The sequence below is a fragment of the Solanum verrucosum genome, unplaced genomic scaffold (assembly GCF_900185275.1).
Source record: "Solanum verrucosum unplaced genomic scaffold, falcon-dt-bn FXZP01000183.1, whole genome shotgun sequence".
NCBI lineage: Eukaryota > Viridiplantae > Streptophyta > Magnoliopsida > Solanales > Solanaceae > Solanum > Solanum verrucosum.
The window spans coordinates 3112495-3353544 of NW_026020430.1; the positions used below are offsets into that span (position 1 = coordinate 3112495).

General features: G+C 32.2%; 23 protein-coding genes, 1 long non-coding RNA gene and 2 pseudogenes across 31 annotated transcripts in view; 12 read left to right on the forward strand and 14 right to left on the reverse strand.

Moving 5' to 3' along the window:
• Positions 1 to 2378: 2378 nt before the first annotated feature.
• On the forward strand, positions 2379 to 4507 carry LOC125807357 (uncharacterized). Of its 2 annotated transcripts, none has more exons than XM_049487056.1 (3): positions 2379 to 2494; positions 3896 to 4082; positions 4235 to 4507. In XM_049487056.1, the coding sequence occupies exons 2-3, from the start codon at positions 3912 to 3914 to the stop codon at positions 4301 to 4303; spliced, it is 240 nt and encodes a 79-aa protein (XP_049343013.1). In that variant the 5' UTR covers positions 2379 to 2494; positions 3896 to 3911; the 3' UTR covers positions 4304 to 4507. The 2 variants fall into 2 exon arrangements, with proteins under 2 accessions (XP_049343013.1, XP_049343014.1); XM_049487057.1 differs by having other exon boundaries at positions 2398 to 2494; positions 3911 to 4082.
• A 599-nt stretch (positions 4508 to 5106) lies between these two features.
• LOC125807324 (heat shock cognate 70 kDa protein 1) lies at positions 5107 to 8068 on the reverse strand. The gene is made up of 2 exons (XM_049487022.1): positions 7750 to 8068; positions 5107 to 6966 (listed from the first exon to the last, which is right to left on the reverse strand). The coding sequence occupies exons 1-2, from the start codon at positions 7961 to 7963 to the stop codon at positions 5234 to 5236; spliced, it is 1947 nt and encodes a 648-aa protein (XP_049342979.1). The 5' UTR covers positions 7964 to 8068; the 3' UTR covers positions 5107 to 5233.
• Positions 8069 to 13380: 5312 nt separating this feature from the next.
• LOC125807344 (dof zinc finger protein DOF3.6-like) lies at positions 13381 to 14907 on the reverse strand. The gene is made up of 2 exons (XM_049487042.1): positions 14697 to 14907; positions 13381 to 14517 (listed from the first exon to the last, which is right to left on the reverse strand). Exons 1-2 carry the CDS (start codon positions 14745 to 14747, stop codon positions 13609 to 13611), a joined length of 960 nt encoding a protein of 319 aa, XP_049342999.1. The 5' UTR covers positions 14748 to 14907; the 3' UTR covers positions 13381 to 13608.
• Positions 14908 to 26674: 11767 nt separating this feature from the next.
• LOC125807322 (U-box domain-containing protein 13-like) lies at positions 26675 to 32296 on the reverse strand. 2 transcript variants are annotated; one of them, XM_049487019.1, is made up of 5 exons: positions 32013 to 32296; positions 31642 to 31976; positions 29502 to 29618; positions 28956 to 29405; positions 26675 to 28175 (listed from the first exon to the last, which is right to left on the reverse strand). In XM_049487019.1, exons 2-5 carry the CDS (start codon positions 31909 to 31911, stop codon positions 27027 to 27029), a joined length of 1986 nt encoding a protein of 661 aa, XP_049342976.1. In that variant the 5' UTR covers positions 31912 to 31976; positions 32013 to 32296; the 3' UTR covers positions 26675 to 27026. The 2 variants fall into 2 exon arrangements, with proteins under 2 accessions (XP_049342976.1, XP_049342977.1); XM_049487020.1 differs by lacking the exons at positions 31642 to 31976; positions 32013 to 32296 and adding an exon at positions 29783 to 30060.
• A 7557-nt stretch (positions 32297 to 39853) lies between these two features.
• LOC125807339 (putative E3 ubiquitin-protein ligase XBAT31) lies at positions 39854 to 42365 on the forward strand. Its single transcript, XM_049487037.1, has 8 exons — positions 39854 to 40113; positions 40211 to 40270; positions 40598 to 40669; positions 40764 to 40885; positions 40985 to 41125; positions 41216 to 41323; positions 41467 to 41725; positions 41863 to 42365. Exons 1-8 carry the CDS (start codon positions 39934 to 39936, stop codon positions 42259 to 42261), a joined length of 1341 nt encoding a protein of 446 aa, XP_049342994.1. The 5' UTR covers positions 39854 to 39933; the 3' UTR covers positions 42262 to 42365.
• Positions 42366 to 77440: 35075 nt separating this feature from the next.
• Positions 77441 to 79665, forward strand: LOC125807305 (actin-82). Its single transcript, XM_049487000.1, has 4 exons — positions 77441 to 77519; positions 78152 to 78545; positions 78623 to 79236; positions 79419 to 79665. The coding sequence occupies exons 1-4, from the start codon at positions 77460 to 77462 to the stop codon at positions 79482 to 79484; spliced, it is 1134 nt and encodes a 377-aa protein (XP_049342957.1). The 5' UTR covers positions 77441 to 77459; the 3' UTR covers positions 79485 to 79665.
• A 2900-nt stretch (positions 79666 to 82565) lies between these two features.
• LOC125807304 (probable protein phosphatase 2C 4) lies at positions 82566 to 85848 on the reverse strand. The gene is made up of 4 exons (XM_049486999.1): positions 84119 to 85848; positions 83914 to 84027; positions 83053 to 83317; positions 82566 to 82943 (listed from the first exon to the last, which is right to left on the reverse strand). The coding sequence occupies exons 1-4, from the start codon at positions 85760 to 85762 to the stop codon at positions 82828 to 82830; spliced, it is 2139 nt and encodes a 712-aa protein (XP_049342956.1). The 5' UTR covers positions 85763 to 85848; the 3' UTR covers positions 82566 to 82827.
• Positions 85849 to 109732: 23884 nt separating this feature from the next.
• Positions 109733 to 111208, reverse strand: LOC125807926 (fasciclin-like arabinogalactan protein 4). Its single transcript, XM_049487677.1, has one exon. It carries the CDS (start codon positions 111114 to 111116, stop codon positions 109854 to 109856), a length of 1263 nt encoding a protein of 420 aa, XP_049343634.1. The 5' UTR covers positions 111117 to 111208; the 3' UTR covers positions 109733 to 109853.
• An 8774-nt stretch (positions 111209 to 119982) lies between these two features.
• Positions 119983 to 123223, forward strand: LOC125807923 (protein TRM32-like). The gene is made up of 5 exons (XM_049487674.1): positions 119983 to 120153; positions 120612 to 120806; positions 120966 to 121051; positions 121152 to 122478; positions 122582 to 123223. Exons 2-5 carry the CDS (start codon positions 120644 to 120646, stop codon positions 123157 to 123159), a joined length of 2154 nt encoding a protein of 717 aa, XP_049343631.1. The 5' UTR covers positions 119983 to 120153; positions 120612 to 120643; the 3' UTR covers positions 123160 to 123223.
• Positions 123224 to 128144: 4921 nt separating this feature from the next.
• Positions 128145 to 129156, forward strand: LOC125807549 (metallothionein-like protein type 2). Its single transcript, XM_049487278.1, has 3 exons — positions 128145 to 128304; positions 128478 to 128549; positions 128834 to 129156. The coding sequence occupies exons 1-3, from the start codon at positions 128240 to 128242 to the stop codon at positions 128919 to 128921; spliced, it is 225 nt and encodes a 74-aa protein (XP_049343235.1). The 5' UTR covers positions 128145 to 128239; the 3' UTR covers positions 128922 to 129156.
• An 815-nt stretch (positions 129157 to 129971) lies between these two features.
• LOC125807996 (eukaryotic translation initiation factor 3 subunit C-like) lies at positions 129972 to 134527 on the reverse strand. Its single transcript, XM_049487755.1, has 4 exons — positions 134427 to 134527; positions 134246 to 134312; positions 131625 to 133406; positions 129972 to 131124 (listed from the first exon to the last, which is right to left on the reverse strand). Exons 2-4 carry the CDS (start codon positions 134267 to 134269, stop codon positions 130183 to 130185), a joined length of 2748 nt encoding a protein of 915 aa, XP_049343712.1. The 5' UTR covers positions 134270 to 134312; positions 134427 to 134527; the 3' UTR covers positions 129972 to 130182.
• Positions 134528 to 140760: 6233 nt separating this feature from the next.
• On the reverse strand, positions 140761 to 143456 carry LOC125807998 (cytochrome P450 71A9-like). The gene is given in 4 exon segments (XM_049487762.1): positions 140761 to 141044; positions 141047 to 141371; positions 142120 to 142655; positions 143055 to 143456. Coding segments are annotated over 4 exon segments (1509 nt in total). The 5' UTR covers positions 143419 to 143456.
• Positions 143457 to 146170: 2714 nt separating this feature from the next.
• On the reverse strand, positions 146171 to 148188 carry LOC125807999 (glucan endo-1,3-beta-glucosidase-like). Its single transcript, XM_049487763.1, has 3 exons — positions 147110 to 148188; positions 146482 to 146755; positions 146171 to 146392 (listed from the first exon to the last, which is right to left on the reverse strand). The coding sequence occupies exons 1-3, from the start codon at positions 148151 to 148153 to the stop codon at positions 146364 to 146366; spliced, it is 1347 nt and encodes a 448-aa protein (XP_049343720.1). The 5' UTR covers positions 148154 to 148188; the 3' UTR covers positions 146171 to 146363.
• Positions 148189 to 152633: 4445 nt separating this feature from the next.
• On the forward strand, positions 152634 to 153749 carry LOC125807756 (uncharacterized; annotated as a pseudogene).
• Positions 153750 to 166432: 12683 nt separating this feature from the next.
• On the forward strand, positions 166433 to 172377 carry LOC125807757 (factor of DNA methylation 4-like). The gene is made up of 7 exons (XM_049487495.1): positions 166433 to 166654; positions 168257 to 169572; positions 169754 to 169935; positions 170245 to 170313; positions 170404 to 170691; positions 171812 to 172015; positions 172105 to 172377. The coding sequence occupies exons 2-7, from the start codon at positions 168264 to 168266 to the stop codon at positions 172333 to 172335; spliced, it is 2283 nt and encodes a 760-aa protein (XP_049343452.1). The 5' UTR covers positions 166433 to 166654; positions 168257 to 168263; the 3' UTR covers positions 172336 to 172377.
• Positions 172378 to 174090: 1713 nt separating this feature from the next.
• On the reverse strand, positions 174091 to 175778 carry LOC125808002 (expansin-A6-like). Its single transcript, XM_049487765.1, has 3 exons — positions 175531 to 175778; positions 174863 to 175181; positions 174091 to 174406 (listed from the first exon to the last, which is right to left on the reverse strand). Exons 1-3 carry the CDS (start codon positions 175682 to 175684, stop codon positions 174097 to 174099), a joined length of 783 nt encoding a protein of 260 aa, XP_049343722.1. The 5' UTR covers positions 175685 to 175778; the 3' UTR covers positions 174091 to 174096.
• A 6031-nt stretch (positions 175779 to 181809) lies between these two features.
• On the reverse strand, positions 181810 to 182245 carry LOC125808004 (uncharacterized). The gene is made up of 2 exons (XR_007441674.1): positions 182169 to 182245; positions 181810 to 182070 (listed from the first exon to the last, which is right to left on the reverse strand). It is a non-coding gene; the product is annotated as an uncharacterized LOC125808004 (long non-coding RNA).
• Positions 182246 to 182808: 563 nt separating this feature from the next.
• Positions 182809 to 185819, reverse strand: LOC125807758 (DCD domain-containing protein NRP-like). Its single transcript, XM_049487496.1, has 4 exons — positions 185148 to 185819; positions 183558 to 183674; positions 182928 to 183437; positions 182809 to 182817 (listed from the first exon to the last, which is right to left on the reverse strand). The coding sequence occupies exons 1-4, from the start codon at positions 185817 to 185819 to the stop codon at positions 182809 to 182811; spliced, it is 1308 nt and encodes a 435-aa protein (XP_049343453.1).
• A 1441-nt stretch (positions 185820 to 187260) lies between these two features.
• On the forward strand, positions 187261 to 191720 carry LOC125808001 (PGR5-like protein 1B, chloroplastic). Its single transcript, XM_049487764.1, has 7 exons — positions 187261 to 187589; positions 188505 to 188567; positions 188651 to 188737; positions 189366 to 189597; positions 190519 to 190592; positions 190732 to 190830; positions 191380 to 191720. The coding sequence occupies exons 1-7, from the start codon at positions 187362 to 187364 to the stop codon at positions 191455 to 191457; spliced, it is 861 nt and encodes a 286-aa protein (XP_049343721.1). The 5' UTR covers positions 187261 to 187361; the 3' UTR covers positions 191458 to 191720.
• A 429-nt stretch (positions 191721 to 192149) lies between these two features.
• LOC125808003 (uncharacterized) lies at positions 192150 to 196597 on the reverse strand. The gene is made up of 4 exons (XM_049487766.1): positions 196259 to 196597; positions 195137 to 195240; positions 192582 to 192711; positions 192150 to 192454 (listed from the first exon to the last, which is right to left on the reverse strand). Exons 1-4 carry the CDS (start codon positions 196367 to 196369, stop codon positions 192416 to 192418), a joined length of 384 nt encoding a protein of 127 aa, XP_049343723.1. The 5' UTR covers positions 196370 to 196597; the 3' UTR covers positions 192150 to 192415.
• A 3615-nt stretch (positions 196598 to 200212) lies between these two features.
• Positions 200213 to 205871, forward strand: LOC125807997 (telomere repeat-binding protein 5-like). 6 transcript variants are annotated; one of them, XR_007441673.1, is made up of 10 exons: positions 200213 to 200421; positions 201963 to 202179; positions 202280 to 203132; positions 203508 to 203717; positions 203836 to 203904; positions 203997 to 204076; positions 204207 to 204448; positions 204855 to 205202; positions 205282 to 205345; positions 205500 to 205647. XR_007441673.1 is itself a non-coding variant. In XM_049487756.1 (10 exons), the coding sequence occupies exons 2-10, from the start codon at positions 202099 to 202101 to the stop codon at positions 205668 to 205670; spliced, it is 2091 nt and encodes a 696-aa protein (XP_049343713.1). In that variant the 5' UTR covers positions 200213 to 200421; positions 201963 to 202098; the 3' UTR covers positions 205671 to 205870. The 6 variants fall into 6 exon arrangements, 5 of the variants coding, with proteins under 5 accessions (XP_049343713.1, XP_049343718.1, XP_049343717.1 ...); XM_049487756.1 differs by having other exon boundaries at positions 204855 to 205175; positions 205500 to 205870; XM_049487761.1 differs by having other exon boundaries at positions 204858 to 205175; positions 205500 to 205868.
• A 6612-nt stretch (positions 205872 to 212483) lies between these two features.
• LOC125807532 (scarecrow-like protein 14) lies at positions 212484 to 214929 on the forward strand. Its single transcript, XM_049487256.1, has one exon. The coding sequence runs from the start codon at positions 212500 to 212502 to the stop codon at positions 214756 to 214758; it is 2259 nt and encodes a 752-aa protein (XP_049343213.1). The 5' UTR covers positions 212484 to 212499; the 3' UTR covers positions 214759 to 214929.
• A 1617-nt stretch (positions 214930 to 216546) lies between these two features.
• On the forward strand, positions 216547 to 217965 carry LOC125807759 (scarecrow-like protein 14; annotated as a pseudogene).
• Positions 217966 to 218691: 726 nt separating this feature from the next.
• Positions 218692 to 220446, reverse strand: LOC125807533 (uncharacterized protein C24B11.05-like). Its single transcript, XM_049487257.1, has 9 exons — positions 220361 to 220446; positions 220206 to 220271; positions 219998 to 220095; positions 219877 to 219914; positions 219706 to 219793; positions 219453 to 219591; positions 219277 to 219365; positions 219120 to 219185; positions 218692 to 219013 (listed from the first exon to the last, which is right to left on the reverse strand). The coding sequence occupies exons 1-9, from the start codon at positions 220419 to 220421 to the stop codon at positions 218870 to 218872; spliced, it is 789 nt and encodes a 262-aa protein (XP_049343214.1). The 5' UTR covers positions 220422 to 220446; the 3' UTR covers positions 218692 to 218869.
• Positions 220447 to 228043: 7597 nt separating this feature from the next.
• On the forward strand, positions 228044 to 228304 carry LOC125807760 (cyclin-dependent protein kinase inhibitor SMR5-like). The gene has a single exon (XM_049487497.1). It carries the CDS (start codon positions 228044 to 228046, stop codon positions 228302 to 228304), a length of 261 nt encoding a protein of 86 aa, XP_049343454.1.
• Positions 228305 to 238053: 9749 nt separating this feature from the next.
• LOC125807635 (laccase-2-like) overlaps positions 238054 to 241050 on the reverse strand; it is a 5872-nt gene continuing 2875 nt past the window's right edge. The window contains exon 6 of the mRNA XM_049487371.1: positions 238054 to 238247. Within this exon, the coding sequence (XP_049343328.1) occupies positions 238117 to 238247 (131 nt within the window). The 3' untranslated portion in view covers positions 238054 to 238116. The remainder of the gene's footprint in view (positions 238248 to 241050) is intronic.

Genomic DNA, 241050 nt, shown 5'->3' on the forward strand with positions numbered 1-241050 from the left:
TAAAAGTTTGGGCTCGTTGACATTATGAAAGGGTTAATAAGTGTTTTTTTAACCCTTTCATTTGGATTAGTCAATTCAATTTCTCAATGGGACGGAGAAGAGATATAACTCAGCTACAAATCCAATGTGAGTTCTCTAGTTGGATTTTTTCTCTGCTAGTGGGATTGGTGAGTTATGAAGGAAGAAGCAGATAAGTTAGTCAATGAACTTGAACTTGTGACACCATAATTCACTAAAACAAATTTGCTAAAATATGATTTGAAACTAATGATATTTTTGAGCACGCGAGTAATAGTTTTTTCTTATAAAAATTGGGAGAGTATATAATGAGTATTAGTTTAAAACTTATTCACTTAATTATAGTTATGAAATTTGTTTATGTTAATAATTTGAACCAAATAAAATATGAAACATGTAATTCATCTAAATGTGAAGTTGGAAAAATAGTAGGGAAGCGTAATAGCAAGGAGCTGGATCCGAAATGCATATTTGATCAATAAAAGCAAAAGCCAAAAGGTCATAAAATTCGTAAATAAGTGATCATTATGAATAAACAATGTAACTTTTTATCTGGGTATTAAAAATGAAAGTCATATTTTTTTTATAATATGGCTATTAATCCTCTCTCCTAGGACATTTGATAAAATATATATTCTGGTTATGCATTTGAGAAGTTAATTACTACCACTTCGATTTCATTAAATGGTATTAGTCGAGATGTTTTTGACACAATTATGCTTAATTTCAATATAAGGTATAATTTATATAAAATTCAAACCAATTTTTTGTTGATAAATATTCTATAGATCAGAAAATATTTGCGCCTATGTTAGTTTGGATGTTAGGATTCGACAAAAAAGAAAACAGAAAATCAGGATTTTCTTGAATATTTATGTGTATTAGCACATGAATTTTCAGGAATATATCTGATTGAATCTATTTGACTTCAAATTTTGTGAGCCCATTTGTGACAATCTAATAAATGATTCTCATTGTTTTCTCAAGAAAAAAATTAATTTTTTTTGGAATTTATGGGTCATAATTATCGGTTGGGCTTCTATATAAACACAAATTTCTAAAATACACAAGGATTAGATATAGTGCTCAATAGTCAATTTTTTTACTTTTAAAATTTAAAACTTGGAGTCATTGGCTATTTTTCTATTATAGGAGCTAAAGAGTGATTATTAGTGAATTTTATTCTGATAAAAGTGATAAAAAAATATTATGATACTCCTGGATAGCCACTTTTAGGGTTGCTAATTATAATATAGCCAGTGTTAAAATATTTGGAAATAACCACAAATGACTTGTTATCTGTGTAACAAGTAAAACAAGCACAAAAGAAGAGGAGGTAATTAAAATTGGGTAACTTTTGCAAATACCAACTATAATAAACTTAATTATCTCCATAGCTATAGTTTACATATTTACGGTTTGTAGCTACAGTTTAAGCTGTCTCGTTTGTATAATTCGCGGTTACATTTGTATAATTCAGTTATTTTTGTATAAACTAGAAATAATAGATTTATACAATTACAAACATCAGAAGTGTAAAACAGTTATACAAATTATATTATACAAATTCTAAATTATATAAAAGTTATACAAATTATATTATACAAATTTCGGACTATACAAACGTGAGAATTATACAAAACTAAAAAGTTGAGCCGCGTAATTATAGCTAAAAGTAGGTCGTGAATTGATTAAGGTAAACTATAACTATGTTAACTAATTAACTAGTATATATTTGCTTATATGCGTAATTTTCCCATTAAAATTTAATGGTTGTTTTTAATTAATATTTTACAAATGTTGGCTATGTTTCAATTAAGGGAAAATTATATGAAATAACAAACTATTAATTCAAATTAAATGTTATAGTCATAGTTTATTTTAATTGTAATTCGCAGCAAACATCCCCTTTTTTTGCCATCTGATTTGATATACAATTAGCCATTTTCAATATACAATTAGCCATTTTATACATTTCGGTATAAACTGTATAAAATGCGTTTGTGTTTGTATAAAGCGAGAGAAAAGTGTATATACAAATACAAATATATATATTTTCGTCCTATACACTTATAATTATACAAATACAGATCTTATTATATAAATTACAATATATAAATGAATTTATACAAAACTGAACAATTTGTATAAAATTGAATGTTTGTAGCAAATTATACAAATCAAAAGCTCCATAACAAACATAAGATTTGCTATGGAGCATAATTATGCAAACTATAGTTATAACATACAAATATGATTTTTATGTTTGCTATATGTGAAGTTGCTGTTCGATTAACAGAGATATTTGTGAAAATCATCCATAAAGTTGATTACAAATTGAAACTCTAGTTTGGCCCGTTTTAAGGCCCATTTTGAAATTTACACACTGAGTTTCTACTTTCTTCTCCCTCGGTCGCGAACCTTCTCCATCTCCTCTGTGGCGAATATCTTTTTCTCCGGCGATCGATTTGGAGTTGTAAGTTTCCTTAATTTTTACAACTTAATCTGCATTTGTATATTGTATTTGCTTCTATGTGATAATGGCTGCAAACATGTGACATGTATAATCTGGACTCGTAATAATCTGGTTTTTCTTTAAAAAAATATTTCTCTAACCCAAAAGCAAACAGATTATAATTAGGAGAAAAGAGAACCATAAGTCCTATTTTTATAGTGTTCTGGTGGTAATCCTTGTTAGAATTCAGTACTGGAATGGAAATTATAAAATTTATTGTCATGATACTCCAAAAGACTAATTCTATTTTATGCACATTCCAAATTTAAGAATTAATTATACAGCATTGAATTAAGTTACCTCTTGCAACAAAAAAAGTCCATTCATGTAGGATATTGAGTTTAAGATAGGACATTAGAGGCCCCAGGGCTTTGGTCTAGTGGTAAGAGTGATGTGTGGGTTAGATGCTCGTCATGAGTTTGAATCCTGACATATGCAAAAGGCTGCTATATAAGTGAAGAAGGGTAGAGGGGCAGACCCATATATGTGCCAGTGACTCTCGGTTATCAAAACAAAAAAAATACGACATTTGAGAACTTGATAATCGATATAGATAATAATGATAAGTTTTTCCCCATACAATGGTTGACACCCCTTAGGTAAAAGAGTTTTTTTTATGTTTATATACTACTCCATATATTGATTCCTCTTGTCTTATTTGTGGGTTTACTCTTTCTTATTTTGACACCTCTTAGTGAAAACCTTTGCTTTGCCACTATATGTGACTATGTCAAATAACCCTTGCTTTGCCACTATATGTGACTATGTCAAATAACAGGCAATGCTTTGACAAAAAGGTATGGTTTCTTCTAATACCTCAAGCCAATTCGAAAAGTAAAATAGGAATCAAGTTTCGTTGTCATTTCAGTGAGGGAGGAGAATTATGGGACTGAAAGGTTTAAGAAAAGATACATTTAGTGGCTTAAGGGACTGATCAGAGCTGGAGTGCAGTTATTGTGCTGACAATGGTAGCAAGTAGCTAATGCCTAATAGGTATTGCCTTCACACAAGTTAAATATGGCATCCAACACTAAACTTTGGCTATGAAATGAATGGATTTGTGGGCATACTATATACTTGGTAAAATTACTATCACCAAATCTCATTTTGTTCTACGTGCACATGTTTGTAGGTTGCTTTTAATCGTTGAGCGTTACTTGTTTGGCAAACCTAAGTGAAATTAGTGTTCTCAGTTTTCTGAAAATATAGTTCGTTGTGCTCGTCTTTTTCCCAGAAAGATTGTAATCTTATATGACTACTCCGCTAGATGCTTGCATTTACCTGTGATTTTCTCCTATTAGCCCCCCTGCAGATCTTATTTCCTGCTATACCTAGCATGATCTTGTCTTTTATACTTTATAGTTTGAACTGCTGAAGGATGGGCCGCAAAGCCGGTACCTTATTCATAAACCCGAAGAACTTTGGAAGTCTCCAAAAACCTTGCGTGAAGGATATAGTCACATTTCTTAATTGTTTGACTCTAAATCATAACAAGGACGATAAATGCAGCAGGCAAAAATCACTTTTAAGTGCATGCATGGAGGCTCAGGTATGTATATATTCTCAAACCCTGTTTACTTTCTATTTATTGTTATTTAGAAAAAATATATGGTTTTATTCATTTGCTTGCCACAAATAGTACTCCATATGGTTTCATATGCTCCCCCATTAACATTGACCTGTGATACACCTTTTTTATAGGGCAAAAACAGAAAGCCTTGGGGTAGCATTAATTATCACCTCCAAAGGCTTAACAGGGGAAGAAGGTAGTTTGTATCAAATTGCTTGTGTACAACATAAGCTACAGTATTGTGCTTTGGTGTGTAATTTTAGCATGCATTTGAACTCAATAAAAAGCCTTACCATGTCATAGCTTTAGAGAGCTGGCTATGACTATGTTTCAAAACTTCCCCTTTTCTCTGGGGAAGTTTCAGTGAGTTGCTTCCGATGAGCCATCAAATAGTGTAGGCAGGATATGACTTTTTCCTTCTAACTATGAAGGAATATTTACTCATTTGGTTTTGCTGTATTACGGACAGTTAACATGTTTGTTGTCATCGGCTATAAACTATGTTTCAAAGTGAAGGATTCTGAGAACATGAGCTCCAGCAATATCAACTAATTTATTTAAGATCAAAAGCCACCAAGTTGTGGGGTGAGGGGATAAGGCATGATTTGTACCTGAAAATTACGGATCAATGGCCTTTGATTTGTACTTGAATTGCTTATTCAAAAGCAATAATAGCCAAAGAAAAAACAACAGCAATAGCATATTATGCAATTGATGGGGAAAACAAAAAATGTTAACGAGAGAACTCATGGTTTTGAATCAACTCATTTATTAGGCATGCTTAACTTAATAAATTGCAGCAGCAAGACTCCCGACAAATATCTGCGTAATTTTTTTCCAGGTTATGGCTTTTGTTTGATAGTTGTGGCAGAATATTTGCTAATCAAATTGTCTTTTCGGCCAGTTGTTAGTTTGTTCCTGGTTCCTGGTTAGTAGGAAAAAATTAAAAAATTAAGTTCGAATAGACATCCAAAAAGAGTATGTATTAAACAGCAAGACTCGGTATCGCGATTTTAAAACATCAGTATGAAATTCACATGACAAAACTTGAAATAAGAGCCAGTTCAAAGTAATCTACTAAACTATACTAAGGAAAATGAAACCAACTACTAGAATCTTTTATCAACCGCTTAATCAACCTCCTCAATCTTAGGTCCTGCACTGCTGCCACCAGATGGTGGAGCATCATCATCCATAGGAACACCTGCATCACCACCAGCACCCTGGTACATCTTTGCAATGATGGGATTACAGATGCCCTCGACCTCCTTCATCTTGTCCTCAAACTCATCAACTTCTGCAAGCTGGTTGCTCTCAAGCCATGAAATTGCCTGATCGACGGCATCCTCAATCTTTTTCTTGTCATCCGAGCTAAGCTTAGAACCAATTTTCTCATCCTTCACTGTGTTTCTCATGTTATAAGCGTAGTTCTCCAATGAATTTTTGGCCTCCACCTTCTTCTTGAGTTCTTCATCTTCTGCCTTGTACTTCTCAGCTTCCTGGACCATCTTCTCAATTTCTTCCTTTGACAACCTACCCTTGTCATTGGTAATTGTGATCTTGTTCTTCTGTCCAGTAGTCTTGTCCTCAGCAGAGACATTCAAGATACCATTTGCATCAATGTCGAAACAGACCGTGATCTGAGGCACACCCCTAGGAGCAGGGGGAATACCAGAGAGCTCAAATTTACCCAACAGATTGTTGTCTCTGGTTCTTGCTCTCTCACCTTCAAACACCTGAATCAATACTCCGGGTTGGTTATCAGAGTAGGTGGAAAATACCTGCTCTTTCTTGGTAGGAATTGTGGTGTTCCTTGGAATCAAGACAGTCATCACACCACCTGCAGTTTCTAACCCAAGAGAAAGTGGCGTGACATCCAAAAGCAGCAAGTCTTGGACCTTTTCATTACCTTCTCCACTGAGAATAGCAGCTTGCACAGCAGCACCATAGGCAACAGCCTCATCTGGGTTGATGCTCTTGCAGAGCTCCTTGCCGTTGAAGAAGTCTTGCAACAACTGCTGCACCTTGGGAATTCTAGTGGATCCACCTACAAGAACAACATCATGAACGGTGCTCTTGTCCATCTTGGCATCCCTTAAACATTTCTCAACTGGTTCCATACACTTCCTGAAGAGATCCATGTTCAACTCCTCGAATCTGGCACGGGTAATGGTAGAATAGAAGTCAACTCCCTCATACAGGGAATCAATTTCAATTGTTGTCTGAGCAGTGGAAGAGAGAGTTCTCTTAGCCCTCTCACAAGCTGTCCTTAGTCTTCTTAGAGCTCTTGGGTTACCACTAATATCCTTCTTGTGCTTTCTCTTGAATTCCTGAACGAAATGGTTCACCATTCTGTTATCAAAATCCTCACCTCCAAGGTGAGTGTCTCCTGCTGTGGCCTTCACCTCAAAGATACCCTCTTCAATAGTGAGGAGGGATACATCAAAAGTACCACCACCAAGATCGAATATAAGCACGTTCTTCTCACCTACACTAGTAGCCTTTTTGTCCAATCCATAGGCAATGGCAGCAGCTGTTGGTTCATTAATAATACGCATGACATCTAGTCCAGAAATAACTCCTGCATCCTTTGTAGCTTGGCGTTGTGAGTCATTGAAGTAGGCTGGCACAGTCACCACAGCATTTTTCACAGTAGATCCAAGGAAGGCCTCTGCGATTTCCTTCATCTTTGTCAGCACCATAGAAGAGATTTCTTCAGCAGCAAATTCCTTCTCTTCACCCTTATAGGTAACAACAATCATTGGCTTATCGCCAGGCCCAGGAATAACCTTGAAAGGCCACAATTTCATGTCTTCCTGTACAGAAGCATCACTGAACCTCCTACCAATAAGCCGCTTTGCATCTGCCAATTGAAAGCACAGTGAGCACTAGATGTATACCAAAACTGAAATCATGTAAACACTGCACGACTAGCAATGATATACTTCCAGATAAAAATAATGCCAAAAATCCCACGATTCCCAGTACTAAGCAACTAAGGAAACAAAAGAGTGCCACAATATCAAATTCAACATCACCAATAAGAATCAACATCTGTCACACCAGTGACCAGACCTACATTACAAATCCAATTAAATTCACACACCAATTTACACTGATGCACTCCATTCAGTCAAATTCTCATGATGTATAAGGCAGATCGGTCTTATCCATTTTGTTCCTAATAACAAAGATGTTCTCATCTCATGTCAGATTGCCTGATTAATTCACTCATAGCACCAGTGCCGAGCTTATAGGCTCACTACACGTTTTTATTCCACTATTCATATACCAGACTGCTTATTAATAGTACTAATATCATATCAACTTGCCTACACCTCAACTAATTCACCAGACAGATTATAGTATAATTCAGACTCGAGATCAGGACAATGCAGTTCCGTTTTACTGGACATGGCCACATATAATTCATTTTTGTACGTGATTGTGGACTGTTAAGGTACTCGCTAAAATAATACTGACTTATACAAACCAAGCTAAACGAATCACATCACGTCATTGATCATCAGGCTCGATCTCGCAACAAATCACAAACATACTAGATATACCACTCATCAAGAAGCATATTACTCAAAACAACAACAAATGTATAAGAAATGATTAGATCGAAAATTCAAAAGCTTACCGAAAACGGTGTTAATCGGATTCATGGCGACCTGATTCTTAGCAGCGTCACCAATGAGACGTTCAGTGTCAGTGAATCCAACATAAGATGGTGTAGTTCTGTTTCCTTGATCATTAGCGATAATCTCCACACGATCATGTTGCCAAACGCCGACACAAGAATACGTAGTCCCCAAATCAATTCCGATCGCCGGTCCTTCACCTTTTCCGGCCATTGCTTTAAACGGCGACGGTTATCAGAGAAGAAAAAAATAGAGAGCTAAAAGAGTAAATGAGGTTTGTGAAGAAAGAAGAAAGTAGTGAATGAGATATGAAGAGAAGGAGGAAGAGAAAGAGTATATAATGGGTTCGGGTTAGGCGTTTTGTGTGCGTGTTACGTTTCTAGAATGTTCTTTTTTCTAAATCTGACCAATCAAGGGAAATATTTGAACGTGTTTAATGGGTATTGGAATGTTCTGGAGACGTGCTATTACGTAGCCGTGTTTGACCTATCCACACAACATTTTTGTGGAATCGTAGCAACTTGAAGAAAAAATTGATAATACTAGTTATGTTTTGTTAATTACATATTTTACAAATAATTGTCTAAGATTTAATATTAAATATTATAAATATGGATTTTATAGCAAATATTTCTTCTGTCCAAAAGTAAGTGTTACTTTAGAAAAAAATACGTTCATTCAGAAATTAATAAATATAACGTATACTCCTCCGTTCACTAATACTTGTCCACTATACTAAAAATAGATGTCCAACAATTTATTATATTCAAAGGATGATATAGTAAAATTACCCTTTTATTTATAGTTTTATTAAGAGGTGTGTCAAGTCAATAGTGGATAACTATTGTTGGACAGCGGGAGTAGTTTACTAAACCATCCATATTTAATAAGTATTTCTTGAAAATTGAACACTATTAATAAGATAGAGTATAAGACTATAGTTGAAAGAACATAGAAATTTTTTATCCTGAATACCTAAGGCGACACTTACTTTGGAACAAACATGAGAACTGAGATTAAGAAACTATTTTTAAAAGTAACAGTAACACTTCCTATCAAAAGTAGTGGCGGAGTCAGAAATTTCAAAAATTGACCTTGCTCTTTTTAAAAATTGAAAAAATTTAATTAAAATTAAATTGCATTGCTAAGGTGAGCCTGCCAGTGAGATTCGAACATGCAAACGCTTTAAGTTTGTGAGTCTTGGCTCTTTCAAGAGCTTGAAACTACATGACCACAACACATTGCTGTGTCAGGTGAGTTCAAAATATGTTATTTAATTACTTTATAATATATTATTTTACTTATATATATAATATAATTTTATGACGAAGGGTGTCCATAACAAAAGTGTAGCTCCGCCCCTGATCAAAAGACTATTTCACTATCGGTCGGAGCTCAAGTGAAGATGATGAAAGAATACTTACCCCATTCACAATTTTTGGTGGTCGGTATGACTTGATTACACAGCTTAGACTTTCTTTAGCAATTCAAACCATTAGGCTGGGCCTTAAAGAGAGAATCATCACTGTAACTGAAGTCCAGTTAGATTCATAACCCGCACACCTTCGCTAGAACTATTTGTTTGCATTTAGGCCCATACTTACCGCTTTGGAGTCTTAAAGCCCAAATTCAATTTTCATAGAGTTGTTAACGTGATTTGAATTGATAAAGGTTCAAATTACTCTATTTTTTTGGGTGTGAATTGGTTAGTATAGTACTACATGATTTAAATATCTTTTTCATGTAACGTTATAACGATTATATCTTCACACTAAATAGATTAATCTGTTTTTCTCGCATTAACGGATAAATTAAAATATGACCCCGCTAGAATGAGATGGCATGTGGTGCAAGATGATTTTTTTACCCGACACAAAATTGCGTAAGTATCTAAGACGGAATATTTTTAGGATTTAAAAACCTGCCATTAATTACAAAACGTTAGGTCTTGAGCCTTTACATTTAGGGGAAAAAAGAAACAAAAGATAATGTAGTGTAGAAAAAGTGAAAGGTGGATGAGGGGAAACAGAATAGCAAAAAGATAAAACATATCACGCTTATCCATGCCCGGAGGTGGGCCGCATGAAAAGAACAATTTCATGCCTATGTATTACATTTACACACATTACCCTTTACTTTGTTGCTTCCACTCCAATGTATGTACTACTAAATCCTCCGCCCAAACTATATTAAAGCAACCCAGCGAGTTAAGATTTAAAGTTTATGAATTTAAAATTTTATATTTTTTAAGTTATCGAATTTCGAAATAATAATTTAATTACATTTGTTTAATAAATTTCTTAAAATATAAAATTTGAAATCAAAGTTACTAAATTTAACCGAACCCATAAGCTACCTTCTTGCTTCTCCAATTTGTCGTTTCCTGCTGCTAACTTGATAATAATACCTAGAGAAGAAACATGTTTAATTTTCTTCTTTGTTGGGGTGTTTCCATTTGAGGATGGAACATGAGGCATCATGCCATTGGCGCAGTTTAGCAAAAAAAAACTAGCGTAGTTTATTACTTCCCCATCCCAATTTATATAACAATATTTGAGTATATACCCAAAATCTTAATTAAGAAGGAAGAAGTAAATTAAAAAAATTGAAACTTGTTATCTTAAAAAAGTTACTACATTCATTTGTATGACGATAAATTATCAAACGATAAAATAAAACTATAGAATTAAATTGTTTCTAAATAAGAAATATGTCGTTATTTTTCTAGATAGACTAGAATTTTTTATTTTTTTTTAAATACAGAGCATTTATAGATGTACATACAAAATATTACATAAATTTCATTATGGAAAAATTCTTTTGGCCAGAATGGTATTTTACCTATGTTATTTTTAGGGAAAAAAGTCTGAAAAATATTCCAATTTTGGCCGAAATTGCTGTTACGATACCAAACTTTATGGTGGACCTTTTACCCCCTGCACTATTTAATAGTGTATTTTAAAGGTATATATGTGCCCACTGGACACATTACTATTTATAATGATGCAATATTTAATTATGATGTCCACGTGGACACATATATACCTTTTGAAATACACTACTCCCTCCGTCCACAATTGTTTGTCAGGGTAAGGTCATGCACACCCTTCAAGGAAAATTTAATACAAGGTGTAATTTGACTAATATAACACTACTATACCAAGAATACCAAAAGTCCACATAACTTTTCAATTGAACTACACTATCATTAAGGGCAGAATTGGAAAAAATTGACTAATTATTTCTTGATTGTTTAAATTGACAATTAATCTTGGACATCTATTTTTAGTATACCTGCCAAACAATTGTGGACGGAGGGAGTATTAAATAGTGCATGGGGTAAAAGGTTCTTTCCAAAGTTCGGTATTGTTACAACAATTTCGGTCAGAGTTCGGATATATTTCAGACCTTCTCTTATTTTTATCTTTTTGAACATTTTTACCTTTTTAACTTTAATTCCTTTTAATTAAAAAATGAAAAAATGATCAGTTTCTTTTAAAATAACAAAAAATATTATAAATTTTTTAAATTTCTGACCAAATTTTCTAGCTATTTAACATTACACCATCAAATTCAAAATTTTGAATCAGATTCTACGTGGAAATAAGAAAGATGCAGATGGGGTAAACTAAAGCGTTGCTTTTTTGTGATAAATATATAGTATCAGCTTTATATTTATTTTTTTACCTAAGGGGTTAAAAGACTCAGCGGGGCCATATCGCTTTATTCAAAACCCTCGTAGCTCGAGATGTAGCATTGGCCATTGCAAAAGTAAAAAAAAATTCCTTCCTCTGGACTTACCCTTTATCTTTTTAGACCACCAACTCTCCGGATGATATTTTACTAGTAAGTACGTTCTCCGTCTATTTTTATTTGTCCATCATATTAAAAATAGATTTCTAGCTTTAGTTAATATATAATACTAAAAAGTATAGCATTAACTATGAAATTTATCAGTAATCCTCAGCTAATAAGCTTCAACCTAATTGAATTTTTTTGTAATCCATCACTAAACCATAGATAAATGAGATAAGTATGGATTTTTTTTGTTGTTTAGCTATATAATTTTGTCCCGTTAATTCTTTGTGTTTCTTATAGGGGGGTGCTTATTCACCTTAGGAAATCAAGACATAATTTATCACTTAATTCTTAACTTATTATCCTTGTTATTAATTATAGTTATTTTTCAAAATACTGAATTAAATTATATATATTCAAAGAGTGATTTTATAGTAAAATTATCATTTTATTTATTGCTCCCTTAAAAATATTGTATCAATTTAATACTGAACAGGTAAAAATGAACTACTGAAGTAATTATATGCTCTTTTTCCTGTTCATGTAATTAAAAAGATGAAGTTAACGACAAAGAATAAAGAGGTTTGACCTAGGTATAGCTAGAGTAGAGTTAATTTAGCTGCATGAATTAATGAATGAGCGTGGGGATGATATCATGTCAATGATGAAGTAGTATTAATTCTCTTAACTTCTTCTTCTTTCTCTTTTAACGGAAAAATGATGATGACACTCAGATTATTATGAGAGAATCCTCACTTTTCCTTCTTTTGAGTTATCAGTGATTGGATTTTTCTTGTGTTTTGGGTACAAACATGTGGTAGTAGTAAAACATTTGCATGGTTTTTAGTGGAAACTTTGGCGTTTTCTTTCTTTGACTAATGCTTTTTTTCATCTTTCTTTTTAATTTTTTCTTCCTTCTTTTGTTTGTTGCTAAATCTTGTCAAGCACCACTTATCCCACTCACAACCGACAAGGAATCTCACTTCTCTCTATTTTCCTATTCTTATCATATATATAAAAATATAATCATTTGTAACAATCAACTGAAAATATATGACCATGCAGAAATTTTAGAATTTAATCCAATAACATATAGTATACAAAAGTAGCACCCTAGCTAAGAGAATATCACCATCTATAGCTACTAGCATGGAAAATCAAACTGTTCATACTAAATTGATGACCATGTAAAATGACTATGGTTATATAATAAAAAAATCAAAAAAGGACTATGGTTATATGGAAGATCATATCATGTTGCAGTGAAACTCACAATTACTTAATCTTGACCAAATTCTTTAAATATGCACTATTTTTGAAGTATTCAACATGCACCTGTCGATTCTTTTTTGAAGAGTCTAATGGCCAACAAAGCAAATCAATGATGAAAGATTACTTGACCATTAGTAACATTAGTACATTTCAGATAATTAATGAAGATTGAAATTGATGAATTTTAACACTTCATCAAATAAGAAAAATAAATATAGTAGTATACTTTTTACTCAAGGGATACAACTTCATAGATAGTGAACATACTGAGAATTAACACTGAATTCAACAAAAGAAACACTAATTTCTCAAGTCAATCAACTAAATAGTTATATATCTCAGAAAGTTATCCTTCTTGCTTGAACTCTTTTCAACCAAAAGAATTGGCTTTCTGAAATACTCCTAATAATTATCAGTTGAGTAACCACGCTCTAAGAGATCAACTCCAGATATGATAATTGACTAGGGTTGTGATCACTTGAGATGGTAAAATGAGTTAAATTATCAGAAATTAAACAACATTAACATATATATAACATATATTTCATGGAAACAGATTAATTATAATGTCAGAACCCAAATTAAAACTCACAATACAACTTCACACACCTAAGTTATAAAGAAAAAAAACATCCAGTAAAATTACAAGTGGTGATAATGACCAAGGAATAACAAAGACTTAAATATGCCCCCAGTATACTATATATCTAATTTAGACCCCCCTCCCAACACATACAACATTTTAATCGTTGAGAGTCAAGTACACAAATTGACTTACATGATTGAAATCAAAGTAGATGGCTTGCTGAAGAAGATGAGTTTAATCCAGAAAACCCTGTCCATGCGTTTCCACCCCAATATTGATTACTATTATTTTCCATTGTTCCCAAAAACTGTTTGGTCGAATTTAACCCTTGGTCATCATGAGCATTAATATTATTATTATTGTTAACAGATGATGATTCATGAATTCCTTGATCAGTACCATGTTGAAAAGGGTACAAATTTGTGTTTGCTGCCAAAGATGGTAATCTCCACTGATGATCAGATCCTCCTCCTGAGGGTACAGGTAAATTATTTGTATTACTCCCTATTTGAAATCCCATTTCATGATGATGACCGGTTCCATTCCCATGGTGTGTTGAAACCAAAGGAGGAGGTTGAAATCCGCCATAGTGATGATTAAGGTTTTGGAAAGCAGCCATGAGAGGAGTTAACTGCGGTGGTTGCTCATGAGGGAAGTGATGGCGACCATTCATTATTTCCGTGCTGCAGCTTGAAGGACTTGCACTTGTTGAAGTACCCGAAGCAATAATATTAGTATTGACATTACTGCCAGCTGTCTTTGAGCTGTTGTTGTTACTACTTTTGCTTCTCTTGTTCCTCCGGCATCCTCCTCCTACCGGCACGCTTCTCAAGGCGCCCCCTCTAGTCCAGTACCGGCGACAGGTCTTGCAGAAGTGTCTTGGTTGGGAAAGGTTGTAGTTGTTGAAGTAGCAGAACTTTGTGTTTGTTGAATCACACCTTGGACACTTTAATCCAGCTTCCGGTAGTGGAATCTTAGCTAACCGGGCTCGATCCACCATAGAACCTGGTCTGATTGAGCCCGGACTAGCCCCCACCTGCATAGGTGGGGGCTGCAGAGTTGGATTCTCCAGCCCAGTATTTCCTTGTTGATGGCCGTCTGGCTGTTGTAACTAAAATAAAACATCGTCAAAAAGAAGCAAAGTTAGGGAATTTCACTCTATGTTTTTAAGTACTCATAATCTAATGGCAATAATACCTAGTATATTCAAGAACAAGACTATATAGTACTAGAGAATATGAATATTACTTGTTCTCTTTTTGGTTGAGGATTAAAGATTTAAATCCATACCTGATGCAAATTGGGATGATCTAGATACACAGGAAAAGATGAGAAAACCATGATATTTTCTTTCTTTGATCTCTTTGATCTTTATCTCTTTTATATAAAAAGGTTGATAAGTTTTTTTGGAAATATGTGGTGGGAGAAAATCAGACTAAAGAGAATACCATAGCCCCAATAAAAAGAAAGGAAAGGAAAGGAAAAGAGAAAGAAGATGAAGGAAAAACATAAAAGGGGGAAGTAGCTATAGCATATTATAGAGAGATCACTTAATTAATTTTTTTTTCTTCTAACATTCTCTTTTTGTTTTTTGCTATACTATATTTTTAGGGTTTAGTAATTTTGAGTGGAGGGAAGTTCCTTCGCATCTAAGCTTTCTTTGTTGATATATACATAATATATAGTATTTATTAGTGGGTGATAAAAAGGAAAGTATAGTGACTCTCTATTATATATCAGCTATAGTACGTAGCTTTATTTTATGGTGGGATCCTCTCTTACGTATTTCAAATTCTAAATGGGACAGTCAAATGGATCATTGCACAACCACATAATGATCTATAGTGATATTCTTTGGACCCTTTGTGTTTTTTCTTCTTTTGGGGGGTTTCGTTAAGGATATATAGATAATATTGTTAGTTAAGAAATGCAGTAAAATGATGTGTTGTATAAGTTCTAACTTTTACCTATAAGATAGAATTTATGATTAATTAAGTAGGTTCACTGTCTTGAAATATCTTGAACTTATGCGGAGTGAGTCTAAAAAATCAAGAACACACCTTTTAAAGCCATTTGTGAACTTAACCTAGGAAATGTTACTACTTTTTATGGTACCTTGGGGTAATTAGCCAAACAGTTAGGCTTCTTCTCCTCTTTTTCTGCTTTTTTGCACTTGTCTGTTTATATCTTCTAAAAAGCTTATGGGTACCTTTCTTTAATCGACCCACATGCAATTTGATGTAACACTTAAAAGTAATCAACTCATGTGGAGATACATTCTAAACTCAAACATCTAAACAGTAAATCTTAATTGATTAGGAGTTTAACTTCTACATTATTCTTAAAGACATTTAGAAGCAATCAATCTTTAAAAAGTGAAATTGTTAGAAGTTATATATATGAGTGTTAGCTTTTTTTTTTACGTCATCAATCACATTTACCTGTTGTAGCAGGTATTCTATCTTATTTTCAAAATACAAATTTAACATTTTAAGAAATTGACATACCTTGTAACCTGATAGTGGTAGGAATTTCCTACACTTGACACAGTGTGTATGCTTGAATTCCGTTGATATAATTAAATAAAATAAATTTATCATCTACAAACATATAAATATCAAGTAAATATTCTTTCCAAATTGATAAAAAAATAAAATAACTAAAGTCATTTTAATTCTAAGGTTAGTACCAAATGAGCATTTGTGGAGCTCAAACATCTCAGAAGGTCTAGAGTTCCAGGTAGCTTATGGTGAAGAGAAAGATATTACTTTAATCAAATAATTAAAGAGAAGTCTTTGTTAATATGCCAACATAACTGCGAAAAATCCGGTTAATGCCATTGTTAATTAATAATCTTTCATGAGTTTACTAATTAATTAAGCGCATATCGCTGAGTTCTGTAATTAAGGAAATCTATTTGTCTATGAAACTATTCCTAAATTCAATTAATTAATACTCGCTTTTTTTCAATCTATTTGTTGTAATTTGACTGAACATGAACTTTAATTTTACAAGGTACGGCGGTACGGGTAAGGTTGGTGTACACACCATATTTATGGCTATTGTTGTAATTTGGCTGAAAATATAATTTAAAAAGACTTTTGAATCTTGTGATTTTTAATTAAAGTTATGTATTAGCCAAGGAAATCTTACAAATTGATTAGAAAAAATAACTTTTTCAAACCTCTTTAGTGTAAATATAAATGAAGATTTCCCGTAATGATTAAGGCCATAAAACATGAAAAAATCGGTAAGTGGCCTACAAAATCAAATCTTCCGTTTGTGATCTTAAATATGTCATATATGATGTTAAAATTAACAAGTTGACTAATTAGAAATAAAACCTTTTTGTAAAAAAAATAAGTCAAACAAATTAAAACGAAAGAAATATTATACAATACCTTGCCGTAATTAACTCAAATGAACTTCAGAGTAAAAGAAATCTCATTTCAATAGTTAAAGTTGTAAGGTGTCTAGTTTGAATTCCGCTAAAATATAATATACTTTATTCTTACTTTCTTATTAGGGTGACACAGTTCAACTTTGGGTCATATCAAAATGAAGTGTTCATTTTCCCAAACCGAATCAAACGTTTAAATTAGACAAAATTCTATTTTATTCTTACAAGATGGTCTATTTGGGTTACAAAATAAATCATACTTTACACATTTCAAATGTCTTTATGGGAAAAAGTTTCAACTGTCGTATTTTAAATATTTAATAATAGTACTAATTTTAATTTGTTCCATTTTATCTAACACTTTTTTTTAAGTCTATTTCGAATTAAAAGAATGGAAGTACATTTTTAAAATTTTAAACTTCCATTTTAATCCTTAATGCATGACATGCTCTTTTAATTTTGTTATAAAACTTAAGAAGAAAAAACTTTTGATACATACTAAAATCAAGTTTAAAACTTGTAATTTTAAGTATGTCATGATATTTTCATGGTTGTGAAAGTGTATCATTCAAAATAAATTAAAATAAAAAATTTAAAATAAAAAGAATATTTATTTTAAACTGAGCAGGGAAAATGGTCGTTCTTAATTTATGCAACATATATTAGGAGGAATGTGTCACGTAAAAATGAGCAGGGAAAATGGTTACTTTAGTTTTTCTTTTTTTAATACTTTGATTTTTGTTTCACCATCATGACCCTTTCTCTAAGATTTAATTTTTCATCTAGTTTGATATTTAATTAATTTGCGTCCCAACTAATTTGGATCCAAGCCACGCAAGGTTCATTAGAGATTAAAACGTTTCTGATCGAGCTATCATGACTTGTTTTTTTAATATATATATTTCAGGACTCAAATTTGAAACTTCTAATTATGGGTGAAAGAATTCTGTCTATCCTACTATAAGAGGTGGCGCTCCATCATGACATATTTACTCTGCTAAAATGATCAAATGACGATAAGATATTGTTCACAACAAATTTTAAAGTAACAGGAAATAAATTACAATCACAAATAAAATATGAATAAACATAACTGTCACGTCCCGAGCCTAGACCCTGGGCGGGACTGGCACTCGAAGACCATTATTGTCCCCAAGCGAACCCTTGACCTGACATACTTAACTCAGCGGAAGACTTAACTCAAATAAACAGTCTCATATAACAACTTAAAGAATAATAAACTGGCCAAAATGGCACTTAAGTCATTAAACAACATCTGAAGGATAAAGAAAGACATCTGCTTTAATAACTATCTGATTGTCTATGAAGCCTCTAAAATACTGAAAGGGATGTTGGGACAAACCCCACAATATCCTAATAAATGAACGATTAAAAGCAAATAAAAGAGTCCTCTGGAATGCAAAGAGGCTCACCAGTGACTCTGAGCTGCTCACTGGATCAACGAGGTGTCAAATGCTGATCCTGGTTACCTGCGTCTGCATCATAATAAGATGCAGGCCAAACTGATGTACGAGTATGCGAGTTGGAATGTTAAGCAATACATAGGCTAGAAGGAATCTGAAAGAAACTGAATAACTTACCTGACTCAACTCAACTCAACCTGACTAACTCATTTCAATATAAAACAATTTAAAACAAGTGCAATATAAAGAAAAGTTGTTTAAAAACATGCTATAAACTCTGTGTGTATTGAAAGATACAATAAATCTGAGATGTATGTAGAAATACAAATGAACTGATGTATATAAAAATACAATAACTGCTGTGAGAGTTTTTCTAACTGACAACTATCACATAAGAGCTATAGTGATGATACATCGATCTACCTCACGCTGCCAGAGCATCATATACCCATCCAAAGGTAAAGAACATGAACTGCCTACTGGATCCACTAGTCTAATTTGAAAATGATTCATCTGAAAAGTATGAACCTCTTCTACCCATGATGGCTACATTGTTCTATGGGGGCTGTGGGTTCTTTGAACGCTCCTCTAATTCGGTGCTCAATACTACTCCAAAAAATGTACTGACTCTTATATTTTTAAAACATATTTCCTCTGTGATTTGAAATTAGTGCTCAAAAATTTAGCTCAAAGGCAATCTTGGAAATCAAAGTTTCCCCTCTTGCTTCATTTAGATAGCGATTACTTTTTCTGAAAACTAGCCCGAAGGCTCTTTGGACATCTCAGTTTCCTATCTTATTTAAATGTGAAAACATTTTAAATCTCTTCGGAAATACTTATTCCCCATATACTTTTGAAGAAATGAACTTCAACTTTACTCCTTACTGAACTCAAAACTTAAGTCTTAAAACAAAATTAAAACGTTTGCAAAAGACTTTTAGAAAACTCTAAGAACTTCTCTTGACTTTGATCATAACTTTCCTTGAATTGAATTATGGATTCAAGGTCCATGATATCATGTTTATGGATGATTTCATGATGTTTAGATGTACTTTAGAGTGTTGGAATCGACTAGAAAATATAGATACATCACTTAGGAACAAGTACGAGAAGGTGAGGAAATAATGGGGAGAACTGGCGTCCCTGGCGCTCTGAGAGGCGCGGGGCGTCAGCCCTCAACATTCAGAGAGCAAGCTAGGGAGCTCTGGCTGGCGCGTCGCCCCAGAGCCCCACATTCAGGGACTGCTTTGGGGGGCGCTGGTTGGTGCGACGCCCCAACCCCCTCCCCAGGTGTTTGACTACTTTTCTTCTCCGTTTTTTATCTCTAAACCCTCTAAACTCTAATGGTTCTTTCCCCAAACACTTAGAATCATTAGTACTCTCAACTTACAACAGATCTAACTCAAAAATTCACCCGAAAACACGAATCAAATTAACAAGAAACCTCAACAACACAACCAATCAAGAACTCAACGATGTCCTTCAAAAACTTCACTTTTTAACATGTAAACAACCCAAAATTACTGAATTGAAACAAGTTGGTGTGTGGGTGAACTAAACCATCACTAAAAGATCTTATACCTTAATAGGGATCACCCCCGATGAATTCCACTCCAAACGCTTGACGTTCTTGGCGAAATCTTGGCTTTTCTCCCTTTCTTTCTTCCTTTCTCTTTTCTCCAAGCCCTAAGCGTATTCTAATTTTCTAATCTGACCAAAATAAGTTTTTTTACCCTAATAAATCCCTAAAAACGAATTAGGAAATAAATTAGAGAAAAGACTACTTTGCCTTTCCCTAATTCCGGATTAGGACTTTCCTCAATCGAACAACCCAACTTCCGAAAGGCATATCTCACTCATATGACATCGAAATAGCGCAAAATTGCCGGCGTTGGAAAGATCTCTCCAAGGTCTTTCCAACCATATCAAGAACTACTCCTAACTTATCCTGATCTAGGAGTTATGGCCGTTTGAAAATGGCCAAAACTCACTTTCTTAACTTAGACAAAAATTTCCAGATTTCCTTATTCTTTCCAAAAATCAATATTTTCATATTTTAAACTCTTTATAGTCATTTCTAGGTGCGAGATGTTACAATAAATTTATTGATAAATATTACGGGTACACTTTTGTTCCTCCCTTGATTCTTCTCTCTCTTAAGATTTATCCATGATTTGAGGGGCGTTAGTGGCATATTTCTCAAACTTGAATGATTTGGACTTGATTTTCATAATTCGAGGGCTGTCAGTGGTGTATTTCTCGAACTAGGATGATTTGGACTTGATCTTCATAATTCAAAGGCCGTTAGTGACATATTACTCAAATTAAGATGATTTGGATTTGATCTCTTTATAAATATTCCATGAATTTGCGGAATATTTGAGATTTTAATCTCTTTATGAATATTCCATGAATTTGTGGTGGAATTTTTGAGATTTCGATCTCTTTTTTCGAGATTTTGAGATGCTTTTTAAGGGAATTCAGTACCCTTTATATAGGCATGAACTAGGGTTTAGGGTTGCGTAGTCTCCAAGAATCCTAATTGGAATTGAACACACTTTGTAGAGTCTCAACTCGAATCAAACGCATCTTGTAGAGTCTCATAAAGTTTCAATATTTACAGATATAATTAAGGAAAGAGGAGAAAAGAATAATGGTGTGTAGGAGGAAAACATTTTTTTTAGCTTTTTTTTTTGTTTTCAAATTTCGTATGTTTGGTTAGTGAAAATTGAGAAAATTGACTTTCTTAAAAGAAGTAGGACCAAAAAATAAGTTCCATAAAAAATATTTCAAGTTCATTTTCTCCGACCCTCAACCCTCACCCATTGACTATCCCACCCATGAACCTCCAATCCCCAAAATATTTTTTTAGATTACTGTTAAGAAGTTCCACATCGGTAGAGGAATAATAATTTGATCTCCTTATATGGACTTGGCAAACCTCCCCTTATGAGCTAGCTTTTGGGGTGTGAGTTAGGCGTAAGACCTAATTTCACAATTACATATAAATATGTTTTTTTTTTTATATATAATTTGAATAATATTCTTTCTTTTTTTTAATTTACCAGTTACCAAACACTTAAAATAAATACGTAATACACTTATTTTTCAGAAAATAACAGTTTCCTTCGTACCAAACACACTTAAGCTAGAAGTAGAATATTATAAATGGAAGTGGAGAAATTAAAAGCGTGATTATAGAATTAATAAAAGTTGAGAAACATGCATATACGCGTTATTGGTCGAGGAAAAAGCTAAGGGTGAAAAGAAAGGTTGTGCTTGTGGGGTACCTGAGGCATAAGGGTCCCCAATTAGCCCCTAAATATAACGACATCAACGCAGTCTTCCATCAACACATCATTTTCATCAGATTCCTATAGTAATTAGTACGTGTATCTATGTCAAATACACAATATGTCAAGTAGAGACAGATTTAGAAATTAACAAGTATTTGTACAATAAGTAAATAAGTATTCCAAATCAAATGAGTTATTCGTATGTTAAGTAGAGAGGGATTTAGAATTAGGGTTAACAAATTCATTCGTTATGTTTCTTATCACTGAATTTATTTCGTTTAGTAATTATAAAAGTAAATGTTCAAAATTTTGATGTTTATTGAAAATTTTATATGATTAAAATATTAAATTCAATTGAATTTGTATCAGTTTTTTTTTTCTTTTTCGAATTTGTATCAGTTGATCCTAGGCCTCATTCTATTTACCTTCCTCCTCCTTTTCTTCTTCTTTTTTTTTCTTCCCCTTTTTAGTCTCCTTTTTTCCATTTTTAAAAATCTTTTACGATATATATTGATATGTTCTATTAATTAAAAAGTAGAAATTTAAAGAAGAATCGCCATGGAAATCGTGTGAATTATCTCATTGATGATGGAGAAAAGAATTACTCTGCATTTTGTCTATATTCTCTTATCTTTTTTTTTTCTTTTTTTCGAGAAGAAGGGCGGCTGCCTTAATTTTTTGGCAAAATATTATAGAAGATTTATTTTAATTTGGGCCTGGATCTTAAATATAATACCTTTTTTAAATGGGTTAAATTTAAAGCAAAAACAGGGAATTAAGGCCATTGGTTGATGTAAAGAATTTAAATGTAGCTAAAAACATGTATGAAATGAAGGCCATGCATTTGACGTTGGATGGAGACTTTAAAAGATTTGCGTATATACTAATAAGATCATGCACGTGCATGTATATCAAGATTTCTTTTTATTTTTTGGTAGTATTTAAAATTCAAAAGAATCGTATAATTAGACGCGTAATTATCTGTCTTGGAAAAAAGAAGAAGATTATATTAATGCATGATTATGAAGATGGGATCTGCTGAATTAATTTAATTATAAAAAACATTTGGTGGTGTTAGAATCTAATTCCCTTCACAGACATATGGGCTTTTCCGCAATTCCACGCAAAAAAGCTTACCCTTTCATGAATTATATTGCAGACATATATAGTTGGAAAGCTATACCCCTTGCAGCTTTACTTATATATATATATATATATATATATATATATATATATATATAATATATATATATACAAACATTAATTATTAAATATCATAATAAATACGTACTAACATTATTAGCTTGTTGCAAATTAGAATGAAAATATTTATATATATGTTTCACTTAATTAATTAATAGGAGTAGTATATTTTAAAAATTACTCTACTTTCCAGAAGAAACTTTTAACATCACAAATTAAAGAACTTGAATCTATGATTTCTTTTATTTAGCATTTGGCTAACGTTACTTTAAAAACTACTTTAAACCACCTAACATGTTAGGGACGGGTCTGACTTTAATATTATGATTAAGAAAAATGAATTTTGAATCTAGCTCAACTCAAAAACTAACTCGAGAGGTAAGAGTTGTCCAAAATTATATAAAGAGGTGAATTAGTAACTCTTAATCCACCGATCTGAAACTCCAACCATTTTTATCTTGGTTGTTATTTTACTCAGGTACGTAGTACATTTTCATGTTGGAGTTTACATCAGAATACTGGAGTAAGTTGATAAAAGTGGACTATAAGAAAAAGTAAAACCCTATCTATAGTTCCTTTTATAAAAAGAAATATCCCTTTTGTTCTACCCTATATCTTTGGACTGGACAATTACATGTAAATAAAGTGGGGAATTGATAAAAATATGTTAAATGCAAGAGAGAGTTGCTGTATTTTCAGTATTTATTCGCTTGTGTAATTTTCTATCGACGGGTTCTTCAACTCTACCAAGTCCTAATATATTCGTTCATATTATTATCTTTTTCACAACTGCAAAAGTGGAGTATGATGCCACAATTATCAATTGTATAGTGATTTAGTTTGCTCGTAAATAATATTGTATAATTTTCAATACACTTTAACTATTACTCCAAATTAGAGCATAATGTTTGTGAACTTAACTTTATATTATGTCGACATAATTATGCGTGTAGACTTCATAATACCAAAGGTTCGACCTTATGTCCTTTACTATTCACGAGCTCACACACTTAAAAAGTTTCGAAAAGATTATGACAAAAATTATTAGTTACTTACTTGTAGGGATGGGAAAAAATCAGCCAATAAAAATAGAGCAAATTTTAGGAATAGCAAATATAAAAATCATATAAGCGCTCTATAGCTACAATTTTGCTATTTGCACTCCATAGCAAACTGTTTGTTATGGAACATTTGATTTGTATAAATCGCATGCATCTGATTTGTATAAAATCGCAGTGATTGTATATGTATATCGGTTAGATAATTTTATATATATATATATATATATATATATATAATTACTATGTATATGTATCAATGATTGTGTTTGTATATCTGCATAAAATTTGAATTTGTATACAATTGAATCGAGTTAAAACATTTGTATTTGTATATCAAATCTCTCTCTCGCTTTATTCAAACACAAATTATACATTGTATTTTGTATAATTTGTGTTTGTATAAAGCGAGAAAGAGAGAAAGACAAAGGAGAACTGGGAAGGGGAAGATTTGTATTTGTATAATTATATGTGTATAGGACGAAGAGATATGTATTTATGTATACAATTTTCTCTCGCTTTATACAAACAGAAACACAATTTATTCATTTGTGTTTGTATAAAGTGAGAGAGGCGAGCCAGATTCGAGAGAGCGAGCCAGATTCAGGGGAGAGAGGCGAAAGGCAAAAAGTTTGGTGCGAATTGAAATTAAATGAAACGGTAGCTATATCATTTATTTTGAATTAATAGTTTGCTATAATGCACCATTTTTCCATAAAAATACGATACCAACCAATTTGTTTAAGTTTAGGTAGATTAATAATTTGTTCATTTATTAATTTAGACCATTTTGACCGCTTAATTAAGCCTATCTAAAGTTGAGCTGATTTGGGGTTAAATAATAAATATATAACTTAATTGACTCACGAGAAATCTTGTCAAAATAATTTTCAAAATACTTTATTTTTGTTTGATATATTATATATAGTCCTAATAAAGAATTTCTTTCGATAATTGAATAATTCATAAGAAAAGTAGACCCGTTATCTAGCTCATTGATCTTGACCTACCTTATGTCAGCCCAAGTTACCCGTTGAAGGCTCGCAACCTATTTTAACCTGCCCAAATTTAGTCCGGCAATTACACACCCTCATCACTTGGTGCTGGCCTAAGTACACATATACCTTATTTTGGCGTCACAATTTAAGATATGCTTATAAATTTTTGCACATCTACTCATCTCAGAACAACTTCAAATATGTGGTAATTGAAGTTAGTTTTGACAGTCTAAATTCAGACATTTATTTGACATTTTGACTGAAGTTCAAGCATTTCCACATAATATTTAATCATTTAATTTTTGTATGACTTCAACAATTTTTGCTTGTAGTGCACATATTTTTACTTAATCCCTCTGTTTAAAAAAGAATGATCTAATATTTTTTTAGTCTGTTTAAAAAAAAAAGACCCCTTTGACAATACTTTAATTTCTACTTTCCACGTGACATGTTTTAAGGCCACAAGATTAGAAGATATTTTGGGACATTTGACATAACTTTAATTTAGAATCACAAGATTAAAAAGTCTTCTTTCTTTTCTTAAACTCCGTTATAAGTCAAACTAGGTCATTCTTTTTTAAACAGGAGTAATATTTATGCAGGCTGAAGTTCAACCATTTTTAGCTGAACTCGAGACATTGCATATCTTAGTTATTCTAAAGTGAATAAATTCAATAAGGTGTTTAAATGAGGAAACCTTAGTATTCTACCACTAGACCATCCCTTTCTCTCGATTGATGCTATTGACTTATTTCTAAGAGAAACATCAAAATTTAATAAAAGAACTTTGCGATTTTTTTTTCGAAAACATGATTATTTGTTTTTGTTTTTCCTCACTACTTTCCATTTTTCTTCTTGTGAGGGCTCTATGTGGGCATCAATGCTCGTAAAAGATGGTACGCAAACTGATAGATATATTGATTAAAAGTATGGTATGAATGATAGAAACAGAAATGAAAATGTATATTAAAAAACATAAAAGCAAACTATAATAATTGCACATGCAATGGCATTTACGATAGACACAACACATGTAAGTACTACAGGTCACTTTAATAGGTCATACTGTGCAATATATCACATTTTTGATATTATAAGAAGGAATCCTTGAAAGAGAATTTTCTGATTGGCTGTGTGCCTTTTGAGATGATCTTTGTGTTCTTTCACCATAGGTGACCAACTAACATTATATTATCTAATCTCTACATTGCATTGAATAGTGTGCCTCTGTTTTATACTTAATAATATTTTTAACAGGTTGCATTATGTGTGAGTCGAATTCTATTTATGGACCACTCACATATTAATATTATGAACACATTGTTGAGAGTAGAAATCATACATGGAGTATTATATTCATAATGTTGTTTTTACAAATACAATTATGTATTGAACACATTGTTGAGAGTAGAAATCATATTACTACCTACTTGTGTGATTATTTTTAGTGGATAACACAGAAGCACCGTGATATAACGCGACTGCTAAATAATACTATTAATACTGAGAAGCGGAAAAGAGGATGCTGGTCCTCTTCTTTTACCACATAAGAGGTGCAACAATACTCGGCTATCTATTAGCGATCTACCTTAATTTTCCCTTCTAATCTAAGATCATGTCCTCAGTAAGCTGAAGTTGTTCTAATTACCCCTCCCCATTCTGGCTCAAAACTGATTTCGAGAATTGTGAATTTTAACTGTTTCCAGTTGAATGTGGAATTAATAGGTTCATAATTAAAGCAAGTAACAACCTGCTAAAGTGGATTTTTCGATTGTTGTGAACTTGAAACCCGATGTATTTGCTGTGTTGCTTTCAGTTTTGACAATAAAAGAAAGAAAATACCAATGGTTTCTTATAATTCTATCAAGAATTTGACTAATCAAGGAAAATAATGTAGAAAAGCATCTTCTTCTATAAAAACTGAGGAAGATTTTCACTTGTACATGTGTTGTAATGGTACAGTTTGACATTTCAATATTGTCAAATAAGTTGATGTTTCATTCCCTCAATATATCCTTGGGAGTGTACACCTCAACCCCAGAAAACAAATAAATGATGGATGTATCAGGTGATCTTCCACCTTTCTCCCATTTTCTACAATTTATGCTATAACAAACCAAGAAAAGCCAAACATAATAGAAAAAAGAAAAGCATACAGGAGCAGCTTAACTGGATCAGCGAGGATTAATATAACTGATCCCGCTTGCTTAGGATTGAGGCATAGTAGTAGTTGTTATTTATTCAGCATTCCAGGACATTTGTTGATGATGGTGGTGACTGTGAAAGCTGGTTATGAATCGGAGCCTCAGGTTCTGTCTGGGCCTGTTTTTGCTGCTCAGCATATCTGTTTATTCGTTCAAGCAACTGGGTTGCCTTTCGTCTACCCCTTTCAGTGCCATTTTGTACTAAATCCACCAATGGTCCCATTATTCCTAGCTCCTGAACATCCACTAGATGATGTTGGTCCCCAGAGCAAAGGTGTACCAAAACTGCAGCTGCATTTTCTTTGTTTCTGGGAGAACCATTTGTGATCACATTTACCAAAACAGGAACTGCCCCTGCAGCTCCAATGGTTGTCTTCCCTTCTGGATGACTAGACAGTATCGCTAAAATGGCAAGTGCTTCATCGATCATACCACCTTGAGGTTCCGTAAGCAGCCCCATTAGAGTGACCACAACTCCAGCCCTTACTGCCTTGCCCTTGTTCCCTTGATAAATGCACAGATTGAAAAGTGCGGTAGCAGCGTCTTTCTTCCCTCTCTGGGTGCCATCACTTAATAATGTAACAAGTGGAGGTATTGCCCCAAAAGTACCAATTATGACCTTATTCTCATCTATAACTGAAAGGCTAAATAGCGCGGCCGCTGCATTTTCACGTGCTTCCATGCTCCCCTTCTTAAGCACATGGACGATACCAGGCACTGCCCCTGATGTTACAATGCTCCGTTTGTTATCCTCACAGATAGAGAGGTTAAGTAGTGCTGTAACAGCATGCTCTTGGATCCGAGAATCAGGTGTGGAAAGAAGGTCAGCGAGCAGAGGAATAGCACCTGCTTCAGCTATTGCAACACGATTATCAGCATTGCGTTTAGCAAGCAGGCGGATTTCACCTGTGGCTGAGAGACGATCTTCAGGGCTGCCAGATGTGAGCTTTCTCAGGAGATTTTCTATTGTCGAGTGCTCAGCAGGCGTGCACGCGGATGTTGATTTATTGGGTGAACTACCTGGTCGTTTGGGTGATTCAACTCCATTCATTTCACACCACTGTGCTATGAGGCTCCGCAACACATAGTTTGGTGTGACAACATTGCTTGTGAGGACTTGTTGTGTCTTGGGACAAGTGCTATGCCCTGCTTCCAGCCACTTCTCAATAGAAGAACGCTCGTAAGTCTGCGGTGGAGGACACCATCAATATTGTTAGCAAACTACGATATGGAAATGATAACTACAGTACAAATTCAGCCTACAAACACGAAACCACATCTTCCATGAACATGAGACCCATAAGGCATGTGCATCCTCAATATTTCAGTGGATACATTTTAACAGCATAAATGCGACATAAATCATGTATCAAAATTTTGGTTGATTATTTAGTTTCTAAAGATATAATCTCATAAATCAGTAAGGACCATATCAATTAAATGAATACGAATCACCTATCTGTCTATACTTTTTGCATATGAACCAGTCTACTTGCCCCTAAAAATAAAAAATGAAAACAATGAATTACTTTCTACTTTTTACCTCTTTTCTCTATTTGAAAGTGATGACAAAGATGTCAAAGCACTTTACGGAGAAAGAGTGAAAATGTGCTTGGATTTGAAACCTATAATTTAATGAATTTCTACTCATAAATTTATGTTCCGCGAATAGGGCTTTCTTCCATGATCATTTAGGATATCTTCACTCCATCTACTGAAGAAGAAAAAGAAGAGGGAAACTAGACAACAGGGAATTTGCAACACTTGAATGAAATGATTTAAGGCCTTGTTTAATTGACAGTCTGACTAACATCCATGCACGCACAAGGCAAGATGATAATGCAAGATAGGAGAAATGGAGGGACTCTGTTAAAACATCTTTCCTGTCATGAGATAGCAAGAGAAATGGATAATGGTGCGACTCATTTTTAACCAAAAAAGCATGATAAAGATCCAAAAATGGTACCTGGCCAGATGAAACAATAACAGGATCTTTCATCAATTCCAGGGATACAGGACACCGAAAATCATCTGGTATAACTGGGGCCTTATGAGTTGCCTCGATAGATGCTTGTCCACTACAAGTTGAAGACTTCTCCCTCGAAGAAGAATCAATCTCCGGAGTCTCAGTCAGCACAAAGCCCTTAATTTTCCTCAGTACAAGTGACATCTTCTCGATCCTCTCCTCTGGATCTTCACCAGTAGCAGTGACCATATCATGCAAAGCACATGATTCTTGTGTGAGATCATATAATCCAGTCAGCTGTAACTTCTTAACCAATTTCCGCAGGACAGCTGGATCTATAGCAGGATCATTACTCTTTCTGTAAAGGGACAATAGATCCTCACGGAGTTCAGCATCAGGTGTATCAACCCTTCCTTTGGCTCTTTGGAACTGAGAAAGGACAAGCTCTACCTGGAAGTTGGAGCCACAGATGGAAAAGAAGAATTGCACATTAAGAGATGTATCCATCGACAACAAATGAAGACGTAATAAGGTGATGTCTTTTACTTGCTCTTTAACTTCATCAGATATGTCAAGCTCTTCATAATGAACTCCACCCAAAGCTTGTTCCAGCTGGGTTGTCACTTGGTGAAATTTATTCATTATCTGCTCCCTTTCTAAGACCTGCAAAGAAAAATTCCTAAATTGAACTTTACTCTGTAAGCCTGAATAATCCTGATGTTTCAGTGAAATATACAGTGTTCTACGAGGACTAAAGCTAATCATTCATAGGTGTAAGGAATTGTTTGCGGTTAAAATAGAAATCTGCTCTATGAGAATCATTTTACCATGCAAATGCTTGAGTTAGTAGATGTCAAAGCGGCACTTCAGGGAGAAGAAATGAGGAGTTCAGACGTCTTGATGACCTAAAAGCCGTGGATCAGGCAGGCTATTAAAGGTTCACTTTAAGGTAGCAGAAATAATAGCTTCCAAATCCAATAGAGTCCAGTCCCTAAAGAAAACAACTACTCCATAAATAGTTACAACAAAATTCCCCAATAGGGAGATGCTAAGTACTAACCAAAGTAAACTATAAACGGTTGAGAGACCAATAATGTTATATGATTTATGAGAGTTAGTGTTGCTGGGCCTCTAACACCCAACTTGTCCTCAACATGAGCACTAGTAGAAATACAGATATTAAGTAGATGGCATCATATAAGATTAGACAAGATTAGAATTAAAGGATAGAAAGGGTACAAGTAGCACACTGCATGCTTAAAGGATAAACGAAGAAGGTTACCTGACGTGGTTTGGTCAAGTCTCAACGCCACCCATTTAAAAAATAAATAAAAAATCCACGTGGTCCATTTAAAAGGATCAGACCCCCTTGCACATGAGTGGCATGTTAAAGACATAATCAACTAAGCATCCAAGGGTATGGCGCAATGGTCAATGAAATGGGTTGAGAATCATGGGGTCTTTGGTTCAAATCCTAGTAGAGACAAAAACACTAGGTGATTATTACCATCTCTCCTAGCCTTGGTGAACAAAGTTACTTGGTACATGTTGGTGGGAGGTGGCAGGTATCCGGTGGAACTAGTCGAAGTGCACGCACGTTGTTGGTCCGGACACCACGGTTCATCACGTATTTAACTCAAAAGAGCACATAAAAAAAGCTTGTAATCCCTGCATTGCAACTCGGTTCAGCTTCTCTATAATAGCTTCCCTACCAAGATACTGCAACTAGTTTCCTTTCAGCAAAGAATTTTACTTGAAATTATCCTAATAAAGAAAGTCCAACCCAGTTTGACATCCTGAAGAGGCAAGTAACGAATAGTTGGTTTGAAGGACACCAAATGTTTCATAATAATTAAGTGCATGGATTCTTCTCTCCTTTTTCTCTTAGTTTGCAATTAATCCCCCTCACCGTCAGCTCCACATTCTTTGGACAGTAGGAGAGGTAGATGAACCAGAAAAGTTCAACAAAGGTTCATCCATATAGAAAGTAAAATTTCCATTATCATACTAAACATGCCAATCTTGTTCATGTTACTGTTATTCTCAGTAAATAACGTAAAACTTAACCAGTATCCAATGATATGAAATCATTGCCCAGGAAACAAGAACATTTCTAAGAGGTCTGGCGGTGAAAAGGTAGTGGCTTTCTCAAACTTAAGTATTGGGATCAGAAATAATAGCACAATCTACTAATGGTGTGCAATAATCCAAGAACGGAGTCATAAAAACACACATCCTAATCAAAAATTTGAAAACTCATCCTCATCCAGCAACTTAAGATTCTTGTTGACTCCCTTTGTTACAAGATGAAGAATCTTGATGAGGATAGGATACTACTGCAGTACAATTTGGTCTATTCACATAGAGGTTAATCAAGTAAATACACATTGATCACTGATCAGACAGATCTAATGATTGAACACTTGTGTCCACACCGAGCCTCAAAGCAATGATCTTGTTCCAAGAGCAAGATGAATTGTCCATTTCGGAATTTAGGTAGCTAGGTTCTTGATTATATAGAAAGATATAGGATCTTAATTTACAGGTACCTGTGCAGTTTCAATCAATCGATCAACCCTGTATCAGTTCCAATCTAATTGAGCTCAGGTATATTAAAGTAAAAACGCGAATCTAAAATCAATAAAGGTGGACATAATCAAGTACGATTCTGAAAACAAAAACTCACCAGATAAATTTTGCTTCCCTCACTACCGAATTTGAGCAATTCCTTGGTTGATTCAAGAGTTTCTTTCAAGGAAACCAAAGCTATCATGGAGTTTTCAGGAACTGGTTCTTTGATATCCCGAATCTCTTCAAACATTGGAATCAACAATTTGAGCCTCCTAGCTAGATTGCAATACTCTTTCTTCACCCAAGTTCTGAAATCTGAAATGGCTGCTATTTCGTTCACTACCTCAATCAGCTCCTGCACTAACACTCCTCTTTCTTCTTCCATTTCCTTTCAAAGATCCAAAATTTAACAGAAAATTGAAACAGAACAACTTATAAATATGAGCTGAGCTGAACTGATTGCGATGTTCAGCTGCTAAATTAGACCTGAAGAGCTCAGTTGTTAGTCGTCGACTCCATGAGAGAAGGGAGACAGAAAATGGAGTAATTTAGAGTAAGAATTAAGAGAGTATTGTTGTGGCGGCGGGGCTTTAGGATGAGTTCTTTTGATGTGGATTGGCTTAAATAATATGTTAATGAAGTTTACCGGCGAGGTACTTGTCGGTTAATTGTTACCGGCGGTGAATTGAAGTGTGGGGTAAAACTGGATCTGTGAAGAAGAAGAAGAAAGAAAAAGAAAAAAAACAGGTTTATTGGTGGTTTTTGAGTAACCGTTTACCTTGTCTCTATGAGTGAGTGGTTAAATACATGACGAGATGTAAATTGTCGGGAAATCACATTTCTTGTTACAATTTGAATTAAAAAATTATATATTTGTAAGAAAAGAAAATTGTAAAAAGAATATATAAGTATTTTTTATTTTCCAGTTGTTCTTCTATTTCATCTCATTTTATATTAATTTATTAAAAAATATATTTTAAATGTTAGTCAAAATTCATATAGTTTGGCTCTAGATTATCATAATATTATATGCTTCCTCTGTTTTAATTTATTTAACTTTACCGCGGAGTTTAAAAAATTGAATTTTATGATGTTATTAAAAAAATATGTCAAATATACTAAAATACTATCTAATCGTATCATTTTAAACATATCTTTAATATACACATTGTTTATGTGAGTTGAGCATTTTCTTTTTTAATCATGAAAGAAAGTTGCACAAAACGCAAAGTGGCTTTCACATGGTCATTTCCTCACTTATGTTTGTTACTTTTCCACAACTATAAAACTACTTTTGGATTTACCCTAAGTTATTACATTAATAAAAACAAACTATTCCCTCCGTTCAATAATAATTGTCTATTATATTTTTGAGATGTTTAATAATACTTGTCCATTTATTGAAATCAATGAATAATTTTACATTTACTTCCTAATTTACTCTTATAGTCATTTCCCCATTATATTAATTCAAAGAATGATATATTAAAATCACCTTTCTATTTATAGTTTCTTTAGAAGTACTCCCTATGTCCCTAATTACTTGTCCACTTTTCATTTTTTAGTTGTTCCTAATTACTTGTCCATTTTGACAAATCAAGAAATGACAACTTTTTTTACCTATTAATTACTTTGAAAATGGTAGAACTTTTTGAAAATCTTAAATTTTTAAGGGAGAATCCTTTTGGCCAAAATTTTTGGCCAGAATGGTAAAATAACATATTTTACCTTATGTTATTTTACCTTTTTGAACATTTTACCTATTTAATTTTAATACCTTTTAATTAAAAATGAAAAAAAATCAGTTTATTTTAAAATAAAAAGAATATTCTAGACTTTTTAATTTTCTGGTCATTTAGCATTACCCAATTTTTAATTCATTCACTTCACAATTTATAGGGGTAAAATGGTAAACTCACTATGTCAATAATTATTTCTTAATAGGTGTGTCAATTCAAAAGTGACAAGTAATTATAAACAAAAAGAGTATGTAAAGTCAATAGTAAATAAATATTGTTAAACAGATATAGTAAGTTTTGTAGTAGTATTAATTGTATGAGTTGAGACCATTGGTTGCCCCAAAAAAGATACATTTATTTCCTTCCAATAAAACAAATTTGTCTCTTTTTCCTTCTTAGGGTGAAACATACATTTGTCCAAGTCACCAAAATGATGAAGCCTTACAGAGCAAACAAACAAAGGGGACAAAAAATATATATATTAGTAAATGCAGAAAAGGATAAAAAGAAATTGTCTTGGAATATTTGCTGAAAATTAAATAAACAGGGACAAAGGTTCTAGCTTAATCATTAGACACATGGATTCTAATCTCATGAAAAAAATTAGTCCCTTTAAAAATAATAAATAGAGAAGTGAAATCTCTTGACATTTTACAAAATAAATAAAAGAAAATGACTTTCAAACCTCTAATTGGTAAAAATAAAAATCTCTTATAAAAAAGATATAAAATTTTAAAAATTGTAAGTAAAATTATTTATGAACAAAAAATATTATTTCACTTAAACTAGTACTAACATATTTATGTATGGGTAAATGGGTCCGCTTAATCATGATTAGTGTGACAAATTCCACCTAAATGACTGCTATAATGACAGCTTGAAAATATTATTTTAATTAAAAGTTAACCTGTTTATTCCTACCTTGTTAAAGTTTAGCCTAAGGTGGGGAAAAAGACTATGAAATCATGTGAGCCTGTCTAAGCTAAGCCATAAAATAGCTTATTATTGAGCCAGGCTCTAATTATATAGTAGCTTAGCTTCTTAAAACTATTTAAATCATCATCAACTTAGATAATATAGAGTAATAATATATCGAACTACTTCTATATAACTTTTGAGTTCAGTGTCTCTCAAAAGCAATTTCTCTACCCAACAAAGGTAGTAGTGGGTAAGGGACACCCTACCCTCTTCAGAACTCAATTATGAAATTACACTGAATATATTAAGGAATTAATTTGTAAAACCTGCCTCGCATAAGATTTTTTAAAAATTGCTTCAACACACCCTGCTCCACCCGACCCCATAAAAGGACAAATCCGCTCCGCTCTATTGTCATTCCTATACCTAAGTCATTGTGGAAAAGGGTAAAATGGGCATTAAGAAGGACAGCTTTTGATGATGTATTTTGCTAGGATTTTTCGTCCATTAAACCAAGACATTAGCATCGAGAATCTTGAAAGCATGTGCCTCATAATTGACCAACATATCTCATGACACATGAATTTGTCCAAACTTTAATTATTTGCATCGCAACTACTATATGAATTAAAAAGTGTTTGGAAACGATTTAAGAGACATTGGTCAAAGATTAAGAGGATATTACTATTCTGATGTCTGACCATAACCATGTTACTGCATAGTTCTATTATATAGAAATGAGTGTTCGATATAAAAAATAGGATACATCTGCTCTTTTATCTCAAAAAAAATTCTTCGAAATTGTTCGTTTACCCACAATGGAGGAGTCGTCTCTAAAATCGAAGTATAAATCGGTGAAGTTAGATATTACTTTTGATGAATAGAATACAAAGAAGAGTCATCCAAAAAAAGGTGGTTAAAATAATTAAAGCAGAAACGGATAATCAGCCAATAGTTGACAAGTTTTCTAATCCCCCAATAAATATGAGAATTGACATTTAATCCAAATAAAGAAAGTAAAAGAGACACATGAAATAATTATATATCCTATTCAACATGGGACTACAAGTGTGTCTTTATGGGAAATCATTGAATGGAGATGCACAGGCTGCAATTATGGACCAACAAATGCTTACTGTTTCCTAACAGTCTTGCCTTGATGTTTGTGGGGGACTGCCCCGGCTGCGGTCTAATTAACTTGAACCTTAGCTTATTGTACATATTAATTTGTGTACAACTCAATTATTTCATTGAATACTAGTTATAATCTTTAATTTATCGATAAAAAAATGAAGAGACATGCCAACAACAACAACATATATAACCAACGTGTAATCCCGTAAGTAGAGATCTGAAGAAAATGATGTGTACACAAATCTGACCGACCCCTACCTTGTGAATTCAAAGATTAGGTCTAGATGAGTCCATGAATGCAGTTTCCTAGAAAATTAAATCATGAATGGATCGTTGGAATTGTTTGGCAGGACCACTGATGTGCCATATCATGGGTCAAGATATGGATCATCCCAGTCATGATCTCACAAAAAGGATTCAGACTCTCAAACATCATATTCAAAATAATTTAAAGTTTTTGAACTCGTTATTCATTAATTCATAGGTTATTTTAGTTATTGAATTCACAATTAAATATTTATACATATTTAATAAAAAATTTAAGCAAAAATTATTGAATCGTCATCTTCTTAATAATAAGTTAATAACCCATAGTTAATATTGTAGTCGATGATCGTATCCATGTTACAGTACTACTCTCCATATTTATAACAAAGGATAAAAATGAAAATAAACAACTAATAATATCTTGATTTTCTAAAATGACAAGTATTATGAACCATATATTTTTAGTAAGAATGACAGTAAAATGAAGGAGGGTGTAGTCATATAGTAATAGTCTCTAACGATTCGAAGTGCCAAACAATTGGGCAGCCAAATGAATACTACTAGTTTCATCACATGATGCATAATTAATTCTATTAGTGACCATTTATTTGTGTGGCCAATGCATCTATTGTTGGTGGATTGTCAATCTTGGCATCAAAGACATTAGAATTTATATATTAGTTCCTATATTTGTTGTTATAGATCATTAATAAATCTTTAAATTAACGATCTCGATCTTGGAATAGATTATAGAACTGTATATGTATCAGATATTTGAAGAAGTTTCCTAAAAGCTTCCTTGTCTATATATATGACTTTTTTTTGGTTCACATGTGGACTTGTTTTGTCAATACATGCAGTGTAACGACTCAATTATGGGCTTGTGAAAATATACCCACCACAATAATTCAATGGAGAAGCAATAGAACTTTCAGTAGTTACTAGGAAATAGGATGATGACATTTTTATTACTACTTCGTTTTACCCATAAATAATATTTCAATTATTTACACAAATACAAAGATGTTGAAAAACATGACTTTAATTTCTACAATATTTTCGTATTATAATATCTAATAAATTATGTCCTGAGAACATGACTTGGGAGGAGCTAGTTTCGTAGAAAATTGTGCGTGGCCCACTAAAGGGAAACCGCCGCACATGGTCGACGTGTGAATCATTTCAACAAAAATTATCTATTTTAGAGATTAAATCTTCACAATATATTCTTTGCCTTTTGATCCTATGTCCTTATCCACTTGGTGCCTCATATTTCCTCAAGTCATTTCCAAGAGTTAAATTATATCCTTATTATTATTATACTTATTAATATTAAAATGATAATAGTAGTCTCTATTTTGAACACAATATACAAGTATCTTATGAGATTAGCATGTATCTGAGATACCAGATACGCGAGCGAGATAGGAGAGTAATGAGCAAGATAAGAGGGAGACAGCTAGATTTGTTTGTGTATCTCAGATACATGTGAATTCACTTAAATATATTATATCTACAACAAATTACACCTAATTTTGACCTCATGTATCCCGAGATACATGTATCTGTATGCACCAAAATCTGATAAGATTCGTAATATTATAAACTAGCTTGTCTCGTAAATTATTAGGATTTCTGTGTGTTTCCTTTTATGAAATCTGAGCTCTGTTTGGGCCTATGTTGAAGGTTAGACGAAATGATTTTGGTTGAACCCATTTAATATCTTACGTCTGAACTACTGAAGTAGACCTACATGAGTTTCAACTAACTTCCACAAACCACATTTTCTAACAAAAACGAATTGGCCCAGCCCAAACTGAACAAAATAGGCCTAGTCCAAAAAATAATTAGTAATAAAAAAGTTTTAAGTTCTGCATCAATAATTGTAATAGGAATATTCTTTCTTGATTTTAGATTTTTTCAATAAATAATTAAAGAGATAGCATCGTTTCCAGTGGTATATACTAAATACCCTCTCTGATATCTTACTATATATATTAGTGCACCTAGAGGTAACCTTTTCTTGCTTAAGTGAGTTAAAAAAGATTATTGATTTGATTAATTAATTAATTAGCTAGCAAGCTAGAATCTAGCTTAAATATTCTCATTTCACACGCAAACATAATACAGGAGGCAGGAAGAAATTAATTTGTTAAATATGTCATCGTAAAACGTAGCTTCATTAACAATTTTATATAAAATTATAGTCCAATGTCATTGGATTGTCTCGTTTACATAGTATGTACACATTATATAAATAGTACTGCATATTTATATATATATATATATATATATACAATATACATTTCTATACACATATAAGTGGTTAGACTTGGACTTAGACTTAAACACAGGGATTGGTGAAAAGGGGAAAGAAATATATAGTTGATTTAACCTACTAATTATAAACTTAAGCACATGACCAAATCAAAAGCGTGTTTATAATTTATTATTACATAAATTTGATTTAATAAAAGTATTAGGTACAACTGTTACAAGTAAATATAACGTAACGTATCTTCGTAGTGTCTTCCTAAGAATGAACTTTGCTTTGTGTACACAGGAGGACTTAATTTGAATGTTTGTTAGCTTGTGAAATTGTTGAATTATTAATCATTTTCTTCCTTCATGTGAATATTCATGATTCATTATATTCCCACGCTTTTTGTTTGACCAAATAAAATAAATCAATGCTGCTTCATACCTTATTTCTATAATCTGAGATCCCAATAAAAATAATTTACACCGACAAGTCTGATTTAGAGTATTATATTTTGTGTCTGATGAAATACAAAAAGAGAAAACAATTTGTTATTTTATTATTATAATGAGTAAAGTGCCGTGAATCATGATGATAAGTAAAATTAACTCAAAAGTATTCCCGATTGACACGAGATAAAATACTTTTTTGCTTTTAAGATCATACTAAGAAAAGGTAATGCGGAGATTGATTTTCATATAGTAATTCAGTTATTATCTCAGAAAGATATTTAAAAAAATAAATTTATTCGAACTTTTTTCAACTAGAAATTATTTTTTTGACTTAATTAAGTGATTATAAGAAATATCAACTATGTTTTATCACTGCAAGTAATGGACAAGAACGACTTTACTTACTATATGTCCATAATCACCCTTTATTCTATATTTTTGGGTACCGCAGATTGTTCTTTATTGCGTAAAAATCCAAATGGCATCAAGCATTTGCTATACTGGTGTTAGCTTTGATAAAAACAACATACAGCTAAGAAATGTGCTTACGCTTTCAGCAATACCTTAATAATAAGGCAGAGAATCAAAGATCTCACCACCTACGTAAAAATTCAAATAACATTAACTAAAGTATTAGTAGAGGGATTTTTTTAAACCCTTTTTGCTAGCTCCGATATATAATAGAAATAATTTTTTCGATTGATAGAAAGACAATTTAATCCTTTCCTTAAAATGATTATGTAAAAAGTCTTGTAAATTAACAAACGAAGATGCAATTTTTCATCAAGTTGGAGAAATATCTAAAATCTTCCTTCCTAAATATTGTGCAATTTTTCATCAAGTTGGAGAAATATCTAAAATCTTCCTTCCTAAATATTGTTGAAGTTAACTAGATCTATGTCATTTCAATTTGGTCTATTTTGACAATTCGCTAGCCTAATTTCACACATGATCATTAAATTTTAATTTATGAATAATAACAACAGAATCATAAAATTGTTTCTTTATCACATTAAATGATAACTAAATCATTCATGAGTTGTTTTAAATAAACTCTTTCATTTATCTTTAATCGTCCATTATACTATAACTAGAATTATTAATAAATGTGGAAAATCCTGGTTACTTTGACGGGAAACAGTAAACAGTGTGACAGCAAACCTTTGACTGCTTCATCCTCACTTCATCATTCACAATACATCATGAAACTAAAAATTTATATTAGGGTCCGATTAAATTCAAATCTCACATTAAAAAGTTTTTTTTTTTTTTTACATTAAAAAGTTTATTAGAGAGTAAAATAGAATTTTCTCCGAACTCGAAATGTCATAGATATTTGCTGTTATAGTGGTACTATTTGGAATCTAACCTACCCGAAAAATATCTGATTTCTGCCCGTTTTCTTCTCCCTTCACCTTCTAAGCTGCCCGTTCTTCCCCGCGGTCGCTTTTCGGGCAGTCCAAACTTCAATATTCACACATCCCATCTCTCATTTTCCTACTAAAACTCCATAAATATGCAGAGTTTCAGACTTTCTCAATTCCCAATTCTTCCACGACCGTCACCACCGCCGTCCACGGTGGTGAAAAGGGGCCTTCTCATCACCGCAGCAGGAGAATAAAGTTCAGATTTTTAATATGGGTCAGGGGCTCAGTTGTGGAACAAGTGATGAACATGGATTGTTTACTGCTGTTCAGTGTGGTGATTTGGAGACTGTGAAGGCTCTGTTTGAGATAAACCCAAGTCTTGTTCATCATTCTACAGTTTATGATCGACAGTCTGCTTTACATATTGCTGCTGCCAATGGCCAAATTGAGGTGTGTTTCTTGAAAATGGACTATTTTTCCTGAAGAAAAATAAAATCTTTGATTTTTTGGGGTGTTTCTTTTTGTTGAAACTTTTATGTTCTTTCAGGTTGTTTCTATGCTTTTAGACAAGTCTGTCAAGCCTGATTTATTGAATCGATATAAGCAGGTATGATTATTACTTACAATTTTTTCTTATCAGTTGCTCTGTTTTCTTCATTGTCGTTTTCCTTTACATAACTACTTTAGTTTGCTGAACTTAACTCGAGGGTCCTTCGAGTAAGGTCTATGTACACTTTACCTTCCCTTTTATACCCATTTGTGAGATTTCACTGGGTATGTTGTTGTTTGGTCGATCTCCAATTGACTAAAAAACAAAAGAGTTTGAACTATGGAATTGATCGTTTCTTCTTGTGGTGTTCTGATTTCTGATTGCGCTGAGCAGCTGTTAAGTATTTTTTTTATTTGCCCTGATTTTTGCTGTTTATTGCTTTAGACTCCATTGATGCTAGCCGCAATGCACGGGAAGATCTCTTGTGTGCAAAAGCTTATTGAAGCCGGGGCCAATGTATGTAATACTAAACACTTAAAAAAGAATCTATGAACTGCTAATTGTTATTTTCTGCAAAATTTATTCATCTAATTATGAAATATGTAATCAGATTTTGATGTTTGATTCGTTGAATGGGAGAACATGCTTGCACTATGCGGCCTATTATGGGCACTCTGAATGTCTCAAAACAATTCTTTTTGCTGCTCGGACATCACACATTGCGTCTTCTTGGTATATCTCATTGACAATCCACTTCTTTTTTTTTACTTTGTATGATGTGGATATATTATCGAATTGTTCTTAGTCATTGTGTTGGAATTAAACTTTTAGGGGATATGCCCGGTTTGTGAACGTTAATGATGGTAAAGGAGCAACACCTTTGCACTTAGCAGCTCGTCAAAGACGGGCTGATTGTGTTCATATTTTACTAGACAATGGTGCTCTTGCTTGTGCTTCTACAGATGGATATGGGTAATTATCTCGTCCAAGACTTAACTTTTCCTTTTCATTATTTGTGGGTTTCGAAGTAATTTATACTTGTAGTAATTTGCACGAAAACAGTTTCCCAGGTAGTACACCACTTCATTTGGCTGCAAGAGCTGGTTCTCTTGATTGTATCCGTGAATTGTTAGCATGGGGAGCAGAGCGATTACAAAGAGATGATTTGGGGTATTGTTTTTTTCCCTCTTTTTAACTTGCCAGGTTCTGTAGAAGAAAGCATAGTCATGAAACTGAATGTATTCTTCTGTGAGTCCACAATCGTTTCGTTTTCTTATCTATCTAAAATATGCAATGTGATGGTTGTTGTGCAGGAGAATACCATACACAATTGCTTTAAGACACAAACATGGTGCATGTGCAGCATTGCTGAATCCTTCATCTGCAGAGCCTCTTGTCTGGCCATCGCCATTGAAATTCATCAGTGAGCTGAATGAAGAGGCAAAACATTTGCTAGAATGTGCCCTGATGGAGGTTAACAAGGAGAGGGAAAAGAACATCCTGAAAGGAACAACCTATTCGCCACCTTCGCCAACCAATTTTGATAATGGGATGGATGACAACATTTCTGAGGTAATTACCGTTCAGATATCTATGAAGTACTTAAGATTTTCTAAAAGATGACAACGACTCTTTAACAAGCTGCTACGACCAGTTTTAGCTTAAAAGCTGCTGCAGAGTCTCATATCATCTACAATTACCTAATGCAGGTCAATGATACAGAAATTTGTTGTATATGCTTCGATCAAGTATGCACAATTCAGGTCCAGGACTGCGGGCACCAGATGTGTGCACATTGCGTACTGGCCGTATGCTGTCATAAAAAGCCTAATCCTACTACAACCAGTCCTATTGCACCTGTGTGCCCATTCTGTCGTAGCAACATTGTTCAATTAGATGTTATCAAGCTTGAAAAGGATGATGGCACGAGCCACGATGTTTCCTCCACAAAGCTTAGGAAGTCTAGGCGATCAAGAAACTTCAGCGTGGGGAGTAGTAGTTTTAAGGGCTTATCTGCAGTAAGTTCTTTCGGAAGAATAGTTGGTCGTGGCTCTGGTAGAATTGCTGCTGAAAACGAATACATTGATAAGCCAATAATCCTTGACTAATAGCAGAATTTTGCATCAAGACTTCCAATTAACATGATTTTTTAAGAGCATCCTAAATGGTATATATCGATAAATCTCTCTCTCCAATCTGCTTGATAGGAATTAAGTAAGCAAAATCACAATGATTTGCGCGGTGGATTGGTCAGTACTATATTGTTACCGCATTTTTTTTACAGTTGGAATAGAAAGAATTCTTTTACAGTTGCCTCATTTTTTATTCTGTTTTGTCCTAATGAAAATTCAACATTCTCTCGATGTGTAATGTTATATGAACAATCCATAATATAAATATGAAAGTCTAATAATGTGTGAATGAAAAGGCCATTTCTTGCCAGTGATGGATCAACTGAAAGTGAGTGAAGTGTAATAAAACCTTTGTTAAAGAAGGGCATCTATGTGAACGACTTTTTTTAGCGCTAAGAACAAATCGTGATGTGTGGATTAGACATAAGTTCAAATCTTGTTGTTTAGAAAAAAAATTTAACCCTGAGAAGGATAGAGGAGTGAGTCCAAGTATCTATCGAGTTTCCACTTTCCAATTACGCGTTTAGTTGGAGAAAATTTTGTCACTTTCTTTATTTTTTAAAGGAGAAAAAAAATCAGACGCAACTAATGGATAGATTAAAGGTGGTGGAGTAGGTGGCTTTTTTTGTTGTTATGTGTTGGAGAAATTAACCCATTCTTGAAGGGAAAAGTATTGGAGTGGACTTTTTGCTAGTTTCACATGCAACAACTTGTCCACGAGAACAATGGTCCATGCAACATGCACATATCGGATTTATTTAAATTTAGTATTTTAAATATGGAACATAAATTTATTTTATTAAAATTTCAAGAAGTAATAAATATGTACTCATAGTTTTACATTTATAATGGATTTACTAGTAAAAATTATGAAAATTGAATTCATAAAATTTAAATTCAAACAGAGCATAGGAACAACTTGTGCCCATACATCATTTTCCTATTAATAGAGAGTGGTCAAAGGGATAAGTGCCAATATAAAAGGTCTTTTTCTATTCTCTTACAAGAGCCATTGACTTATCAAAAGAGCAAATTGTCGAATAAGAGTACCACCTTCACCTTAATTGAGAGTGCCACCTTCTTCCTTTTTCTTCTTTTTCATTTAGATTTTTTTTGTCTTTTGGTCTAGTTACGATTTTTTTTTAATCGGGTCTATCATAAACATCTTTTGTGCTTCACAAATATAGAGATAAGATTTGTGTATATTTTATCTTTTTTAAGCTACAGACTTTACATATGAGATTACACTGGATATATTATTATTGTGGATGATGCTAAAATGCAAACCTATTCTTTTGAATAGCGATTAGCGAGGATGCTAATTTTTGCTTCTTTAATAATTTTACTCCTCTTTTTGGGTGTCAGTTGAGAAGGGGTTCCACTTGCAGGAATATTTATAAGTGGGCTAATTTTATATTTCTTTATAATTTTGTTTTGAATTATAATTTTTGAAAATAGTTTTTTAGTTTTTTAGACATAAGAGATTTGAAAATACCAAACTAAAAATTTTTGCAGAACTTTTTTTTTCTATTCTAATTGTAACAGGTTAATTCAATACAAGAAAACATGAAATTAGTGATGAAATTTTTCGATAATTCCTAGCTAATTCGTTGCTAAGAGGGATTAGTATGAGATTTTAGCTGCGAAATTTTGTCACTCGCCGATTTCTTATTTTCTACTAGTGATTAAATCATTCCATCTGTGTAGTTTAGATTTCATTTTTTAAAAATCCAAGTTTTAGACCTCATGTTTAATCGGTATAGTATAATTTAGAATTTCAAAGTTTAAATTGTGTCTAGATTATGTTTTTGAATTGCATATATTTTGTTCACAATCCTCGTGCACCATTTCATTGGGCTATGACCATGCCTTAACTGTTGTAGCCACTTTTTGGATCCATATTCAACAACCATTTTTAATGCGACACAAAAATATCTGTAGCTACAATATGAAGAAGAAAAAAATCGCACAACATGCTCAAATTCGAATCATTTACAATTGAAACATCCAACACACTGCTAGAATCTCACAAGTAACTATAGTTCGAAACTCTGTGGGATTTCACATGAAAGGGTGTTCGCACTAATATAGTTGATAACTAGCGTTTTACTAGCAAATGAAATTTGTTTCGTATGAATTTTAACAAGTCAAACTCTAAAGTGATTATCAAATATCCGATGAGAAATTAAAGGAAAAGTTTGTTTCATGCGACAAAAAGATGAAAGAACTCATGATGAGTCTAAGTGAGGCCAGCCAAAAAAATACAACTACAGAGAGAAGTAGTACTAATATAAAATTAGGACGTATAAAACAAAGATGTAAATTATAAAGCATGTAAGCTTTATGTTTGCATCTTGGTGAAGTCAATTGCTGTCTGTGTTTGTTTCTCCATCTTCATCCCACATGACAACTCGAATTAATTATTCCTATCATATGATTCTTTCTTTTAATAAAATTATCAACGGCCAAAAAAAAATGTGGCTATAGGTTGCTGAGAATTGAAATTGGCCGGCCGGCAATTTTAATTTCTGAATAAATGGAAATTAAGTTTAAGTTATTTACACTGTTAGTGTAATATTTATGTATTTTTACATTATTATAGATTAGCCCAAATGATATCTAAGAGTAGTAAATGAGTTTAAAATTAAATACTACGTAATTTGTGATATTTAAAATAAGACAGATTATTTATTATAATAGGTAAATAACATGAGTTGATGATAATTAATATGAGCGGATGGTGATGTAACAATTATTTACATTTTTGTCGATATAATTTAAACACAATGAAAATTACAATGTGCAAATTAAAAGATATACTCAACAAAGAGCTCACTAGTTTCCTAATGAAATTTTCCTATAAAAAATGATTAGTTATATATTTTGATTGAATAAATGACAAAAGAAAAAAATTAGTAGTGTCTTTTCACACGTAAAAATTAGGAAACTTTCTTGTAGTTGATCTGTTCCTACCTTCTTGTGAACTAATTCGGCGGGAAAATTATATTTTATAATGTAAATTTCTCATTAATTTGTGATGGGAAAAATCTTAGGTTAATTTAACGAGATATACTTTAGGGACAAAATAAATTAATGTTGACAAACATTGGAAAGATATGGAATAATCATGTTAGAATACAATTAAGAGGCTAATTACATACATAACATACTAGAGTAATTAATTAAGATGTACGTACATCACAAAATAGTAATTTGATCAAGTTGTTGTGGTGATTTTGTTGATGAGATCTGCTAGTAGAGCTGGAGGAAAGAGTAATTCAACTTCATCATTGTAAACATCAAAAAACATTTTTCTCTTTCTCTTTGTAATAACAGTATTAGTTGCAAGAACTGATGATGACTTGGCTTTCCTTGGAGTTTTCGGACATTTCATTGGAATTTTATGTTCCTTTGATGTTGGAGTTCTCAATCCATCTTGGTGTTGTTGTGTTTGTGTTGCTATAATTTGACATCCATTTTGGGAATCCACAACCATGACTGAATATGAGTTAAATTTTGTGAGTGAAATGAAAGGAATAAATATAACACTTGGAGAAATTAAAAGAAGAAAAAAAGAGAGGAGAAAACAAAGAGACAAGAAGAAACAACAACCTAGAAAGATATGCCGGCGCAAATACTTATTAGAGAAAGAGATCAAGAATAGAAAGCTTAAATTGGGATCGAGAAAGAAAGATAAAGACTATTATATATAATTTTATAGTTTAAACTATGATAATATATTATTGATTAGCTTACATATACTTATGATTTCATATCGAAATTTAAATTGATAGATAGAGTGTATGTATAATTTTTTTTCAAATTATTATCATGTCCCAACACATTCTCATGTGATGATGATGAGAGAAGTATCGATTAGAACCTTTATTTTCTCTGTTACAGTATTGAAAATAAAGATCAATCCTTTTATTTAAAAATTTAAGGCTTAAGTCATCGTCGGCCCCTTAAAGTTGTCCGCATAATTCACTTAGACACCTTATCTAAGACTTGTTCCAATTGAACACCTTCATTAATTAAAAAATATACCTATTGAACACTTTCTGACAATCAACTAAAAATAGAGAGTGAGTGGCATACACTCGCGAATGACATGGCACAATAACAAATTAAAAAAAGACATGTGGCATTGACACATAATAACAATTAAAAAAAAATTAGAAAAAAAAAAAAACTATGTTTTAGCCCAAAAAGAAAAGGCAAATAAAAAGAAAAAACCTTTCTTCCTCATTTCTCTTTTCGCCAGAGCACTCACCCACCTCGTCTCCATAAGCACAGAGCTATCGTAGCTAAAACCGCAAACATTCCGAGAATCATTACTCTCACTTTTCTTTTCTCTCAATTCATACAAGGATTCGTTCCATCCATACACCTGCCCCCTCTCCTTTATCCTAAAACCCATCAACATTGTAGTGCCATTTCTCTCAATCTCACTTTCTTGTTCAAACGTCAACTCAGATTCGTATATTTCTTTTCTTCTTCTATGTTGTGAGTTCTTTAGAGTTTGAATTCTTTAACAATTTTAAAGAAAATAATTTTAGATTCGTATTAGTCTTGCCGGAAAAAATGGAGTTTCACCGGAATTGTTTTTGACAGAATTTGATTTTTATTTTTTTGTTGGAATTCTCTTTTCAACAAAAAAATCAAGGAAAAAAATGTTGAACCAAAACGAAGCGCAAGAAATCTTTTAAAATAGACTGGAGAAGACGAGTACTCTGATTCTCTGAAGAAGAACTGGTAAAGGGCGATGTTGTTTTTCTTTTTTGATTAAGAGATTATTAAACTCAGGTCTACTATCGACGCCGCAGCGACAACTGCCGTTACTGTCGGGAAATGGACAAAGTCAAAAACAAAAAGAAAAGCTTAACCCAGAAGGTCAATTCCGATTAAGCCTAGACAATTGCTCGAAAACCAGAGATCTTTCTACCACCATCTCCTTATACGAATCTGCTATTTCATAACCCTCAACGCCTTTCCAATAACCATTTCAACTCTTTTCCTTACATCTGCTCTAAATCTTTTTCAGACCCATCAGGAAAAAAAAAGATTATTATTAGTTATTTAATTAAAGTATCCAGGTTTCAAAAAATTATAAAATTAACTAAAAAAATAAAAAATAAATAAAAATGGGATCTCTTCACGCGCCCAAGGGCAGTGAAGTACACTTATACTTGCCACATAAGCATTTTGTGTTTAATAGGTATATGTTTTGAATAATTTAAGTGTTCAATAGGTATAAGTCATGGTTGAGGTGTCTAAGTGAATTCTGCGGACAACTTTAAGGGGCTGTAGATGACTTAAGCCAAAATTTAAACTATTAAATTTTAACAAAATTAATATATTTTAAAATATGATATCATTATTAGATTACTAATCTTACTTCTAACGTAAAAAATTACGTGAGGTGATCAATATATAATTTGATATAAGGGAGAGACATAGACATGAGAGAAGTTAAAAGTTAAGTGTATTTAATTGTGCGTGTGTGAGAGAGAGAGTGGAAGTTGCTTGTTTGATAATATACTACTTCTCCATCGGCGAAGGATCCAATGCACAAAAAAAATAAAGAGAGACTGACGTAAACATGAGGGTGGACTTCCAAAATTTTGAAATTTTATTATTTTTGTATATTCAATTTTGTAACTTAAAAAATGTTGTCTCTTTTTGTGATTTTCACCAACTTTGATGAATCTATGCACGTGCTTGTCTTTTGGTGAAGCCAGCCATCTCAATTCTCATGATCATGTCAACTTAATAATAAGCTCCTTCCATTATTGTCGTTTCGTTTTAGATATATAATATTGCTGCTTTCGAGCAGATCTTTAATTTCTTATCGTATCATCGATCATATATTATTCTTGTTAGGAGTAGTATATTATCGTATAGAGACGTTTGATATAAGGTATAATAATTTTATGAATAAAATGTTGGACTATTTTATTGTGTGTTTGGTTTGTAAGGATTAGATAGTCCTAGAATTATTTATCCTACTATTTATGTATGATGATGAGATAAGTTATTCTCATATAAATAGTGAAATAATTAACTAATCACAGAATAACTTAAACCAAACGACTAGTACTATTTTTAGAATTCATAATCGTCTAGCTAGGGAATACACATACTAGGATAAAGCATTGATTAGTAACATTCATTTAGATGAACCGGACTCCTTTTTATTTCTGTTCTCTTTAAAATAAAGTATTAATTAAGTTTAATGGATAAGATTTAATTGATTAAAGTAAGGCCTTAACCATGATTTAGATAACTGATAGCTCACATATTTGCTTCCAAACATTTTAGTAATCCCACATTCATAAATAGTATTATCTTGTCCATAAATACATTAAAAATAATATCTCTCGTCCTATATATAGACTCTCGATCTTTTTCCTTGCATCCCACCATATCTGTCTTTCAACTTTTGGTTTTTGAGTTAATCCTTTAATTGCATTTTTTCATTGGAATTTTCTCTTAAAAATTAGCCACCGCAAGATGACAATACTTCAAATATTTTTAATAGTTAGGTGCTTTAAATCATAAGAAAACTATGATCATCTTATTCACCTGTATTTTATAAAACAAATTAAATCAAGGTACAATAAGGAAGACGAGGATTATAAAATAATTGAAGAAATAACCCATCAACGAATAACTCAATATATATATTTAAGTATCACAAATCACAATAATACAAGGGAAAAGGGCCTGATATACCCCTCAACTTTATCATTTAGAGCTGATATACCCCTCATTACGAAAGTGGCTCATATATGTCCCTATTGCTATACAAATGGCTCACATATACCCTTTTCCTCTAACGGAAGTGAAAAAATTAATTTTTAATTTAATATTTTAATTATTATTATTTTTTAAAAAATATAATCCCATATGGGTATATTTAATCCTCCTCACACATAATTTTTTTTGACTTTTTTTTGTTTCAACGACTAATTTAAAGTTATTATTTTGATGGTCAAATTTATTTATGTTTCACTAATTTTCTTGTAAACTTTATTATAGATAACCCAAATTTTTTTCAATACAAAAACAAAATAACAATATAGTAAAAAAAAATAGTTTTAAATTATAATACAACCACAAAAAAATTAGTTTTAAAATTTTCTCTTTATATTAACGAACGAAAGAAAAAAATAAAATAAGAATAAGAAACTCAAAAAATGATAATCAAAGACGTCAAAAAATAATTTATGTATAACGGTAAGGGTATATATGAGCCACTTTCATAACGAGGGGCATATCAACTCCAAATGACAAAGTTGAGGGGTATATTAGAAGAAAAATGAAGATGGCAAATGAAAATAGATAGAAAATTAGTGCAAGGGATACATATTGCGATATGAATATTTTTCTACATATTCAGAAATCTTCTTTTGACCGATATCTTATCTTAAAACAAAACAAGAACCAATGCATTATGGTTATTTTTAATATGATTAGGGTTTTATTTTAGTTTATTAAATTTCATCTTTTAATTTTAAACAATGATATGTATCCCTAATTCAAACAAGAATTTGGGGGAAATGAAGAAAAGAGAAATAAAGAATAGCAGACTTAAGTGCATGTTATGATGTAGGAATAATAATAATGTTTATCATTGACTTTGATTATTACCTTTTTAATATAGAAACTATAAAAGTACAGCTTTGGTAATCTTTGTTTAATTTTTCATGCCCCTCGATTAATTAATGGATCATTGCGTGTTATACTTCTGATGTTATGTTACTTTAGAATATTGAAAGTATATTAATTGGTCAAATAGTAGCTCGTTGATAGGTTCGACGATGATGTGATTTCTTAATTAGGAATAGGTCAAATAATTTCCGCTTTTGGACTTCTTCTTTTTTTGTTTTTGGCGAAATGATCTGATGGACTATTGTATTTGTATCAGTTTGTATTCTGGACACTTCTACTTAATCATTTGTCAACTGAACTCTTAAACTCAATTGAAATGAGATTTTTAGGCCCCGCCAACCATGTGTGTAGTTCACTCTCCTTACATAAATAACATGTCATATATATTAGTGCCATGTCATAATTATTTCATAACTATTGTTTAAAATTATTAACCAAAATTATTTAATAAAAGGTAAAATAATAAAATTTTAAATTATTCTTTAACGTAAAACTCCATACATCTTATTCTCCCCATTTTCACTGTCCACTGCCAAAATCTACTGGAGAAGCCATCGCCGCCACTTTTGCTCGCGAAATCGCATATACTCTCCCTCACCTGTCTTCATCTCCGCCGTACACCATCACCATTTTCCTTTCCTCCTCCAACCTCTACAAAACCAACCTAAGCCCGGTCATCACTATATCTGGCCGAGATGTATCAGATCTAATTCCTAAACATCAATTCCATCGTACTTTATTATGTTTCTTCATCTCGTGGAGTAAATTTTGAGGTTATCTCGTTTGAACGAATATAAGAGAGACGTTGCAATGTCTGAATCTACCAATGGAAGCTATGTGAGGTGTAAACACTATATTTCACCAGAATCTACAAAATTGTTCAGGGATCAGTGAAGATGCATTTTCCACATAAGTTTTCCATTCTCAGGTAGCCACTAGAGGAATAGATCCTTAAAAGGAAGCATGCAAGAATAGGTTACATACTTCACACTATCTATCAATATTGTTGGTGGTCTTCGGCGTGCACCATCAACACCGCTTCTCTCTCACTCCACTGCGATTCAGTGTGATCTCTGGCGAGTACCACCAGCCAGAGGCGTATCCAGGATTTTGAGATGATGGGTGCACTATTACGAAAAGACGGACTAAGAAATAAATTTGATTAGTTTAACATTTAGGTTCTTATCATTGAAAATCATTCAAATTTTAAAATTATAGGTCCAAAATTATTTTTTATCTATCCAAATCACTTAGAGAGATGTTACCCAATTTTAGAAAGAAAATAAAACAAGATAAATGAAAGATTCAAATTTCTAGCCTCAGAGGTGCACCCAATCATCTGTTTTACTTAAAAATATATGTAAAGGGAAAATGACTGAGTTTTTTGGAGAATCGATTAAACTTATAGTTTAAGAGAAATCGAATTTCCAAAAGATCAGAGTCGCCACTTAATTTTTATTAAAAAATCAAGAAAAAATATAAGATTTTTCAAAAGAGATTTAAACAGATAAAATCAATTGAAAATAAAAGGGTTCGAAGTTCAATGTACATTCCGAGAAGGTGTTAGGCCCTCGGAATGCCCGCTAACTCGTGGTTGACCGACGATTTGACCAAAAATAATTTTGACTAATTTTAAAATTTTAACTAAGTAAAAAGAACTCATAACGACTTTGACTAATTTTTGAAATTTTAACTAAGTAAAAGAACTCATTTATTTTAACTATATTCTTTTGGATTTTAACTAAGTAAATGAGCTTATTTATTTCAACTATTTTTTAAATTGTTAACCAAGTAAATGAACTCATTTATTTTAACTAATTTTTTTATTACTACTACTATTTCTATCATTTTATTCATCTTAAGGGGGAATGAACTAAAGAGAAATTTTCTAATGGGGAAAAGTTCATAAAATGTCAACAAGACTAAAAAAAAAGGTAATAAAATATATATACTTTAATTCGAAAATAAAACGAAATGACCATTCTTGGGAAATTTAATTAAATTAAATCATAAGATAATCGGAGTGTTAGTCAAATACAATAAATAAGAGAGGGAAAAGAAGAGCATGTCAAATTTGGGCCTATTGTAACTTCATTTTGAGGCTTTGAGAACCTGTATATACCAAGTGTATATCGATGTATACGGGTCACATTTCGGCCCATTTTCCTGTATATTGAACCGTATACCAAATGTATACAACCTATTTTGACCCCCGCAACCTGTATTTCCATTTTTAATCCCGTATATCAGTGTATACACCAGGTATATCGGTGTATACATGCATATCTCGGCCTGTTTTCAGCTTTTCGGAACCTGTACACCTATTTCCCTTGCTGTCCGACAGCTTCCTTTGACAAGGCAGGCTCGAAACAACTCAAGAATATGCAAGGGAGAGTCCAAAGTGGACTCGAATCGATATCACATGTAACAAAACGAGTAATAAGGATTAGTATACGAGAAAGGGACCTCCAATCAATTACCAAATGCGCACAAATAATTTTGAAGCCATAAATTCATACTTCCAGTATGCCCAAAATATTTTCACCACATTAGCTAATAAATGAAAGGATTTATTCTACCCAAGAATCATTATCATACTAGAGGTGAATTGATCATGCATGGTTTGGACAAACTCCATTTGATCTGAATAGAAATCAGTAGCAAATTTCATGATGAAATCAACCTAAGCTAATATACTCAAAATGCAATAATGAATTCAATTAAAACATATCACATTAAGCCATAGAGATAACGATCTGAGGTAAAGCTTAAACCAACATTAAACTTACATACTAACAAAAACAAACAGAATAATACTTATCAAACTAAATGACACCATCGAAAGTAAATGAGAGCGTTTTCAAGCAAGATTAGATTTTTACAAATCAATAGAATATCTTTTTAACAAAACAAATTTAACTCTCAGTCGAGAACTCAAGATTAACATCTAAATCAAATATTTAAGAAAACGAATGCAATAAATTGGCAGTAAAGAAGCAATGCAACATATTAAATGCTAAACATAATTAAATAACCTGGGTAGAAATAAAAGTAGCTACTTAACAAAAGAATGAGGTAATTAACTTTCATGACTTAATCTAGTAAGAGATAATATTATCTAACTATAACAAACATAAATTAATGAGACTAAAGCTTAATCAATTGCAACAATCTGTTTAGACATGAAAGAAAAATAACACATAAATCCTAACTACGCAGCTAAATCACATCAGATTACAAAATGCATACAGAAACCACGAACAAGAGGATTCTTAAACGCAAATTACTGGAACAAAACGAAAGAGAAAGAGAAATATTACCTTCTTTAGAGCAGGAACTGAGACAACGACTTGAGAACAACACTTCCACCTCCAACTTTATCTTCGCCGAACTCCGACGAATTCTGACAAACTAAGGATTGTAGACAGCCCAAGAAGAGAATGGAACTAAGAGCCCCTGAACTTGGGGTGCTCTCTTGTTGGCTATTAGAATAGTGTATTTGAGAATGAAAATTTAACAAATCTCTTATATGACCTATGTTTTTTTTTTTTTGGTCGAGAATCCTGCCGCCTCCCCAAAAATCCCCTTTAAACAGTAAAGACGATGGGTCTTTATAGAGGGGAATTAGGGCAGAAAAAATAGGGGGGAAATCGGGTGGCCCCATTCGAAATTTCAAATTCAAATTGGTCTTGAAGGGATAAGGTTGGAGAGTTGGACAGTACAAATTCCCAACGGAATTGAAAGGAGAACCATCCGATTTGGAACAAGGACGCTTGAGGTGCGGAGATTTCGACACCTCGATGATTCCGTACGAGAGAATGAGGGAGACGCACGCTCAAGGTTGAGGCTGCTGGGCTTCGCGATTTGCTGGACTAGATTTGAAGTGTTTCTGGGTTCACGTTGTTCGCGTGAAAGAGGAAGAGGAAGAACATGTGGGTCAATTGGTTTTGTACGTTGTTGTCACTGGTTTCCTTTGGTATTGTTGTATTTTGTGGGCTGGATATGGACACGGGAAATGGGCTGGTCGGCTGAAATTATTTTGGTGTTGGGCTGGACATTTAAAAAATAAGAATAAAAATGGTGGGTTGGAAGAAAGAATTGGTACGTGGGGAAATGTTTAGAGAATGGGTTGCTGGGAATGTTGAGATTATTGGCCTAAAAATGGCCCTTAAATATAAGTCTAAAGACTTGATGAAAAAGTGGTTATCATTGTATTATAAAAACATAGCCGATTTAAACTTAATTAGGATAGATTTGGCTAGTAATTAGATAAGACGAATTAATATAAATTAATTAATGAGCTTCTTAATCTTAACGAAATAAAAATAATGAACTTAATTATAAACTAATTCATTTAAAATATAAATCATTATATAACTAAACTAATTAACTAAATATTTAGTCAAAACAAAATTAATCTTGACGAAATAAAAATAATTAACTTAATCATAAACTAATTCATTTAAAATATAAACCATTATATAACTACACTAATTAACTAAATATTTAATCAAAACAAAATTAATCTTAACGAAATAAACTAATTAACTTAATTATAAACTAATTAATTTAAAATATAAACTATTATATAACTAAACTAATTAATTAAATATTTAATCAAAACAAAATTAATCTTAACAAAATAAAATAATTAACTTAATTATAAACTAATTAATTTAAAATACAAACTATTATATAACTAAACTAATTAACTAAATAGTTAATCAAAACAAAATTAATCTTAACGAAATAAAAATAATTAACTTAGTTATAAACTAATTAATTTAAAATATAAACTTATTATATAACCAAACTAATTAACTAAATATTTAATCAAACAACATCTTTTGAGACGGTTTTCGAATATTCATAAAATATACTAATTATATACATAATTATTTAAAACATATATATTATTTAAAAATTTATATAAATGACAAAACTACTTTAAATGACTTGAAAATTATTTTGAATTTTATAAAGCCAATTATTTCAAATCGTTTAGAATTTAGGAAGCTCGATGATCAATTTATATTGGGGAGGGTCAAAATTGGGTGTCAACAACTGTCCCTCATTTTACTTGGATTGATGCAAGAAATTCGAGGAAAATGAAATTGACTAATCCAATTTTGACCGACCACATCTCCATCTTCTGGAAAAGTAATTTGGTACGGACTTTAGGAATTATGGCCAAACCCCGGAAATGGGTTTCCTACATATCTCAGGCTATATGAGAATTCAGGCCATTTGTAGTTCGATACGCTCGATTTGACGCACGATTTTAAAAGAATTAAAAAGTCATTCCGCTATCGAGTTATGAAGAGACCGAAATGCTCGAGAATAAGATTTAAGAGCGAATGATTGGAGTACAGCCGAGTTTCAGCATTGGTTTTGCCTACATATCCCTCAACCTAGGGAATCAAGCTGCTTGTAGTTCGACTCAATCGGTTGAAAAGGAAATCTATTATGCAAGATAACCTTTGGTTCTGGAGGAGTGACAAGTAATTCAAGTATGAAAAGAAGGCTTGCAACCTCTTAGTCATGAATGTGGTGCACTTCACGCCCATAATTAAGAATTTACATGGACATAATTTCCAAAGCTCTTGGCACATTTGTCACTCGGATTGGAAAGCCGCTTCCGGTAGAGACCAAAAAAATTTCGGATGCGAAACTGAAACCAACAAACCCAAAGATAAACCCACATGCCTTCTGATAGGGGTGTGGTTTGATTGTGGTGGAAGTCGCTCCTCAGCTCGCGTCCTAAGAGTTTGATACCCCTCTTCGGACTATGTCCCAGTTCCCTGCTAAGAAAAAGTTCCACGTTGTGCTGCATCCTTATTGATGTCGTCCGCACTTGTGGTTTGTTTTGAGAATTCATACTCTTGGATGCTCTCGACAAAGACTGAGATAAAACTCATTAGCATAAAAACTGTAATTCAAATGGAGAGATAGTGTCTTCTACCGTGTTGACACTTAATTGCTCTCCTTGAACATTTGACGTCAGTTTCCTCCATTCTGACGTAAAGTGAATAAAGCTCATATTTCATATTTGTAATATAATCTTCAATGTACTCTTCCTTTGATATCGAAGAAATAAAATATAGACTGAAGTAATATGTTGATGGATATCTTAATGACGTCCTTGCAAATGAAAATAATAACGATGATTCTCCATGGGTAAGATGATGATAATCCATTGGTAGGATGATTCTGATCTATCGGTAGGATAATTCTGCTCCATGATAGGATAATGATGATAATTCATCGATAGGATGATGATGTTGATGCTCCATTAATAGGATAATAATATTTCATTGATAGGGAGACGATAGTGATATGATGATGATGATGTTCTATCGATAGGATGATAATGATGCTACTCCATCGATAGGATGATGATTATGCTCCATTGGTAGGATAATGACAATGAAGATCTGTCGGTAGGATAATGTAGATGTTGATGATCCATTGGTAGGATAATGTTGATCCATTGGTAGGATAATGTCGATGATCTATTGGTAGGATAATATTGATCCATTGGTAGGATAATGATAACGACATGACGATGATGTTGCTCCATCGATAGGATGATGATGTTGATGATACTCCATCGATAGGATGATAATGCTCCATAGATAAAATGATGATTAACAATGATCATTTGATAGGATAATACTGAGGAAGATCCATTGGTAGGATGATGATAATAAAGATCCGTCGAGAGGATGATGCTGATGAAGATCCGTCGGTAGGATAATGTTGGTCCATTGGTAGGATAATGATGATGATCCGTTGGTAGGATAATGTCCATCCATTGGTAGGATAAATGATAATGAAGATCCGTTGGTAGGATAATGTTGATCCATTGGTAGGATAACGTTGATGATCCATTCATAGGATAATGATAATGAAGATCCGTCGGTAGGATGATAATATTCCATTGATAAATTAACGATGATGTCCCTCTGGGTGATGGTACTATCCCATTTGATAATACTCTAAGAATGTCCATCCGGGTGGTAAAGACGATTTCTCTCTGGGTATTTCACATTACCGTGTCTGACATTGATGGAATTCGTGAATACTCTTCAAACGTTCTTAATGCTGCATCCACAGAAAAGTCAATTTTGGGGAGCTCCTCGCCCTTTTAACTTCTCTATGTTAGTTGAATGGAGAAATATGATGAACATGAGGTAATCTCATAGACCTGCATCCACAGAAAAATTGTTAGTTTTTAAAACAAATTGATCTGTGTTGACTTCTTCAATCGTTTGCTCTTTGTCTTGCTATCTTCAGTTGATCGCTCTGATCCCCTACTTCTCGGTAGACAAGACAATATTTTATGCAAAAATATTTGAAACATATAGATAAAATCTTTAAGAAAAGGTTTTCAAAGAGTTGTAACTGAAAAAGGTCACTGCCAAGTGTCATGTCACGTCAAGCTTAAATGAACGTCCTTGGTCCGAAACTTTGGTGTGTCCGATAGCTTGTTCTGGAGAATTCAAGAATCTTTAAAGCTTGGGAAATTTCTGGCATGGTTCTCCTGAAATCTACTATAATCGGGTTGTAGTTGACTCTGAAATCCAACGATGTGGGAGATTGTTGAAGTTGACTATGAACTTTAACGATGTCAGAGATCATTTGAAGTCAGTTTTAAACTTATAATCATGCTCCAAATATTCAAAATTGACTACAAACTTCTAGTGATGTTTGAAGAAATTTTTGAGGTCATCCTAAAAATTTTGGTCCAGTTAGATGTCTTGGAGTATCTCCAATTGTCGATATATGACTCGTAGAATTTTTGAGACCCTCTCAAAAATTCTGTCCCAGTTACTGTCTTGGCTTATCTTTAACCGTTGGTGAGCAAATCACGGAATGTTTGAGATCCTCTCAAAATTCTATCACAGTTACAGTTATCAACGCGTTCTCAGTCTTGACTCGTTGAAGAAATCTTTTTCTTGAGAATTTTTTAGTCCCTCTCAAAATTTCTGTCCCAGTTTCTATTGTAAAGGGAAATAGAAATCTTGCGGGAAATATGACCGAGCCCTTGTGGCGCCTATGTATCCCATTGAGGCAGGAATCAGGTCAAACGTAGTTCCCTTCTCGAGGATTAATAGAATAAGAAATTTTAATAAGGAAATGACCGAGGCCGACACAGGCCGCCAACGTATCTCATTGTTGAGAATTCAGGTCGAACGTAGTTCAAGTCCAAAAGAAAATACATTAAAAGGGATAAAGGGGTGACCGAGGCCGACATAGGTCGCCTACGTATCTCATTCTTGAGAATTCAGGTCAGACGTAGTTCATTACAAAAGGATAAATTCTAAATATAAACTATTACAAGGAAATAAAAGCTATTACAAGGAAAAGATAGAATCGAGTCTTTAAACATGATATCTTTTGACAACATTTAGGTAGATCGATAACTTATGAGATCCAATGTTCATGCTCAATCATGTGATGTCATCAAACAAATGCATCGATGTGTTCTCCAAGGAAACTGATGAGTTCTTTTTCTTGCATTTTTGTCAAATAAGACCAATTTTGATTACTTTGATGCGTTTATTTCCCTGATTTACTATTATGATCTCTTCTGAATTCAGCTTATCGCGACTTTCAAACTGTCTGCACTCCTCAACCAGGTGTTTGGGTACCATGATCTTCTCATTATAGTCCTCAAATTCCTCCGCATCTACCCCATTTTGTTCATTCAGCTTGTGACATGACTTGATACTGACAGATTTGAAAATATTTTCATTGAAGTCATAGACGAATACAATTAGGTAGCAAATATGAAGCGAGTAAAGCAATTTTTTGCAATAAAGGAGTTTTTCATTTGAAATAAGAAAATAAGAACTTTGGTCATGATAATAAATCATTTTACCTTCTTTTTTTTTTATAAAAATAATAATATTAGGAAGGAGATTAAAACGTATTGAGGCAAAATAGAGCAAAAGATGGGTCTCGAGACTCATTCGGAATACAACCAATTTTAGAAATAACATAAAAATGTTTATGTCTACCAAGATGAGCGAGGAATCAAGAGCGAAATGGATGTCCAATTAGGCATTTTCTCCTTTGACTCGCCGTCTGGTATGACTGGTGTCTCGATCATCTCTTCAAGCACAATATCACCTTCTTTGAACAAATTTTTGATTCCTTCCCCTAGACCATTTTGCATTGGAAAAGCCCAATATAAGTGAGGCAATGATTTTGGATAAGCTTGATCGATCTTCTGCTTGCTCTGACCTTCTTTCGGCACTAAAGCAAAAGCTTGATGAGGTGCCATGATCACAAATTTGGATTTCTCTCTTTTGGTTGGAGAGGCTACAACTTTCTCAAGCTTTTCAAGGTTGGCTGAGATTATAACTCTCTTCACATTCAAATCTTCTTCGACTTCAACCATATTAATAGTTACCCCTCCATGATTCGGCATGGGGTTAATATTGACATTAGGAGTGGCAGTCTGAAGAGTGACGACCTTTTGATTTATTAAGTCTTGAATTTTATGCTTCAAGTTGATACAGTTCTCGGTAATATGCCCAACACCTCCTGAATGGTAAGCGCAGTGAAGATCAGGTCTATAAAGCTTGGAGTTGACATTGATATTTTTTGGATCAATTGTCTGTATCAGGCCAGCTGATTTCAATCTCTCAAAAAGTTGTGTTCGACTCTCAACCAAAGGAGTAAAGACTCTAGAAGGTTTCTTCTCACGAGGAGGATTGTAATTATTTCCTGGATGTGAAGGTACTTGACGGTAGTTTGGAGGATTTTGGTGAGATGGTGCTTGCGTTTGGAAACTTGGGTATTGTGGAGCTCGGTAGCTAGGAGGGGTATTTTGGTAGTATGGGAGTGGAATTTGGTAACTTGATTGGATATTTGAACAATTAACTGATGGAGCTTGGTAATATGGATGGTTATTTTGGTAATATGGAGATGGAGTCTGGTAAACAAGAGATGGAATTTGGTAACTCGTTGGTGGAGTTTGATAATTAGGAGGTAAAATTTGGTTACTCGATGGTGGACTTTGATAACCTGATTGGGTATAACAAGCTGGATATGAATTTTGTGGAGCTCGAGGATAACCTTTGTAAGGTGAGGATTTTCTGAAGTGTCCTTTTCCATCAGATGCGCATGAAATAGACGACACATCCTCTCTCTTCTTTTTCAACAATCCTGAAGATTCGGTTGAGGCGGCAACGCGAGAAATCTTTCCGGTTTTAATCCCATCTTCGATAGCCTCACCTACCTTGACTATCTCTGCAAATTTTGCTCCAATGAGCAACATTATCCTGTCATAATACTCTGGCTCTTGAATGCGTATGAACACTTCAACGATCTCCTTCTCAGACATGGGAGGTCGAATTCGAGCGGCCTCTTTTCTCCACCTATACGCATATTCACGATAACTTTCAGTTGATTTCTGTTTAATTCTCTCCAAAGAATAGCGATCAGGAACGATCTCCACATTGTAGGCAAACCGTTCAACGAAATCTTTAGCTAGTGCTTTCCAGCTAGACCACTGCTTTATCTCGTGGGAAGTAAACCATTCTAAGGCTTCTCCATTCAAACTTCGGCCAAAGAGTCGCATTAACAAGGCTTCATTCCTGCCAACTCCTACGAGTTGGTCACAGTAAGCTCTCAGGTGCGCCAATGGATTCCCTGTTCCTCCGAAATTGTCAAATTTTGGCACTTTGAACCCTCCCGGATGGTCCAGATTTGGATGGATGCATAGATCCTCATAACTCAAACCATCGACTTCAGGAATATAATGCAACTCCTTCATCGCTTTCATGATCTCTTCTTTCATATTCAACTTGGTTGCCTCTTCCTTTGACTTCCACTATCTCTCTTGTTCCTCATAGTGATCAAGCTCGGAACAGTTGACATAGGGTTCATTTGGAATTAAGATTTGAAAAGTAGTCTTTTGAGGCAATGGCGGAGCAATGGAGGGACTCTGGGTATTTTGAGTGACTTGGTAATTTTGGGGGAAAGTCTGGGGGTTGGTATGTTGATTATGGTGATGGGGGAATGTTTGCGGATTGTTGACATTTTGGTTTTGAGAAGAAGGGCAAGTTTGTGGGTTGGTATTTTGATGAGAAGGGAAGGTTTGGGGGTTGGTACCTTGAGGAGGAGGTGGTGCTTGGTAAGAAACAGAGGCTTGGTGGGGATTTAGGGCGGTTGGGTCGATGGTTGAGGGATTCTGAGCGGGATTGGGGGAAGGGTTCTGAGCCTGTTCCGCGTTTGAAAGAGGAAAGTAGAGTGAAGGTCTCCCATCTCCTGGAGTATTAAAAGCAAAAACCGGATTATGCAGATCTTGCATTCTCTGCATTTCGACCCTCATCTCGGTGATCTGTTGCATCAACTGCATAATTAATTCATTTTGATCAGTGACGGCAGGCTGAGCCACGACAACATCAGTCAAGCTAATCTCGTCATTGTTATCACCCATTATTGTCTTTCCTTTTTGCAAACTTTGATCGGGGAAGGAATCTTTAGGAGCCTTAGATCTTGTAAAATAAGGGTGGTCAACCAGCTTATCAACACAGATCAGTTCTAAGTGCCTGACAAAGAAAAATAACTCAAAAAAATAAATGTGTTAGTCTATGTAGATAATAACTAATACAGAATAACACATATATGACCACAAGCACATAAGAGTTGCTCCACTTGAAGATAAACTAGCCCACGTATTTAGAGAAATGACTGAATAGACAGGAATTTGTCTATTTGATTTTGAGCTTAGTGAATCAGAAATGTCAACTTGAGTCGAGACAAAGTTGATTGTATCTTTTATTGTCATATTTCTAATTTTTGACTGAGATGTAACTCTGATTTCTGTGTAAGAGTTAAAAAATATAAAATTTCTCAAAATGGGGACCGAACCTTGAAAGGTCGCCTACGTATCTCAAAAGGGAAAATTCAGGTCCTACGTAATTCGACCAGCTTGAATCTCATCCGATTTGAGATAAAGGGTTAATCTTTTCCTTTTTTTTTTCTTTTTTTTTTTTTGATGAGAAAGTAAGATTTGAAAAATGAAGTTCGAATTTTATTGTGAAACTAAAGACTCGAAGAGTATTTGGACGCACTTTGATAGTGACTTGATATTTGTGCTTAAAGGGTTCTAGAAAATAATTTGAAGAGGAGTGAGCTAGAATATCTTCAAATAAAGTAACATATTCACACAAGCAGTTATAACAGATACGCAAATATTGCGCGTTCTAAACAAATATGTGACCCTTTTGTGCCAAAGGTAGGCCTAGCGATTCGAAAGATGTATAACGTCGTTTGAAACATTGTATTGCCTCGAAATCAAAATTTATACAAATTTTAAGAATAAAACTGAAAGAGGATACATAATAGGGAAATGAGATACAAAATATCAGTCCCGCGCAGGGGCACAATCCTAATCTATGCTTCCATGGAAAGATCATTCGCTCTTGATTTTTTGTCATTTTCGGCTGTCCGCGCTTTTGTTTGCAATGAAAATTTGCTCCTTCTTTAATTAGAATAAAACTATAATCTAACTCCCTAACCCAAGAGACAATGTTTTGCCAAATGACGTATACATCTTTCAAATTTAAACACATAAATATGATTGTCTTTTATTGACCAATGGGTCAAATCGACACAAGGTGGGCATCTAATGGGCCCAACACGCCTTGGGTATTGGGTCGACTTAGTTCAAAATGCGCTAAATCAGGAATTTGGTTTCGCTCTACGCTAGTTGACTAAGAGTGGCTTTGAAAGACCGGGAACCCAAGTGGACAACTTAGGCTGGAATTCACGACAACCATTGGACGCATGACGTACCAATAGATCGCCGATCCTTCCGAAAAAGGGTTGAGTATAAAAAGTCCGGCTGCGATTATGCAGAAACCGTCCTTAATATACTATACATATAATAGTAAGATGCCATGAAATGCAATGACAGTTATATTAATTTAAACACGTTGAGAGCAGATAAACAATTTAACAATTAATACAATTAGTCAAACAAGTCAAATCTTATGGTTAGAACTTAATTAAATCCCCAGCAGAGTCGCCATTTCTGTTTTACTTAAAAATATATGTAAAGGGAAAATGACTGAGTTTTTTTGGAGAATCGATTAAACTTATAGTTTAAGAGAAATCGAATTTCCAAAAGATCAGAGTCGCCACTTAATTTTTATTAAAAAATCAAGAAAAAACATAAGATTTTTCAAAAAAGATTTAAACAGATAAAATCAATTGAAAATAAAAGGGTTCGAAGTTCAATGTACATTCCGAGAAAGTGTTAGGCCCTCGGAATGCCCGCTAACTCGCGGTTGACCGACGATTTGACCAAAAATAATTTTGACTAATTTTAAAATTTTAACTAAGTAAAAAGAACTCATAACGACTTTGACTAATTTTTGAAATTTTAACTAAGTAAAAGAACTCATTTATTTTAACTATTTTCTTTTGGATTTTAACTAAGTAAATGAGCTTATTTATTTCAACTATTTTTTAAATTGTTAACCAAGTAAATGAACTCATTTATTTTAACTAATTTTTTTATTACTACTACTATTTCTATCATTTTATTCATCTTAAGGGGGAATGAACTAAAGAGAAATTTTCTAATGGGGAAAAGTTCATAAAATGTCAACAAGACTAAAAAAAAAGGTAATAAAATATATATACTTTAATTCGAAAATAAAACGAAATGACCATTCTTGGGAAATTTAATTAAATTAAATCATAAGATAATCGGAGTGTTAGTCAAATACAATAAATAAGAGAGGGAAAAGAAGAGCATGTCAAATTTGGGCCTATTGTAACTTCATTTTGAGGCTTTGAGAACCTGTATATACCAAGTGTATATCGATGTATACGGGTCACATTTCGGCCCATTTTCCTGTATATTGAACCGTATACCAAATGTATACAACCTATTTTGACCCCCGCAACCTGTATTTCCATTTTTAATCCCGTATATCAGTGTATACACCAGGTATATCGGTGTATACATGCATATCTCGGCCTGTTTTCAGCTTTTCGGAACCTGTACACCTATTTCCCTTGCTGTCCGACAGCTTCCTTTGACAAGGCAGGCTCGAAACAACTCAAGAATATGCAAGGGAGAGTCCAAAGTGGACTCGAATCGATATCACATGTAACAAAACGAGTAATAAGGATTAGTATACGAGAAAGGGACCTCCAATCAATTACCAAATGCGCACAAATAATTTTGAAGCCATAAATTCATACTTCCAGTATGCCCAAAATATTTTCACCACATTAGCTAATAAATGAAAGGATTTATTCTACCCAAGAATCATTATCATACTAGAGGTGAATTGATCATGCATGGTTTGGACAAACTCCATTTGATCTGAATAGAAATCAGTAGCAAATTTCATGATGAAATCAACCTAAGCTAATATACTCAAAATGCAATAATGAATTCAATTAAAACATATCACATTAAGCCATAGAGATAACGATCTGAGGTAAAGCTTAAACCAACATTAAACTTACATACTAACAAAAACAAACAGAATAATACTTATCAAACTAAATGACACCATCGAAAGTAAATGAGAGCGTTTTCAAGCAAGATTAGATTTTTACAAATCAATAGAATATCTTTTTAACAAAACAAATTTAACTCTCAGTCGAGAACTCAAGATTAACATCTAAATCAAATATTTAAGAAAACGAATGCAATAAATTGGCAGTAAAGAAGCAATGCAACATATTAAATGCTAAACATAATTAAATAACCTGGGTAGAAATAAAAGTAGCTACTTAACAAAAGAATGAGGTAATTAACTTTCATGACTTAATCTAGTAAGAGATAATATTATCTAACTATAACAAACATAAATTAATGAGACTAAAGCTTAATCAATTGCAACAATCTGTTTAGACATGAAAGAAAAATAACACATAAATCCTAACTACGCAGCTAAATCACATCAGATTACAAAATGCATACAGAAACCACGAACAAGAGGATTCTTAAACGCAAATTACTGGAACAAAACGAAAGAGAAAGAGAAATATTACCTTCTTTAGAGCAGGAACTGAGACAACGACTTGAGAACAACACTTCCACCTCCAACTTTATCTTCGCCGAACTCCGACGAATTCTGACAAACTAAGGATTGTAGACAGCCCAAGAAGAGAATGGAACTAAGAGCCCCTGAACTTGGGGTGCTCTCTTGTTGGCTATTAGAATAGTGTATTTGAGAATGAAAATTTAACAAATCTCTTATATGACCTATGTTTTTTTTTTTTTTGGTCGAGAATCCTGCCGCCTCCCCAAAAATCCCCTTTAAACAGTAAAGACGATGGGTCTTTATAGAGGGGAATTAGGGCAGAAAAAATAGGGGGGAAATCGGGTGGCCCCATTCGAAATTTCAAATTCAAATTGGTCTTGAAGGGATAAGGTTGGAGAGTTGGACAGTACAAATTCCCAACGGAATTGAAAGGAGAACCATCCGATTTGGAACAAGGACGCTTGAGGTGCGGAGATTTCGACACCTCGATGATTCCGTACGAGAGAATGAGGGAGACGCACGCTCAAGGTTGAGGCTGCTGGGCTTCGCGATTTGCTGGACTAGATTTGAAGTGTTTCTGGGTTCACGTTGTTCGCGTGAAAGAGGAAGAGGAAGAACATGTGGGTCAATTGGTTTTGTACGTTGTTGTCACTGGTTTCCTTTGGTATTGTTGTATTTTGTGGGCTGGATATGGACACGGGAAATGGGCTGGTCGGCTGAAATTATTTTGGTGTTGGGCTGGACATTTAAAAAATAAGAATAAAAATGGTGGGTTGGAAGAAAGAATTGGTACGTGGGGAAATGTTTAGAGAATGGGTTGCTGGGAATGTTGAGATTATTGGCCTAAAAATGGCCCTTAAATATAAGTCTAAAGACTTGATGAAAAAGTGGTTATCATTGTATTATAAAAACATAGCCGATTTAAACTTAATTAGGATAGATTTGGCTAGTAATTAGATAAGACGAATTAATATAAATTAATTAATGAGCTTCTTAATCTTAACGAAATAAAAATAATGAACTTAATTATAAACTAATTCATTTAAAATATAAATCATTATATAACTAAACTAATTAACTAAATATTTAGTCAAAACAAAATTAATCTTGACGAAATAAAAATAATTAACTTAATCATAAACTAATTCATTTAAAATATAAACCATTATATAACTACACTAATTAACTAAATATTTAATCAAAACAAAATTAATCTTAACGAAATAAACTAATTAACTTAATTATAAACTAATTAATTTAAAATATAAACTATTATATAACTAAACTAATTAATTAAATATTTAATCAAAACAAAATTAATCTTAACAAAATAAAATAATTAACTTAATTATAAACTAATTAATTTAAAATACAAACTATTATATAACTAAACTAATTAACTAAATAGTTAATCAAAACAAAATTAATCTTAACGAAATAAAAATAATTAACTTAGTTATAAACTAATTAATTTAAAATATAAACTTATTATATAACCAAACTAATTAACTAAATATTTAATCAAACAACATCTTTTGAGACGGTTTTCGAATATTCATAAAATATACTAATTATATACATAATTATTTAAAACATATATATTATTTAAAAATTTATATAAATGACAAAACTACTTTAAATGACTTGAAAATTATTTTGAATTTTATAAAGCCAATTATTTCAAATCGTTTAGAATTTAGGAAGCTCGATGATCAATTTATATTGGGGAGGGTCAAAATTGGGTGTCAACATCATCATCGCACAACATTATATGATACTTCAAGTGTGGGTTCACACATCTATATTTACATATATTTTTAAAAATATAACACTACTATATATGAATTCAGGAGGGGAGCATGGGTTCAAGTGAACCCGGTGACCCCCTCCTGGATACGCCTCTGCCACCAGCGCCGCTTTCTCCTCGGTTAATCAGTGGACTCAAAATGTGCCCAAGATCTGGTAAATTGATCTTAACAGATTGTGGAGAAGAAGAAAGAAGGGTTGGGTATCCGATGAAAATGATTGAAAATGACGGGATAGTGGGTGAAGAAGAAGGAATTTTTTAATTAATTGTTTTTAAAAAATTTATTTCTTTTGTAATTTTAATATTTTTTAACCCAAAAATGTTATTCACTCGCCTAAAGAAGCGTGTAGTTACACATTTTTGCCAACTCACACATTTTAATGCCACATAATCCTAGTCAATGGTCAGAGGGATTTGTTAAATTGTGTTTTATTGAGTATAAGAGTTCAGTTGACAAATGATTAAGTAAAAGGGTCCAGAATACAAATAGATACAAGTACAAGGATCCATCAGACCATTTGACCTTTGTTTTTTTCCATCATATATTTCTTAATTATTTGATTTACTAGAAGAAATTTTGATATAATTTCTAATATTTGTTTTTTTTATTTCCCATCAAGTATATATTACTCCCTCCATCCCATTTTATGTGGAGTAGTTTGATTCGGTACATAATTTAAGAAAGAAAGGAAGACTTTTAAACTTGTGGTCCGAAATGAATGATAGAAATTTGTGTGGCTGTAAATCATTTCATTAAGGGTAAAATAGACATTTTATAGTTAAATTGTTACTTAATATAGAAATGTTTTATTCTTTTTTAGACTGACTAAAAAGGAAAGTAAATCACATAAATTAGGACAGAGAGAGTATTATAGTTAAAAATTGTTTTTGTTTCGGTAAAGATTTACCAGAAGACTAGAGATCAGAACAATTTGTTTTCCCTCCTTTTTAACCGTTAGTTTCACTATTGGCAGTGTTGAAACTACATCACTTTACCTACATATTGCTCTTAATAAACTGCAACTCTAAGTTCGATCAAATTTTCCCAACTCCAAATTAAGTTTTAAAAAATTCAAGCAGCGTATAGTCAATCATATGTTACAAACCAGATTTTATACAAATCTCCGACAGATTACATTATGTGAAAATCAATAGAATTACATTTACATTTTAGAATTCACAGTAATAATTACTTAAACCGTAAAATCTAATTAAATTCTGAACCCCCCCCCCCCCCCGCTCAACGTGTAAACATATATTAAAAGTAAACAAAGGAAAGGTAAGCAAAGAGAGCCATAGCAATCGAGGACATGCACATGGGGGTGGATGATGATGAGTTATTGGTAGAGGGAGCATCAGCACGAGCACCGGCACCGGCACGGACTACTGGGGTCAATCTGGTGGTTGAACTACTCCTTGTACTCACCCTAGCAATGGTAGGTGTTACGAGGACACACATGATGATAGAAAGAACAAACACAACCTTCATATTTTGTCTTGTTAATTGGATTTAACTTGTATGAATAATCGATCTCTTTCTTTCTTTTGTAAGTATTAGGTGTAAGAGAAAATTGGTTTGGATATGGAGAAAGAAACAATAAGCTTGTATATTTATAGTATTGCAATTGTGCACTGGTTCAGGCAATTTGGTCACGGTCTGAAAACTTGACCTAGTCTTTTCTTTTGACCAGTACGTTGAAAAGTCAACAGGAAATTGGAGAAAATAATGTTATCATGTGTCATGTGTGTTACAAGAAAATATTTGATAGGAATGATCGGAAACACCGCCGGTAATTAATTAACGATAATAGCATAATTATCGTTAAATATGTATTTTTAGTGGTAATTAACACTCTTTATATATATATATATATATATATATATATATATATATATATATATATATATATATATGTCCCTAAAGCCTTTAGCAACACTAAATCTAATGACACTTAACTAATGTCGTTAAAGACTTTAACACTCTTTATTAATGCGTCTATATATTAAGTTGTAAGAAATTTTAAATGATCATGATTTAAAATTAACTTGAAAAGTAGTCGTTCAATTATTAGACAAAAATTAAAGTGTTGTCTTTCAATATTTGAATAAATATATCCTCTTAAATATTTGTCGCTGATAATGTTTAATATGGCGTTCTAATTTTGAAAGTTGGAGCACCAACCATGCATCACTACAGTTGCAATCACAAATTGACAGAATATTGGGTCATTGAAGTGTCTCTGTTATGTGATCTGTCAGGTAATTAATCTGAAAATGACTTGGTGAATATATCGCGCTTCGTACAATTATAAAAAAGATAAGTGTACTTAGGTGGTGATCTTTTAAGGGATATTATGGGCGTCTTCAAGGTTTACTAGAAGAAAAGAGATTAGAACCATTTGTTTTTTCCCTCCTTTTGGAACTCTAAATTAGAATCTTGAAATAGAATAACCTTATTAGGAATCGAAAAGTAAGGTCTAGCCCCCCTTCAGAGGCGGATCTAGGATTTGGAGGTCGTGGGTGTCATATTGCCCAAGTAAAATAAACGGGTCGGTTCCTTTAATTTTGGGTTACAATTCGAGTTATTTATCTTTTTTTATTTTTATAAAACAAATTGATTAAACATGCATGTTAGTGATATGTTCTTTTAGACATTCTAAGATTAGAGATAACTAAACAATTCAATTTATTTTTTGGAATTAGAGGCCTTATTCTCATGAAAAAAAATAATTCCACATTAGAATCAAATTTGTATAAACCATCTAACAGTGTTAACTTAATATATTCATATTTCATGTCTTTATGAGTTGTTGCATATATATAGTAGAGAAAGGATAAAAAATTGTTTCAACCCAACCATCTTACTTATCAAGAACGTGAAGATCAGAAGAACCTTAATATTAAAAGAACTCTAACATAATAATATTCATCATTTTTTAAAACTTATGTTTAAAAAAAATACAATTTAAATATATTCGTAGTAATATATATGTGATGTTCATAATACAATACTCATTAATTAATAAAAAATACACACGTAATACTCATATCAAAATGTCAATAATTAGTGAAACAAAAAATAAAAAAAATTAACAACTAATTACAAAAATAAAAAAAGAATAAGAACCAATGAAAAAAGAATGGAAAGAAAGAGCTGAGAAGCCTTTTCAGTTCATACAAGAGCAATCCAAATATTAATAATGTTGAGAGCGAGAATCGAACCTGCAATGCGGAATTCCGTTTCTTTTGCCAACGGCACCTATCACCATTTTGTTCAATGGGTGGCAAATTTAATTTATAACAATTTCTTATACATATACACACATATATACAAAGTTTTAATCGAGATCGCTGGGTGCCGTGGCATCCCCACACAACATATAGATTCGCCCCTGCCCCCTTGCTTGTACTTATTCCTATTGAGAATTTTATATTGTTTATATTAATAAAACACCACTAGACACTCTGTCTAGTGGTATATTTAGATTTTTTTAAAAATGTACGAATATGATACAGTAAATTCGACTGCTTCTCTATAATTAGAGGTTTCAGTTTCAAGGTCAAGTACCGAAGCCTACATGTGCTCTAGTCCAATCAAATTTGATTCAAAAAATTTTCCCAACTCTAAATTAAGCTTCAAAATTCCAGCAGCATATAGTCAAATCACATCACAAAAAATTTTAATATCCAAACCATATTTTATAAGTATGTGACATGGCCTCAGTACTCCGCCAGGCAATAATATAAAGAACAACAAATGCATTTTTATAGAAATATATAGGGTACATTAATAGTTTCATATCTAACCATTGGTTCTCTGGTTAAGTAGAAACCTGTGACTTGTGGCCGAACTCCTATACATTTAATGAAAAAACCGATAGATTACATATACATTTTTAAACTCACACTCACACCTCACAACTCAATTCGTAAAATCTAAATTCTGAATCCACCGGTCCAACATGTTCACATATATCAAAAGTAAACAAATGAAAGGTAAGCAAAGAGAGCCATAGGTATAGAAGAGGACATGAACAAAGGGGTGGATGATGATGAGTTGTTGGTAGATGGAGCATCAGCACGAGCACCAGCACGGACTACTGGGGTCAATCTTGTGGTTGAAGTCCTTGTACTGCCACGACTCGCACTCACCTTAGCAATGGTAGGTGTTAGAAGGACGCACATGATGATAGATATCACAAACACAACCTTCATAACGTTCTTCATATTTTTTGTTAAATATTGCTTGATATGTTACCTAATTGGATTTAACTTAATTATTAAAACTTTTCTTCCTCTTGTAAGTGTTTCTCTCTTTTTGGGGTAAGACAAAAGTTTAGATATGTAGAAATTAAACAACAAGCTTGTCTATTTATATTGAAATTTGCATGTTTTCTCATTAAGTAGAGAGGCAATTTGATTAAACACTTTATTTGACACCGTCTAAAAACTTGAACTAGTCTCCAACTTGACAAATGCGTTGAAAATTCAACAGGAAATTGAAGAACAAAAAAAAAAACTAATTAATTAGTACATAGTTTATCTCGTTTTTTTTATTAGATTTGAAAAAAAATAATCTTGAAATGTATAAAAAAGAATTAAATGGTCAAAAATAGACCAAAATATCTTTCTTTTTTAAAAAAAGTTTGACTAAAGTATCTTGAAAAGGTGATTAGCAAAGAACTAGTTTCACAAAAAGTATTTTAAAACTCGCCTAATACTTAATAGCTTGACATAAAATATTTAAAATATAAGTGGTGGGAAATTTTAAATGATATATCAGGATTTGAATAATCTGAAAACACGTTCTATTACTAAATAATGAAAAGTTGTCCACCTACTACTTCAAATCTTCTGAAATTCAATTAAATTCCTATTTATATATTGTTAATATATAATATGCTGGCGTTCTAAATTAAAATTCAATAGTGGGACAGTGTTAATTAATCCAATTTAACAAGTTGGAGGCACCCATCAAAATGTATTTAATTTCTTGAAAACAGACGTTAGCATATTTAGAGAACGTTACTTCTAAATACAATTGGATAGAAAGAATTACGTATAGTTTGGTTAGTGTTTTTTTAATTAGATTCCAAGAAGAAATAATCTTGACACGTAAAAAAATGAAGACGCCGAGAACCGATTTTTGATCTAGATTAATATTTAATAATTGATGACTTCATATCCCCTATATTTGTTTGTTTGTTTTTCTAAAGTTTTCGTATTCGGAATTCACATTAAAGCTCAATTAAATTCAAATTCACGCTGAAAGGTTCTACCTTGGGGAAAAGTTAAAACGTTTCCTCAGAAAGACGATTTTGTACGAAAAACTCGAATTCGAAATATTTACTACTCCGCCACGACCCTTATTAATCTATTTATCTATTAAGTACTTTTATTAAACAACAAGCTTGGGTATTTATAGTTGAAAATAGGCACACTGTGATTAGGAACTTTCTTTGATACGGTCTAAATATCTCGCCTAATTATATCCAACTTGACAAGTACGTGAATAAGTCAACAAGAAAGAGTGAAACAATTTGGAGGGGAAAAAAACCTACTCCATCTGTTTCAATTTGACGGTTTGATTTTAACTTTAATTGAGTTTTATATAAAGAAATTTTTTAGATTCTACTATCTTAAACTATAAATAAATATATATATATAATGTATCACAATATTCTTTAATCTTATACCATAAACCTGCCATGTGGAATTATAATTGAAGTTAAAAAGTGACAAAAAATAACTTTTTAGACGGATTAAAAATAAAAAATAAGATAAATAAATTGAAAAGGGGAAAGTGTTGTAATAAATGTATCCTCTTTAATTTATTGTTGCTGATAATGTATAATATGGCGTTCTAATTCTGCAAGTTGGAGTAGCCACGCCATCACTACAATTGCAATCAGGACATTGACAGAATATTGGGTCATTGAAGTGTCTCTGTTATGTGATTTGTTCGTAATTAATCTGACAATAAAATTTTCTGAATAGGACTCTATTATTGATCCACAAGAGATCAATACATCATCTAAGTGACTAGTTAATTTAACTTATAGAAAATGTTAAGTGTATTTGATCCAGAGAAGGGGGGATGATCTTTTAAGGGATATTATGGGCACATTCAAGGTTTACAGGAAGACAAGAGATCAGAATTCAGTAGTTAAGTCTGGGCGTAGATATTGAAATTTTGTGAGACTTTACAAGATGTGTTCAATTCGAGTTGGAAGTAGTCTTGAATTCCATTTAGGATTCATGGAGGCTACTCAACTTAAACTTCAGTTCATGCATATATAAATGGTACTATATTCCCTTGAAAAGGCATCTCGAATATTCCACAAATTCATAGAATATTCATAAAGAGATCAAATCCAAATCATCCTAGTTTAGAAAATACATCACTAACAGCCCTCGAATCATGGATAATCTTACAAGGGAACGAACAGATTTGTACCCATATTGATTTATTAATAAAATATTCTTGTTTCTTTAGAGTTTGCTTGTGGTTGATTTATTTTTCATATGTTTAAAATTTATTGCATACACACGGTATGACAAAATCCTCCGGTGCAAATCCAAATTAATAAGATTCTAACGTGCGATTGGAACACCAGATGAAAAAATAAAATAACGTTTCAAACTAAATTTAGCCGTTAGTTTTAAGTAATTGGCAGTGTTGAACCTACATATTCTGTTCCGTGTTGCTCTTGATAAACTGCAGCTCTACTTGTATCAAATTTGATTCAATCCCCACTCCAAATTAAGCTTTAAAATTCGAGCAACATATAGTCAATCACATCACAAGAAATTATAAATAATTAAAACTCCAACAGATGGATTACATATTTACATTATATGACATGGCCTCAGTACTACTCCAGGCAATAATATAAAGAACAACAAATGCATTTTATAGAAATATATAGGGTAACCATGCACCGGTTCTCTGGCTCCGTAGAAACCTGATCAGACTAGCTCGTATGTATTTAACGAAAAACAAATCGATAGAATTACATATACATCATTTTAAAATTCACACTCACACCTGTAAAATTTAAATTCTGAAAACCCCGGCCCAACGTGTAAACATATATCAAAAGTAAACAAATGAAAGGTAGGCTAAGAGAGCCATAGCAATAGAAGACATGCACAAGGCTGGGGTAGATGATGATGAGTTGTTGCTAGAACGAGCACCAGCACGGACTACAGGGGTCAATCTGGTGGTTGAAGTCCTTCCACTGCCACGACTCCCACTCACCCTGGCAAAGGTAGGTGTTAGGAGGATGCACATGATGATAGAAAGCACAATTACAACCTTCATAACGTTCTTCATCTTTATTTTTAATTTTCTTGCTTATTCCCTATTAGCTAATTGAATTTACCTTTCTTCCTCTTCTAAGTGTTTCTCTCTTTTAGGTGTAAGAAAAATGTTTGGATATTATCATGTAGAAATAAAACAAGCTTGTCTATTTATATTGAAATTTTGCACGTTTTCTCATCAACTGTAGAGAGGACCCCCCGCGAACTTTCTTTGACACGGTGTGAAAACTTGAACTAGTGTCCAATTTGACAAATACGTTGAAAAGTCAACAAAAGAAAGCTAATTACTCCGTACACAATTTGCCTCGTTTTTAATTAGATTTCACAAAAGAAATAATCTTCACATTTTGTAAAAAAGAGAGAATAGTAAAAAAAATATCCTGATTTTTTGAGTTTGATATTTAAATTATCATCAACTCTTTATTAAAACAGATCTCTACTATAAGTTATTTCGTTTCGTAAATATCACCTTTGCTAAATACATGAAGATGGAGGAAACTGGTCTTGGAACTAATTTCGGTTTTCATGACATGTGTTTTACAAGAAAAGATTTGAAGGGATAACGTAAAAGAAATTAGTATTATATAAAATACTTAAATTTAAGTGGGTGAGAAATTTAAATGATATATTAGAATTTGAATAATCTAAAAACACGTTCAATTATTAAAGTTGTCGACCTAAACTTACGAAATTCAAATAAATATTTCCTCTTTATCTATTGTTACTATATAATACTAACATTTATGCTGGCATTCTATATTGAAAGTCAATAGTGGGACCGTGTTAATCCAATTTTACAAGTTGGAGTCACCCATCAAATGTATTTTCTTGAAATGACTAGTTAATTTTCCGTGTTTCATATAGTCTAACACGTAATTAGTATTTTTAAAGAACGTTTCTTTCTAAATTCAATTTGATAGAAAGAATGAACTTTTTTCCGCGTATATACATAAATTAATTAATGATCTAAATACGTAGTTTGCTTCTTTTTCTTATTAGATTTCAAAAAGAAATAATCTTGACATGTAACAAAAATGAAGACGCAGGAAACGATCTTTGAACTATATTTATATTTAATAGTTGATGTTTTCATATCAGTTTTGATATCCCCTATTTATCTGTTATTATATGTGTCAATCGGAGAAGAACTACTCCATCCGTCTCAATTTATAATGTAGTTTAACTAGTGACAGAGTTTAATCAAGAAAGAATATTTTTTGAAACTTGTAGTCTAAAATAAGTCATAAATGTTTGAGTGGAATATGAATCATTCTATCAAGAGTAAATAGATATTCTCTATGTCCAATAATACTTGCTTCTATTGACTTTGCAGACTTCTTAAGAAATTATATATCGAAGGGTAATTTTACTATATCACCATTTGAATATAATAAATATATTGTCTTGAAAAATGTAATAGAAAAATGGCTATAATTAATGATAAGGATAAATTAGAAACTAAATGTAAAATAATTCATTGATTTCATAAAGTGGACAAGTATTGTTGGACATCTAATGGACAAATATTGTTGGCCGGTGATAGTATTTTAAAGTTAATAGTAATTACAAAATGTAGGAATGTGTTATTTTATTTTGGAGGAACTAAAAAAAATCGAGTCATATAATATAAATTGGGATAGGGAAAATAATTAAAAATTAAGTAAGAAATTATAAATGATCAGGATTATTTCTTAAAAACTCGTTCAGTTATTAAAAAAGAAAGTGTGGTCGACCAACGTCAATAAAAGAGACATTTAGTAGGAAAGCTCGAAGGCACAAATGTGCCATTCTCTAAGTTCAACGGAAGGGAGAGATCAATGTCCTTTACAATGTCGACAAATTTAATATTGTTGTATATTTGAAAAGTTGCTAGTTTTGTTTTTCTTCATTAAAATGTGTTGTATTTCAGTTACTACAATATAAAGTTTTGGCATCACAAAAAATATAAGTTTGGATAGTCAACTGGATTGGCATAATATCATGTGTTTCTTTTGAATGTCCTTTAATATATATACACTTTCTCTACTTCAATTAATTTATAAAGTACAACAAATGCATTCTATTTATACAAACATATGAATAAATTTAAGGGAAAATGATTCATTAATCAATTTATAAAGTACAAAAAAAAACAATTGTATACATATACATTTAAAAATTCACATATATCAAAAGTAAACAAATGAAAGGTAAGCAAGGAGAGCCATAGCTATAGATGAGATGCACAAGGGGGTGGATGATGATGAGTTGTTGCTAGCGCCGCGAGCACCAGCACGGACTGCTGGGGTCAATCTGGTGGTTGAACTACTCCTTGTACTGCCACGACTCCCACTCACCCTAGCAATGGTAGGTGTTACGAGGACACACATGATGATACATATCACAAACACAGCTTTCATAACGTTCTTCATCTTTTATCGGATTTAACTTGTACCAACAATCGATCTCTTTCTTTTGTAACTGTTAGGTGTATGAGAAAAATATATGGAGAAACAATAAACTTAGCTTGTATATTTTATAGTATTGTATGTAATCAGGCAATGTTAGGAACTTTCTTTCACACGGTCTGGTCTGAAAAATTCAACTAGCAGTGTCCTTTTTTGATAAGTACGTTCAAAGTCAACAGGAAATTCGAGGAAACCAAATAAATAAATAAATTTGATTACAGAGTGCTCGGAAATTTCATTTTTATCAATTTTTTATTTAACATCATAAGATTAAAAGACATTTTGATATATTTTACATATTTTTAATTTAAGATCACAAAATAAAAATAAAAATTTATTTTTTAAACTTCATTTCAATTCAAAAAAGAAATCGAAAAGCCGGTCACTAGTGCAGTCATATAAAACGTTTATATATATTGAAGAAGTTTAACGTTTATATAGAAAAAAGTACCTTCATAGTGTAAAATTTATTTTACACGTTTTGAGTATATATAGAAGTTAAATTCACCCTATAATATATATATTATTAATTAATAAACTATTAGTTAGCAGTTATGAATGTATGAGGCCGGATTAGTCAAAGGAAAACTAGAGGATAGGCAAGATCATAGACAGCAAAAAATGCGGTTAATTTCCACCATTAATTTTGCAAATATAATCAATTTCTGCTTTAAAAGTTTCAGTTTTAGCTCCCTATTCTTCCTCAGTTTTTTTCCTTTTTTCTTCTTCTCTATATTGGAATTCTAGCCTACTATTCCAGGACCTCCCCCACCCAAAAATATTTAAAGTAATTATCTCTTTTCCTATGGAATTTTCATCTCATTGTCTTTGTGTTGTAATTTTGTTCAGTTTCTAATTTTGAGGATTTCAATTTTGGTGATAGGTATTTCATAAAAAATGGCAGATGGTGAGGATATCCAGCCACTTGTCTGTGATAATGGAACTGGAATGGTTAAGGTACGAAATACTGAAAACACATTTTTATATTTTCCAAACATTTATTAAATTTCAATTCTTGTAAGTAATTCGAATGGATAGACTAGTTCAGAGTACTAAACTTTCGCTATATACATAATTGAGAGATCATTTTCACTTTATACGTAGGGTATCTCCGTAACGACACCTATTTGTTTTTTGGCCATCTTAACAAAAATGTGTTGCTCAAATTTCTACATGACTTGCCTGAATTAATAGGATTTGGTGGACAATTTCTAGCGATCGTCATGATTTATGACAAGACAACTTGACGAATTTTATGGCAATCTGCTAAAATCACCAAAGTTTGGTTGCCAATTTTTGGTGTTCGGTCACTGTACTATCTAACGAATTTAATAGCGATTCACCAAAACAATTTCTGGAGATAGTTTTTGCCACAAATCTACTTTTGTAAATTGAATGACGATATTATCTCTGGCATGAAAGAAGCTATTTCTGCAAATCACCTTATTTAGTATTTGTTTGAGACACTAATACTACGACTTAAACTCGTGATCACAACTCTTAGCAATGCTCCCCATCAATATCAATAGATAAAAAGCCATATATAGATTTGCCAATTATATCTTGATTTGTGTAATTGTCAATTATAGGCGGGATTTGCTGGAGATGATGCTCCAAGAGCAGTATTTCCTAGCATTGTTGGTCGCCCTCGTCATACAGGAGTAATGGTAGGAATGGGGCAAAAAGATGCATATGTAGGAGACGAAGCTCAATCGAAACGTGGTATTCTCACATTGAAATACCCAATTGAGCACGGTATTGTTAGCAATTGGGATGATATGGAGAAAATTTGGCATCATACTTTTTACAACGAGCTTCGTGTGGCACCAGAGGAACACCCTGTTCTGCTCACAGAAGCACCTCTTAACCCGAAGGCTAATCGTGAGAAGATGACTCAAATCATGTTCGAGACATTCAATACTCCTGCTATGTATGTTGCCATTCAAGCTGTTCTATCCCTTTATGCCAGTGGTCGTACAACAGGTGAACAAATTTCTCATTCCTCTCTCTGTATCTAAGAAATTTTGTCCTTACGTAAGAACATTGAATATCGAATGTAGGTATTGTGATGGATTCTGGTGATGGCGTCAGTCACACTGTCCCAATCTATGAGGGATATGCTTTACCACATGCTATTTTACGTCTTGATTTGGCTGGTCGTGACCTTACTGATCACTTAATGAAAATCTTGACGGAGCGTGGTTACTCATTTACCACTACAGCAGAAAGGGAAATTGTGAGGGATGTTAAGGAAAAACTCTCATACATTGCTCTTGATTATGAGCAAGAATTGGATACATCAAAGACTACTTCTTCTGTTGAGAAGAGTTATGAGTTGCCTGATGGTCAGGTTATTACAATTGGTGCCGAGCGTTTCCGTTGCCCAGAAGTACTTTTCCAGCCTTCAATGATTGGAATGGAAGCTGCTGGAATTCATGAAACCACCTATAATTCAATCATGAAGTGTGATGTGGATATTAGGAAGGATCTCTATGGAAACATCGTACTTAGTGGTGGTACCACTATGTTCAATGGAATTGCTGATAGAATGAGTAAGGAAATTACTGCATTGGCTCCAAGCAGCATGAAAATTAAGGTTGTTGCTCCACCTGAAAGGAAGTATAGTGTTTGGATTGGAGGCTCTATTTTAGCTTCTCTAAGTACCTTCCAACAGGTTAGTAACAACTTCCAAATTTACACAATTCAGTTACGTTCATTCTCACTAGCTACTTCATATAGTTTGTTTGCAGATCTGATTTAGCAAGTTTCATCACTGATTTTAGTTGTAACAGTGAAATGTTGTTATAGAGAAGTTTGACTCTGTGTCATTTTATTTTATTTCACTTTGAAATGCAGATGTGGATCGCAAAGGCAGAGTATGATGAATCTGGTCCTTCCATCGTCCACAGGAAATGCTTCTAATTGTTTAGACACGTAACTAACTATAAGTTACTTTGTTGTTATAACCTAAGGCAAAGAATTTTTCCAGAATATATTGATTTTCATATTGTGAAGCTTTGCCGTTTAATTGTAACTCGAAACACTTCTGATTATATCTGTATATAACATGCAGAAATATAGATATGCATCCTGTTTCATTTTACCACAGAACAATATTGCTCATCAACTATAGTTTCCTACTTGTGCTAATATTTTTTTCACTTTAATTGGAGTCAAAAAAGATTACAAGGTGAGGAATCGAACCTTTCTCAATAGCATGAGTCAACCAATTGAGCTACTAAGATTTCTCAAGTTATGAATTCATATCGACTATTTGTTACAATTTTCATGAACTTTACGTATAAATTTAGCAACTAGTATTGGATTCAGATGAACTGGTATCGATATACTACATCCACCCCTGATTGGAGTCACAGCTTGTATAACTTTAACAACTTGTATCTGCAATGCCCAAATATTGGGCCCAACACCAAATTAGGCCTCTACACTTCGATCCGAACCCTCTTTAAGTAACTTCGGCCTATTGCCTCACATAACTAAATTTTTTGTTTATTTTTTCTAGCTGATATACATAGATATATTTAAACACGATTACATGCATATCATGTATGAATTATACATATCTTATATAACCGCAGGTTAGGTTTCGATTAAGCAATTAGGTAGATGATTATTTAAATTATTCTCAAGCTTTTAGCTAAAATCTGCTGTCAAAAAATACTTTCAAAGATAAGCCAATTTTTAAGAACACACTTCTCAAAAAAATACCCCCACATAACAAACACACAGCATATGACTTTTCTTTAATTTGTCAATTCCATTATGTTTTTCAAAGAGACGATTAATGCAATATATTGTGCACATTTAAATCATGGACATACTTATTATCGTCCACGTACAATTTTTTAATCAATTGTGTCCAGCTTCATGAATCTGTGAATTTGGATATACTTTTTTTTTATTTAATATTCATTTTGACTAAAACAAAATAATTTAAAGTGATCCCTACAATTGGCAGAATTAAATTAATCGTTATCTAGTATTTTTGAGCTGTTATTTTCTTAATAAAAATGTTGACTAGAGGTATAAGGACCACGATCACATATGTGTAATTTGTTCATCCACAAAATCCCATACCAAATTGCCTATTTTTTCAACGCACACATGATCTGCCATAAGTTCTCCCAAAAAATCAAAGGGGATTTCAGTTGAATTTATTAAATGTGAAGAACTGAATTTTGAAAAAATTGTGTCATAAATTTCAGTATTGATCACTAAAGTTAGCATCTACATACCTGAAATGTTGGGCCCAAATATTTATGACAAAATGACAGGTTTGCTTATTTATTGTTTGATGAATTTGATATTCCTAACTTCTTCTTCTACTACTCAACCTTCCCACCCAACTTTTTTTTTGTGCATTTACTATCTAAATTTAAAAGATTGGTTAGCAGTTAGCCATAAGGGATGATTTCATAATCCAGAATAGGTCTGACTTAACTTGTCCACTCCTGATTCATGCTGCAGTCTTGGTGGTTATACAACCTCAGGAAGTCATAAATATACGTAACGGATAAAAACTTTGGAGATCAGGGTTTTAAATTCTAATCAAGAAAAAAAAATGTTGAGTGGTTTTTTCTAATATGTGGAAGGTTAGTAAGTAGCTGTAGAGAATCTTAGTAACTCAATTGGTTGACTATCTGCACTTTCACCTAGTTAATGAAGGGTTGATAGTTGTGGTTGGCCATCATCTTAGTAACTCAATTAGTTGGCTATCTGCACTTTCACCTTGTTAATGAAGGGTTGGTAGATGTGGTTGGTCATCATCTTAGTAACTCAATTGGTTGGCTATTGGAACTTTCATATGGCTATGTGCATGCACTTTCACCTTGTTAATGAAGGGTTGATATTTCAGCTTGATAGCTGAGGGTTGTCGCACTATGTGCCTTGTTTGGCTATCTGAACTTTCTTAGATGAGGGGTGTCGCACTATGTGCCTTGTTTGGCTATCTGAACTTTCAGATTGATAGATGAAGGTTGTCGCAATATGTGCAGGAAGGGAGGGGGCTTAATCTCCTCCTCCTTTTCTCTAAAGAAATGACATTTGGATCTAACTCAATCCCAAAAATTAGCTCATGAGGAGAGAATTATCCAAGTTTATATAACCAGACCACCAGTCCATGTCTCAACCAATGTGGGACTTTGATCCAAGAGTCTACAAAAAATGATCCTCTACCCCATAAAGTTAAGTGTAAGGTCTACTTACATCCTACTCTTCCTAAACCCCACTTTTCGAATCACACTCAATGTTTTGTTGTTGTTGTTGATGTATAAGCTTTGATTATCCAAAATTTGTTAGTGATAAAAAGCAGGTATAGAGAAAAATAGTCATACTAGGTGCGAAATGAACTGATTATTTACCCAAAAAAAAAAAGATATATTTACGTAGCAACCTTAACTATTAGGAGCGTTTAGTTTGATACACGTAAGAATGAGAGAAAAAAATCATAAAGACGAAAACATGAGAACAACAAAGCAGATAAGAAATTGATTGCATGCCGCGTCCGTTAAGAGTAAGAAGAATTAATTGATTTGACTTACTTTAGCTGCTGACTTAATTGCACCAAGTCATTTTATAAATTAAAATGAAAGAAGAAAAAATACTATACTATGTTTGAACAGAATTCTGTTCACATACAACACGCCATATTTGTCAAAAAGTTGAACAACTAAGCATTAGAAAAAGAATTCAAATTCTCCTTCTTTTCTTTTTTAATCAAAAGAGACTTTGAACCTTGTTTCCTCCGTTCTGGGCAAAGTTAGAATTTTCATTAAGGATTCAAAACATAAAAAAATAACACTCAAGTGTTCAACATGTACTATACTATAAAAAAATAAATTGATGTACTATATGATATACAAGGTAATTTTCTAGTGAATAAACCTGTAATGCTCCCCCAACTCTGCCTCAGAATTTGATTGGGAGTCAAGCAGGAAGTTTAGAGCATGTTCATGAGTTGTGGCAAATGAAATAACATACAAAGTTTGAACAGAGTTTCTTCTAAGAGATGTCATTTATTAAAGAAAATTACACTTAATATGACAGCTTATAAACTGATAAAAGGAGTTGATCTAACACCTTTACATTCCCATCCATCAGCCACAGTACATTTTACAACTAAGTAACACTGGTTCCAGGGCTTAGTTGCTATTTACAAAATGGTGATTTAAGAAAGAACAAAAATTGGATGTTTGATTTTCATTTTTTTTGAATAGGTCTATAACTCTTTAATTTTTTTCCCTACTTATGCACTGGATCTCCATATTCTTCCCTCCAAAGAAATAACAATTATTGAAACATCATCATGGTATCGACGTCGATCCCCTTGTGGAATTTCAAGCAACTCATGAAACTCCATACCTAAAATAAAACATAATTACAAATTTCAGATTAGTTACACCTAAAAATTACATCTTTTTCCACCCTTAGAAACCAATTCAAGCATTTTGCATAAGTAAAAAGTACTTACCAGCTTTTTTTGCAGCGCGAAACAATACTGTCTCGATGAGATGTTGTGCTGGATCTCCTTCTGGTGACCATGAGATGAAATGTTCGACTTCTAATACAGCTTCTTCGTTTGTGAAGTACTGATAGAGCCCATCAGATGACAGTATCAAAAACCTGTCTCTTGGCCCTAACCTGTGATGATAGAGCGATGGAAGACAACTGATGTAGGGGGAAGTTCCAATATAGTCGATTCTGAACATCTCAAGAAGTGCATTGTTCCATTTAGGCTGCAGGAGAGCGAAGAAATGAAAGTTAATTATCCAATCGAGCATTCTTAAGTAGAGAAAAGAAAGACAAGGTATCAAAAACAGAGCATATAGTTATTGATTCAGCAATCCCACGCCTCATTTAGCCATTGCTTTAATATGAAAAAGGTGTTTGACAAGCTATAAGCCTGTTGGAAATAAGACGGCTAGTCTTTCATACATTTTAGGTTCTTGATAAGGGGTGCCATCATATTTGAAAGTAAACTTCCAAAAGATCCTTAAAAGTAAAGAGCATTGAAATTTTAGATGCCAAATAAACCTTTTGCAAGAATTGTTAAATGCAAAATGTTGATCACAGGAATAACACAAGTAGCATTCGGGTCGAATATGCCTTTCAACTTAATGAGAAAGGTAGCTTTTGCCATGTGTTGAAAAGGTTAATGAAAAAAGGCATAAACTTTGTTCTCAACAAGATATATAACAATCCATTTAGAGTGAATAAAGCAAGAATTCTTTCACAAGCACAAAGGGAATCAAAAGGACTTATTTTATTTTCCTACAATATTCTCAAGGGTTGACTTGATAACAAGCTAGAAAAGCAAATATTCCAACAGTACCAGTTTGAGGAAACCAGCACCAAAAGCCCTAGTAACCTTCAATGAACCTTTAACGCGGTCATTCATCAGGGCACATGGATCATCTGGATGTTCACTTTTTATTCTTTGAACTTCCTGTAACACAACAAATCAAGTTAACCGATCGAATTAAAAAAATATTTATTAGCCTAGAAGATATTTAAAATCAGAAATTAGATTGTCATACCTCTTCCACAGAGGTGCTATGATCTATACTAAGCTGGAAAGCAGTTAAATTAGGTACACAATCCGACTCATCGCCCTCGAAAAGTTCAAGATCTTTCAATGTTTCTTCATTAATCCTTTCCAAATCTTGACTCCACAGATTAGGCTCTTTCTTCTGAGCTAACACGGCTCGACTATCGCCTACATTCATCACATAAACATCCTCTCCTTTCATTAACATAACAAGAACACAAGAACCCATCAAAGCCAATTCAGGATTCTCCATATTCATCCTATCAGCTAGATCCAAATATGCATCCTCTGTTTTCTTCAATGCTTGAGAAAGAGCTTTTAATACATCAGCATGATTAACTGATCCTGATCCATTTGAACCATTTCCATTCAGCTGTTCCTTCAATCTCCTGTCAAGTTCTAATCTTTCCCTGTCCCATTCGCATCGCCATCGCCTCTGATTCTCTTCCCATTTCTTTGATACTCCTCTGTACCTGTTCTTTGAACCCTTCCCCCTCTTTTTCCTTAACCGCGAATCGAATGAAAGATCCTCCCTCGCTGAAGGATAATTCTCTTGCTCAACACATCTTGAACAACTATCAATAGGCCTATCCCTTGAGAATTCATCGTCAATAGTCTGATTAGATTCTTCCACTGCTAAACTCGGAGATGGGATCGTAACAGAGGAATTATTATCTAATTTGTCATCCCATAACAGTCCTTTGAGCTCTTTGTGAACAGCTGGATACAAATTTGATACCAAGAAATCAGGTGCATCAGGACCATTGAATCCATCATAAATCCCGACAAAAACCCAACCATGTTCCTCAGAAACTACGACATGAACACGATCTTCACCGGCTTTCCCTTGAGCCCACTGAAGATTCTGATTATCTAAAGTGTCATCATCATCCAAACTACACTCACTGCTGAAATTCACACTGCTAATAGTCAATTCGTTCTGCTTTTCAGCACCCACAACCCAATCACTTTCTTTTACTGAAATTGACCCTTTTATCGGTGCAACAATAGAATTTTGACCTCTTGATAAGGTCTTTGATATAGCTCTTTGTAGAACCCGAAAGAATGATCCTTTTTTTGATCTAGATCGAAGAGCAAAACCATGTGAATAGCTTCTCTGAAACTGATCAGAACAGCCCCTATCAAGAGGGCCCGAATAAAGACCACGATCAAGTGGGCCCGATTGAAATCCCCTCTCAATCGGGCCGGACATGAACCCACGTTCCGTCGGTCCTGAAGCCGGAACAAGGCCCGAAGTGAAAAGCGGGCCGGAGTGAATTGAAGAGTTTCTGGGAATAGGTTGAAGGGGTATAGAAGCAAAAGAAGTAGAACCCTCAAAAGCCGAAGACCGATCGATGCTATTGTAAGAATACAGATCGACAAACGCCGTGGAGAGCGGCGTAGAAGTGTTGGCACTAACAGAGGCGCCGGAGATTGACCGGAAAGTTGTGGTTTCCTCTGAGTGAACTTTGGAAGATGAAATCCGTGTCTGATCGGGTCGAACATAACAAAAAGAATGACCCAAATCTTCAAGTGGGTCAGAAATCATGAGAGGGAAATCTTTCCGGCGACGACCCTCCACGGCGCCGCCGCTAGTGAAACAAACACTAAGCTTTCCTACACCGTTTCCCATGGAAACAAAATTTTAAAAAAAAAACTCAGAATATTGAAATAATTAAAAGGGGAAGCTTAAAAAAGCTTAAAGATTCATTGCAGAGTGGAGAAGAAAATTGAAGAAATGAGAAGAAGAAGAGGTGAAGAAGAGAGAGAGGGGGTTGACTTTTAGGTTGTGGGGGGGGCTGTTTGTTTGAAATATAAGAAATAAGTAATAAAAGTAAAGAGAGTAACAACTTTTGGAGTTTGGTCATTTGTTTGGTTATTCTAAAAAATTAAAATGTCATTTTTTTTCAAATTACTTTCGGCTTTTAGTGTGTGTGAGGCGTTGACGTTAAATCTATAGACCTTAGACCCAAACGTCACCTTATTCCATTACACCCAAATTCAGTACTACTTCGCGTACCACGTTACTCGCTAGTCACTCTCGAGTCTATTTTAATTTATGTGTTTTACTTAATTAATTATAAATAATACTTCCTCTGTTTCACAAATAATGGTCTAATTTGACTTGACACGAAATTTAAGAAAATAAAGAAAACTTTTGAATTATGTGGTTCTAAATTAAAGTTATGTCAAATGTATAAAATTGTCATTTAATTTTGTGGCTTTAAACATGTCACGTGAAAAACTGAAATTAAAATGTTATCAAAAAAAGAAAGAGGTCATTCTTTTTTAAACAGACTAAAAAGGAAAGGAAGCATTCTTTTTTAAACGGAGGGAGTAGTAATAGAAATTACTCTTTCCGTCCCATTTTATGTGAGGTAGTTTGACTCGGCACAGAATTTAAGAAAGAAAGGAAAACTTTTAAAACTTGTGGTCCAAAATGAATAATAAAAATTTGTGTGGCTGTAAATCATTTCACTAAGAGTAAAATAGATATTTTATAGTTAAATTGTTATTTAATATAGAAATGTGTCATTCTTTTTTGAACTGACTAAAAAGGAAAGTAAGTCACATAAATTGAGACAGAGCGAGTAATATATATGAACTTAAATTAAAAATATATAAAATATAAAAATATATTTTTTAATTTAAAAATTTTAAACAAGTGAAAAAAATAAAATTAAAGAGATATACTTTTTGTAAGAAAGAAAAATAAGAGAAAAAATGTAAACGAAGACAATAGAACTTTACTTGAACTTAGACATAACGAGAAATGTTTAAAGTAATGTATATACTATGAGTATTAAAAATATTTATTAATTTTATGATTTAAAGAATGTTATGTTATTTGTATAGAGGAGTGTTGATTAAAGTTAAATTAAAGATATTGAAATTTAAGTTATTTGAAAAAATTCAACAACAACATACTTGAAAAAATTTAAAAGAAAAATAAAACATGTGAATTAAAATTAAAACGATAGTAGTTTTAATTACATTATGTATTTATTTAGATTTGAGTGGTGTAGTCACTATGTTTAAATCTTAGATCTATTTCTACTCACTCCATTGGCTTTTAGCTAAAGGTTTGATTTCTTTATGTAAAGTGGCGAGATTTTTGTCATACAAACACATTTTGGCATAATTTTAAAGTCAATTAATAAATAAATCACTTTATTGACAAATTGATTAAACATGGGATTTGAACCTCAAACTTATTACTATGAACAGTTTGCGTCGGTTAAGACTGAAAAATTCAACTATTTTTTTTTTTGTTAAAAGGAGACTTTAAATTGAGGGATATTGACTAGACAATGCTTTGTTGATTCATTTAGTACATTCTCCTTTAAAAATAAAATCATATTTAACAACAACTTCAAGAAAGTTAATATTGGGATCTACTCTTACTTACATACAAGGAAGGATGTCATATTAGAGTCTGTCCGAATGAACTTAAGCAAAAGAGAATCGAAGCAAAAACGCACACATTAGATCAGATGCGTTCGCACTCTTCCCACTCCATTTAAGTCTATTCTTTCATAAGTGGTTTTAATTATTCCTATGGTAATTTTCCATTTACTACAGTTTTCCTTATCAATATTTGGGCAATTATACTCCCCCTTAGGTTTTACAAAATGAACTCCGACTAAAGAACATGAAAAAAGAACAAGATAACAGTACTATTGCTTTTCATTTTTAACCTTGTTAATTGAGCTAAAGTGTAAATTTGACCCAAAACCATAAAAGGACATAGCAAAGGGGACCATATGATATTTTTCCATATTGTATGGGCTGCGGATCTTTGACTGCATATATTTGGTTTTGGAATAGTCAAATATATTTTTAAAGTATAAACTTATAATCTTAAGCAATAGTTAGTATGATACTACTTATTATCGTATATACATTCCACGGGGTAGTATAAAGTTTTCATGCATATATATAATGTAATATAAATTCTTCATGCATATACTTTATTCTTTACATATTTCACTTGTATATTTACACGGTACATTATGAGATGTGGATTGAGGCCGTGGCCCGTGAGAGTAAGGGTGTGGCCTGGTGAGGATGAGGAGTTAGAGGACAGAGGTGAGAGGTGGAATTAATATAAAAATATTTTTCAAACAAATATAAAATAATTCTGAGATTTTAATATTAAGGGAAAAGGGTAAAAAAAATTCTTAAACTATGTGAAAGGAATAAAAATGTCCTCTGTTTATAGTTTAGCTCAAAAATGTTCTTACCGTCAATACTTTGGTTCAAAAATGCCCTTAAACTATGCGAAAGAAACAAAAATATCTTCCGTTTGTAGTTTGGTGCAAAAATGCCCTTGTCGTCAATATTTTGATCCAAAAATGCCCTTATTGTTATTTAATGAGCCAAAATGCTCATTTTCCAAATAAATATATTATTATTTTCTTTTTTAATACATTCTTTTTCTAATAATGTTTTTTTTTTAAAATTAGCAAATGTTTATCTTAATTCAATTCAGAAAAAAAAAATGAAAATATTTCTTATTTTATTATCATTATTTTTTATCGTTATATAAATATAAATTAAGGATGAATATATTATGATCTTATATATATGACATATATTATCTATTGAAAGGGTATATGAAGTTATTTTATTTTAATTGATAAAATGAGATTAAGAAGAAGAAGAAAATATTTCCTACATTTTTATTTGGTAAAGTTATTTTAGAAGAAAGAAAACAAGAATAGTGTTCTTTAATAATATTTTGATTAGGAAGAAGATGTGTTTAAAAAGAAAAAAAATATTTATTCGGAAAGGGGCATTTCTGGACCAAAGTATTGACTGCAAGGGCATTTTTGAACCAAAATATTGACGATAAGGACATTTTTAAGTCAAACTATAAACGGAGGATATTTTTATTCCTTTTACACCGTTTAAGGGCATTTTTTATCATTTTCCCTAATATTAATATAAAAATGTTCTCCAATTGAACATGAAAAAAATCGATTTTTCCCCCTACCTACCTAAGACGTTCTTAGTTCTAAGAAGCTTTTATGGAAACATTACAAGAATCGTATTTAAACAGATTAATTTTTGTTTTATTCAAATCCCAAAATTAAAATAAATAGATTAAATGTAGTTAGGTGGATGGATGGGTTCGTGGCGTTGACGTGCTAGAAGAGCGAGTGAGGTGAGCAGTGTAGTGTATTCGTAAAAGTCAAAGATCACTGCCCAGTTAATGTGTCTAGGAAAATGTGCCCATGATCTTTGAGTATTACTGTGATGAAACCATTTGGTCTTGCCACGTGGCAACCCGCTTTTGCCACTTATTGAAAGTTTCGCCCTCTACCATCTAAAAGAAAGGAAAAACCCTTTTTTTCTCATCTCAATATGCCAATATATGTTTAGTGTAATTCGTCTAAATGGACAATTCAACTATGATTTAAAGTAAAATCTTTATGTGAAGAAAAATTATAAATTATAAACGATAATAATTTTATTAAGTCAAGAACTTATGTTATAAAGTTTAAATAAATATTAATAATTGAAACTTGAGAGTTTTTATAATTCTTAATAAGCCGTTGCATGGTTTCATCGTATTTTTTGTCAGAACAGATGAATTAAATCAATACATAATATAAAGAGGTAAATGAATTATAAAAAGTCATTTTAGATTACAGAATATTAAAAAGATTAACGTGTGTTGACAACTGGCTAGCTCACTTGACGAGCACCTTACCATTTAGGGTCTGTTTGGAAAGTCACCTGGTAATTGAAATTGGTGTAATTACTATGATAGTAATTACCAGCCTAGTAATTACACTGACATGTTTGGTTGCCACAGACACATGTCATGTTTGAATGTGACAGTGTAATTACACATGTTCTGTTTGGATGCACAATTGCAATCATAAAATTATAGTAATAAATTTTTAAAATAAAAATTAATCATTTAAAATTTATACTAGACAAATAAGAAACTTTATAAATGACATTAAATTAAATATTTAAGATATATATTCTTTTTTGAAAATATATTAATTAATAAACATATTTTCTGTAACTAATATTATGAAAAAATAATTGATTTATATTTTTTCAAATTAATATATTTCAATTGAATTGATCGTAACAACTAAAAGTATGAAGTTTCTAAGAACATCGTGAAATGCATGTTTGATAAAAATAATAATATATAAATAAAATGTCATAAATTATTAAATGTTTGACAAAAATATAATTTATCAACTCTAATTAAAAAATGACGTGCAATGTAGATTCAATATTACTAAAACAAATGAAACTAAAAATATAACATAAGTTATAAATTCAAAACAAAAATTTTAACATAATACTCTTTTAACAAATTTTAACATAGCAATAAATATGATTTAGTTTTAATTTTTCTTAATAAAGAAAACGTAAGTCTATAACTTACTTAACAATAAATTCTATTTTAATTTAAAAATTAGAATATAATAAAATTATGCTAATGAGAAAATAAGCATGGCATAAAAAAATAGATAATACGAAAAAATTACATAGAATCACGTAAAGTAAGGTTGAGAATAAGAAGAAAATGAAATATAATAATATAAAATAAAAAAGCAAACTTTTACAAATTTTTAGAATAATAAAATTTAAAAAAGAACTTAAAATAATAGAAGTAAAAAAAATTAAAACAAAAAAATTAAAATATAAATTAAAAAATAATCAGGTGGTAATTACACCATGTAATTACCAGCAATTCACAGTTTCTGCCTGTGAATTGTAGAGTGTAATTTCCCCTGCCAATTACACCAATTACCTGCTGACCAAGTAATTACTTGTCCTTCCAAACAGGACAAGACAGTGTAATTACACCAAATCTAATTACCAGGATGTCCTTCCAAACATGCCCTTAAAAGAATTGGTCCAATATTCATTCTTATAATAACAAGAGAAATTATGACTAAATTTCAAATAAGTAAAAATTCATTATAAAAATTTTCACTTATTATATTTCCTTATTAAGCTCTTTATATCATTCATCACACCTAAAAAATAAAAATGAATAAGTCAACTATATATACAAGTAAAAACAATTGTGATTTTTTTTTAATTTTGAATTAAATCTTTTAATAACTCATTAATATTGGATTATCTTTTAAATAAACGTCTAGCTACTTCAATCCTATTCATTATCCAAGGTCGAAAATAAATTTTGAAAGGTGGGGTGGTTGCAAATGCAAAAGGCAAAGGCTACAAGTAGTAAAACATTTATTGTCGGCTTAGTGTATTAGGTGGACTTGACTAAATATATTACTCTATCTATTTTATAATATTTATCGTAATTTCTTTTATAAATAATAGTGAACGAAAGAAACATTATCTCCATTAATTTTATTTATTCATATATCAAAAACACATTTTAATCTTAATTTTTCATTTTTAATATATCAAAACAAATTAAAAAATTCTTCATATTTTCTCCTTATTAGCAATTATTTGTACCCTAAATTATTTTCTAAGACCTAAAAGTAATACGAAACATCAATTAAAATAGATATTATTATAAAATCTTCATTTAAATTATTATTTCTTAAAGAGTGTGCAAAATTCAAAGTAGACGAATAAAATATTAATTAGAAGAGATTTTTAATCAATTTATTCTCTTTTGATATTTGAACAATCATATCACTCATAATTAAGGTATTTATAATTTTCAAAAATACTCATTACTACTAAGTGAGTGATATGGAAAAAATAATTAATCATCTTAAAATATCAAAACGATAAAAGGCCGCTTTCCTATTTCTTTCTGTTTTATGTCGCTAATGGTCGCTAAGGTAATGTAAAATAACAACATATAATTGGAAAGAGAGTATACTCTTTTTTTTTTTACTGATATATGTATACACATTAAATGGGCTTTTCAGGATTATTCTGAGTGGGTCCTAAATCTAATTTTAGCTATTCAAAAGTCAGCTGTATTTAATACAAGTTAATTAAGTCTTCTTTTTTCTTTCATTAATTACCTATCCATCGATTAGTACTCAGCAAATGGTCGCACTTTGACTTTGTGATAAGACTTCAACAAAATGATGTTTGCACCTACTAAATGCTCTTAATCATCAATTAATGCTATTTGCTTTTTGTTGTGTTTATATTCCTTTTTTTCCTTATCTTATCAACTTTTTCATTAAAAGAAAAAGGTTGAATAGTATTTTTAGTCAATCTGTTTAGTGTTAAAGTCTAATTTTAGTTATTGTGATATTTAATTGAAAATTTTAATAATTTATTACTTAAAATGTGTATTCTTTTATATTTCGATTGTAAATATTTAAAGACTTCCAGAATTATTAGAAGTATCATCACTTAATGTCCATGTGTTATATTAATAAATTTATATTATTACTTTACATTTGAGGATAATGTATTCATAAAAAGTAATCTAAATAAAACAAACTTCCTATTTAAACTGGTCAAAATGCACACATTTAAATTATTAAAAAATAAATATCCTAATTTATATATCATAAAAACTAAAATCATAATTTACCAAATTATTGAAGGACCAAAGTGCTATTATTCCTTAAAAATAAATATTCAAATTCATATACCTCGATATGATATTTTATAAAAATTCATATTTTTCATTTGATGTTCAATATTGCATAAGTGTCCAACTAAATTTAGATTTTTTTAAAATAAAATATTCTCGAATGTATGAATCTAATATCTCTGACTTAAGGTAGAAAAATCTCAAACATCTTCTCATAATCCACGTTGATTCTGATAATTTGTTTGATATTATTATTATCTGAGATAAAAAAAAAATTAAGATATTCTGATTGGAAAAAATTAGCGCCAGCTAGAAAATTACGAAGTTAAAGTAAAAGCACTACATATTGCCATTGATTGTTCTTGATAGTATTTGATTTCTCTAATGTTATTAGTTTAGTAATAATTTAAAATAAAGGCTTACACATTTCAAGTCAACTAGTGCTAGATAAAATAGTTTTTTAACAGCAAAGACCTATTTAATTTTAACCTAAAACACTTCACATAGTTAAAGGGATGGATGTTGATGACAAGGTACAATATTATTATAAGGTTAGTTGATGAGATAATTAATTAAAAAGATGATATAATGAAGAAGAACCTAGGCTTATTAACGAATTAAAGAATAACAAAACTTAATTAAGTTTCCACTTGCATTATAATACTGTAAATTAAATAAGTGTTCAAAGATATAATGATTTAACATTGCAAGTGGAGAACCCCCTCCTAACGCACCTTCTCCACAATCTCTTTGATGATGACCCACTTTTGTTTCCCTTTTCCCTTTCATTAATTAATGGATGTTCCTTCTAATTGTCTCAAATTTCATATTTAGTATTATGCCAAGTGTTTTAGAAACAATTGTTATACTTCCACGAAATAAGGATAAGGTCTACATACATTTTACTCAACTTAAACTACACTTCTACGGCTTAATGAATATGTTTATCCCATCGTTTCACCTAAAGTCTTGTTTTTGCACTTGACTCCTTAGTGGAGCTCTAATATGAAAGTAATTCTAAACCTTAGCTAAAAATTGAGGGATAAATCTAGACATGTTTTTCGAAGAATTATCTGAACACGTAGAGTTCATTCATTTCAAACTTAAGTTTTGTTTACGTTAATAAAATATAAGGCGGATTTTTAAAAGATAAGTAAATAAGTAAATCAAAAATATAGTAAGGGTAAGAATTTGATAATTTCGTATAGGACATTCATAGATGAATAAAATTTGTTTTTTTTTCCTACAAGAAAATAGAAGCATATTCCAAATCCCATTCTTGTATAGAATTTTTTTTATTCAAATCATTAAAATAAATAGAGATGAAGCACACTGTTGTCGAAAATCTTTCAATTTTTCTAGAAGAAAGATAATAATATATACTCGTACTTAGTTTCATAGCCTTGATGCTTATAAACAATTTTGTGTACTTAAAAAATTAATGTTTGGTATCATTAACCTTGACTTAATCTAATTAACTGATTAATTAGTGTTAATTATAAAAATAATATAATGAAGCACCACTTGGATTGATCATGCCCTCAATTTCCTCCACTTAATTTTTGAGTCTTCATCACAATACATACACACGCAAAACACACGTACAAATATCAATATAGTCAAACAAATATATATTCTATTGAATTATTCTCTTCTGACAAAAAATAAATACATATATATACTCTTAAACATTGCCTAAATTATGTTTTAAAATGTCATTAAGAGTCGAATGAATAATATTTTGGTCAATGTTTTCTTACAATTTATCATAGTTTAGTAAATTTGATTTTTTTACTACAAAATAGTACTACTTTTCTTATACTTTATTTTATTTTGAAAAGTAAGTGAATTATTGGTCATTTCAAATAAAATAATTGGTTGAATCTGACCCTTTGCTAAAAAAAAACATAAAGATTTGTCAAATCCTCTATTTCACGTTTTGTCCCAGACCAATTTCTTTTCTTACACGAACTGAATGAACCCCCTCCCTCAAAATAAATTAGCAATAAATTAAAGTTCAACAATATAATAATTAAGACCAAGACTATAGTCTATGGGCCCGTTTGACCATGCGATATGGTATCATGATATGGAATCATGAGATGAAATTGAAGGTTTGTTTGGACATGCGATATGAAATTTTTGTGTTGTATATTTTCTCATAAACATAAAAATCCCATAAGTTGTAAAACTATTAAAATAGCCCCAATTGTTTATTCAATCTTATCAAATAAACAAAAATTATAAAATCGCATAATAAATTATTACAAAGTTATTTGTTCTTCAGTTAAATAATTGTTTCATCTAACTTTAATTTAATTTAAAAAATTAAACATAAATTGTACTTGATATGCTCATATCTCTCAACTACTCTTACAAATAACCTATAAAGTAGAAAAAAAACATACATTAGTGAGTAAATATTAACTTAGAAGTTAAATGCACTAAGATAAAAATTAACAAACATCACTAACTTCTAACTATTTACAAGAAAAATCAATAGTTAAATATTATTGAATAACGAAATTTTAAAAAGTTACCACAAGTTTGAGTAAAAAACACTTTTAATAAAATTTAATCAAAAAAATTATAACTAGTCCACTTGACTAAATATTAATAACTAATTGATCAAATTTTCCCAAGTCCTAAATCAATTGGACTTGATATCCTTCAGTCATGTGAACGAACATTTTGCAAATACTAAGATTAAGAAAGTGCGGCACCACAAATAAAAATTGTCTTTTATCAATATTATGCTTAGTCATAAGATTAAGACGTTTTTTTTATTATGAAAAATCAAAAAAGTATTACTCCCTTCGTTCTCATTTATATTCACCAAATGAATTTCTACTTTATCATTTATATTCACCAAATTTAAAGTGATAATAAATTTTATATTTGTGAGAATAATAAATTTTAAAAAGTAATGATGTGATTATAAATTTTATTTACATATGAAACAAATGATTAGTAAATATAAATGTGGGGTTGTTTTAACAAAATATAAACTCATGGATCAATTATTGTTTTAAAATATCTCAAATCATGATATGGAATCACATGGTGATTCCATATCATGGTTTTTGGAGAATGTATCACCTTTCATGATATGGAATCAAGAGATGGAATCAGCGTAAAATCACATGTCCAAACGCTAATTCCATCTCACGACACCATATCGTGATATGGTATCGCATGGCCAAACGCCTACTATATATTTGTTAGACTTTACATTTGTGCTGATATTGAAGGCTGCTCAACCCATCTATCTATACCTTTCTGAAGTTGAACTACTATTATAGAGTCAACCAAAACTTGTTTAACAACTCAAAGAATTTCACTAAACAAGATTTACCATCGAGATCGTGACGGTGGAATAGAAAGAATCCCTCTATTTTTAGTTATTGATCTCAAATTCAAATTTTGAGCATAAAATATTATGATAGATAGGTAGAGATCGATTTTCCTTTGATGAATTCAGAACCCTATGCTATACATATTTAAATCTATCAGAACTCGGATATAAATATCAAACATTGAATAGAAATAAAAAAGACCACCTATTTTCTAAAAAGTTATAATAGCAAATTATTTAACCGATGAATTTGTTATTGCGAGATTAGATTATTATCTTCGTATATAATTTTTTACGAAAAAATCTTCATTTTTAAATCTAAAATTTTAAAGACTATTTCTTTTATTCATTTAACAAATGACCAAGATATCTTAATTCCTCGATTATTATTTTTAGAAGAGGCATAATATATGAGATGAAGTGAGCAAACAAAAAATGTTAAAGTACTATTAATTTGAGTGATGAGAAAATGGGAATAATAGTCAAAAAAAGTCGGTGTATTGATTGCCGTCAGCAACACCAAATCCACCTCAACCACTACTACTTGCCTGCCTTTCTCTTCAATCTCCATTTTGCCAACTACACTCATTTTGTTTTTATCTCACTCTCATCGTTTTTTATTTGATGTTCGATATTTATTTTTAAATGTATATGTAAAATTATAATAATTAAAAATAACTTTTTTAAAATTTAAAAATTATATTTTTATTAAAAGGCAAATGGGTACTTGCCATTCAAGCAACATTTATGAACTCTAATTAAATTAAATATTGCGGAAACTTATATAGATATGGTATATTAAGAAAATATATAACATATATAAGAAAAAGAAATTCACTCGACATTTATAATTCAATTTTAATATATATTCTAGAGAACAATTTATAAAAGACATATTATAAATTTTTATTCATGAATAATCTATTTGTCACACACATTAATACTCTTATAATACATTGCGTCAATTTCTTACCACACAAGCATAACACATTTTAAAATACTTGGAATACATTTATATTACCTGCATAATTCACTTTTAATACATAACAAATTTATCATAGTATTTTTGTATATTGCTATAAATAATAACAAATAATAAATATTATTAAAATCAATAATTATTTTTTTAAAAGTACTCACTCAAGTAATTTTTCGTAATTTTATTTGTCAAACTCTATTCTTATCTCAAATCAAATTTTCATTTTGTCAAATATTATATTCACTTTTAACCTTCACTAAAAACAATGCATTAGTTGATCTACTTCTCCTTCTTTATGTTCTTGGATTCACTATGCACATGGTGAATAAGTTGAAAAAGATTGCATGTTCTACTAATTTCCCTTTAAATAAACTAGAAATAAGATGTAACATCTCATTGTACTTTATTAATTTTCGAAAGAAAGAAGGAGTTAGACTTTTGTTTTTCTTCTTATAGTCAAATTAAGTTAAAATATTTGAAAGATGAGAAGTAGCAGACGTACATTAGAAAGTTACCTACTCTGACATTTTTAGAATAAAAAATCTGCTTTGCATTATCAGATTTTAGCTAAAGAGTTGGAATATTTTATGTTAAATAGATATAAAAAAATTAGAAAAATAAAATTAGGACGATTAGATCAAGTGAGAAGATAGCAATAAACTAATTGGTGAATAATTGACATTCGTGTACCAAACACGTGATATGTCATATATAGTTACCTTACATCGAACAATTACACTAAAAACATATTAATTTTATATGTATATAACCTATTGAATCTCCTTTAAATATGTCTAATTGGGAAGGACAAGTAAATGATTAATCATAAATGGTGAGATTAGCACATCAGTAACAGTGAATTTTGATTAATTAAATATAAAAGATTCGATGTTAGGTAGATTGAAGAACTTATGAAACCTTTATTATAAAAATAATATATGGTTGAAGTTTAGAACTTAAATAATATATATTCTGATAGGAACCAAAATTTATTTTAAAACTGCACGTCTTCGAGGGAAGTCTTTTTGTACTTAGATAATAAAACAATAATCTAAGTTTCTCCCTTGACTATTAAGTATCTCTTTCTGAAGGTTTATTTGTAAATATAGATATATTACTAATATAGTGTACAATTCAAAGTTCAATAAATTGACAATTAACATTGAATTCTTTACTTTTTATGCACCCAAAACACAGTTGTTTGATTGAATATAAATAAATAAAAGAAGAGAAACTATAGTCAAAAAGAATTTTAAAACGCTGGTCAACATATGTTCTAGATGAGAACGTGACAAATACTTAATTTTTTTCCTTTCCTTCTTTGTAATAATAATTATTATATATTGTTGATAAATAAGAAGTTAATATGCGTTGAACTTTTCTTTTGGTAACAAGCAACGCGCTCGCTATTCTTCAGATGCATTCCGAGTAATTTTTTTTTTTTTTTACTATGATAGCATGTAAAAATTGTAATTCACAGTAGACTCACACTACATAAAAAATGATCTTTAGCGGCAATTAATTAACGGCAATAGCTCAATTGCCGTTAATTATGTATTTTTAGCGGCAATTAGCATTCTTTGTATATGTCTCTAAAACCTTTAGCAATATTGGATCTAATGACACTTAACTAATATTGGTAAAGACTTTAGCACTCTTGATTAATGTGTACATTTATTGCCACTAAAAATTGTTTTTGTAGTAGTGTCAATTAAGAAACACATTGAACTTGTTACCAAGAATATTACTCCACTTTAATAATAATACGACAACAGCTAGGATGAATTATCAATTAGACGCTAGATGTAGTATGAATTAATTAGTATCTATATCACCAACATGCTTAAACTAGAAAACTCAAATCGAACATTGTATTCTTAATAGGTGAGGTTGTTTCTGTTATGCAATTGATATACAAGAAATAATTTTTTTATAATAGAAATCATGATCTTGCAAATTTTGTAGTCTCAATTAATTTTCTTTTTCTTTGTGTTTGGAACGTAAATATATATAATTTCCGGAAAATTATATCTTCTTAATTTTGCATTTTCACACATCTTTTTTTTTGGGAAGGGGGAGGCAGGGAGGGTGATGGGATATATAGGCACATCACAGTATTTTGTTGTTCTTGATCCTTTCTTGTAGGATTTGCATTGCCCCTTGTTAGTTGCTGTGTTTTTTCCACTGATTTCTTCTTCCTTATATTGGATTTGCTGCACTTGAGTCGATGATATTTTGCCAACAACTTATTTATTTCCACGAGATATAGTGATAAGGTCTAAATGTATACTCTATCCTCCTCAAATTCCACATGTGAAATTTCACTAGGTACGTTATTGTGTTGTAATTTGGTGCAATAAACTAAAAGACAAAAGTGAGATAGAGTGTTGAAGAGACATGCATGTCAAACTTCAAATAATAGAGAATCAAAAGATGTTGCATTTGCCAATTTAAGTGTAATGGAGCTAGGTGTAGGACTAGGAATATTACAACCTATTTGGGCCAAACAGAAAGGTAGTACATAAAGGACCTGTTCCCTTGTTACAACTTATTACTCCTAGGTTAAATCAGAACTACCCAGTAGATTGGACATGAAAGCTACAGCCTAACGTTGTAGTCGAAGATTTGTGGATGCTTATGGCCAGAAGACTAACAAATAGTCACTAAAGTATACACTCAACAGTTTTAGTCATGAAAATATATGTACTCTACTAGATAGTTTAAGGAAATTCTTCCTTACTCGATATTTGTGTTGGTAAGAAATAGTAGGTATCCAATGAAATAGTCAAAAGTGCACACAAATTGATCTACACACTACGTCATAAACAAAAAAAAAGAACAATTATCAGCTTGAAAATCAGCAACTTTTCAACCCGTGCAATTAAAAAATAGTCATTGTCATGAAGTTCTAAGTCCCGCAGTTTCACCTAATTTGAAATTCATGGAAGTGACTATTTTTCAAATATATGAGCAAAAAGTGGCTCTCATCTAAATTTTCTCTCCTCAGATTTAAGAAGAACCTGACAGTGATGAGCCCAAGGATGAAATTAACAGAAGCCCAAATTGGACTTAGTAGAACATGGCCCAGACAGTGAATTCAAGAGTTCAAGAATTCAATAATAGCTTCTTTTCTCATTTTAAACTCTATTCATTATAAAAAGAAGTTTGGGTATACTATTAATTACTCAAGCTTCCTTCTTACGTTTATTCTCTAACAGTAAATTATCTATTCTGAGGTGGACGTGGAAGTGAGGATCAATATCATTTTCAAGAGAAGGAGTTTCAAGTATCTTAGGTTGATAATTCAAGAAAATCTAGTTCGACGATAATATTACACATCATATTAGATTATGGATAGGCGTGAATGAAATGAAAGCTCGTATTGGTGTCTCATGAGATAAAAATGTGCTACCTTATTTCGTAGAGAGTGATTGTTAGATCTATTATAATGGTATAGGGAAAATTGCCGTTGACTAGTCAAAAACTCATATGTCTAGAAAATGAAAGCAGTAAATGAAAACACTTAGATTAGATATTGAACATAATAGAGGAAGCATGTTTTGAATTATTATTATTATTATTATTTCTGAACTAAGATTTAATAGAAATAGCCTTTCTATCCCTACAAAAATAAAAATAAGTTTTTTATACACCAACCCTCCCTAGACCACTAGTGGGATCACACTTTAAAAACTTTTAATTCCTGCAAATTCTTAATTTTTTGTATACTTGTTAATGGAGGGGTCTGTCCCTCCCTCACTTAAATTAGTAAGGTAAAATTTGGCCCTTTTATTTTGTCATTTTCAAAAAATATTATTAATAAAATCCACAGGGTGATTTATATTTTTAAAAATTCCATGCCATATAAAAAAGATTGTCCAATGGTCCATAAACATATCCAGCTCCCGGGAAAAGATGAAAGAGCCAACACACAAGGACGCTAATGTCCAGATCAAACCTAACAATGACCCTTTAAAATATGTAAGGACGGGGATCTACAAGGACATATATAACCATTTTTTTTTTTTGGTTACGATTAAATCTAAATTCATGTCTAAATCTCATATTGAACAAAAAACAATCCCTAACAAAAATGATATTGAACGAAAATAGGCCCTAAGAAAAATGGCTATGTACTCAAAGCTCACACCAAAGAACTTTTTAGTTCAACTTTCACCTTTAAGAACCTACAACTATGCCATTATTGTTCAAAGTCTTACTAATGGGTGTTACACCCTTTTTGCGCACGGGCGAAAGGGTTTTTTCAATTTAAGTGACGGTATTGATTTAGAATTTTTTTTTTTACTTTTCAGAGTCGCCACTTGAAATTGAGTTGTGGTGTTCCAAGTCACCTTTTCGAATCCCTAATCAATAGGAAATGACTCTTTTAGTTTTGGTCTGCGAACCAGAAATTCGGATAAGGAATTCTGTTGACCGAGGGGAAGGTATTAGGCATCCCTCGAGTCCCGTGGTTCTAGCACGATCACTTTTATTGACTTATACCTATTTTTACTATTTTTGGATATATTGTGTCTACAGGCCATGGTTTGCTTATTTTTTAATTGTTGAATTTTTATTAGTCTTAAACCGGATGCATAACTGCATTCTTGATCTTGACATTTGGAGACATAACTGTCTTCCCCTCTCGAGTTCATCACACCTAATAATCTCAATTTACACCTCTTGGTTTGAATTAACAAAATTAATTATTAAAATAATTTGGCCAAGGTGCATAACAGCATCCTTGAATTTGACCAAGGTGCGTAACCGCATCTTTGAGTTTCTTAAGTATCTCAAAAAGATGTGGAACCACATTCTTAATTGAGATGAAATTTAATTATTATTGTTACATGAACTAGCAAAAAAAAAAAAGCTATACGTTTTTTTTTTATCTTCCTTGGTTTTGTGCCTCCGTCCGTTTTCTAACCTTTTCTTAAAAAATAAATTTATTTATTTTTTGCTATTTTGGTTATTTTATATTTTTTATATATATTCTTTTCCTTTGTTTTTGTTTCATTCTGTTTCTCTTTTCTTATTTTTTATTACGTTTCTGTTCCTTTCTTCTTCTTCTTCTTTTTGTCGTATATGTATGCATGTAGTCTATATTATTTTTGTTTTATTTTTATTTCTTGTTATTTGATAAAGGAAAAAAAATAAAAAATAATGAGCATTGTATATCAATCCAACAGTTATTTTTCTCAAAATAATATCCAATAGCCTACTTTAGATGATAATTAACACTAGCATTAAACAAATTACAAATCAATTCTACCTCACAAATCCCTCATCTAATATTATCATAAACTATTTTACTATTTTAACGTATTTAGGCTAATAATGAAAGAGACTATATTTTAAACAGTTAAATGCATATTTACAATAAAGTATCAATACTAAAAATAATGAGAGAAAAGTAAGGCGTACTATCGGAATCAATTGTATAGATTACCTAATACATGGAATCATTTAAATAACTTTGTTCATGCTTTAATCCACAAATAAATATATTAAAAATAAGTAAAAAGAAACAGAATATGAATTTGTGTGGTAAAAATAGGAGCAAGAACGATATCATCGGATACTAGACATAAAGATCAAAATACGATACTATACAAAATTTATTCTAAATTTAACAATATACACATATTTACCGTATTTCAATATTATAATGTAAAGGTTGAACAAACATAAAATTTGAGCCAATTCATAACATTGGAATTAAATACTATATAATCATTAAAATTAAATTATAAAATAAATGTTAAATAGTACCTCTTGCGAAAATCAAACTCACGAAAAGAAAGCAATCCTAATAGGAAACTACGAACTTGAAACCATGAAAGCAAACCTCAAACTCAACCTTTATTTGTGAGTGGAGAAAAATATGTATAATAAGAGGACGAATACGTATGTGTTGTACGCGTGGAGAAAGAAGTATGTTGCTGAAAATCTTTTTTCTCTTCTATTTTTCTTTGCTGATGATCTATATCCTTTTATCTTATTAGTAGTGTGTAGGTGTATTATATAGGAATTAGGATAGGTGTAGGAGTGGGGCAGTGGATTGTATCGTGTGGGGTGTGGAATGTGGAGGAAAACGTGAGGGAGTGGAAGTGTGGGGTTAGTTTTGTTAGATTATTTAGGTTATTTTTTATGTTAATTTTAGTTTTATTAACTATACATATAAATAATAAATTATAATATAATATCAACTGATTAAAATAATAATAAAACTAACAGCAAAACAGCCCGCAAAAGCACATAATTGAAATTTAAAACTCTATCCCTTCATATAATTCTTAGGCACAAAAATAGAAACTGATTTTTATATATATATTTATTTTATTTATTTTTCTAGCAATCTTTGACTCATTCCTGCATGTTTTATGATATTAAAGCAAAGCAAAATCTCATACTACTTTATTATAATCACAATTATTAATAATGTAAAATACTTTTAAAAGATTATTATCAAAGAAAACATTTTTAAAATGTCCAACAAGTTTAATATATTGAAAATATCTTCTTCTTTTTTTTTTTCAAATCTTTTAAAATAAACTTAATAAAATAAAACAAAAATCAAAATATCTAACTTAAACTAAAATAAATATTTAAGGAATAAAAACAAATGTAAAGCCTTATGTTTGGTTAAAAATTACGTGTCTACAATGAGAATGAAAGAATTAGTAGATTTGTTCCACCCAAAATAAGAATATATTAGGGTTATGAATTTATAATCTGATGATCGAGTCGATTTCATAATTATAAGTTCATTCTGTAAACCATACCGGTCCAAGCCGAAATAGGGCTATATATATTCTGATAATTAATGAGAAGGGGTAATTCGGAACTATTCACCTCTTTCAGTGAATCGAAAGATATATGCTAGGCATAAATTCTCTAGATAATTTAAATCGAAATAATTGGATGTCCAACTCAACTCAGGCCTATTGATTATACTAGATATGGGACCCCGTACCATCACGGGGCCCAATATATGTTACTATTTCTGTTTTAATTTATATGGTACATATGAACTTTGAAGTTAATCAATTTTTTAGTATGTTTTTATATATTTTAAGTTGCTAATTATTTTTATTTAGAGTATGTTTTACGTAAATATATTATAAATCACAATAAATAACAAGTTAATTTTATAAAAAAAACTTATAAAAAATTCATTGACTTTTGAAATTTCATTTGTATCACATAAATTAGGACAAAGCGAGTAATATATATGAAAATTACATAAAACGTACTATAACTCACAATCATTAGCAACTTAAAATATCTATATATCTATATTTCTCCCAATTTATGTGGTATAGATGAAATTTTGAAAGTTAACAAAAACTTTTTATATGTTTTCAAATATTTTAAGCTATTAGTTATTATGATTTATAATACTTTTTACATAAAAAATTTATTTATATAAAGTATAAAAGAATTTTTTTTTTAAAAAAGGAAACATAAATGTTAGCAGGAGTCCAATCTATGTTAATTTCTATGTTTTAATTATTGTAATACCGATTGAATTTGGAGAGCCAACTAAATTTTTTTAAAGGAGTTTTTTATAAATTTTAAGTTGTTAATTATTATAATTTATAATATTTTTATTAATTTTAAACCAATATATGTTTTTCTCTGTCTCAATTACATGAGACATATGGAATTTGGAGAGTCAACTAAAATTTTAAAATATATTAAGTTGTTAATTATTATACCTTATAGTACTATTACGTGATTTTCAAATAAAATATGTAATTTTTTTTTTCAATTTATATGTCATTGATATAATTACATATATTAAGTAATGAAGAATTAATGTCTAAATTATGTGACACCTATGAATTTTGGAGTGTAAATCAAATTAGTTATATGATTTTTAAAATATAAAGCGGTTAATTATTACAATTTATAATAAAGCGGTTATATCTTTATGATATTGATATTAGTATTATAATAAATCAAATTTTATTATTTTTAAATTTATGATCTCAATTGTCAGCCTATGCCACATTATAAAATGTTCCAAAGTAGATATCAGATTTACAAAAATGTTGATGCCAGCTAAAGTAATAAAATAACATCTAAGGGCATGAACCTATATATGTATATATAAAGTTGAATATAGACAATCTGATGTGGCATCTCTCTATGACCAGTATTTCTATTCATCTTTTTTCTCCTTTTTTTGACATTTTATCTTTGTTTTGTATTTTTTATTTGTATTTTTTAAAAAAAAGTATTTATATCATACCCGATTAATTATGCCCTTTATAACATCCAATACAGTAATATAGATTTAAGTAAATGAAAATGGAAGATGAAAAGATAAAAACTATTCATTTTTCATAATTGTTTCTAATTATTTAGCCTATAAAATAAAATAAAAAAATAGTTGACACCATTTGTAACAAATAAGAATAAATTTCTTCACTTTGGCTCTTCTTCTTTTGACGATGATGATCAATATATGGTATCAACTTCTGTTGCTAAGATGTCCATCAAATTTCTAGGTCATGTGACTTTTTTAACAAAACAGAAAGAGAGAATATCTCATGATTCTTGTGAAGACATTGATGTAAAGAAAGAGATTATGTACCAAAAAGTTTTTTTCAAAATAAAAGACTTTTTGAAAAAATGTTTATTCCTCCTACAAGGAGAGAAAATTTATTGTGGTTGACAAATTTATAAGAAGGCTGATTAGTGTTTCAAAGGGTAAGAAAAAATATTTGGAGAAAAAATCATTCTATTTATGGAATTCGTATCAAACTAGGAGGAGAACAAGCAAACATTTATTTTGTGATTTGAAAAGAGAGAAAATTAGATATTATTTCTTTCAACCTCATTATTCTTCTAATTTCTTTCTTCTTTTATTTTGTCTTGATTTTTTGTATCTTTAAAGTTTTTTTTCTTATATATCTTTAATTAAAGTTTATATATATTTTCTTTAAAAAGAATTTAAAAAGATGATCATATTTAGTTCATTTCCTCATCAATGCTATTAATCTCATAATTAGTGTTATTTATATTATTTTCTTAATTACTTTTTTTTCTTTCATTTAATTATTCATTTGAAGAAATTAGTTATTATAACTTTATAAGAATTACACATGTATTTTTACATAATTGATTTGTTATTTTAAAATTTTTTGGATCATTCTTCATCTTAAAGTTTCTATCTAAATGTAATAATAAAGCTAAAATAGAAAATGTGGGGTGACACCTTCTTAGCAATAGATACTTATTTATTCTTATCAATGTTTCTGACATTTTTTGTTATTTTTTCCTTAAAATAATTGTTGCCTCGATTTTTAGTTTTAGTTTTATTTTTTTACCATTTTCTAATGTTAAAAGACTGAAAAATTTATATTGAAAATTTACAAAAAATAAAAAATGATTTATTTAACTCCTATCATCATCAATATTATTATTAATTTGTTTTACTTCTTTTCTTAATCTTCATTTCATCATTAATGTAATTTATATCATTTTCTTAGATATATATATATATATTTGTGACATTTCTTAGAAGTTAGGATTATTATTTATTTAATTTTTTAAAATTTTGAATTCTTTTGTCATACTAAATACAACATGTTTTATTATAATTATATTTAATATATTAATGAATATGTTGTACGAATGAAAAGAAAATTATCATTTCACAAAAACAAAGGTTAAAATATAATTTATTATGATTAAGGAAAGATAAAATTATTATTCCAATATCCATAACCATATATAATACATTAAAAATTAATTGAAAAGCTGTAAATGGAAAAGGAATCACCATTTAAGGAATCATTATTTTTAAATTTTTGAATCATTTCTTCTTCTAAAAGTTTCTATCCATATGTAACAATAAAGTTAAAATAGAAAATGTAGTGATACCATTCTTAGTAATAGATACTTATTTATTTTTATCAATTTTTTCTGACAATTTTGGTTATATTTTTCTTTAAAATAATTATTGCCTCAATTTTTTATTTTTTTTTAATTTTAAAAGACTGGAAATTTTATGTTAAAAATTTAAATAATAGAAAAAATGATTTATTTAACTTTTATCATCATCAATACTACTAATTTATTTGACGTTTTTTCTTAATCTTCATCTGATCACTAATGTTATTTATATAATTTTCTTAAATCACTTATTTTTTCTTTTTTAACTCTTTTATATATATAAAGTTGGATATGTAAATGATGATGTGACATTTTTTAGAAGCTAAGATTACTATTTATCTAATTTCTCCAATTTTTGAGTTCTTTTGTCATACTAAATACAATATGTTTTATTATATTTACATTCAATATAGTAAACAATATGTTCTAGGAATTAAAACAAAATTATCATTTCAGAAAAATAAATGTTAAATTATAATTTTATTATGATTAAGGAAAGATAAAGATATTATTTCAATGTGTCATAACCACATTCAATACATTAGAAATTAATTGGATATAACTGTAAATGAAAAATGAATCACCATTTAAGGAAAATAAATGTTTGCAATACCATAACAATTAAGGAGAGAGTAAGATATTATTTTAATATCCTAATTCGGAACTTTTAATCTACTACTCAATTAAAAAGAAAATGCATTTAATAACATTAAAAAGTTATTAGTTTAATATTTTTTCTCATTGTACTAATTCAATTCAATCAAACTTAATTTTAAAGATAAAATAACAACTTCATTTTAATTGTTATCAATATATTTTAAAAAATTATCGTGAAAAGGCTTTTCTTGCACCTTATTTTAATTTTCATATACTATTATTATTTTTTCTGTCATTTTTCAATGATTTTTTATTTCGATTTAAAATTTAATGTTTATTCTTAAAACTCTGATGGTACAATTAAGGTGGAGTAGAATATAATAAATGATGATTCTTCTACTAAATAAGAAGATATAACGAAATTGAAAGGGTGAAGTTTTTTTTTTTCTTAAATGGATAGGAAATTCTATTAAGGTATCATTATGTCATCATTCACTATATTTTTAATATAAATTTCATTTGCTGATACATTTGTTTAGTACTCCCTATGTCCCTAATTACTTGTTCACTTTTCCTTTTATAGTTGTCTCTAATTACTTGTCCATTTTGACAAATCAAGAAATAACATTTTTTTTACCTATTATACCCTCAATTAAATGAGTACTTTGAAAATTGCAGAATTTTTCATCTACTTCATAATTAATAGGGGTAAAATGATAAACTCACTATGTCATTAATTGATTTCTTAATAAATGTGTCAATTTAAAAGTGGACAAGTAATTAGGGACAGAGGGAGTATTACAGTGTTATTTGACATTATGAGATATTTCTTAGACATTTAAGGAGAATGGTACACCGGAATATATATTATATATTAAAGGATCAACTTCATGCAATGGAAGAATTTGTTATTACCAAATATACTTTAACGTATTTGATAAAAAATATATTCTTCCTCATTTAATAGATGTAAAATTCGTGAAGCTTTATTTTTTTCACAATCTTCATATTATTAAAACAAATAATAATATTACGATTAAACAATAGAGTAAATATAAAATTAATCAAAAATATTTAATTTTAATGATTGTGCGAAGTGCGGCCAAGTTCTCTAATTTAAAACAAAAAAGTCAAATTTAAATGGGTCTACTATAGAATTCCTAGAAATCCAACTTCAAAAATTATGTTAAAAATGGAAACTAAAAAGTGAAATAAATTTAATTGAGAGTTATCCTTCGTCTGTCCCATTTTATGTGACACTTTTTATTTCTGAAGAATCAAATAGTTTAAGTTTGACCATAAATTTGCGTATGATATCTTCAATTTTTTTAAAATGAAATTTATATATTTGTAAACTATGTAAAAATCAAAACATTATAATTCATAATAATTAATAATTCAAAATATTTTAAAGATCTATGAAAAATTTAAGATGAAATATAAACTAAAGAGAGTAAAAGGGGAGAATGGAAAGTAGAAAAAAAGAATAGTTCATCTTTTTGGTGGGCCTCAATGTACAATTTCTATAGCTTTTAGTCCAACTCTTTAGTGCAATGTTGGTCCTCCCAAACTCCCATTTCTAAATAGGAGTAATATATCTTTTTGTTGCACCTTTTTTGTTGGTTTATATGTTTGACATGCACATAATCAACGTACCAATGGCACATGTTGGGTAATTAATGGCTGCTTTTACTACCGTAACAACACCTCTGTTGGGTACTATATTGCTGAGATCAAGTGAAATACATCCAAGTACATTTCTACAAAGAGCTCCTTCCACAATCTAGCTACATTCCAACACTTGCAAATAGATTTTCTGATTTACGAAAGTATATAACCAAAAATCTAGTACTTAGTATGTAGTAACATTCAGCTTTTCGTATAAATCAGTAAGAAAGTGGAATAATATTTTTATCTCTATCCCGACAAAAAAATACCAAGTCATTCTTCTAATCTGTCATGAATTTGAATGCATGAAAGCTGATCCGAACTGTACGTTCATTACAGAAAATATATATATTCACCTCTGGTGCTTGATGACACATTTACACATATCTGCAAAGTAGATGTCCACTTTTTTTCTGCAATCAGTAGCACTATAAATAAAATTTAATGAAAAATAAATCGATAAAACCCATCTTTACATAAATTATAAATAAACTCATCGATTCAATGTAGTGAAAAAAAATTTAAAATTGGAGCTTTACAAATTACAATAGCAGAATTGGATAATCTAGAAAAATAAAATAAAAATAAAAATTGGTACTGCCTAACCAATTCCACAGATACAGAAATTAAATTTGCCGTGTAAAAAAGGGTGAAATAATAGCAGCAGAAAAAAAATTAAATAAATTATAATTTCAGAACTAATTAATGGCTAGTAGGTAGAAGAACCCTATGCACCATAAAAAGATTCCTTTTTTTCTGTTCGCCGCCGATGATACTTCTTTCCCTAAAATCGGCGGCGATGATAAGTGGCTTGGTGGGCTGAATATTTCCGGCGAATTCACCGGCGATAGAGATATCTCCGGCGGTGAAGCTACCACAGATTCTCCACTACCACTACCAATTGGGTTCTTCCCAAAGAACTCTTGAGGCAACAATACTTTCGATACCCCAAATATCGCTACCGGATTCTGATCAAACACCGTTTGAGTTACCGACGCTTGAACAATTCCGGTGTTAATTCCGACAGACCCATTAACTCTAGAAATGTTCAGTGTAAAACTCCCTGCACCATTTTGCTCTGTAGCTAATGTTGGTTGAACTGGATTAACAATAGATTCTAATGAACCTAAAGGGTAATACGAATGCAAAACATGAAACCTTAATACAACAGCTTTCTTCTCCGCCGGCAACGATTGAAATTTCATCGACGATGACATATCGGAAAATGCTTCATCTGTTGGCACAAATAGCGTTAATCCAGCACCCCCTTCATCTCTCTCGAATTCCTCTTCTACCCCAGAAGCAGTAAGCATTGAAGCTGCAACATTGAAATTGTGAGCATCAATAAGCGTCTTCGTAATATTGAGACCCAAAGGGGGTCGAGTTTCAGAAGCCATAAGATCAAACCCATTTGGAACCAAAAGAGAATCGACCTTAAAAACAGAGATATTATTAGGAAGGGTTTTCAAAAGCCCCAAAATCGTAGCGTTCGATGTAGGTGAATGAATTGTGATGGAATTCGAATTAACATTACGGGTAATGTTAACAGACCCAAAATTATTAGGGGCACGGCCGGTAGTTTGAAACAGAGTGGTAACGAGTTTTCCGGTGGGTGGTATAAGTCGAAGGTCCGACCACGAAAAGTACTCAAGAAGAATATGGTAACGGAGGACATCACCGAGATTAGAGGAGGAGGAGGAGGGCGGAGAGCGGTTATTCAAGAGATCGGATGACCGGAGGAAGGTGTTGGGGACGACAAGGAGAGTAAGATAAGAGCGTTGGGTTAGATCGGCGGCGACAGAAGTAGTGGCGAGAAGATTAGCGAAGTCGGAGATTTCAGGATAAGAAGATAATAGATTGGTGATGTTAATGGCGAAAATGGGTAAGTGGGAAGTGGATAAAAGAAGAAAATAGAGGAATGTAGGAAGGGTAAAATGGGACAATGAAATTGTGACAGCCATTTTTGTGAAGATTGAAGCAGAGAGAGGTGTTTCTATGTCTCTCTCTCAAAGTGGTAACAGAGAGAGTGATGCTCCTTTGGTGGCTTCCACACACATCTTCCTCTTGTCCACTGTGGCCCCATCTTGGGTTTGATGTGATGATTATGGTCCATCATAAGTGATATAAATAATAATTACATTCATATTCTTTCATACTGTATAATATAATTGTCGTATGGTGTGAGTGATAAGAATATATAGTCTTAAGATAAAAAAATAGTTCTGGGATAAAAATTTGGTGTCTTGATTGGTTGACATGTTTGATATAATTTATCCCACCATTTATACCATAGTGATATGATAAGTTATCCATATACAAGGTGGGATAAATTATCCACGATAACTAACTCCAAATAATTAATCCTGAAATAACTAATTTCCAACTAAACGACTTAATAATTATATAAACAGACTACGGCCCTGTTTGGATTGACTTTTGGCTTATGACTTATAAGCCAAAAACCATAAGTTAGGATTTCTAACTTTTGACTTATTTTTCTTATTTTGGCTTTAAAATAAGTGTTTATAAGCACTTTTTAACTTTATCCAAACACTTCAAAACTGCTTAAAAGCTATTTTGACTTAAAAATACCTAAAATAAGTCAATCCAAACGGGCACTTCATTGTTGATAGGTGTCAATTCTTGTCAAAAAGAAATTCTTTAGCTAGTTCTTGTTGATTAGTGCCATTAGTCAAGGTGATTAGATGAGATAATGAGATATTCGGTGATTAGATAAGATAATGAGATATTTTTAGTTTATTAGAGATATGTAGTTTCCTTCTTATTTTTTTATTTAGTTTTGCTGGTATTTGTTGTTTTTATGTGTAGTTATCACATTACTTTTATGTTAGTATTATGTCTTTTTCTAATGTTGTGTAATAATTTTATTATTATTTATTTGTTGGGTCTGCTTTGTGTCGATGTGTTTGTTTTTTAATTAAGTTACTTAAGCTGATGATATATCAGAAGATTAGAACCAATTTCTCTATTTTTACAAAATAAAAGTAAAAAATATGTATATCTTACCATTTCTAAATTCCATTTTATGAAATTAAACAATATATATTATTATTATATAATTAATATATAGGTTATGAAATGAAAGCAACAAATTCATCAAAGGTCCATTGAAAAGTTCTAATTTTATCACTATCTAATATTTCGAGGTTGAATCGCGAAAACTTAAAACTTTAATTATCCCAACTCAAAAGTATATTTATTACCTGCGTTTCGAGAAGGTTGAAGGAATAATAGGACTCCTCCGAAATATGAGTATGTAACAACAAATGTAAGACAAATTCAATCCCTTTTTTCCTAAATTTTATCTTCATTACTGAATTCTTATATTTTAGGACTTTATGTCCCATTAATGAACCATCCAACGAGAACCAAATTAGTTCAGCGACCAACTGAAGTTATAAATAAATTGAGTATTGCAAGAGCACGTAACTATTTGTCCACTAGTTTCCTGTTAACAGAATGTTGTCAAATATAATAACCTTTTGAAACAATCTTTTAAATTTGATTTTTTACTGTAATCCTGTCTTTTCAACAGTAGTATTCCTGGTTAAACTACATAATTTGACGTTAACGTTACACATTAGTTTTTATATTTTTGTTCTATAGATTTTGCAAGAATATAAAAAGCAGCTAATCTCATTAAATAATCTTTAGCCCTCAGTTTGTGATAAGATGAGTGGCACGTGACTCATCCATGGGTAGCTAAGTTGACAGAGGTTTTTTTATCCTTGGCTTTCTAAAATCTGCATTGAAGTTCCAATTAAATCTAGATCACACGCTAAAGGGCTTATTCAAGGGTGGTACTTCCAACAATTTCTTCATACGCAAGACTCAAATTCAAGATCTCTAATTAAGAGTGGAGCAATTTTACTACTGCACCACAACCCATTTTAATATGTTTCAATTGATTCCTTTGCCTAAAAATTATATTATATAAATATATAAATAAAATGGTTCTATATATAATTTTTCTTGAAATAATAATAAATAACATAATTGTAAAGAACATTCAAAAATTACTTTAAATCATAAATTCCATATTAGATATGGCGTTTTATTTATTATTATTAGTAGTAGTATTATTTCTAATTTCATTATATATGATTTTGACTCCGTCACTAAACTCAGAAATCATCTGGAAGAAAAATTATAGATACAAATAAATAATGAGGATTGAAGAGGAAAAAACTCACTGGAAATTAAAGGGCGGGCAGAGACAGCATATGAATAACTACCAAACAAATAAGTGATAAGACATAAAAGATGTAAAAGTGGCTAACTTTTATGTGCTTGTTTCTTAAAGAAGGTACATACAATAGTTAAAAAAATCAATTATTGTTTAGAAAAAGAACCTCTTTCTTATCTATATTTTGATTAAATTGGACATTTCTAAAGTCTTATACGATAAAAAGAAATGGATGCAATACAGATTTTTTATTTTAATTTATTTTGGTTGTTTTGCAAAGCTGTCTTGAAAGGGTGCATTTATAAGTTTAGACGGTCGGGGTTGGGTGGCTACGACAAATAACACCTATGCAAGGACCCCATTACACATGTTGGGTTTTGCTTGTTTTTAATAAACGTGTTATCGTTTGATTTGACATAAAAAAAAACAATATATATAATTATTAGATATTTATGTGGTTATAAGAGTTAAGTATTTTATTAAGAATAAAATAAATTTTTTAAATCAAATTACTTTTAATTATAAAAATGTATTTTCTTCTTTTGATAAACTAAAAATGAAAGTTATCATATAAATGATGACAAAGAAAATAGAGAAGTATTGAAAATATTTTTGAACTTGACGCAATTAATAGTTTCATTCCCGAACTATTGATAGCCTTAAAAAACCCTTTATTTGACTAATTAAATTTTAGATACACCTCTGATCTACCACATGACATAGCAACTAATCTCAAACTCTTGTACGAGTTCATTCTATAATTATTTTCATTACCTCTAGTGAGAAAAAGATCCTTGTACACTTGGTGAAATTTTGCAGTGTTTCATTTATGTTGCAAGATCAGGGTGTATTTAAGTTTAATTAATCAAGTAAATGCATACTTTTAAGGCTGTTAATAATTCGAAATGAAAGTAATAATTCACTCACAAATTTAAGGTATTTTCAGTACTTCTCTCCAGAAAATAGTTATTCTTTTTGTTGTACTTTCTGAAAATAAATGGAGCTTTTATGATGCACATGGAATAAACGTTGCAATACACGAGTAATGATATTCACACAGTATTATATATGCCATGAATATAATTTGGATATGGTTAAAGGTATTATGAAGAAGAAAATTGGTGTTGTCAACTCACGAAATTAAGTAAATCATGAATAGAATCATTATTGTTACTATTCTTTTACCATCGGTTTGTACTACGTACCTTATGAGAGAATAATAGCTACGTTGAATAAACCAAATATATTTCATGCAATATTCTACTAATGAGTGTGTTTCACAATATCTCTCTAGGTTATCAACCAACTATGATTAGGGGCGGAAATATTTCGTCGAAAAATTGCATTCTATATAAAGCCACTTGTCTAATACACAAATTTTCAGGAATAAAAGTCAAAACTTGTTAAACTCGAAATTTTATTCATAAAGTAAGCAAAGTCAAAAGTTCAAGATCACTCATCTCAAGGATCATTCTCGTAAATCTTTAATTTGGGCTCTAGAGGCCTAACAGTACGTAAGATTGTGGATAGTACTAAAGCCCAATATGATATTCTTGTGCTATCAATCTTCTTATCACGTTTAGCCAGCCACTTTTTTGGTGCAAATTACACCTCAAGTTGATCGATTAAAAATAATTACATTTACTAGTGAAATATATATATAAAAAAATATACACCGTCATATACTCATTAGTCATTTCACCCATGTCATAAACGTAAGTGTATGTCCGTTTCTTTATCTTTTTTATTTATGTATCTATAATCCATCCATTACTAGTGGTAGTTGTTAATCCATGTTATGGTGAACCATGCTTTTTAATTCGTTTAAAACATCAACCTAAGTACTAAAACTCCATGGGAAAGCTATGAGAGCTAGATAAACATTTTTTTTAATAATATGGATTGGTAATAACAATTAACAACAGATAGAGAGAAATGATGAATCCTGCAGTGTGCAATTCAAATTTGTTGGGATTTCAATATGGACTTTGAACACCGAATGAGAAACCAAACAAACAATTAACAACAATAACCCCGGGAATATTTAAAAATTCCATATTTCATAGAGAGACAACAACCATATATATGAAAAATTGGTATATATATAATACGATAAGGTTATGATAGAACTGATCAACACCAGGACCACTCTATGAATCTTTCTTTCATTTTCTTCCTTACGTAGATATAATAATTAAAGATGGAATATTAAATACTCCGTATAGTCAAACTACATAAAAAAAGTTAACATAATCAATATAGTTTTACCTGCTGTGACATGTCACTTGTTTTCTGTTTCTTGCAAGTAATTACCATTTCATGGTAAAAGGGGATGATTGGTCTATTTATGTGGCTTGGGTAGGGCAGGACCGTCTTTAACCCCTAGGCTACTAAAGTCATCGCTTGGGGCCTCATATTTTTTGGGGACCCCATTTAAAAAAAAAACAATTACTTATATATGTTATTTTTTAAAATAAAATTATATGTACTATGAGTGCTATGATATCTATTAAGAATATTGCATATGAGATATTTATAAACCTGAATTTCATAAGAAACAACTTAATGAAAATATAGATTACAAAATCACAAAGTCCCTTGAAGAATCTTTTAGAATTGATTAATTTATATATGTAGAGTAGATCAAACTATTTTTCACTTCAAAATAGATTTGAAGCATATGAAAATATGTTTGATTTCTTATTTAGTGATAAAATATTGAGATCACTAGATAATGAGAATTTTAAAAAATATTGTGTTAACCTTGAACTTTCTTTAACACGTAATAGTTATTTTGATATTGATGATTTAGATTTATTTTTTGAATTAAAAGTGTTAAAGAGAAATAATACAAGTAGAAGATAGTGATCTAATGAAAATACTCAATCAAATAAAAAGACTTGATTCTTTTCCAACTACACATATTGCTTATAGAATAATGTTAACAATTCTTGTAACCGTTGCCTCAGCCGGAGGAAGTTTTTTCGAAATTAAAATTGATTAAATCTTCTTTAAGATCAACAATGTCTCAAGAGATATTGAATGAATTAGCTATATTATCATTTGAAAAGAAATTATTAAAACAAATTGATTATAAAATAGTACTTAATGACTTCACATCTAAAATAGCTAGAAAAGTAGATTTTAAATGAAAATACATATGATGAAAAACAAAATATTAGGGCTCCTCTCTTAAGTTTCGCTTTAGGCCCCTAATGTTGTTGAGTCGACCCTGGGGTAGGGGCGGACTGATTGTGTAAATTATAATTTTTTTTGCAAAATTAAATATGTTATGCAAATATTTTTTAGAATTAATATAATATTATATGTTTATGGCAATCATGTTCCATAATGTTTGAATGGTGCACTTGGTTGAATATTGAGCTATTTATCTAGATAGAATCGTGGATCAATTTTCATTTCAATTTTTTGTTGGGCACCATGTTCTACAAATTGTAATTCCGTCTTCACTTGTCTAATCCTTACTTCTTGGGCTAACTTTTGAGTTGAGTTAGATCTAAGATACTTTGTTTAACATGGTATAAAAAAAACTTTGATTAATTAAATACGAAAAAAACCCGGAAAATATGTTCTCCCATGCCAATGAATAATGATCATACCCTATATGTAATTAAATTTTAATTTTTTTTTATATATATTAGTAGAATTCTATAAAAAAAAATATGTCAAATTATTCTTGTGTGGCGTCTTAGATTTTTTCCCCCTTCCTTCTCCTTTTCTTCATTGTGTGTGTGTTTTCTAGAAATACCCAAAGTTTGACTTCAACGCGGCATCTTGTAGACTAAAAACTTGGACCAGTTTTAGGTTTCATTAAGTACAAGTCAAGTGTTCTAAGTACTATTTTCCAACTCTTTTTGGCAGAATTTGTTACACGAAATTAATGTCAATCAATTATTTGGTAGCTTACTTTTTAATTTCTGTTGTCAACAACTACTAGCTATTTTCATTTCAAAGAATAACTACTTTAACAGTTTAACAAACATTCTCTACCTAGATGAAGCTTTGATTTAGTCCAATTTGTAGCCTAAACTAATTAAAGCTATAAGCCGATAATAATATACATGTCATAGTCTATAATGACGTAAAAGCAAGATATATATATGTTTAGCATCATGGAGCCATTATTTTAAGTGCAAATTGTGATTAAAGATAATCACACTAGTCAAATGTCCACACCGCCCACTTTTAGGACTTGAAAGTAGTTCACAATAGTCTAATTTGGATGCTTTTTCAACACCTTTGAAATAAAAAGAAAGAGATTTACAAGGCCTTTGCTACTGAATAGTAAATGGTGAAGCCTTGCTATGTAGAATTGGTTGTGGAATACACCTAATTAATTAGAACTACGCTTTAACGGAGAGTTTTGATGCAATAATAATATAATTGTCGCTAGTTAGTAAAGTTACGTGCAAGAAAAGGAATTAAATGAATCATCTGCGTTGAAAATCTATCGATATAAGCATGGTAAAATTAAAACTTTCTTTACCTTTTGAATTTTCTTGATATAAGAGAAATACGTGTTCAAATTTCAGATATGGCATTTATTAGTATTGTTTTTTGAAATTTCTTGTCGAAATTTATGATTCACGAATGGTATAAACTTAGTATGGTCCGACCCTTCTGCAAACTCTGCGATTTGTTTAATTTTAAGGGGATGGGGGTCCTCTCTAGAGGATGGTCCTGTTTGTTGTGAAAAAAGAGGAAGCAAAAACAAAGAAAGAAATAGAAACGTAAGTGTAATGTGGTCCTTGGTAGCTACATATATCATTCTTCTCAGAGTCTTAAAGATTCGTCTTATTGTTGATCTTTCCATAAATTTGATTGACTTTTATCGTACAAATCATACAATGACAATGGAGCATAGTGCATACATGCAAATAATTAATTATTTATACCTTTTTTCTTTTCCAAGAAGGTGTATGTTAATTGCTAGTTATACGTACTCATTGATAGCCCGAACAATTCGTACAAGATATGTCACCTAGTGAAATTCTGCCTCAAACGAAGAATATTGTGTCAAGTCAAAATGAAATTTGGCGCAAGTTGTCAAGTATAAAAACTTCTCATATATGAATTGTTTTGAAGTTTACTAGCTAAAATATATTTGTGTGTTAAAAGGGTACATAAATTTGGGATACTGAGTGGAACCAAACCATTCAGTTTGTCATTTGCAATCTCCTAAGGTGATTTGCCTTAGAACTTCTAAAAGATTAGGTTTTTCGTTTTGTCATATTTTGATTTTGAGATGGTCACTCAATTTAAATTTTTATTTTTATTTATCAAAAATACTAAATTATTTTTGTATATTATTTATTCAACTTTATTCTGGTAATTACACAGAAAAAGTCACTATTCTACTTTTTGTAACAAAAATAATTATTTAATTTTACTTAAGAATCACAACCGTAAAAATGATTAAATACTCTTTTCATTTTTCAAACCAAAAAGTCTTTCAACTTTGCTTAAATATCTCTCTTTTAGTTTTCTTCTAATTACTTTATATGACATTTACACAATTGAGTGACTTTGTAATTACGAAAGATAATTTAGTGACCTTCAAGATACTTAAATAAATTTGATTTAATATTTTAATTACAAAAATAAATTTAGTAATTTTAGTGTGATAAAATGAAAATGAATTAACTATTAATGGAATCAACACTTTTTAATACTCCTTATCAAGAGTTAGGAAGTACTATGAGGCAGCTTACATACGTACAAACTTTTCAAATGCACGGAATAAAACGCTGTATTTTTGTTATATAATATTCTTTGAATTGCGTCCCACTAAATTCTATTTGAAAAATCAATATGTTTCCACGACTATGATTTTCCAAACACTCTAGATATTTTTTAATAAAAAAGTTGTAATTTATAAGATTTTTATGTAATATTAACTATAAAAATAATAATATTGGGAGAATGGAGAGATTAGTTTATAATAGTGGAAGAACATCCAACAACTAACCAACTAAATAATGTTCCCATAATATTGAGCAACTTAGCATTAAATCAGAAGGAAAGTGCATACTAAACAAACCAACAAAAGCTTAGCAGTTGTTTAATCTGACCCCTATTTTCATTTCTGTTTCTCCTTGCTTATTTTAATTACGTGGTTGGTTATCTAATTATACACTCTATCCCTTTCACTCACCCTACATTGACCTTTTCTTTGGGAGTTTTGGCTTAGTTGTATGTATCTTTTAAGTGAATTATTCTCTAAAAATTCATAAACGATAATTGCTATCAACATGGGTGGACCTATGAAGTGATGTAGCAGAGTCAAGATTTTTATATATGAAAAAGTAAACACATGAACGAATCGACGAATCGAATGAGATTCAACATCTACATCATCCCAACCCCAAATTGGCTCTGCCATATAAGGAGTAACATTTAAACTCTTTACTCTGAAATTATATTATGTAAATACGGTATATGTTGAATCTTCTTTTTTTTAAAAATTGTACTCTTTATATTTTATATTTAGTAAAGTCCTAAAGTAGTTTGACGGGTAAAAAGGCGCCTGAAATAGAGGTTTTGTAGTGTGGTTGTTTTGGTCGTATTTGAAAGTGGTTGATAAAACTTTAGACCTTTTCCCCTCTTCTTCTGCTCCTCCTCTTACGTTATAGGGCTAGGCAGTTTCATTTCATAATACTTATTTCTGTTACTTACTTTTATGCCAATAAATTTCTCTTTTATTTAACAAATCTCTCCAAATATCACCTTGGCCCTTTTATCAGCTTAACCTCTGCTTCTCAGCTCAAAAGGTGAACCAATTTTCTCTGTTTTTCATTGATTGTTGTCTCTGTTAACACTTATCAAGTAATTGTCAGTTTATTACTTATTCTTCTTTTCCTTTAAGATCACGGGGTTTATTCACTTTGATCTCTGTTTTTAACTTTTTAATTCGTATTAGCAAATTTTATTGCGAGAAAAAAAGAAAAAGTAGTATATTTGATTACATAGTATTTAGTTCTTGATTCCTTGTCACGATTTTATCTATGTGAGCCTTGTTTGAGATAAGTGGTGAACGAGGATTGGTTCAACATCTGTTAATATATTAAAAAAATATTAACCTTATATATACAGTATAAATTTCCGGCTACCCTTTAGCTCCGCCCCTGTTTGATATTGTAAAGGAAACAAGAGAAGAGTTAGCTCCATGAATTCCCTGCTTGTTAGTTGTTAATTATGTGTTGAATATTGGTTGGTTTGTTCTTATCAGGCTAGAGAAGACAGATTCAAAAAATTTATACTATGGGAAAGAACAAGTGGAGTAGGCATGTAGATCATGAAGATGAGGATATTCATCCAGGTTGTATGATGGGATTCATACATGCCCTTGGCTACAATAGTTGGCACTCTCGCGTAAAGAGGAAATCTCTCCCGCGTATAAATGATGGAAGCAGTCATATCAGAAGTAAGTCAAGATTTTATACGTTGACGTGTTATAATAGGTTACAGTTGCATGTTATTGCTAGTAACTTAACTATGGTATAAAAATTATTTAACTCCCTATTTGAAATATGTGTGTTTGTTCATTTTGATATCTAAAATTCTTGTATTCGCTCTTCAATAGGTATTTATTCTTCCAAAGACAAATTGGTTGGCGAAGATCCTAGTGAACTAGAAATGCTTTTAGATGATAATGAAAGTCAGTTTTTGGTAAGTATTATTGAATGCTTTATGAAAAAACTTTTTGTAAGTTTATCAGTGTCCAAACGTTTCAATTTTGATGAAGACTAATGTTATCATATACTTTTAGGTTGATAAGGGAACTAGAAAATCAAAGGGGTCTAACAAAAGGTCTCTAAAAGCTAAAATAAAAGATTTGATTGCTGAGGAGATGCATAAGGAAAAAAAGAAGTCCAAGAAGAAGAAATCAGGCTCTTCTGATCAACCTAAGCTCCAGAGAACTTGTTCAGTTGAACACAGTGAAAAGAAACATCCTAGTATTTTGGTTCCCGCGAATGTGGAGGGTGAAGAATCACCAGATAAGAAACGGATGAATGCCATCGATGCATATGATACTTCCATTGATAAGAATGCTCTAAAATCTCAGCTTAAAGATCATGCTGAGTTGCTTTTGGAAATTTTGAGGGAATCAGAAGCAGGATATCAGAATTTATCCCGGGGTCAGCTGGTTTCAAATAAAAAGGCTAGATTAACAAAGTCAGGATCATACCCTGTGTCTCATTTGTCGCGGAAAACAAACTTCAAACCAATTAAGCTTGAGGACAAGAAGAAAGAAGTTTGGTCTTCTGCTAAAGGAGAAAGATTGATAGGTGTTACTCGAACGAGATCTTTGTCTAATTATGCAAAGACTCTCTTCACAAGTTTAGGCCTCCTGGATGATGATGGTAGAAACTTGAAGCTAGACAAGTTGTCGAGCCTTAGTACCAAGGGAGCAGTTGATAATAGAGAAAAGAATGAAGAGCTCGTCGGTGTAGAAGATGTAAATAAGGCAGGCACAGACCATCAGAACAAGTCAAATGGATATTGTGAGATTGATGGATTTGACATTAGTAAAAATACAATCATGCACAAGAGAAGTTCCTCTCTAAACGAGTTCATGAATCGATATACTAAATTATTTGAACATAGTTTTAAGAAGGAAATGAACTTGTATCCCTCCAAGAGTTTGAAATTGACTAGTGAATACGAGATACCACCATCAATGTCATTCAGAAGGATCCGTTCTCTATCTTCCTCTGAGTCTTGTTCTCTTCTTCCTAACGGGGTGGCTGGTGATATCCATTTTTCAGAATGGCTTGTTAAGACCGTAGAGGAGAGGAACTCACATATGAGAGGTGAAATTGAGAAAGAAGAGAAATCGATATACGCCACTGAAGAGACTGGATACAAAATTGAACAAGTAGAAGGAAGTGAGGATATTAAGATATATGAAGCAGATAATGGAGTAGTCGAAGATCTTTCAGAGATCATCGATGAGGTAAAGATGCTCAAAGGAAACTCTTATGATGAACAAGAGATAAAATGCAACGAACCAATCCCAATTGATGTGGTTCCAAATTCAGAAATTTGTTTTAAAGAAGACATTTCCAGCTATGCAGAGTTCCAAATTTCAGAAGGTATGTCTATTTTTTCTCATTAATCATCAAATATTTCTAGTAACTTCCTTCATTATGTTATTCTACGCGTGAATTGTCGTTTAATTTGTTTCTTTTGGCTCAGGTTTTGATCCTAAACAGAATGTTGATGTCGATATTCAAGCAAAAGCAGATCATCATGACAAATCTTACAGAAAGGAAAACGCGGACTTGTTTTATGTGAGGGATGTTCTTGATCATTCAGGTTTCTCTAGAAATTTCTTCAAGACAGCATGGTACTCAGAAGTCCAAGTGTTAAACCCTTCATTAGTTAGAGAACTCGAGTCCTTGTGGCATGAAGAAGAAGAAGAATGTTGTCTAGGGGAATTTGACTTCTGCTGTCATCATCATCTACTATTTGATTTGGTCAATGAGGTTTTAGTCCAAATGTATGACAAATCATTCACATACTACCCTAAGGCCTTATCCTATAGTTGTCGCGTTGCTCAATTGCTAGAAAATCGAATGAATGAAGAGGTATGCAACAATGTCGGTACGTTGTTGAGGTTGAAACCGGAGCAAGAATCAATCGACACCATTGTGGATCAAGATTTGAAAATGGATGATGGTTGGATGAATCTTCAGTTAGAAAGTGAATGTTTAGCACTTGAACTAGAGGACATGATTTTTAATGATCTTTTGGAAGAACTTAGATGTTTTTGAGTATGCAGAGTTGATTGTTTTTTTTTCTCTTGATTAATTTATATGTATGAATTTTGGTTTTGCTCAATGTATATATTTACAAATGTTCAGTTGAGTAGTATGTTGATACCTTAAAATGTGCTAAGAAGGATTGTGTTTACCTTCACTTTGTGACATTCATAAAGAACCATTCTTGGGCTTTATTAAAGGCTTCCTCAACAGGCCTGAAGCCTAACATGGCTTTACTAAGCTTTTAGGGCTATTAGTAGAGCCCATGAAGCATATGGGCTTAGCATACACCATTGAACTAGCTAAATGAGTTGATTTTAGAACTCGAATATTGTCGCGAGATTTTGAGATAAGTTGTTAGCTTTTTATATAAGACAAATTACTTAACTACACTCCTTTACTTACCTTAATATCCATTTATCCCTACTTATTTTAAAATTTTCAAAAATCCCTTATTTACCTATGTATCCCGCATGTATCCCATTCACAACGCTATGTATCCCGCTATGTGGAATGTATCAAACGCTATGTATCCCGTGCACAACGCTATGTATCCCACATGTATCCCGTGCACAATGCTATGTATCCCGCTATGTGGAATGTATCAAACCTAATGTATCCCGTGCACAAAGCTATGTATCCCGCAAACATCATTTTTAAGGGATTTTTGGTAAATAGAAAACTAGAAGGGATAAAATGTTATTTAGTACTTATAATATGTGGTTCCTATAATTTATACTTTTATATAATCATGGACAATATCCACTTCATAAACTATTTGTTTTGTTAGATCTAATTGAATTTGTATATGATGTCCGAGAGGGACGAAATTTTTTATTCGATGACATACACACCTGAAATTAATTGTGTGACGCTTCTTTTATGTCTCGCACAAAAAAATGTACCAAAATTTGTGGATCCTATTTGGGTCCATTTGTGAGACAATGAAAAGCCTTAAGCCTGTCACAACTATTGTCAAATGTGTGAGACACAAAATAAGGTTTTTCGAGAGGGACTATCTACTAGGTCTAAGGAGGTTCATCAATGGTGGACAATTATTAAACATGACGAACAAAATATAAGGAATAGTTCTTTATTAGTGATGAGCATTATTTTTTGTGGTATCTAGTCCTACCACTAGATATTATAAACTTCAATTAATAAAATATGCACATTCTTTTCCCTATTCACCACAATATTTTAACAAATCTTTACAGAAAAGATATTATCATACTGTTTTTTGACATTGGTATAATAAACCTTTTTGTCTAGCATGTCAAGCTACGTCTCACAAGTAAAAGAAAAATGTTATGTTTCGTTTTTAGTGCTCAAAAACAATATCAAAATACATATCGATAATATGTACGAAATACTTCATGAAATAAACATATCACATAGATAAAATTATAAGTTAATATTGCATCAACTCAATATCAAATTTGATCATATTTAATGATAGACATGTCGATAGGCTTCATTTTTACAATTACCTTCCCTGGAACAAATTGTGAAACTGCAATTGGAATAATACTAGCACTGTTGATAGTGTTTGAAAATAGTGATATATATGCTCTTTTTCTTTTCTTTTTTGATAAAAGATATGTGAAGCATCTTGTTCTCAGAATTTTAAATAGCTAAAAGTAGACGTAGGCAAAAATGGAGCCTGTGCTTTATAAAGTAGACATGATCAATGACTACTACATTGAATGGATAGAAATAAAAGTACAAAAAAAAAAGCACTTTATTGTTTTTCATTTCATAGACAATAGGAAGAGAAAATAATATTAACAATGATTAAGAATAATACTAGATATATATATTATTTTTTAAAATCTACTAGTACTTCTTTACTTGACTTTTGTGATATCTAAATCTTTAGCATCATCCAAAATGCCAACAACCCACCATTCTATTGTGGTAGTCAATTCCAACACGTCAATTTAATTATCCTCATCAAATCACTTACTTACACTTACTATTTATGGTTCTAATTAGTCAATAGTTCCCCTTCTCTCAAATCAATGAAGAAGGAAGATATGAGTGGACTCTTCTGAAGACCCACAAGTGAAGCACTATACTATGGTCGGAGGGACGAAAAAGAATTGCTTTGAAAAAAAAAAAAAGTATTTTCAATGCTTATTCATGCTCAACGAGATATATTAATGTGATGATCAGGATACTTTTATCTCCTAATTAACCTCACGAGCTCTGCGATAAAGCTTAATTTGAGTCTCGATTAAGAACAAGAACACTTAATTAATGGCTAAAGAATTGGAGTGAACTTGAAAAAACTAAGGTAATTTGTATTTCTACACATAGGCAAAAAATAGGTGATCAACTTTTCTTGTTATCTCATGCGCTACGCTGGTGGAATATATGTAATAGGTACTCTGAAAAATTAATTGAAATTAACAAAATGATTCGGACATTACTTTTATTAATAAAAATAAATTACATATATGATTAATTAAAATTTTATATTATCATATCACTTTTTACTTGATAAAACATATAATTTGTCTTATTTTAAAATTACAAATTCTACACGGAAAAACATAGCACATGGATATGGATACTGTTAGCAATAGGGTGTACAAAATCGAACCAAATCGCAAATCGAGTTAGATCGGAAAAAAAATCGCCTAATAGTTTGGTTTGACTTGGTTTGGTATTGGAAAAAAAAAATCAACTATATTTGGGTTGGGTTTTAACTAAAAAAAAAACAACCCGACATAATATATAAAAAAATTTATACATAAAAATATTTACTTTGATATAATTTTTAAATATTTCTTATACTTTTTCATAATTTTTATCTCTTTTAATATACAATTTCAAGTTTGAAACTTAGAATTCTGAATGATCCAATAAAAATTATAGTCAACAGATGTTGGTAATTATAATAAAGCTTAAATCAAAAATCAAATTAATACTAATGCAAAATGAAAATCAATTCAACACTAATTAGAATGACAATAATATTGAATATTTGTTCTTTAGTTTTACATTGGTTTAGACAATTAAAATACATAATCTAATTTTAATTTCCTTTAATATTTAGTCATTTAACTAATACTTATTAAACTTATTTTAGCATGGTTTAGTACTTTTAAATTATGATCATTTTCATTATGACTTGTTAATTTTCAATATTTGTTTTACGCGATTTTATTATTATTTTTGTTGTTGGATATTTTAGTGTCATTAATCATATCATATTTTGTGTTATTTTATTAAAAAACACCTTAAATAGTTGTATTTGGTAGGACTAAAGAAATATTTAAAATACAAGTAAATTATATGTTTGTATGAATACTTTATCTGAAAAACCCGAAAAAAATAGAAAATCTGAAAAACCCGAGGTTGAAAAATCCGAGTTTTATTGGTTTGGTTTGGTTTATAAATTTTAAAATCCGACACAAATAATTTGGTTTAATATTTGAAAAATCCGAACTAACCCGACCATATACACCTCGCAATATCTGTTGATCATAAATAAATGCAAGTTTCAATCAAAAAAGAAATTCCTTCCCGACAATATCCTTATAATAAGTATATAGTTAATTTAAGTTACTTTCTCAGTTTTAAATTATATGTCGTAATTTCTAATAATAATAATTATTTTAAATTATTTGTTATAGTGGAAGTTCAAGACAAAATTATTCCATTTTATCCTTGGAGTTTGTACTAATTGGTGCTAAAGATTATACAAACACTTCAGTTACCTTGATTATCCCCGATGTCATAATCATTCAAATATCAATGAGGGTAAATAGTTAAAAACTCCTTCTAACTAGGTTTTGAGCGTATAAAAGAGAATCACGATAGATAATTTGAGATGTGTAAAAGAAAATCACCAGAAATAATATTTAGGAGAGCAAAAATCTACAAATTTTGAGATAGACGGACGTAAACCGACATTGAGATCAATGTAAGCAAAGAAAATTCCACCTAAATTTGTGGATTAATTAGGAGGGTTTTATTATTTGTTCTGATCAATTCTCATTATCTTGAAACTTCAAGAAAAAAAAAATCAATTTTTCATTGCTCTCAAGCAATTAGCTTCATGCCTTATTCTCTTTTTCAGGGTACTATTCAACAACAATCTAAAGTTTTTTTTAATTAACGGGAATAATATTTTATATTTTTTTGTTTAATAGACGAGTTCTAACAAGTTGCTCACCCGTTTACAAGCGCTATTAAACAAAATTAAGTATAAACAGTTGTATGTATTTCAGTGTTAGCTAGTTATGATAACTACGTCACTATCTCAAACAAGCTAAAATTCAAATACATGAATTTAAACCTAAAAGTTCATGCTTCTCTATTCAAGTTTGCACTATTTTTCTCCTCTGGGTTGGCACAAATTAATTAAAGGTCTTTCGACACAATTTCTTATCAGGTGATTTTAATTCTACACCGATCATCCTCTTTTAATTTACTTTTAAGCAACTTGACTATAATATAAATAATCAAAGGGATGTGGTGAAATGATAGAGGTCTTCGAGTCTTTGACTCAAGCTAACACTAGGAAAGGATTAATAATCTTTATAGGGATAGCTAAAAACAAATGTGGAGTTAAGCTTTTGAATTTATGAATTTTAGATTATTATTTTATTTTATTTTAAATATTGGATTCCTAATAAATTATTTATACATATTAAGTAAATATTTTTAACATAAATGACAGATATTATAGCTATTAAATTTTATCGAACTCATAATCAACCTACCAACTCCGACTATAGTTTAAAAAGTACCTCCCATATATTGGACGACTTTTACAACAAGAATCCGAATTGTTAACCGGTGAATTCTGAACACCGGTTGATTTAACAATTAAAAGTTGATTGAGTCAATATTTTATCATGAATAAATCATAAATTTACTCCAAGAAAATAAATTAAAAATTAAAAAAATCAAACAAACATATTATTCGTCCACGTGTCAGGTATATGATCACACACAATCACCAATAAGTCTCTATAAAATCCCAGTCTTAGCAATTCATTATTCATCACAATTCACAACTACACAAGAAATTAAAACCTTTTTTTAGTTTTCAATCCAATTTTCCTAAGGAAAAAAAAACATGTCTTGCTGTGGAGGAAGCTGTGGCTGTGGATCTGGCTGCAAGTGCGGCAGTGGCTGTGGAGGGTAAGTTCTTCCTAAAATATTTATGTAACATATGTACTTCCATCGAAGAAAATCAAATGAAAGACTTTCATAAAAAAAATTTCGTAGAATCGAGATGATCTAGTTGACAGTTTATTTATTCCTTTCACTAAATTTAATTAGCTAAATTCTTGATTTTGATGAATTAATTGCAGATGTGGGATGTACCCCGACTTGGAGAGCGCTACTACCTTTACCATCATTGAGGGTGTTGCACCTATGAAGAAGTTAGTCTGATTTTAACTTAGACTTTTCTATATTTTGTTATGATCGAAATAATTACGTAGTTTCTAAATATGTACGTTTAGAATTCACTAACAAAATTAAGAAGTTTCACTCTCGAAATCTGAATTATAACACATAAATTAAAACAAAGGAAATACTTATAATATCAAGTCACCTAAAAGATAACTATAATACTGAAACATATAACACGTTAAATTATACTAATTAATATGAATTTTGTTTACCCTATTAAAGTACATATATAATTTACATGAATTAATTGCAGCTATGGAGTGGTTGCTGAGAAAGCAACAGAAGGAGGAAATGGCTGCAAATGTGGATCAAACTGCACATGTGATCCTTGCAACTGTTGAGACACCAAAATGTCTCTTGTTCTATTAACTACTACTATGTGTTTTAATAAAACTACAAAGCCAATTGAACTGACCATCTGCAAATCTTTTTGACAAAGGTTTGTCTGATGTTTATTTCATGGTTTTTTATGTTTGGTTTCCTAAGTCTCATTAGTTATGTTTGTATGAAGGAAGTTCATTTGGGCTTGTAACACAAAACTTTATCAATATGAAATACAAGTTGGCTCCTTCTTTTACTATGTGTATAGTCTATCTATTTTTAGCACTATGTTTATTGAATTTTGTTTATACTTTTATTCTACAGCCAAATATCCATAGAAATTTATACAATTATGTTAATTAAGAGGTAATTTACAATTATGTTGAATAAATGATGCTGATGATACAAATATTTCATCTCATCAATGTATCTAACTTAAATTCATGTTTAGGCAGAAAAGTATAATCTGCAATAATGAAGGTTAGGTAAACGTCACTACTTTATCTTATGTGCAAATTATTGAAGTTGAAATATTTCATTTGCGTGTGGGAAATCATAAACAAATTGACAGGAGGCCTTCAAGTCCTTATGAATTACGCAATGGATCATTTCTAAGCATAAATTCGATTGTTAAAAGAAACGATTTAAAGAATAAAGCGTGCAATTTTATGTCACGCAATTATCCCTACCATTAGTCTATTTCTCCATCACCATCACCTCTGAAAACAACTTAGCTTTGATGCATTATTTACACAAAGTTGAAAAGGTCAAATTTTCTAATCAATAACTATCATGTGCGTCAGGAAGTAGACCAATTATGTTATGTATGACGGAAAAGGTCACTTTTTTCATAATGGAAAATATATTTCATTAAAAAAGGATTTATCTGAGAAATGCTTTCCAGCATTCAATGAGTAGAAAGTAACTTTTTTGCAAATATATACTAAAGAATTAGTAAAAGTAGCAACAAATCAAAAAAGGTTTTGGTGAAAGTTTCGTGTATGAAAGATAAATAATAGTAATAGTTTTAAGTGTCGATTGGAGCAAATAACACAAACTTAAAATGAATGTAAGAAAAAAACTTCCGTGCATAACACCAGTACAAAGTCCTAGTTTAATGGGATCAGACTTTCACTATAGAAAATGATTGTACGATTGTTTGAATACCAACTTGCAAAATTCTACACTACTACAAAAATAAGGGTCTGAAAAATGATTATTTGGGATGTGTTTCCAAACGCTGTGTTCTCTCAGTGCAAAAATATGTGTCCTCCACTTTAACTAAGCACGGATACCCCTGTTAAGATTCACCATGCGAGATCCGTCCATATTATGGCCTCCCCTAGCAGCTGCATTTGTCTGATATCGTGAACCTTGACCACCATGAGTTCGGGCCTGACCAGTTCTATCCCTTGATGCTTGCCCTGAGGCAAATCTACCAGCATTGTACCCTGTTCGGCCCCCACTGCTTCCTTGCCTGCCTTGTGAGAAGGAGAACTCCTGCCACTTACCAGTCCCTCCTGCAGCTGCAGCGGCATAATCCTGGCCTTCCCTGCGCCTTGGTGGAAGGCCCTCCAAACCCCCACCTATCCTGGACTCCATAGCTCTTTCATTAGTTTCTGATAGAATTGCCAGCTTTTCTGTCAACTGGAATGCCAAACCCTGCAATCTTGTATGCTCAACATCATGGAAGACCACACAGCGAGTTGGTTGATCCCAGTTTGCATGAAGCTCCTCACTGATGATCATTTTGCTCACAATGCTATGAACTTGTTTATCAGAAAGGTCAAACATCCCTGCAAGCTGATCCAAGCTCAGAGAATTGTAAGAAGAAGAATATGTAAAAAGGTAGGTCCTCAAGGCCTCTTCCTTGATTTTGGCTCTAACCATCTCAAGAACACTCTCTTTGTTCTTAAAAAGCCTCCACATATCAAGGGACTTGATAACATCAAAGGCCTTCAGAAAATCTCCCTGCTTGAGGGCTCTTGTGGCAGCCATTACATGGTCCCTAACATTTTCAGGTGGGCCAGTGAAAGTTTGTCTCTCACTAATTTCAAGCAATCTCCGGAAGTTCTTGCTTATGACCTTGCGCCTTGTGTCATGACTATTGGCTGCCATGTTTGGCACCTCTAGTAGCATGGCACATATCAGATGGACAGCCTCAAGAAGCTCAAGATTTATATGCATATGATAAGGCATCTGACGTCTTCGTTCTATCCTTTCCTGCCAAGGATTAATGTGTAGATTTAATGCTATGAGAAGACTCACAATGAAGAACAGCAGAAAAAAATCCCAAGATAAATAAGTCAGTAAAACAGATGATATTTGGCTTATTTAATCTGAAGTTGAGTTAGCAAGAATATAGTTTAGCCCTTCACCTATTCGCAATCATCTTGCATCATAAAATTTATGCTTTCCTTAACTTTTCATAAGTACTTAAAATTATACAAAGAAATGCACATAAATGACGGTATTTAATAGCCATGATCCCCAAACTCTTATTTTTATTTTTTCCATTGTAGTACACTACACATTATTGTACTTGACACCACATTTTGAGAACGTGACAGTAAAGAAGCAAGAAATTGCAAATCTGAAGCTCGAAAAAGCATGAATTTCCGTGCAACAATAAATCAACATACGAGACACAAAATAAAGGAAATATCTCGCTTAAAGGAGCACATACATGACATAAATACTGCCAAACAGTAAAAAAAATTAACCTGTTCCGGGGTCTTCTCATGATATCTGCTTTGGGAAACACCTTGTGCAAGTAATTCCTTCACCCTGCCAGCAGAATACAGTTCAGAAAGGCAACCCTGTGTTTCTGTAATGAGTCCCACTCTGAATGCACAGAGACCAAGCTGAGCCATGGCTCTGTTAAAAAGAATCTGAGTTGAAATGTCCATGTGCTGGATATTATCCTGCAAGTGACTCATTAACAACAAGTCACGGGATACTGAAAACTCATCGAAGAGAGCATGATTGTATATGTCACAGAGCATAGCACGTGCCTTGGTCCGCTCATCCCCATGTTTGTAAATGAGCGAAACAAGGACGTCCATCAATGACCTGCTGCCCTCTTCAAAGGAAGGTTTCCTGGGCACAAGCTCAGGAGTCGGAACAAATGCTAGTGGGCCTTTACTCTCCTCAGCCACCTTGTTCTCGTCAGCAGACTCCCCCTCTCCTTCTCCTTCTGCTAGTTCAGCTAATTTCCTCATAGCATCATACACCTCTTGCGGTTTATAATAAATGAACTCAACCTGTTTAAGAGCCACTTTCGCGGCAGCTCTAGTGTCCCCCACGCGAACTAAATAATCTTGGATATTTTGAGCAAGAACCAAGAACAATGGCTCATCCCTCAGCCTCTCAACATATTCACGAGTGTGTGGATCAATAACCTGCAAGCTCTTAAAAAATTCAACATCTATCTTTTCTACAAAGGCTACCAAGTTCCCCCAGATCCTTATTGTCCCTGTGTAGTCTGATCCCTTCTGGGTTTCATTCTCATCAGGCTCAACCATGTCATCAACTACAATATTAGGGTATTGGGTCAACATGTCAAGTATGGTGAGCACATTCTGCACGCACTTTTTCCATACATTTACCGGCATGTGCCCACTGAGACTTGGATTAACATCAAACTGGGCAGAGACAACACTGAAAAGAATTTCAAGCTTCTGAGCTGGGGTCTTGGCCACCTTGGTCAAGAAGGTGAGTTGTTCAACCAATTCAATCCTTCCAGTTCCCTTCCTACCCCTAGAAGCAACAATTTCCTTAAACTTCTTGTTGACTATATCCCAGGTGATTTGACTTGGGTCCTTGAACTGTTTATCCATTAGTTTGTCTTTCTTGTTCAGTATAATCTCCCACTCATTTACCGGATCGGGACCTCTAATAGGGTCATCATCGGATGCAGATGCAATCTTTGTAGGGTCCTCCTCAAAGTCCTCTTCCTCCTCCTCATCATCTTCCGACTCTTCATCATCCCCACCTTCATCCTCACTAACAGGAGGATTCTCCCTATATTTGTTGATCAACTCTTCATACTGTTTATTATTTTTTTTGAGCTTTTGTTTCATTGAATTCAAGGCTTTGGCATTGCTACTACTCATCTTCTTCTTTGCCTCCTTATTGGCCAAAGCCTGAGTCAAAAAGTCCTCCAGCATCACTAGAGATTTGATGTACAGATTAGGAGCTCTAGCTGCCTCTGTAATGCGCATGACCTTCTCCAGCTGTTTATTGATCTTGTCGAAGGTCTCTTGAAGACTGACCCAGTCATTGATTTTCATGGCATTCTTCATCTGATCAACTGTAGCAGACAATTCATCAAAGCGCTTGTCCTTGGCTGACCGGACAACACGCTTCTGCCCATCTGACTCGTCACTATCACTATCATCAGCTGCAAGATACCTCGATCCACCATCTGTTTTGGTGGTCTCAGCTGGTTCATCATCCTGCTGCTCATAATCACTCTCTTCCTCCTCCTCAGTCTCACTGTCACCCTGTTAAAGACCGTGAAAATTAGAGATCAGGTTTCACCAACTTAAAGGGTCAGTTTATGCAGAATGGAGCACGCATATGTCAAAGATAAAGACTTAACATTTACAATAAATTGAAGCACACCAATTTCAAGGCTCCTAAGACTTCCTTTCAGAGTAGTATATATAATTTCAATTATATAAGTGGTGTTTGGTATGGAGGAAGAATTCTACAAAACAAGTTTTTTTCTTGAAACATTCAGTGTTAGAAATATAAAAAACAAACATACTGCAATTGTATAAGGTGAATAGAGCATATAATAAAAGAATTAGAGTTTTGGTGATATTCTTGAATATTAAGGGTTGACAAAGTTTCAGTTTGAAGCATGAAATATTAAGTAAGAGTTGTGATATTTGTAAAGAAAAATGGCTTCCGCGTCTTATGTTGTTTTAGGAAAAAAAAAAAATGGCTTCCCTGTTCACCTTACATAATTCATTCTCCCACTTCCAATGAGGAGTACTTCCAACCTTTTTTAATAGTTCACGACAATTAAACAATGAGCAAATACTTTCATCAAATTGAATGAATTTAAACATGTTCGTTCAATACCAAACACACACTATATCCCCATCATAAAGGATTTTTTTTTTCATAATAATTTATTTCAGAAAAAGTTTATCTAATACAGACGAAACATGATCACTATAACTTGATGGTCCATAAAGTCTTAAAACATCTTCTATACTTCAATAAAAAAAGAGGAACAAATACAAATAAGATCTTTACTCTTAACAGAGAAAACATTCGAAAATCTAACGCCTCTTAATGTTATAAGCAAATTTTGAAAAGATAAATCAATTACCTGAGTCCAAAAACGCGAAGCCATCTTCTTCAGCAATAAATTCTTACGACAGCAGAGGTATGAAAAACTGCATTCGACAAATCCAAATCCAAATAAGAATTATGTATAAAGTAAATCCACCACGAAAAAACATACATCAAATTGAATTATAAACGAAAAAAGAAGAAGAAACAGATCGAACCTGCAGGTTAAGATGAATTTTACAAAACGATCGCTGAGAAGAGAGCCAAAATACTGAAGTTGGACGGGAGTTTTCGATTTGAAACCCTAAGGAACCTGTTAATTTTGGAAGGGCCGTTATATTGGGCTGGAATCGACTTATGGAGATTATAAAAGCATGGGCCAACTAGTATTAGGCCCAAAGCTTCTTTCTTGAGTACTCCTCTTTTAATTGACAAAATGGCACAGCATAACACCCTATAGACTAAATTAGCTAGAAATAGCCCACTTTTAATTTTTTAGCAAGAAAAAGACTTTGTTTTATTTATTTGGCATTGAATAGTTATTTTTCTTTTTTTTTTAAAATGTATTTTTGTTCTCTTTATTTTTCTCAAACACACGTTCTAAAAAAATATTGTTTTATTATCCCTATTTTATCTCCTTTTTTTTTATCAACACTTTTAAATAGAGTTCTTCTCTTTTTTGTCTCCTTTTTCTCTTTCCAGAATTCTTTTCATACGTAATTCTCTCCCTAATTTCAATTCTTCTCCTTAATTCAATCTGTTTATGAAAATCAGATATAACAATATGTTTTTTCATGGATATTTCTAAAAATCATCTTTATATATAATCTTGTTCTTGTCAAATTAATTGTTGAATTTCATGATTTGTAGAATTGAAGTTCTTTCAATTTTGTTTTTGCGAAAATTTAGGTTATTCAACCTTCTTTTGTTTTCTTTCTAAAATCCTTTTCATATGTATATTTGCTTCTCTTCTAAATTTTCTCTTATTCTCCTTAATTTACTCTGTCTATGCAAATCAGATATAACTGTATGTTTATCGATTGATCCTTCCAATAATTTCTTTTAATATATAATTATGCAGCATTTCTTGCCCCATTAATTTTGAAAATTCGTGACTTGTGGAACTAAAGTTTTTAAAACTTTTTTGGCGAAAATTCAGGTAATAGTTTTTTGAAATTTTTGTTCTCAATTTCATGGGTAAGAAAGATCTTCGTAAAAAAATCAGAATGTTGATTTTGATGAATACAACTGTAATGACCCTAAAGGTCATTTTTGGAAATTTTCATAAAATGACCGTTTTACCCCTCCCGATAGTTGCCTCGAGTCCTAATTGTTGTATTTTCGAAGTTGGTTTGAAGGAAAATTGATGAAAAGTTGAGTTTTTGGAAAGTTGAGTTTTTAAGAGTTAAAGTTTGGTTAAAAGTGCTAATTCGAGTCATTTGGAGTTTCGAGACTCGAATCGGATTTCCGTCGATTCCAGCAGTTTTAGAATGTTGAAACGGGTCTATGAGAATTTATAGAGTCGAATTTGGAGTTAAAACGAAGATTTGAGGTCCTAAGTTGCAAAAATTGTGAAATTTTGATCAAGAGTTGACTTTGGTCAACAAACGAGGTTTCGGGGCTCGATATGGAATTCCGAGGGCACCGTTGGATTCAGGGGGTGATTCTAAGTCTAGAATGAGTCTTGGTTGAATTTTTAGAGCCCCTGAGTGCGTTTCGAGTTTTTGAGCCTAAAGTTAGTTTCTTGGCGCCTTATCGGATACCGGGTCAAGGAGACCTCGAATTCAAATTACGACGATTTCATTGAGTCCAAAATGTCATTTTCAAGCTAGTAGCATATTTGGTTTGTGTTCGGGAAGTACCAAATGAGTTTTGGGTGAGCTTTTAAGCTTCTTGGATGCTTTGACACTATTTCAGCAAATTGTGGCAACTAAAGGGTTCATTATTAGTTTTAAAGGTCGAAAAATTATTCCGAAGGTTCTGAAATTTTGAGCATGAATTATAGGACTTATCTACAAATTTTGGTGCATTTTCGCTAACCCGAGATTGGACTTTTATCGCAAATAAGAAATAATTGTTTACCGAGTAGAAATGATATTTGACTGGGCAACGAGCATGAAATTGAGCTCCGATTGAACGAGCAGGTCCGTATCATTATTTAAGACATTTACAAAAAAGAATCGGGTCATTTCACTATCGTATGAGGAAATTACGGCCTTTTTAGTGAAAGATTAACTGTTGTTTTTCTGGTGCATAACGGCCATGTACTGTTATAAAAAAATCTCAGACTGTGTTCATTTGGTATTTTGAGCATATCGGGAGTTCTAGAGATCGGAATGGAGTGATTCTTATGGGTTTCTTCTTGAATTAATATGAGGGTTAGTATTCAATCTTCAATCATAATTTCTTTATCTGGTTTTTTTTCCCTATCTGTAAACCTCTTGGGAAAAATTGGGGTTTATCGATTTGGACTCCCTTTTTGATGAAAAAGGTATATTTACGATCCTTATGTTATGGGTAAACTGATTTAACATAAAATTATTGATTCATCGATTATTTTCACCATATTAACCGCGTACAATTTGAACTTTCCCGGTAAAGTTAAGGTTTGATAAATTGAGAATTTCAAGGTCGATCTTAGCTCCGTTTTTGATGAAATTTCATATTTGAACTTATCTAAGTATGGGTAAGATGTTTTTCAAGAAATATTTCATTTTTGAGTCGGGGTTTCGGATCCAAATATTTTAAGCTTCTTCAAGAATATGAATTTTCCTTCAAATTGAGTTTGTGAATTGATTTCAACTCCGTTTTCAAATTGGTTTTCACCATTAGCTTCCAAATACTTTAAGGAGCATTTTACATCAAAAATTTCCAGATTTGGGTATCGTTTTCCGGTATGAGACTTTTGGACCATTTTGCCATTTTCCCCTAAATTTCCTGATTTTGGTGTCATTGGACTCGAATTGTGATTGTGAATAATTGTTTGAATAGATTATCGTGATCCGGATTATACTCGGAAAGGAAAGACCCAAGTCAAGTAACTTTTGGAGTTCGTTTTAAGGCAAGTGGCTTCCAAACTTTGTAAAACTCTTAGACTATGCATGACTACTTTCCTAATTGTGTTGGGGAGTAATGAGGACTGATGATGAGTTTTATTTGTTGATTGAAATTGTTGTAAATGAAAGATGGGGAATAAAACGAGTTAAATGTGTTATATGTGACTTGATTTTGTTGAATAAGTCATGTGATAACTGATATTGAGGGATAGAAGAGCATGAGTAGGCTATGATTGATACCGACATTGATGTTGAGACAAATGATGTATAATACTATGATGTGGTCGCGATATGGTTGTGATTGAGACAAGTGATGTGTAATACTATGATGTGGCCGTGAATTGGTTGTGATTGAGACAAGTGATGTGTAATACTATGATGTGGTCGTGATATGGTTGTGATTGAGACAGATGATGTGTAATACTATGATGTGATCGTGATATGATTGTGATTGATGACATGTGCATATTTATTATTCATCCCATGTGTGAACTATCTGTTGCATGAGTTCTGAGACACTGATATGAGGATGGATGGATATGAGACACAGTTGAGACTAGCTCCGGCTAGAGATATATGAGATGGACTAGCTCCGGCTAGCGATTTGGATGCCGATGGGATCTGGTTCCGGCGGTGATACATGGTTCATGTGTGGCCCCCATGGGTTCTGATTTGAGTATTCAGCGCGGATTGATTACGTCAATAGATGTGTATCGTATGACAAACATGCATCACGACTACATGACATCATTATTGCATTTTGCATCGCATTTGCCTTATCTTTGTCTGTGATGTGTGGATTGTATCGGTTTACCCTTCTTAGGTGGAATTTGATCTACTTGCTCTTATTTGTTGATCTGAGGTTGATGAGGATATACTGTTGGTTCTGGCTGTTGAATATGATCTGTTTAGTATAGGTTGGTTGGTTTGCTGCTAGATTGAAGTTTCGGTGGTTCGGTTGGGATTGAAAGGAGTTGTTTGTAGCTGCTAGTTTTGCTTAGTTTAGAGTTACTTGCGAGTACCTGTGGTTTTCGGTACTTACCCTTGCTTCTACACAATTGTGTAGGTTGACAGCTCTCTCTCAGATTCGGCTTAGTAGTTTCTTTAGCAGATTGAGCTTCGGGACATACTCGAGAAGTAGCGGTTCATTCCAGACGTGCCCTTGAGTTATCTTTACTTTCAGTTTTGTTCTATTCGAGGACTATACTCTGAGACTTGTATATTTTAATTCGAATTCTGTATTTAGAAGTTTGTACATGTGACAACCAAATTCTGGGTAGTGTTGAGTTTTAATTAAAGTCTTCCGCTTATTTATTATCTTTTATTCTCGTATTTCTACTTCTCTATCGTTGTGGTTGGGTTAGGCTGACGTGTCCGGTGGGAAATGGACACGTGCCATCACATCCGGATTTGGGGTGTGACAACAACCCAATGTATAGCAATGAATTCCAATATCAATTTAAATTAAGGTACACAAGTTTATTATGTGAATACAAATCACTGAATACACGATGAATACGAACTAATGTATACATAGTGCAGTTACCGTATACATAAACAAAATCACATGTACAATTAATGAATAAAATTTATATATGTATCATATTAATCTCATTCTTGTATTCATTATAGTAATACGTATAATTGATGGTAATATTCTTATGTATACAGTATAAAGTTTATGTACACATGCTACAATTACTGTATACATCAATAAAATTTACATGTCTATTTTTATGAATATTTTTTGTGTATACATATTTTTTTTATGTATACATTATGTAATTGCAACTTTAATTATTGTATAATTTTTGCATATTTATTATTAAAATTTCTAATAAAATTCCATTTAATATTATTTGATTAATTATTGTCGATTATGTGATAATTAATACACGTTAGAGCATTAATAATACATTTTCTTACCTTAAAAGTAGTCACAATCTTTTAATAAGTTATTTAAAGAATTTTAAAAAATTCATTCATTAAAAGTTGGTGTAACCTTTTTTTTTAATGGGTTAAATAATATATATATATCACTTCTTAAAAGTAGGCAATGATTTTCTAATAAACTAATTATTGTTGTTTGGTAAAAAAAAAAATCATAAAATTACAATAAAATATATCTTTATGTTTCTGTAAATTGTGTTACTATTTTTTTTAAATAAACGGTTAAATAAAGTTGAGTTTAAAAATTTAAAGAAATTGAAAAGCTAACTTCCTTAATTACAAGAGTTAAAAACAAGGAAGAAAAAAAATAATCTCACATCTCCTTAATTAATGCGGGTTGGTTGCACATGATAAAAAGAAAAAAACTATAAAAAGTTTTTTATTTCTTTTAGGCCAATATGTGCTAATTTTGTTTTAGGCTATTAATTGTTAATTAATATTGGGTTATATATTGCCAATTATATATAATAGTTGTATGTCTGTGTCAATTCCTCAAGGAATTTTAATTCCTTTCGAGATAATAAATTACTAATAATTATGTCTCGGTTCCAAATAGACTAGGATCATTTGTTTTTATTTAAGATTTTCATATCATGACAATTTAAATATGTGTATGGATCTTATTTTCATTGCACCCTATTTTTAACAAGTTTGTAACCAGTCAAAAAATATATGTCCATTGCGACTATCTTTATCTACCAATTGTATGGATCTTACTTTCATTGCACTGTCTTTTTACTTAAGTCGGTATTAATAAGAGTATATATAGGTCTTTTGAGACATTTTCCTTCATTTGATTGTAGTTATACCTTCTTCTTTTTTAACATTTTCACTTACCATAATTTCACATTACGAATTGATATATCTGTAGATCAAGATAAAATATGTACAAAACATCTTGCATGTTATTTGTATCTTCTGATAGATATTAGTCATTTTTTTATCTTATTATTTGGGCTATGATTATACATCCATCTTAATATTCACATTTCTGGAACACTTAGATTTTGTGGGTATGTTGAACTTAAATAGCAATTCAATATAATATTCACTACCATATAACATTAACGGTGTTAAAATTATTTTATAAAACTTATCTTTTACTTTGATATACATTCTTTTATCACATCATACTCAGCTAGCAATTCTTCAATTTAACCAACCAATTTATAATCCTACGAGACTATGACTAACATATTTACCTAATTAGCCTATATACATCTATTTGCAATTTGGCACTACAATCTCGTTTCGTGTTGCCACATTTGAGAAATATGACTTATGAGAAATTTGAACAAAAGATGTAGTTGATCTAATAGCCAAAGAATCCAGCTAATTATAACAAAAGTCTTTTGTAACGCATTCTTATCTTCGGTATAACGTAAAATACACACATAATATATATAATAAATGATTTTTTCAAATGTACACATTGTACTCCTTATTACAAATTGTCTGCTATTAAATATTACTATTGAGTGTAATGATACACTTTACTGTTCTTGATGAGTTTACATTTATTCAAGTAGTATACAAGCGATATATATTACAAGTCATAATACGAAGCTGCTAAGCAAAGGGGAATTTTCTTGTGCATAGTAAGCCCCAAAGCTTCTTCCATATCAAGATCCTTAGCTTTCATCCCTTGAGGAAGTGTCCAATCATAATGAAATAATAAATTAGCAATTGCAAGCTCAACAAGTGGTACAGAAAAATTAATTCCTGGACACCCTCTTCTCCCTGCCCCAAATGGCAAAAACTCATAATTTTGACCTCTATAATCGATATCCTTATTCAAGAATCTCTCTGGTATAAACGTCAATGGATTTCCCAGTATTTTGGATCGGTCCCAATTGCTGTCGCGTTGATGAGGACTCTTGTATTTTCTGGGATTTCGTAGTCCATTATTTTGCAACTAGATGTTGTTACTCGAGGGATTAGTAATGGGGCTGGTGGATGAAGTCTAAAAGCTTCTTTTATGACCAATTTCATGTATTCAAGTTTGTAAAGATCAGTTTCTTGGACCTTTTGTTTTCCCTTAGCAACTTGTCTCACTTCTTGTTGAGCTTTTTTCATGACTTTTGGATTTAACATAAGTTCTGCCATGATCCATTCTATGGTTGTTGCTGATGTATCAGTTCCTGCTACGAATATATCCTGTTCGTGCATAACAATATTCAGTCGTTTGAAGCGTGTAATACACTGTTCTAAGGATATTTTGCTCGCATAATAAATATAAGTGTATACCTCATGATGTAACAAATTAATCCAACTATGAATTAAGAGAAGAAACAACATAACTTTAAAAGATAAAAAAACTAACCAAATTAAAGAGATAGAAGAATTTAGAGAATCTGTATATTGTTCTTCCATATTGTCATGTATATATATAGGTAAATGTTAAAACAGCTAGTTTATAAACTACTATTAAATTCCATATTAGCTAGTTTGACAAATTAATTAATATAATATGGGTTAATTTTGACTTTTGATCAAATTAATATTGTTCTAGCTAGTTTGACAAAGTTGTAATGTTATATTGGCTAGTTTACATCGTTTCATGGTAAGATAAAACAAAATAATAAAAAACAATAAATATATGTAAAAATAATTCTTTAAAAATGTGACTTATGGCCTCACGTTTATATTGTGCATATATTGGAAGGGGGATCAACCCAACTATCTTGTCTGTTTCTGGTAAACATTTACACCATTGGTTGTCTAGGAGCCTACCCAACTATCTTGTTCATTTTTGTTTTGTTTTTTTGTAAATTTATGACAAAAAAAAATAATAATTAAAATAAATAGAAATAGAGCGGCTAAATTTTATCTTATCGATTCAATTATTTTGCAAATATAATATAATGCAATGTATATAAGTTAAACTCAACGTAGACAAACTTACCGCAAGAAGGCCCTTGATGTGACTATCTTGAAGAGGTACATCTCGGTTTGGATTCTTTTGAATTCGAAGCAATACATCAACAAGATCTTCATCATCTTTTTCTTTAATCCAATTTCTTGAATCAACATGATCTTCTATTACTTTGTCATAATACTTATCCAATTCTCTAAAATTCTTTTCCAATCTTTCATCTAGCCCATTAAATTTGTTAATCCATGCCATTTTTGGAAAATAATCAGCAACATTAAACTCACCCAACAATTCTTGTGTGTCATAAAGAATTTCATGAAACTTTTTCCCTCCATTATCATATCCACTTTCATCATCACTTCCTTTCCCAAAAGCCACTCGACAAACAACGTTATTTGACAAGGTTAGTGCTAATGCACTTATGTTAATAGATGAGTTTAAAGAATTACCAATTTCTTGAATCAAACGACTCACTTCCTCATCTCGAATTGATGAGAAACTTTCCACTCTCTTTGCGCTTAGTAACTCTAAAGCTAGAATTTTCCGGGACTCTCTCCAATAATTACCTGATGAAAACATAATTAAGTCAACAAAATGTATATTCTCCATTTATTTTTTAAAAACACGTGATTCAATATGATATCAGAGAAATCGTAGACTTGACATGTTTCAAAATTTCCCCCCCCCCCCCCCCCCCCCCACTCAAGGGCATATCTACTCAAGGAAGAGGAGTGTCAAACCACCCCCAAACCTCAATAGAAACCCATATACCCTATGTCTATATCGAAGAAAATGAATATACACCAGTTTGACACATGGAACCTCTAAATCCTAGATCTGTTTCTATTGCCCCTAATCGTAAAAAAACATTTAATTTGCCCATACAAAAGAAAAAGTGAATCAGGATCGCACATACATAAAGATATAATTATGTAAATAAAAATGTATTTTCTCTAACAGCTTACCGTAAGGAGCAAAAGACACGTTACAACAATTATAGCTAAGTCTTCTTGCAGCATACAAGGGAGGACGGCCCGCAAAAGCAACATCGTGTACTCTAAAGATCTCTTTCGCAACGTCGGCCGAGGAGACGAGGAGAGTTGGGATTGAACCTAATTGCAAGAAAATGAAATCGCCATATTCATTAGAAAGTTTTTGAAGAGAACGATGAGGCAATTTTCCAAGTTGATGAAGGTTTCCTATAATAGGCAATTTTCTTGGACTTGGAGGGAGTTTTTTTCCTTTGTTTTTCTTCTTTGTGAAAGAAAATAGTATGAACAAAAAGAGAAAGAAAGAAGCTAACATCTTCAAGAAAAAAATGAAACTCATTTTTGAATTTTGATCGAGGTTTCTAAAGAGGTAATGATCTTTCTTATAATAAATGAGCATTAACGGCAAAATTGGCACGTATTTATAACTACTGTATAAACTTTGAATTATTGGCAGTCCAAGTAGACCAACTTGTAGAGAGGATATACATTATAATTAACTATTTCCTTCGTTGACAAGCCACAAAGGCCTAACGTGGAAAGAGTATATTTGACTTGACACAAAATTTTAATTTAAGAAATATATACACATATAACTATTTATGATGATATTAAAAATATATGTAATATATCAGAATGTTCGGTAAATTTTTGTTGTTTGTATTATATTTTTAATAAAAAAAATAAATTACTACTGTTAATTATAGTGACGTTGTGTTAGAAACATATATACTTGAAGAAAAAATAAGACGGAAACAATAAATAACTAAGCCGTCTTAAAAGACGAGGAAATTAAAGGAGAGCTGTTGAAGATATTTGTTTTTTATATTAAAAAAATTCAAGAAATGTGTTCCCACAATGTACATCTTTCGTTTTTTCCATCGATAATTCGATATGATAATGAGTGCAAAATGAGGTGCGTGTTGGTAGTGTGTCAATAAAAGAAAATGTTTCTCACATAAATAATGAAGAGTTACCTAGATGTATAAATGAAGAAGACTAACCAAACATGCTACTTTAATAAAAACTACTTCCTCCGTCTCAAAATTAAGGGACAATGACTAATGATTAATGTAATACCGTGATGATCTAAAGATAACTTTCTCCGTGTCTCATAATAAGTATAAGTTTTATAATAACTTATTGTAGACATTGAAATTTTGCGGACTCTACAAGACGTGTTCAATTTGAATTGGGACGCTAGAAGATGTGTTCAGTTTCAATTAGAATTTTTGGGGCTACTCAATCCTAAACCCTAGTTTATGCCTATATAAAGGGTACTAAATTTCCTTAAAAGGCATCTCAAAATATCCCATAAACTCTTGGGTATTTTTAAAGATCAACATCTCGAATATTCCACAAAAGTCATGGAATATTTATATAGAGGTCAAATCTAAATCATCCTAGTTCGAGAAATACGCCACAAACGGCCCTCGAATCATGGATAAATCTTAGGAGAGTAGAATCAAGGGAGGAACAAAATTGTACCCGCAATCTTGATGAATAAAATTATATTTCTTCATATTTTTTTGTGATTGTAATTTATTTTATGTCACTTTAAAATATATTGCAAACACTTATTTAAGCCTATTGAAAAATAATAAATAGAATGTATAACTTCTTAAGTTATTTTGAGATTTGAATCTAAAAAAAAAAAACTATAATATAAGGGTGTGTCAAAGCTAAAAGGACCACTTAATATGAAATTGATGGAGTATATAATGAATTTACAACGTGTAGAAAACGATTGAAATGCTGAGAAATATCTCTACACTGTAACTATTTGACTTATTATTATTTAGCTGAAATAGAACGCTACTAGTTTGGCATGAATTGATTTTTTTTAAAATGATTGTTATATTTACTGTTATGTGACAGTTTAGTTCTAGAAATGTCATACTCTGCCAACCACCTAAAACCAATAAGCTTGCGTTTGGTTTCTCTTTTTGACGCGGGTGGGTGGGTGGGGTGGGGTATTGGTTCTATTGGAATAACTAACTATTTTCTGATGTTGATATCGCCCTTCTAAATATTAGGAGTAATTCACACTTGATATTTAGTATTTATAATCCGATCATAGTATTACTTTGATTAACTAAAAAATTAAGGTTAAAATATGAGTATATCTTAATTATTTATAATCTATATCTATATTTATAACCCCGTCATACAACTTATCATGATTAACTTAAAAATTAAGGCAAACATATATATCTTAATTAACTATAATCTATATCTATGTCTATATAAAAGAGGACAAGATGTGACATATCTTTTCGGACGGAATCAATCGTTTTCTACACGTTGTAAATGCATGAAAATCAATACAAATTATGATATTATGCCACAGGAACAAAAACGTCTTGCAAGAAGCTTTCTTGCTAAGAATTACTATCAGGTTATTTTCAATCATCCACTTTGATATCTTATTGAATAAAAATAATGTTATTATTCCTCCATTAATCAAGAATTTCGATTCTTAAAAAGTATCATGATAATTCTTTAATATATGGACATGTACAAAATAAAAGTACTAGAAAAAGAAAGGGTATATAGTGAATTTAACGTGTAGAAAACAATTGGAATGCCAAAAATATCTTTACATCTATAATTAGTTGACTTTATTATTGTTAATAGCATGAAATTTATGAAAAATAATTGTCACGGCTAATGTGACGGTCAGTTTAGTTCTAGAATTGTCAAAGTAGACAACTACCTAAAAGCAATGAGTTTGATACATTTTTTTAGTACGTTGTATTATTAGTATTTAGTTTGGTACATTTTTTAAATTAGCTTATGCATAAATAATGTTATTTCAATATATATATATATATATATATATATATTGAGTTGTGTATTGATTATTAGTAATATTATAGATTTTTATGTATTAAGGATCGTTTGGTAGAATATATTAGAAGAAAGAATGTACTACATTAGTTTTGTACATCAATAGTATCTTGTTTGATATACTCTATTGTGTATTGAGATGCGTTAATTTTTTAACATGCGTGAATAGGCAATATTGTATTGCATAGAGTTTATTCATGGAAAATGATTGCACTATCGCTGAAACCAGTGAAACACGGTGGACGCTAATTGCTTTGCAAGTTGAGAATCACCAAGTTCGAAAAAGAGATATCATCGATCCATATGCAAAATTAACATTGAACTCTTCAGACTTGAAAATAACAACAAGTTACAGCGTCACAAACCAATATTGGACTATACCAAAATGTACTCTGATCCAATGCTTGAGAGGAAGAGCCAACCTCATTTGCCACTTTAAGCATCATATCTACATTCTTCATAACCTGCATTCATGTGCATAAATTATCACACAACAGAATAGTCGTAACCATGAGCTAGGCTATTAAAAGCAATTTGTGCAAGAAAAACTTACTAGGATCATAGTTAGTGACAACACCGGTATTAATGAAGCTACAGTCCAAATCTTTACCACCATTTGCTTGATAATAAGCATTCATGGCGTAAGAAGCGTGTGCTCTGATCGTATTGGGCTCGTAGCAAGGGCCACCATCTTTTATAGGTTGGCAATCTATTCCAGAACTACACACGAAGTCTATGTTCGACTGCAAAGCTGCATCACTAGCATCTGTCGTTGGAACACACCATTTCTTTGACACTTCCGGTGCCATAGCAGGCGGAGACGAAGCCTAAATTCAGAATTTTAAATCAGTAAATACAAAGTAACGCAACATTACATATATATTTTTTTAATAATTACACTTTATGTTGGTATAATGTAAAATAAAGGTTAATAGAGTACAATTCATATGGCTAGAACACAAATCAAGAATTGGAAAGATCAAACTATGAGAAAGCGGGGGAGATTTCTCGGATCAATAATCATTTTTGTGTAGACAATTATACCCTTAATACTAGCAACAAAATATATTTTCATGGCATATACTAACAGGATATTTTCGTCATTGAATACAATTCCTGACCAAAGAGCAAAGCATTTTACTAATTTATCCTTGGGGATTATCTAAATTTTCGATAATTACCTGTGTATTACGCAGAATGCCCACGTCGTAAACAGGGCTGAAGTCGGGTCGGAACAACCCGAAATTACGCTCCGAAGTGCTAGGCTTAAGGTCTTCATTGAATAGGGCGAAAACGTAAGTTTCAAAGGTCCTGTTTGGCATCAATGGCGTTCCCACACCGGAGTTTACATGCTTCACGAGGTTCACATTGTACGAAATAGCGTTCTCCAAACTCACACCTGGTTGATTCGGGTCACCGGCAGAAGGCCACCCAGTTTCCGCCACAACGATATCCACGTCAGCATAACCCAACGCTTTCATCGCAGAATACACAGCATCAAGCTGTGCATCAAACATGTTGGTGTAGTTCATCCCAGTAGCCTCATCGTAAACCCCATTATTGGGTTTAAACAAGGCGTAGTCTAGGGTTTCATCATTGAACCCAAAGAATGGGTACGGACAAATCATGAAGGGTGATTTGGTTTCACGGTGAAATTCCAGCATCGGGGCAAAAATTACCCGGTCGTATACCCTTCTGAACAGACCCGAACTAGGAGGTTCAGAGCGGGACAAGATTCCCAATGAATGTGGGGTTGAAACCTGGATATCATTTATTCCAGCTGCTAACAGAGCTTCATGAATCGCTCGCATGGCGGGTACTAGATGAGCGATGAGATTTTTGTCGCCGGTAGCCATAACTTCATTTCCAATGCAAATGCGATCAATTCTAGTGCGTGGATAGAAAGGAACAACATTTTGTTCGACCCACCATTGTGCAGCAGTTGGTTTAGAAACTGACCAAATGTCTCCGTTAGGTACCATAACGGTTACCCAAACACCCGTATCAGCAAAGGCCCGGATAATATCTGGGTTTGCATCGAAGATCTTGATTTTGTTAAGGGTGGTATGGTCTCTGATGAAAGCGGCGACTTGGGACGGCGGTGGAAGGTTATCGGCGACGGTTCCGTAGTTGATTCCGAGGAGATAGTCACCGGATACGCCGTTACAGAGAAGAAGGAAGATAAAGGAAGAGAAAATGGGGAGGAAGAAACAGAGGTCGGCCATGAAAACTGAACGGAAAGAGAAAATTGAACTGCAAATTTGTGCAGCGCAGCCAAAGGGAAATGGTACTAAAAGGGGGAAAAACGTGGGAGGTAAGGTAATTGCTGCAATCCCAATCCCAATATTTTGGGTAAAAAACAAAAATGCCAATTAGGATTTTGGGAAAAAATAATTTTTGATTTTTAGACTAACCAAAATGAAAAAAAAGCTCGATGATCTCTAGATTGGTGTTTAAATTCAATTTAATTCAAAATAAATATTTCTTAAGTCACATTTAAAATGTATTTTCATCATATTCGGTCAATATTTTAAAATGTATGTTGATCATTTTCATATAAAAAGTATTGCAATTTATAGAATTTTGATAAAAAAATTAGATATTTTAATTTTAAATTTCAAAATATTAAATTGATCTGATTCAATTTAGCTTTAGAAATTACTCACATTAACTATTAATAACCAAAAAATGATACATAATTTAGAACAAGAGTACTAGCTTACATTTGTATAATCTAGTCTTATAGAGTCTGTTTGGCTAACCGACTAACATCTTATTTCAAGAAGCATTTTTATTAAAATACACCCTATGTCAAATTGTTTAACTTTGATCCTAAATTTGGGCATAGAATCTTTAAGAATTTTTTTTTTATATATTTAAAATTGTATAATAAGTCTTATAAGTCACCATATTTAATAATTTAAATAATATAAAAAATAGTATATGACATGTGGTCAAGAAAGATCTGTTTCAAAAGTGACACATAAATTAAGATAGAAGGAAGAACATTTTAAAACAGTAATTTTGGAATAAAATAGTTTGTGTTTTGGCTAATTATTTCAAAAACAACTTTTGATAAGTGTTTGATTAATCTTTTTTTTAAAAATGTTTTTGAGTTCAAATTACGAAAAATAATAAATAACAGTGCTCGTTGATTACTAAAATTATTTTATGCATAAAAGTCAATTTAAATATCTACTATGGAAGATTTTAATTAAGTTTTTTATTTTTATTTAATTACAATTTTAAAGTACATATTAAAAAATTGAATTAATATAATACATGGAAAAAAATATTGATACGATATTATTATGATGATTTAAATTTAAACATATAAAAAAAAATATCAAGCAAAATAAATTTAAAAACTATACCACAAATTAATAATTATATATGGATTATAAGGTTGCTTGAAGAGTAAAAGAAAATGGATAATAGATATGGAAGTGAGACTTGATACTCGGATTATTCATAATAGAGGAAGTTTTAAGTATCTTTTGTCTATCATTTAAAAAAAAGGGAGATAAATGAGAATGTCATTCATCGAATTGGTGCAGGATGGATAATAGAGGCTCACATCCGGAGTCTTGCACAAATGATCGATGATGTTGTGAATGTGTGGGCATAATACGACAGATAAAATTAGAATTGAGAATATTTGAAATAAGGTAAGATCGACTTCAATAGAGAACAAGATAAGGAAAACAAGACTAATATTGTTTAGATATGTGAAGAGAAGATGTTTAGATGCTCCATAGTGTAAAAAAATTTAGCGATGGATGGTCTTAAGCAAGCTAAAAATAGACCATAAATCCAAAGAGATATTGAAAAAAATGATTAAACAAACTCTATTATAATTAAAGTCAAGTTATATAAAAAGATATAAGTGAAAGAGGATAAATTGCATCTCTAGTTGCATACAATTGTTTCAAAAGCCAATATGATAGCTAAACCCATACAATATCACTTTCATAATTGAAATAATCTTTTTTTTAACAATAGAAAATTGAATTTAAGTTAAAAAGAATGAAATTAGTGGGAAAAAAAGAAAAAATTACGTAACTACACGATTTAAGATAACATAACCTCTAAAAAAAATATTATTTGAATTAATTATAGTTCTTTTTTTATTTTCTCTTAACATTCGGATACATCACTCCACCTCTATCAGATATAGTACAACTTTGTTTGTGTACAATGAATTTGGTACAAATGTTATTGTTAATACATAAACCTTTTTTTTTTCAAAAATATTATTGTTGATATATAACCACAAAAATAACTCTCTCACATTTTTGGATTATAATTTTTTTTGTTTTATTGTTGCTCTCACTCCTAAAATATTACTTTCATCACCAACTTCGTTCGTATCAAAAAAAATTCTTTTCGATCTATACTTTTATTCAGAAATTCTACAAAACAACTCTTTTACTTTCATAATTTATCTCGAAATCTTTTCTACATCTCTTTTTTTTCTCAATCTCATCTCTATTCAACACAATTTATATATCAAGCAACCTTTTTATTTACTCAGATTGTATCAAAAAAGAGTTCTTCTCTTTTTTTATATTCTTCTTAGATGTTGATGTTCAATCTATCAAAACCATTGTAAAGTGATGGATATCAACGATGATATCTTTTATGATCTTAATCTACACTACTAAAAAAATTGCAAAAGGAGACCTAAAAAAAGAGACCTCAAAAATAGGTCGCTAAAAAGAGACCTCATGAGGTCGCTATTTGCATCAATAACTTTTTTTTTTTTTAACAGGAGAGACCTCGTGAGGTCAATTTTATAAAAAAATCTTCCTAATTAATAATATAAGTGACTTATTTTAATTTTTTTAGTTTATAGTATGTCTTTGTATAAAATATGCGACCTCACGAGGTCACTATTTGTTAAAATAAAAAATACTAATTTAGGTTTATATATCTTGTGAGATCTCATTTTATTAGTCAAATTTGTAAAATAATATTTTAAAATAAGAGACCTCATGAGGTCTCTTATTTTTATTAAATTAAAATAAGAGGGCATTTTTAATTTAGTTCATTTCCTTTCCTGCTCTTCACCTAAAAGCTAAAAAAAGCCCTAACTTGTCTCTTCCCCATAGTTTTACAGATGTGTAGCCTCCGGTTGTCGTCAAGCCTCTCATCAGTTTGAAGTTTTTTAGTTTTCACCTTCGGAACTCACTCGGTTTGAAGCCAAAGCTTTCGTCATCGATTCAAATTCTCGGTGTCGATTTCTTTCTCTGCAAATAAAGGTGAATCTTTCAATCTTTAAACCAAGTTGTAACTATATTGTTTATTTATTGCAAGCATCCATCAATGTAGACTCTCTCTTTCAATTTACTGCAAGCATTAGTAGAATTTGTGATTCTCTTTTCACTTCATGAACATATAATTAACTTTGGGTTTTACTCTTGTTCTATTTTAATGTCCTGTTTTGACTTCTCATGATGATTAACATGAATGCTAGCAAGTTTTGTATCATATAATTTAGAAGAAGATACATGGGTAGTAATGTCTAAGAATAAAGAAATAAACTCGGTTATGAAGATTTTCTATTATATTTTGAGAATATTTTACCTTATATCTCACTCTAAATAACTCCTAATAATCATGTGTTGAATTTTGATTTAAATTTAGAACTAATATCATTTTGATTCATGTCTCTGTATGTATTTTGGTTGTTTTTTAACTGAGGAGAGAAAAGTTATATATATATACACACACACACTATAGTCTATAGATATAAACCATCGTGCAATAATGAGGAGAGACAAGTTAAGAAACCATTGTACCGAGAAAGGTCCTTGACCCTTAATAGTGCCTATTGGCTGCATCATCATCATCATCATGCTAGTTGAAGCTGCTGCCTCAAATGCAAGAATCCCCTTAATACTACTAACTGGGAAGATGACTTAATTTCTTGCTTGAAAAATTCAAATTTTGTGTGTAGATGGATCGTAGTTTGATGTATAATAGGAATAATTTTGGTCAAGAGGGGCTAAGGCCTAAAGATACATGGGTAGTAATATCTAAGAATAAAGAAATAAAACCTGTTATGAAGATTTGTATTGTATTTTGAGATTATTATATCTTATATCTCAATCTAAAATAATCACGTTGTAAATTCTGATGCAAACTTAGAACTAATATTGTTTTGGTTTATGTCGTTGTATGTATTTTAGTTGTTTTTAAACTGAAAAATGTATGGATTAGATGTTTTTGCTGATAATTGACAATTAAGATGACTTGTTCTTTGTTTATGAGTAATTAAGATGACATATGGATCTACCTATTATTTTATTGGTTGTAGTAATGAGAAGAGGAAAGTTATATATATACTATAGTCTATAGATATAAACCATTGTGCAGTAATGAAGAGAGGAAAGTTAAGAAATCATTGTGCCCAGAAAGGTCCTTGACCATTCTGTAATAGTGCCACCTTACTACTATTTTTTTAATGATGTATTCTATTTTGATTTATTTATGGAAGTGGACATTATTTGGGACAAACTGTTGAGAGAAGTATGCTTTTGTAGTCACCAAAGATACATTTATTCATTTGCACAAGGCCTCGTTAAGCAGTCCCTACTAGGATTGTTACAATTTGATTTTCAGTAAATTATTACATAAATTAGTGTTTAACAAATTCAATTTTTTGTGATCTTTATGTAGATGAATCGTAGTTGGATGTATAAAATGACTAATTTTGGTCGAATGGGGCTAAGACCTGAATTTGTAGAAGGCGTCACTGGTTTTGTGGAGTATGCAAAGACACTAGAACTTTTTCAACGTAATGGTGTGCTTAAGTGTCCTTGTAATAAATGTCAATGTTTGAATTATGAAAAACCAGATATTGTTAAGGGCGAAGGATCCAAGATTTAAGCAAATGAGTGAGATCGGTAAGAAGGCTAGACCATCTACTAAGGGTGGTTCTCTACACACAAGTGGGGCTCAAAGTCAAGGAAGTATGAGGAGGAAATTGGTATGTATCATTTTTCTGTAAGTTTTTATATATTTTAGGTATTAATATTTAATTACTCTTGATTATAACTTAATTAGTTCAATATGTAGGAAAAGGAACTAGGAAGATTGGTAACTTAGACTGAGGCATTCAGGGCAACACACATAAGAAAGAAGAAAAATCTCGAAGATCCAGACGTGTGGGTTGAGCCGCGAGCTGAATTGACCTATGTAAGCCTCTAATTTAAACTAATAGTTACTTGCTTTCTAAATTTATATTCTAATAATAATACCATTCAATTTAAAATCGATATCTTCAAGTTTTGGAGGATTTACGACAAACTTAACCAGAAGAAATTGAGGTATGACACTTACCCAAAAACAGGCTGAGAGAGTGTGGCTAGACTTGATTGGTGGGCCGAGTAGATATGAGTATGCCTATGGCATGCCACAACAAACCTTTTGTGAATATCATTCTGAGTTTGAAGGCCTAAGTAGTTCCTATGATGATGAATCGATGAAGAAAAATTTAGCTATGGAGCAAAAGATAGCTGAGCTATCTAGCCAAGTCCAAGACTCGTGGGCTAGGGAAAGGCGCAGGGACATAGAGTATGAGGGTCTTAAGGCTCAATTAGATGCATTACTTGCTTCAGGAGGGATTCCCCCTTGTTCCAATGACGTCATTTTCCCTCCTCAACCCTCTCGGTCTCAACCTACTCGATATCCAGTCTATGGTCAACAAAGAAATATGACAGATGAGTCTAGTAGTGATGAAGAAGATGAGGATCATGTGGCAAACACACTACCACATTAGTGAAGTTTAGAGTTGTAATAGATAATCTAAGTTCTTTACTTTATGACTTTTTTATGGGACTTATTTTTTTTGTGAATGCATGATAACATTGAAATCCTATTATATAACTTATGGATTTTATGATTTTTCGTTCAATTTCGGATTACGTTGAAGGTGAGTTGCATATTGAGTTGATAAGAGAATATTTAGTAAATGTGTTGTATTAGTTGATTGTTGGAAACTCTTTGAGCTTGATTTTAGCTAATTAAAAAGGTATTAAATTAATATGACGGTGATGAGCAGCTGCAAAAACAGTTACAAGCTGTTAGCTTTTTTCCAGAAAAAGAGGTCTCTTCTTTGCATTTTATTTTCCAGAAATTTCATAAAAGAGATCTCATGAGGTCTCTTTTTTGCATTTTGTTTTTTAGAAATACAGTAGAGAGACCTCAGGAGGTCTCTTTTCTGCAGTTTATTTTTTAGAAATGTAGTAAAGAGACTTCACGAGGTCTCTTTTTGGCAATTTCATTTTTTAGGCTATGAGATAAAGCGGCCTTGTGAGGTCTCTCTTTTTAAATATAAAATAAAAATAAATAATATAATAGTGACCTCATGAGGCCACCTTTATTAAAAATAAAACAAATGTAAATTATGAAATTGCGACCTAATGAGGTCTCTTTTTAAAAAAAAATTGGAAAACTTATTAGTGACGTCGTGAGGTCTCTGTTTGGCGACCTCATGAGGTCTCTACAAAAAAGTCACCTACATTATATCGACCTACCGTTGTGGTCTCTTTTTAGGTCTCTTTTTTCAGAAAAGAGACCTCATGAGGTCTCTTTTTTAAGTCTCTTTTTACAGTTTTTTTAGTAGTGCCACTTTTTGAAGGTGATGAATGGAATCATCGCAAAGTTTCAAAGGATCAAATCCTTTGTATGAATAATCAGAATGAAGAAGAAAAATCTACTGAAAATGATGATAAAACAATGACCATACAGGAGAAGGATGTGGAAGTAGAAACATGTGAAATTGATTTGCAAAACTTGAAAGAGAAAAACAGAAGATTTTTCAACTAATGAGCCATTGGTGAAAACAAAAATAAACCTCAGAAGCTAATAAACCACCCTCCCCAAGAGCCAATTAGAGAAAAAATAGAAGAAAAACGATACAAACGCGAGAAGACTGGTGCTAAGGATTGCAACTGAACTCCGTGTTAGGAAGAATGAAAGCTCTTCTGGCCAAAAGGATACTACGGTAAATTAATAATTAACAATCTCTAAATTTCATTTGTTAGTCATAAAATGTTCAATTAATTGCTACTATTATATATGTGTTCTTAATTTTGCATACACCAATTTTCGTGCGATTTTAAAAGGGGTTTAATTATTGAGTTGTATCAGAAATTTTGGAACACCTTATATGTTGTAGATTATTGTAATTAAATTGTATCTTTAATTACTTTAAATTATTATTATTTATTAATCAACATTTTTTTTATATACATCGAATCTTATCATTATTCATGGGATATATCAGATTTTTCATATATCGTGGTGACTAAATTTGTTAAAAATATATTATTTAATTAATTTATTGCAGTACCACATTGAAAAAAATACAAGATATGTTTTCCAATCAAAGATAGAAATTCATAGATATCTACAATCCAAACAAATGATTTGTCAAGTTAAAAACTTTTCTTATTTAATTTACACAATTAATTATAAGATGTACCTCTACTTTTTGAATTGATTTATGATTTAGCTTATATTAGTTAATCAATTATATTGGGTGTCGATTATTCAAATAATAATTTTTATCTCAAATTATCACTGTATGAAAAATCAACTTACTTTATTAATGTCAGGTTTTACTTTACGATGTTATCAAAGTGCTTGTATCCATGCATTTTGTAAAAGGAAAGTCAAATTCAACAATGATAGATATGGGTCATATAATTGTGATTACATGGAGTGACTTCCCCCTTTTGTTCTTTGATTTGTGTTAACTATTTAATTTTGACCTCCTTTAATTTTAGTTTAGTTACATATATTTTTTTTTCTTGTACTTTTGGGGATTTTATCTCTTTTTTTTTTAATGTCAAACTAGTTTTAATTATGTCAGTATCTTTGAATATTCCGTCAATCTATTGCTCCTACTATGCTAGTCTTCACTTTTTTTTTTTTTTTGTAGTAGTTCATAATTACTAAACTCATAAATATTGCTTCTATTGTTTCATATTAAGTGATGCTTTTACCTTGGGTACATTTCTTAAGAAATTAACTTACTTTTAGAAAAATAAAAATTATTTTTCTAATTTACACTTAATTATATAGTGGTCACTCAGTCTATTTATTTTTACTTGTCTGCAATACTAAAATAAAATTCACTTTCACTTATCATGTATAGTTTATCAAGAGAACGATTATTTGTTTTTTGTTTTACTTTTAACATTAACCGTTAATTTTCTAAACCAATTTCAAGATATTTTAAAATGCTAAAAATCATAGGTATAATAGTTAAATATGCATTTTTTTTAATTTTTTTTTTTAATAAAAGTGTAATGTCCATTGTGGACAAGTGAAAGTGAGCAAAAGAGTATGTAATATAGTGTTTTGGTCCACCCTTCTTACTCTTTTATTTTATATGATTGTAGGGAGTTACTCCTGCTACTTGGGAACCCCCTAGTGACGCATATAACTATTATGGAAAGAGAACCTGGTGGCAGATAGCTTGCAGCTCGTTGCCAGCATTCTGCATTGACTCATATAATCTATAATATTATCTCTATTTTTATCAAATATATAATATATAGTTTTTTAGTTACATAAGAATTCACTCATTTAATTAATAACATTCTGATGTGAGTCATTGAAATGAAAGTGTAAAAACGTCATTTATGATGAGACGGGGGAGTATATATTGTGTCACTTTATGTCACATACAATTCTGATTTTTTTTATTAGAGAAAAGGCCCAAAATAGTCCCTCATCTTTAGGTGAAGACTCAAAGTCATCCTTGAGTTTTAACATGGAGCATTAATAGTCCCTCATGTTTGCAATATTGGTGCACTTTTGGTCCTTCTTCAAAATTTTGCCTATCTTTTAACATTGATTTTGTTCATAATTTATGTATGGAATGTTTAATCATCATTTTATATATTTAGTAGAAATAATAACTCCATGTGGGAGATTGTGAGAAGAAAAACACCTTATTATGTTTAGTAGAAATTGTATTGCAGGTAAAGTCGAGAGGTTTATCACGATGATTTCACGTACAATAGTACAATTTTTTCTTTTCTTGCAATGTCATATGTTAAAATGTTCTTAGTTTGGCTGTAATAATATTTATACTGAACAGAACAAGGTGTTCTTTTTCTCACCTTCTCTCACATAGAGTTATTATTTCTACTAAATGTATAAAAAAGACGATGGGTCATTCCTTACATAAAATTATGAACAAAATTAATGTTAAAAAATAGGCAAAAGTTTAGGGGAGGACCAAAAGTGCACCAATATTTCAAACATGAGGGACTATTAATGCTCCATGTGAAAATTCAAGGATGACTTTGAGTCTTAACCCAAAGATGAGAGACTATTTTGGGCCTTCTCTCTTTTTTATTATTATTATTATTCCTAATATCTAATGTAAGGGTTACGGTGATGTCTTTACTTTTATACAGTGTTACAGACAAACAAAATATGCAATGTCTACTTTTACATGAAAAAGTAATCACTCTAGAATGTAATCGGTAAAATCCCTCAAATAGATAACAACTAGTATCCATTATTTATTATTACGATTATCATATTTTTAAATTAGGTTATTAAACAAACAACAAAAAATCATCATAATCCTGTAAAACTTCAGTCGATAATTGAACACAAAAATCAACATAATCATAATATCATACTTAACAGTTAGGGCACGCACCATAGCTAATTCTTCTTCCTAATTTTTCATATTTTAAATATGGTAATTCTTCTCAATATGCAAGTAATGATTGATTCTGCAAATATTTTATGATCCAACTAGATTTAAGAGGAAAAGAAATTTAGTTGCAAACTGATAGTTGAAGAGGGATTGGGAGACACAAGTTTCTTTTGCATAGAAGAAGATGAGAAAATGTGAAATTTGACAGAATTAAAGCGAAATATATATATTTTAAGAGTGTGAATTATATCAATACTTTAGACAAATGCACTTTCCAAATTAAACTCATATGGGAGAAATTGTGTTGCCCTAAATCTACTAGAGGGCTGAGTGTGATGCACATTGTGACATGAAAAATAGAGTTTAATATGCAAATAACTATGGAATTTATACAGAAAGAACGATAAGCTATTAGTTCAGTGGATACACAAGATAGAGAAATTTAGGAATGATTATCTTGAGTATCGTGCCATCCATCCAGTAAGTCAAATAACTTGATCTATATATTTTTAGTTGTTGTTCTTAGAAGTAAAAGAACTCTAAGATTAGCTATATTTAGTGACCAAAGCAAAATCGAGAGATAACTTTAAACGGAAGCCATTTTGCATCCCTCAGGTAATCTTCCCACAAGGAAGTTCCACTGCATTATAATGAGCATATTTTGGATTCGACTCCTCTTCATGTCTTCTTTATCTATTTTCCTCAAATTTTTGCTTGAATCGAAGACACATGCAATTACTTTCATACATATATATAAATCCTTATTTGTTGTATTGTTAGATTAAATTCAATGTTTATTTTGATTGTTACTTAAATTTTATTATATCATATCGTTAAATCCTTATTGGGTAACAATGAAAAATCTCATTTTGTGTAACGATCGATTTGGTTTGATCACATCATTACCTTCATTTTTTCTTCTCATTTTTAGTTTTACTTATTATCTAATAATTTTATTTTGTCTTTGAACTATCTTTTAAGTAATTTTACCATGTACCTTACTTTTCTTGTAAGTTTATTCTTCAAATTGTTGATGAATGACATTATGTAACGACGAAAAATGATATAGTCTATCCAAACATTATATTCTATTAAAACAATACAATACAATACAATACCTTATATTATTTTATACTCCGTACCTAACAACCATCCAAACAGAGTGTTAATTAATAAGTGTGCTAGTTAAGCAATTAGGTTTAGTGGGAACATAACCAATAGAATTTTAGTTTAGTTTAACTTCAAGCATGTTAGATTTGGTTTGGAAATATTTTTAAGTAGGTGCAATGTATAGCTAGAAAAGGATGAAAAGTTTTTCCTCAATTTTGATTCACACCAACATTTAATTCTTAAGTATAACGATCCTTTTAAATTATTGGGTTCTAAATTAATAATTTATACATTTTCAATAATTTTCAAGACAAATATAGAATATGAACTAAATCTACTATATTCAAAAACCCTTCATTCTACTATATTCATGAAAGGTGTATAAAAATATGTATTCAAATCTAAAATAAAAGCCATAATTATTATAAAATCATATAAAAATCGATGCATGCAAAATAAAGAACATATCCAACATTAACAAATTAATTAAACATTTTATGACAAGTAGGGCAAATAAGAGGAGGTTAATTACCAATTTACCGTATTTTTATGACTAGAAGTGCTTCTATATTCTTCCTAATATGGACTTCAATTGTCCAAGCATTCTTTTTTCTATAATTTTCCTCTAATTAGTAGCCCTTCTATGAACTCCTCTAGCTTCTAAGGTTAGTTTTTATTTTCATCAATAAATTATTAATAGATTTGATAGCATGAGATTTTCCTTTTTCCTTAATAGACTTAGCATCACCTTTCAAATCTTCTAAATCATTCTCACCTATTTATACTTTCACACCATTTTCTTGCATGACCATTTTTTTGATAATCTCTTGTTCGTGATCATTAATACGAAATTGATCATTATCATCGTTATGGAATCGATCAATTGAAATCTTGTGATGGTCTCATTCATCATTTTAAAATATTGAATCAAGTGCATATAATATATTATCATAATATTATTCATGACGCAAGATGTGAGAGAGTGTTTTTGTGAAGTATTTGAATAAAGATGAGAAAATAGAAAAAGGAGAAAATATTTTTTTGATACAAATTGAAAATGTGAGAGTGATTTGGTAGTGTATTTTTAACTTCAACAATTTTCAAACTCTAACACATTCTACTGTGAAAATTTGAAACTCCAACAACATTTTCAACTCAACAAATCGAAATTCGACTCGTCAAAGATTCAAATTATTTTGTGTTTCAGTTAATGGTTTTTTTGTCCAAGTCTTTCCAAAAAAAGTAAAATTAATTCTCCATTATATTTTAATTGGTGGGTAACTAGTAAAAAACTATTAGAACAGACTTATATGAATGACCATTATAAAATGGGAAATTGGAGGCTTTTTTCCGAACTTCAAGGTTTACAATATATTTACATGAATGATGAATATTTAAAGAGTGGAGAACAAAACTCAACACAATTAGAACCCCCAAAAAAGACTCATGTCTTTGGACTTAAATTAGGAAGCCCAAAGTTAGATCGATGGTATTTTAATATTTTGATTAAAATAATCCCAATAATAAACCCTAGTATAAATAGGTCCTTAGGTCTTTCTTTTGGATACATTCATCTTGAACCTCTCTTGAACTGCGGCGAGTAGATATTCATGTACGAACTTATATCTCTCTCTGAATTATATCTCGCATTTGAATGTTAATCTAGTTAATTTGTTGACTCTCTTATATAAAAAATATTTTAACTAATCAAACGTCAAATTTGTTTTTAATGAGATATGAAGTGACCATTATAAAATTGGAGGCTTTTTTCTGAACTTCAAGATTTACAATATACTTACATGAATGATGAATATTTAAAGAGTGGAGAACAAAACTCAACACAATTAGAAGCCCCAAAAAAGACTCATGTCTTTGGACTTAAATTAGGAAGCCCAAAGTTAGATCGAGGGTATTTTAATATTTTGATTAAAATAATCCCAATAATAAACCCTAGTATAAATAGGTCCTTAGGTCTTTCTTTTGGATACATCATTTTGAACCTCTCTTGAACTACGGCGAGTAGGTATGTATGAACTTATATCTCTCTGAATTATATCTCGCATTTAAATGTTAGTCTAGTTAATTCCTTGATTCTCTTATATAAAAAATATTTTAACTAATCAAACGTCAAATTTGTTTTTGATGAGATATGAGTGACCATTATAAAATTAGTGGCATTTTTCCAAACTTCAAGATTTACAATATACTTACATGAATGATGAATATTTAAAGAGTGGAGAACAAAACTAAACACAATTAGAAGCCCCCAAAGAAGACTCATGTCTTTGGACTTAAATTAAGAAGCCCAAAGTTAGATCGAGGGTATTTTAGTATTTTGATTAAAATAATAAACCCTAGTATAAATAGGTCCTTAGGTCTTTCTTTTGGATATATTCATCTTGAACCTCTCTTGAACTGCGCCGGAGAGCAGGTATTCATGTATGAACTTATGTCTCTCTCTGAATTATATCTTCATTTGAATGTTAATCTAGTTAATTCCTTGATTCTCTTTATTGTTTCTTTGTGTTAATTGATTGCATCTCAATTGTTTGATAAACCCTTTCTTACTTTGTAACTTGGATTTGAGATTATTAGGAACATTTCATATGTTTAGGTAAACAATTACTTAGATTTGTGTTTATCCCAACAATTCTCTTTAATCTTTGTGTATTTTTATTATTTTGTATAATTGTTCTTGGTGTTCATATGAGATTGATGATTCCATCTTCAATTTTTTTGAATTCCCAATCCCTTTCACATCACTTTTGTAATTGTTTAGTTGGCATAATCTAGAAACCACAGGGAGTGTCACTTCATCAACAAAGAGAATAGGAATGACCTTTGATTTTTCATTTTATTTTCAAGGCAAATGTGTTTGATATGGCATAAATTATGTAATTCTAAGAAAATGTTTTCCTTTATTAATTGGTTTTCAATATTTAGATCTACATTGAATTGTTATGGTTGGGAATGAACATTCATATATCATTATTATCTATATATTGTTTTGATATAAATATGCAAAGACTACCAAGATAATTATATTCATATAATTATTATCTAGAATTATAAACATAACAATAATAATAATTATTATGTCTCAGTCTCAAGCTAAATAAATTATTAGGATTTATCTAATCTCTTTTCTCATTATTATAATGTACAAAGATTCAAACCTCATTAAAAATTTCTCTCCATAGTGCATTGAAAACTCATAATCATTTCCTTTTAATTCCTTTATATGTTGTTTTAGTCAAACCAATGTGGTCTTAATTAATGTCGTATTAGCACTTAGAAGTTCTATTATGCATTAATGATTTTTGCTACATATCTATCGTTGTTCAATTGAATAATCTGTACAATTAACTAGCAAGTCTTATCATTCTAACTACTTTTTTTACAAAAAAAAATTCACTTCTTCGTTGAGGTTTCTAACAGCACTCTCAGTATTTATCTTTATTTCTTTAATTTATACTTCTCTAGATTTTAATTTTTTTATACCGCAAGAAAGTAATGACTTGATTAAAATTGATATGATTTTGCAGATTGCTTGGATGAAAATTTATCAGTAAATCGCCTCCACAAATGGATTTGAAGCAGGAGCAAATAATTTACTTTTATTTCTTTTGAAGTAAGTAATACTACTTTTTAGGTTTTTCTTTAGTTAGTTATGCATCGTCAACAATTTCAATTCGAAGTTAGGTATTGATCTATTTGATTGAGGCTATATTTATTTTTTCATATTCAATTTGATACGTGAACAAAGACAAAAACAAAAGATTTTGTTATTTGTAAAGTTAGTAGTACAAATTAGTTCGTAGAAACAAATACTCCGTATATTTTTAGGGTTTCATTTTTTTTGGTCATAACGCGATGGTCAATCAATTTATCCTTTTCTCTTCTTGTCTTTCTTGCGCAAGGTCAAAGAGATAATTTCTTTCGTTTAAAATATTCCAAAATAAATTTGATAGCACAAACGATTGGTAGCAATGACATAGGCAAGAATTCAGCAAAAAAGGTTTAAAATATGAAGAAGTAATACTTAAAATCGTGAATATTGTGCTAAGGTAAATGGGGTAGGATGCGGAAAAAATTAATCTTAATCTGCTATGATTCAACTAGCTTTGTCTCTCTTATTTAACATTTCTTTCTACTAAGGCCATGCTCCATCAAACACTTCTTTAAATTTTTTTCTTTTATAATATTCAACTTTAGTTTTTTATTTTTATTTTTATTTTTTGGTTTCGAACCAGTACCCCTTTAATCATATATTATCTTCGAAGATCGTCAATTTTTTTATACGATAAAGAGACTAATATAATTTATGAATTATGAATAAAAGAGAAAGAGAAACAAACAATAAGAATCTAAGTGTAATTTTTATTTTTTTGGGAAAAAGATAGAGAATATACGCTTAAATTAGAGTCGTTAATATGGGCTGACACCTCCCATCCAGACTAATCCATAAGGCTTTGAAAGTTGATGGGCCAGGTCGTGCTGACCCATTTTTTTGGTGGGTCAAGAAATGATCAGCCCAACCTACAAGTACGTGGGCTACGGGCCATCCTTTATTTTAAAAAGTATATTTTTTTTATAATTTTTAAAATTAAATTATAATTTAAAAATATTATCATAAATATCGACAAGACAATAATACTACATGATGTTAGTGTTACTATTTCTTAATCAAATCCACAAATAAAATTACCTTTATAATATTTATTAAGTTTGGTTTTAAGTAAAAGTATAAATAGCTAAATAGAAATATTAACCTAATTATTTTGTAATGATCATAATAAAACACAAAAAATATGACAATATTCCATATGCTATGGCCTACTTCCATAGAAAATTAGGAAAAATTTATTTTATGTAGTACATATTTTATAAACATAATTTATATTTTAATTTTAATTTTTAAAACTTTATATAGATTTTGAGTTTGGACTCTTAATATTTTTAATATTCTATTTTATTTTTTATTTTATTTTTATTTAGCTCACGACCCGATCCGACCCATATTTTTCAAGCCCCACAAATTAGCAGACTTATTCAGGCCGAGCTAAAAAACTATTTTCTTAAATGATCTTCAAAAATCTTAGCTCAACCCTATCAAATCACGGGTTAAACCAAGTCAACTCTACGAATCTATCGCATATTAACGGCTCTACATAAAAGTAATAGTATTTTGTGTAAACATGCTAGTTTAATTATAAAAATATACTGTTATGGAAACAACCATAAAATTATAATATTAACATATACATATTTTGATCATAATGTAAAACTAAGCAATTAGTTATGCTTGGGCCTTACTTTTACCAATGGAGCTTAAAAGGGGAAAACACTAGTGTTACAAAGGTTCGAATATATATAAATTTTGACATTGTATATATAATGTAATTTTTCAATGAAAGAAATTTAAACGAATTCTTTTTCCGATTTCACTCCTAACTAACTCCGTCCTGATTGGTAGTGCCCCTTATGAAACTACAATTGCTATATTTTTTTAATATGATAAATAAGATGTCTAGGACTAGTTTTTTTTTTTTTAAGTTATAAATAAACAAAAACAAAAACTTTTAAAAAATCACAACTTAATTACTATATTTTTTCGACTTAACTTGATCATTTATTTCAAACTCTCAACTGTCAACTGCATAGTACCCCCACAAACTTTTTAATTTTGACGGAATTCATTTCATAGTACCCCCACAAACTTTTAATTTTGACGGAATTCATTGACATACATTTAAAATTGACAGAATTTTTTACTTAGACAACTCAAATAAATCTTATACATTTTAAAAACTCGTAGTAGATTTTTATTGTGTCATTTTGACACCATCTTTATATTTTTAGAATCAAATTGTGTATTGCCAAACGTCTCCTACCTGAAAAAATAAATAAATCCGTATGTGACATGTGAAACTTAGTTAATAAATCAATTAGGAGAATAAGATAAATATCCTAACAAATCTATTAATAAAGGTGCAATTCAATTTTCTAGAAAGAAGAAGGAATCAAATAGTGTAATATAACAAATTTGTAGGTTCTTTTTCAAAACTTGTGTGGTGGTGGAGGATGGTGGAAGGTGGGATAGATGGTAGGGAGAAAGAGTAAGGAAGAAGAAGGAGCCCGCTCAAAATTCGTGTAGGACATATATTATGTTAAATCAGTGAAAAGTGTCAAAAAAACATAACGGGATCCTACTATATGAATTTAAATTGTACAAAAATTATTTGAGATTATCTAAGTAAAAGTCATGTCACTTTGAGTGTCTGTCGATAAATCATAATTTTAGTATATGAAATATGAAATACCAAAAAAGTTACTAACACTCTCTCTCAAAAATATATACTTGTTACATTTGTATTTAAAAATTAATTTGATAAGTGTAAAAAATACTCCTTTATTTGATTAATTGAACTTAAAATACACCTCTGATCTTGCAACATTAGTGAAATATACTTCTAGATTCTCGTTTTTAGGTGTGTTTTCAACAATTCTTTCGATTTTTTTTATTAAGAGTTTCATGCCTCCTACAAGAGTTTGAGACCACTTACTATGTGTGGCATATCGAGGGTGTATCTAAGTTTAGTTAATTAAGTAGAAGGACGCTTTTAAGCCTGTCAATAGTTAAGGGATGAAATAGTTTATGCCAATTTCAAAGATATTTTCAATACCTTTCTCTTAAAATGTTTTAAAATACATGAAAAATATTATAAATTGCAGGGCTTTTCATATAAATATTATTAATAAAATATTTTTGAAATGTTAATTAGAGATTGACTCTCAAAACCCAATATGTGACAAATATTACTCTAACCATTTTAATAAATAAATAAAAAAGGAGTTTTATTACTTCTTTTCATACTATATAATAGTAATCAAGTTTAGATTTTCAAAATATTATTAATAAGACTAATTTAGTACTCCAAAATATATTTTCAATTAATAACTTTCCTAAAGGATATGTCATGTCAATCCAGTCAATTAATATGAAGAGGAGGGAATAATATATATTTGAATTTTTTTTAAAATTATTTATTATTTTGGATGATTAAAAAAAAAGGCATAACACAAACATGACCCTTAACTTGGCTTTAGCGGACAATTATGTCCTCCAATTTTAGGTGGGCACAAGTAGCACTTAAACTTGTATAAAATTGAACAAGTAGACATACGTGCCCTACATGACATAATACACGTAGGACGCCATGTAGACACAAAATTGTCATGTAGGGTGCCATATAGGACGAATGTGTCTATTTGTTCAATTTTATACAAGTTCAAGTGCCTACTTGTACACATCCAAAGTCAAAGGTCATAGTTGTCAGCTGACGTCAAATTAAAGATCATGTTTGTGTATTACGCCTATTATTAATCAGTCTAAATTATTACTCTAAAACATATCTTTAATTAATTAACTTTCCTAAAATTATTACTCTAAAATAGATTTTTAATTAATTAACTTTCCTAAAGAATAAGTCATGTCAAATCTAGTCAACTAGTATGAAGAGGAGGGAAGTATATATATTTTTTGAATTTTTAGGAAATTTATTTATTAGGAGTATTTTGGATGATTAATAAAAAATTGAATTTATATAAGAAGGGAGGGAGTACTATACAGAAACTTGTACACATATAATATGCCAAATATTCTGTACATTTCAGTTTTCTCAAAACAGAAAGTATGAGAAAATGGCTTTTCCTCTGCATTTTCCTTCTTCACGCCTCTGCAGTGACCAAAAATCTCTGTTAATCGCTTCACAAATCGACCGTAAAAATGGCTTCTGAGTGAAACTGGAGACTAGAATCTTTACTTCATCTGTTTTTCTTTGTTTTTTTTTGCTCAGTACAACTCAAAAACTTGCAAGAAGTTTAAGGGATTCCTGTTTTGAAGATTCGGATTTTGTGATTTCAGGTACATTAACTTTTTTTTTTTTTGCTTTTGAAAATGTGATGATCTCCGATATCAAGTTTATATGTTTCCATTTACGTATAAATAGCATGTATATATGTGTACGTTCTTTTGTTACAAGTTTTGTATAGTTATTACTAGTGTGTGTTTCTTCTCGCAACATTCTAGGGTTTTTGTAACCCTTCGTGTGGTTCTGGGTTTTGAGGTATGGTGATGGATGATTTGCTATAGTAACTCACGGAGCCGTTTTTTTTTTTTTTTTTGCAAATATGAAAAGTAAATATAGGGTGAAGTCAAACGGGTTCAACATCTGTATATATGAATAAAAAAATAATTTCAATCATGTATAAGCATGGTAATTTTTTGTGGAAGGGGCTGATACTACCTGGCTCTGCCCCCTCTATAGAGCCTTCTGCTATATCTTATCATTTGATTTCTGCTGATTTAAAGCAAGGGATGTAGTATATTTCCTGTTTTGATGGGGGAAAACTCAAACAAAAGGGGGTTCTCGATCAGTGTGAAAAAATCATCAGATATCATATGATTGAAAACAGAGGTAGTTCCAGATTTTTTTTGTGTTTTTGTGTGTGTATAGTAAATGGTGTATCTGCTACCTTTGAATCCTGGATTAGCATTTGATTGGAAGAAAAACAATTCAAAGAAACGCCATACTATATTCATCGAGATTCCAGGTGGATGTATGTTTTGATTGTTATGATTACTTTGGACCCTATGTGAAAACAGGACGCAACAAATTAGTATTTTGTTCTTTTCAGTCTGCCTTTTGTACTGAGCAATTAGACAGAAATGATTATATTGCTACTCATGGATTGAATCTCCAAAACAAAAATTTGAGGTAATCCAGACTTTATAATGAAATTGCTGCTCAGGTATCAAATTGTAATACTGTTTGATTGTTTCTTGTGCTTACTTTGACAGTCTCTAGCATTTATTTTGTTCCATCGACTATTCTCATTTTCCTGTTCTAGCTTTTGGGGGTGGATCGTTTTGTAGAGATTATAAACGGGTTGAAAAATTGAATCTCTGCTAAATGGGCAAAGTAACTGGATTGACAGGCCAACCTTTACACATAATATATCGTGTAGATCAATGAATATAATGTGTAGATGATAATACATTCGTGTGGGCTATATACTAGTTCTACTGAACCTTTAGGAAAGATATATATTAGTTCTGTTCGAGCAACTGGGGATGGACATATATAAATTTTGGGACATTAACCCACTCTAACAAGGGTAAGTTGTGCTGAAGAAGAAGCTTGGATCACAAAGTGAGGAAGTTTCTTGTTCCACATATATTCCTTTCTCTGCTCTTCCACTTTTCACTCTGAGCGACTGAGAGTTGTTGAATCACTCAATGCAGCAAGGCAAGTAATAGCAATAACATTTTGTTAGAGGGAAGAAAAATCAAGCTAGATTTGAAAATTGAGTCTTCTACTTTATCTGTCTTATTTGCCATTGTCTTATAAACATTTTTGTTTCTGGTGCATTTCAATTTCCCTTGGCAAGTATTCTTGGTTAGCTCTAGTTTAGTTTGGTTATCAACAAAACACAAACTGGTATTTAGCTTTTAATCTTATTACAGGCTGAAGATGTCTCATAGAAGATCAGGGAAAAGTGGGAGCACTGATTCAGAGTTTGAAGAGCTGAAGTATAAATACTACAGAGATTTAAGAGATGAAAAGGTCAAAATTAGACGTTCTGGGAAGTATTTCAAATGTCCATACTGTCAGGATTCAAGTAAAGAGTATGATTCACAAGAGCTTCTACGGCATTCTTCCCGCATTGGTAGAGATTCAAGGAGTGCTAGTTTTAGAGACAAGGCTAGACATTTGGGATTGTTCAAGTACTTGGATAGGTACATAGATGCAGACAAGAACACATCTGAATCAAGTCAGAGGAGATGTTCTGAGCTATCAGGGAAAGGTTCTCAATATGCCAAGAGTAATCCAGTAGAGCCATCTCAGATCACTGAGAAGTCTGAAGGTGGAGGAAATTTTTATCCGTCTGCTGCTAGGACCATTGAGGCAGTGGATAGACCTGTTGACGGTGCTGAAGAGCCCCTGAGAAGGGAAAAACTAAATACGGAGAACAGAGTGGTATCCGAATCTCAGATCACTGAGAAGTCTGAAGGTGGAGGAAATTTTTATCCATCTGCTGCTAGGTCCATTGAAGCAGTGGATAGACCTGTTGATGGTGCTGAAGAGCCCCTGAGAAGGGAAAAACTAAATGCGGAGAACAGAGTGGTATCCGAACCTCCTCCCAGAAGTACTAAAGATGGTCTGCAACCCCAACCTCTCCTAGCATCTAGTAAGCCAGGTATCAGCAAGGCCAAGGATGATCTAATAGTTTTTCCTTGGATGGGGATAGTAGCCAATATTCCTGTTGAATATAAGGGAGGGAGGTATGTAGGTAAAAGTGGAACAAATCTAAAAAAGCTGTGGATTGAGAAAGGGTTTAATCCACTGAAGGTTCATCCTTTGTGGAACTACAAGGGTCATACCGGATATGCCATAGTTGAATTTAAAGGGGATTGGTCGGGATTCATGAATGCTATAGCATTCGAAAAAACATTTGAATTAGATAAACATGGGAAGAGAGATTGGAATTCAGTAAGACGTCCAGATAGTAAATTGTATGGTTGGATTGCACGTGATGAAGACTACAACGCTGGGTCTTTCATTGGTACTCATCTCCGTAAAAATGGAGATCTTAAGTCAGTTTCTGGAATACAAGAAGAGAACAGGAGGAAAGATTCAAGGCTACTATGCACCTTGACCAACGAGTTAGAGATGAAGAACAAGGAATGTGAAGAGATGAAGAAGAAAATAAGCAGAGCAGAAGTTTTTATGGATAATGTGATGAGTCAAAAGGAGGAGATGACCCAAAACTACAATGACGGTGTGTTTTCCTTTTGCCTCTTTGCTGTAAACTAGTTACATAGTATATATCTCTATCTTATTGCTTCACTTTTAACATAATGCTAAAAGATACACCTGGCAAAATTTGTAACTCATATCATGAAGTTGTGCTCATTCTTTTGTTGTTTTCCTCCTCTAATGTCGTATGATCTGTTTACCAGAGATGGAGATGATGCGGGATAAAGCATTCAATCAGCTCCATGATTTCATACGTGAGCATGAGAAAAGCAAAATGCAACTTGAAGCTCAAAAACAACAATTGATGCAACAAGAACTAGAATTGAGAAAACGTGAAGCACTGAATGAGAGTGAGAAAAGAAAGCTTCACCTCCAGAAAGAGATGGTAAGACAAGAGGCATACAGAAAATTACTTTATTTTTTTTGCAGGTGATGCTTCAACAAAAGGGAAAGCAGAGATGATACTCTTTGGGTGTCTAAAATACTGCAGTTGTTCCTTTTAAAGATATTTAACATAATTTTATCTGATTTAAGGAATTTGAATTACTCGAGCATATACAGTGTGGTCATCACCGTCTTTCTGCTAACACTTTGCTTGCCTGATAATATGGTTACAGGAATTAATTTGAATACCAGGTCCCTAGATGTCTTCTGATGCTTAACTTGATAGCTTTTTGAAATTCTTTAACTGCAGAATGAAAGGGCAATTTTGGAGCAGAGAAATGCAGATGAGAAAATGCTGCAATTGGCTGAAGATCATAAGGTGTGCTGTGCACTTTTGGCTTAAGACAGCCTCTTTGAAAACAGAATACTCCATAGCTTTTAGCAATTGACTTTGAGCTTTACCTTGCAGAGAGTAAAGGAACAACTTCATAAAAGAATAATTGAACTGGAAGCGAACCTTGATCAGAAGCAAGCACTACAGTTGCAGATTGAGCGCTTGAGAGGTTCAATGGAAGTGATGCGACTCATGAATGAGGAAGGAGACCTCGAATCTAAGAAGAAACTGCAGACAATTCAAGAAGAAATCAAGGAGAGTGAAGAAGAACTTGATAGCTTGGAAACACTGAATCAAACTCTAATTATAAAGGAAAGACTTACAAATGATGAGGTGCAGGAAGCCCGTAAAGAACTAATCAATGTGAGCATTTACACCTTTTTAATTCATCCTCATAAATATTTGTTTATAATGAAGCAATGTGATTTTACTGTACGAAAATTGGAGGTAAACATATATGCTTTAGAAAGGTTTTGGTTACTTTATTCTTGTCCACCAAAGTAACACTCATTTTTATTCACCAGACGAGCAGCGAATCCTTCTATTTACTAAGGAGTGAGTACACCATACATCTGCCTTTTTAGGAAGTCTAGCAGACGCTTTTCATTCTTCACGCATTTGCTTCAATGATAATTGCCCATTAATTAGTTTGTATTGGGATTCAATCTAGAACTACATCTTCACAATAAATAAAATGCTCAGCAGTGTTAAAAAGAAGAAAAAAGAATAGTTCCAGGACATATTGATATTTGCTAGCAAGATCCAGTGCCTAGATGAATTCTTTTAGCTGCCGTTCCACTGCTTGAAACAGTATGCCCACCTACATTATCCCTTGTCATTTACAAGTTTGTATCTGCTAAAAGTTTAAAACTCTCTCTATAAAATTCTGGAGATATGCATTACAGAGGAACCTTCTGGAGATGGTAAATCTAACTTGGTAGTTTATTTTACTCCTAGAATTGTTTTCCCCCTCCATGTATGCCCTTGCTTTAATCAATGTAATTTTATACATTCATGAATCACGATCATAAACATTTTTTTTTGGTCATTTGAATTATCATACTTGTTTGTTTTTTTGGTCTTTCGAATTTATCATACTTCTTCCTCTGTAATGTTTGTTTCTTGGAGATTCTCATTCATAATCAGCCAAAGCTTGCTAATACTTCATGGAAGTGCAAATGATTCTGATATCTGTGATATGGCTCATGCATTAAATTGGCATCTGAAAATGTTTGCAGTAGTAGCTACAAGCTGTATATTTTTAAATTTACGTTGCCTTTATATCTGGAATAAAGGAAAAGAATTATAGACCTACAAATCTGCCTCGATGATTCTAATGTTTATAAAATTATTTCTGTAACCTGAAAAGATGATTTCAGTCTCAACCTGCCAACCATTACTGTATGAACAGCAATTTTATGTGCAATCTTCATGTTCTTTCCCTTTGCTCTAGTTAGTTAGTGCTTGATTTATTTTCACACAGGGTTTAAGGGAGAGCCGTGCTTTTATCTGTGTCAAGAGAATGGGTGAACTTGATGAGAAGCCATTCCATGCTGCTGCCAAAAATAAATTTAATCCTGGAGAAGCAGCAGAGAAAGCAGTGGAGATATGTTCGTTGTGGGAGGATTACTTGAGGGATCCAAACTGGCATCCTTATAAGGTTATCCAAAAGGGTCATACTGCTGAGGTATGTACACTTTTAACTATTAGTACGTGTATTCTTTTTGGGTTTTTTTTTTTTTTAAATCTTTACTCATTCAATTTTTATTTACTTAGGAAATAATTGATGAAGATGATGAGAAATTGAAGGAACTAAAGGCCGAATATGGTGATCAAGTGTATCAATCTGTGGTAACTGCGTTAAACGAGTTGAATGAGCATAACCCCAGTGGCAGGTACCCAGTACCTCAGTTGTGGAATAACAAGGAAAAAAGAACTGCGTCATTGAATGAAGGAGTTGCACACATAATGAAGCAGTGGAAGGCGCATAAGAAGAAATTAAGATAAAGCATTTGACTGAACTTTGAGGGGAACGAAGTAGGAGAGTTGATTGTCATCAACATGATTAATTCTAGTAGGCAAGCTCAACTATTACTAGGAATTCTGAGTCTGCAAAAACTTCATTAGTTTTACCTTCATTTTGTTCTAAATTCAGACGAGACAGTTTGTTCTTTATCTGCTGCTTTCTTCTGTCATTAGATACATTGCAGCTTCAAGTATTGTGTGAATTTTGAGCACAAACAGGCAACAGCTAGAAATATACATTTGATAGTACAGAGCTGATTTACAGAGGAATACTCTGTAATTTCACAGCACACTGCTGTCATTCTCTTTATCAACAAACCCTGTCCATTTTATCCTCTTCCATTGGTTTTTCAGGAATATTGCCTGATCCATCTTTTTCTCACTGATTTATACTGCGATTCTCTGTTTCTTTTTTTGGCTAGGGATTTGTGTAGATCGAATAAATGATTTTATTGGTTATATTGATCTCAGTTCTCTTCTTCATTGTTTTCAACAGTGACTTCTTCGTTATTGTGTTTGCTATACATACTTTTTTTTTTAGCCGAGAGTCTAGGAAACAATCTCTCTACTTTCACAAGGTAGAGATACAGTTACCTACACACCACTCTCTTCAGATCCTAGTTGTTGTTGACTGCATAAAGAATCTTATTATATGGTGTTAAGAGTTTAATTGGAGATTTGATGACCCCAAGTAAATATGATTATCTTGTGGAACGTGCAAATCTCTACTCAATTATCCAGACATACATAATTTCTTGTGCTTCATGGATGTCTATACCTTAGAGTTGAAAGAACCTCTAAAATTCCCATGAAATTGTGCTTTCTGCTGTCCCTTCATAAAGACTACTTGGGATATGCGTACTATAGTTTAACAACGTAATTAATCTACTCCTTCCAATAGTCCTATATGTAACAATATAGCATAACACGTGTTATCATGTAAATTTCAACATTGAAAAATATAATAAACCGATTTAAAAGGGCTAAAAAAAGATTTTACGTTGGAAAATGTATGTGTTATCATGCAGAATTCACTTAAAAGAGTACAAATTTATCCTGGGATGTCACTTGCATTCCACTACTTTTAATGGCTAAGCTTCCACCAATGAATTTCCTTTTCAACAGATGAGCTAAATGCCAGAAATTGTCCATTTAAGACATACTAGTAGCTACCAGAAATGGATTTATCGCAATCAAATTGGAACTTGCAAGATACATATTTTCAATTAAGCTACTACAAATTACTGACATGACATACAGTTAATAACAACAAGCCTAGTGAAATCACATTTACCTCATGAGAAAAAAGAGGTTGATTCTGTTATGAAAGACATTCAACTCAAACACATCAAATCAAAGTAAGTATACTAAAACAGTAACAATAACAAAATAGTACAATAACCAAAACATGGTAAAATATATAGTCATAATAGAAGCTGCGGGCTACATGTTTTTGCAGCCGCTTCAGCTCTTCTGTCATCTACACTTCATCCCTTCCCAAATCCCTATTACAATTGCTCCACAAAACTCATCAATCCTTCCCCTTCACCCCCAACAAAAAAAGGTCCAAAAATAAAAAAAGAACCCCATTACCAAAAGACTTTACTTTTCCATAATCCCAATTCCAGAAAAAGCATTTTCTTTTTCTAATTACTTTCACAATCCCCCAAAATACCCATTAACCACCATAGTCAAACAGACATATAAAAAGAAATTAGTACTACTTTTTTTCACTTTCACTAATTAAACTCTGAAATTCTTCCCAATAAAAGTTTGACCAAATTGCCAATGTGCAGGTGCTATATTCCATGAAGTGGAGCTCCTTCTATCACCAGCTCTAACCCTAAATGAAAGTGACTGACCAAACAAAACTGAATTTGTTTGCCAATTTTGCCCCCAGTTCCTGCTCATACTTATCCAATTAGTTTTTGAACCTTTAATACTAAGACTCACGATATCCCCTGCACCTGCGACGTTGGTTACCAAAACCAAGTTGAAGTAACGGAAACCGTTAATTGTAAACCTTATTCCACCTTGCTTCCTGCATGGCACCCTGCGTAAATAAATAGAAAAACTCAGGTCAATTTAGTCATCCAAATGTTACTGTAAAAATAATGGACTGGAGATAATACTAGGAGACTGTGCTTCACTATCTAGGGGTTGCTGTTTGACATTCTTATTGAGCTTTTCACTATACTAGTTATCGAGAGGATTCACGCATAAAATACGGGCAAGCCGAACGTAATAATATAAAGGTATTACTATTATTTATCGATCCATTAAAATAATTATATTCACTAATTTTATAGCCCAATGGTGACAGCTGTGTACTTGGTACAATAACAGTAATAAATAGGGTAAAAGAAGAAAAGCATGCGAGTTGTACATTTTGACAGGTTATTATTTTTTCTACCCCAATGAATGACAAAAGCAATAAAGAAAAGAACAACTAGAAAACAAACCGAAATGGGCACACAAAAAACAGACAGAGAAAGATAAGGAATCTTACCGGCGGTAAACGACGGGGACAATTCCGGCGCGGTACTCGGCGATGTGGAGGAACATAGGCATGGCGAGGTCGAAATGAGGGCGAGGAGGGTTACACCAACCCCCGTTGTCGTTTGGGAGAGCAAAGTTGGGAGGGCAGAAGTTAGTAGCTGTAATGAAGATGGAAGGACTTCCGGGATGGCACCATTGTGGGTAGTTGTCACATTTGATCTCAAAACACGCTCCACAACTCAGTCCATTGTTGAATAGCGCTGTGCTAAGTGCTCCATTGTTCACTCCGTATCCCTGACTGTATAGGTTACCATACCCACATGCTCCACCTGTAAATCCATCACAAATCTCAAAATTAGTCTAAATTTTAGTAACATTACACTTCTAGATCTACAAATTGACTTGCATTTCTCTGAAAATAAAACCAAAATGCTAGAGAAGAAGAACAAAATAGAGTAGAAATGGGGCATTTCATGTACATACACAAAAAAACGCTGCAAATGAGGAAATACCCATAGATTTACAAATTGACTAACATTTCTTTGAACATTGAACGAAAAATCTAGAGAAAACAGCCAAAAACAGAGTAGAAATGAAGCATTTCAAGTACATTATGTGCAGAAAAAAGGGTAGTTGGTGAGTTGAAAGTAGAAGATTATAGAGGAAACGGTGACATACCCATAGTACCAGAAGCGTCGCTTCCGCCATAGAAAGTAGCATGAGCACTCTGCCATGCTCCGGCAGTAAAAACACCAGGGATTCTAGCTTCAGCTGTTAGTAAAATTAGTGAAAAAAGTGAAGCAACACAGCAGGCCACATTCAAAAACCCCATTTCTACTAAAACAAAAAGAAGATAAAAACAGAAGGAAAAAGAAAAACTGGAAAAATGTATGAAGATGAGGAGGAAGTAGTGGAGGGAAAGAGGACTACTTATGGAGGGAGCAAGGAAAGTGAATCAGTGGCAGTTGATGTAATTATAGTAGCATTACATATCCCTTTTTGGAAATGGCAATGTTTAGCAGTAAACGATAATTTAACTTTTCTTCTGTTTGTTTGTGTGTCACCCTCCAATAGCGAGTTACTTTTTGGTATTTTTCATTTTAATTGATTTATTATACATTTGTAAAAAAAAATACTTTAAATAGTAAAAGCTAAAATTACTTTTACTTTTTACGTGAAACTCTGTCGCATTTACTTCCTTTCAATTTTTACAGTATGGTCCATTAAAACACTTTTTTGTCTAATCAGAGTCTTTTCACATGAAATAAATTGATTAAGAAAAAAGTGGTATCTATTTTAGAGTAATTTTTTTGAAACGGATAAAATATTTATTATTTATTTTAGTTATATTCAAATTTAATCATTCATAATTACTTTTACTGGCATGTTGTAAAAGCAAAGGGGAACCAGGTGGATGAGCCCATAATTAACGGGCCTAATGCGAAGACCATTGTGGGCTTTGAGAGGGCCCATTAGAGAAAGGCATTTCTCGAGCCGCACGCGCGACGGACAACTAGCACTCTACCAGGGCACTTTGGTAAAAGGTGAAAACAAAGGAACAGGGCTCTAAGGTTTAGCCTTCTATTGGGGACCAAATTATTATTTTTGACTTTTCCCTCCACAAGATATACAATGTTCTCTATCTACTCTTTTTCAATTTTAATACTCTCCTCGTTTTAATTTGTTCGTTACTAACAAGGATTGTGGTAAGAATGATAATTATTCCTTCATTCTTAACCTAGAGGTTTCGGATTCAAGCCTCTTTGGGAACAAAATCGCATATGTTAGGGAGCACTTTTTCGACGCGAATTCAAATTTAGTCGGACTCCAATGTAGATATCAAACACTAGGTGGGAAACTAATAAACAAAAATAATTGTTTACCTGGTTAATCTTGCATACATTCTATTCTTTTCGGATCATATTTTGTGGGACCATACTGAGTATGTTATTATTGTTTTGACTTTGTATGAAGTTTATAAAATTAAAGCATATTTTTTTGAATGTGATCTTACATTAAAAATATGTTGGTTTTAGACACATCATATTAAAAAATTAAAATTAAAACAATCATAAAGAAAAGTATAAGTATTTTAAAACAGAGTAAAAAGAAGAACTAGGTAGTAATATTTTTAGGAAGGAGAAAGGTTAGGATTGAAGAAGTTTCATGGACAATTTACATGGAAATCTAATGATTGTGTCTCTCCAAACTATAGGCTATACTCCTTCATGCTTTCAAGTTATTATTAGACGCATTCATGATCTAATTTTGATGAATTTATTTTTTAGAAGTTGTAATACAAAAATATATTGTATTAAAAAAAAGTGCAATTTCAAAACCCCAGTTAGTTTAATATTAGCACTACATGCAATGTAAAACCATAATTATGACTCATTAATCAAATGAGCTTTTAGTATTTTTTGAAAAGAAAGTTCATAGTGGGACAACTTATTTTTTAAGAGGCAACAATTCGAATTGCAAATGCATGAGCTCAAATCTAATTATACCAATGATTAGGTCTTTTTAAATATTCCCTCTAGCAAAATTGATAAAAATAAAATATTCAACAGGGAGGAGACAATCACGGGAATTTCCTTTCTCCTTATATATGTAAGGTAGAGCATGCAATATTCATTTTTTGTCTTATAAAAAATGGAACTAAAAATATGAAAAATTGGGTGTAGAGAGTTAGGGGCAGAAGGAAAGAACATCCGAGATAAAAGCACTCTGATGAATCGACATTGATATAGAAAGATGAAAACTTGAAGAGCGAATAAAATTAGATACCTCAAAAATCCTAAGCGTAAACAAAAAAATACTTGTAATGAAGACTTTTTTAAAGTACCACAAGAGTCTATCATGAATTCATCCAATTAATTAATACATACAAATGGAAAAGTTAGAGAAACTTTAAAAGAGTGAAATATGTAATTTGAGATTAAGTTAGTTGAACTACTCAATACATAAATCCTAATATAGCTTGTACTCATTCCACTATACACACAATTTCTTTTACTTTTAAAATAATGAAAAATTACATAAATATACGACTTAAAATATCATAATCTCTAAAGCTTTCTATCATTTAAAAAAATTACAAAAATATCCTCTTTGATACATCCACATTCCCTCTCGATCAGATACATCCCTCTCTTCTCAGATATATCTATATCCCCTCTCGTATACATCCCTCCCATTAAGTAATGCATCGGACAACCGAGAAATATATATGAGAGCAATGAAAAATTCGAGATTTTTATAATTAGGAAAACTTCCCGAATATGATGTAATTTCTATTCTTTATACTAGAAATAATTTGTTCCTTGAAGTTCAATCTCAAATGCACTTTAATTTAGTCATCTTCAAGTAAAGAATTTAGAGAAGGAAAAGGAAATTTGAGCAGCCGACAGTAGGGACAAACTTTGATTTCTCCATGCCTTTGAAAAATAGAGATGCTTTATTCTGGTCATTTTTAATCTTTTTTTTTCTTACAAGATTATTGCTTTTGATTTTTGAAGTACAAATATTTAAATTTTGGGGGATTCAATTCCTAAAAAAAAAGTGTTAATTGAGGTAATTAAGATGTAACTTCATGTTTGGAACGACGTATCTTTCGGTAGATAATTAATTAATTAATCTAAAAACTAGTTCACCTCAAATAATTTGTTTTTTGTTGTGTTGTTCAACTTTAGTATTTGGAATTTTGTTAACGTCTTTTAATTAAACTTATTGTCAACGGCCACATATTGTGTTAGGTGTTGGGTATTGTTACTTTCATTTGTACTGCTTCTACTAAAATGGCATCTTCTACAGTGTTACTGATTGATACTCTACTAAAAAAAAAGATAATTAAAGCATCATGTTATGTTGAATTAAAATGAAATGCATTTTTATTTTTAGAGATAAAAGTTTTTAATTTATATATGTGTATTTATTAAATTCCTTTTGTCATGGGGTAGATATATTTGACTCGTAGAATGAACATGCTATCAAAGTAAAACATTACTATACCTAACATTCAACTTTTTACCCAACTCCTCTCTATCTAATTCCTAGTGTGTCTACATACATATATAGATCTTGGAATAACAATTACTCTGATAAGACAATAATTATACTTCCTTCGTTTCAATTTGTTCAAAAAGATTAACAAAGTATTTTTTTTTAAATTTTGTGGTTTTTAACTAAAAAAGTGTTGAATGTATTAAAATGTCATTTAATCTTATGGTCTTAAACATGTTTTGTGGAAAGTTAGAATTAAGGAATTGCCAAGAAAAAAAGATGCATTCCTTTTAAACTGACTAAATTAAAAGGTTAACTAAGACAACCAAATTAAAACAGATACAATATATATTTCTACTAGTGTACATGCATCAATCATAATGCATGCAAGGGCGAATTCAGGAAGGGAAAAGGGATGTCACGTGACACTGCTTCATCGATTTTTTTTTTCTAAATAGGTAAATATGGTTATGAAACAAAAGCAAACATAGGCGGTTATATAATAAAAGTGACACCGTTTGAACAATAGATGCGTGTAGCTTAATTGGTTTTGTGCTGAAATTCCGTAGGCTAGGTTGCGTGTCCTACATCGCCTCATTTTTAATGTTTTTTTTCCTTTACCTTCTTTGTTTAGTAATTATTTGGTATTTTGTTTGTATAAACAAAAAATTAGTATAATATTATCAAGGAGATTAATTTGAATACATTTCATAAAAAAAAACTCATCGAAAAAAATTATAATGTGTTTTTTATTTTATTTTTTTAGAAAAAAATATAATAATATACATGAATTGTGTTTTATTTGTGTTTTTTTTTTAATAAAAAATATGATTTATATTAGTTTATTTATTTTCTCATTTTATAAGATGACACCGCTTATGAAAAATCTTGAGTACGCCACTGAATGCATGGACAAATTGTAGTAATTATTAAACAGCATATTTCTTGTCATTTGAGTACAATGTTTTTGGATTCAACTGCATGATAAATTAAACCACAATTGCCAGTATTAGGTGTAGCCTACCAATAAAAAGCTATTTTGGAATTTGGAAATGTATATCCAAGTTTCATAAATGCTATACCAGTCCTTCCCACTGATATGCGCTTGCCAGTTACTAAAAGTGTTGACTGAGAGTTGTAACTAAAATGCCCCACAACTCAACGGAGCTCGTAGCATTTAACAAAAAAATTCAATTTTTGCACGTTAGTTACCATTATTATTAAGTTGTGAACTAATTCTTGTTATAGAAATTTGTTTGTACTTACATTATAAATGATATAAATGTGTAAATATTTTAAGCATATGATGGAATGGTGACGTTTTGATGACACTATAATGCAAAATTATGAGTCGAAAAAAGTAAAAGAGTTGTTTTTTTTAAAGTGTTCTTCCTAATCACAGTTTGGAGTTGTTTTTTGGGACCAATTCAATACGTGGAGAATTCCCTTTCACAGTTTTGGTACTTAACAGCCCCCTCCAACTTAAAGAAACAAAAATAGAAAATATTCATATGCACCAGATATTTATATCAAATCAAGCAATATAATTTGAGGAGTAAGTTTATTTTCTTGAAAAACTATCAAAGCCCCAAAGTAAAAATCTGGATCCATACTTTATAGAGTGTTAATATGGGAATGCCTAATTGTAGAAAGGTTCCAACATTGGGGTTGTTTGGTCATGAAAATGTTTCATTGGGACCATGTAAGTTTTCGTAAATAGGCAGAAATGGCTAACCCATGTACTAACTCCACCACGTTTACCGTTTGTTTATTTTCTCTTTTGTCTTTTAGGACCATTTCATTGAATGCATTTTCGTCCTGAGAGTTGAGGCATGCCAACATCATCAACCTAAGGCTACTCATAACCAATCCAGGACCAAACTACCACAACTACCATCTTAAGTAACCTGCAAGTCATGAAGAGTACTTTTTTGGCCCCTCCAGTAATACTCTACTACCAAGGAGGTCTTCAGGAATATTATAATCAATAAATTCATCATAAATACATGCAATTATTAGACTGACATAATGGTAATTTACTCTCTTGAGATAGGAACTGTTCTTTCATGGATAATCAAATCAAGTTATTTGTCTCTGGTTGTTTTCTCAAGTAAGGCGTAAGACTGTACCAACAAATTAATAGATGTTACTGTACAATTTGAGAAACAAACTACCTCTTAATTAACAATTTACAATAATTTTTTAACTGCATGGGTAGCTAGAGTGATAAGGGTTTTTGTTACTCCTATCTTGTTAAGATTGCAGACTGATGAACTGAGGCCTAGACCTCGTTTGTTTAGTCATTAGTCTCTGTATTGTGAGTCCTAGACCACAATTTTTATAGCAGTGCCTTAACTGTCTATTATCACCATGTCAAAGGAAGACTAGCCAAAAGTATAAGATACTACTGAAAGATCTGATCAGCAAATGAAGCCTCATCTGTGAAATATCCTCAAGCATCTTCTGGCAAACATGTCAATTAAAATAGAACAATGATCTCTCATTTGGTGAGACAGTTGAGTTCATCTACCTTCAGTTTGCTAAGAGTTGAGTTCATCTACCTTTTCCAGAAGTTTCAGAACTAGGATCAATCTTCCACAAATGGTGTATACTGAATTTTCAAACAAACAAAAAAATTACCATTAGGTCCACTCTAAGCTCAGCTTGACTCACGATCATGTAATTAAGGATCCAACTTGTAAATTCCATGGGTTTATAGAACAAGCTGCAAAATCCTGCATCAGAAATCAACACAAAAGTTAAGAAGATGACAAGGCTGAGTAGTTTAGGTTATTAAATCCTTTGAGACTTGAAATACACAAAATTCTGTTTAATTAGGACGGTCACTATAACGACATCTACCTACAAGCTTAATCAATCTCATCCGATAAAGAACAGAACCAACATATCTGCTCAATGAAGTGGATTGTATCAAATCGATCTACCTACTGCTCTACTCTAATGGATATTGATATCAGTTATAAGTAAGACGATAATAAGTTGTAAGAACAACATAAAAACCAGTCAAAAATTCATTATTGGTTAATGCAGTCTGAAAGTTAGAGATTTTTCCATGGTGCGATCTGAAAGTAAAAGTTGGTGACAGCCATAAAGATCAAGATGAAACCTGTCTGAACAGATGTCTACTCTGCAAAAGTGATAGCAACAGAACTTTTGGAAAACTAAGGGCTACCATCTAATGAAATTTAGCTCAAACTACATCGTAAACTATCAGTATTGTGGAAACACATAAAGATTGAATCACTAAATAGTCAAACTTTCAAGCTGAATTTTAGTGGGAAGAGTTACCATACCTTTGACGGAACCTAATATCGGTACACGGGTTGATGATAATGGAACGCGGGCAGAGAGTTTGGAGATGAATGGTACTCAGGAGGCATGCCTCTGGTAGAACTGTACCCACTTAATAGGCTACCAAGACGGTATTCAGGTCGTAAGCCTGGTGGAGGATTATACGTGGGATGTGGCGAATACAGATGATCTTGGGAGTATACGGGTTGATGATAATGGAACGCGGGCAGAGAGTTTGGAGACGAATGGTACTCAGGAGGTATGCCTCTGGTAGAACTGTACTCACTTAATAGGCTACCAAGACGGTATTCAGGTCGTAAGCCTGGTGGAGGATTATACATGGGATGTGGCGAGTACACAGGATCTTGGGAGTATACGGGTTGATGATAATGGAACGCGGGCAGAGAGTTTGGAGATGAATGGTACTCAGGAGGCATGCCTCTGGTAGAACTATACTCAGTTAATAGGCTCCTGAGACGGTATTCAGGTCGTAAGCCTGGAGGAGGATTATAAGTGGGATGTGGCGAGTACACAGGATCTTGGGAGTATACGGGTTGATGATAATGGAACGCGGGCAGAGAGTTTGGAGATGAATGGTACTCAGGAGGCATGCCACTGGTAGAACTATACTCAGTTAATAGGCTACCGAGACTGTATTCAGGTCGTAAGCCTGGTGGAGGATTATACGTGGGATGTGGCGGGTACACAGGATCTTGGGAGGACAAATTCTTTGAGTATAAAGCATAGGGATGATGGTTTACAACATCCTGGAGTCCTGCTTCCACATTTACTAGCTGATATTCGCGATGCTCTACTAATCCATCCTGTCTGGGATAATCATAATGCTCTGCTAAAGCCTCTCCTCTGTAAATATCAGGATTTAGCAGTTTGTCCCGCCTATAAGAATCATGAGGATCCACCAGTCGTCCCTCTCTGGAAGTATCACGATTATGTGTCATTGTGTCACATCCATAAACACCGTTTTCCAAAGTTCTGTTATGTGATTGACCAGCAGGAAGTGGTAGTGAATTTTGAGGCCAAGCTAATGGCAGCAATGGAGTTGTAACTACATCCCTTTCCAGAAGATGTGGATGTGAGTGGTACCTAGGCACTTCCATCCATTTAATTTGTCGAACATGTTCAGGCTGTCTACTTTTATCCATGCGCCGCCCCTTAGTTAAACTCGTCTTGTCCATAGTACTGGTCTCTGATTTGAGTTGTATACCCGACGCTTTGCTAGCAGAAATGAAAAGCTTACACAAATTGTTCACCTATTGATTTGCAACAAATACACACAAAATGTTGTCATGATCCACCAGGAAACTTAAATATCATCACCATCCAAACAAATCTAAGGATTTCCAATAAATGCAAATACAATGTCCAGATACCTGTTCAGAGGTCAATTTGCAATCAAACTTCGTCTTCGTGTAATAGCTTGTTTTAATCACTTCCCTAAATTTCTCCTCTGCTAATGGTAAGCAATCATCAACAATGGAAAAACGAACCTGAAATCATCAAACATATAGTTAAGACAAAGAGGGCATTCAAACAATCATATCCATGAACTGCACTAAACATAAGCACCAATACAATTCTAGAACCTAAAACCACCACCTGCCCTTATTCGACAAAGTATTCCACTCCAAAGAAACCGAATGAAGGATAACTCCGTAAATCCCATCCATCGTACTCCTAGTCTCCCCACCTTTCACCCCAATATCAAAATACACACACAAAATATAATAAAAAAGAAGCCCCTAAGAGTCACTCATATGCTAAAAACTTATGTACATGCTTCATCCTAAAAGTTTGAAGTCTACTCCTTTTTTGTCTTCTTGTTCATACTGTTTGCATACAACAGGTGGCCCTTTTTGATACCTTCGCTATAGATTTACAATTTTTACCTATCAAGAAAATAAAAGCATCCATCTCTAATTTGAAGTCATAGTGCTAAACTGGAAGCAAATTATACTTGCTTTGACTATTAATTGCACCGATTCTAGTGACATAAATAGCTATTATGACTTGAACAACAAACTCAGAAAGATATTTAGGATACAAGAATCAAAATTGCTCCTCATCAATTAACCTGTCTCTTCTGAGCCATAATACAGTTAAATTAAATTGCATGTTGTTTTGGTCTCCTCATATGTTCTATGATATAAAATGCAGGCACCACAACCAAATTTAATCTTCCCCCCTTCTTCAAATAAAATGGAAGAAGTTCAGCATTTCTGACCAATCAAATTCAGCTTATCATCTTTCCTCCGTTGGCTTTGTGCCTAACTGCCTATGTCATAACTTCTTTTTTTCTGTATAGAAAAAGAATCTAAGGTCCATACAAATAGCTACTAACCACTAACAAACCATCGCAGATATGAGCATCAAACATTGAAAACCATTCAAGACATTCCCTCGTTAAGTGTTTACAAAGCATACATAGAAGCTGAAATTTACCTCCTCTCACTGTTTTCGCCAAGGAAATTAACAGATATTATAAGTCACAGCCTACTGAAAGAAAATACAGTACCTCAACAAAAATTGACTGTAATTTTATCTTCATGACTGATTTTGTAAAGTAACAATGTCAACAAATGTGTAGAATTAATTTACTGTGCGAAATCCCTTCTCAAGAACTCTCAACTTCCTTCAATTACTCCTCTTCCCATCAGTCAGTAAAACAATCATTAGTCCAAGGAGGAGAACACCAGAGATAATAGATAAGGAAGGGGGGATTTTGCACAGAATTGGAACAGGTGGAAAAACACAGTAGCTAAATGTTACCCTTGTCGATAATGTATTTGAGGTCTTATAAATCATCCTCTACAGATCCCAGAGATGTTGTTAGCTCATTTCAATTATTGGTCAAAACCAACTTTGCTTTTGCATTTTATGACTAGCAACGTTCTTCAAAGCAAACAAATCATAAAGCAGTAAAAAGGTGAAGTTCAAAGGGACTCAAAGCACAACTAACATACCTGGGATGGGAATTGAGACTTAAATGCCTTGGGTTCAATGCTAAAACCGCCATTTTCTGCAGCTTTGTAGATCCCATACATCAATTTCAAATCAACGTCATATAGAAAGAGTTTCATCCCTTCATAAACTTTTTCAACCATCTCTCTCTTGTTTGCTGGGAGTCCCACAACCTTGTACCCATAGCAGTCCTTCTTTGTCTCAGAATTGCACATGAATATCATACCCATGCTATCAACCTGCTCAGGAATGTCTCTGCCTTCACTAGACAATTTCTCAGGGATCATCTTAGCTTCATCTCCAGGGGTAACCTTCTTAGAGCTTTCATCATCACATGTGGAGACCAAATTTCCCATTTCTGTTTCCTTAGAATCCTGATTATTGTCACCTTTGGACGCCAAGTTTCCACAGTACTCATTAACCTTGCCTTCAGAGGCTACTTTCTTCAGAACCTGCTTAATTTCACCCTTCCCTTCAGGGTTTTCATTTACCTTTCTCTTCCGTGTATTCCCTTTCATAGATTTTTTGGTCGTTTGATTTGTAATTGCTTCCAATTTTTCTATATTCTTGTCTTCGTCATTTCCTTCATATTCATCTTTACCCAGTGAGTCTCTTTTGTTATCTTTGTCTATACCAGCAGTATCTTCATTGTTACCCATAACATCTTCTTCCATTATATCTCATTCGTTATCTCTATCTACATAGTTAGCCAACATATAGTTTCAGAGACAATTTTAGTTGCTTCTAGTTTATTTGTCATCTCATTCATTATCAGAAAAGCAGTGTCATATATCGTCATCCGAAACTAATTTATCAGAGATCAAACAACTGTGAATTATCAAAATGATAGCTATATCTTTCCATTACTAATACATACACACACACAAACATCCAGTAAAAAATAGTGTCACGAACTAAAAGAGAAGATACGCAAAATATCCATAATTAGAACTTCATCAAGCAAAAAACGAAATGTAGGAGCAGAAATTATTAGCTTAGCAAAGGCGATTCATCAATGCAACTGTAGAAACCCTAACCTCAATTTCAAACTTGAATATATCATCTATGAAGCTATTAAGCAAAATTTGTCGAGTTCAAAGAGAAATGAAACCGTAACTTACTTGTTGATGAAGCTGATTGAAGCGAGCACCAGTATCAAATACTACTACTCCAAAGATGAGCTCCTCAAGCAGATTTGAGTGTTAATTGAGTTTGTGTATTGGAAGAGTGAGGAACATGAAATGGCGCTTACTGTGAGTGATGATCAAATTTTAACCGTAATGAAGTGACGATTTCCATGGCTTTGTGGGACCACCTTCTCCATCTACGTACAATTTCTCTGGAAAACGTGGCGCCATATCATTGGCTCATTGCTATTTTCTGCCCCAACTATTTGTGTTGATTTAAAAAATTTATGACTTGCTCAAGAAAAGCCACTACAAATTTAACAAGCTTTTATAGTCACAAATCTCATAACATAAATTACGTACAAAATTTCATACAAAAGATTCAAAGAAATACTTAAATGTCACACCTAAAATTTTTATTTATAGCCTAAAGCAATTTTTGGACCTTTTTACAATTATACTAAAATCTTTTCCTTATATATAGAAGCAAGATTTAATATTTTATAGTAAAACAAAATATATAATAGTATAAGAAAGGAGTTCAATTAACCCTCTTGCCTCATAAGTTCCACCAAACAGATACCATGTCTCATATGTTTAAAAGTTTTTCGTTTTCTCTTATTATTTTCTTAAATTTTGTAATTTATCAAAGTACACTAGATAAATTATTAATGGAAGGAGTTGTTGATGGTTGAGTGATTTCTTCACTTAAAATTAGAAAAATACTTCTAAATCATTAGTCTACATGAATGAGGTGTGTGTCTTATCAATAAAAAAATAATGTTGAATTTTACGTAATGAGTTTTTAGTGTCCTCACTCCACAGCCTTCCTGTCCAGAAAAGGATATTGACCCACTTGCTACTAATGACAAAAATATCAGCGACTAATAACCAGATATTTACTTTAGCAAATCAAAATACGACCACAGGAGGGCATTTTCGTCATTCTACTCCCCTTTATAAACACCACAAACTCGTGGCCATAACGAACCAGACCCAAAATTACCCGTCGATTTTACAATATCCTGACCACTCCTTTTTTTAAAATTTCTCAGCTGTCATCACGTAACCACCATTTCCTTCCGGTTCATGGCCGGCGCGTGGTCTCCCATCGCTCGCCGCGTGCTCGGTTCCACTGTAATCGAGCTGAGCAGAAGCAACTCTCGCGCCGGAGCTTCCTTTCCGGTACGGATATCCGCCAGGAGCCATGGCGTATCCACTTGTGAAGAGCGAGAGGCACCTCTAGCACCTTCCTGTATTTTCGTCGGACCTATTGAAACAGCTAGCAAAGAAACCTTAGAAGCCCTCTACCGCCAGGTAATGCTCATCTCACTGTTAGGAAGATTTTTGGCTTGTAAGAAGCTTTGTAATATGCACTATTAACGAAATTAAGGTTGGTTTGATTATTCAATGGAATCAGTAACATTGACTTCTATTCACGGCCTAAATTACCTTGTAGAACTCTCGATATTGATTATCCTATGAGTTATGAGTATGGTGTGTTTGAGCTTTTTGCTTGATCAAAGAAATGATCACTCAAATGTGCCTTCAAACGTTCACATACTAAATTCTCCGTTGTCCCTATTTGGCACAATTGAAATTTCAAGAGTCAACCAAGTTTTTTTCGACCAGAATGTGTTAATTATTGTTATTTATAGTACTTTTCAAGTAGTTTTCAAAATTCAAATATATGAGTTCTAATCAAATAACTTAAAGCTTCTATGTACGAAATCATGGTTAAAGTATAGAGGTTTGAATCTTGAAATTTCAATTGTACCACATAAATTGGGACAGAGGAGTATGTAAAGTATCCCTATCATGTGTTGAATCACTTGAGTTTAATCACTACCTAATTAGAAGCACGTTTGAGTGATTAAAAGCTTACTGATGCTTTTCGAGTACTTAATTATGTTTGTACTTTGTATTTGTTGTTTGAATTTTTTGATAATTTGATGAGCTAAAGAAGATGCGAGTGGTATATATGAGGTCTGTCTGTGTGATTTTTAGTTCATGATGGGTCAGTTTTAGTCCTTGGCCAAAAACCCGGACTTATAAACTGCATGCATTTCAACAAGGATTAATGAGTAGGTAGTGTTTGTGAAAATCTCCTGTAAATTCTTGAGCTATAAAGATTAGTGGTAACACAGAGAAACTTGATTTCTTTTTCCCATTTTTTTTCCTTTTTCCCACTGCCCTTCTGCTCTCTGATTTTGTACTTCTGCTTTCTCTTAGGCACGTGATGCTTATTACAGTGGAATGCCTTTAATAGTTGATGATATGTTTGACAAAGTAGAGGTAAGTTTCTCAATATAGTTGATAGCTTGAACTTTTCTTTTATGTTCTGATCCTCATGCACAGTATTTTTTTTTGTACTACAGTTAAGATTGCGGTGGTATGGTTCAAAGCATGTAGTCAAGTATCCCCGTTGTAGTCTCAGGCGGCACTCAACTTATGCTGACGCAGAGGTGATACTACTGTGTTATGAATTGGTTATTGTAATACTACTGTGTTATACATAGGTTATATGAATTTGTTATTGTGGTATCCATTTGAATTTTTTCTTTAACTTTGTTGGTTAGAACTATTTCTGTTTGGAATATTTCTTCCATTCCCTTTAGAATACTGTAAATATGAGTTCTTCAAACTCCAAGTGGAAGTATCTTAAATTTACGTTAAAATTGCACCTTGTTATAAACTCTCTACCTTAATTTTCTTTTCTAATTTTTTGTTCTTTTTTTTAAAAATCAGTAACTTGTTTGATATATTTAAGTCTATAGTTTATCATATACCAAACTTGATCCATCGACTTTGCTTGTGCTTTGTATGTCTTCACTAAATCCTATTTGATTGATATTTCCCTTGGACTTAATATTTGTCCTCCGTAGATGAAGTCTCTGCACCTTCCATGGAAAAAGGAGAAAGAAAACATTATGGATGTATACGTACATTACTTACCCCACAGTGCTATTTGCAAATCTAGTTCAGCTGTGTCATTCCCTAGAAGAAGAATTTTTCATCCTGGAGTAGTTTTTCTACTTGTAGACCAAGCTTTCGTCCTACACTTGAATATTGATTAATGTGGATGTAGGGCAGGAAGATCCTTCACAGGTGTTTGCATTAGCAAGTGTATGGTTGTTGATTCTTGGATTTGGGAGTTCATTCTTGATTGTGCCTTTAATCTGCACCATCGTTCAAGCTTATCAAGACACATTTGAACCAGGAATGCCCTACACTGATCAATCTTTTGAGTTGTTTACCATTCTCAATGGAATCCTTTTTATGGTGTTGGGATCTATCATAGGCTTTCCAATTGCTTCGGCCTCAGGTAATGAGTTTTCTTTCTTGAACCTTCATTTCTCAAGTTTAATCATTATAAATGTTTGACATAAACCCTCATACTGATATATAAATTACTTAGATGTGCTTTTAGAAGTATTAATTCAACAATATTTAACTTTAATTTTTTTAATCATGTTTGTTACCCTTCCATTGACATCATTTTTCTTTGGTTTTCTTGGTGTTCATTAGTTAGGAGTTCTAGTGCAAGTAATATAGTTGGTGAGCATTATAAGCATCTTTTAGTTCCTTAATAGGAAAGGGCTACTTATAAAGAGAAAATGATTTTCTTTATCCATCTCAATTTACCTGCTTCTATCTACGCTTTTTTGCTCAGGTTGATTGACATCAAAGGAAAAAAGAAACGACATCTTTTCCTTTTGGATCTTTCAGTCTCTAAATGGTCTGCCTTTCTTTAGATGAAATACACTTGTGGTCTTGCAAATGAGTGTTTTCATCAAAAGGTGGAGAATAACTGTATGAGAGTACCTCCATCTATGTGTGCACAAAAGGATCTTAAGCATCTAAAAGAAATTTAGAATTGAAAATGGGAAAGCTCAATCACATCTTGTCAAGAATTGGAGAGGAAAATTTAGTTTAAGATTGATCCTTAATAGTTTTGTAACTTCGTTCCCCTTCTAATTTTGCATCAGGTTGGTACTGTTGCATAATTAGGTACTAGAGTGAGGTTTGCAATAATTTCTTCAAGAAGGTTACTGTTAGGAAATGGTGTTTGTTGAATTATATATTTTCTATTACTTTCCTCCATGTTGTACTGATTTGGTGATGATCACCAGTGTAAATGTGATTGTTTAACCATGTCTAGAAGCAACGCTGTCCATAGTTTTTGAGAATTTATTTCTTCAATGCATCCCAAGTACAGTTATAACTTTAAGATAACTAATCACAGTTGGAGCACTTCAAGGACTTTGGAAAAATGACTTGGTAGCTCTGAAAGGGGCATGCCCAAACTGTGGTGAGGAGGTAACTACGAACTAGCTTCTCACATCTCCACAAATATTTCTAGAAGTTATTTGATATGATTCCATTGATGAAGGGTTAAATCGTATTTCCTTGTACTGAAATGGATGAATTTTATAGATCTTAACAATATTACCTTCAGGTGTTTGCTTTCCTGAAAGCAGAGAAATCCTATCATTCCCCGCATAGAGCTGATTGTCATGTTTGTGGAAGCAGATTAGAATTTCAAACCAAGGTTGAGGTAATTTTGACCATGACTTCGGTTCTCATCTTACTTTACACTACATGCTTATTTGATTGGAAGAATTTCGTATATTTCCTTTTTTTGTCACTGTTACATTTTTATTTACTTGCTGGAAAGTGGAGATCACTGCTCCAGCTTATCTAAATACATGTAAATAATGGCGTAGTTATATTTTCTGCTTCTTGTGTCTGAAAATATTAGTCTCTTTTATGATATGATATTCTATTTCTCAATTTCAAATTTTCTGCAACATCGTATTTTGTTATGCCATCAAATGTTGTATAAGAGAAGATAAAACTACATCTTATCGTGTTGAATTAGTATTTCTTTGAGTTTGAATGTGTTCTCTATTTATTTTAGTTCATAATTATAATGAAAGAGTTTTTCTCAACTTAAATTGCTATTGTCACTCTTCTTTTTACTATTTTATATTTTTCTCTCTACATCCTTAAGAAAGGCAGAATTCATTTCATTTTTGCACCATTCAGATTCTTATCTCATTCAAGTACTATATAATTGCCCTAATACCATGTACTTCTACTGCAGCAATCCATCTCAAGACCTGGCAGACGTTGGGTTTATGGTCGCGTTTACTTAATTAGACAGAGGCAAAGATGGGCGTGATAATGATGTTCGTTGAACTCCCCTCAGTTAATCCTGATGATCACGAAGAGTTATGTACACCTTATCAGCCACAGCACAGTTCGCCTTTCATGTGCTATCTCCATACTAAATAGATTTGAAAATTATACTGCAATCGGTTGAAAAGCTGTTTGGGTTCTTAAATACAACTCAACGGCATGTCTCACATCATGAAACATTTACTAGTAATATAATAGAAGAATTCCGCCCAGATATTTAGACACTATAGTCTATTTGCTCATGCTTGGAGAAAATTTAGTCAACAGATATGATTTCATGAAATGATATGAAAATATCTCATTTGTCTATATGTGAAGTGGTCATTGGTGAACAGAAAATTGATTTTTATGAAATGAACAATATCTCATTTGTATATATGTGAACTAGTCTATCCAGTATTTGGCTGGCTCCTCTCATTCAGAATCTCTGCTTCTATGCACATTTACATCAAAATGTATAATTTATATTTATCTCCAACTTTGAATCAATGAAAAGCATAGGTAGCCACTTCAAAATTGGCCAATTGAATTGAATAGTATAAATGAGATGGAATTAGTGGGCATGTTTTGCAAGTGTGGTGACTGAGAAACCGCTGAATTTGTTTCAAATAAGATATCTGAACAGGATATAGATGGCCTAGAGTGTAATTCTACCTACCAAAGAAACAAGCATAGTTATTGGGTCAAAGCATGATCTGCACTAAGAGGAAAGAATATTTGAACAAATACATTTTAAACTATGTTCGAAAAGGAAAGCTACCATGTTTCAGATTACACTGAAGATAATATTGCACAGTCGAAAATTGGCCATTTTATCAGCCAGCGTTGTCCTTTTGGGAATTCCATCCCAACAACAAAAATAACACCTGGAACCATCTACCAAAATATGAGTTCTGACTTGAAAAAGAAACTGGAAGCTCAGTCAAGTTGAGAAAACCGCATCAGAAGTGAGCCAAACTGTAGACTACTGTCCAAGAAAGCTGTGCAAACATAATAAAAGAAACAGGAGGATAAAAAAGATATTAGCAACAATATGAGAGACGGAGGTAAAGGGCATAAGTTGTTTTTCACTATAAACAGTAAAAAGGGGGTTGAAAAGAAGTTTACCAGAAAGAGTGTCATAGAAGCAAAAAGCCCTTCCTGGAGGAGAGCTCCATGCCCACCAAATTCTTCTTCATCAACTTTTAGCACCAGAGCATAATAACAGTAGATAATACCAGTTGAAAGTGCAAGGAACCTAAATTTTAAGAAAAGTGCAATTACAATTGTAAGAATCGGTTAATCAGAACAGGATTTTAAAATTACGGCCAAATATTTGAAAACTAGGATGATCTTCAACTCAAGCAACCAGCATCCTTCCAATTAAAAGAATGAGAAGCAGATCTCTACTGGATTTCCTTCCAGTATTTGGATTATAATATATATGTGCTTTATCAGCATCAAATAGTATTACTAGAGACTATTCATCTGAAAAACACGATTCAAATAGTTCAGCATCCATGAACTTCCTAATTGGTTTAGCTCGGAATAAGTCTTATCAATGCTATAACTACAAAAAGCAGAAAGAATATGAACTTGAAATTTTATAATGTTCAACCATGATCACAGATCTCCACCATATGAAGCAAAATAACCGCATAATTGCTCCTACGACAGCTCTTGAGTTTTAGGTTCTACCTTCGTCCTACATTTAAGTCTGGTCTTCCAACTTCTCTCCCGTATCAAAAGTTTTGTATTCAGTCAATCACTCACTCACTGACAACACCAAAAACAATAGTCGCATCCGTGAAATATATGGTTCAGGGTAATTCCGAGGAAAGATCAATCTTAATGTTGTATGTTAGAGGAAGATCATAGTAGAAGTCCCTTCCTGAAAGACTCTAGAGACAGATGTATTGACTTATCTTTTCATTAGAGAGAGACTAATCAAAATAATTAGGAATCTTAGCAGATACATGCTGCCATGTTTTTTACCTGAAAGGGTCTAAACAATTATTAGTTGTAGTGTCTGAAAAATCTAACTGATCACTTAGAAAAGAAAGGGAGAGGAACAGAAAGGACAAAGAGGTTTCACCTCACTCCTCAAAAAGAAATTCTTACTCCAATAGAAGAGAAGAGTATTCTTCCAGTCAGCATCCAAGTGGGTGGATACAGTGGTCAATGAAGGAGATGAACATCATGGTAAAATTAAGATTCAAATCCCAACAGGGAGAAAACACGTTAGAGGGAGGTGGCAGGTACCCACTAGATAGTTCAAGTGCTAGCGAGCTTACTCTAACACCGCCATCATAAGATTAAAAAGGATCGGTCTTCCAGTCAACTAGTGATTAAAGGCTCAAGCAAAAATTAGTTAACGCCTTTACAGGCTCTAAATAAAGATATATTTGGTTTTGATTCTTTTACCTGATATAATCATATCAAAACTTCTAGTAACATAACTACAATTTCAATAAAGAATAAATAAATTCAAATGAACTATTCATTAATTCTTACCCAAACCAAAATTAGAAAGTAGAAACAGTTATAGGATCCAAACCAAGAGGCTTTAATTAAATGCCCTGAAAAAGTTGTTGAAGTACTTTAATGAAGCCATTTAAACTGGAAGTAGAATCTTTTAGAAAGTACTTAAAAAAAATTAGTGAATTCAAAGGCCCATAAGCATAGATAAGACTGAAGATGGAGATACTCCTATAGAAAATGAAGTACATGCATGATGAAAGAAGTTCATGCCAACTATGCATGCTCATGTACTTTCTTATCCTTGCTTCTTGGATTATTCTTTTATTATTTTTGGATTATTCTTTTATTATTTCTTTGACATTCTTTGGTATGAGTTCTTAGAGCTTCCTCCTCCTCAGTAGATGAAATTAGAATGGAAGGGTTTTCTTTCATTAAGATTGAGTGGAAGTGTATACTAGTCGGTTACCAGTTTCCCCAAAAAAAGAGTATACTAGTATCCTCTCTGTCTCTCTGTCATGTATTCTCGAATTTCACCATTTCTTCTTAAAAGCTTTACAGGGAGGGAAAAAACAATTCTTCATCTAACCTCCCTGCCTGTTATGGTTTCTTTTTTCTTAATGACAATGCATGGCTCGCTGCCTCTACATATGCTTCAACAGAAAGCCCTGCCTTTGCAAAATCATACACCTCCTAAGTGAATGAATATTTACAGCCATCAGAACTTCAATATTGACAGAAAAATTTGGAGCACTTTCCAAGTAGCAGTATATTATTTCAATTTCCATGATACCACATTTTGACCCAGTCGTTGTAAACAAAGCAGAATAGTTAGTTCAAACACGAGAGTTACCATATAAACTAACCATAATAAAAAAGCTGCCTAATAAGTGTCACTTCTTACAAGAGATAATGAACTGAAGTAAACTACCATAATAATCAATGGACAAGAGCTAATGAATTCAAATAAACTCAACATACAAGCAACAATTGACAAAAGCTAATGTCCAAATGAACTCCACATACAAGCAACAATTGACAAGATCTAATGAAGTGAAATGAAACTCATCTACATGATAAACAACACAGAGATATGAAGTGCAGCTAAAGGAATGAAGAAGAGTATATTTGACATACAGCAAACCAATAACAGATTCCATGGCTTCAAAAAAAGAGAAGGCGGCGAGGTATAGAGGAAAACTTACAGCATAAACCAGACCCCACCAACTAAAGGAATGGCACCCCATATTAATCCACAAACAACAGCCATCAATTGTCTAGTCCAATGCAATACATCACCCAATTGATCCTGCAATTACAAGATAAAACAATTACTAGTTTGTCTAATGTATAATACAGCCAAAGACCGAAATTGAACCTGAGTGATCCATCAAGCTGTGGCATAACGGAGAAGCTAAAAGTCTTAAGAATCTTTCCTTTCAGATTAATGTCATAACAAATAAAAAGTTAAAACCTCTACTGGTTGAAAATTCTCTAAGCTTTTAAGATAACAACAGCAATTCTTAGGAACATGTTCCTGTGTATTTTTATAACTAATCTGGGTGATGACACAAAGCTCGAGAGAAGCTCACATGTGTTAAGAGTTTATTGGAAAGCTGATAAAACCATCAGAAAGGTCTGGAATATAATTCATGCTGCAACATTTTGGTGTATTTGGACTGAGAGGAACAAAAGATGTTTTGATCGTTCCTCAACTCCCATTCATGCTCTTCAAGACAAATGCTTAGTTTACCTTTTCTGCTGAACAAAGTTCTCCACAGTATCTAACACTGAAGAGTTTTAGGATTACATTAGTACTAAGGAACAAATGTATAGGGGCCTGCAATTCTTTTTTGTTTTTTTGCCTACTAGTAATCACGCCCCTGTAATTATGCATCTACTTGATGCTTTCTTAATAAAGCAACTTACTTCAATAAAAACAACAGCAATGGTTGAACAGTAAATACAGTTATAGCTACTTGTAACTGTAATCTATGCAGTTTTGTGAAGAGCAACCATAAAACTTGAATAAATCACACAACAAAAACTAAAAAAAAAAAAAAAAGAACTTTGCAAGTCTTACTCACTCCAAATCTCCCATAAAACACTACAATGAAATCAAAACCTTAATAATAAGGACTTTTCTATTTGTGGGGTTGTTAGATTCACAATTTATATCTCAGATATGCAAGAATTTCTATTATTAGTTATGAGGAAATCTAGCAGAAACAAAGAGCCGGTTATACATTAAAAATCGGGAATCAGCACATCAATATAAGATTAAACAATGCGCAATAGTTGAAGAAAGAAACAAGTAAAAATCAAACCTTATCCCAAGAAGCTTCGGGATCGAAAAGCTGTCTGAACTTTGATAAGTGACCATTCTGATGTTGGTCTTCCTGTTGAACATCGGAATTTGATTTCTTCCTCTGTCTCATCGTGAACAAAATAGAAAACAAATGTTAAGTTGAGTAAATTTTTAGGGTTTTCGATGAAATCGACGACGGTGAGAATTAATATGAAATTAGGAATAATATGATTGTAGATCTAGATTTTATATAAATGATTAGACATAGATGGAGAATGCAACAATGTTTGGTTGTTCTACTTCGGCTATAATTCTTTTTCTTTTTTTGGGTACAATTTTTTTCTTGATGGGCACGTGCTACGGATCTTTTTGGAGTTTTGGTTTATATGGACTTTATTTAAGTGCTTTTCCAAATAGGATGTGGTTTGAAGTTTGAACTTTGACCCAATGGTGTACATTGGTAAATTAAAGTGTAAATCTAAAAATCTATTTATTTATCATGATTAAATAATAAAATAAAAATAGATATTAACTAAACAAGATTAGGTGATTTATCATGTTTTGCATTAATCAAATGATTAATGTGAGCTTCTTGGTTATGTTATTTGATATAGATAAAGTGATTGTCGTTTTAAAGGAAATTTGTTACATCATAATTTACTTGAATTAAGATACATTAGGTTAACACGATCATTTTCCGTTTAGGCACGATCCTATGTCATTGTTTCATTTATATGAATCAACGAGGTTCAAATGATATATGTTATATGCTTGTCACATGTCACATTCTATATACATGATCATCACCTATTCATGCTCTACTGGTTTTCCTACTTCACTTGTCTATAAGTTTCTAACACTTGTTACTACTCCTTATGAGTTGAGTGTCTATGCTGTCTCTCATGGTAGAACTTGTCTTCACTTGGAATGTATATATGACCCACATGGTATATTTTTCATGTATCACTTTCTAAAGAACTACCATCACTTTCATGTATCACTTTCTAAAGCATAGTAATACTTATTATACTTTGTGATAGTTGTTTGATTACTTTTGTGGTAATTAGGCGCTAAAATGGAGTATGATTGTATAAAAACTATAAAGGGATTGGTTAAAGGGAAATGAAAGCTAAGAAAATTACTTATTCCGTTCCATATTAGTTGATGACCTTATGTAAAGTAGTTGTCTCATATTAGTGGTTCATCTTACTAAATTAAGAAATCATGAATTAAAATTTTCATATATTATCATTAATTGCAATTAATTTTTCTTGAAAGTATTTACATTTGTTTGTAAAATTCCCAAAAAGTTTTTAAGGGGTGAGTTAGTAAAATTATCTTTTTATTTATGATTTATTAATATGTGTGTAAAAAGGAAAATGATCAACTAATATAGAACAAGGGGAGTATCAGCCTCCAAAGAAGAGGACTCTGATTGTCACTATAAATAACTAGGGGTGTCAAATGGGCGGGTTTGATTGAAATTGAAGATATTAAAATAGATTGAAATACAAGTTGAATTGGGTCATGACCCGCTCAATTTTACTCGCTTAATCTCAACAATTTTAACATATTGTTATTTAACTTTTGTAACTACATTTTGAACTCCAACACAAGAATATATATATTTTTTGTAAAAAGTTACAAATGGATAGATAAATCTTAGAAGTTATAAAACAGATAATAATTCATACCTTCATTAGAGGAACATACATTACATCAATGCAAATAAAGAATCTTAAAATAAGCTATAATTGGAGATTAAGTTGGGCTCAATTGAAAATTCTTTTAAAATGTGTTAAGACTTGAATTGCTAAGAACTTAAGATTGAATCAATTCAAATTATCTTGAGCCCAACTCATAAAATTCTGGGCGGGTTATCTATATTTGGGGGCTCATTTTGACACCCCTATATATATACAATTTAAATAAAATTCATAGTGTTAGGAGCTAATTACATTATTTCCCTAGTCTTTTGCAAATTTAAAAAATCCTTTAAAATTTATGAATTTTGGATAGACTTTCGGATACATCAACAGACATCCGGATACATAGAGGAAGGATGTATCCGAGAGGAGAGGGATGTATCAAAGATGGGAGGAAGGATGTATCCGAGAGGAGAGGGATGTATCAAAGATGGGAGGAAGGATGTATCCCAGAGGAGAGAGATGTATCAAAGAGGGGATAATACATCCAGATATATCCAGATACATAGGGAAGGAATGTATCCGAGAGGGGGATAGAGATGCATCAGCGAGAGGAAAGTGATGTATCGAGAGGAGGCTTTTTTTTTTTAATGATAGAAATTTTTAGAGATTATGATAAAATAAAATGTGTATTTATTCATTCAATACTTGACTACTCGTTATAAGTTTCGTACGTAGGCGGAGTCATGATTTTTTAATTAAAGAGTTTAGGATTAAAAAATTCTTTTACTTAATGAGCTTACATCGATTATTTATTATACATATAAATGAATTTTCACATACAAATAATTTTAAAAAAAAACGAAAAATGGATTAACAAGAAAAGATTAATGAAAAAGAACCCATAACAAACCTTTCAAAATTTTACTGGACTTATAGGACAGTGTTGAGAACAAAACAAGGTTTATCCATTATTTTGTCGAAATTAAGGGCATTTTTTATTTTATTTTAGTGGATAATCTGTCTCTAAACACACACCTCACCTTCAAATTTTACCCACGAGAGGTTTTTTGTTATCCCTTAATTTCTATTTACCCTTCTTTCACTAAAAAACCTCCCAACAAATCGAACTCAACTGTAAAAAACCAGTAAAACCCCCAATTAAAAACTACTTTAATCCTTAATCATCAATAATTATTTTTATCCCTTTTTAACCACCTGCGAGTTTTTTCTTTTTTGGATAAGAAAGTATCGGTAATCCGTTTTTCTCTACCATAAATCGACAAGTGTCAAATAATATTTTTATTTTTATTTTTACAGTTTCATCTTTAAAATTTCATTAATAGAAAATAAAATCTACTAAATAAATGGTTTAAACAACTCTCAGAAAAGAAAAAAAAATACTTATTTGCGCTCAATGCACGCAACAGACACAAAATCATTAATTAGTGTATGGCATGCTTACCTAAATTCCATCATTTAACACACATTTAACACATTTATCATTAATATATATCATTATCTCGATTTACTACTTTATCATAATAAATTAACATAAATTGTTTTAGAAAAGACATTGTCAAAAATAGGAAAAATACACATCTCTAACTTAACAAGAACAATAACATATACTCACCGAAATCTCATTAACAGTCGAGTATTGAAACTACCACTTAATTTGCAGCGAATTACTAGTTTTATTCTTAAGCTATTGACAATTTTAAAAATATCTCTTTACTTGATTGACTGAACTTAAATACACCCCTTATCTTGTCACATTAGTGAAATACATCTCTTATAAGTTCTCGGCAAATTTAGCAGTGTTTTCAACACTTCTTTCGACTTTTTATTAAGAGTCTCATGAGACAATTTGCTATGTTATGTGACATATCAGAGATGTATTTAAGTTTAACTAGTCAAGGTGATGAGTGTTTTTAAGGATGTCAATAGCTCATGAACGAAACTAACAATTTACGCTAAGTTCAAGAGTGTTTTCAATAATTTTCTATTTAATTTATAAGTGGTCAAGAACATTTCTACATCTCTAATCAAGTGAAGAATACTAATATTATATTAAAACATGTTTAATTAGTGAAGTCATCTAGAAGTAATTTTCTACAATAAAATGACAAAAACACCCAAAAAAATTCAAAGAAAAGCTTCTTGGTTCAGTTTAGAGTTTGTTGGACTACTGGTTTATCAGAACCTTTGTGCTGGTATTTTTATTTATTATTTTTTTATTTTGATAAATTAAAAAAAAAAAAAAAAGTTTCCCTGGCTTTGGTGACTCAACGTTTTTCTGTTGATGGATTTGTTGTCCCACGTGGCATGATCTACGTCCAACCTGACAGATTTTATATGGGCCCACCATTTGTCGAGTAACCGGGTCTTCAGGTGGTTTCTGCCTGTGACAGAAACCTGGTACTGCCCAGTGCATTTACCGTTACAGCCAGTAACTGTATAAGAAGTGGGGGTTTAAGACAAAACATGGCTGCTTTTCTCAGGGTTTTTCTCCATCATCACATTAAATTATGGGGTACATCTTTTTTTCATTTCTCATCTTCTATTTTGTTTTTCTATCATCATGGGTGATTTTGGTGTCTTTAGATATAAATTTTGTGTTTTTTAAGGTGGGGTTGTTTGTTTCTTGTTGTTGATTTGTTCCCAAATTCATGAAGTTGCAATCTTTGCTTTAACAACCTGGTTTTCTTGAAGAGAAAATTCTCAAGATGGTTAGAAGAAGAATGCTTTTCTTAAAGGTTTTTCTGTGACTAAAACAGAGTAATTTGGAATTCTCAACTGTCAACCTTTTCTCTGAATTTGGAAAATCTTGTTGTGTACATTTCTTGGATCCAAGTGGGGGTTTTTATTTTTGAAAATTTAATTCAGGGTATGTTGGATTAGATCTATCTATCTTTCTGTTGTTTTAATTTTGTTGATCCAACGCTTTGTTATTGTGGGGTGAGGGTTGGGGGTGGAGTAGGCAGGGGCAGGGGAAGGGGCAGGGCAGAAGGGGTTAATCTAACCCGTTCCCGGAAAATCTTGCTGTATATACAAGATTTGGGCGGGGGGTTTAGTTTCCTCTTTTTAAATTTGTACAATTTCCTTAAAAATGCTTTCTTTATCCCTTTAAACAAACGATGCATGGAAGAGGGTTCTATGTATGTTCTTTCTTGGTGTTGAGAGTTTCTAGCATATCCTTATTTTTTTGCATTGCATATGGATATTGTGCTTATGATCGTTCGTTCATATTGATTTGAGATGGATCACGTGGATATGGTATGGATATGGTACGAGTAAGATGCATAAGACCAGACTTTGTGACTTATGTGGGTGGTTTGATTCATATATCGCCTTTATTCCGACTCATCATGAAAAATGTTGTGTTGGAATGTCTATATGCTTCTTGTCATTCTTATTGTGTGTTGATCTGGTAATGGCTGTTTTCATCTTTTCCCAAATTTTGATGTAGGAAATAAGTAACCTCAGTGCATTTTTCATACTCGCTTTTGTTTTTTTATCTATTTACGGGAGAGGAGGACCTTACAAAACCATAGAGATCTTGCTAATCAAAGTAATCCCGTTGAATGTTGGAATAGGACTATGACATCAGTCAATTTTGTAGTGATCAAGCAGCCAATCATGGTTGAAATATGTACTTTGAGCTGTGTATTTAAGATGTGAAGCTTTCATTTACTTGGAAATCTAGCAGAACTTAGGGTATAACAACAAGCTAGATATAATTTAAACATATCAGATCGTAATCTATTATCCCCAATATCTAGGTTGATAACCATATCAATAAATGAAGATTATGAAACTGAGGATTTGGTTTGGCATAAAATTCTGCAATACAAAGGTGTAGTTTTGTTGGATTTGTTTCTACTGGCATCTGGTGCTTTATCAAATATTGGTGATTCTGTTATTTTTCCTTTTTTTCCCCTGGAATCTGAATTGAGAGAATTTCAACTCTAGGATCCTTTTGTTCCGATTTAGTTTTGATTTTACATATTTTTCTTGTGATTAACTTAATGTTATCTTATTTAAATGTCTTGAATTATAATGCTTCTTTTGCAGGTCTTTTCTTTCTTAGATTATTTGGTGCAGTTCACCGCAAAAGTTGTGTAACATGATGTTTTTACACTGTAAATTTGGGCAAAAAATCTCTGTTGTTTTGTGTTCTTCGGATCTTTCTTGGTATGGTTGATGAGATATGGTGTTGCAAAAGAGGTTAGATTATGGATTCAATGGCTATCAGGTGCCTCCTATACCTCGAGCTACCAGATCGCTTAGGGTAATCTTGCTTTTTTTTCAGATGCAATATTTGTCTTATTAGTATATTCCTCTGCTATAGAGACACGTATCTTGATCTTATTTCTCTGTCAATTTCTTAGAGAAGGGGTATTATTAGGAGGAAAGCTGATGGCAATGGAACTTGTCCCTTTGACTTGTTAGCTACTGTAGCTGGCAAGTTACTGGGGGAGGGAGAGAGCTCGCCTGATTCTACAGGTTCTGTTAGAGGGAAGGAGCAAGGTGCAATTGTGAAAGATGAAAAGGTAAAAGAGGCTGAGGATAGATCTCTAAAAGAAAAATCTTATACTGAAGGCTGTTATGAACGAGGCTTCTTCATTTCTGAGCTTGTCTCACAAGCTCCAGTTGTAAATCGTTCTTTAAGCGAACTGCCACATGTTCAAAATGATACGATCTCTAGACCTGCATCTGCCAGTATGAGTTCTGATTGCTCTGAGAAGTTACTCTCTGCTAAACAGTTTGTAAATGGTGAAAGCAGCGAGGAACATGAAAACTTTTCTTCGAAGACAGAACGGGAGGCTTCTGGCTGTGGAGTCTTTTCCAGTTGTACATTAGACACTGAAAACGATAAACAGATGAAAATTGAGCTGTCAAATAAAGCTAAAGTTTCTACTGATAAGGGGGCTGCAATTTCCAGTTCAAAGTTCCCTGATGTTTGGGATAAGAAACCTCCAACACTTGTTACTTCAGATGAAAGTGTAAAATTATCTCTGTCTACATATCCTGCTCCTTGTAGGTCCTTTCCGATGATTCGGAATGCTGTAAAGTTAGCTAATAAAGATGATGACGAAAACTCTGGGTGCACTCAACCTAGCACCCCAAATAAGGCCTCCGGGGCAGCACCACGTGTACGAGATCGGCCAATTAAGAAATTACTAGCTTCCAAATATTGGGAAGAAAATCTTAAATCTGATGATGAGGGTCATGCCAATTCTGGTAAGTGTTTACTCCCTCTGTTTCAATTTTGTTTGTCTTAACAACTTACACCAATCTTGTCTTAACAACTTACTCTATTGATGTAATGTTCATTCATAGTGGCCAGGCGGACCGTCTGGATGATGTCTCTTTCTTTTTTGATAACTCTTTAATTTCAACTTTTCACATGACATGTTTAAGCACAAGATTAAAGGAATTCTTGGTACATTCTACATATCTTCAATTTAGGACCACAAAATTTAATAGTCTTCTTTACTTTCATAAACTCCGTCCCAAGTCAACACCAGCCAAACAAATTGAAACGGAAGGAGTATTATTTATGCAACCCTTCATGTTCAATTGCTTAGGAGTTTGACATGAAGAGGACTTTTCCAGGTGCGAAAACAATGCATGTTTACTACAACAGAAACATTGGCTACAAGCACCAGAGGTCTCAGAGGGATTTTCCTTTCAAGAAAAGAAAGCTCTTTAAATGTGGCTCGTTCTCCAATTCCGAAGGAGAGATGAGTACGGATGGAATAAGTAGTTCTCCAACAAATGACTTACATGGAAATGCTTCCGGTAGTAGTAAAGCATCTTCAGGAGGTATGTTCTCTTCATAGTTCACGCCTTCATACAACAACATGCACATGACTATGCATAAACGTGTATGTGTTTGATTCCTATTGATACTTAATTTCCCTCTGCATATCGACTCTGACAGGCTGCGCAGCGGCTGGAACATCAGTTTTTAATGGAGGTCGTGAGTTCCTCAGGCCTGGTGATTCCCATGGTGAGAGGGCCTTCTTTCGGAGTCACCACATGAACTCTTTTGTACCCCTCGCTCCTTCATGGTTCTAACATGGATTTTTTCCTTTCGTGCAGTTAAGTTTAGAATTAAGTCCTTCAAGGTTCCTGAGCTTTTTGTTGATATTCCGGAAAATGCAACTATTGGTTCTTTAAAGGCATGTGAAAGCATTACCTTCAAATACTAATCCACTTTTCTTAATTAGGATTATATCATCAGTATTCCATCCTTTTTTTTTTTTAATTTCAATGTGGAAAAGCACTATTCATGCTTCTAATATTTTGCAGAGGACTGTAATGGAAGCAGTGACTGCTATACTTGGTGGTGGACTACGAATCGGTGTGGTTTTTCAGGGTAAGAAGGTTAGAGATGATAACAAAACCTTGTTACAGACTGGAATATCTCACGATTACAAGCTTGATGCTCTGGGCTTCTCACTCGAGCCCAATCCAGTTCAAACTTCCCAACCTCTTGGTCAAGACTGTCGTTCTTGTGTACTTCCTTATGAAACACCTCAACGGCTAACAAGGTATTCCATTTGTCGATCTATGGTGGATATTAGGACCGCAGCCATTTCTATTATTGAGCTGCTGCTGATGCTGCTTCAATTTATCTACCAGTTATATGGGTAGATAGATATATACGTGTGATTATTGTGAAATTAGAAGTCAATAACTTCTTTCAAATCTTCACGGGTTGTTTCTACTCTTTCTAGTATTTTGTCTGCCCTGAACCACCCCCCTCCCCCCTTTCGTGGTCTTTAAACTTTTAAGCTTAGTTGAAGTGTGTGACCATCTCATCTAAAATCTTAAGTTTTCAGAGCGAGCACACTTTTTATTATTTCATTGTATTCTCAACAACCTTTTTTTTGGAACTACGCTCCCTTAGAAACGTTCTAGAATCAGAAGTCCATGATTTTGCACTATATATGTCAGCAGGTGCCCATCTCCTTCTACTGCGGTTCATTCTGGCATTCAGCAGGGGAGATCTGATGATCATACAGGAACAAGTTTGAGTAACTTTCTTGAAAGTGACCATGAATCAGCTCCATCTCCTCATTATGCGGCTCTAGAGAAAATTTCCGCAAATTCAAGAGCATTGGTTCCACTAACTGCAGTAAATGCAGAAGCCTTGTCTGCAGTCCCATTGCGGAAGCCCAAGCGATCCGAGGCCACACAACGTCGAATCCGTAGACCTTTTTCTGTCTCTGAAGTGGAAGCACTTGTTCAAGCTGTTGAGAAGCTTGGAACAGGAAGGTATGTTTAGTAAAACCATAATTCAAGGTACGGCTATCCATACACCTTCCGCTTACCTCTTGAGTTCTCTTTCACTTTTTTCAGTTATTGTCTTATCGTTTTGCAGATGGCGTGACGTTAAACTTCGAGCTTTTGATAATGCCAAACATAGAACTTATGTTGATTTGAAGGTATAACATGTCAATCAATTGACTTTTAAAGTGGCATACTTGCATGATGTACTTCATTTCCATTACATCTACATTACTTAACAAAACCTTCTGCGAATGAGCTGAACACATAGTAATCGCATGATATGGAATTTGATTGATGGTTACCATTCAGGACAAATGGAAAACTCTGGTGCACACAGCAAGAATATCCCCTCAGCAAAGGAGGGGCGAGCCCGTGCCACAAGAGCTCTTAGACAGGGTCCTCACCGCTCACGCTTACTGGTCACAACAGCAAGCCAAGCAACAGATGAAACAGCCATCGGAGACTTACCTTCTTCTCTAGGAACGTCGTGGAAGTGGCCGGGGAGTAAATAAGAGTTTAGATTATTTTGTTGAGTGTAAAAGGTGTTATGTTAATAAAAGTAATACCAGGGAAAGTCAAGTTCCTTCCCAAGAGGAGTTGAAGCTGCTCTTGTAAATGTTTTGATAGAATAAAGTGTTTTGCTAACAGAATTTTTTTTTGTACTAAATGCTTCTTTTCTTGGAAAGAAGTTCTTTCTGATTCTGAGGTAAGGGTGTTGTATTTTGTAGTTTATTTGTCCCTTCAATTAGAAAAGGGAAATGTAGTTGATTGTAAAACTTATCATAATATAATTCTTCTGTTTTTTGGACATGAATATTAATTTTGAGATTTTAGATACAACTATTATTTGTATTTCTTTTGGTTCATCTTGTGTACTAGTAATATTACTGTTAAAGGGTATGGTGGATGTTAGAGATTTCTATGTTTTGAGTTTGAGCTTCGAGTTTCTCATCAAAAACTTGATCACTTTTAAATTTTATTCTTAAGAAATATACTAATATATTTTTATTTAAATAATTATTTATCTATTTTAAAAATATTTTACTTCTATTAGTTATAAGTTCAATATCAATTGATTTGAAAAATAAAAATAACTTCTTTTTAATTATTAGATATTTAGACATAAGGATAAATGTGGTCCCTAAAATAGACGGTCAGGGTGAAATTGATCCCAAAACTTAACGAAACATAAGCCCGATATTTTCGATAAGTCAAAGCTATTTTTGTAAAATAAATAAATAAATTGTTGTCACTTTTAAATCATTTTTTTTAGTAATAGACTTATTATATCCTTAAAAAAAGAAGTTGTCGGTTAGATATGTCTCAAATCTATCTTGTATATTTATTCATTAATTTTAGAGTTGTCAAAAGGGTCAACTCAATCCCACCCGGTCCAAGCCTCGTGGGCCAAGAAATTTAAAGGGCTAAGACGGGATAGCTCTTCATTTGAAAAGACCTGAAAATGCTCAACCCAACCCTAGAAGGGCTAAGGGCTGGGGCGGGCTAGCCTTTTTTTTTCAAACTTAAAATTCCAGAACATCAAGAAAATGAGAAGATTTCCAAATCAAAAATGGCAAACAATGGTGTTGTTTCAATAACACTAGCAAAAAATCTAGTGTAATTAGTATGTATCTAGGATACTAGATATGCGAGATACATGTATCTGGTGTGATGCATCCAAGATACGTGAGCGAGATAAGCGAGTGGCAAGCGAGATGGGAGGGAAACGAGGGCACAGAATTTGTCTATGTATCCTAGATAGATGCGAATCCACTTGGGTAAAGTGTACTAGAACAAATTAACCTAATTTTGAGTCCATGTATCTGACGTACCAAAATCTGGTAAGATTCTTAATATTACAACATAACGTGCATTTAAGTAATTAGCTCATATACTAACGAGATTGTTGTAAGTTACCCTTAAATAAATAGTTTTTCGTCCATGGTCTGGTCCGATCAAGCCTCATGGGCCAATGACTTTTATGGGTTAGGCTTATACGCCTTATTTTAAAGGGAAACTTACATAAATATACTATAAATAAAAAAATATTTACCATTTATAGGAATTTTTTCACTTGATCATTTTTAATACATTTATAATACAGTTTTAATACATATTACAAAGAACAATTTATACATATAATACAAGTTTTATTGATGGATAATACATTTGTCACACATTTTAATACACTTGTAATACAATGTATCAACTTCTTACCAAACAAGCATAATATATTTTTAAAAACAGTTATAATACACATATATTGCATACTTAATTCACTTTTAATACATATTGCAGATTTAACATAGTATTGTTATGTATTACTATAAATGGTAATAAATAAAAAGTATCGTTAAAATCAGTAATTATTTATTAAAAGACACTCATCTAATATAAGTAAGTTTTCCTATTTAAATCGATTTGAAAATCCTATTCTATCCCAACCCTACCCCAATGGATTGGATTGGGCCGATCCCATAGGTTAAGCCTATTTTGAGGGCTTAATTTTTTGCTTCTCTATTAGTAGTATTTTTCCAACACGCATTACTTGTTAGCAAAGGATCATGCATGATTGATGATAATTGAAATCTTTATGTTTCTTTGTTTACTTTTAATTATGCTTTGACTACGTTGCGACTTGCGATGAATAATCAATACATAATTATTTGTCAAATAATATTTTTCACCAAATCTGAGAAAACTGGCGGCCAAAGCCCAAATGTGAGTATGTGACCATGGTTGGTCTCATATATTATTGAGATTGATGGTGGAGCAAGAATTTTTAATTTTAGGATTTTTAAATTTTAAAATAATAATTTCAAGAATAATATTTATATACTTAATTTAATATATTATTTAAATAGAATTTATTTAATATAATTTAATTTAATCGTATTCGAACTTCTAGCATCAGATCACTATAGTCAAAGAGATTCAATTTTAGAACCTCTCATGAAACTTCCGCTTCAATATTTTTACTAATTTTCTGTTAAGTGGATGAATAAAGCTTAACATACTTAATTGATTTGGTCAAATCATTATATAGTTTATTTGTTTTATCATCTGTCCCCTCAACATATATAAGTTATTTGACTATGAACTTAAATAAAGCCGTTCATGATTCCCTATGGGGCCAAGATATTCCCCCCTTAGAATTTAAATAATGGTATTTTTTGTGTGGTCATAATGGTAACCAACGTTAGACTATTTAATTAAAAAGTATATTTTATATAAAATATAAATGGGTAGAACGTTGTATCAGTCCTGAAGAAATGAAATGCAAAAATTGAGGTTGCGCATGACCAATGAATTTTAGAATCAGTTCAATTATGGAGAGATTCGATTTTATAACTTTTTTATAAATTTGTTTTTTTTAATGAGATATTTGCATTTTAATACTTGGGAACTTTTTTATTTTCATATATAAATTTTTTTTTTCTATTCAATTGGTAAGTGATAATCCTTTCCACTCAAAATTTTGTTCCAATTGTTGTTCATAGTCAAGCAATGTTCTATTTTAGAATTTTCTAATTAAGTACTATATTTATTAACTTCATGTTTTGTTACTTTTGTAGTTTAAAATGATTATTTTGAGTGCACAAAATTTATTAGTTAAAGAAGAACATGCAAAGACTATTTATTGGTAAGTCTATTTAAAATGTGAAAATTAAAATTTTAAAATAAGATATAGAGTATTTACTTAATTATATACATGACAATGTATATTACTTAAATTCAAAAGATAATAGTGATTTTAATCATAGTATTATCAAGTTTGCCCATAAAGTGTCTTGCATATATTGTTTCAAATCATAATTTGAAATTTACAATTGATTTGAAGTTAAATTTTATTTGATCATAGTAGCATTTAAATCTCAATTTTTTTTCCTTATAGACATGAAAGACATAATTTGTGAAACCCATTAAAATTTTATCAATTCATGCAATTTTTTCAAGTTAATAAATCTAGTTCATAATAAAGTATAATATGCTATCAAAAAGCTACGCTAAAAAGTGTGACATTAATTAAATGAAGTTAGTTCAATAATAAAAAAAAGAAACTAAGTATGAATTGTAATGCAATTACTCTTTAATATAATTCTCCTGCGTATCAACAAACAATTTAATCTTTTTTTTAAAATCACAATTTAAATTTTTAAACTCTACATTTAAAAAAAATAAATGAGATGTTACTCTTGAGCTTTAAATTGAACACCAAATTCTATGATTAAACACATGCTCAGTATCCTGTCTAGTGTCGGAAGAATATGACAAAAAAGATTAGAATATTCAACTTATTTGTATAATACTAATATTTTTCTTGACTAAAAGTGAGTAAATATTACTATAAAATAAGTCGGTTCCAAAATTTGACCCGGCCCAATTTGCTTCCTCTCCAAGTATATATTACTTTACTCTTCTACATACAAACAAACTAATGTTGTATGATGTAAGAATATTATAATGTGAACAACCTTCTTCCATTCCTAACACAACAATTTTAATAGAATATAAAATCAAAAGTAAATATTTGACTAATTTGATAAATTATCGATGTGCAATCTCACAATTCTTTGGTTTCACAAAAAATATTATTTGACAATTTATGAATTGACAAACACAAACAACGTGTTTAACAATTAACACAATAACCTCGTATTCATGTTTTTTTTTTACATAGTTAATAAATGAGTTCTAATTAAATACCCTTCCGCCTCAAAAATTCTAATTATAACATTTTAATCACTAAATTATCCTTTAAAACGTGTTTAGTACATTTCCAAACACCAAACGGAGTGACAAAAGGAAAAAAACCAACCAGCTTCCGGGTCTGACCCGACTCGGTGGGCTAATTTGGTTGATGAACAAAAGATCACTCATCAGCCAGTGATGAAAGGCAATCCACCATGGATTTAATAAATTTTATATACTCATAATATATATAAAATGATTTTTTTATCTATATAAATGGAATTTTATTAATTATAATAAGGTACTTGTAGCATAATTGTAATCGGTTAATCTATACTAACTAAACAAAATTATATATAATTAAAATGAAAATAATTTAACAATATAAAAAGTTCTATGTCCCTAGTATATAGATTTTAGGGGTCGTTTGGTTGGGAACAAGTTATCCCAGGATAAGTTGTCCTGTGATTAGCTATCCTAGGATAACTTATCCCACCGTATATATGGGATAACTTATCCCATCACTATGATATAAATGGTGGGATAGGTAATCCCAAAATGGCAACCAAACAACATACACAATTTTTATTCCATCACTATTTTCTTATCCCATAACTATTATTTAAAAATACGTCACCAAAAATTCAGTGAGTATTTTATTTTGTAAACAAGGAAATCCAAATAGAAAATGTATCAAATTTAGCTATGTAGAGTCAAAATTAGGTCTATGAGTAAATATATATGTTATATATCTTACTCATTTGATTTTTGTGTTTGCTTCTGATTTATTTTTTGTGATTGGCATCATTTGCTGCCTTTTGTTTCAATGATTACTTTTGATTCTTCAAATTATTGTAGATTTATAAGCTGGATATATCATTTGCTTTCCTATTTGATGTCACTTTTGATGTACAACTACTCAGATGTTGTTGTTATTATATTAAAAATAATTAATGTTCTGATAAAAAAAAAGTAGTGAATAGTACTAATTTGATTCACATTATAATTCATAAAACACTATAGAATCTTTTAAATTATCATGGCACGCAATTCAAATTCATCTAATAATTCTTATTTTATTAACTGAGTGGAAATTTATTCGGATCCTATATTTATAACTAACACAATAAATCCATGATACATACACAGATACACGTAGCTAATTGGAAATAGAGATCCATAAAAGGGTGCTATATAATCCATTAAGGCAAATACATTGTTTAGTATATAACGCTAATAGTTTTCTATATAAGGGATTAACACGAGTATAATTCATAACTTAATTAACCATGATAAATTTGTATTTTCTTTATGATTTGACTCGAATTTTAAGAAAAAATAATAATTTTATGATCTTAAATTAAAGATAGGTAACATATACTAAAATGTCCTCCAGACTAAAAATAAAAATAAGAAAACCAAATCAAAATGAAAAATATGATTCGCTAGAAATGGAAAAAAAAAAACATTTATTAAACGAATTAAAATAAAAAAATTGAACAAATAAATTAAAACGAAACAAATATAATTTGATATAAATATTGAATCTCGTAATATTTTTTTTCTCCCTATGAATTGTGTGGATAGAGTCACCGTCTACTCGTTCAAGGGGTAAAATGGGACAGTGGGGCACTTGGCGCCGCGCTCTAAGAACAGAAAAACTACCAATCAGCTTGGCACAGTACACAGAGAGAGACAAACAAAGAAGATGAGTCGACCCGACCCGACCCGACCCATGAACACTTGTTGACCCATCAAGTTTTATCTCTATCACATTTTTACTTTCTTTTTCCTTCTCGTTCACAGAAGGTTCCTTTTTCTTGTCTTGGCTTAATAAAGGCGCAGCCTTGACTCGTGTGCATCAATTTTTACATACTATCTTCTTTGCTTGTTTTGCCTCTTTTTATTTTCAAGCGCCTGCCTCTCATTTTTTCACTTTTGCTGTCATCTTGTTTCACTTCACTCTAAGGTATGCTCATTAAATAAATATTGATTTTTGTTTTTCAAGTTGAGATTTTTCTTCATTTTTGAATTGGGTTTTCGTTTATTTCATGTTTTTTTATAGTTGATTTTTCCAACGAGTGGCTTATGCTTTGTTCCCCCTGTTTTTTTTTTTCTTTGAAAAACAAGAAATCATGATGTTTTGTAGCAGTTTGGTGTTTTGTGCCTGTGTTTTCTTTCATTTCTTGAAGTTTTGCAACTAAAGATTTGATCTTTCTTGTTCTTTTCTGTTATGTGGGTTGTATTGATTGCTTCTTTCTGTTGCCATTAATGGGTTTTAAGATCAGTGATGATTTTTGTGTTTGTAGAATTTGTATCTATTTGAGTATAAAGTTACTTCATGTTTATAGTTTGTGGAAAAAAATAGTAACTTTTTGCCTTTGGTTGTTTGTTGTTGGGCCTGCTCAGATGTTAAACCAGGCATGAAGTTGGAAAAAAAGTTGATTTTTTTTCAGTAATCTTTGGGTTTTTTTTTCCCACCATTAGCTGGTTTTTCTATTGTATATTCTCATTGTTTATTTTGACCTATCAATGCCTGTTTCATTCCTTTTCTCCCCTTGTGTGATGTTTTCCTTCTTTCTTTTTTGTTTGTAGATTGGATTGTACACAAACTGTTATGGATCCTCGATTCATTCCGTTGTCTGATCCTGTAAACACTCTCGAGTTCGAAGATCAGATCAATTTGTCTAGCTATGAGGGGTCTCTGAATCCTCCTCACAGTTATAATGATGACTATGTTGCTTTTGGTGTTCCGTATACTGCCCCAAGTGTAGACATTGGTAATTTCGCTCCATCATCAAACGTGAGCTCGGAAGTGGACTCTCCAGATGATCATGACTCTGATTCTCTGTTTAAGTACCTAAACCAGATACTTATGGAGGAGAATATTGAAGATAAGCCCAGCATGTTTCATGATCCGCTTGCTCTAAAAGCTGCTGAGAAGTCCTTATATGAAGCCCTTGGCAAGTCGTACCCTCCTTCACCCTATCGTACCCCTTATCATGTTGACCATCAGTCAGAAAGCCCAAGCCCTGACAGCATTTTCCAGACTTCCAGTGATCATAGTACAAGTAGTAGCAATGCCCATAGTAATTCCATGGATCCTCACTGGATTGTTGATCCTGGTGTATCTAGGTTGCCTTTGCCTGTGGAGAGTCATCCATCAGAGTACTCCATCCAACCTTTGATTCACAGTAACTCAGAGAGGTCTCATGGTTCTTTAAACAACATCAACAACTTGAATGTCCATATGGACTCTTTTTTAAATCCTAATGCTCTTTCAAACATGTTTACTGATAGCGAGTCTATCTTACAGTTCAAGAGAGGGGTGGAGGAAGCTAATAAATTCCTTCCAAATGTTAGTCAATTTGTTGTTGATTTGGATAAATATACCTTTCCTCCAAAGGTGGAAGAAGTGACCAAAGAGGCTGTGGTCAAGGTAGAGAAGGATGAGAGGAATCACTCAGATAATGGCACTAAAGGAAGAAAACATCAGTATCCTGAGGACAGTGATTTTGAAGATGAAAGGAGCAACAAACAATCAGCAATATATGTGGAGGAGGAGGCTGAGTTATCAGAGATGTTTGACAGGGTTCTGCTTTGTACAGATAAAGGTGAGACAATATGTGGTGATGTCAAGTCTGAAATGCCAGTAGACAATAGTTTAGATCAGAATGGACAAGCCCATGGATCAAATGGTGGAAAAACTCGTGCTAAGAAACAAGGAACTAAAAATGAAGCTGTGGATCTAAGGACTCTCTTAGTTAGCTGTGCACAGTCTGTTGCTGCTGACGATCGCAGGACAGCTTATGAACAGCTAAAGCAGATCAGGCAGCATTGTTCTTCCATTGGTGATGCATACCAAAGGCTGGCCAGTGTATTTGCTGATGGCCTTGAAGCCCGGTTGGCTGGCACTGGCACTCAACTATATGCCGCCCTTGCTCCTAAAAAGATTACAGCTGCTGAGAAATTGAAAGCATACCAGGTTTATCTTTCGGCATGCCCGTTCAAGAAAATATCAATATTCTTTGCGAATAAAATGATCTTCCACACAGCATCGAATGCCAGGACATTGCATCTCATAGATTTTGGTATACTATATGGTTTCCAGTGGCCAATACTCATCCAGCTTCTCTCAGAGATACCTGATGGGCCTCCAAAGCTTCGCATTACTGGAATAGACCTTCCCCAACCTGGCTTCAGGCCAGCAGAAAGCTTAGAACAGACAGGGAGCCGCTTGGCAAAATATTGTGAGCGCTTTAAAGTACCATTTGAATATAATGCCATAGCAACACAGAATTGGGAGAACATCAAACTTGAGGACTTGAAACTTGTAAGTGGTGAGACTGTTGCTGTGAACTGTCTTTTTCGTTTTAAGAACCTGTTGGATGAGACAGTGATGTTGGATAGTCCAAGGGATGCAGTTCTGGGCTTAATTAGAAAGATGAATCCGGATATCTTCGTGCAAGCTGTAATCAACGGATCTTATAATGCGCCCTTCTTTGTCACTCGCTTCAGGGAGGCCCTCTTCCATTACTCTACTCTCTTTGACATGTTTGATACTACCTTACCCCGTGATGATCAGCAGAGGTTGCATTTTGAACAAGAATTTTACAGACGCGAGGCAATGAATGTCATTGCTTGTGAGGGTTCCGAGAGAGTTGAAAGGCCTGAGACATACAAGCAATGGCAGGTCCGCAATATGAGGGCTGGATTCAAGATTCTTCCGTTGAACCAACAACTCGTGCAGAAGTTAAGGTGCAAGGTAAAGGCTAGATACCACCGCGATTTTGTGTTTAATGAGGATGGTAAATGGATGTTACAGGGTTGGAAAGGCCGGGTAGTATGCGCTAGCTCATGTTGGGTGCCAGCATAGAAGTATCAGAAACATGTTTGTTAGTCAAACTTTTAGTTCATAGGGATGCTGTTATGTTAGCCAAAAACGATGTGTTCTTTAGCTATTATAATATGTACATAACGCTGGCCCTAGAAGGGATTAGTCTTGCTAATCTTTGATATTACAACTCTGTTTCTCTTTGCAGTTCAATTCTTTTTCTTTTGTTTTGTTGGTTTATTTAATATATAACAGGATTCGAACTTGGAGGGTGGGAGCTTGTAGGATATGCTTTTAAAAAGACATGTGAATATGCTTTTAAAAAGTCCGAAAAGATAATGTCAGTAAAAGGATACTGTCATTGATTCTGAGACACTTTTTTGCTAATAATTGTCTCATCACTAACTTCAAGAATATAGGGATTATTTATTTCATTTTATAATATAGTTTTTAAACCTTTAATTGATACCTTTATAAGGAGCGTAACAAGGATTAGAGGTAAGGAAATCTGGTCCTTATAAGTTAAAATTATTTTTAAAAAAAATAATCATTTTGTATTCACAAATAAAAAGCTAAATTATTAAATGGTGTCACCAGCTTAATTCAAATATTTTCATTGACAACATTTTTATTTTTATTTTTATTTTGGATTTGTAGGCCTGTAAACCAGGAGATTTTAGTTGTTGGGGGGGGGGGGGGCGGGGGGGGGGGGGAACGAAGCTGGTCCATAATTTGATTGTTGTTATAGTTTTGTCAATTTAGCTTGACATAGAATTGACGTTTGGATTAGAAAACATACTTGTTTTTTTTTTAATAATTGGTTTGTACAGTGTAATACTATCTTCTTACATCGTATGTCGTCTTTTGTTTTGTGCTTGTCATTTTCTATCTATATGGTCCAAGCAATAATGCAATTCTGAAATCATTACATCCCAAAATAGATGTCAACAATTGTAGTCCAAATGCATAGTCAAGACTTTTAAATTTAAGGTCTCAATTTTTATTTTGGCACTTCAATTCAGGGTGTTTCCATTAGAAACTTCAATCCACGTCAAAATTAAAATGTATCATTTCGATATTCAATTTTGTATCCTTAATAAAATCGAATAATTGGTTACTTTGAATAGTCAACAAGTAGTATGATGGTTCGGTGACATTTGTCATTCAAAAAAAATTTAAGTTATATGCACTGGCAAACCAGATAGGAGGAGGGGTTGACTATTTGGTTACTTTGAATAATCAACAAGTGGTATGATGATTAATTGTCTAAAACAATGACATCCACATAACAATAAGGTGATTAGATGGATTTTTATTTGTTTCTTGTACTGCTAATTAGATGATTTTTATAAACATCTTTGATTCTTGAAATGGAATCGAATAAACACTCATCTCTGGCATAATTTGATTACTTTGATGGAGTCCTTAATTACATTAATCAGATGCTAATGGAAGAAGAGGAAGACTTAGAGAATAGGCCTTGTATGCTTCAAGATTCATTAGCTCTACAAGCTACTGAGAAATCCGTTTATGATGTCCTTTCTGCAGGCCAACAATTAATTCAACATACTTGTGTGGATTATTGTACGGGAAAAGGGTCAAAATTACCTTTGACGTTATGAAGATTTTAGTGACTCTGTAGAAGGGCCAACAAGTAGTAAGCATTTAGCAAGTTGTTCAGAAGGATTAGATCAGACAGAGTTGTATGATACAACACTACTTTGTTCTTCCAAGAATCCTGGATTTTATAGCGATCCGCCATGTTGTCAGAATACTGATGGTTAAATAGAGGAACAACTAGCTTATAAGCCATCGTATGTTGAATCAAGAATGCCAAAACGAGTAGTAGATTTGTGGAGTCTCTTAACTCAATGTGCACAAGCTATGGCAAATTATGATACTAGGATTGCCCATGATAAGCTGAAGCTGATTAGGCTACACTGTTCTCCATATGGTGAAGCAACAGAAAGAATGGCACACTACTTTGCTGATGCCCTCGAGGCTCATTTGGCTGGCACTGGAATAGAACTGTATACAGCTTTTGCAAAGAGAACAATATCTGCTGCAGACATATTAAAAGCCTTTCAGGTCAGAGACAACTGAATCCATTGCTATCATGTACAGAAAAAGTTTTTTACTGTCTTACTGAACTCACAAACTTTAGATCCTAAATTCGCCTTTGTTTCAGGTGTATGTTACAGCATGCCCATTCAGGAAGATGTCCAACATATTTGCTAACAAGTCAATTGGGATGCTGACAAGGGAAGCGACAAGTATACACATTATTGATTTTGGCATTCTGTATGGTTTCCAATGGTCATGTTTTATTCAGGGAATTTCCCTTAGGCCATCAGGACCTCCTAAACTTCGCGTCACAGGAATTGATTTTCCACAACCTGGATTCAGACAAGCAGAGAGAGTTGAGGAGACAGGGCGTCGACTAGCAAAGTATTGCAAGAGATTTAATGTCCCTTTTGAGTATAATGCTATAGCTAAGAAATGGGATTCTATACAGCTGGAGGATCTCAAGATAAACAGAGATGAGATGCTTGTTGTTAATTGCTTATACAGGCTCATAAATGTGCCTGATGAAACAGTATACGAAAACAGTCCAAGGGATGATGTGCTAGGATTGATTAAGCAAATAAACCTGATGTTTTCCTTCATGGAATTGTTAACGGGGCATATAACTCAACTTTCTTTGTAACTCGATTTAAAGAAGCACTATTCCACTTCTCTTCTCTGTTTGACATGATGGAGGCAACTGTACCGCGTGAAAATCAAGAGAGAGTGCTGTTTGAGAAAGTGAATTTCGGGAAGGAAATTATGAACATTGTGGCTTGTGAAGGTACTGCAAGAGTTGAAAGGCCAGAACCATATAAGCAGTGGCAGTAGAGAAACCAGAGAGCAGGATTTAGGCAGCTTCCATTAGAACAGGACATAGTTAAAGGAGTGAGGGCCAAGGTGCAACGGCGATACCATAAGGACTTTTTGGTGGATGAAGATGGTTACTGGATGCTGCAGGGATGGAAAGGCAGAGTTATATATGCTCTCTCTTGTTGGAAACCTGTTGATAATTGATCATTCAGAAGTCTAAATATATTTTAACAAACTGAACTATTTGATTTTATCATGTGTACTGGCACTTATATGGTCTCCCTTTGGTTCTTGCACATCTTTTTCTTCTCTGTCATCTTTGATTAAGCCTGAAACATTCATTGGTGTAAGGTGACCTTCTTGACTATTGAATCCTTGTTTACTCCATTATTTCAATCACTTGTTTTTGAGTGCACCAATAAGTCTCAAGGGGCTAGAACTACATGTTTCTTTAACAAGAACAAATAGTTCGATGCATTCACACCATTTAGTTCATAAAGCTGTAAGCTTGTGAACTTCCCCAACATTCCCAGCAACAATAGAGGTTCATGGAAACCACTTTTGCATTGTCTCATGGGCTTGTAGTTGTGGAATCCTCTGTTGTTCAACCATATCAGTGGCATTTGCAACCTTAATTTCATTACAGGTGTTCTTTAATGCTGCTCTGTTGTATATCTGTACTCTCTGGGATTCTTAGAGGGTAAGAACAAAGAGAAAAAAGCACAAAAGAATTCTTCAACAAAACGATACTCATCACTCATCAATCCTCCCATATCTGGAAAATACACTAAAACCAATATGGTTTTCAACATGCTGAGGCTTTAACAAGGTGTACTGTACAGTGCCAAGTTTGAATGATAATCATCGCTATGCTATTAAACAGACGAAATAAACCCTTCGACCTCAACTTTTGAAAGACAATTCAACAAGAAAAGAAAAATAAATAAATAAATAAATAAAGCAGAGCTAGACATTGAAGATGAAAGGTGGTTGCACCAAAAGTCATGGCACAACCAAATACTTAACATTCAAACTTGTTTCAGCAGTCATCATCGACTTCACATGCCAACATTTACTTCTAAGAGAAGTTTTTACAACTAGTCACATGAGAAATTTCACATCCACTAAGCAATAATAATACAGCTAGAGACTGTGAAATCAATGTAACAATTGTTATTCAGGTTAACAGGCAAAAGAGGAAACTAGAAAAGAAAAAGAGAAAGCAATAAATAAATAACTACAACTATGTGGTTGTCTTTATTGTGAGATTACACAACTAAGCTCTCACTTCAATTGCAGTCTTTTCCGAATAGCGAATGTCTGGTTTAACATCTTCCCATAACTCCGGTAATGCTTCCTTCATGTTATGAATGCTTTCTAGCGCATAATCTATGCCTTCTGTTCTATGGGAGGCACCCACCTATACCAAATAAGCGAAGTTCATATGCATATTAGTAAGAATTAAGGAGGATGAAAATGAGATTCTTTTTCATTGTGTAGCTCCAAAAGTTAGTAATTCAGCTTACCCACACAGTATGAAGGCCTGTGAGCTTAGCAGTCTGAAGGTTACGGACAGAGTCATCAAAGAACAGCTGAGGAAAGCATAAAGATAAAAGGAATTAAGTTAGAATTCAGGTAAATTGGTACAAGATGGAAATGCAGAAATCAAGGATAATTACATACCGTCTTCTGAGGGTTAATATTGGCTATTTTAAAGGCTTGTTCATATGCTTCTTCAAAGGGTTTGCAAACAATAAGAGACCTAGGGGATACTGGAAGGAGAAGAAGTATCTAGTATTAGTTAATGTATTTGTAATGTCTTGAGAGTGAAATGGAATTAGATTTGACAACAGACTCACCACCATTGTTGTTGTCTTGTACACTGCCGTTGTTGATAGGATTCACAGTCTCAAAGCATACAATATCATCAAAGCAGTCCTCTAATCCGAGCCTGCTAAGAACTTTTGCCACATGGGCTTCATTTGCATTTGAAAATATCTGTTTCAATCACAATAGATATACACATTACACCAACATTTTCATACAAAGTGAATACGGTCACAAAGGTACTTGTTTATTTGTAGTGCTATGGAAGAAGTATGTGTAACTTACAACTTTCCGAACAGGCAAGCTATGCAAAAGATTCCTCAGAACATGGTCATGCTTTAAAAGTTCATAAGGTAATCTCCCATGTACAAAACTGTCAATGAGGATTTGATAAGGTACTTTTCATTTAAAAACAGTATAAAAGACGTGTAAGGAAACATAGAGAAGAAGTGGTACCTATGGTAGTCGTCATAATCAAAGTCGTAACCAATGGCCTGAAAAAATTGAATGCTAAGTTTAGCATATGAACAACCGAGACTAACTATTCATAGTCAATTTACACAAGCTATAACCTTACCCTGAGACCAGCCATGGTTGTTCCGTACTCCTTATATAACCTTATACACATTTCTGGAACTTTAGTCTCATCAATGCCAAGCTTTTCAATCATATAATCTAAAAGTTGCAACAATGGGGAAGATTATTGATTATTCGATCCAATAAACATTTATCTAGGAAGCAATTATATGAATGAGATATCAAATTAAAGAGAACTGTAAAATTACCAATGATATTTTTCGTGCATTGTGCTGAAAAACCAGAGCTCAGTGGATAAAGTGTGTCATCAACATCTGCAAATTGAAATACAAGCATTTTTAGGAATAATACACAAGCCATTCTTCCTTTGGAAAGAGAACGCATAACAGATATAAAGCCTTACCAAAAAGAAGGCAGTCGTATTTTGGCTCTGAAACTCCCTTGTAGCTGTCTTCATGCTCCATTTTGTTAAAGGGTCTTAAACAATATAAACATCAAAATTAGAATTTGGCTCACAAATTAGATATAACTGTGATAGAAATTCTCCTTAAGTATAGATGATAAGGCTAGTTAGAGAGTGACATATCGCACTGATAATACTTGTTCCCTCCACAACAATTGAAAGAAGAAAATAGAAACATGACTTAAGCTCCTCCAATAGGAATTTTCTCCCACAGAACGACAGAGAGGAATGCAACATTGACTGCAAAAGAAACGTCTATGGTACTGGTTCTAAGGTGATTGACTCACTAATATCAATATCATACGCAGATCAACATATGGGAGACTAAAAATGTCCAGATAATAAAGGAGAAGATATAAAACCTCAAACATGGTTTTTCCAGCTTCATAAGAGTTACTAACAGAGAAATTAGTTTAAAACTGCTTAATTAGCAGATAAGAAATGAAATTTTCTTGGAAAGACACAAAAACTCAAACAACAACATATCTAGTGAAATCAAACATGTGGGGTCAGGGGAGGTAGAGTGACCTACGGAGTACAACAAATCAAAGTAGGTATGAAAAGGAAATACACCATGACAAGATCTCAATATCTACCAGGAACCTCAATAAACTTGGATATCATTAGCTGTTGATCAAAATTCAATCTTGATCTTTGAGAAATAAGAGAAAATCATACCAGAGGAAACAATCAAACAGGGCAACTAGTATATTCCTCTTTAACATACTATCTCCACAATATTGGGAAGTTTATTCATCTAAAATAAAAAAGGGCAGGAACAAACCAGGAAGAAGATAAATCCTTATAAAAACTGAACCTTTACTTCACAATGATTCAAAGCGACAAGGCATTCAATCACATTACTTTAACAAAAGAGAGGGGAAGATGAACAAACAAAAAAAAAAGATGAAAAATACAATCTTGGCAAAAACAAACAAGAATACTCCTAAAACTACAACTTAAGTCCCAAAAAGTAGGAGTACCCATTTGGAGAAGACGACTACAAAGACAACATTACTGAAACTTGAAAGAATTAATAAAAACACAATCTTTCAAGTACAATCAAGAATACAACACATAAAACTGCAACAAAATCATAAAAATGGAGAACCCAATTTAATAAAAAGAGAGATTTATTACCAGATCTCTCTAGGAGAATGTGGGAAGTTACTTTGAGCAGTTTTCTGGATTACTATAAGAAAAAGAAAGGCTGGAAAATAAAGGTGGAAGACAATGAAAGAGTGCAAAGCTATTTATAGCAGAAACTTTGAAATGAAGATATTGAAGAAAAAAAGACTTACTTTGTTGTTCCATAAAGTAGGGGGGAAGATGGGCCGAATGGGATTGAATAAAGTCTTGGGTCCTACGTCTACAATTCTGACCAATTGTTTCAACTATTGATCTTTTTCTTCCCTTTCTCGAACCACATAAGTATCCGATTTCTCAATTTGACAGGAAGCTGTCAACTAAAGTATCCGAACGGTTGTAATGAACTGATAAATATTTTTTTATCCTCGATTATAAATTTCTGATTCAAGTTTACTAGGTATGAAATCGTCTTTGTTAGGGAGCGTAAATTCAAATTTAATTGACTTCAATTGGATACCTGACAATGGGATGTCTTTCTCTTTTCTTATTACTCCCTCCATTTACTTTTACTTATCACTTATTTTTAAAATATATTTTCATTTTTACTTGTCACTTTTGACATATTAAGAAAATACTTTTTTTCTCATGTTTTACCCTCAGCATTAAATATTTATTTGGATTTTCTAAATGTTCCAGAAATAAGGCCTCCAACTCTATGTTATTGTCACGCCCCGAGCCTACACCCTGGACGTGGCCGGCACTCGAAGACCATTTCTGGTCCCCAAGCGAACCCTCATCCTGGCTGACTCCAAGCGGAATACTAACTTAAGCATACAAGAGCTTAAAACTGAATAAGAGTTTATAAACTCAACTTTATAAATCTTTAACTCAAAAGAAAACTCTGTATAATAGAATATATATACAACTCGCCATAAAAGGCAACTTTAGTCTTCAAAACATTTAACAAAATAAATGAAGAGACTTCTGAAACTCTATTGTCTATCTATGAAGCCTCTAACTGATAAAGATGGAAGCCGGGACAAGACCCACGACCTCCTAACAACTGATACAACTGAAAGGTAAATGAAATCCTCCGGAAGCAAAGAGGCTTGTCATAGCTAACTGGAACTCCCGGATGTATCAACGAATCTCCTGTTGATGATCCTGAATACCTGTGTCTGCATCATAAAAAGATGCAGGCCAAATGGCTCAGTACGTGAAATGTACGAGTATGTAAGCTAGAAAGCTAAACAACATAGGCTAGAAGAAAAACTGGAATAAATTGAATAACTTACCTCTTTTCAAACTTTCTCAACTCAAGGAATACCCAAAACTACTCAAACTTACTCAACTCAGAAGATAGATACTGGACTCAGAGACAGATACTCAACTCAAAGATAGATACTCAACTCAAAGATAGATACTCAACTCAAGATAGATACTCAACTCAAGGATATATACTTAACTCAAGATATATACTTAACTCAAAGATACTTAACTCAAGGATACTCGACTCTTGAATAACTGAACTCAACCTGACTGACTTCTTTCAATATAAGGCAATTTAAAACAAGTGCGATATAAAGAAAGACTGTTTAAAACATGCTATAAACTCTGAGTGTATACAAGGATACAATAAGCCTGAGATGTATATAGAAATACAATTGAACTGATGTATATAAAATACAATAATTTCTGTGTATGAAAATACAATAACTGCTGTGGGAGTTTCTCTAACCGACAACCATCACATAAGAGCTATAGTGATGATACAGCGATCGACCTCACGCTGCCAGAGCATCTTATACCCGGCCAAAGGTATAAGACCTGAACTGCCTAATGGATCCACTAGTCTAATCTGAAAAGGATTCATCTAAAAAGTATGATCCTTTTCTACCCATGGTGGCTAACATGGTTCTATGGGGGCTGTGGGTTCTTTGAACGCTCCCCCAATTCGGTGCTCGATACTACTCCCAAAAATGTACTGGCTCTTATGTTTTTAAAACATATTTATTCCTGCTGATATGAGATAATTACTCAAAAACTAGCCCGAAGGCTCTTTTGGAAATCTCAGTTTCCAACCTTGTTTAAATGTAAAAACATTTCTTTAAAACTTCTTTGGGAATACATAGTTCCCTAATAACTTTGAGAAATGAACTCAACTCTTTACTCTTTACTTTACTTGAAACTCGATACTTTGACTCAACTTGAAACTCTTTACTCAACTTGAAACTCTTAACTTGGAACTCTTCATTCTTTACTTAACTTGAGCCTTAAAATGAAGTTAAAACGATCAATGAAGACTCTTGGAAAACCTTAAAGACTTGTTTTGACTTACTTACTTCTAAGCTTGACTTCACTTGACTTGGAAACTAACTTCACTTGACTTTGAAACTAACTTCACTTGACTTTGAAACTAACTTCACTTGACTTGGAAACTAACTTCATTTGACTTTGAAACTAACTTCACTTGACTTGGAAACTAACTTCACTTGACTTGGAAACTAACTTCACTTGACTTGTAGTTTTACTTGACTTTTGGAAGTACCTTGGAGTGTTGGAAACAACTAGGAAACATAGGTATAATACCTAGGAACATGTATAAAAAAAGAAATGGTGAATGAAAGGGAAGGATTGGTGTCCTTGGCACTAGGAGAGGTGCAACAGCCCAGCCCCTTTTTCCCCAAAAATTCGACTTTTTCCCCTTGTTTCTTTCCAATTCTAAACCCTCTCAACCTCAAGGTTTCAGCAGCAACACTTAGAATCATAAAGACCCTTATTATACAATAGATTCAACTCAAAAATCACAGCCAGAAATCTGTACTAAATCAGCAAGAACTTCAACACAACACCACTACAACTTCAACAACCAATAAATCTTCTCTTGGAATTAAAAACGAGTTGGTGTGTGGGGGTATGAACCAACCAACACTAAGGATCATAAAATCCCTCAATATACAATAGGTCACAACTCAAATACACAGCCCAATCCTGTCCCACAACCAACAATAACTTCAACAACACAACTAACAACATCAACAACAACTAACAACTTCAACAACAAATCCAATCTCTTCTCAAATCATAAAAACGAGCTTGGTATGTGGGGGGAAAGGATAAACCCACACTAAAGACTCACATACCTGATTAGGGATCACCCCCGACAAAAATCCACGACGATCCTTAGCTTCTTCTTCTCTTTCTCCTCTTCTTTTCCTCTTCTTTCTCTCTTATCTTCCAAGCCCTAACTCTCACTCTTACTCTCACTCTTTAAAATGGGACAAAAATGATCCAAACATCAGTCTAACACCTCAATATAACCCAAAGAAAAGATTAGGGAAAAGACCAAAATACCCTTAAAATTTTCGGACTAAACAAACTGCACTGTGCGACTGTGCGACTGTGCCAACAACCCAACTTCCAAAGGGCATAAGTCACTCATACGAACTCGGAATCAAGCAAACTCGGCGGCGTTGGAAAGATCATTCCAAGGGCTTTCCAGACATAACTGGAAATTCGCCTAAATCATTTTGAGCTAGGAGATACGACTGCTCAAAGTTGACCAAAAACTCACCTTTTTTCCATAGCCAAATTTTCCAGATTCTTTCCAAAATGACTATTTCCAATTCAACTCTTCTTGGAACTCAATGTGCTACACCTAGGGACCTTAACTTAACACTCAAGAAATTTTTTATTCCTCGGTAAAATCCCACTCCACATGAAGGATGGCTCGAGTCTTAGTTCGAAAATTCTCTGGGGTGTTACAGTTATAGCCTTCATTCCCTCGATTCGACGGTCCTCATTCTCCCTCCTCTTAGCAATGATCTGTCTAGGTCTACTTGTTCAACACATCATTTAATAGGAAATAGTTTGATAAAAACTCTATATCACATCACTAATTATTTTCTTAATAAGTGTGTCAAGTGTGTAACAAGTAAAATGAACGGAGAGTACATTTTCAATTTAATTTTTTTTCACCTTTTCAATTTAATTTTCTACTTGTGCCATATTTGACATAAAATTAAATAACTAGTATTTAGCAACATAAAAATCGACTAATCATCAACCACCCTCTCCCTCTAAAAAGAAAAAAGGAGATATTTTAAAATTATTAATGGGTATACTTATTAGTACAACACGTTATATCCACCCACCATCAAATTCCTATGTCATTAATTAATTCTCACATTCAGTCTTCAGCCACATGGCAAGACCCTTCTTTTAATAAATACAAAAAATCCGCGTTTTCACACGGCTTAATTATTCTTCAACGATACGTTTTATATTTTAATGTTTTAAATACTTCACGTTTCTCTCCTTAATTTAAAATGTGAATAAATTAGAGTGATTCATTTCTTGATTTTGATCAGGAAAAGAGAAAGTTCTAATTAAACAATAACATAATTTAAATATTCAACTATTTGAATTTCTATTAATCATGCCGTCAACTTTGTTGGATATTGAATACTATTGACTTGGAGCCTTGTAAATTTTCAACGTTTTGTTTGTTTGTTAAAAGAAAAAAGAAAGACATTTATAACAACCCTTCGTTTTGTCTTGCTAGGAAAATTTAAGTTGATGATTAATTTTGTAGAAGATCCAACAAAACCTCAAAGCAACTGAAGAAGAGGTTGCACTCGTTGTGAGACATAAAACCTTACGGCCTACGACACGAGGACGACAATCATGTACCACCGGTGTAATAGAATGTTTTGTTAGTTTAAGCTGCCAGATTGCTACATTTTTCCTTTTCATTTACGAAAGAAAAAATAATTCCCTCTTTATAAATAAAAAATTCAAAATTTAGATATTTTTCATTAAAAAGGAATCATACAAACTATGAGGCACGTTAATTAATTTGGATTCATGAAAAAACTAATCTGAGTGCATTCAATAGTAATGTGTTAATAGTAGTGAAAAAGAATCATAAAATGTTATAGTATTGATGTATATTATGTCGTTCAACGATACTTTTGCTTTTTACGTAACATTGCAACTTATTGGACTGGGTTTACAACATAAAGAAAGAATCTGGGCTTATAACAGTTTGATACATATGAGATTATGGGCCTTGAGTGGGCCTGTAAACAGTTCATATTCCTATTTTAGGTTACCAGAGAAAATTGTATAAATAAAAAATTATTAATTCAAATTAAATGTTATAACCATAGTTTCATTTAAGAAAGAACTACACAACCACACATACATCACTACCATTAGGGGTGTTTACAATTTGGGTAAAAACCGATCCAAATCAAAAAACTGAACCAAACCGATTAAATAAATCAATTTTTATTTGGGTTAGGTGTGATTTGGTTTTAAATTTTTTAAAACCGATAGTATATGAGTTGGTTATGGTTTTGTTCGAAAAAAACCGAAAAAATAACCGAACGAGCCAACAAATTATATACATACATAATATATTATTTTTATAAACAATTTTAAAGATCTTATATGCGTTTTCATCAAAATTTATTTATAATTTACATATCAAAGAAAAAATATCCAAGGTGAGAATATTTATCTTATTGGTTTTATGTATATGAGTGTGTCTATGACAATTCTTTATAAGATTGAAAATATCACTTTCTCTTTCTTCTAGGCTAAGATAATGAATTTTGAAGCTTTATTCATAGTAAATTCAATGATTGAAAGTTTTGTAATGTTAGTCATTGTAACTATTTTTCGTTTTAGATGGATTGTTGTCACTTTTCACGTTTTGAATAAATTGTTTCTTTTATGTTTGTCTATGGTTAATAACCGAATAACCAAACCAAACCGAACCAAAACCGATAAATATATACTATATTTAGTTTGGTTTGGTTTTGATAATTTTAAAGCCGATTAAGTTGGTTTGGTTTTAATTTTGACCAATAACCGATCCAAACCGATCCGTGAACATCCCTAACTACCATATATATTATATTTATCTCTAGTTTAAAATAATCACACATATTATCACTTTTAATATCTATACCATATATTTTAAAAGATTTATTAAAATACACAAATTCCTTAAATATAGTATTGTATAATTATTTTAAATTTTAAATAGTAAGTTAAGCCTAAAATCTAATTTAACATATTATTGAATAAAGGGTGCAATGAAAAGAAAGTGGAGTAATTGTACACGCATGGTTGAAGGTTGTATTTTCAACTCTGAACACTGTCGACTTTAGTGTCTCAAATTCGAATCCAAACAATGACCTTGATCTTCCCGCCCAAAAAAACATCCTCCTTTTTGTCTTAAACGGCTCAGAAAGGGCCACGTATGTCTTCATCCACGTCAACCCAGAAAGTTCTGTGGTGGCCACACGTGGACATGAAACCCTACTTAGCTGTCCACGAACCACAAACTTTTCTATTTCTCAATAGCACCTTCCAGACTTGCCTTTTAAAAATTGAAGTGTACGCTACCTCAACTCCTCCTTTATATACGACACTTGTTTCACACGTTTTTCATATTCATTCGACAATTATTTCTTCCCCAAAATATATTATTACTACTTCAAAGAATATTTAGTATAAAAAAAAATGGAGATAAAAGAGTACGAGGATGTTACGATGATGGAAGTAGTAGTAGTAGAAGCAGAAGAAGAAGGATGTTCGACGCCAAAACGCGATGATTGTCAAATTCCGGCGATGGTGAAACCACCTCCGCCGCCGAGGAAGAAGCGGACGTACGACTGCGGTGGAGATAAAAGGAAGCCACCGGAAAATGGGTATTTTCAGGCGCCTGAACTTGAACTTTTCTTCGCCATGCAACCTAGATGTACTCAAGGGACTTTTGCTTAGTTATTTAATTAATTAATGCTTATATAGATTAGTGTATTATGTATATAGCTCCTCCTAATCCGATGTTAAACTCCAAAGTCCCCACTAATTGGCTGGTTTAATTTTTGTTTAGCCAATTAAACGTTTTGTTATTTTGTTACTAGTACTAGTGGTAATTACTAGGAGGTGCATGTGTACATACAAAATATGGGTGCTAATACTTTTCGTAGTTAAAATGCTTTAAGTCTTGTTCAACTTTCCTGGTTGGGTGATTTTCACTTTCCATTATCTTAAATTTAATTCTAACACTTGAACAAATACAAGTATATATCTATTGAGCCGAAAACTCTCGAAAACAAAAGGTGGTGCGCACATTCGACATTTTTCATATTTCATTAATTAATAAAAATATACTATTGAATATATTATTATGATATTTAACTACTATTATCTAATTTAATGGAGGAATAAGTAATTTTGAAATGAAGAGCGATTTTTTGTTTCTTAGGACCTAACATAAGAATCTCCTAAGAAGTTGGACTCTTATTCTAAGTGAACCATAAAGAAATAGTTATGGGGTTAATTCTTTTCAGAAAAACATAAAAGAGCAACAGAAAGCTAGGTGGTTTGTAGTAAAAAATGTTGGGCAAATTACAGAAATTACACTTTTAAGGTAAAATTATAATTTATCCCTTAAAAGTTTATAATTATAGAAATTTTTCAAACGGATACAATAATATAAGCGTTGATACATTAATCTGATGCGCGAGATACATTAATCGTTAAGTAAGATACATTATATTTTATACATGATACACTAATCTGATGTGCGAGATACACTAATCTGATGCGCGAGATATACTAATTTGATGCGTGAAAATGAGCTATTTTGGAGATTTGTAAAACTTATAGGGGATAATGGTAAGTAAACTAAAAGGCGGGATTTCTGTAATGTTTCCAAAAATGTTCATTCGGTTTAGAGGGTGGCCCAAGTAAAATTGGTTGGCTATTGGGCCACTGTTAACATGCTAATTTTATGTTGGGCCTTCATTGAGTTTTGATAACGAGTCAAGTTAGCTAAGGTAAAACTTTACAAAACCTTACTCATGCAATTATTTGCCAAACTCCTGCAAAAGTTCAAATATGGTCTAATTTATGTTAATATTTATGTGATTATTATGTAATAGGCGGTTGAAAATATTCCATCAAATATGTCTGTTACGTATGATTCCTTTAAACAATGCGTCAAAAGAAATTCAAAATTTTAGACGCAAGTGTTTTTTATTCAATGTTTAATTTAATGTATTCAATTATAGCAGAACACTGTTCATGTAAGGGATTATTCATGTATTCAGTTTAACCTATTTCTTTCATACTGTGTGGAAGGGATGACAAGTCAAAACTCAAATATCTTAAATATTTAATATTGTCCGAATCTAGGTTTTTTTTTTAAAGAAAAAAAAAATACAACTTCCAGAAGTAACCGATGAAGCTCTATCATTTTAATAAATTTTGACCAAAAAAAAAGAAGTGTATTAGCAATATTTCTTTCAAAGGTGTCATGTGGTCCTTCCCTTTCAGATGCAATTATTCCAAAATCACATGCCCTCTCACAAATTTATACTACTACCTTAGAATAAATATTAATGTGTGGAAGATGCATTGTATTGTTTTAATTTTATCTTTATATAATTTACCTTTCGTACAGGCCATGTGATTCTGCAAAACTTTGATCAATTTAGATTTTCAAGTTTGACCCAACTTTCTACTTTCTTTGACCACACTCATTTTTCAGTCACTTGATTCCCTTACTAAACTGATCAGTAATTATCAATGAAACTATAGTGTAAATTATCTAATATACACAAAATATTCCCTTTTGTCCTGAAAATGAATATTATCATTATTATAATTACTCAATATGTACCGATATCTTTTTAACGATAAAAAGGGAAAGCATAATAATGAATGAGACAGAGAGAGCAATAGTTACTCTTTTTAAAAAATATTGTGGTATCAAACTAAACCTACCAACAATATATCAAAATGTCATTAATCTTGTGGTCTTAAATACATCATATCAAAAATTAGAGTAAATAAATTGTCATAAAAGGAAAAAATTATCTTTATTATGTTCGTACAATAAATTGCCCGCAATATTTCAAAGTGACCATAAGGAATATAGTGTAATGATGAATTTCCCCATCTTTAAATAAATATTTCAAATTTAAACTTTGAAAATAAAGCAATTTCTAATAAGAAAAATTTTATATGACACGAATTTGAATTAGCAATTAAACCTCCCAAAAAAAACTGCAATATCTGAAAGTCTGCTGCACAGAAGACAGTCGAAACCTTATAAATTATTATACAATCAGCATTGGATTCATATATATTATACAGTCAAAGCATTCATGGGAATGATAAATTCAGTAGCAGCCATGTATTTCAACCTCGTCTCTCATTCACATCTTCATTTCACACTAAGGGAGGTATCCTCGGACAGATGCGGATTCAAAATTTTAGCTTTATTACTTTAAATTTTTAAAGGTTTTCGCCTTAAATTCAATATATTTACTAAGTTATAGGTTCACATATACTTCGTATATATTATTTATTAAAATATGAGTAATTTTTTACACATAAATTTATATTGTGCATTAAAATTATTGAATTTAGATAAATCCGATATCTCGAAGCTCCATCTATCAGTTCCTCTGAGTACAACGTAACGGATACAAACACAGCATGTTGTCCCTGTCTTTTTCCACTCTTCTTATAATTTCTTATTCTGAACAAATATATGAGGTAGTGATATTTGAAATCTTTACTATATAGTTTTATATATTCAATGTATGTATGTAGAATCATTTAATTCAATCTAGTTCCAAGAAAACTGAATAGTTCACATAGATTAAAATTGCTCCTTTACATGAAACGTAGTTATCAATATATGCTATAACAGATGTGAAGCCCATCCCCCCGCCCACTATAGATAAAAGGAAACCAAAGTCAATTTTTGCAACAGTTACTGAAACTACTTTTACTAAAGTCTAGCAACAATATAATTGCCAGTGATCAGAACCAGTCGTGCACATATGGGGTACTGCATCCAATCACGTTTATTTTTCACTTTACTTCTCAATTGAGTTGAAATAATTGAGCCGAACATCTATCGAAAATAACCTCTATTAAAGGGTGAGATCTGTATACATCATCATATCATCCTTATACACAATTTATGAAATTATACTGACTATATTGTTATTGTTGTAATTGGGTTGAAAGAAGTTCTTAAGTTGGTTATTTGAAAATGTCTAGACAATTTATTTATTTAGCGACATGTAATTAGATTTAAACTTCAAAAAATAAATTTCACGTGATTGTTTTTTGTGCCTGTAAAAACTTTGATCCATGGAATTACATACTCTATACTAGTTGAAAGTATTGAATTATACGAGAGGTATGTGCAAGCTAACACGAACATCATAACTATTATTCCAACGATTAAATGTGGTGCAAACTAAAAGGTTCTTGACTTTTTGGAAAATTCTTAGTGCAAAATTCGAAGAGAAATTAATATGCTTGTAATAGTATATTTAAGCATTGGATACTCCAGTACTTTAAATGGAATACTGAAATCTAGCAGGGAGTTTGTGACAGGGAAGTCTGACTAAGAAAGAAGAAATAAATAAATAATATAAAAAAAAGCATCTCACAGAACACAGAAATCACCACAGTAATTGACCAATTGTCTATCACACAAGTGAAAAAAACTGCAAAATCTTTCAATTCAATTATTTAATAACCCTACCGACCATTTTGCGATATGGGTTTCGAATTTCAACATCATTATAATTTCTAGGATAATATTATATACTATCAAATTATATTAAAATCAGTGTCACATTTTCCATCTACCATCAAACACTTCCTCGTGAGTATGTGTGTGCCCTTGCCTAGGGTAATTTTGGTATAGATTTGATATTTATTTTAAGAAAAAACTCATTTTAGGCAGCTAGGTGTGAGGTAGACGTATATCCTAATACAAGTTTTATTAGTTATTTTTATGATTGAACTTACAACTTTTATAAGTTACATGAAAATAATTGTATAGTTGCATCAAAGTTTTTCTTATAGAAATTCATTTAATGAAAATGATTTATTAAAATTTAGAATACAGTAATTGTAACGACATGTTCCCGTCATTATAGAAATGTCAACGGGGTAAAATTTAGGACCGGAAAACTTTTTCGTAGTATTTGGATTTTTCCAACCTAATCCAGATTTGGACAAAATCGGAAATTTTAAGGTGTAGGGAAATATGGTAACAACCGGGTGAGTTAATTATGATTTTGATTACATGAGTAGTTAGATAACTCATTAAGGAATCCGTACGACTTTACAGAATTGAATTCGGGCGAGTAGAACTTTCAAAATCGATTTTAGCGTAAAGGGTATTTTCTGAGCGTCGTTGGTTAGAGGTGTGTTGTGAAATGGGGATTTTGGAATTCTTTAAATAGCTCTCTGTTTCGTGCAACCTGCCTTGGCGGGGATTTTGGTCTCTTTGGTGGGCCGTTGTAGCAGGGTGGTGGCCGATGTGGCGGGCTAGACGCGACTTAAAGTCGTAAATAAACCCCTAAACGATTTTATTTGGCACTTTTCAATTTTGAGAGCTAAGGAACGAACCCCAGACGACTCCTACTCGTTTTTCACCATTCTTGAGGCTAAATGTAAGCTTTTCACTCTCCGAAACCGTTTTTCGATCTATAGAACGTAATAGATGGGTAATTAATGATGGGGGAGGGTTTTGTTATAGATTCTATGGTGGAAACAACCCTAATTTGGATAATTGAGATCATGGATTTGATCTAGGGTTCATAGAATTGTTAGTAATTCGGGTAATTAGTGATTGTTTATTGATTCTCGTGTTATTATGATTGTTTGTAGACCAAGAACAAGCGGAACGAATTCGGAAAGGGAAGGATCAAGTTTTTTAGGGTTTCAAGCTTGTTTCGAGGTAGGTGATGGTTGTGATTCTATGTTGCGTGATGTATGTTTGTTCTTGCTTCATTATGATACTTGCATGTATTTGAATGTTGCATTTATTGATCACACTTGATGTAAATGAGATAGATGAATAATGATCTCCATGAAATCCTGACTTAAATGTATGATCTTGAGGGTGTACTTGTGCTTGTGATTGTGGTGTGTTGAATGGATCGGTTGCCACATTATGGCATAACTAACTTGGATCGGTTGCCACGTTCTGGCATAACTAACTTGGATCGGTTGCCACGTTCTGGCATAATTATGGGATCGGTTGCCACGTTCCGGCATAAACATTGGATCGGATACCACGTTTTGGTATGCTAACTGTTTGGGTTCCATGAGAGGACAATGATTTGATATAATTGTGTATCTTGAGAAATGTGAAGTTGTTTGTTGTTAGTAAATGTTGATAATATTGTATATGTTTGATATATGGATGTGATTATATTGTTGTGATGACTTATGTATGTTACACTTAGTGGGATAGCCGTGTGATCCTACTAGTACACTGTGGTTGTATACTGATACTGCACTTGCTCTTATTTTTGTTGAGTACAGGGCATCTTCAAACGACTATTGACAGACCTCGCTTAGGAGATCAGTGATCGTCGTTCGAGTTCAAGGGTGAGCCAATTCTTCCGGGCTGCCATGAGTTCTCCTTTCGTCTATGTCCACATTTCGGACTTAGACAGTTCTATTAGTTATTAGTACATTAGTTGGGTTGTATCCCTTCTTGTTTAGACTTGTTGAACTTTAGATGTTTTGGTACATTGATTTTCAGGTTCTAGGTTATTTCTTCCGCATTGTTTAGTTCTTGTTAGACTTTTGTTGGAGTTTATGGGAACTCCCTATATATTTCCTTAGTATTTAATTTGCTTCCGTAACTTAAATGCCTTAGTTTTGATTTAGTTGTTTGGTTTGGGTTGTAATAGTGGTTCTCCCACCGGAGAGTTAGTGTAAGTGCCAATCACGACGATTTGAGTCGTGACAGTAACTTAAAAAAGGATAAAATCTTAAACACATAAATATTAAATCATGATTTCGTCTCTGCTTTATCATTTCTAAAGATATAAAAATTAAATAATATAAACACAACAATATGGGATTGATGTATGAGTGTCGAATGGAGCACCATACAGAATTCGATCGCATCGCCATGATCTCCCAAAGGAGATTCAAGAACCAGAAACTAACGTTGTCAAATTTTGTCCATAAAAAATTAAATCATCTAATTTATTCGAATTTGAAAAAATAATTATAAATAATTAGGCATATTAAACAAATGACAATTCAATATTTATTAATTCAATACGCTTTAATTTTATCAGTTCAAATATAACTTAACATGTTCATTTGACACCCTTTCCAAAAACGGACGTTAGAAATAGATGAAGCCCTGACACTGATTTGAGACAAAAACCAATTACATTGTGCCACAACAGCAATACAGGAATATAAAAATATTACATCTACAAAAAAATAAAATATCAGACATTATACGTAAGCATTATAACGTGCAATGGTACCACATTATTATTAAAAAAACACTGGTCAAAAATTCAAAAAACCTATTCAAATTTTTTTGTTATAATAAAATCCCTCATTTGTCCCAAATTGCTATAAATAGATACAAACACTTCCAACAGACCAACACCATTCTGCCTACTGTTATATACCAATTTTCCACTATATTTTTCCTCCATACAGTATCTACATCCAATTATTTTGTCCCACTCCTTTTTCTTCTGAAAATCAGTTGTGCGTAGTTCATAAAATGGAGTATTACATGGATGAGAGATGGAAATTATCAAAGGATGATCCATGTTGTCATTCATATTCATCCTCAAATAATAAGTCATCATCATTATTTAGGAGTTTTTCACAAAAAAGCCCAAACTCAAATATTTCTTCTCTTCCAAGAAGTTTTTCACAAAAAAATCCATACAAATCATCACTTTCAAGGAGTTCTTCACAAAAGAGTTCTACTTCAAAATGTCGACTTACAAAAAGTGCATCACAAAGGTGTGCTAATTTTAGAAGCAAATGCAGTAATTTGGCTAAGGAACAGAAGTCAAAATTTTATATTGTAAAGAGATGCATTGGTATGCTTGTTCGATGGAAAAAACATGGAGATTCTTGAAATTAATTGAGATATTATTTGCAAGAGTTAATTATTTCCACAAGTAAGATCTCCTTAATTACCCTTTATGTGTGAGAATATAAGTTAATTTCTCTGCCATCCTATAGAGAAGAGCAGATCGATCATAGTGGTAGTAGTATGTTTTTGTACTAAGTGAATTCAAGATTTAAAATCACTGAATTCAGAACGAGTCTGGTCTTATTATACGTATACATCTTTAATGTATTTTTATAGCATATATACATATAAATTGTGGGTTCAACTCATTAAATCGGTCATTTATGTTTACCTCGAACTATGTATACTGCCAGAATACTTTGTGTATCAAGCTATCCTTTTTTTCCGCATATATGCTGTATAGCTTAATTTGAGTTCAAAACAATAAATAACGAATTAGATACTTAGAGGTGAAATGTGGAAGGGCGGTGAAATTGCAATATGTATAGCAACTGATTCCAAGAAATTAAAATTCAAAGGCCGTTTAATAGGCCAGATGAGATAAATAAAAATATTTTAATTAATTTTTTTTATTGTACTGTGTATGAGATTATCATTTTAATACAAACAATGAAATAAAATAATTTTAAAATTAATTAATATTTCAAACTAAACTTGTAATAAAGTTAATTTCTAACTTTATCTTTAATCCTTATTTCACGTATCAAACGAGCCGAATAGTATGGATTTTGATCAAGGATAGACCTTTAAAACCAAGTCACATGGTATTGTCTGGGAAAGCTGTATTTTCTGCTACTCTTACTCACTGATCTGAAAAAAAACTAGAAAGATTCTTTTTTTCTGTAATTGGAACTATCAAACATAGAGAAATGGTCATCATCGTCTCCATACACAAAGGAACTCATGGGGATCAGTAAATCTTGAAAACATATGCCACATGATCATAATAAAACTATGCTTACCTTAGTCTAGAAGAATTCATATATCCATTAAATTACCCCCTTCAACTTAATACATTAATATGGAATACATCCTTTGTAAGCATTCATTTTCAAGTTCAAGGAATGTTCATTAGCTACGATTACTTATCAGCATTCGATATTTATATCAAATTAAATAATTTAATTGTAACAGTTTAAAATTAATGTAAGAATACACATGTCTTAACTCACCAAGTTACATGCTCTTTAAGGAGTGTTTGGTTTGGTAGGATAATAATTACAATTTACAGTTCATAATAAAGGAACATATAGTCTTCAACCAAACATTGTGTAGGAATTGGAAATCTATCTATATCAACTGGTGGTCCATATAAGATATACTATAGTGTTTTTAGAATAAAGTTTTTACAACATTGACCAACTTCTGTCGTCAAGTTTAAGCCCTAAAACGAAAAATTGAATTCCAATAACACCCTTGATGAAAAACCATATCATCAGTACAATCCTTTGGCACTACAACAAAAATAATTTTTAGCGGCAATAAATAAACACATTAATAAAGAGTACTAAAGTCTTTACCAGCATTAGTTAAGTGTAATTAGATTCAGTGTCGCTAAAAGCTTTAGGGATATATACAAAGAGTGTTAATTGCCGTTAAAAATACATATTTAGCAACAATTAAGCTATTGATGTTAATTAATTGCCGCTAAAAATCATTTTTATGAATACTATAGTCAAATAATCCTGTCTTTTTAAACCCAAATTTTAATAGGGAAAAACTCAATCAACCGTCAATAACGTAGGAGTAATTGAGTAAATCCCACGTTAATCTTCTTTTTTTTTTTATGTAAAGGTTATGTCATAAAAAATTGAGACGAAGCAAATAAAGAAAGTTGATTTTTTATTTATAAAATAGGCATAACAATCATCACTAAACAAAATCAATTGGAACGAAATGTAACGATGGGACAGGAAATATATATACTTGATTGGCCTTTCTTTAAAGCAAGTACACAATGATGAATCTGTTGTAAGAAAATGGAGGATGCCACTTGGTGACTACCAATTTAGTGACTTTCATCACTTATCATGGTGTAAGGCAAAGATGCATGCCATGTGGAAACAATCCTTTGAAAAACTATCAACACTTGCCAATTAGTGGCCAAGTTATACATTTGTACTTTAGCTTACTGCTATAAATAGCTACTACATGTACGAATGAGAAGATATAGATTGAAAGACATTACTCTCTCCGTTGTTCTTTTTAAGTATGTTAATCTTAAGTTTGCTAAGTAATTATTTTATAACAGAATCCATATAATTGATGTGACTTATTATCGAGGCTTTTTGTTTAAAGCAAGTACACAATACTAATCTATCTTTTAACAATATCATTGAGAGGTCGGTATTGTTGAATGTGCGAATAAAGGATCTAGATTTTTTTATTAATATTAATGACGAGATCTATTATCGCTTTTCGCATGTCCTCAAAAATTTAATGTAGGTGCAAATTCTGGTGTTAGATAGTTTTAACGGTGATAATAGGAGCCAAAAAAAATGTTTTTATTGATTAATGACAAAAGTTTTACACAAACAAAATCTCCTTCCTCAATTGGTGCGACAATTCTTCAATGAAGAATGTGAAGCAAGAAAAACAAAACACACAAATGCAAAACAACTCAAATAAAATTTGTATAATTAACTTATTATTATTGAAAGAAGAATCAGAACTGATGAGTTTGTTAACACATTGGAAGATCAGCTGGAGGTGGGAGCAATTTTTGGTTAGGAAGTTTTCCATCTAACACTATCCAAGCCATTCTCAATCCCCAACTCAAATGCACATCAAAGTGACAATGCATCAACCAAACTCCTGCTCATACAACAAAAGAAAAGTTAGTTACGTCTATTTAATTTGTTTACACCGACAATGTGAATAACTTCTACGTTTTCATTATATATAATTTAATCTATTGTAACAGACGACCTATCTTATTTTCATGTAATTAGTAATTGTAATGACCCGAAAGGTCATTTTGGTAATTTTTCGTGGAAATGACTATTTTGCCCTTTCGGTAGTTGCCCCGAGTCCCATGTTTTGTGGTTGTAAAGTTGGTTTGAGGAAAAGTTGGTAAAAAGTTGAGTTTTTGAGAAGTTGAGTTTTTATGAGTTAAAGTTGGTTAAAAAGTGCTTTTTCGAGTCATTTGGAGTTTCGGGACTCGGATCGGATTTCCGTCGATTCCGACAGTTTTAGAATGTCGAAACGGGTCTGTGTGAAGTTACGGAGTCGAATTTGGAGTTGAAACGAAGAATTGAGGTCCTAAGTTGCTAAAGTTGTGAAATTTTGATAAAGAGTTGACTTTGGTCAACATATGAGGTTCCGAGGCTCAGATTGAAATTCCGAGAGTACCGTTGGTTTCGGGAGGCGATTCTAAGTCTAAAATGAGTCTTGGTTGAATTTTTAGACGATCCGTTTGAGTTTCGAATTTTTTGGCGTTAAACTAGTTTCTTGGCATTTTATTGAATTTCGGGGCAAGGAGTCCTCGAATTCAAATTCCGACGGTTCCATTGAGTCCGGAACGTCGAAGTTAGTGGGGGTACATATTTAGTTTGTGTGCACGAGATTCCGAACGAATCCCGAGGGTCCAACGGGGACTTAAACTTTGGTGTTATTGTTGTTTCAGCTGCTGTGTTTTTTTTAAGCTGCAACAGCAGTCTTTTTTTCTTATTTTTAAAGCCAAAAACAGTAGCCAATTCCCCCAACTTGAAAAATACCAATTTCTCCATTTTTAGACTTTGAGAGCTCGAAAATAGGTGATTTCAAGTGGGTTTTCGCAAGGAATTCATTGGGTAAGTTATTTCCAACTTATATCTTTGATTTCCATCGATTATTTATGGATTTTAACATCAAAATTTGAGATCTCAACTGAAAAATTTGGGGGTTTTTGCCTAATCCGAATTTAATAGAAAATTTGAGTTTGTGAACTCATTTCAACTCCTTTTTCGAAACGGTTTTCACTATTGGATTCTAAATTTCTTGGGGAACATTTTTCACTAAAAATTTCCAGATTTCGAGAATATTTTTCGGAACGAGATTTTTTTGACCATTTTACCCTTTTCTCCAAATTTCACAATATTGGTGTTGTTAGATTCGTATTGATTGTGAGATTCCATTTATGAATAGATTGTGGTGATTTGGAGCGTGCTCGGAAGGGTAAAACTCAAATTTGAGTTACTAGTTGAAGTGTTTTGAGGCAAGTGGCTTCTAAACTTTGTTAAACTCTTAGACTACACATGACTACTTTCCTAATTGTGTTGGGGAGTAATGGGGATTGAGGATGAGTTTTATTTGTTGATTGAAATTGTTGTAATTGAAAGATGGGGAATAAAACGAGCTAAATGTGTTATATGTGACTTGAATTTGTTGAATAAGTCATGTGATAACTGATATTGAGGGGATAGAAGAGCATGAGTAGGCTATGATTGATACAGACGATGTGTAATACTATGATGTGGTTGTGATTGAGACAGATGATGTGTAATACTATGATGTGATCGTGATATGGTTGTGATTGAGACAGATAATGTGTAATACTATGATGTGATCGTGATATGATTGTGATTGATGACATGTGCATATTCATTATTCATCCCAAGTATGAACTATCTGTTGCATGAGTTCTGAGACACTGATATGAGGACGGATGGATATGAGACACAGTCGAGACTAGCTCCGGCTAGCGATTTGGATGCCGATGGGATCTGGTTCCGGCGGTGATACATGGTCCATGTGTAGCCCCCATGGGTTCTGATTTGAGTATTCAGCGCGGTCTGATTACGTCAACAGATGTGTATCTTAGGACAGACATGCATCACGACTACATGACATCATTATTGCATTTGCATCGCATTTGACTTCATCTTTGTCTGTGGTGTGTTTGCCCCTCTTCATGTGATATATGATCTATTTGCTCTTACATGAGGATATGAGATTGATGTTGAGACACTGTTAGATATATCTGTTGATTATGAATTGTGTAGTATAGGTTGTTGGTTCGCTGTTAGAATGAAGTTTCGGTGGTTCGGTTGGGATTGAAAGGAGTTGTTTGTAGCTGCTAGTTTAGCTTAGCTTAGTGTTACTTGCGAGTACCTGTTGCTTTTGGTACTCACCCTTGCCTCTACACAATTGTGTAAGTTGACAGCTCTATCAGATCCGACTTATTACTCATCTTCAGATTAGAGCTTCCAGACTTACTTGAGAGGTAGCGGTTCATTCCAGACGTGCCCTCAAGTTATCTATATTTATTGTTCTGTTCTATTCTAGAACTTTACTATGAGACTTGTATATTTTATTCAGATTCTGTATTAGAGGTTTGTACATGTGACAATCAATTCTGGGGTTATGTTGAGTTTATTTAAAGACTTCCGCTTATCTTTCTATCTTATTCTTGTTTTATAAATTCTATATCGTCGGGTTTTTGGGTGTTAGGCTGACGTGTCCGGTGGGGTTTGGGCACGTGCCATCACATCTGGTTTTGGGGTGTGACAGTAATCCCATTTTTATGAAATTATCACTTCAATTATCTTGAGATGGCGTCAAAAACAACTAGATTTATCAGGGAGAAAAGAACTTGTATATGATAAATAAAACTTAGTTATATACACCTGACACTGTA

What these genes read in the sequence shown, in the direction of transcription:
- LOC125807357 (XM_049487056.1), top strand. Translation starts at nt 3,912, where the DNA reads ATGGGCCGCAAAGCCGGTACCTTATTCATAAACCCGAAGAACTTTGGA. An exon ending in GTGCATGCATGGAGGCTCAG is followed by an intron (nt 4,083 to 4,234) that starts GTATGTATATAT and finishes CCTTTTTTATAG; the next exon opens with GGCAAAAACAGAAAGCCTTG.
- LOC125807324 (XM_049487022.1), bottom strand. Translation starts at nt 7,963, where the DNA reads ATGGCCGGAAAAGGTGAAGGACCGGCGATCGGAATTGATTTGGGGACT. An exon ending in TCCGATTAACACCGTTTTCG is followed by an intron (nt 6,967 to 7,749) that starts GTAAGCTTTTGA and finishes TTCAATTGGCAG; the next exon opens with ATGCAAAGCGGCTTATTGGT.
- LOC125807344 (XM_049487042.1), bottom strand. Translation starts at nt 14,747, where the DNA reads ATGGTTTTCTCATCTTTTCCTGTGTATCTAGATCATCCCAATTTGCAT. An exon ending in ATCATCCCAATTTGCATCAG is followed by an intron (nt 14,518 to 14,696) that starts GTATGGATTTAA and finishes GTTTTATTTTAG; the next exon opens with TTACAACAGCCAGACGGCCA.
- LOC125807322 (XM_049487019.1), bottom strand. Translation starts at nt 31,911, where the DNA reads ATGGAAGAAGAAAGAGGAGTGTTAGTGCAGGAGCTGATTGAGGTAGTG. An exon ending in CTGATGAAGTTAAAGAGCAA is followed by an intron (nt 29,406 to 29,501) that starts GTAAAAGACATC and finishes TCCAACTTCCAG; the next exon opens with GTAGAGCTTGTCCTTTCTCA. An exon ending in TTATTGTTTCATCTGGCCAG is followed by an intron (nt 28,176 to 28,955) that starts GTACCATTTTTG and finishes CCTCCACCGCAG; the next exon opens with ACTTACGAGCGTTCTTCTAT.
- LOC125807339 (XM_049487037.1), top strand. Translation starts at nt 39,934, where the DNA reads ATGGGTCAGGGGCTCAGTTGTGGAACAAGTGATGAACATGGATTGTTT. An exon ending in TCACACATTGCGTCTTCTTG is followed by an intron (nt 40,886 to 40,984) that starts GTATATCTCATT and finishes TTAAACTTTTAG; the next exon opens with GGGATATGCCCGGTTTGTGA. An exon ending in TTACAAAGAGATGATTTGGG is followed by an intron (nt 41,324 to 41,466) that starts GTATTGTTTTTT and finishes GTTGTTGTGCAG; the next exon opens with GAGAATACCATACACAATTG.
- LOC125807305 (XM_049487000.1), top strand. Translation starts at nt 77,460, where the DNA reads ATGGCAGATGGTGAGGATATCCAGCCACTTGTCTGTGATAATGGAACT. An exon ending in ATGGAACTGGAATGGTTAAG is followed by an intron (nt 77,520 to 78,151) that starts GTACGAAATACT and finishes TGTCAATTATAG; the next exon opens with GCGGGATTTGCTGGAGATGA. An exon ending in CTCTAAGTACCTTCCAACAG is followed by an intron (nt 79,237 to 79,418) that starts GTTAGTAACAAC and finishes TTTGAAATGCAG; the next exon opens with ATGTGGATCGCAAAGGCAGA.
- LOC125807304 (XM_049486999.1), bottom strand. Translation starts at nt 85,762, where the DNA reads ATGGGAAACGGTGTAGGAAAGCTTAGTGTTTGTTTCACTAGCGGCGGC. An exon ending in GTGCTGGTTTCCTCAAACTG is followed by an intron (nt 83,318 to 83,913) that starts GTACTGTTGGAA and finishes GCTCTCCTGCAG; the next exon opens with CCTAAATGGAACAATGCACT. An exon ending in TCGCGCTGCAAAAAAAGCTG is followed by an intron (nt 82,944 to 83,052) that starts GTAAGTACTTTT and finishes GTTTTATTTTAG; the next exon opens with GTATGGAGTTTCATGAGTTG.
- LOC125807926 (XM_049487677.1), bottom strand. Translation starts at nt 111,116, where the DNA reads ATGGCTGTCACAATTTCATTGTCCCATTTTACCCTTCCTACATTCCTC.
- LOC125807923 (XM_049487674.1), top strand. Translation starts at nt 120,644, where the DNA reads ATGGGAAAGAACAAGTGGAGTAGGCATGTAGATCATGAAGATGAGGAT. An exon ending in TGGAAGCAGTCATATCAGAA is followed by an intron (nt 120,807 to 120,965) that starts GTAAGTCAAGAT and finishes GCTCTTCAATAG; the next exon opens with GTATTTATTCTTCCAAAGAC. An exon ending in AGAGTTCCAAATTTCAGAAG is followed by an intron (nt 122,479 to 122,581) that starts GTATGTCTATTT and finishes CTTTTGGCTCAG; the next exon opens with GTTTTGATCCTAAACAGAAT.
- LOC125807549 (XM_049487278.1), top strand. Translation starts at nt 128,240, where the DNA reads ATGTCTTGCTGTGGAGGAAGCTGTGGCTGTGGATCTGGCTGCAAGTGC. An exon ending in TGCGGCAGTGGCTGTGGAGG is followed by an intron (nt 128,305 to 128,477) that starts GTAAGTTCTTCC and finishes AATTAATTGCAG; the next exon opens with ATGTGGGATGTACCCCGACT. An exon ending in GGTGTTGCACCTATGAAGAA is followed by an intron (nt 128,550 to 128,833) that starts GTTAGTCTGATT and finishes AATTAATTGCAG; the next exon opens with CTATGGAGTGGTTGCTGAGA.
- LOC125807996 (XM_049487755.1), bottom strand. Translation starts at nt 134,269, where the DNA reads ATGGCTTCGCGTTTTTGGACTCAG. An exon ending in CTTCGCGTTTTTGGACTCAG is followed by an intron (nt 133,407 to 134,245) that starts GTAATTGATTTA and finishes GGTCTTTAACAG; the next exon opens with GGTGACAGTGAGACTGAGGA. An exon ending in ATGAGAAGACCCCGGAACAG is followed by an intron (nt 131,125 to 131,624) that starts GTTAATTTTTTT and finishes AATCCTTGGCAG; the next exon opens with GAAAGGATAGAACGAAGACG.
- LOC125807999 (XM_049487763.1), bottom strand. Translation starts at nt 148,153, where the DNA reads ATGGCCGACCTCTGTTTCTTCCTCCCCATTTTCTCTTCCTTTATCTTC. An exon ending in GCATTCTGCGTAATACACAG is followed by an intron (nt 146,756 to 147,109) that starts GTAATTATCGAA and finishes TTCTGAATTTAG; the next exon opens with GCTTCGTCTCCGCCTGCTAT. An exon ending in TGTCACTAACTATGATCCTA is followed by an intron (nt 146,393 to 146,481) that starts GTAAGTTTTTCT and finishes ACATGAATGCAG; the next exon opens with GTTATGAAGAATGTAGATAT.
- LOC125807757 (XM_049487495.1), top strand. Translation starts at nt 168,264, where the DNA reads ATGTCTCATAGAAGATCAGGGAAAAGTGGGAGCACTGATTCAGAGTTT. An exon ending in AATTGGCTGAAGATCATAAG is followed by an intron (nt 170,314 to 170,403) that starts GTGTGCTGTGCA and finishes TTTACCTTGCAG; the next exon opens with AGAGTAAAGGAACAACTTCA. An exon ending in AAAAGGGTCATACTGCTGAG is followed by an intron (nt 172,016 to 172,104) that starts GTATGTACACTT and finishes TTATTTACTTAG; the next exon opens with GAAATAATTGATGAAGATGA.
- LOC125808002 (XM_049487765.1), bottom strand. Translation starts at nt 175,684, where the DNA reads ATGGGGTTTTTGAATGTGGCCTGCTGTGTTGCTTCACTTTTTTCACTA. An exon ending in CGACGCTTCTGGTACTATGG is followed by an intron (nt 175,182 to 175,530) that starts GTATGTCACCGT and finishes ATGGATTTACAG; the next exon opens with GTGGAGCATGTGGGTATGGT. An exon ending in GTCCCCGTCGTTTACCGCCG is followed by an intron (nt 174,407 to 174,862) that starts GTAAGATTCCTT and finishes TTATTTACGCAG; the next exon opens with GGTGCCATGCAGGAAGCAAG.
- LOC125807758 (XM_049487496.1), bottom strand. Translation starts at nt 185,819, where the DNA reads ATGGAAGAAGATGTTATGGGTAACAATGAAGATACTGCTGGTATAGAC. An exon ending in AGTCTCAATTCCCATCCCAG is followed by an intron (nt 183,675 to 185,147) that starts GTATGTTAGTTG and finishes TGATGATTTCAG; the next exon opens with GTTCGTTTTTCCATTGTTGA. An exon ending in GCAAATTGACCTCTGAACAG is followed by an intron (nt 183,438 to 183,557) that starts GTATCTGGACAT and finishes GCAAATCAATAG; the next exon opens with GTGAACAATTTGTGTAAGCT.
- LOC125808001 (XM_049487764.1), top strand. Translation starts at nt 187,362, where the DNA reads ATGGCCGGCGCGTGGTCTCCCATCGCTCGCCGCGTGCTCGGTTCCACT. An exon ending in CAACTTATGCTGACGCAGAG is followed by an intron (nt 188,738 to 189,365) that starts GTGATACTACTG and finishes GATGTAGGGCAG; the next exon opens with GAAGATCCTTCACAGGTGTT. An exon ending in AATTTCAAACCAAGGTTGAG is followed by an intron (nt 190,831 to 191,379) that starts GTAATTTTGACC and finishes CTTCTACTGCAG; the next exon opens with CAATCCATCTCAAGACCTGG.
- LOC125808003 (XM_049487766.1), bottom strand. Translation starts at nt 196,369, where the DNA reads ATGAGACAGAGGAAGAAATCAAATTCCGATGTTCAACAGGAAGACCAA. An exon ending in GGTGGGGTCTGGTTTATGCT is followed by an intron (nt 192,712 to 195,136) that starts GTAAGTTTTCCT and finishes CTTAAAATTTAG; the next exon opens with GTTCCTTGCACTTTCAACTG. An exon ending in CTTCTATGACACTCTTTCTG is followed by an intron (nt 192,455 to 192,581) that starts GTAAACTTCTTT and finishes ATGTTTGCACAG; the next exon opens with CTTTCTTGGACAGTAGTCTA.
- LOC125807997 (XM_049487756.1), top strand. Translation starts at nt 202,099, where the DNA reads ATGGTGTTGCAAAAGAGGTTAGATTATGGATTCAATGGCTATCAGGTG. An exon ending in TAGTAAAGCATCTTCAGGAG is followed by an intron (nt 203,718 to 203,835) that starts GTATGTTCTCTT and finishes CGACTCTGACAG; the next exon opens with GCTGCGCAGCGGCTGGAACA. An exon ending in CAACTATTGGTTCTTTAAAG is followed by an intron (nt 204,077 to 204,206) that starts GCATGTGAAAGC and finishes AATATTTTGCAG; the next exon opens with AGGACTGTAATGGAAGCAGT.
- LOC125807532 (XM_049487256.1), top strand. Translation starts at nt 212,500, where the DNA reads ATGGATCCTCGATTCATTCCGTTGTCTGATCCTGTAAACACTCTCGAG.
- LOC125807533 (XM_049487257.1), bottom strand. Translation starts at nt 220,421, where the DNA reads ATGGAGCATGAAGACAGCTACAAGGGAGTTTCAGAGCCAAAATACGAC. An exon ending in ATGCACGAAAAATATCATTG is followed by an intron (nt 220,096 to 220,205) that starts GTAATTTTACAG and finishes TGCAACTTTTAG; the next exon opens with ATTATATGATTGAAAAGCTT. An exon ending in CAGGCCTTCATACTGTGTGG is followed by an intron (nt 219,014 to 219,119) that starts GTAAGCTGAATT and finishes TATTTGGTATAG; the next exon opens with GTGGGTGCCTCCCATAGAAC.
- LOC125807760 (XM_049487497.1), top strand. Translation starts at nt 228,044, where the DNA reads ATGGAGATAAAAGAGTACGAGGATGTTACGATGATGGAAGTAGTAGTA.